The sequence below is a fragment of the Jaculus jaculus genome, chromosome 10, assembly GCF_020740685.1.
Source record: "Jaculus jaculus isolate mJacJac1 chromosome 10, mJacJac1.mat.Y.cur, whole genome shotgun sequence".
Lineage (NCBI taxonomy): Eukaryota > Metazoa > Chordata > Mammalia > Rodentia > Dipodidae > Jaculus > Jaculus jaculus.
The window spans coordinates 109,086,098-109,357,929 of NC_059111.1; the positions used below are offsets into that span (position 1 = coordinate 109,086,098).

The following is a 271,832-nucleotide window of genomic DNA, read 5'->3' on the forward strand; positions in this document are numbered from 1 at the left end:
ACAAAAAACAAAACAAAACAAAACAAGGAGCTTGTTGCAAAAATGGCTCACTGGGGTTCAGTCTTCTAGTACCCACATAAATCCAGATGCACAAAGTGACACAAGTGTCTGGAGTTTGCAATTGCAAGAGGTCCTGGCACACTCATATTCTCTCCTTGCAAATCAAATTGGTTCATTTCACATTAAGATATCTGGCTTAGTGGTTAAGGCACTTGCCTGTGAAGCCTACGGACCCAGGTTCAATTCTCCAGGTCCCACATTAGCCAGATGCATGTCATGGCACATGCATCTGGAGTTCATTTGCAGTGGCTAGAGGCCCTTCTCTCTCCTTCTGTATCTAGTAAGTAAATAAGTAGTGCTTGCTTTGGCAGCACATATACTTAAATAAATAAAATGACAAAATTAAAAGAAAAAGATATCTGGCTTTTCTTGAGAATAATGACTGCAAGCGCAGATTACATGTAACAGTGTCCCTCGAGTGTACCCAGCTTACTAACAGGCCCAGGGCTCCTTCCTACACTTACCTACCAAGGTCCCCTGAACATAAGTTTTCAACCATCGACCTTATAAGTTTCCAGCCATTGCTGAGGCTCTTGGTTTCCCACCAGAATAGATGGTAAAACCCTATTGCTGAAGATTCCACATACTTGGGCTGCAAAGTCACTGAGAAATCCTGCTGGAACTAAGCTGAAAACCTCCTCCATGTAGACCAGCTGACAGAAAGCTGGAAAAAGCCACGTTGCATGCAGTTCAGTGGGCGAGAGAGAAATCACCAGTGAAGATACTCAACAGTGGACAATGCAAGCCTTATTATTTGGCTATCCAGGCCAAATGAGCCAATGGGTACAATACTATCATGTCTGTTATGGAGGAAACCAACTACCCTTTAATTTGTCTGCTCCATGGGAGGGAATACATTCCTGATACTGAAAACCTAAACAGGGGTAGTAGTCATGAGCCCTAGGGGAGTAACTTCTGCGGCTGTCTGAATGCATGTATATACTATGTTCATCAAACTGCCCAGTAAGCACTTCTCTTAATGGTCATACCCATATATTAATGCCACCCTCACTTTTGGTTACAGACCTCTTTCAGATGGCAGTGACCTTGGGATGACTCAGAAGGCACCATGGTGCTGAGAAGGGACAGAGGAGTGGTCAGCAATGAAATCTCTCTATCACACCTTCCAAGGTTCAGGGTCCATTGTGGAAGAGGTGGCAGAAAGAATATAAGAGACAAAGGAAGGGTAGGACTCCTTACAACACGTTCCTCTAGACACAAAATGGCCTGGATATCCGTGACCTAACAGTGCCTGATATTACATACTCTTAACTTCACCACCACTTCAAGGCATCCATGTCTATTCCTGAGGTGATTTCTGCTCCTGCAGTGGAACTGCTTGGGAAACCATGCCAGAGTGTAATGGGACCATGCCAGGGTGTGGTGAGATGGGAGGCAGAATGGTGCTGTCTGCCCAAGAGATGTTGTTCTAGGTTGGACAGCAGGTAGCTCTGAGATCAGGCTAAAATGCCATTGTGGGCAGGTAGGTGTTAGGCAAGGACAGCTCTCATTTGGGATCTTACTAAACTGAAGTACAACAGTTAGATCTTCTTAAACTTACAGTTCCTTGGACAATGAGAAAATAAAAAGCAAACACACCATGATTTGGCAAAGACTTTTTAAACTTTAAATTAAAAAAAAAAAAAAAGAAAACATTCTCTCACACAAAAAGATTCAACTTAAGTGTTTTGAGGAAGTATTAAAAGGTTAAAAAAAACCCAAAACAAAACAGAGAACAAAAATCAGACCCAAAATGATAAAAATAGATGCATCCTCCATATAAACTATTAAGTCATTCATAGCTACTCAGAATTCAGAGCATGAGGTGACATACCCCAGTATTTTTAAAAAATCACGATACTGCCATTTCATTGATGGGCTCACTTGGTGGCCAGTATGCACTGGCCTCTACAGTGTTTGGTCCCTCCACCCTCTGCAGACCACCAGGCCTTCAAAGCTCTTCCTTGGTCCTGCTCCACTGTGTGGCATGTTCATCTATAAACTTGCTCAGATGCTCCAGGTCTCTGTCTCCACCCTCAAATTTAATTGGGTTCTTTTTATCCCCACTCGGGGCAAAGTAGATGGTGGGGAAGCCCTCCACCTTGTAGCGGTCATTGGTGATATCATTGGCAGTGGCGTCCATCTTGGCAATGACCAGGTTCTTCTGGCCTTTGTATTTCTTGGCAAGGTCGGTGTAGATGGGCTCCAGCTGCTTGCAGTGTCCGCACCATGGTGCATAGAACTCAATGAGGACATCCTTCTTGGGGTCCATTACCATGGCATCAAAGGTCTTTCCTACCACCACCTTGACTGGTCCCTTGTTGTTCTTGGGCACCGGCTGTGACTTGATGACTGGTTTCAATTTTCCTACCAAGAGAAGCAAGAGGGAGAGTTGGTGTCAATACTGAAAAGCCCTGTACCCTAGTGTGCTACTTGGGCCATTGAGTGAGGCAACCTGAAATGTTGGCTATCAGAGGCAATAAGCCACACTGTTGGGTGGGACCTTGTCCTCCAAAACCTCTCCCAATGATGGACACTGCTACAATAAACGTCTACTGTCTACTCTCCCTGTTCCTGCACTACCTGGTGCACAGGAGCTACTGAGAGAGCTGGCACCTGAGGTCCTGAAAGCCAGGTGACATCAAAACTGAGTACCTGAAGTGGACGAAGGGTTGTGGTGTGCTATCAAGCAGCAACCACCCGGAGCTAAGGGCTTTGCTCAGCCAAGATCAACCCTGCTCAGGAATGAGGCATTCCTCCTACCTGAAATTTAGTTTTAAATCCAAGAGCCTGTTTAAAGTGCTTTATAAAATTTCCAAGACTATGTACTCTTTTCCTAGAAACAAAAGTAGTAAGGAAAGTTGGACATGATGATGTACACCTTTAATCTCTGCATTCGGGAGGCAGAGGTAGGAGGATTGCTGTGAGTTTGAGGCCAGCCTGGGACTACAGAGTGAGTACCAGGGCTTCCTGGGCTAGAGTGAGGCCCTATGTTGAAAAACAAGACAAAACAAAAAATACCTCAAACTTCGGGAGCTGGAGGGAGGACTCAGCACTTAAGGCCCTTGCCTGAGAAGCTTAATGACCCTGCTTTGATTCCCCAATAGCTACAGAAAGCCAGATGCACACAGTGGCAGAATCTGAAGTTTGTAGAAGCTAGAGTCCTTAGTGTGCCCATTTTCTCTGTTTTTCTTTTCTTTCTCCCTCTGCTTGCAAACACATACATACATACATACATACTTATGTATGTACATATTTGTATCCCCCACCCCCCGGTAGTGTCTCACTCTAGCCCAGGCTAACCTGGAATTCACTATGCACTCTCAGGGTGGCCTTGAACTCACGACAATCCTCCTACCTCTGCTTCCCCAGTGTTAGGATTAAAGGCATGTGTCACCATGCCCCCCTGAAATAAAAATGTTTTTAAAAAGGGCAAAAGAAGGCCAGGTGTGGCACATGCTTTTACTCCCAACACTTGGGAGGCAGAGGTAGGAAGATTGCTGTGAGTTCAAGGCCACCCTGAGACTACATAGTGAATTCCAGGTCAGCCTGGGCTAGAGCAAGACCCTACCTCAACAAAGAAAAAAAAAAGACAAAAGAAAACTCAAGAGGCTGAGGCAGGAGGATTGCATGTTTGAGGCCAAGCCTGCAATATAGCCAGACTCTTATCTCAAAACAAAAACTACAAATTGGGATTCCCTCATGTCCAGGAGAAAAATTAAGGGTCAGACTTGAGGACAAGGGGCTGACAACAAAGAGGCTACAAATTTCCTTTTCATGTACATGTGTGTGCAGGTGTACACATGTGTGCTCATATTTGTATCAGTGTATGTGTGCAGAAGCCAAAAGTTAACATGAAGTTCTCCATCTTTTCTTAAAATATTTTTACTTATTTGCCAGAAAGGGTGGGGGAGTGTGTATAAGTGTGCAACTGCAAACAAACTCAAGATGCAAGCGCCACTTTGTGCATGTGGCTTTACATGGCTATTGGAGAACTGAACCCCGGGCCTGTGAGCTTTGTAAGTGAATGCCTTTAAATCACTGAACTATCTCCCCAGCCCTGCATCTTATTTTTTAAAAAATATTTTACTTTTTTTTTTTTTTTTTTTTGAGAGAGAGAGAGAGGAAGAGGGAGGGAGGAAGACAGACAGAATGGGTGTGCCAGGGCATCCAGCCACTGCATGCACTCCCCTGTACATCTGGCTTATGTGGGTCCTGTGGAATTGAACCAGGTCCTTAGCGGTTCAGGCCTTTGCAAAGGCCTGAACTGCTAAGCCATTTCCCCAGTCCTTATCTTATTTTTTGAATCAAGGTCTCACACTTATCTTGGAGCTCATCAATTCAGCTAGACTAGCTAGCCAGCAAGCCCCAGGAAAATACCTGTCTCCACTTCTCCAGCACTGGGATTATAGGCACTTATGTAAATGATGCACCTGCAGATGTTCCTCTGTAAATCCTTGTCCAATCATGAATGCATGTGGCCCCTTGTACATCCAGCTTGGGTCCTGGAGAATCGAACTAGGATTCTTTGACTTTGCAGGCAAGCACCTTAACCACTAAGCCATCTCTCCAGCCCCAGCTCACCTTTTTTGAAAGCTGTGACAAATTCTCGGAGAGTATCAGAATCAAACTCCTCAGGCTCCATGGCAAACTTCTTCCCACTCTCAGCTAGGATGGCTGCATTGACATCCTCGCCACTCTCGCTGAGCCCCAGGTCTTTCACCTCCGTGGCATAGTCTTCTTCATCAGCGATGGCAAAAGTGTACTCAGGGAAGTCCTTGGCCACCTCCAGGACTTTGTTACGCCAAAATTGGGTAGCTGAAATAAAACAAGCGCTGTGAACTGAGTGGCTGAGCATAGCAGAATATTCGGAAATAATGTTCTCTGACAAGACACAAGTCCCAGTCATTCTTCAACTAGAGAGGATTCCTAGCAGAGCCACACTCTGAGGTGGTGGCCCAGGGTTGCAAGCCCAATCAAGCCCCAGCACTGCGCTGACTAGAGCTGGAAGCTAGTCCCACCCCACCCAGGCAGATTTTGGTGGGGTCTCTCACCAGCTCTGTAATCAAATCCGAAGTCCACACTATAGTACACGACCACTAGGGGACGCTTGGTATACCGCTTGGCATCATTGGATGTCTTGCGGTGGCCCACCAAGGGCAAGGCATGTTTCACCACGTGGTCCTTGATGGCTGCTGGCTCTGTGGAATCCTGTTCCAAAGAGGGCACAGGTGAAAGAAAACCAAGAAAAGGGGGTTTAGCTAACTCACCTTCACAGGTTCTGCTAAAGAATAGAGATGTCTGGCGCTTGCCTGTGAAGCCTAAGGACCCCGGTTCGAGGCTCGGTTCCCCAGGTCCCACGTTAGCCAGATGCACAAGGGGGCGCATGCATCTGGAGTTCGTTTGCAGAGGCTGGAAGCCCTGGTGCGCCCATTCTCTCTCTCTCCCTCTATCTGTCTTTCTCTCTGTGTCTGTCGCTCTCAAATAAATAAATAAATAAAAATTAAAAAAAAAAAAGAATAGAGATGTCTGCAGGGAGCTCAGACACTCAGTCCTATCTAAGCTCACTCCAATACATCCCTGTAGTCAACAGTAGCACACTTCTCAGGCAAAGCAGACCGTTTCCTTTGGCCTGAGCTCACAAGCTTGGTGACAAACAGCTCAAGCTTGGTTCTTAGATGACAGCATCTGCTAACAGATAACTAAACTTCACAATAGCTCTATAAGGTACATTTAAAAAAAATATATCTGGGCTAGAGAGATGGCTTAGCGGTTAAGCGCTAAGGACATCACCTCATCAACAACTGAAGATGCACACTGTTGTCTCTACTTTACAGGTGAGGCGTAACTGCTTGCCCAAGGTTATACAACGCTGAGTAAACCTTGTCTGCATAGGGTAGTCAGGAAGGTGATACCTCTTGGCAATGAGGCACAGGAACCTTTCTAGGTGGGAAGGGAGAAGGCACACAGAAGAGGAAGCAACAGAGCAGAGCACAATGGAAAGAGGAGCTGATCTGATGTCACTGTATGTGGAATGTGGAAGAAACACAGGTAAGGAATTCCTTAGGGGCTGCATTGAGGCATGTAATTTACAGTTTATCATTAAATTGATGCCCCGAGGTGAGCAAACTCACGAGCAGAGCAGCAGAGATGGACTCCACAGACTTGAGTGAGTGGATCATAATCTCTTTTTATTTAGTCTTAGGGTAGCCTCAAACTCATGGCGATCCTACCTCTGCCTCCCAAGTGGTGGGATTAAAGGCATGTGTCACCATGCCTGGCTCATTACCTGGGTCCTTTGGCTTTGCAGACCACCTTAACCGCTAAGCCATCTTTCCAGTCCTAAAACCTTTCTTTTTTTTTTTTTTAAATTTTTATTTATTTATTTATTTGACAGCGACAGACACAGAAAGACAGATAGAGGGAGAGAGAGAGAATGGGCACGCCAGGGCTTCCAGCCTCTGCAAACAAACTCCAGACGCGTGCGCCCCCTTGTGCATCTAGCTAACGTGGGACCTGGGGAACCGAGCCTCGAGCCGGGGTCCTTAGGCTTCACAGGCAAGCACTTAACCGCTAAGCCATCTCTCCAGCCCAAAACCTTTCTTTTAAGAAAATATTTTATGTATTTATTTGAGAGAAAGAGGCAAAAGGAGGGGTAGAGAGAGAGAGAATGGGTGTGCCAGGCCTCCAGCCACTGCAAACAAACTCCAGAAGCACGAGACCCCTTGTGCATCTGGCTTACGTGGGGATTGGAGAGTCAAACCGGGATCCTTTAGCTTCGCAGGCAAATGCCTTAACCACTAAGGCATCTCTCCAGCCCCTAAAACCTTTTCTTAAGAACCTTCAACTTTGCTTCAAAAACCAAAAACACTGGCTTCAGAGCCCTTCACTAGAGCACAGATGCCTATGAGAAGAGGGACTTCTCTACATCCATGGAAGAGGGCCCTGAGCCTTGCATGGAAGAGAAACTCGGACTGTGAGACAAACTAAAGAGGAAGACAAATGCCAGAAACACAGGACAGTTGTCTCTCTCTGGGGGGGGGGGGGGGGGGGAGTTCTAGGCTGCTTCTTTGATGCTTATACCTCATCTCTCATTCTCTCCTCCATCTCTCATTCTCTCAAGTTCCACAAGAGCCCATAGCTCAAACACCAAGTGCTCATGGGCTACCAGGGTCTGTGAAGGACACTGTTTTGTTGTTGTTGTTACTTATTTATTTTTCTGAGGTGGGGTCTCACTCTAGCCCAGGCTGGTCAGGAAATTACTATGTCGTCTCAACTCATGGTGCTACTCCTACTTCTGCCTCCCGAGGGCTGGGATTGAAGGCATGTGCCACCACACCACACTGATGCTGCTCTTTCATCCTAGCATTAGGAGACCCCAGTGCATGGGCGTGCTCTCTGTACAAGCTTCCTGCCAATAGAGCTTCAGAGTTGACATCTAGGGTTCTATCTGAGAACTACCCAGTGAAGGACATGAACACTGGGCTGGACCAAGGCTCCTCCAGTCTGGAAACCTGGCCTACCTTTTTTTTTTTTTTAATGATTTGAGAGAGAGAGAGAGAGAGAGAGAGAGAGAGAGACAGGGAGACAGAGATAATAGGTATGCCAGGCACCCCCGCCCAGCGACTGCCAATGAATTCCAGATGCATGCACCATTTTGTGCAGCTGGCTTACATGGGTTCTGGGGAATTAAATATGAGTCCTCTGGCTTTGCAGGAAAGCACCTTAACCGCTAAGCCATCCCTCCAGTCCCCAGGCTACTCTTCTAGACTTGAGTATGACAAACCCTGTAATTAGATAAGAGTGGGACTTGAGAGGCTGGTAAAGAAGAACAGAAACAAAAGTCCATGTGTCATACTCAGTAGTTCCACCTAAGGACCAGGGTTTGCGACTGCATCACAGCCTTGGCACCCAAGCTACCTGCCAGCAGATGCGGCTCAGCTCAGATCCAGCAGCACTTCTGGCTACACCCAGGCCAAATGCAGAGTACAATGAACACTGAGGGAAACTGGATCATGCTTGGCAGAGCTATGAAGACACAGTGGCCATTATGACAAAACCAAGTAGTTTTGGCAAGGCTTCAGGCCCCTGACTTAGCAGATGTGTGCATCTCCCAATCACATCCTCCTGCAAAGCTGGCTGTGGTCATTTGAATGTAAAATGTCCCCCACAACCTCCTGAGTTCTGAGTACTTGGTCCATAGCTGGTGTCAAGTTGGGGAGCCTCTGGAAGGTGGAACTTACAGGAGGTGTCACTGGGGATGGACCTTGAGACTTGTTGGTCTCGCCCAACTGAGCATACACTGGCCTGCAAGCCTCCTGTTAGTTCAGCTCACACGCCATGCCTTCAAGGTTCCAGTGGGGTGAAGGGCTGGGGCTGGGAAAGGCACTCACTCTCTGCACACAGCAAAACCTCTACGTTTCAAACTCAAAGTCCTTGTGTCTGCAGGGTACCGCTGGGCTGGCATGGCAAAGGGCACTTTATACCCCTGGAGCCATTACTCACCTGAATGCTCATCATGTGACTCTTGGGTTCATATTTTGACTGGAATTTCTCAGGCTGCATTACCACCAACTTCCCTGGGGAGACTTTCAAGAACTTAGCTATCTCAGTGTTGAAAGTGTGGTGAAATTTGTAATCTTCTCTCAGGTTATTAGCTGACAAAGTAACAGAAAAATATATTAAATTGTTTACATGACTGTCATTTATTACCCACATTGGTCAAACTAAATGTCCCAAAGACAGTGTGAGTACTACTATAAATCCCGAGTGGATGACAACACCCAGAGCTTAAACACATGAAGGAGACTTCTTAAAACTCAGCTCAGGGCTGGAGAGATGGCTTAGTTGTTAAGATGCTTGCCTGCAATGCCAAAGGACCCAGGTGCAATTCCCCAGGACCAAGTAAGCCAGAATCACAAGGCGGCACATGTCTGCAGTGGCTGAAAGCCCTGGCGTGCCCAATCTCTCTCTTTTTCTCTCTCAAGTAAATAAATAAAAATTAAATTGGCTTAGATATACTATCTTAAGTTTTGTATCTTAGAGTTTGTCAAAAAATGCTGAAAACTTGTTCACAGAAAACTGTCAGGAGCAACTGTCACCTCACACCAGTAACAAGCAGTACACTGACACTCAGGCCAAAGTGCCTCATGGAGGACATGCCAGTACCAAATGCTCCTAAGTCCCTATACTGAAGTTGAACATGTAGCCTTTCATGAGGATACCAGACTCTGCCTCAGTTGTGGGCTATCTGTATGTTCTGCATTCAGCCAAAGCCCTAGCGAGGGTGGGCTTTTCCTGGGCAAGTTTCTTCCCAGAAACTAGTTATGAATGGATGACAGCTAACCAATGAAGACTAAGACAACATGAATCAAACAGAGCTCTACTATACTTTTTTTATTTTTTTGGTTTTTTGAGGTAGGGTCTCACTCTGGTCCAGGCTGACCTGGAATTCACTATGAAGTCTCAGGGTGGCCTTGAACTCACGGCGATCCTCCTACCTCTGCCTCCCAAGTGCTGGGATTAAAGGCGTGCGCCACCATGCCCGGCTCTACTATACATTTTAATACACACCAATCTGTACATGAAGTATTGTGCCACAATTAGCCCACAGTGGCAAGCAATACACTGAAAGCATACCTGTACCTGGTCATTTATCTTTGGTGTGTGAGGGGACATTCAGAGCAAGCGACAAGATTCTGAGGGTCATGCAAACCCATTTTCATTTTCAGTCTTGGGGTCTCTCAGGATGGCCAGCACCCCACCCAGAATCAAAGCCAGCTTTGAATAGATTGTCTTAAAAAAAAAAAATTGAAACATGAATGTACTAAGCCTCACTGACTGAACCCAGGCTGGTCTGGAGCTCACCATGTAGCCCAGGCTACTTCAGAACTCTTGGTAATTCCCTTACTCAGCCTCCTCAGTGCTAATAATGGAGTGAGCCTATATCTGGCTTAAAGGAATTTTGTCTTTCTTTTCTATTTTTTTTTCCCTTCAGTGCATGACATGTGGTGTTGTGTGTGCTGTATATGTATACGTATGTGCCCTCATGCATGTGGTAGTGGGAAAGGGGTGCTTGCCAAGGTGACCAGGAGCAGAATATGAGGTGTCCCGCTCCTCTGCTCTTCCAACTATTCTTGTTTGAGCCAGAGTCTCTTTTCTTTTTTTTTTTTTTTTTTGTTTTTTTGAGGTAGGGTCTCACTTTGGGCCAGGCTGACCTGGAATTAACTCTGTCATCTCAGGGTGACCTTGAACTCATGGCAATCCTCCTACCTCTGCCTCCCGAGTGCTGGGATTAAAGGCGTGCGCCACCACGCCCGGCTTCTTTTTTCTTTTTGAGGTAGGGTCTCATTCTAGCCTTTTTTTTTTTTTTTTAAAGTATTATTTATTTGAGACACACACACATACACAGAAAGAGAGAATGACTGCACCAGGGCCTCCAGCCACTGCAAACAAATTTCAGACACATGAGCCACCACCTTTGTGCATCTGGTTTATGGGGGCCCTGGGGAATAAAATCTAGGTCCTTTGGCTTTGCATGCAATCATCTTAACCACTAAGCTATCCCTCCAGCCCTTATAATGGATTTCTTGTTGGCACCTGCCCCACCTTAGTAGAACATGACTGCTGACAGATGTTTACAACTTCTCTTCTCAGAGTAGCAAGATTAGCCTGGCACCCTACTAAGCATTTGATCACATCAGGCCAGTTACTGTCACAAACATACAGGGGAAAGATCATATGCATAGGGCATGGAGTCAGTATTAGGAATCCAGACACTCATGCAAGCTAAGCAAGCACCCTTCCTCTGAGGTAATTTTATGCAGAATAGCAGACTTCCCAGCTGCCTCAGGAATCTTGGCAGGGCATGTGTATTTGGTTCAGCCCAGAAGGCCAGTACTTACCAGCATCCTGATACTGCTGGTAGGCAGAGTCACTGTCCCCCTTAAAGACTCCAATGATGATGACATCATCTCCATCCTTTAGGAACTCCTGGACCTGCTTCAGGGTCAGAATCTCCTTTGAAGGGGGCCCAGACTGCTCAATCATGTAGTCAACAATTCCTAGGAGCAAAGCGCAAGCCTGAGGAAGGTCCTTGGAGCTGACCACACCCTTAAGATCCCAGCCATACAAGGGCAGCTCCCTCTCCGCATGGTGGGAGGAAGGAAGCAGCCATACCATATTTCTCTCGTGGTCCATTGTAGTCAAAAGGCCGTCCCTTGCGGAAAATTTTCAACGTGGGGTAGCCAGAGACATCAAACCTCTTGGCCAGGTCTGTCTCTGCAGTGGCATCGACTTTGGCCAGGGGAATTGGGGGAGAGCGCTTGCTGAGCTCCTTGGCTGCCTTCTCATACTCAGGAGCAAGTTTTTTGCAATGCCCACACCTGCCAAAAGGAAGCCAGATCTGTGAGGGGCCTGGCCCATTGTAGATACATTTCCCAACTAAATGAGGTATAGAGACTAATCCTGAGGCCCCACACATCTTGGTTATAGCCACCAAATCTTGGAATATGTCTTAGGTGACAGCATTAAGCCAGGCCCTTAGGGATAAGCCAAAAGGCCTAAGAAATGAACTTCTTGCCATGGCGTACACATATTATGGGCACGTGCTTGTGTGGACAAGAGTATCACAAACTTGCACAAAGGGAAATGTGGAAAAATATCAAAAAAACTAATGTCCCACGAAGGGAAATGGGAGCTAAGGGTCTGCAAGGATACAAAATCTGGGATCACTTCACAGACAAAGGAACATCTGAGCTGGGATTGAGGGGCAGGAAGCAATCACACAGCAGCCCAGGAGGGTGAAGGCAGGCAACAATGTGATTGACAGCACAGAGAACAGCAAAGCATGACAAGCTCTTACCCTACAAACCAGCCATGGCAGGAGGTGAGCATGAGTAGATGTACTCGGAATTAAAACTACTGCATTTAGCAGCATAGTATGTTCAGGGGCTGAGGAGCACTTCAGTGGTACAGCATGTGCCTGGCATACCTGACACACAGAGTATGACCTCTAATACTCTAGCTGCATGCACACATACCCAGAAAACTTAAAAATACACTTAATATAGCCAGTCTATACCACTAACCCCAACAGCTCACACCTGACCATAGCCTTACATAGCCTAGGCTCTGTCTTCTTACCTGGCTCTTGAATGGTCATAAGCTAGAATCTGCAAAGTAACTCACCCATACAGTCATGCTGTCCTCCCTCCTCCCACTGTTCCACCCACCATTCAAGGGCCCCTTCTACAACAATGTAAGAGCTGGCATCTCTCCACCACTGAAGGTGGGTTAAGAGTATGCCACAGGTCTAGCTAATCCCCTGACACACCAGGGCATCTCCTTTTTTCTCCTTCAGTTCATTTTCCTTTCCACCATTCAACTGTCATTTCACCCCGAAAAAAACAGGTATACTTGCTGCAGAATCTACAAAGCTGTACGTGTGGGCTCATGTGCGTGCTTGCCTGGAGCTGAGGTGCCCTGGCTCCTTGCTGTGCTTCAGCCAGTCTCTGCCTGCAGATTCCAGGCCCACAGCCTTCCGTTTCCCTACTGACTGGAAGGATGGCCTGGAGGCTTATCCACAGAATGCAGCTACTTGTTGGCCTGATGCTCCTATTTTTGATGCACTTCTAGTCCACATGGCCCGTCCTGAGAAATATCAAGGCTGAGGGATGATGAACCCATGGAAACTAAACAATACACTAATAAATGATGAATGGGTCAGTGAAGAAAGAAACCAAAAATCCACAGAGTCAAATGATAATGAGAACATAACATAACAAAACCTTTGGGACACAATGAAAGCAGTCCTAAGAGGAACGTTTACAGCTTTAGGTGCCTATATTAAGAAATCAGAAAGGTCGCACGTAAACAACTTAATGCTTCACCTTAAAGCCTTGGAAAAAGAAGAACAAGGCAAACCAAAAATCAGTAGATGGGAAGAAATAATAAAGATTAGGACAGAAAGTAATGAAATAGAAACCAAAAGAAACAAACAAACAACAACAAAAAAAAAAACAATTCAAAGAATCAATGAAACAGAGTTGGTTCTTTGAAAGGATAAACAGGACTGATAAACCTTTAGCAAATCTGACCAAAAGAAAGAGACACAAATTAATCAAACTATGTATGAAAAAGGCATCATCACAACAGATACCAGAGAAATTAAAAAAAAAATCATAGGGACATTCTATAATAACATATCCACAAAGTATAAAAATCTGAAAGAAATGGATGATTTCCTTGATTGATATACCTAAATTAAATCAAGATGAGATTAACCACTTAAACAGACCTATACAAGTATGGAGATCCAAACAGTTATCAAAAAAATCTCCCAACTAAAAAATGTCCAGGCCCAGATAGATTCACTAGTGAATTTTACCAGACTGTCATGCAAAAACTAACACCAATACGTCTTAAACTTTTCCATAAAATAGAAAAAGAAGGAATCCTACGAAACTCCTTCTATGAAGCCAGCATTACCCTGATAGCAAAACCAGGCAAAGATAGAACAACAAAATTATCTTTTTATAAAAAAACATATTTTCTTTATTTATTAGACAGGGAGGGAGGGGAAGATAATGAATATGGGCATGCTAGGGCCTCTGGTCACTACAAATGAACTCCAGACTACCATACAAACTACCTTGAGTATCTGCTTTTACATGGGTACTGGGGAATCAAACCTAGGTCCTTTGGCTTTATAGGCAAGTGCCTTAATCTCTTAGTCATCTCTCCAGCCCAAGATGCTAACTTTTTTTTTTTTAAAGTTTTATTTATTAATGAGACTGAGAGACAAACACACATACAGAATGGGCACGCCAGGGCCTCCAGCCACTGCAAACAAACACCAGATGCATGCGCCCCATGTGCATCTGGCTTACGGGGATCCTGGGGAATAAAACCAGGGTCCTTTGGCTTTGCAGGCAAACACCTTAACTGCTAAGGCATCCCTCCATGCCCCCCCCCTCCCCAAGAAGATGCTATCTTAAAAACAAAACAGTGTGATCTGACTACTTTGACTGCTCCCATACCCAGATCATCCATGTAGTTAAATGCCATGTTCTCTCCATAACACCAGTTTCTTTGGTCCCTAAGCTTTTGAGAACCCTACAGATCAGCCATGTATATGGTCTCTCCCCCCTTCTGGAATCTTCTTTCCTTTGGGTCAATTTGCCCCCCAACCGAAGGGAATGAGAATTTCCTTCCTCTGTCCCCCTCCCATACTAACTACATTATGGTCTCTTAGAAGCATCATCCCTTTCCCAAAACACTTGGCGCCTCAACCTTGCCCTGTGTCTATCTATACTCTCTCTGCGTCTGCAGCCTTTCAGCTAAGCTTAGCAGAGTGCTGAGAAATCAGTTTCGTTCTTTCTTTCTTTTTTCTTTTTTTAATTTTTTGAGGTAGGATCTCACTCTAGCTCAGACTGACCTGGAATTCACTATGTAGTCTCAGGGTTGCCTCGAACTCACTGTGGTTCTCCTACCTCTGCCTCCCAGGTGCTGGGATTAAAGGCATGCACCACCACGCCCTGTTTTGAAATCAGTTTCTTAAGAACATGAACCTGACTCCCATCTTACCATGGGGCATAGAACTCCACCAGAATGATGTCTGCATCATTCACAACTTCATCAAAGTTATCTTTGGTCAATACAAGTGTGACTTCAGGTGGAGGTATCCAGTTGGGCTGGGAGACTTCTTTGACTCTGGCAACAATTTCTGAAAAACAAACAAACAACAAAAGAACAGAAACAAACATGGAGTTAGTAGGTTCTTCAGCTCACTCAGAAAGTTGGTAGAAGCGGGCAAGGTGGTAGGAGGATAGCAGTGAGTTTGAGGGCAGCCTGAGATGATAGAGTGAATTCCAGATCAGCCTGGACTACAGCAAGACCCTACCTACAAAAACAAAAGATAAGAAAAGAAAGAGAGAGAGAAGCAGCAGCAGGTAGAATAGTGGTTAAACGTGCTTGCTTGCAAAACCTACTGGCCCAGGTTCAATTCCCCACTATCCAATAAAGCCAGATGCACAAAGCAGCACATGAGTCTGAAGTTTGTTTACAGTGACAAGAGGCCCTGGTGAGCCCATTCTCTCTAGGAGACCCTGATGCACCCATTCATTCTCTCTCTCCCTCTCTCTTTCTCTCTTCCTCCTTGGATGTCTGTCACTCTCAAATAAATAAACAAATAAATTAATTAATTAAAAAAAAAAAGACCCTGAAAACCAGGAGTGGCATATGCTTTTGGTCCCAGCACTGAGGGGGGTGGGGCTGAGATAGGAGGATCACTGTGAGTTCAAGGGCGGCCTGAGACTACATAATGAATTTCAGATCAGCTTAGGCTAGAGCTAGAGCCTACCTCAAAAAACCAAACAAGGGGAAAAAAAAAAAAAGGAAAACAGGTATAGAGAGAAAACACAAAAGAGTGGCTGGCAGGGACAAGGAGAGCAGGAAATCTGTGACTTCTTGTTCTTGAACTTGGATGCATTTCTTTTCTGTATTTTTTATTTTTTTTCCCCCCAAGGTAGGGTCTCACTCTAGCCCAGGCTGACCTGGAATTTACTATGTAGTCTCAGGGGGTCCTTGAACTCACGATGATCCTCCTACCTCTGCTTCCTGAGTGCTGGGATTAAATGTGTGCGCCACCATGCCCAGCTTGGACTGCATTTCTAACCAAGGCTCCTTTGGATATGGGGAACACAGTCAAGTCAGAGGGTCTCACTTTCCATAATTGTCTGTGGCATTTTCACTGTCATCTACATGACCTACAACCTTCTCTTGATGGTATATGACCAATGAATGATTTTCTCTATTCCCAGACTGTGTGCCACCTTCATGAGAACTCTCAGCAGACACCTCCCACCCAGTTTCATCACAGACACCCAATACAATACAAACAACACACACCTGTAGCCAGTGTGTTAAACAGATCATAAAATGTGTGCAAAAAAATCAGAAAAATGCACAAGAGGAAAACTAACTCAGGCTGTAGTGGGATTACTTCAGAAGGGTTTGTCTTTTAAATGTTTAAGAGAGCGTGTGTGCAAAAGAATGGGTATGCCAGGGTTATCTTGGCACCACAAACCAACTCTAGATGCATGTGTCACTTTCTGAGTCTAGGAATTGAACCCAGATTGGCATGCTTTGCAAGCAAGCACCATTAACCACTGAGCTACCTCCTCAGGCCAGATTCCGCCACCCCCCCCCCCATAAATGCCTGTTTATGGCTTTACTTCCACGAAACAGAGGCAGCTAGCTGCGCAGGTAGCCCACTGGCAGAACACTTGCTAACACACATGCACATGGCTCCGGGTGTGATCCCCAGAACAAAAAAACAAAACAAACCAAACTTCTCAAATGTTTTCTGGGATCAGAGCTGCAAACTCTTTACACTTAACAGATACTGCCAAGGGCCAAGGAGAACTCCTACTGCAGAAGAGCAGACTCAAACTGAAGGGCTCGAGTTGCCACCTTCATATGCATTCACTGCATACTACTCACACCAGCTCTCATACATACCAGGAAGCCCTGAGCCAGTTCATCAAGTGGAGGCCCACGTATTCTATCTCACTCACTGAGTGGTTAAGACGCTTACCTGCAAAGCTTAATGTCCCTGGTTCAACTCCTAGGTACCCATGCAAAGCCACATGCACAAAGTGACGCATGCATCTGGAGTTCATTTGCAAGAGGCTAAAAGCCCTGGTGTGCCCATTCTCTCTCTCCCTGCTTGCCAAACGAACCAAAAACAAAACAAAACAAAACAAACTTCACTCAGTTGACAAACTCAGTAAGTACAGTGCTTGTCTAGCATCCATGAGGCTGACTGGGTCCCAGCAATGTGTCTCAGTAAATCTTCCAGACACATGCCAACCACCAAGAACCACTGTCCTAGAAGAACACTACAAATGGTGGCTTCTAAAGGCACTTCTAAAGACAGATGTGGTGGTGCATGCCTTGAATCCCAGTACTCAGGAGGATGAGGTAGAAAAACCGCTGTGAGTCTGAGGCCAGTCTGGGGTTACACAGTGAGTTCTAGGCCAGCCTGGGTTGGAGTAAAACCCTGCCTTGAAAAATAAATAAGTAAAAACAAACAACATCATCTACAAAACAAGAACTAAGTGGCCAGGGGTGTTTTTTCAAGGTAGAATCTCTCTCTCTAGCCCAGACTGACCTGGAATTCACTCTATAGTTTCAGGCTGGCCTCATCTCACGGTGATCCTCCCACCTCAGCCTCCCAGGAGTCCTGGTATTAAAGGTGTATGCCACCACACCTTGCTTCTTAACATTTCTACACTAGATCTTGGAGGTCAAGATCTAGAATGCTAAAGGTACTTCTTCCACCAAGGATGAGTTTCAGGGCTGGAGAGATGGCTTAGGGGTTAAGGAACTTGCCTGTGAAGCCTAAGGACCTAGGTTTGACTCCCCAGAACCCACATAAGCCAGATGCACAAATTGACACATGCATGCATGCATGCATCTGGAGTTTGATTACAATGGCTAGAGGCCCTGGTACACCAATTCTTTTTCTCTCATACACCTTTAATACCAGGACTCCCGGGAGGCTGAGGTGGGAGGATCACCGTGAGTTGAGGCCAGCCTGAAACTACAGAGTGAATTCCAGGTCAGCTTGGGCTAGAGTGAGACCCTACCACGAAAAATGAAAAAAAGAAAGAGTTTCATTTCTACTTTTTTTTTTTTTTTTTTTTTGAGGTAGGGTCTCACCCTGGTCCAGGCTGACCTGGAATTAGCTCTGTAGTCTCAGGGTGGCCTTGAACTCACGGCGATCCTCCTACCTCTGCCTCCCGAGTGCTGGGATTAAAGGCGTGCGCCACCACGCCTGGCTCTACCTTATTTTTTTTAAATTGACAACTTTCATAATTGTAGACATAAACTGTGGTAATTCCCCTCCCCCAATCTTAGTTTCACAAGCACTACTTCCTAACTGCTCACTCCTCTCTCTACTCACCTTCCTGGGTCCGGGAGCCCTCATAATCAACAGCCTGTCCCTTCTTCAGGATCTTGATGGTGGGGTAGCCGCTCACATCAAACCTGCTGGCCAGCATGGAGGCTGAGGTTGCATCAATCTTAGCAACAGCAATGGGAGGATCATTATCCTTCAGGGTACTGGCAATTTTTTCGTATTCTGGAGCAAACTGCTTGCAATGTCCACACCTATGAATTAAATTTAAAGGACAAACAGATTACCTGCATCCATGGAAGCTAAGATCCAAGATTCTCAAAACAGGGGTTTTTTAGGAAAGTTGTGCCATTAAAAAATACAGAAGTAGCCGGGCGTGGTGGCACACGCCTTTAATCCCAGCACTCGGGAGGCAGAGGTAGGAGGATCACCAAGAGTTCAAGGCCATCCTGAGACTACATAGTGAATTCCAGGTCAGCCTGAGCCAGAGTGAGACCCTACCTCAAAAAAAAAAAAAAAAATACAGAAGTGTCTGATGGAATATGAAGGAGAGTGGAGTTTCAAAGGGAAAGTGGGGAAAGAGAGGAAATTATCATGGGATATTGTTTACAATCATGGAAGTTGTCAATAAAATAAATAAATTTAAAAAAAAGAAATACAGAAGGCCAATGACGTGGGCAAATATTTTCAACTCTTAGCCTAAATGATTACTTCTATTTACAGTCGTTCCCCCCTCCCCCCCCAGCCACTGGTTCTATATTCACTGATTCAGTCAACTGTGGATGGAAAAAAAAAATTTTGTTTTGAGGTAAGGTCTCACTCTAGCTCAGGCTGATCTGGAACTCACTATGTAGTCTCAGGGAGGCCTTGAACACACTGCCATCCTTCTAGCTCTGCCTCCCAAGTGCTGGGATTAAAGGTGTAAAACACTAGTTCCAACCTTTTTTTTTTTTTTTTTTTAATGTAGGGTCTTGCTCTAGCCTAAGCTGATCTGAAATTCACTATGTCATCTCAAGCTCATGGTGATCCTCCTACCTCTGCTTCCCAAGTGCTGAGAGCAAAGGCAAGTGCCACCACATCCAGCCACAAAAATATGTATTAAATATACATATGAGAGAGAGAGAGAGAGAGAGAGAATGGGCATGACAGGGCCTCCAGCCACTGCAAACAAACTCCAGACACATGTGCCAGCTTGTGCATCTGGCTTACATGGGTACTCGAGAATTGAAGCTGGGTCCTTAGGCTCCGCAGGCAAGTTTTTTAAACACTAAACCATGTCTACAGCCCATATGTGTTATTTACTCACTTATTTATTAGAGAAAGAGAGAAAAAATGGGCAAAATAAGGTAGAGGATTGGATAGATGGCTTAGCGGTTAAGGTGCCTGCCTGCAAAGCCTGCGGACCCAGGTTGGATTCCCCAGGACCCACATAACCAGATGCATATGGTGACACAGGCAGCTGCAGTTTGCCTGCAGTAGCTGGAGGCCCTGGTGTGCCCATTCTCTCTCTCCCTTTCTGTAATAAGTTAAGTTTTTTACTTTTATTTATTTTTTGGTGTTTTGGAGGTAGGGTCTTGCTTGAGCCCAGGTTGACCTGGAATTTAGGGTGGCCTTGAACTCACAGCAATCCTCCTACCTCTGCCTCCTGAGTGATGGGATTAAAGGTGTGTGCCACCACACCAAGCCAAAAAAAAAACAAAAAACAAAAAAAAACCAAAAAACAAAAAAAAAACAAAAAACCAAAACATATATACACACACATTTATATATATATATATATATATATATATATATATATATATATAATATATATGTATTTTTTTATTTTTAAAAATAAGATGGAAGCAGATGAGGAAGACACTTGACATTGATCTCTTGTCCCTATATTCATGCACACACATGTATGTGCACCAACATATAAGTGTGCACGCACACACACAGAGGCATACATATGTGTACGCACACCAAAAAAAATTCTTTAAAAAAGGTTGAGGGATGTGGCAGAGTGTTTTCCTGGGTTTGATTACAGTGGCAGAGGCCCTAGCGTGCCAATTCTCTCTAGTGCATGTTCTCTCTCTCTCATAAAGGTGTGTGCCACCACGTCCGCCAAAAAAAAAAAAAAGAGGACTGTCTAGCTGTTTTAAAGTATATTACTAAACCAGGCGTGGTGGCTCATGCCTTTAATCCCAGCACTCAGGAGGCAGAGGTAGGAGGATCATCGTGAGTTCAAGGCCACATAGTGAATTCCAGGTCAGCCTATACTAGAGTGGAACCCTACTTCAAAAAACAACAACAACAACAAACAAACAAACAAGTTATACACACACACACACACACACACACACACACATAAAACTTATTTTTTAAAAATAATTTATTATTTATTTATTTATATGGCAAAGAGAAGAGGGAGACAGAGAGAGAATGGCCACACTGGGGCCTCCAGCCACTGCAAATGAACTCCAGATGTGTGTGACCCCTTGTGCACCTGGCTAACATGGGTGCTGGGAAATCGAACCTGGGTCTTTTGGCTTTGCAAGGAAATGCCTTAACTGCTAAGCTATCCCTCCAGCCCTAAAGTGTTTTATTTTTATTCATTTAATTATCAGAGATGGGGGTGAGGAGAGAATGGGCAGGCCAAAGCCTCTTCCCACTGCAAATTAACTCCAGATGCATGAGCCACCATGTGCATCTGCTTAACATGTGTTCTGGGGAGTTGAACCTAGGTCCTTAGGCTTCGCAGGCAAGTGCTTTAACTGCTAAGCCATTTCTCCCACACTAAATATTTTATAAAAAATGCTTGCACTATGCTCATGCATCACATACTGAACAAATAATATGAGACTACCTTATTCTGTCTCAGAAGTGAAACCAGGAGGCAACGAGGATGGGAAAGAAAAGCTTATGAATACTTGTTTCTCTGAGGGCCTGTGTGTAGAAATAAAACCAAAACCCACAGGCCAACAGCCTGCACCTGGGGCAGCTGTTCTTGACTACCTGCTCTGCTCAGAAACCAAAACTGCCTTTCTAGAGGAAGGACTGGCTCAAGGCTGTCCAATGCCAGCTAGAGAAATAAATGAACCCCTAGCCCCCAGTATTCCTACATCAAGAGTTCAAGTTCTTGCCCAGCACGGTGGTGCACACCTTTAGTTTCAGCACCAAGAAGGCTGAGATAAGAGGACTTCCATGAGTTTGAGGCTAGCTTGGGCCTACAGAGACAATCTGGACTAGTGTGAGACCCTTCGGGATGGGGGTGGGGGGATGAAGAAGATGGAGAGATGGCTTAGCAGTTAAGGTGCTGGTCTGTGAAGCCTAAGGACCCAAGTTTGATTCCCCAGGACCCATGTAAGCCAAATGCATAAGGTAGTACATGCATTTGGAGTTAGTCTGCAGTGGCTAGAGGTCCTGGCATGCCCATTTTCTCTCTCTCTCTCTCAAATATATAAAATAAGAATAAAAGATTTAAGAAAGAGTTCAAGTTCATGCAGCCAGACTCCCACAGTCATCCTACTGGGGCCTGGATGACACTGAGGGGCCAAGTACACTATATAGAGATGTCCAGTTGCAAGATCTAAAATGTTGGTCCCAGCCGGGTGTAGTGGCTCATGCCTTTAATCCCAGCACTTGGGAGGCAGAGGCAGGAGGATCACCATGAGTTCGAGGCCACTCTGAGAATACAGAGTGAATTCCAGGTCAGCCTGGGCTAAAGTGAGACTCTACTTAAAAAAAAAAAATAAAATAAAATAAAAAATAAAATGTTGGGCTGGAGAGATGGCTTAGCGGTTAAGCGCTTGCCTGTGAAGCCTAAGGACTCCGGTTCGAGGCTCGGTTCCCCAGGACCCACGTTAACCAGATGCACAAGGGGCACATGTGTCTGGAGTTCGTTTGCAGTGGCTGGAGGCCCTGGCGCGCCCATTCTCTCTCTCTCTCTCTCTTTTTCTCTGTGTCTGTCTCTCTCAAATAGATAAATAAAAAAAAGAACAGATTAAAAAAAAAAAATTAAAAAATAAAATAAAATAAAATGTTGGTCCTTACCAGGGTGCATAGAACTCCAGTAGTACTGTGTCTTTGTCAGCCACAAAGTTATCAAAATTTGCATCATTCAGGACCAAGACACCATTTTCTTCCTTAACTTCCAAGTCATCTTCCTCCTCCTCTTCATCTTCCTCCTCATCTTCCTCCTCAATGGCATTTTCTGTTTCTAAAGAATACAAGCAGAAAATACCGACACTGGTTAGAAACTAGAAACTCTCCTCTTTAGAACTTTCCTGGATTCCCAAAGCCTCAAAAGGAGTAATGAGGACTGACCCTGGCAACTGTATACTGCAAGGGCTACTGCAGATTACACAGCATGAAGGAGACTCTCAACACTACTAACAATGGAGTACTCCTGATCAATGGGTCAGTGCATTCCCAAAAGACAGTCTTATTCTCTTTCTGTTTTTTGAGGCAGGGTCTTACTCTAGTCTAGACTAACCTGAAACTCACTCTGTAGCTAAGACCAGCCTCCAGCTTACAATTATCCTCCTACCTCAGCCTCCAAGTGCTGGGATTAAAGGCATGCCCCACCACAATCAACCTGAGGCAAATTATTTCTTGACACTTTAAAAAGATGAATTTTGGGGGCTAGAAAGATGGGTCAGTGTACAAACTGCTTACCACCCAACTATAAGGACCTGTGTTCAGATATCCAGCACCTAACCCCCCCCCCCCGCTTTGGTTTTTCTGAGTTACTCTTGCTCTAGCCTAGGCTAACATGGAGTTCACTATGCAGTCTCAAACTCAGTGATCCTCCTACCTCTGCCGCCCAGTGTTGGGATTAAAGATTGGCACCACTATGCTCAGCTTAGCACCTAATTTTGTTTTAACAGGTGTTGACACCTAAAAGGTTCAGATTTTTATTTTTTATAAACAAATGATTAATGAAATAATGCAACACTTTAAATTCCAGAAAACTTCATGGTTTTAAAAAAGCCAAATCCGTCTTCTGGATTCAGAGGCATATCTCATAAGAGTGAAAAAAAATATTAAAATATTACTGAGCAAGACACCCCACATCAACCTCTAGTCTCCATATACATAAATGAGCATATACACCCACACAAAAACATACTCACCCTCCCCACACACATATTTTTAAAACGATGAATTCTAAGCTGGGTGTGGTGATGCAGGCCTTTAATCCCAGCACTTAGGAGGCAGAGGTAGGAGGCTCCCCATGAGTTCGAGGCCACTCTGAGCCAGGTCAGCCTGAGCTAGAGTGAGACCCTATCTTGAAAAAAACAAAACAAAACCAAAAAAAAAAAAAAAAAAAAAGTGACTTCTAAGGCATGGCCCTACCTTCCCATTCCTTTCAACTCAGACAGACCTGGTGCTCATCACTCTGGAATCTGAGAAGGGGCTGGCAAGTGCTCTGTCCTCAGTCCATGGCTCTCTACTCCTATCTACCAGAAACCCACACATCCCTGCACACTAAACACATCACATCTTATTGGGGAGACTTCTTTTCACTTGGCTTCACTTTTTTTTTTAAAGTGTTAGAGAGACTTTATTAGATTAAGAGAAGGAAAGAGGACAAAGTACAGAGAGAGCCCCTGACCATGAGAAGGCAGGAGGAGGTAGAGCGCCAAGGCTTCACTTTTAAAGCTTGCCATTCCAGCATCGAAAACATACCCAAAACTTCCTAGCACCTTCAGAAAGCGTGCAGCTTTCCTTGGCACAAAGCACACGAAGCATCCCACATTCATGTTCACATGGCTTAGTCTACATCATAAGACCACTCCTGAAACATGGGGATAAAACAAAGTTGTTGCAATCCCTGTCTACTCTTACTGAACAAACCTGGTAACAACACTGCGTCCCTGCCCAGGCCACACATAGTCAGCTCCTCCTTACTGTGAGAGTGCCCTCCTCACAATCTCTTCAGTTGGTCACACTCAATTCCTCCAAGGCAGGAGCCTGAAACAGCTGGACAAACTACCATTAGGCCACCACAGAACAGTAAATAGTGAACAGAGAAGAACAAAGTTACTGTCTAACTAAAGATCAATTATAGATGGTATGTACTACAGGCCAAACATGGTTGACCTTGTGAACCCCCCAATTCTTATACAGTGTTGGGGATGGAACATAAGACTGTGAACATGTTAGGTAAGTGATCTATCCTCAAGCCACATCCCCAGCCCTGCCAACGTCATGAGGATCTTCCACGGGAGGGCTGCCCTTGGCCAGGACACACCAGAGATTGCTGGGCTCCCCCTGAGGAAACTGTTCCAGGGACTCCACTGCACTAGTGACCTACTGTACAAAATGGCTGGTGTCAACAGCCCTTGAAATGCCCTCTTCTAAACCCTCTCAAGAGCTCAACCCCAAACAGACCACTGTATTCTCCTAAAGTACCCAACAAACCACAACAGTCCTCAAACTTTCAGGTGCCTCTCAAAGTTTATTCTACCCATTTGAAACTGAAAGACAGTTTCAAATGCAGATTTTTAGGGACCACCCTCTGTATAACTGCTTCACACAGGATTTGGGGTCTCTGTATTTAAATGAGCACTCAGATGATACACTAGTACTGATACCCGGTTCCTTTCAGCAGGTAGCTTTCCAAATGGAGTGCTACCTTTTTCACTTGGGCAGACTCCTCAATGATCCACATGAAAGTTAGTTACTCAATCTGTTAAAAGAGGATAAAGTTCACATTCCCCTTACCCACTAATCTCAGAAAAGGAACTCAGGTAAAAACTAGTGGTTAAAAGAAAGTTCAGAGTAGGGGAAGGTTAAGATCCTACCGGATGCTCTGTTCTCTAGGAATAGCAATTTTAACCAGTACTTCGTAACTGCTAAACTTCTCGTGTTTGTAGCTGACTGATTTCGAAGAAAAGGAAACCACAAGGATGATGGATGGAAATTATACACTGTTCTTAATAGACTGTGTGCCTCTCAAAACCCACTGCAGCCACCTGGCAGGTAAAGGGCACTGAATAAATACTGATTAGAAGGAATGATTGCTCCAATTTCCATGAAAGACGCAAATCAAGCCGACCTTCTCTCTCAAATCAAAACGCTTGTGTTAAAAAATCTCAATTAAAACAAAACAAAACCTTATTCCTGATGCCTGCGACGGCTTCGTCTGTAAAGGCAAATCATGCCCCTCCCATTCACACTCCCTGGGCGTATTGACCACCAGCAAGGGAGAGAGGGGCAAATCTCAACAAATGAGGGCGAAAACGTCAGTTGCAAAGCAACCTCGGCACGCCGTCTCCACGTCCCAGCCTCGAGCGGGAGCTCAGCCGGCCTCCCGGCCATCACCTCTCCCGAGATGTCTACAGCAACCCCGCTTCCCGGTAACCGGCCCCTGAAACTCCAGAAAGTTGGTCATCCGCAAGGGTGAGCGCGGAGGCTTCCCAGCCTCCCAGGCCTGCAAGGTATTCAACCCACGCAAAGCGCGCGGCGATCCTCCCCCGGGTCCGCTCACCTTCGTCCGCTCCCTCGGCGCTCGCCGCGGCCAGCAGCTGCGTCAGCGCCAAGAGCAACACCAGCATGTAAGCTTTCCGGGGCCTCATGGCGGGAGGTGCCCAACTCGGTCCGGCGGAGCACTCACGGACCCTCCGAGCGACACCCGAGCGCAAGAAAAACCCTCCAGGAAGTCCTCCCCGGTGATTGGCTAGCGGCGGGGGAAGCCCGCGGGAACTAGCCAATCCCCGCACGACGCCCGGCCGAAACTCTGGACCCCGCCCATGGCAATACCACCGGGCCTCCTAAATCCTTCGCGTCGGCGCGCCCCTCAGCCCAGCGTTTAAAACTCGGAGCCCTAATGTGAGGTGCCCCCTTCTGATTGGCTGCGCGGCGACCACCAATCAGCGGCTGCCACTCGGTTTGCCCGGAGCGCACAGGCGGAGAAAGAGAGCAGTCGAGAACAAAGGAGGCCGGGCCGGACGTGAGGGGCGGAGCCTGTGTACGCCCAGGGAAGCGATTGGTTGGTTCCATAGCGGGTGGGGCGTGACGGGGCGGGGCTCAGCTTCTTCCTTGAAGAACACGCGTAGTTTAGTGAAGGTGTGGGGGCTGGCGTTGTGTGTCTGATGGTTATTCCCACCCCACCCCTGAAGCCTGGAAACCAGAGCGCATTGAGGAGCACGAACTAGTCTGTTGGGAAAAGGAAATAAACAAGCATTCTGACTCCTATTTCATGTTCGTTTGCTATTTTTTTCTTAATTGTTTTATTTATTTGAGAGTGAATGGGCGAGCCAGGGCCTCCAGACACTGCAAACGAACTCCAGACACTTGGGCCACCTTGTGGGTGTGGCTTGCGCGGGTCCTGGGGAAATGAATCTGGGCCCTTTGGCTTTGCGGGCAAGTGTCTTAACCGCTAAGCCCTGTCTCCAGCCCTAGTTTGGTTTTCTTTTCCTTCTTGGGCCTATAAAAGTTTGTTTTTTCCTGGACGGCTATTATGTTGAGTGAGTAACCAGGAAGAGGATGAAGTAAAACCAATCCAGAGCAGGGAGTGATGGTGCACGTCTGCAATTCCAGCCCTCAGGCTGAGAGGCAGGAAGACTGCCACGTCTGTGGGGTCAGTCTGGGCTGCAGAGTGAGACCCTGTCTTAGTAGTAATAATCACCGTCAACCACAACTAGGATTCCATGGTCTGTAAACAAATCATCAGATTGTGGTCTCAACATCGCTTTATGTTACTTATTCAATTTTTCAGAAACAGACAACGGGAGAGATGGCTGACCCAGGACTGCCAGATGTACAAGGGGGCGCATGTGTCTGGAGTTCATTTGCAGTGGCTGTATGCCCTGGTGCGCCCATTCTCTTCCCCCTCCCCTTTCTCTGTCGAATAAATAAAAATAAAAAATATTTTTTTAAGCAACAATGTCAGATAGGTAATCTAGTAGTTTTTATAGTCTTCAGGTTTTCCTTCTTAAATGTTTTGGAGAATAAATATGGGTTGTAGGTCCAAAAGTACCTTATTAGCATTAGGGTTATAGTGTTTTTTTTTTTAATACCTGGGGATTAACATGTCTGAAAAACTATAGAAGGCAAGGATAAATAAATCTCAACACTTCAGCAGTGTTTTCTTGTGAATGCGGGAGAAGAAAGTGGGCCACCCAAAGATGTTAGTAATTAGGAAATTTAGTTTGGTTTTGTTTTACTTCCTGAGACCTGTGTAGCTCTGGCTGGCCTCCAGCTTTCAGCACTCTTCCTGCCTCTTATGTGGGTCCTGGGGAATTGAACCAGGGTTCCTTTGGCTTTGCAGGCAAATGCCATCCCTTCAGCCCTTAATATTTTTGTTGATTTGTTTTGTTTTTCAAGGTAAGGTCTTACTCCAGCCCAGGCTGACCTGGAATTCACTATGTAGTCTCAGGGTGGCCTCAAACTCATGGCAATCCTCCTACCTCTGCCTCCCGAGTGCTGGGATTAAAGGCGTGCGCCTCCGCGCCAGGCTTAGCCCTTAATATTTTTAATGTCTATGAATCTCAGGGTTCCCTATCAGTTATGTAGGGTAGAAAAAGCATGCAAGCATTTATACCAATGACATCTTTTCTTTTGTTCATTTTTATTTATTTGAGAGCGACAGAGAAAGAGCCAGAGAGAGAGAGAGAGAGAGAGAGCGAGAGAGCCAGCCAGCCACTGGAAACGAACTCCAGATGCATGCGCCCCCTTGTGCATCTGGCTAACGTGGGTCCTGGGGAACTGAGCCTTGAACCGGGGTCCTTAGGCTTCACAGGCAAGCACTTAACCGCTAAGCCATTTCTCCAGCCCATTGGTGACATCTTTGAATATAGAATTTAGACTATATAGAATTTAGACAATCAAACAGTTCAGTATTACCTTAAAGAAGTCTTAAAAAATAAGTAGGAACCCAGTCAAATATTTGTCTTCATAATTTCCTATGAGTTTTTACTAACTTTTCTTTTTAAATTGACAACTTTCATGATTATAAAAAATGCCCCATGGTAATACCCTCCCTCCCTCCACTTACCCCTTTGACACTCCATTCTCCATCATATGCCCTCCCCATCTGAATCAGTCTCTTTTACTTTTGATGTCATGATCTTTTCCTCCTCTTATGATGGTCTTATGCAGGTAATGTGAGGCACTGTGAGGCCATGGATATCCAGGCCATTTTGTGTCTGGAGGGAGATGTTGTATGGAGTCCTGTCTTTCCTTTGGCTCTTACATTCTTTCCGCCACCTCTTCTACATTAGACCTGATCCTTGGCAGGGGGGGGGGGGGGAAGGAAGCCTGTTTAACCACTGACCCATCCACGCCTGGCTTAAGGCTTTTCATTCTTGACTATCATTTTAGATTATGATCTTTGAGTTCTCCCCTGTTTATTACAAAAAAAAAAAAAAAAAAACCCACAAGGCATTGGCCAGGCCAAGTGACAAAACACTTGCAATATCGTGTGTGTAGTATACATATGTATGTTCCCTTGCAATACTTCATGTGCTCGCCTGTAGCAGGGTACATTCGCCTGTGGTGGCCAGAGCAGAAAGTCGGATGTCCCACTCATCATGCTTCTGTCAAAATGTTTTTGGTGGGGTGGGGGAGCTAATGGTTCTTGCTTTAGCCCAGGCTAACCTGGAATTCACTACGTTGCCTCAGACTGGACTCAAACTCACAGCAATCCTCCTACCTGTCTCCAAAGTGCTGGGGTTAAAGGCATGCACCCCCACTCTTCTGTCCATTCTTATTTTAGCCTTTTTTTTTTTTTGGTGGGGGGAGGCAGGTTCAAGGTAGGGTCCTGCTGTAGCCCAGGCTGACCTGGAATTTACTATGTAGTCTCAGGGTGGCCTCAAACTCACAGCAGTCCTACTTCTGCTTCCTGAGTGCTGGGATTGAAGGTGTGAACCATCACGTCTGGCTATAGCGAGTCTCTTACTGATCTGGAGCTTCCTTTTTTGTGGTGGTAGTTTTTTCTTTTTTTCCCCACAAGCTCTGGTGATTCTTGAGTCTTGGCTCTCCTTCAGAATTTGGGTTCCAGGTACATGTGGCCTCACCCAGTTGTTTAACATGGGTTCTATACATTTGAATTTGACCAGTATTATGCCCCTGTCAGGTCCTTATGCTTGTACAGGAAATACACTTAACCATTGAGTCATCTATCCAACTCTATCTCATCAACTTCTGGTTTGGATCCAAGCCACTCAGCAACTAGTGTTTTTGTTGCTTCAACTCAGATCAGTCAGGTTTTTCTGGGACCATCAGCAGCATTTCCTCAAGAAGCACAATGCATCAATCACTATACACACTGTTGAACTTTGGCATTCACATGAATTCATCTTATTGCTATTTAAAAAAAATAAAATGAAGCTGGGTGTGATGGCGCATGCCTTTAATCCCAGCACCTGGGAGGCAGAGGTAGGAGGAAAACCATGAGTTCAAGGCCACCCTGAGACTACATAGTGAATTCCAGGTCAGCCTGAATTAGAGTGAGACTCTACCTCAAAAAACCAAAAAAGTAAAATAAAGTAAAATAAAAAATAAATTTAAGAAATGAACCAAAACCAAATCCAAGAGCATTTCATGTCAGGAAAATTCAGTTTGACTCACATTTTATTTTATTTATTTTGGTTTTTGAGGTAGGATCTCACTCTGGTCCAGGCTGACCTGGAATTCACTATGTAGTCTCAGGGTGGCCTTGAACTCACGGCGATCCTCCTACCTCTGCCTCCCAAGTGCTGGGATTAAAGGTGTGTGCCACCATGCCCGGCTCTTGACTCACATTTTAGAGCCATACTCTGAAAAGAAAAAAGGTAGAATTGACATTTCATGGCATCCATACCTTTTCAGCTTTGAGAATGACAGGAAGGTGCATGCCTTTAATCCCAGCACTCAGGAGGCAGAGAGGTAGGAGAATCACTGCTATGAGTGTGAGGCCAGCATATTACTAGAGTGAGTCTCTACTTTGAAAAAAGAGAGAGATATAGAATGATAGGATTTCCTTATTAAATTCAAGATGGGACTTCAAGTATTTTTGTTTATTCATTTGAGAGAGGGGAGGGAAAGAGAAAGTGACAGCCAGCTAAAGACAGTAAGTATAGGTGCACAAGGGCCTCTTGCCCTTGCAAATGAACTCCAGACTCATGTGCCAATTTATGCTCTGCCTTTATGTGAGTACTGGGGAACTCAACCTGGTCCTGCAGGCTTTGCAAGCAAATGCCCAAGGTGGGACTTTAAGATGCAACTGTGCATTTGGGTGAAAATTGTCACCTAAGATAACAGGAAGAACAAATATCTTCTTTTAACCAATGGATAGGAAATATAATTGGTGAAGTTTCCAAACATAAAGTCCTTTATGGTTTCCTATATTCCCATTTTGTGTTACATTTTTGCTCAAAGCCAGTCCCCAGTTCCTAACATCTGCCTTCCAGTGAGTTTGACTACCAACCCCAAGGATTCCCTGGTAATTTAGTTGTGCCCATTGCTTTGATGTCCCACCTGCCTCAGCTCCAGTCAGCCTCTATCATTGCCAACAGTTGGCTAAGCCTTGTCTTAATGTCAGGCTTCCTTGGGGCCTGGCAGGATTTTGGATGCACCCTGATGTGCTCAGCCAGTCTGGACTTATAAATGAACCCCTTCCCACAGTCACCACAGGCAAAGGGCCTCTCAGGCCTGTGGATGCGCTGGTGCCTGAGCATGTGGCTCCTTTCCCGGAAGTTTTTATCACACTCGGGGCAGTGGAAAGGTCTCTCCCCCGTGTGCAGGCCTTGGTGGCTAAGCAGTTGCACCTTCAAGCGGAAACTCTTGTCACACTTGGGACACTGGAAAGGCTTCTCCCCTGTGTGTATCCTGATGTGTTCCACAAGCTTAGACTGCTTGGCAAAGCCCTTCCCACACTCACAGGAGAATGGCATCTGCCCGCTGTGCATCAACTGGTGTGTCTTCATGTCAGACTTCACACGATAGCTCTTGCCACACTCTGGGCACTGAAAGGGTCTCTCGCCTGTGTGCAGACGCTGATGGCTAAGCAGCTGCCCCTTCAGGCGGAAGCTCCTGTCACACTCTGGGCACTGGAAGGGCCTCTCGCCACTGTGCACACGCAAGTGCCCAGTGAGGCTGCACTGCTTGGTAAAACCCTTGCCACACTCCCCACAGGAGAATGGCATCTCCTTGCTATGGGTAAACTGGTGGGCCTTCAGAAGGCCCTTCAGGCGGAAGCTCCTAAGGCAGTCTGGGCACTGGAAGGGCCTTTCCCCACTGTGCACTCTGAGGTGGTCTCGGAGACTGCACTGGTGGACAAAGGCTCGGCCACATTCGCTGCAGGTGAAAGGCCTCTCTCTGCCATGTCGCTGCTGGTGGGCTCGCAATGTGCTCTTCAGGCGGAAGCTCTCCCCACACTCAGGACATGGGAAATGCCTCTGTGCCCCTGCCGTGTCCCATTGCTGCTGGGCACTAGCCCGTTTGTTGATCTTCTTCCAGACCTTGTGTGATGGGTCCTTGGAATGACCCTTCTGGTGCTTCACGAAGTGGTTCTTCCAGGAGTTTTCCCCGTGGACAGGCAAAGAGTGGTGGGTATGCTGCTGGACAGGGACTTCCAGAAAGCTAGGGAAACCCAGAGCTTTGTAAGTTGAGATCCCTTCTCTTTGAGCAGACTGGCTGGAACTGTTAACCATTGCAGTTAGAGCCTCAGGGTTGTGCCTCTGTGCGTTCATGAGATCCATGCATTGGTCAGGTCCAAAGGAAATAGCTTCCTTTTCTCCTGAAAAGAGACCAAAGGAATGCTGACTTGTCAAGAGGATTTAAGAGGAAATGAATGACATTTCATTTCTCCTGAGTTCATAGCTTGCTGACTTCTTGAAACTGAACACAAACCTCAGTCGTTCCTCCTGTCTATGGCATGACTAAAGATCATCGCAGTACAGCCACTCATAACTAGGACCTGTGATGCTCAGAGCACCCTGCTGAACCATCCAAACCCACCATGTCCTATCCAAAGTAAGTCTGTAACTGTCTGCTAAACTTAAACGAGCGGATCTATGACATGATTCAACTGAGAAGAGGGGCTGGAGAAATGGCTTAGCAGTTAAGGCGCTTGCCTGCAAAGCTAAAGGACCATGGTTCAATTCCCCAGGACCCATGTAAGCCAGATGTACAAGGGGGTGCCTGCATCTGGAGTTCATTTGCAGGGGAAAACAGTGTTTCAAGCAAATGGGCCTAGAAAACAAGCAGGGGTCCTGTGGTGGTTTGATTCAGGTGTCCCCCATAAACTTAAGTGTTCTGAATGTTAGGTTCCCAGCTGATGGATATTTGGGAATTAATGCCTCCTGGAGGGAGTGTATTGTTGGAGGCAGGCTTATGGGCTTTATAGCCAGTTTCCCCATGCCAGTGTTTGGCACACCCTCCTGTTGCTGTGGTTCACCTTATGTTGGCCAGGGGGTGATGTCCACCCTCTGCTCATGTCATCGTTTTCCCCTGCCATCGTGGAGCTTCCCCTCGAGCCTGTAAGCCAAAATAAATCTCTTTTTCCCAAAAGCTGCTCTTGGTTGGGTGATTTCTACCAGCAATGCGAACCGGACTGCAACAGGTCCTATCTGATAGTGTAGACTTCAGACCAACATTGGTTAGAAAAGATGAGGAAGGTCACTTTATATTGACTAAAGGCACATTCCAACAGGAAGTCATTATAATCCTAAACATATATTCACCTAACATGGGGGCTCCCAATTTCATCAAACAAATGCTATTAGAACTAAGGTCACAGATAACACCAACACAGTTGTAGGTGACTTCAACACCCCACTCTCATAATTGATAGGTCATCCCAGCTAATAAACAAACAGTGGCATTGGGATTAAATGAGGTCATAGAACAAATGGACCTAATAAATATCTACATTTCATCCAAATGCTGCAGAATACACATTCTTTTCAGCAGCACATGGAACATTCTCTAAAATAGACCATATATTAGAACACAAAGAAAATCTTTTTTTTTTTTCTTTCTTTTTTTTCCAGATTTTCAAGGTAGGGTCTCCCTCTAGCCCAGGCTGACCTGAAATTCACTCTGTATTCTCAGGGTAGCCTCGAACTCTCAGCAATCCTCCTTCCTCTGCCTCCCAAGTGCTAGGATTAATGGTGTGCGCCACCACGCCTAGCTTTTTTTTTTTTTTTTTTTTTTTTTTTACCTTTTAACTCCTTCTATGAGGCCAGCATCACCATGATATCAAAACCAGGCAAAGATAGAACAAAAAAAGAAAATTACAGACCAATCTCCCTCATGAACATAGATGCAAAAATTCTCAACAAAGGGCCGGGCGTGGTGGCGCATGCCTTTAATCCCAGCACTCGGGAGGCAGAGGTAGGAGGATCGCCATGAGTTCGAGGCCACCCTGAGACTACATAGTGAATTCCTGGTCAGCCTGAGCCAGAGTGAGACCCTACCTCGAAAAACCAAAAAAAAAAAAAAAAATTCTCAACAAAATATTGGCAAACAGAATACAAGAGTATATCAAGGGGGCTGGAGAAATGGCTTAGCGGTTAAGCGTTCGCCTGTGAAGCCTATGGACCCTGGTTCGAGGCTTGGTTCCCCAGGTCCCACGTTAGCCAGATGCACAAGGGGGCGCACGCGTCTGGAGTTCGTTTGCAGAGGCTGGAAGCCCTGGAGCGTCCATTCTCTCTCTCCCTCTATCTGTCTTTCTCTCTGTGTCTGTTGCTCTCAAATAAATAAATAGATAAATAAATAAAAGAGTATATCAAAAAAATCATTCACCCTGACCAAGTAGGCTTTATCCCAGAGATGGGGGGATGGTTCAATATACGCAAATCTATAAATGTAATATATTATATAAACGGTTTGAAGGACAAAAATCACATGATCATCTCATTGGACGCAGAGAAAGCATTTGACAAAATCCAACATCCCTTCATGACAAAAGTCCTACAGAGACTGGGAATAGAAGGAACATATCTCAATATAATAAAAGCTATTTATGACAAGCCTACAGCCAACATATTACTAAATGGGGAAAAACTGGAAGCTTTTCCACTAAAATCAGGAATAAGACAAGGGTGTCCACTGTCTTCACTTTTATTTAATATAGTTTTGGAAGTCTTAGCCATAGCAATAAGGCAAGAGACACACATAAAAGGAATACAAATTGGAAAGGAAGAGATCAAGTTATCATTATTTGCAGATGACATGATTCTATACATAAAGGACCCTAAAGACTCTACTAGCAAACTGTTAGAGCTGATAAAATCCTATAGCCATGTAGCAGGATACAAAATAAATACACAGAAATCAGTAGCCTTCATATATGCTAACAACAAACACACAGAGGATGAAATCAGAGAATCACTCCCACTCATAATTGCATCAAAAAAAATAAAGTACCTTGGAATAAACCTAACGAAGGAAGTAAAGAATCTCTACAATGAGAACTTTAAAACACCCAAGCGAGAAATTGCAGAAGACACTAGAAAGTGGAGAAACATCCCTTGTTCCTGGATTGGAAGAATCAATATTGTGAAAATGGCAATCTTACCTCAAGCAATCTACACATTTAATGCAATCCCTATCAAAATTCCAAAGGCTTTCTTCATGGAAATAGAAAAAACAATCCAAAAATTCATTTGGAATCACAAAAAACCTCGAATATCTAAAGTAATACTGAGCAACAAAAATAAGGCTGGTGGTATCACCATACCTGATTTTAGCCTATACTACAGAGCCATAGTAACAAAAACAGCATGGTACTGGCACAAAAACAGACATGTAGATCAGTGGAACAGAATAGAGGACCCAGATGTAAGTCCAGGTAGCTATAGCCACCTGATATTCGATAAAAATGCCAAAAATACTCATTGGGAGAAAAGACAGCCTCTTCAGCAAATGGTGTTGGGAAAACTGGATTTATATCTGCAGAAGGATGAAAACAGATTCTTCTCTCTCTCCATGCACAAGAATTAAGTCCACATGGATTAAAGACCTTAACATCAGACCTGAAACTCTGAAACTGCTAGAGGAAAAAGTAGGGGAAACCCTTCAACATATTGGTCTTGGCAAAGACTTTCTGAATACAACCCCAGTTGCTCAGGCAATAAAACCACAGATTAATCACTGGGACCTCATGAAATTACAAAGATTTTGCACTGCAAAGGACACAGTGAAAAAAGCAGAGGCAACGTACAGAATGGGAAAAAATCTTCGCCAGCTATATATCTGATAGAGGATTAATATCTAAGATATACAACGAACTCAAAAAGTTAAATAATAAGGAATCAAACAAGCCAATCAAAAAATGGGCTATGGAGCTAAACAGAGCATTCTCAAAGGAAGAAATACAAATGGCATATAAGCATCTAAAGAAATGTTCTACGTCACTAGTCATCAGGGAAATGCAGATTAAAACTACATTGAGATTCCATCTCACTCCTGTCAGATTGGCCACCATCATGAAAACAAATGATCATAAATGTTGGCGGGGATGTGGAAAAAGAGGAACCCTTCTCTGCTAGTGGGAATGCAATCTGGTCCAGCCATTGTGGAAATCAGTGTGGAGGCTCCTAAAACAGCTAAAGATTGATCTACCATATGACCCAGCTAGAGTACTCCTAGGCATATATCCGAAGGATTCATCTCATTTCCTTGGAAGTACATGCTCAACCATGTTTATTGCTGCTCAATTTATAATAGCTGGGAAATGGAACCAGCCTAGATGTCCCTCAACAGATGAGTGGATAATGAAGATGTGGCACATTTATACAATGGAGTTCTACTCAGCGGTAAAGAAAGATGAAGTTATAAAATTTGCAGAAAAATGGAAGGACCTGGAAAGGATTATACTAAGTGAGGTAACTCAGGCCCAGAAAGCCAAGCGCCACATGTTCTCTCTCACGTGTGGATCCTAGCTACAGAAGATTGGGCTTCTGCATGAGACAGAAAACACTTAGTAGTAGAGGCCAGTAAGTTAAAAAGGAGATATAAAGGGAAAAGAAAGGAAGGGAGGAAAGTACTTAATAGGTTGATATTGTATATATGTAAGTACAATGATTGAGTTGGGGAGGTAATATGATGGAGAATGGAATTTCAAAGGGGAAAGTGGGGGGGGGGGGAATTACCATGGGATATGTTTTTACAATCATGGAAAATGCTAATAAAAATTAAAAAAAAAATTATTTATTTGACAGCGACAGAGAAAGAGGCAGATAGAGAAAAATAGAGAAAATGGGCACGCTAGGGCCTCCAGCCACTGCAAACGAACTCCAGATGTGTGTGCCCTCTTGTGCATCTGGCTATGTGGGTTCTGGGGAAACAAGCTTTGAACTGGGGTCCTTAGGCTTCACAGGTAAGTGCTTAACCGCTAAGCCATCTCTCCAGCCCACAAAGCAAATCTTTTTTTTTTTGTTTGTTTTTTGTTTTTTTGTTTTGTTTTTCAAGGCAAGGTCTCACTGTAGTCCAGGCTGACCTGGAATTAACTATGTAGTCTCAGGGTGGCCTCAAACTCATGGCGCTCCTCCTACCTCTGCCTCCCAAGTGCTAGGATTAATGGCGTGCACCACCACGCCCGGCTTCCACAAAGCAAATCTTAACAAATACAGGAAAACTGAAATAATTCTTTGTACTCTATCTGATCACAATGGGATGAAACTACAAATCAATAGCAAGAAAAGTTATAGAGCATGCATAAAATCAGGGAAACTAAACAATACACTACTAAATGATGAATGGGTCAATGAAAAAAATCAAGAAGGAAATCAAAAAATTCATAGAATCAAATGATAATGAGAACACAACATATCAAAACCTTTGGGACACAATGAAGGCAGTCCTAAGAGGGAAATTTATAGCTTTAAGTGCCATATTAAGAAATTAGAGCTGGGCGTGGTGGTGCACGCCTTTAATCCCAGCACTTGGGAGGCAGATAGGAGGATCGCCATGAGTTCGAGGCCACTCTGAGACTACAGAGTTAATTCCAGGTCAGCCTGGACCAGAGTGAGACCCTACCTCAAAAAAAAAAAAAAATATTAGAAAGGTTGCAAGTAAACAACTTAATGCTTCACCTTAAGGCCTTGGCAAAAGAACAAGGCAAACAAACAAACAAAAAAATCAGTAGACATGAAGATTAGGGCAGAAATTAATAAAATAGAAACCAAAAAAAAATAATAATCCAAAGACTCAATGAAGCAAAGAGTTGGTTCTTTGAAAAGACAAGCAAGATGGATAAACCCCTAGCAAATCTGACCAAAAGAAAGAGAGAAGAGACTAATAAAATTAGAGTTGAAAAAGGCACCATCACAAGAGATAAGAGAAATTGAAAAAAATCATAGGGACATACTATAAGAACATATATTCTGAAAGAAATGGATGATTTCCTTGATTTATATGACCTAACAAAATTATTTATATATGTATATTTTTTTTGGGGGGGGGTTCGAGGTAGGGTCTCACTCTAGCTCAGGCTGACCTGGAATTCACTATGTAGCCTCAGGGTGGCCTTGAACTCATGGTGGTCCTCCTACCTCTACCTCCTGAGTGCTGGGATTAAAGACGTGTACCACCACGTCTGGCACGACCTAACAAAATTAAATCAAGATGAGATTAACCCCTTAAATAGACCTATAACAAGTATGGAGATCCAAGTAGTTATAAAAAAAATCTCCCAACCTAAAAAAAAAAAAATCTCCCAACTAAAAAAGGTCCAGGCCAGATGGATTCACTGGCAAATTTTACCAGACCTTCAGGGAAGAACTAACACCAATGCTTCTCAAACTTTTCCATAAAATAGAAAAATGCCTTAACCGCTAAGCAATCCCTCCAGCCCCAGTCTGTCAAGCCTTTCCAAGCAAGTGCCTTTAACTGCTAGGCCATCTCTTCAGCTTCCAGACCCTGATTTCGTAATACTCACCTCCAAATAGCTGTTTCCCAATAACTGGATCAAAATGCACATCAACAGAGGGGTGAATCACGTTTTCTAGTTTCTGTGCCTCTGCCCAGCTGCAGAAGGATTCTGTACCCTTTTCAATCCAGGAAATCAGTTCTGGTTTGGGAAGTCCACCATCTGCACAAAGAAGTCAGACAGGGTAATCTGCCTTCCTTGAGCACTATAAAGCACATTGTTTCTAAATTTATCCAAATACATTTATGGAATAATGCATGACATGGCAACAAGTACTAGGTTTATTTGAAGAGAAGCAAACTGTCCACCTATCTACCATTGCTTGCAAGTGAAACAAAATAGCAAATATATATGTGTGTGTGTGTGTGTGTGTGTGTGTGTGTGTATAATTTTTTTTTTTTTTTGGAGGTAGAATCTCACTCTAGCCCAGGCTGATTTGGTATTCACTATGTAGAGTCATGCTGGCCTCAAACTCACAGTGATCCTCCTACTTCTGCCCCCAGAGTGCTGAAATTAGAGGCATGTACCACCACACCCAGCCTGTTTTAATGTCCTTAAGAACCCATGTAGTGGCATGGGTTTATAATCCCAGAGATGGGACACAGATACAGGCAGATCCATGAGGCTCACTGGCAGCCAGTTTAGCTCACTTGGTGAGTCCCAGCCCAGTGAGAGACCCTGTCTTACAAAAGGTGAATGGTTACCTGAGAACACCTGAAGTTGTCCTCTAGCCTGCACTTGCACATGCACACACACCTACTAGTGCACATGTGAACACGGACACATAAGCAAAAACATTTCAAGGGCTGTTGAGACAGCTTAGTGGTTAAGGTGCTTGCCTAAGGACTCAGGTTTGATGCCCCAGTACCCAGGTAAGACAGATGCATAAAGTGGCACATGCTTCTGGAGTTAGCATGCAGTGGCTAGTGGACCTGGAGAGCCCTTTCTCTGTCTCTCTTCTCTGTATTTCTCTCTTTGCAAATAAACAAATAAAAAGATTACTAAAAAATGCAAAAAGTATTTTGAGCCTGTGGAAAAATGAGAATTATATAAAATCTACAGCTGGGGACATGACCCAGCAGTTAGAGGCACTTGCTTGCAAAGCTTATTAGCCCAGGTTTGACTCCCTAGCACCATGTAAAGTTAGACACAAAAACAAAAAGTGACAAAACCTGGCACAGATGTCTGCTGTTTGTTTGCAGTGACAAGAAACCCTGGCAAACCCACACACACATATGCAAATAAATGAATAAGTAAATATTTAGAAAGTTTTTAAAAACCTGGATGCTGTCAGATCTTACCATGTTAACACACTTACTTTATATTCACATGATTAAAGCCCCTGAATTCGGTGTTTATCTTCAGAGATAAGCACTCCCCTGCTAAATCTCTTAGTGCTCATAATTTCCATGTATACTTATTTACTTATTTATACATTGTGTGGTTGAGGATGGAACACAGGGCCTATGACATATTAAACAAGTAGTCTTATCACTGAGCCACACCCCTAGTCCAGTGTGTTAACTTTATATTTGTTTGTTAGTAAGGATTGAACCAGTGCCTCACACATGCTAGGTAAGTGCTCTTCCAATAAACTACATTTATAGCCTAATGTTTTATGTTATTTATTTATTTTAAAAAATATTTATTTATTTGAGAGAGAGAGAGAGAATGGGCACACCAGGGCCTCCAGCCACTGAAAATGAATTCCAGATGCATGCACCCCCTTGTGCATCTGGCTTATGTGGTCCTGGAGAAGTGAACTGGGATCCTTTGGCTTTGCAGGCAAATGCCTTAACTGCTAAGCCATTTCTCCAGCCCTATGTTGTTTATTTTTAAAGTATTTTAATTTATTTATTTGCAAGTAGAGACAGACAGAAAGGGCATACCAGGGACTCCAGCCTCTGCAAATGGACTCCAGATGCATGCACCACTTTGTACATCTGGTTTTATATGGGTACTGAGGAATCGAACACAGGTCGTTAGGCTTTGCAGGCAAGCATTTAGCCACTGAGCAATCACTTCAGCTCTGTTTATTTATTTATTTTTATTTTTGTTTTTTTCCTAGGTAGGGTCTCGCTCTTGCACAAGGCTGACCTGGAACTCACTCTTTAGTTCCAGGCTGGTCTTGAACTCACAGAGATCCTCCCACCTCTGCCTCCCAAGTGTTGGGATTAAAGGAGTGTGCCACCCTGGCCAGCTCCCATTTTCATTTTCATTTAAAAAATATATACATATAAATAAGTATTAACGGCCTGCTTAATTCCCCCCTTTTTTTTTTCTTTTGGTTTTTCGAGGTAGGGTCTCACTCTAGCACAGGCCAACCTGGAATTCACCATGTACTCTCAGGCTGGCCTTGAACTCACGGCTATCCTACCTCTGCCTCCCAAGTGCTGGGATTAAAGGCATGTGCCATCACACCTGGCTTCTTTTTTTTTTTTTTTCCTCAATTTTTATTAACATTTTCCGTGATTATAAAAAATATCCCATGGTAATACCCTCCCCCCCACAGACACCTGGATTCTTAAAACTTTTGCATAAGCCATGTGCTGCAGTCAGGTTCATGCTGCTGGCAGAAAACACTGGACCAAGAGCAGCTTGTGGGGGAAAAAAAAAGGTTATTTTGGCTTACAGACTCCAGAGGAAGCTCCATGTTGGCAGGGGAGAATGATGGCATGAGCAGAGGGTGGACATCACCTCCTGGACAACAGCAGGTGGACAACAGGAACAGGAGAATGTGCCAAACATTGGCAAGAGGGAACTGGCTATAACAATCGTAAGCCCACCCCCAACAATACACTGCCTCCAAGAGGCTTTAATTCCCAAATTTCCATCAGCTGGGAAGCTAGCATTCAAAACACCTAAGTTTATGGAATACACCTGATTCAAATCACCACACCATGTATAATTCTGGTACTTGCTTAAATTTTATTTTCAAAATTTCACTAATTTGAAACAATGAGCTTGGGCTCATGCATTTGATGCTACTTGTACTTACAGGAGTATATCTCAATCCCTCTTGTCCATTTGCTTGCCAGCAAGCTCTAGGCACATCACAGACATTGTCATTCCCATGAGCTGCTGTATCACAGTGGGTATGTGCCATCAGCTTTACTATATGCCCCCAAATTGTTCTGTTTTGCAAGATGGCTGTGGTGAATTACCACTTCAGCTGTTTCATGTCTTCAAAATATGGGTGACATATTTTCCCATCTCTAACATTAAGTCTTGCTCTATGGTAGAGCAATCACCTTCCATTGTGTTTGAAAACAAAAACAAAAAACCTCGCCTTGGCTGTTCTATGTTCTCATTTTTTTAATTTTTAAAAAATATTTTATTTATTAGAGAGAGAGAGAATAGGCATACAGGGCCTCCAGCCACTGCTAACAAACTCCAGACGTGTGCACCCCCTCGTGCATCTGGCTAATGTGGGTTCTGGGGAATTGAATATGGGTCCTTTTGGCTTTGCAAGCTAAACCTTAACCTTAACCATTGAGCCATTCCTCCAGCCCTGTCCTCTGTTCTCTAGGATCAGCTTAGAGTCCTCCTCATCTTTGAGATGGCACTGCTTTAAGTATATATGTGGATTTGAAAAGAACTGACAGTATCATGAAGAGCATGCATAATCAGAAGCATATGAATGAAAGTATGAATAAAGGAGAAAGTTATTGAAACACAAATCTAAACAGTTCATTCATGATTGTGAACACAACATGACTTTGAACTGATGACTATGATAAAAACAATCCTCTCAGCTCAATGCTTGGGACACATTTTGAGAGTAGCCCAGGCTTGGTAATCTAGAAGTATATTTCTCTGTATATTCAATTTCTTTAAGTGGTTTTTGGGTAACAATAAAATAATTTAATACATGTCTTGAGTTACATGTTTTAGGAACAATTCATAGCTACAATCTGGAAAACTAAACTATGATAAAGAATATAAGTTTAGGGCTGGAGAGATGGCTTAGTGGTTAAGCACTTGCCTGTGAAGTCTAAGGACCCCGGTTCGAGGCTCGATTCTCCAGGACCTATGTTAGCCAGATGCACAAGGGGGCGCACGTCCCTAGAGTTTGTTTGCAGTGGCCCCATTCTCTCTCTCTTTCTCTGTCTCTCGTTCTCAAATAAATAAACAAAATAAAAACATTAAAAAAGAATATAAGTTTAGAAACCTTGACATATTAAAGAAGTAGATAGAGCTGCCATGAGTTGGCAGGAAAGATGGGAGGAGTACGGGAGGTAATTAACATATGTTTATATGTTGAAGGAGTCAAGACATATGATGTTGCTGGATCATGATTTAAAGATTTCAGTAGATTATTTTTATTTACTTATTTGAGAAAGAAAGAGAGAGAGAGAGAGAGAGAGAGAAGTGGAGAGGGACAGAGAATGGGCACACCGGGGCTTCTAGCCCTGCAAACAAACTCTAGGCGAATGCACCCCCTTGTATGTCTGGCTTACGTGGGTCCTGGGGAATCAAACCTAGGTCCGTTGGCTTTGCAGGCAAGTGCCTTAACCACTAAGCATCTCTCCAGCCCTTAAGTAGATTATTTTAAATTATAAAACAAACCAATAAAGTCATGCAAAAAAAGAGACAAAATCAGAGAAGAAAAACAGAAAAGGAATGGAAATAAATAAGCTAATCTTTTTTTTTTAATTATATATATATTTGGTCTCACTCTAGCCCAGGCTGATCTGGAATTCACTTGGTAGTCTCAGGGTGGCCTTGAACTCATGGTGATCCTCCTACCTTTGCCTCCTGAGTGCTGGGATTAAAGACGTGCACCACCACACCCAACACAATATTTTTATTTATTTGCAAACAGACAGAGATAGAGAGAAGAGAGACAGACAGAGAGAATGGACACATCAGGGCCTCCAGCCACTATAAATGAACTCCAGATGTATGCACCACTTTGTGTATCTGGCTTTACATGGGTACTGGTTACTTGAATTGGGGTTGTTAGGCTTTGCAGACAAGCACCTTAAATGCTGAGCCCTCTCTCCAGCCCCCAATCTCTTTTTTTTTTAAATGAATTAATGCTATTAATATCAATAATCAAGAAACAGGTGTTACCATAAGTAAAGGCAACTACCAATTGTAAAATGGATATAGTTAAAAGGAGAGAGGGTAGGAAAAGTAAAAAATAAAGTGGTTGCAGCCAGGCATGGTGGCATATGCCTTTAATCCCAGCACTTGGGAAGTAGAGATAGGAGGATCACTGAGAGTTAGAGGCCACCCTGAAACTACATAGTGAATTCCAGGTCAGCCTGGAATTAACTGAGTATAGGTTAATAAAAATATTATTTTATTAAAAAGCATTTAAAATATTACTTTAAAAAAGAATATGAGGTAGGCATGGTAGTGCACACTTTTTATTATTATTTATTTGAGAGCTACAGACAGAGAGAGAAAGAGGCAGAGAATGGGCGCCAGGGCCTCCAGCTATTGCAAATGAACTCCAGACTCGTGGCTAACATGGGTCCTGGGGAATCAAGCCTCGAACCCAAGTCCTTAGGTTTCACAGGCAAGCATTTAACCGCTAAACCATCTCTCCAGTCCTAGCGCACACCTTTAATCCCAGCACTCAGGAGGAGGAGGTAGGAGTGAGTTGGGCACCTTGAGACTACATAGTGAATTCCAGGTCAGCCCAATCTAGGGCATGACCCTACCTCGAAAAAAAACAAAATAAAGAAAATAGGGTAAAAAGCCTTTCTGAGTAAATTTCCAAGAAATCTTGCTACCTGACAAGTAGGAGCACCAAGTGCCTGAGCCCTCAGAAGATGCAGTTCCATGACGTGCCCCAGAACGTGAACACTCCTTACCTAGAGAGAGAAGCATTTCATAATTGGTTCTCATGACATGCTTGTAAAGCTCCTTCTGCCATTCCTCTAGATTCTGCCATTCTTGCTCCGAGAAATGAACTGCCACATCCTCAAAAGTCAAAGGGCTCTGAATTGACAGATATAATAGACAGTCATGATTATTGCAAAATGACTCCAGATCATTCTTATAAAAAACTTAAGAAGCTGGGCGTGGTGGTGCAAGCCTTTAATCCCAGCACTTGGGAGGTAGAGGTAGGAGTATTGCCATGATTTTGAGGTCAGCCTGGAACTACAGAGTGAATCCCAGGTCAGCCTGAGCTAAAGTGAGACTCTACCTTGAAAAAACAAAACAAAACAAAAATTTAAGAAGCTGGGTATAGTGATGCACATCTTTCGTCTCAGCACTCAGAAGGCAGAGGTAGGAGGATCACTGTGAGTTCAAGGCCAACCTGCAACTACTGAGTGAGTTCTAGATCAGCCTGGGATAGAGCAAAACCCTACCTCAAAAAAATAAAAAAGATAATGTTCTGCTGCGTTTCCTTATGCATCAGTACTTTTACCTTTGTAGGATTCAAGCCTACAAAGAGAGGTGGCTTAGCAGTACAGCACTTGTTGGCAAAGCATAAAGACCCAGGTAGATTCTTCAGGACCCACGTTAGCTATATGTACAAGGTGGAGCATATGTTTGGAGTTTGCATTGGCTAGAGGCCCTGGTGTGCCCATTCTGTCTCTCTCCTTACAATAAGAGAGAAAAAATATCTTTTTTTTAAAAAAAATTTTTATTATTTTATTTTTATTTACTTATTTGAGAGATACAGGCAGAGAGAGAAACAGTCAGAGAGAGAGAAAGAGAGAGAAAATGGGCGTGCCAGGGCTTCCAGCCACTGCAAACAAACTCCAGATACTTGCACCCCTTGTGCATCTGGCTAACGTGGGTCCTGGGGAATCGAGCCTCGAACCGGGGTCCTTAGGCTTCACAGGCAAGCGCTTAACCACTAACCCATCTCATTTGACAGAATTTGGAATCACCATGGATTTAGGTATGTCAGTAAAGGATTGTTTAGACTAGGTTAATGGAAGTGGGAAGACCCCCCCCCCCAAATGTGGGCAGCACCATCACATGGGCTGGGGACCCAGACTGCATAAAAAGGAGAAAGCAAGTTACCAGCATTCACCTCTCTCTGCTTCCAGGCCTGCAGATGCAATGTGACTTATTCCTGCCATGATAAACTAATGCTAAGCCATCTCTCCAGCCTCCAGGAGCCCGCTTGTAAGCTTTTTTATTTTTTCTTTTCTTTTCTTTTGGTTTTTCGAGGCAGGGTCTCACTCTAGCTCAGTCTGCCCTGGAATTCACTGTGGAGTCTCAGGGTGGCCTCGAAGTCATGGCAATCCTCCTACCTCTGCCTCCCCAGTGCTGGGATTAAAGGCGTGCGCCACCACGCCCAGCTTCTGGCGTAAGTCTTAAACTGTATGCTTTTCTGCATAGTGTGATGTTCTATGTGTTCAGGACGTGCCTCCTACATGCCTATCAGTCACGTAGGAGCCATTCTACTATCCAAAGGACTGCGAGTCTTACTTTTCAGACTTGAAACTCACTATGTGTAGCAGGCTGCCTCAAATTTGTGGCACATTTATAATTCCAACTCTAGGGAGGTACAGGCCAGAGGATCCAAAGCTCAAGGTCACCTTTGGATACCTGGCAATTTCAGGATTAGGCAGGGACACATGAGACCCTATCTTAAAAGAGAGAGAGAGAAAGAATGACAGAAAGAAGGAGAAGAACTTCAATTCATGAAATTGTGAAGATCAAAAAACTATACTCCAGTCACAGTGTACAATAATTGCTCAGTTAAGATGACAAAGGGGGCCAGGCTGGAAAGATGGCATAGTGGTTAAGGTGCTTGCTGTGAAGTCTAAGGACCCAGGTTCAATTCCCCAGTGCCCATATAATCCAAATGCACAAGGTAGCACATGTTTCTAGAGTTTGTTTGCAGTGTCAGGAGGCCCTGGCATGACCATTATCTCTACCTGCCTACACTTCTAGCTCCCTATTCTCTCAAATAATTTTTAAAAATATTTTATTTTTATTTATTAATTTGACAGAGAAAGGGGGGGAGAGAGAGAGAATAGGGGCGTGCCAGGGCCTCTAGCCACTGCAAACAAACTCCAGACACCTGTGCCCCATTGTACATCTGGCTAACATGGGTCCTGGGGAATCAAACCTGGGTCCTTTGACTTTGCAGGCAAGCACCTTAACTGCTAAGACATCTCTCCAGCCCTCAAATAATTTTTTAAAAGATTTTTTTGTTTATTTTGATTTGAGAGTGACAGAGCAAGAGAGAGAGAGAGAAAATGGGCACACCAGGGCCTCCAGCCAGTGCAAACGAACTCCAAATACATGCGCCACCTTGTGCATCTGGCTTAGGTGGGTCCTTAGACTTCACAGGCAAGTGCTTAATCACTATGCCATCCCTCCAGCCCCTCTCTCAAATATTTTATTTAAAAAAAATGGCAAAGGTGGGCCGCAGGGATATTAGTGGTTAAGGCACTTGCCTGTGAAGCCAAAGGAACCAGGTTCAATTCCCCAGGACCACCTAAACCAGATGCACAAGGTGGCGCATGCATCTGGAGTTCGTTTGGAGCAGCTGAAGTCTCCATCATACCCATTCACTTCTCTATCAAATGAATAAAATAAGCAAAAAAAAAATTTTTTTTTAATGACAAAGGTAGTCAGTTGTGCTGGGGCATTCCTTTAATTCCAGCACTCAGGAGGCAGAGTACATGGATTACCCGGGTTCAAGGCCATCCTGAGACTGCATAGGGAATTCCAGATCAGCCTGGGCTAGAGTGAGACCCTACCTAAAAACAAACAAACAAAAACAAAACAAAAGACAAAGGCCTTAAACAATAAAATTTCTACTTCACTCCACTGGGTGGGGCAACGTAATCTTTGGATTACAGGTTACAGGTGTATTTCTGTAGTGGATAAATTTAAAAATACCTGCCATTCCATGAAAGTGAAATAAATTGATATATTAATTTGGAAGAATATTTTCTTATGGCTATTTTTCCATCTACAGGAATGACATAACTTCTATTTACTGTCTATAAATATGCTGTGGGGCTGGAGAGATGGCTTAGTGGGTAAGGTGTTTGCCTGCAAAGCCAAAGGACCTAGGTTTGATTTCCCAGGACCCACGTGAGGCAGATGCACAAGGGGGTGCACATGTCTGGAGTTCGTTTGCAGCGGCTTGAGGCCCTGGTGCACCCATTCTCTCTCTACCTGCATATTTCTCTCTCTCTCTCTCTCTCTATATATATATATACATAAAAATTTTTAAATGTGCTGTCAACCCCCGTCGTGGTGGCCCACGCCTCTAATCCTAGCACTTGGGTGGCAGAGGTAGTAAGATCGCTGTGAGTTCGAGGACATCCTGAGACTGCATAGTGAATTCCAGGTCAGCCTGGGCTAGAGCGAGACCCTACCTCAAAAAACCAGAAAGGGCTGTGAATCTTTCATATGCTTAGCCTTGGAAAAATGTTTTTTTGTTGAGATTGTACAGGGGTCTTAAAGTTAATAAGCTCAAGTTATTTTTCAAGAATTTTAAATAGAAAAGTTAAAAAAGAAAGAAGAAACCTTACTAAAACCTAGCCACCCCCTCTATACCCTGATTTCAATGAAACACTAAATAATCAAGCAAGTCCGTGTTCTTTTCGGGTCTTCCTGTCCTCTAGGACCCCCGGAGCACACAGTCCTTCCCTCATGCGCTCAACATGAGCAGCGCCGTCAAGCTGGCGGCTAAATCCTGACATGGGAACGGCGCCAGACATCAATTCCGAGCTCCTCGTTCCGAGCCCGCGTTCTGCATTCAGCGGCGGACCTCGGGGCGCGCCCTCCGCGCCCTCGCCCTCCCAGCTCGGGGCCTTTGTTTCGGGTCTGGCACCCACGAGCCCCCGAGCGGCGGCCCCCCGCGCCGGACCCCCCACGCCCCGCACCCACGCCGGCCCCAGGACCCAGCGGCCAGCCAGCCGGGGGCCCCCTACCCTAGCGGACTCGACCATGGCCCGTTGCAGGGCGTGGCCCCGACGGCGTCCACCGTCCTCCACAGTGCAGCGGTGCCCGGTTCTCCACCCGCAGCAGCCACCTGCTCGGCCCCGATGCCCGGCCAATTCCCCAAGGTCAGCACCGCCGCCCCGCGCGGGCCCGGGACCCGGCGGCCGCTCTGCCCCACAGCGCCCCCTGCGGGCGGGAGGAGCCGGAGCACGGGCGGGAGTCGTTCTTCGCATTGGCCCAGGCAAAGCAGTTAAGGGGACCGTCTACATTTTCCAAGGGAGGGAAACCGGTGCATATGAGCTGAATTGCAAAGACGGTGGCACGGAGAGGAGGGAGAGGAGAGAAACAGAGGGATGAAGCCGGGCGTGGTGGCGCACGCCTTTAATCCCAGCACTCGAGAGGCAGAGGTAGGAGGATCGCTGTGAGTTCGAGGCCACCCTGAGACTACATAGTGAATTCCAGGTCAGCCTGGGCTAGAGGGAGACCCTACCTCGAAAAACCAAAACGCAAAAAATAAAGAGAGAAAGAAAGAGACGGATGGAGAGAGAGAGAGAGAATAAAGAGATAGAGGGAGAGACAGTTGGTTGATTCATCTATGAAGGAATCAAACCCAGGAGCCTGGACATGTAAGAAGATGGCCCGCAAATGGGCTTCCCCTTAAAACAGGTTGCCACTGTGGGCAAAGGGAAAGAAAGGGCACAAGCCGGGGATGCTGGTTGGGCATCAATCCTCACCCTTCGGATCTGACTCAGGCCAGGATGGATATTTGTCCACAAGTTCTGTCCTTTTTGGTTGGGAGCACTTTTAGTGACCCAGGCGCTGGTCCCTTGGCCAGAGAAACCCTGAGAAATGAGATTTACCCACCCATGCCTCAGACAGATACTGCATGTGTTGACAGGTGGGCACAAGGAATGAGGGCAGGGCACCCAAAGCATCTACAGGGAGACTGAAGAACAAAGAAGTGGAAGAAGCAGAAAGAACGTGTGAGAAACAAAATGTGGGGAAGAAATAGAAACACAGGAAGGGTGTAAGCTTGTGTGTTCATTTGAAGGGGAGGTCCCCCATAGACTCATGTGTTTTGAATGCTTGGTCCCCAGCCAGTGACACATGTGCTACCTTGTGCATCTGGCTTACATGGGTCCTGGGGAATTGAATCTAGGTCCTTTGGCTTCGTGGCAAGAGTCTTAACCCCTAAGCCATCTCTCCAGCCCTTTAAAAAATATTTATTTTTTATTTATTTTTTTTTTATTCATAAAACTTTTATTCCACTGACATGAACTTAATACACATGTTCTTAACAATTATGCTTGGATTGTTCATGAAAATTTCATAAGACATTAAACAAAGCTAGCCATCATCTCAAGTTATTTCCCTGTTAACTATTTTTACAGCACATGCATGTTAGGCAAGTATCAAAAAAAAAAAAATCACAAAAGCAAAAAAAAAAAAAAAACCCTAAAAAAGTTAAATACATGGGATTTTTGTTTACTGCGGTGCTTGATACACATGAAGTCATGAATACCAAGAATTCATTTTACTGTACTTTTACACTTGTTCTTAGGTTGCCTGAAACATTTAAATACAAATAAAATGTGTAGCAAAAATAATGAAAGCAAACAGCAGGTAACTTTACAAATAATGGAATGTGAACCGTTTCTGCCCTTACCAGAGTAAATTGGGTCACAACTTTTTCTAAAGAACACTTCTGTAGCTGCAGTCAAAAGATGTGCACGCTGAGATTGACTATTCCACAGAAACACATGATTCCAACATGTAGTATTCCATGGGATATCTGTTTGTACCACAGCCTTGTAAGTGCTTTGTACAAGGCTGTGGTACAAACAAAAAATATTTATTTTTAAGATTTACTTTTACTTATTTGAGGCAGAGAGAGAGAGAGAAGGGAATGAGAATGGGCGCACCAAGGCCTCCAGCCACTGCAAACAAGCTCCAGAAGCTGCGCCACCATGTGCATCTGGCTTACATGAGACCGGGAGAATTGAACCTGGGTCCTTAAGCTTCACAGGCATGAGCCTTAACCATTAAGCTTTATCTCAGCCCTATTTATTTATTTCAGGACTTTTTAAGTTTGTATCTATGTGAACTGTGTGTGTATATATATTTCTCTTTACAAAAATAATACATTCTCACTCTTGCTGTCCACTTAAATATGGAAAATTAACCTTCTTTTTAAAAAAGGTTTATTTTCAAGCAGAGAGAAAGAGAAAATAGATGGGGAAGCCATAGCTTCCAGATGCTACAAATGAACTCCAAATGCATGTACCACCACATTGTGCATCTGGCTTTTCATGGGTACTGGGAGATTGAATCTGGGTCCTTAGGCTTTGCAGCCAAGCACCTTAATTACTGAGCAATATCTCCAACCCCAAACTAGCATTTGTTTATTTTTATTTTATTTTATTTTTTTTTTTTCAGGTTGGGTCTCGCTGTAGCCCAGGCTGACCTGGAATTAACTATATAGTCTCACAGTGGCCTCAAACTCCTGACAACCCTCCTACCTCTGCCTCTCAAGTGCTGGGATTAAAGGCTTTATTTTTTTCAAGGACTGTGTTGGTTTGATTCAGGTGTCCTCCATAAACTTAGGTGTTCTGAATGCTAGGTTCCCAGCTGTTGGAGATTTGGGAATTAATGCTTCCTGGTGGGAGTGTATTGTTGGGGACGGATTTATGGGTGTTATGGCCAGTTTCCCCTTGCCAGTGTTTGGCACACTCTCCTGTTGCTATGGTCCACCTTATGTTGGTCGGGGGATGATGTCCACCCTCTGTTCATGTGGTCATTTTTTTCTGCCATCATGGAGCTTCCCCCTTGAACCTGTAAGCCAAAATAAACCTTTTTTTCCCACAAGCTGCTCTTCGTTGGGTGATTTCTACCAGCAATATGAACCTGACTGCAACAAGGACTTATTTATCTATTTATTTATTTATTAGGGAAGGGGAAGAATAGATGTGCCAGGGCCTCCAGCCACTGCAAAGAAAATCCAGATGCATGTGCCACCAGGTGCATCTGGCTTACATGGGTAATAGAACCTAGGTCCTTTGGCTTTGTAGGCAAATGCCTTAACTGCTAAGCCATCTCTCCAGGCCAAAACTAGCAATTATTTTTTTCTTTACTAGAGAGAGAGGGAGAATGGGTGTGCCAGGGCTTTAGCCACTGCAAACAAACTCCAGACGCATGTGCCATCATGTGAATCTGGCTTATGTGGGTTCCGGGCTGTCGAACTTGGGTCCTTAAGCTTCGCAGGCAAGTGTCTTAACCACTAAGCCATCTCTCCAGCCCAACTTCTTTATCAAAACAATGCTTCTAACTGATATTCTAAGCAACTGTCCAGAAAGATCTAGGAAACTGTTAGGAAAACTCAGTGACTCATGACCTTAAGGCCATCTTACTCACCCAAACATGACGACTTACCAATATTCTTCACATACAACAGCTCACCAGGAGAAGGCCTAAGTGCCACTTCTGCTTTAATGAGCTACCACTGATCTCTAATTGTGTTCTCCCTTTTCCGCCCAGGGGAGCAACAGTGCTTGGAAAAAGCACGGCCTGCCAACAGTCCACACAGACACAGCCTGGTTTACAGAGTATGACTCAAAGTCATTTGCATAGTTGACTTTGCACTAGCTTGTCCCTCTGTTGCTCCTGATTTTATATGGCTGACCTATCACTTGTATTGATTTAGTTGAGAGAAAGAGTGGGAGAGGAAGAGAGAGAAAATGGGTGCACCAGGGCCTTCAGCAAACAAACTCCAGATACATGTGTCACCTTGTGCATCTGGCTTACATGGGCTCTGGTGAATTGCACCTGGCTACTTTGGCCTTGAGGGCAAGTGCTTTAACTGCTAAACCATCTCCTATCATATTTCAGAGAAAATAAACTATAAATCCCTAAGTGGAATGAATCCAGCTAGACTGAGAATAGTTATTAAACTGATACCAGTAGAAAAGGTCTTAGTGGGGGGAGGAGGGGTGAGAGATGGTTCAGCAGTTAAAGACCTTGCATGCAAGGCCAGCTGACCTGGGTTCAGTTCTTCAGCCACTCACATAAAGCTTGGCAGGCATGTATGTACAGCAGGAGGAGACCTTGATGCCATGTGCATGTGTGCGTGTGCATGCAAACACACACACATATACACAACACACACAAAAGGAAGGAAGGAGAAATGGCCTTAATGATAACAGTATGAGGCAGTGACTTAGAGAAACAGTAAGGTGTAATGTCCTCAAATTTAAGCTACTCTTTGATTATTTCCCTGGAGACACCTAAGTGGCCCCTCTCACTACTCTCTACTTTCTGTACCCAGGCCTCCTTTCTTTCCTTTGTATTCACACTGCAATATTACAAATTCCAGCTTTCCCTTTTTTTTTTTTTTTTTCAGGTAGGGTCTCTTCTAGCTGACCTGGAACTCACTATGTAGTTTCAGTGGCTTCAAACTCACAGTGATCCTCCTACCTCTGCCTCCCAAGTGCTGGGATTCAAGGTGTGCACCACCACGCCTGGGACTAATTTTTAATGTTCAATTTTTTTTGGCGGGGGGGGGGGGCTCGAGGTTGGATTTCTAGCCTAGGCTGGCCTTTTAGTCACTGTTAAAGAACTTCATTTGTGTGTACCCCCTTGTGTTCATGTGTGACATTGCATGCTTGTGTCACTTTTGTATCAGGCTCTACGTGGGACATGGAGATTCAAACAAGTGTTCTCAGGCTTTGCAGGCCAGTGCCTTAACCACTAACCCATCTCTCCAGCCCAATAAATATTTTTTAAAAAAGTTATGAAGCTGGGTGTGGTGGCACACACCTTTAATCCCAGCACTTGAGAGACAGAGGTAGGAGGGCCACTGTGAATTTGAGGTCATCCTGAGAATACAGAATGAATTCTAGGTCAGCCTCCACTAGACTGAGACCATACCTCAAAAAAAAATTAAAAAATAAAATAAAATAAAATAAAAAACGGCTGGAAAGACGGTTTAGCCGTTAAGGCACTTGACTGGGAAGCCTAAGGATTCATGTTCTACTCCCCAAATCCCATGTAAACCAGATGCGCATGGTGATGCAAGCGCACAAAGTCACACATATGCATCAGATTGCACTTACGTCTGGACTTCAATTCAGTGGTTGGAGGTCCTGTCACACCAATTCTTTCTCTCTTATTAAAAAAAAAAGGCCAGTATGTTTGGCTTGCCTCAAAAAACCAATAAAGAAAACAAAATAAAAACTGTTATGGGCTGGAGAGATGGCTTATCAGTTAAGGTGCTTGTCTGCAAAGCAAAAGGACCCATGTAAGCCAGTTACACAAGGGGATGCATGCGTCTGGAGTTTGCAGTGGCTGGAGGCCCTGGCGTGCCCATTCTCACTCTACTCTCTCATTCTCTCTGCTTCTCTCTCTGTCTCTCAAATAACTGTTAAGGAAAAAAAAAAACCTGTTATGAGTTCTAAAAACTTAAATATCAGTTATTATAACAAGTCCAAACTTGCTCTTATTTTTTTTTTTTAGGCTAGGATCTGAAAGAAGCTCCTCTAGTTTGCTTGCACTTCATTCATGTACCAAAGAACTTCCAGACACCATCAACTTTAGCCGAACAGTATTCCAGGAGGTCCCCAACCAAGTACAGTGTATGGGTGTACCTATGAGACTGGAGCAAGAGGATGACAGGTTTCCGGCCAGCCTGGGCTACACAGCGCTTGAATCTGTACTTCCCAAGGAGCCTGGGCAACGTGGGTGGGGGGGGTGCAGAAGGGAAGAAGAAACAACAACAAAAAAAACAAAAACAGTGCAAATAATATGATTCGGGGTTAATCACCCAAACAGCTGTCAAGTTTCCCGCCATTGCCTAGAGGAAACAGTGTCCAGTATCTCGGTTCATTTCCTCCCGCCCAGATTCTCTCTTCTCGGATCCAACCGTGCGCGCGGGCACGCCTGGGCTGAGGGGCAGGGCGGCGCCATGCCCACCACGGCGGCCGCAGCCCCGGACTCCATCACGACTCTCCCGCTGGATCCTGGATCGACTCCAGACCCGCGTGTCTCCAGCCGCCACAGGCACCAGCAGGAAGGAACCGCCGACACCGCCCTCGCACCGCAGCCGCTCGGGCCCTGTTAGGCAGAACACGCACGCACGCCCCGGCGCCGCCCCGAGCCCAGCGCGCGCTCCGCGCGGTGCATGCCGGGACTCCGCGGCCGCTCCCCACAGCGTCCCCTGCCGGAGGGAAGAGGCGGCGCTTCGGGGGTCGGTCCACGCCGCAGAGTCCCGCAGGACCCGGCGGAGCAGCCTCCGACTAGGATCAGTGCTCCGACATTTTCAAGGGAGATAACAGTCGGAGATGGTTTGAAAGAATTGCGATGACAGGGAGAAAGAAAGACTGGGAGACACAGACTGAGCCGCCAGCAGAGGGCGCTAGGGAACCTAGGTTCCTTCCCCCCCCACCCATCCCCTGAACCTCCCTGGAAGGTGGAGGCCAGACCCCAGAGGACGAGAAACATGGAGACTGTAATGGTTCATGTTACAGCCGTATAAGGGACAAACCTCTGAACGTGTTTGTGAAATAATTTCTGGATTGCTTGCTTCAATTGAAGTTGGGGAAAACCCATTCCAAATGTGGCCACCATTCCATGAGCTGGGGACTGAGGCCCAATAAACAGAAGAACGTGAGCTGAGCCAGCGGTATTTATCTTTCTCTGCTTCCTGCCTGTGGATGCAAATGTGACCACTTGCCTTGTACTCCCAGACGCAGTGTCTTCCGCAGCATGATGGATGGACTGTGAGCCAAAATAAACCTTTCCTTCCCTAATTTACTTTTGTCTGGTATTTTGTCACAGCAACAAGAAAAGTTACTAATACAGCCGGGCGTGGTGGCGCACGCCTTTAATCTCACCCAGCACTTGGGAGGCAGAGGTAGGAGGATCGCTGTGAGTTCAAGGCCACCCTGAGACTACATAGTGAATTCCAGGTCAGCCTGAGCTAGAGCAAGACCCAACCTTGGAAAAAAAAAAAAAGTACAATTCTGGGCCAGACATGGAGATGTAATCTGAATTCCAGCACGGAAATACTGATACAAGAGGATCATCAGTTCAAGACCAGGCCAGATTACATAGTCTTGTTTCAATTCCTCACTCCAAAAAGGGGCATACTGCCTTTGTGATTGTCCCACATATATTTCTGAGGCCTTTTTTTAAAAATTTGTTTTTGGTGGGAAAAAGAGGTTTGTTTTGGCTTGCAGGCTCCAGGGGAAGCTCCACAATGGCAGGGGAAAATGATGGCATGAGCAGAGGGTGGATATTACCCCCTGGCCAACATCAGGTGGACAACAGGACAAGAGTGTGTCTGAGGCTTTTTAAAAATATTTATTTATTTAATTTTTATTAACATTTTCCATGGTTATAAAAAAATATCCCATGGTAATACCCTCCCTCCCCCACATTTTCCCCCTTGAAATTCCATTCTCCATCATATTACCTCCCCATCTCAATCATTGTACTTACATATATACAATAACAACCTATTAAGTATCCTCCTCCCTTTCTCTTCCCTTTATATCTCCTTTTTAACTTACTGGCCTCTGCTACTAAGTATTTTCCTTTTCACACAGAAGCCCAATCATCTGTAGCTAGGATCCACATATGAGGGAGAATATGTGGCACTTGGCTTTCTGGGCCTGGGTTACCTCACTTAGTATAATCCTTTCCAGATCCATCCATTTTTCTGCAAATTTCATAACTTCATTTTTCTTTACTGCTGAGTAGAACTCCATTGTATAAATGTGCCACATCTTCATTATCCACTCATCAGTTGAGGGACATCTAGGCTGGTTCCATTTCCCAGCTATTATAAATTGAGCAGCAATAAACGTGGTTGAGCATGTACTTCTAAGGAAATGAGATGATTCCTTTGGATATATGCCTAGGAGTGCTATAGCTGGGTCATATGGTAGATCAATCTTTAGCTGTATTAGAAACCTCCACACTGATTTCCACAATGGCTGGACCAGATTGCATTCCCACCAGCATTGTAAAAGGGTTCCTGTTTTTCCACATCCCTGCCAACATTTATGATCATTTGTTTTCATGATGGTGGCCAATCTGACAGGAGTGAGATGGAATCTCAATGTAGTTTTAATCTGCATTTTCCTGATGGCTAGACTAAAAAAAAAGATTTGGGCTGGAGAGATGGCTTAGCAGTTAAGCACTTGCCTGTGAAGCCTAAGGACTCTGGTTCAAGGCTTGGTTCCCTAGGACCCATGTTAGCCAGATCCACAAGGTGGTACATGCATCTGGAGTTCGTTTGCACAGCCCATTCTCTCTCTTGCTCTCTCTGCCCCTTTCTCTCTGTCTGCCACTCTCAAATAAGTAAATAAAAAATAAATTTAAAAACGTACTAGAAAAAGATTTTTATTTATTTATTTATTTAAGTGAGGGAAAGAGGGAGAGAGAGAAAGGGCACAGCATGCTAGGGCTTCCAGCTACTGCAAACAAACTCCAGACACATGTGCCACCTTGTGCATCTGGCTTACGTGGGTCCTGGGGAATTGAACCAAGGTCCTTTGGCTTTGCAGGCAAGCACCTCAACTGCTAAGACATCTCTCCATTCTCAGTTCTGTAGCTTTTGGTTTCATTCTTGTAACATTTATCTTTCGTAGCTAAATAGTTTTGGTGATGTACAAAGTTTTGTTTTTTATTGATATTTTGGGGTCATATCTAAGACATCTTTGCCTAATCCTACTTCATTAAGAGTTTTGTTTGATTTCCTCCAGGAGTTTCATAGTTTTATGCTTGAAATGTTTGTTTTAACATGATTATTTTTTACTTTTGTGTGAAATGTGTTCAGGATTTTTGTGTCTTACATGTATAATAAGTCAAATAGTCAAAACACAGTTGAAAATATTCTTTCTTCATGCCTTTTTTTTTTTTTTTTTTTTTTTTTTTTGGTTTTTTGAGGTAGTCTCACTCTTGCCCAGGCTGACCTGGAATTCACTATGTTGTCTCAAGGTGGCCTTGAACTCACAGTGATCCTACTACCTCTGCCTCCATTAAAGCTAGGATTACAAGTGTGCACCACCATGCCCAGTGTCACTGAATTTATTTTACACCTTTGTAAAAATTCAATTATCTAAGCTTTCATGTGTGTAATTTGGATTCTTACTTTGTTTCATTGATTCATGGGTTTGTCTTTTTGCTAATCTCATCTTACACTATATTGATTACTATACCTGCATAGGAATGTTGTGAGTGGACATCATTTTCATGTCTTTAAAAAAAAATATATTTTGTTTATTTTTATTTATTTATTTGAGAGCGACAGGCAGAGAAAGAGAGAGAGACAGATAGAGAGAGAGAGAATGGGCACGCCAGGGCCTCCAGCCATTGCAAACGAACTCCAGATGCATGGGCCCCCTTGCACATCTGGCTAACGTGGGTCCTGGGGAATCGAGCCTCGAACCGGGGTCCTTAGGCTTCACAGGCAAGTGTTTAACCACTAAGCCATCTCTCCAGCCCCATTTTCATGTCTTAATCTTAGGTAAATTCATATGGTCTTTCATTACTGTATGATGTTAGTTGTGCTGTTTCTTTTATTCCCTTTTTTAGATTTTTGGGGTAGAGTTTCACTCAGGTTGACCTGGAATTCACTGTATAGTCTCAGGGTGGCCTTGAACTCATGGTGATCCACCTACCTCTGCCTTTCAAGTGCTGGAATTAAAGGCATGCACCACCATGCCAAGTTGCTTTTTCTTTTTTCAAGGTATGGTCTTGCTCTGGCCCAGACCGGCCTGGAATTCATTATGTAGTCTCAGGGTGGCCTTGAATTCATAGAGATCCTCCTACATCTGCCTCCCTAGTGCTGGGATTAAGGGCATGCACTAACACACCTGGATAGTTATATGTTTTTAAAGTTTTTATTTATTTATTTGAGAGAGAGAGAGAATATATATAGGCACCACAGGGCCTCCCGTTGCTCCAAATAAACTCTAGACACATACATCACTTGGTACAACTGGCTTTTATGTGAGTACTGGAGAATCAAACCCAGTAGACTTCGGAAGCAAGTGTGTTTAGTCATTGAGCCATCTATCCAGCCTCAGCTATAGGTTTTTGCAGCTACCTTTCTTCACATTGAAGTAATTTCCTAATATTCCTACTTTTCTACTTTTCTGAGTTTTTTTTAAGCCTTAAACTTACTTAGCCTAGGGTGACCTTGAACTCCTGATCCTCCTTCCCCCATCTCCCAATTGTTGGGGTTACAGGCACGTACCATCATGTCTGGCTTTTTTGTATTTCAAGGTAGTGTGTTACTCTAGCCCAGGCTAGACCTGGAATTCACTCTGCAGTCTCAGGGTGGCCTGGAACTCAAGGTGGTGCTCCTACCTCTGCCTCCCAAGTGCTGGAATTAAAGGTGTGCACCACCATGCCCAGCTCATGTCTGGTTTTAGGTGGTGTTGGGGATGGAACCCAGATCTTTATGCATGCTAGGTAAACACTCTATCATCTTTGCTACATTCACAACCCTAATAATTTGCTGATTGTATTATGTCATCATATTTTATAGACAGAGCTAGTTTTGTTGCTTTGTTCTACAGTGGAGCTGGGTTCTAGTATCTTATTTACTGGGAAGGTGGAGGCAAGAGGATCAGGAATTGAAGGTTATTCCCCACTACATAGACAGATAGTTCCGATTTTTTTTTCTTGTGTCCTAGAATTTCATTCAATTATTTGATTCTGATTCAGAGAATGGTGATTTTTACTATCACCTATTGACCATTTGACCACAGTTTATGCTCAGGCAGACCTCAAAACATGTACTGGCCAGACATGGTGGTGCACGTCTTTAATCCCAACACTTGGGAGGCAAGAGGTAGGAGTATCAACATGAGTTCGAGGCCACCCTGAGACTACATAATGAATTCCAGGTCTGCCTGGTCTAGAGTGAAACCCTACCTCAAAAAACCCAAACCAAAATCAAACCAAAACAAAAAAACACATACTGCATAGTAGCTATACTCTAAAAGTAGCAATAGTAGCTCAAATGTAAGTGGCCCAACAGGATGGTGCTCATATTTTGGTGATTTATATTCCCTTTTACTGTTATGGGCATTGACTTGATTCACTTACCGAGATACATGTTTGAAAGGATCTTGATTTCATGTGTTTGAAAGGAGGGAAAATCGTGGATTTGTGGTTATCTTTCTATGACACACACTGTTTAAAAACATACAGTTTTGGGGCGGGTGTGGTGGTGCACGCCTTTAATCTCAGCACGTGAGTTGGAGGCCACCCTGAGAATTCAGAGTGAATTCCAGGTCAGCCTGGGCTAGAGTGAGACACTAGACTCTACCTCGAAAGTAAAAAAAAAAAAAAAAAAAAAAAAAACCAAAAACAATAACAGCAACAACAACAAGAAAACTGTTTCTTTTGTTAACATCCCTGTTCTCTCACTTGTTCCATAGCTTAGATAGATAGAACGGACCCTAACCGCAAGCTTTATTAGTTGACCTCAAAAATTCCACTTGTAGACCAAGTCACAATCCAAGAACAATATTATTGGGTGTCCCACACGAGCCACCTGCGATGTGATCCACTTCACCTGTTTATAATTTCTGCCAGGGACACGGCTTCAAAATTCCTACCCACAGTCTCCTGTCTCCCAACTCAGCATTTGGCAGAAGCCCTCCTGGCCAATTGGGCTTATGAAGAAAAACACTCTCCAAAATAATTCTTGGTTTGTGTATTTTGAGATTGGCCTTTAAACTACCATCTGTTGGGGCTTTATCGCGGGTCAGAAAACTACAAGTGGTTTGCATAAGCCTCACCTCCCCGCACTGGGAGTTGGAGCCGCAAGGGGGCGCGCTGGAACCGCAAGGGGGCGCGCTGGGAGCTGGAGCCGCAAGGGGGCGCGCTGGCCGCGCAGGACGGACTGTAGGGCGGCTAGTCTAGGCTGTGCGCAGCGCCCGATGAACTCGCTGCCCACAGAGTGCCAGCTGCGGTAGCGCTGCAGCCGGTGCTGCAGAGGCAGTTCGCGACTCGGCTCCAGCGCGTCCCCGGAAGCAGGCTTGCCCGCGCGAGTCCGGTCAGTGCGCGGAAGGGCCGGGCCGGGCCGAGCTGCGCCGCCCGCGGACTAGACCCGAGTTGCCCCGGACCATCGTCGAACTACAGCGGCAGCAACGACTCCCGGAACCGGGCCCGGCAACGTAGAGCCATGGCAGAGGCGGCCGCGGCTCCGGTAAGGGTGACGCGAGCGCGATGCGAGGACCGAGGGTCCCGGCGACCCGGAGCTCGGGGTGGCAAAGGGGACGAGGGTCCGGGCGGCCGACGCCGGGGCTGCGGCTGTCTCGCGACCGCGGACGGCTCGGCCCTGCCCGCGGCCCCCCACATTCTGCGCCTGTTGGAGGTTTTGAGCCCCGCTTCTCGTCAGGCTGCAGAATAGGGAAGTGGACTCGAGATGTTTTTTTAAATTATTATTTATTTTGTCTGCCATTGTGGGCCGTTCGTACAGCCGTGAGAGCTGTTGGTCAGCAGGTTCCCCTCGGGGCGCAGTCACCTGCGAAGGATGAAAGCCAGGCGCGCCCCCCCAACAGCTGCGTGACGTGACGACGCCGTCCCACGCCTGGGCGCGCCGAGGCCCCTGGGGGACGACCCCCCGCGGAAGGAAGGGCTGGCACCCCGCCGAGCGTGGGGTTAGCCGCGCGTGGGCTTACGTGCTGCAGGCCTTCAGTGCGCCCAGCAGTGGCACCAGTGCCCAGGCCCACCAAGGCAACCCGGACGGTCCATTGCACACAGTCATGGAGGAAGAGGGAATGGTCAGCCACAGAATGACTGGACAGTATTGCTTGGAATCGCCACCTGAGAAGCCTTTGGTCCCTTCAAGAGAGGCATTTTTTTTAGTAGGTCAAGTGCCAGACCAGTCTGCTGAGAAAATAAAAGGAAGAAGGAAAAGAGAGGGAGCAACAGCCCTGGGCTGGGGAATAGAGCAGGAGGGAATGCCGCCTTTACTGTTGAGCTTTTTTTTTGCCCCTTCCCCCCCCCAAAAAATATATATAATATATATATGTGTGTGTGTGTATACATATATATATATATAACATATTATATATATATATAAGATAGTAAGGACACCTATAGAAATGTCGGAAGTTTCTTTTTTTTTTAAATTATTTATTTCTTTATTTGAGAGCGACAGACATAGAGAGAAAGACAGATAGAGGGAGAGAGAGAGAATGGGCACGCCAGGGCTTCCAGCCTCTGCAAACGAACTCCAGACGCGTGCGCCCCCTTGTGCATCTGGCTAACGTGGGACCTGGGGAACCGAGCCTCGAACCGGGGTCCTTAGGCTTCACAGGCAAGCGCTTAAGCTAAACCATCTCTCCAGGCCGGAAGTTTCTTTAATAGTCATGTTTAAAAAGAGAGCTGGACGTGCTGACCGTTTTAACACCTGTAATACCAGCATTTGGGGTGTTGAGGCAGTGAGATCAGGAGTTTGAGGCCAGCCTGAGCCAAAATGTCAGATAAGGCATCTCAAAAAGAAGAAAAAAAAAGCTGGAGGAAATGAATTTTAATGTTTCATTTAGCCCAATGCATGCAAAATATTTCAATAGTAATATACATTTCAACATTATTGAGATGTTACACTTTTTTTTGAGCGAGAGAGAATGGGTGGACCAGGACCTTCAGCTTGCTGCAAGCAAAGTCCAGATGTGTGTGCCCCCTTGTGTGCATGTGCAGCATTCTGTGCTTGTGTCACTGTGCACCTGGCCACGTGGGACCTGGAGATCTGAACGTGAGTTCTTAGGCTTTTCAGGCGAGCACCTTAACTGCTAAGCCATGTTTCCAGTCCTCCTTATAGTGTCTTCCACATCTCACAGCCCATATCAGTCAAATTGACCACATTCCAAGTGTTCAATGGTCACATATAACCAGTGGATATGGCACTGAAATGGACACCTCTCTCTCTTTCTGTTTTTTTTTCTTTTGTTTTTTTTTTTTTGGTTTTCTGAGGTAGGGTCTCACTCTAGCGAAGGCTAACTTGGAATTCACTCTGTAGTCTCAGGGTGGCCTCAAACTCACAGCGATCCTCCTACCTCTGCCTCCCGAGTGCTGGGACTAAAGGCGTGTGCCACCACGCCCAGCTTCTCTCTGATTTTTAAGGTAGGGTCTCACTCTAGCCCAGGCTGACCTGGAATTCACCATGTAGTCTCAGGGTGGCCTCGAATTCACGGCGATCCTCCTACCTCTGCCTCCCGAGTGCTGGAACTAAGGACGTGCACCACCATACCCAGCTCCTCTCACTTCAAATTTTCTCAGTAACCTAACACATGCTTTGTTTTCTTTCCAAGTGAAAAAGTTTCAACCTATTTCAAGACAACCTCTCCACTGGTATAATGAATGTTAATCCTTTTTACCTTCAAAGGTACATTCAAAAAATTATCATCTGGGCATGATGGCTCATGTCTTTAATCCCAGCACTCGGGAGGCAGAGGTAGGAGGATCGCCGTGAATTCGAGGCCACCCTGAGACTACATGGTGAATTCCAGGTCAGCCTGGGCTAGAGCGAGACCCTACCTCGAAAAACAACAAAAAAAAAATTTTTTTTTGAAGTGAGAAGTATGAGTAAAAAGAGTTTAGGTCCCTCTTCCTCCTCTTCCTCCTCCTTCTTCTTCTTCTTTCTTCTTTCTTCTTTCTTCTTTCTTCTTCTTCTTTTTGAGGTAGGGTCTTGCTCTACTCCAGGCGGACCTGTAATTCCCTCTGCAGTCTCAAGTTGGCCTCAAACTCAGGGCAGTCCTAATCCTACCTCTGCCTCCAAGGTGCGGGCATTAAAGGCATGCACCTGGCTTCATTTTCTTCTTAAAGTAAGAGACTATGTCATCTCTGGAGAGTGAGAATACTGTGTGGAAAGATGTGTGTTCCCTAAATCAGCAGAGATAACATCGCTTGAGGGCTTGTTGAAAGTACAGAGTCTTCATTTTACTCCTAGACCTACCAAATCAGCTTGTGTAAATGTATGTGGTGCTGGAGGGGTTATGGTTTGAGCCCTGGCTGGCTTGGTCCTGTGTAGTCCAGTCTAGACTCAAATTTATGGCAATACTCTTATCTCAGTTTTCAAAGTGCCGAGATTACAGCGATGCACAACCATGTTCAGCTTTTCCCATTTGATTCTTTTACACACTAGTTGATGGTTTGCAGGAGCCTGGAGGCAGTGTGGAGGGCCCCACTGAACTAGGAACCCTTACTGTGGGCTGATGGGCTGACAGCAGCTCACCTGGTTGGGTGGGTTCCTTGAGTATCTTATGAGTCTGCTTGTGGAAACAGAGACTAAGCATGGTTAGACTGATTCAGGGTTGGTTAGCTGAGCAGATGAGGCTTAGAGACATGAGTGAAATAGGGCTAAAAGTGGCTGAAATGGTAAAGCCTGGAAGAAAGCAAAACCAGAAACGGGTGTTAAGCCAGGAGCAAGGGGAATCATTATAGGGCCTGCAGACTGGGTGAAATGAGAATCAAGTAGTGCCTGAGGTAGAAAGAGGGAAGGCTGTGGGCAGAGCGGTTTATCAGGTTCAGAGAGGAAGACCTGTTCATAGAGTGGCCATCCTGCTCCAACTTCTTTTTTTTTTTTTTTTTTTTATTAACAAACCTTTATTGTCATTTTTAGAGATTTAAAAAAAAAAAACAAAAAACCAAGAAACTAAGTCCCATATACCATACCCTACAGGACACAAGACCAACTTCTTACTTATGAACAGTTCTTGCTTTTATAACACACTTTGTTTCAATAATGAGCAACCTGTTAATTTTCTTGGAAAAAAATCTAATTAAAAAATTATTTAGGCCAAAGTTTGCTTTTCTGAAAATTTCAATATGTTGATTCTAGTCTGTCCTTGGGAGTTACAAGAGTATAAGATTAAACAAGCTTGCTTTGTCTTCTGTTTTATAATCCTCAAATATTGAAAACAAGTCATGTTTTCTCCAGACATTGCATCTTCAGGCTGTTTTCTTGTTACTGAATGGTATGGTTGTGTTGTATAAATTGGGTGATGGGCTGGGCCGGAGTATACATTTATAAGAGATGTGTCAAAGGAAATGAGGTAGATGAAACCTGAAGAGGATTCCTGTGTGTGCTTGCCTTTTCTAGAGATCAAGGAAGCAGCATCAGCCTGGGCCTCTGAGCCTTATGTTAGAGAAAATGTGGCAGAGTGGTTTTTAAAAAGCTAGCTTAGCCAGGTGTGGTGATACACACCTTTAATCCTAGCACTCAGGAGGCAGAAGTAGGAGTGAATTCCAGGTCAGCCTAGACTAGAGTGAGACCCTACCTTGAAAAACCAACAATAAATAAATAAATAAATAATTAAAAGGCTAGTTTCATTTACTCACTATCTTTCCACATTTATCCCTGAATCACCAGACCAGTTCTCAAGATGCCAACAAGCTCCAGAGCAAAGAGGCTTATTCAGGCCTCCAAAACTGCCCCACAACCATTGGGAGAAATCTCAGTAGATAGCAGTTCTTATCTGCTGGTTCTGAGTCAAGGTTCCTCCTAACAGCCAATGTCTTGTCCCTTCTCTCCACTGCACACAGACTTCTGAATGGGACTCCGAATGCCTTACATCCCTCCAGCCACTTCCTCTTCCTACACCCCCAGCAGCAAATGACGCACACCTGCAGACTGCAGCCATCTCCTTGTGGACAGTAGTTGCTGCTGTGCAGGCCATAGAGAGGAAGGTGGAGGTCCACAGCCGGCGACTGTTGCACCTGGAAGGCAGGACAGGGACAGCAGAGAAGAAGATAGCCAGCTGTGAAAAGACAGTGACTGAGCTTGGGAACCAGCTGGACAGCAAGTGGGCAGTGCTGGGGACTTTGTTGCAGGAGTATGGGCTGCTGCAGCAGCGGCTGGAGAACTTGGAGAACTTGCTGAGAAACAGGAACTTCTGGATCCTGCGGCTGCCCCCAGGTGTCAAAGGAGATATACCAAAGGTAATTCCTTACTTCCAGGTATACAATGGTACTCAGACATCTTACACCAGCAGTGAGGAGATATACCAAAGGTAATTCCTCACTTCCAGGTATACGACAGTATTCCAACATCTTACACTAATAGTGAGGAGATATACCAAAGGTAACTCATCACTTCTAGGTATATGATGGTACTACGGCATACTACTCTAATAGTAAGGAAATATACCAAAGGAAATTCCTCACTTATACGTATTGATGGTACTGTGACATCTTATACTAGGAGTAAAGTTAATCTTGGTCAATTAGTTACTTTGATATTTTAATTGCTTCTTGAAATATTTTACATTAGCTGGACATTGTGGTACATGCCTTTAATCTCAGCACTGGGGAGGCAGAGGTCGGTGGATCACCATGAGTTCAATGCTACCCTGAGACTCTATAGTGAATTCCAGGTCAGCCTGTGATAGAGTGAGACCCTACCTCGAAAGAAAAAATAAATAAATAAATAAAAATTTTAAAAAAATTTAGGTTGAAGGAACTATGAAGTTGTTTTGTGATTATCTATTTGGAAAGTACCTCTTTTTCTTCGTACATAGTGTAGATAATCTTTGAACTCTATCCTTCTGCCCAACCTCTCAAGTACTGGGATCAAAAGCATATGATACCATGCCTAGATTCAACTAATATTTCTGGAACACTTAGTATTTGCTTAATCTGCATCCCCAGGGTATAGCAGTTCACTGAAGCTTTTCTGGCACTTTTATTTTCCTAGGAAAGAAAATAAATATATACAGGACTGAGGAGGTGGCTGAGCAGTTAACGACACCTATGTACAAAGTCTGATAATGAGGCCTGGGTTGAATTCCCCAGTACCCACGTAAAGACAGACACACAAAGTGTACATGTGTCTGGAGTTTGCAGTGGCAAGACCCCCTGAAACATATTCATTCATTTTCTCTCTCTCAAATAAAAATATTTAGCTGGGTGTGGTGAGACACAGGGTAGAAGGATCACTGTGAGTTGGAAGCTAGCCTGAGACTACATAGTGAATTCCAGGACAAACTGGGTTAGAGTGAGACCCTACCTTATAAAACCAAAAAAAAAAAAAAATTTTTTTTTTAAAGAAAATATGCTGGGCGTGTTGGCACATGACTTTAATCCCAGCACTCAGGAGGCAGAGGTAGGAGAATTGCTGAGTTCAAGGCCACCCTGGGACTACATAGTAAATTTCAGGTCAGCCTGGGCTAGAGTGAGACCCTACCTCAAAAAAAAAAAAAAAAAAAAAAAAGAAAAGAAAAGAAAAGAAAGGAAAAAGAATGATAGCAGTGGTAGGGGAAGAATAGCCAGACATTATGGTGCATAACCAAATGCCAGGTGAGGAAAGCTTTACATCAAGGGACAGTGTCCTCATTAGGTATCTTAGTTTCCCCAGGTTAACTCTTTTTAAAAAAATAAAAAAATATTTATTTACTGGGGAGAGAGAGGCAGGTAGAGAGGCTGGATGTGCCAGGGCCTTCAACCACTGCAAACAAACTCCAGATGCATATGCCACCTTGTGCATCTGGCTAACATGGGTATTGGGGAATCAAACCTGGGTCCTTAGGCTTCATAGGCAAGCACTAAGCTATCTCTTTAGCTCTCCGCCCCCCAGACAATTCTTGTTTCTCCCCTTGCCCCCAGGCAGTGTCTCACTCCAGCTCTGGAATTCACTCAGTAGCCCCAGGCTGGCCTGAACTCACAGGGATCCTACTACCTCAGCCTCTCAAGTGCTGGGACTAAAAACAAGTGCCTTCTAGTTTCTGCTGAGGTTAAGTGCCTATCTTTAGATCAACCTATGCTGGGAAATAGGGTTTTCTGTCCTGGGTAGTAGTATTCGCTACATGAAACTTTAACCTCAAGTAATACAGACTTTATAATTGTCCTTTATACCCTTCAGTTCAGTTTTCCTCATGTAAATGTTTTTTCCATTCTCATTAAAACTAGCCAAATTTCTCTCTTTTTAAGATCATCTTAGCTCTATTAGAACTCTTGTTTCTGGTCTGGAAAGGTGGCTCAGCAGTTAAGGACCTTGTCTGCAAAGCCTAGGGACCCAGTTTGATTTCCCAGTGCCCACATAAAGCAGATGCACAAGGTGGTACATGTATTTGGAGTTTGTTTGCAGTGGCTAGAGGCCATGATACACCCATTCTCTCTCTTTCTTTCTCCCTCCTGGCTTCTTTCTCAATTTGCCTATTTTTTTCTCATAAATAAAGATTTAAAATTTTTAATTTTAAAAACATATTTATTTGGAAGACAGACAGAGAAAGGGGGAGAGAGAGGGAAAGAATGGGCATGCCAGGGCCTCTAGCTACTGTAAACGAACTCCAGACCCATATGCCACCTTGTGCATCTGGCTTACGTGAATACTGGGGAATCGAACCTGGGTCCTTAGGCTTTGCAGGCAATTGCCTTAACCGCTAAACCACCTCTCCAGCACAAATAAAATATATTTTTTTAAAAGAAAAAGAACTCGAATTAGCCAGGCGTGGTGGCGCATGCCTTTAATCCCAGCACTCAGGAGGCAGAGATAGGAGGATTGCTGGGAGTTCGAGGCCACCCTGAGACAACATAGTGAATTCCAGGTCAGCCTGAGCTGGAGTGAGACCTTACCTCGAACCCTCCTCCCCCCCAAAAAAAGAACTTGAGCTGAGCATGGTCGGTGCATGCCTTTAATCCCAGCACTTGGGAGGCAGAGGTAGGAGAATTGCCATGAGTTCAAGGGGACCCTGAGGCTGTATAGTGAATTCCAGGTCATTCTTGACTAGAATGAGACCCTACCTCTAAAATGCTGCCAACCTAGGTTCAATATACGTGAAGTTCATTTGCAGCAGCAAGAGGTCCTGGCATGCCCGTTGTCTGTTTATCCCTGCAAGTAAGTAAATAAAAATATTTTTAAAAAAATAAGGGTTTGGGAAAATGACTTAGTAGTTGCAGTCAGGTTCACATTGCTGGCAGAAATCACCCAACCAAGAGCAATTTTTGGGAAAACAGGGTTTATTTTGGTTTACAGGCTCAAGGGGCAGTTCCATGATGGCAGGGGAAAATGATGGCATGAACACAGAGTGGACATCACCCGCTGGCCAACATAAGGTGGACAATAATAACAGGAGAGTGTGCCTAACTTTGGCAAGGGGAAACTTGCTATAATATCCATAAGCCCGTCCCCAGCAATACACTGCCTCCAGGAGGCATCAAGTCCCAAATCTCCATCAGCTGGGAGCCTAGCATTCAGAACACCTAAGTTTATGGGGGACACCTGAATCGAACTATCACAGTAGCTAAAGGCACTTGCTTGTGAAGCCTACCACCCTGGTTTGATTCCCCTGTACCTAGTTAAGCCAGATGTACAAAGTGACTCATGCATCTAGAGTTTGATTGCATTGGGAATAGACCTTGGCATGCCCATGCCTACTTACTCTCTCTCTTTCTCACAAATAAATATAAACATATAAAAAGAATTAGAGGGCTGGAGAGATGGCTTAGTGGCTAAGGTGCTTGCCTGCAAAGCCTAGTGACCCAGGTTCAATTCCCCAGTATCCATGTAAGCTTTAGGGTGGCACATGCATCTGGAGTTCACTTGCAGCCTGGCATGGCCATTCTCTGTGCTCTCTCCATCTCTCTGCTTGAAAAAAAAAAATAAAAAGAATTGGACAAACTCAGGCATTAAATAGAGAAAATGTTCTATAAGATATGGGCATGATGGCGCATGCCTTTAATCCCAGCATTCAGGAGGCAGAGGTAGGAGAATCACCGTGAGTTTGAGGTCATTCTAAGGCTAGTGAATTCCAGATCAGCCAGGGCAAGAGTGAGACCCTACCTTGGAAAACAAACAAGCAAAAAAAGATTATATAAGGCTTGTCTATAGCACACCCTGGACCTCCTCTCCCCCATCAATCAAAGCTCCCAGGGTTGGAAACATTTTTGAAAGCAAAGAGGGAGTTACATTTAGGAAACAATATCATAAGAAATCTAAAGGAAGAATGTAAACAAACATTTTCAATCAAAATCTGAGTCATATTGGTGGTACATGCCTGTAATCCCAGTACGTGGGATGCTGAGGCATGAAGATGATGTAGAGTTCAACCTTAGTCTGGGCTAGGTAGCTAGACCTTGTTGCAAAAATAAAATAATCCCAGACAGTATCAGTAAAGGGGCTTTCATAGCTCCTTCTATACACTCTTTAAAAGGAAAAACGGAATACTAATGACAAGCATTTCTTTGGTCCTTGGGGCTGGAGGGCTGGTGCTGACATCAAGCCTTCCCATTTTCAGATCCAGTGCATCAAAATACAGGGGGAAAGCTAATGAGAAATCCTTCCATGGTTCCTTCACTCACCAAATATGATTTCATCAGGACCAACTTGCTTTTGTAAGTGACCAAGTGGAACATTTGTGTAAAAGATACTTAAAGTTGTATTGTTAAGTGGTAGATATGTCAGAGGATATAAATATTATTAAAATCTATATATCATGGCACACACCTTTAATCCCAGCACTTGGGAGACAGAGGTAGAAGGATCGCCATGAGTTCAAGACCACCCTGAAACTACTTAGTGAATTCCAGGTCAGCCTGGGCTAGAGTGAGACCCTACCTTGAAAAACTAAAACAAACAAACCAAAAAAGATAACTGTTTGTGTTATCTTAAAAAAGTCATCATAGAAAACACTGAAAAGATGGAAATTATAATCAAGGTTTAGCTTTTTCATCCAAGATGTGTCCTCTGGTACAATAATGAAATGACCATTATGGAGTCAAACAACTGTTTACTGATTAGATTTGAGAACCTCTCTATAGGAGGGATTCCTGCCTGGTCCTGTAAACCTGGTCAGAAGCCTATGGTGGGAGTATCCTAGCCCTTAGAGTGTATTTATATTTATCCCTCCAGATGAGTGCTATCAGTCATAACCACAGAAGTTTCTTGCAGGTTGATGGAGAGATGCATTGCTGGTGAAAATGCTGAGAATAAGTGACATTTGTATGCTAAGCCCTAAATGGGACATCTATATCATCCCTGCCAAGGCTGAGGGAAGATTGTGAAAGATGGGGCAGAAAAAATTTAAGAGCTGGAGGATAGGGCTGGAGAGATAACTTAGCATTTAAGGCACTTGCCTGCAAAGCCAAAGGACCCAGGTTCGATTACCCAGGACCTATATTAGCCAGCCAGGTGCACAAGGTGGGGCATGTGTCTGGAGTTCATTTGTAGTGGTTGGAGGCCCTGACATGCCCATTCTCTCTGTGTCTCTCTCTCCCCCTCTTTCTCTCTTATTCTCAAATAAATAAATAAAAATATTTTTTTTAAAAAAAAAAGAGCTGGAGGACAGTGAAGAGTTCTGTGGAATTGTATGTTCTAGACCCAGCAATGCCATTACCCTCATGAGCCCATAGTAGCTTGATTTGCACAAGATTCCATCATGGATGGGGGAGGGAATCTTAGGAGATGCCACACCTTCCAGAGGAGTCAGTTGGTAGTTAATTGGCTGGGAGTGGCAGGAGGGGTGGGGGCTAGCATTATATTCTTGAGTAGTGTAGCCACTGGTAAGAGTATAGCCAGTATGTAACCTTCACCCATGCTCATGCCAGACCCTCATTTAGCTCAGTCACCAAAACAGACAGATATGGTAGCTCACACTTAAGTCTCAGCTCTCAGGAGGCTGAGATAGGAAGATCATCATGAACTCGAGGCCAGCCTGGGCTCCAGTAGAGTGAGTTCTAGATCAGCCTGGACTAGAATGAGAAAAAAAACTATTGTAGGCTGGGTGAGTTGGCACATGCCTTTCATCTTGGCATTTAGGAGGCTGAGGAAGGGAGATAGTTGTGAGTTCAAGGCTAGCCTGAGACTACGTAGTAAACTCCAGGTCAGCCTGGACTAGAGGAGACCCTCCCTGAAAAAAAAAAAAAAAGAAAAATACTGTAAATAGAAACCAAAAAAATAAGTGGGTTAGTTATAAAATTACATCTCAATCTTTTCATTTTCTTTATTTGCAAACAGAGAGAGAGAGAGACAGACAGACAGACAGACTATGGGCGTGTCAGGGTCTCTAGCCACTGTAAACGAACTCGAGATGAATGGGCCACTTTGTGCATCTGGCTTACATGGGTATTAGGCAATCAAACCCAGGTCACTAGGCTTTGCAGGCAAGCATCTTAAGCACTGAGCCACCTCTCTAGCCCCATATCTCAGTTTTTATTTTAAATTTTATGTTTATTTATTTATTTGACAGAGAAAGAGGGAAGAAGGGAGGGAGGGAGAGAGGGAGAAAAAGAATGGGCACGCCAGGGCCTCCAGCCACTGCAAATGAGCTCCAGATGCCCGTGCCCCCTTGTACATCTGGCTTATGTGGGCCCTGGGGAATTGGACCTGGGTCCTTTGGCTTTGCAGGCAAACGCCTTAAACTTAAGCCATCCCTCCAGCCCCGTATCTCAGTTTTTTATGTCATTTTCTTTTTTTTGAAGTGGGTCTTGCTCTAACCCAGTCTGACCTGGAATTCACTATGTAGTCTCAGGTTGGCCTCGAACTCACAGTGATCCTCCTACCTGTGCCTCCTGAGTGCCAGGATGCACCACCATGCACAGCACTTGTTGTATTATAAATATCACTCTAAACTTAAAAAATAAAAAGACCTAGTCTTTTGAACTGTATGAGATTTGCAGTTAAGGTGCTTGCCTGCAAAGCCAAAGGACTCAAGTTCAGTTCTCCAGGACCCATTAAAAGCCAGATATATAAAGTGATACATGCCTCTGGAGTCATTTACAGCTGCTGAAGGCCCTGATGTGCCCGTTCTCTCTCTCTCTCTCTTCCAAATAAAAGAGGGGGAAAAAAAGAAAATGTAAAAAAAATAATTAAGCCAGGCATGGGGGCCCACACCTTTAATCCCTGCACTTGGGAGGCAGAAGTAGGAGGATTGCTGTGAGTTCGAGGCCACCCTGAGACTGCACAGTGAATTCCAGGTCAGCCTAGGCTAGAGTGAGAGCCTACCTCAAAAAAAAAAAAAAAAAAATGGTAATAATAATTAAAGTGGATAATTGAAGAGATTCTTTAAATAACTAAATTGCAATGGGAAGGACTAATCGATTTGATTGTGATTTTAGGTGCCAGTGGCATTTGATGATGTCTCCATCTACTTTTCCACTCCAGAATGGGAAAAATTAGAAGAATGGCAAAAGGAACTTTACAAGAATATCATGAAGGGCAACTATGAGTCTCTCATCTCCTTGGGTGAGGCTGAGTTGGCACCTTTTGAATAAGGTGACAGCAGTTCCAAGAGGGTTTAGATAGTCCCTTTTCCTTTAGCATTTCTATTTTCACACACTTCAGAGTCTGGGCAATTACCATTTCCTAAGTGGGAAATTATAGTCTCTTTTGCAAAATTAGAACAGAGAATAGAATTCAGAGTTAGGAGACCCCACCTCATGTTTTTCCTGGGCATTCTCGTTGAAAGGCATTTGACCCCTCCCCCTTGAGTTACACTGTCACAGACATACATGATAACCTAATACATGTGCTTCTCCCACATGTTATATTTCCTTTTTTTTTTTTTAAATTCATCAGAGATAGGGAGAGAAAGAAAGAGAATAGGTGTGTCAGGGCCTCTAGCCACTGCAAACAAATTCCAGACGCATGCGCTTACATGAGACCTGGAGAATTGAATCTGGGTCCTTAGACTTCACGGGCAAGTGCCCTAACCACTAACCCATCTCTCCAGCCTGCATTTCCTCTTTCTTACCTGCTTTCCTGAGTAGCTATCATCAATAGTTGGAAGTGGATGGATGGGAAAAGTGATAAGAGAATCTAAAGGAAATTCCCTAGGATTGCAGATCTCAAAGATTCAGCTCAGCCTTGCTGACAGCTCATTGTCATGCTGATTCATCTCTGCCATACTCACTGTCAATTTCTCCCCTCCTAGATTATGCCATGAACCAACCCGATGTTTTATCACAGATTCAACCAGGAGAACAGAATACAGACCAGCCTGGGCCACAGGAGAGTGAGGTCCCTACAGACCCCAGTGAAGGTAGGTTGGAAAAGAGATGAGGCACTTCTGAGTTTCCTTCCCAGGTCAGAAAAGAGAGTCTAATACCAAGAAATCTTGGGGCTTAGCGGCTTCTAGAGCCATTCTGTGCTAGAACACCTTGACTTTGAGCATTTAAATACTAGAAGGAGCTTAGTTCAGCACCATCGACATATCTAAGGAATATTAGTAAAGTTACCAAGACCTTTCGAGGCCTCTCTGAGACTACATAGTGAATGCCAGGTCAGCTTGAGCTAGAGCAAGACTCTACTTTAAAAACAGCAATAACAAAAAAATTACTGAGACCTAATGATGTAATGATATACACATGTGCTTACATGACAAAGAAAGCAGTCATGTTCATCTCAAGTAAAGTGCTTCAGGGAAAGGTATACCTAGCCCTTCAGAAGTCACAAGGGGCTAGGATTCCATTTAAGTGGACCATGGGCTGAACAGATACCTTAGTGGTTAAGGTGCTTACTTTCAAAGCCAAAGGACCACAATTTGATTCCCCAGAACCCACGTAAGCCAGATGCACAAGGTGGCACATGCATCTGAACTTTATTTGCAGCACCTGGAGGCCCTAGCGTGCCTATTCTTCCCCTCTCCTCCCCCTCTCTCTGTCTTCATCTCTTTCTCAAATAAATAAATCAATAAAAATAAAATTATTGGGCTGGAGAGATGGCTTAGCGGTTAAGCGCTTGCCTGTGAAGCCTAAGGACGCCGGTTCAAGGCTCGGTTCCCCAGGTCCCACGTTAGCCAGATGCACAAGGGGGCACACGCGTCTGGAGTTCGTTTGCAGAGGCTGGAAGCCCTGGTGCGCCCATTCTCTCTCTCTCCCTCCATCTGTCCTTCTCTCTGTGTCTGTTGCTCTCAAATAAATAAATTAATTAATTAAATTAAAAAATAAAATAAAATTATTTTTAAAAAGTGGGCTTGGCATGGTGGTGCATGCCTTTAATCCCAACACTTGGAGGCAATGATAGGAGGATTGCCTTGAGTTCAAGGTCACCTTGAGAATATAGAGTGAATTCCATATCGACCTGGGTTACATTGAGACCCTACCTTGAGAAAAAAAGTAGTGGACCTTGATGCAATGCTGGCAGTATGGATGTTCCCAGATTTGAAGCTGGCTGAGGAAAGATTGCTGTAATTGTATTTCTCACATATCACCTTGGCTGTCAGAAAATTCTCATACATTTTTCTTTTCTTCACTACTGGATTGAATCTGAAAGTTTATCCTGTGTATTTTTTTTTTCAAAGAGATATTTTATTTATTTGGGGGGGGGCAAATGGGCATTCCAGGGCCTCTTCAGAGGCATGCCCCATCTTTTGCATCTACTTATGTAGGTACTGGGGAGTTGAACCTGAGTCCTTCGCCTCCACAGCCTTCACAGGCAAGTGCCTTAACCACTAAGTCATCTCTGTCTAACCCTATTTCTTTGTTGTTGTTTATTTTGATTTATTTATTTGAGAGAGAGAGACAGACAGAGAGAAGGAGGCAGAGAAAGAGAGAAAATGGGCAGGCCAGGGCTTCCAGCCACTGCAAATGAATTCCAGACACAGGTGCCCCTTGTGCATCTGGCTAACATGGGTCCTGGGGAATCAAGCCTCGAACTGGGGTCCTTAGGCTTCACAGGCAAGTGCTTAACCGCTAAGCCATCTCTCCAGCCCTCTAACCCTATTTTTAATTGTTGTTTTTTTCTTTTTTTCAAATTTTTATTAAGAACTTACATGATTATAAAAAAATATCCCATGGTAATACCCTCCCTTCCCCCACTTTTCCTTTTGAAACTCCATTCTCTATCATATCCTCTCCCCATCTCTATCAGTCTCTCTTTTATTTTGATGTATGATCTTTTCCTCCTCTTATGATGGTCTTGTGTAGGTAATGTCAGGCACTGTGAGGTCATGGATATCCAGGCCATTTTGTGTCTGGGGGGAGCACGTTGTAAGGAGTCCTACCCTTCCTTTGGCTCTTACATTCTTTCTGCCACCTCTTCCACATTAGACCCTGAGCCTTGGAAGGTGTGATAGTGATATTACAGTACTGAGCACTCTGGTCACTTCTATCCAGCACCATGATACCTTCTGAGTTGTCCCAAAGTCACTGCTATCTGAAAAGAGAAGATTCTCTAGTAGCATTAATATAAGGGTATGAACATTAAGAGAAGTGCTTACTGGGCAGTTTGATAAGCATAGTATATACATCTAGCCAGACAGCAGCAGAAATTACACCCCTAGGGCTCATGACTACCCGTTTTAAGTTTTCAGTATCAGGGATGTATTCCCTCCCATGGAGTGGTCCAATTAAAGGGCAGTTAGTTTCCACCAGGACAAACGTGCCACTATTGCACCCATTGGCTCATTTGGCCTGTTTGGCCAAATATAAGGCTTGCAGTGTCCAATGTTGAGTATCTTCACTGGTGTTTTCTCTTTCTCCTATTGAACTGCATGCAGAATGGCTTCTTCCAGCTTTCTATCAGCTGATCTACATGGAGGAGGTTATCAGCTCAGTTCCATCAGGATTTCTCAGTGGCCTTGCAGCCCAAGTATGTGAAGTCTTCAGCAATAGAGTCTTGCCATCTATTCCTGGTGGGAAACCAAGGGCCTTGGCAATGGCTTATAATGTTTGGGGGCATCAGGGACCTCCCTGGCCAACAACTCACTGGAAGGTATCCCATCCCTGGCACTGAAATTTTTCTAGCAACAATCTATGGCTCCTGTATGTTCCATTGCTCAAAAAAGTAGGATTCCATATGATTTATTTATATCTACTCTTAGATTTTGATTAGCCCTCCCTCCACCTTTCCTTGACTCAATCTTTTCTCCTGACCTCACCTTGGGCTTTTTCATCCCCATTTATCTATTCTTCTACTTATATGCATACAATACCATCCTATTAAGTACCCCCCTCCCTTCCTTTCTCTTCCCTTTATATTTCTTTTCTAGTTTACTGGCCTTTGCTAATGAGTTTTCTTCCTACTCACACGGAAGTCCAATCAACTGTAGCTAGGATCCACATATAAGAGAGAACACGCAACGCTTGGATTTCTGGCCTGCGTTACCCCACTTAGTATAATCCTTTCCAGATCCATCCATTTTTCTGCAAATTCCATAACTTCATTTTTCCTTACTGCTGAGTAGAACTCCATTGTATAGATGTGCCATATCTTCATTATCCACTCATCAGTTGAGGGACATCTAGGCTGGTTCCATTTCCCAGCTATTGTGAATTGAACAGGAATAAACATGGTTGAGCAAGTATTTCTAAGGTAGTGAGATGAGTCCTTAGGATATATGCTTAGGAGTGCTATAGCTGGGTCATATGGTAGATCTATTTTTAGCTGTCTTAGGAACCTCCACACTGACTTCCACAATGGCTGGACCAGATTGCATTCCCATCAACAGTGTAGAAGGGTTCCTCTTTTTCCACATCCTCAACAGCATTTATGGTCATTTGTTTTCATGATGGTGGCCAATCTGACAGGAGTGAGGTAGCATCTCAATCTAGATCTAGCCTAGGCTGACCTGGAGTTCACTGTGTAGTCTCAGAGTGGCCTCAAACTCATGGTAATCCTCCTACCTCTACCTCCTGAGTGCTAGGATGAAAGGCATGCGACACCATGCCCTATTTTTCTGTGTATTTAGTTTGTATCCTGCTACATGGCTATAGGTGTTTATCAGCTCCAACAGTTTGCTGGGAGAGTCTTTAGCGTCCTTTATGTATAGAATCATGTCATCTGCAAATAATGGTAACTTGATCTCTTCATTTCCAATTTGTATCCCTTTTATGTGCATCTCTTGCCTTATTGCTATGACTAAGATTTCCAGTACTATATTAAATAAAAGTGGGGATATTGGGAACCCTTGTCTTGTTTCTGATTTTAGTGGAAAAGCTTCCAGTTTTCCCCATTTAGTAATATGTTAGCTGAAGGCTTGTCATAAATAGCCTTTATTATATTGAGATATGTTCCTTCAGTTCCCAGCCTCTGTAGGACTTTTGTCATGAAGGGATGTTGGATTTTGTCAAACGCTTTCTCTGAATCTAATGAGAGGATCCTGCATCTCTGGGATAAAGCCTACTTGGTCAGGGTATATGAGCTTTCTGATATATTCTTGCATTCTGTTTGCCAATATTTTGTTGAGAATTTTTGCATCTTTGTTCATGAGGGAGATTGATCTGTAATTTTCTTTTTTGTTCTATCTTTGTGTGGTTTTGGTATCAGGGTGATGCTGGCTTCGTAGAAGGAGTTTGGTAGGATTCCTTCTTTTTCTATTTTATGGAAAAGCTTAAGAAGCAGTGGTGTTAGTTCTTCCCTACAGGTCTGGTAAAATTCAGCAGTGAATCCATCTGGGCCTGAACTTTTTTTAGTTGTGAGATTTTTGATAACTGCTTGGATCTTCATACTTGTTATAGGTCTATTTAAGTGATTAATCTCATCTTTATTTAATTTAAATAGGTCATATAAATCAAGGAAATCATCCATTTCTTTCAGATTTTCATACTTAGTAGAGTATATGTTTTTATAGTATGTCCCTATTATTTTTTCAACTTATCTGATATGTAATGTGATGCTGCCTTTTTCATCTCTAATTTTTTTTTTTTTTTTTTTTTGGTTTTTTGAGGTAGGGTCTCACACTAGTGCAGGCTGTCCTGGAATTCACTATGTATTCTCAGGGTGGCCTCGAACTCATGGTGATCCTCCTACCATTGCCTCCAAAGTGCTGGGGTTAAAGGTGTGCACCACCATACTCGGCTTCATCTCTAATCTTATTGATTTGTGTCTTTTCTCTCTTCTGGTTAGATTTGCTAAGGGCTTATCAATCTTGTTTATCCTTTCAAAGAACCAACTCTGTTTCATTGATTCTTTGCATTGTTTTTTTTGGTTTCTATTTCATTAATTTCTGCCCTAATCTTTATTATTTCTTCCCATCTATTGATTTTCAGTTTGCCTTGTTCTTCTTTTTCCAAGGCTTTAAGGTGAAGCATTAGGTCATTTACTTGAGACCTTTCCAGTTTCTTAATATAGACACTTAAAGCTATACATTTCCCTCTTAGGACTGCCTTCATTGTGTCCTAAAGGTTTTGGTGTGGTGCGTTCTCATTATCATTTGACTATGAATTTTTTTATTTCGTTATTGATTTCTTCATTGATTTAGTAGTGTATTTAGTTTTCATGATTTTGTGTATGCTTTATAGCTTTTCTTGCTATTGATTTGTAGTTTGATTCCATTGTGGTCAGATAGAATGCAAGGAATTATTTCAATTTTCCTGCATTTGTTAAGATATGCTTTGTGTCCTAATATATAGTCTATTTTAGAGAATGTTTCATGTGCTGCTGAAAAAAATGTGCATTTGTCAGCATTTGGATAAAATGTCCTGTATATGTCTGTTAGGTCCATTTCTTCTATGACCTCATTTAAACCAGATGCATCTCTGTTTATTTTTTAAAAATATTTTATTCATGTTTACTTTTATTTATTTGAGAGCGACATACAGAGAAAGAGGCAGATAGAGAGGGGGAGAGAGAGAGAGAGAGAGAGAGAGAAAGAGAAAGAGAGAGGGGGAGGGAGAGAAGTGGTGCACCAGGGCCTCCAGCCACTGCAAACGAACTCCAGATGCATGTGTTCCCTTGTGCATCTGCCTAATGTGGGTCCTGGGGAATCGAGCCTTGAACTGGGGTCCTTAAGCTTCACAGGCAAGTGCCTAACTGCTAAGCCATCTCTCCAGCCCTCATTTTTTGTTGGGATGACCTGTTAATTGATGTGAGAGGGGTATTGAAGTCACCCACTACATCTGTATTTGGTGTTATCTTTGACTTTAGTTCTAATAACCATGCCCTATTTTTATTTAGTTTTTTAAAAAATTTATTTTATTTGAGTGAGGGAGAAAAAAGAAGAGGAAGCTATGAAGAGAGAATGGATGCTCCAAGGCCGCCAGCCATTGCAAATGAACTCCATACACATGCATCACCTTGTGCCTTTGGCTTATGTGGATCCTGGGAAATCAAACCTGGATTCTTAGGTTTTGCAGGCAAGTGCCTTAACTGCTAAGCCATCTCTCCAGCCCAGCCCCTCTTTTTAATTTCTTATATTGATCTATTTAGTGTGTGTTGTGCCAGAGCCTTTTGCTGCTGCACATGAACATCAGAAGCTTGTGTCCCTTTTGGCATCTGGATTACATGGATGGCTTGGGAATTGAACTCAGGCCCACAGGCTGTGATAACAAGTGCCCTTAATGCTGGCTATCTTTCCAGTTCCCAGTTTTTAAAATGTGGTGCCAGAGATCAAACCCAGGGCTTCATGCCTGCTGGGTAAGCATTTGACCAGCTGAACTGCATCTCTAGTCCTACTCTGTTTTCATAGTATCCTGTTTACTTTTAAAACAGTTTTACTTAGGCATGGTGGCACACAGCTTTAATCACAGCACTGGGGAGATGAGGTAAGAAGACTGCTGTGAGTGCAAAGACAGCCTGGGCTATAGTGAGACCCTGTCTCTAAAAAAGAAGTCTTAATAGAAAAGCTGAGTGTGGTGGTGCACGCCTTTAATCCCAGCACTTGGGAGGCAGAGGTAGGAGGATCACCATGAGTTTGAGGCCAGCCTGAGATTGAGTGAATTCCAGGTCAGCCTGAGCTAACCAGTAATTTGTTGTTAGACCAATGTATTTAATGTGTTTGCATGTAGTCGGTGTGAAGGCAACCCTGTGTGCTCACAGAAGCCAGAGGGGACTGTTGAGTATTCTCTTCCCCATCTCTCATTGCTTATTTTCTTGAGACTCTTCATTCATTCTGGAGCTTGCTGTTTTTGACCAGTGATTCTCTGGTCTCTCCTCCCCATAGGACTTGGGTTACAGATATGTATGGTCATGCCCACCTGTTTACATGTGGGCTTCTGGAGAATCAATCTCTCAGAGCCTCATGATTGTCCAGGAAGCACCCTTAACTGCTGAGCCATCTCTCCGGCCCAAAACAAATATATTTATATTAGATATATTGATGTGCTTATGGGGCTGGCTCTTGCTTATAAAGCCTGATGGTTAATGTTTGATTCCCTAGTACTTATATAAAGCCAGATTCACAAAGTAGCACATGTATCTGTTGTTCATTTGCAGTGGCAGGAGGTCCTGGTGGGTCCACATTTACTCTCTCTGCCTGTGTGTGTGTGTGTGTGTCTGTCTGTCTCAAATAATTATTATTTTATTTACTTATTTGCAAACAAAGTGAGGCAGAGAGAGAAGGAATGGGCACTCCAGGGCCTCCAGCTGCTGCAAATGAACTCTAGATGCATGTGCCATTTTGTGCATCTGGCTTTTCGTGGATATTGGGGAATCAAACCCAAGTTATTAGGCTTTGCAGGCAAGTGCCTTAACTGCTGAGCCATCTCTCCAGCCCCAAAATAAAATATTTTTTTGAAAAAAGGAATTTTGATGTACTTTTAAAAGACCCAGTTTTATAAAATATATTATCCAAATTTCCTATAAAATGAAACCTGTATGGTATTATTGTATTATTCTAGAGCTTTAGGAAGAATGGTTTCTTTTGACTACATGAAGTTACTTATATGGAAGAATACATGTCAGGAGAGAAATGGCACTAGTATGTGGTATCCCTCCTTTTTGGTTTTTGTGAGGTCTCAGTCTTGCTAAGGCTGACCTCTAATTCACTCTGTAGTCCCAGGCTGGCCTCAAACTCATGGCGATCCCCCTGCCTCAGCCTCCATCCAGAGTGCTAAGTCTAAGGGTTTGTACCACTATGCTTGGCTAACCCCCTTCTTATGTCAAAATATCTTAGAATTGCTAGGCATGGTGGCTCATGCCTTTAATCCCAGCACTCGGGAGGCAGAGGTAGGAAGATCACTGTGAGTTCAAGGCCACCCTGAGACTACATAGTGAATTCTAGGTCAGCCTGGGCTAGAGCAAAATCCTACCCCAAAAAACAAACAAAAAATCTTAGCCTTAATATTACAGTTTTGCAGCATGCCTTTAATCCCAGCACTGGGGAGGCAGGGCTAGGAAGATCACCATGAGTTTTAGGTTCAAGGCTGTCCTGATACTACATAGTGAAATCTGGGTCAGCCTGAACTAGAGTGAGGCCCTACCCCTCCCCCCCCCAAAAAAAGAAGATAAACTTGGGCTGGAGAGATGGCTTAGCAGTTTAGGTGCTTGCCTGTGAAGCCTAAGGACACAGATTTGATTCCCCAGAACGCACATGAGCCATATGCTCAAGGTGGTGCCTGCATCTGGAGTTCATTTACAGTGGCTAGAGGCCCTGGCTTGCCTATTCTCTCTTTCTCTCTCTATTAAATAAATAAAATTAAAAAAATAAATAACTAATGATCTTGTCCTGAAAAAAGAAAAAAAAGCACTCTCAAAGATGATTGGTTGAGAGGATTCCGCCCACGAAGGTCAATAATACTCAGATGCTGGTGTACTCGCAAAGGAGTTTACTGGGATGAAAGTCACAAACAAGCAAGTCCAAACTATCACAACTAATATTATAGCTAATATAATATATATCCAAATTATATTCATCACTACTAACACAAGAATATTTCTAATGAGTCTAACATGTATACAACCTGATATCGCGAGACTTGGGACGCAGTATCGCGGGACTCGGTCTCAACGCGAGACTCGGTCTGTGAGATTTCTGACGTCACAACCTGGCGACGCGGGGTCCGTGCTCCGACTTTTTCTCGGTTCGCAGTTTTCAAGGCGAGTCTCAGTCGTCTCGGTCGTTCGGACAGCGTGTCGGGCAGATGAATTCGGATCAGTGATGCGTCTCGCGGAGGTCTCAGTCCGGATCGCTGAGCAGCCGTTCAGTCAGTCATAGTGTCGGGAGGACTGGGACAACGGCTGCTAAGCAGCTGGGTTTTTTGTATTTTCCACTACTTATCTAGGGTTGCACACACACCTTCTGGTAATCTCTTACTATGTCATTGTACTCAGCTTTTTCTTAGATTTTTGCTTACAAAGGTTGACTTTGCAATTTTACTCTCACACACAAAGAAAAACAAACTTATTTATCTAAACTGTCCCTGGACCATATGCTGGTCCTTACATGCTCATAACATTTTCTGAAATTATTCTTTGTCTCTTACCAAGACAAATATATAGGGCTGGAGAGATGTCTTAGTGGTAAAGGTGCTTGCCTGTAAAGCCAGAGATCCCAGGTTCGATTCCCCAGGACCCACATAAGCCAGATGCACAAGGTGGTGCATATATCTGGAGTTTGTCTACAGCGACCGAAGACTCTGGTGCGCCCATTCTTTAACTATCTCTCTATCTTTCAGTTAAATTAAAAATTAAAAAAAAAATGTAGCTGGGTGTGATGGTGCATGCCTTTAAGTCCAGCACTCAGGAGGCAGAGGTAGGAAGATCACTGTGAGTTCAAGGCCTCCCTGAGGCTACATAGTGAATTCCAGGTCAGCCTTGGCTAGAGTGAGATCCTACCTCAAAAAAAAAAAAAAAAGTATATATGTCTGTGGCCCTTATTTTGTTACTAGTCGTTAATATTGATATCCCATTATTTTCTAGAATTCTTTGGAGAAAATCTTTATGCAATAAATTCAAGTGGAATAATTACTGAATGCCCTATAGAGCTTTTAGGTTAGAAGCTATGGTGAGTTCAATACAAAGTCATAGTCCTGGGGGGAAAAATGACCATAATTGTTCCAGGTTCATTGCTATATCCTATGGTTTTTGTTTTTGTTTTTGTTTTTTTTAGGTAGAGTTTCACTCTAGTCCAGGCTGACCTGGAATTTACTTTGTAGTCTGAAGATGACCTTTAATTCATGGTGATCCTCCTACCTCTGCCTCCTGAGTGCTGGGATTAAAGGTGTGCACCACCCTGTCTGGCGCTATATCCTATGTTTATGTCTGGTCACTTAAGTTTTGCTAATTTTCTTTTCCTAAAGAAATTCAGCTGGCGTGGTGGCACATGCCTTTAATCCCAGCACTCAGGAGGTAAAGGTAGGTGAATCACTATGGGTTCAAGGCCACCCTGAGACTATATAGTGAATTCCATGTCAGCCTGGGTTAGAGAGAGAACCTACCTCAAAAAAAAAAAGGAAAAAAGAAAAGAAAATTAATGATTACAGCATATCCTAACATAAATAAACCTTCCATGTAGTTGCCTCAACACCGTTTTTGTGTCAGGCATGGTGGGGCACATACTCAGAGACTAAGGCAGGACAATGGCTGTGAGTTTGAGGCCAGCGTGGGCTACAGAGCAAGACCCTCTCAGACAACCAACCAACCAACAAAAGACTATTTTAACTTCACCTTCTTGGAAACAGGTCATCAGACTTTGAGGTCTCAACTTATTATACAAATATTTAAAATATTCACCTCACTATGTTATAGCCTTACATTCGTTAACAATTTTTTTGGTAATTTTTGCCAATGGTAGTTGCACATTTCAAGTATTTTTAGTCTACTTAAGAAGAATTTAAGCTGGGCATGGTGGCGTATACCTTTAATCCCAGCACTCAGGAGGCAGAGGTAGGAGGATTCTCCTGAGTTTGAGGCCACCCTGAGACCTACATAGTGAATTCTAGGTCAGTATGGACTAGAGTGAGACCCTAACTTCAAAAACCAAAAAAAAAAAAAAAAAAAAAAAAAGAATTTAATTTCAACATGGTTTATTGTTTCTTTTTTTTGAGGCCATCTTGCTATGTAGTTATGGCTGACCTTGAACTTGCCATGTTGAGCAGGCTGGCCTGGAACTCAAGTTCCTACTACCTCGGTTTCCTGAATGCTAAGATTTCATACTTGCACCACCACCTGCAGCTCAAAATGTTTTACCTCAGTTACTTTATCTGACCTTTGTGCAAATCCTAGAAATTTTAGGTTCTAGCAACTTTTCAGATAGTGTAATCTATATTGGCTTAAAACACACACCAAATCATAGTTACTTAATCACTTTTGTCCTTAAAATGGGATTCAACCAATGTAGATAATGAAATTTTATCTCTCCCCCTCCCCGTGTGTGTGTGTGTGTGTGTGTGTGTTTGAATTTTATATTTTTACCAGATATGGTATTGCATGCCTATAAATCCTAGTACTGCAGAGGCAGAGGCAGGAGAATCAGAGCTATTCAAGATAATCTATCAGGACTACCTAGTTAGTTCAAAGCCAACATGGGCTATGTAAGACCTGTTGTAAAAACAAATACTATTTCTTCTTATGCTTATTAGCCTTTGTATTTTTTTTTCTCTTTTTTAGAAAGAAAGAGAGGCAGAGAGAGAGAAAGAGAGAATTGGCACACCAGGGCCTTAGCCACTGGAGTTGAACCCCATATGCTTGCATCACCTTGTGGACATGTACGACCACATGCTTGCCTCACCTTTGTGTGTCTGGCTTATGTGGGATCTGTAGGGTCAAACCTGGGTCCCTAGGCTTCACAGGCAAATGCCTTAACCACTAAGCCATCTCTTCAGCCTGTAGCCTTTGTATTTTAACCATGCTAAAACATAACCTTAGCATTTGTACAGTTCCTCTCAACTCATCAGTATTCAGTTTTTCTCTATCTCCTGGCTTTCTCCTAAGCCCACTGCTGGCATTGGCCAGTGATTTTACTTTCATTTTGTGTCTTTAATTATCCAGTGTTGGTCTGTGAGGAATGTATGTAGAGTGTCACTATGCTAACCTGGCACCGTGGCCATACTGTCACTGAACAGATGTGCAATTAGGCCATCCTGTTATCCAAGTTCTCTGCTCTCTTCATTTCATTTTCTGAAGGTCCTCACATACCACACACACCACTCTCACTAGGTTTTGATAGGCATTTCAGTATTACATGTGTATATGTGATATTATATGCGTATATGTGGTAGTAGTTCTGAAGACCAGTCATTTAATAAAATAAATATTTAGTGGTTGTATTAATTCAGTTAGCTAATCACTAGAACTTTTTTTTTTTTTTTTTTTTTTTTTGGTTTGTTTTGGTTTATCAAAGTAGGGTCTCACTCTAGCCCAGGCTGACCTGAAATTCACTGCTTAGTCTCAGGGTGGCCTTGAACTCACAGCAGTCCTCCACCTTTGCCTCCTGAGTGCTGGGATTAAAGGTATGCGCCACCATGCCGGCTTGTTTGGCTTTTTTGAGAAATAGTACAGAGAGATTATAGACTTTAGCAGCTTGCCAGCTTGTCCTTATTTATAGATTAAAAAAAGAGAAGAAGAAGAAAGAAAAAAGGAAAAGACCATGTAGGCCTAGGCTGGAATAAAGCAAGGAAAGCAGTTATGCAGGTGTGTAAAGCCTTCTGGGATGGGGCTGGGTTCTTTTAAAATAATTCCAAGACCCAAAGGACTTAGCAGATGCTATTTTCATTTCTCAGAAGACTCATGAGACAATGACCTATATCATTTAAGCAAATATAAAGCCAGGGTAGTGGTATATACTTGTCATGGCAGCTCTTGGGAAGCTAAGGCAGGACAATTGATGAGAGTTTGTGGCTACACAGCAAAACTTTGCCTCAAAAACAAGAATAAGTGAAAGAGAAGAAAAGATAATATGAAAGTTTGCTTTCATTCTCAATAATTATACAGAGTTGTTGTATACACTTAAAAAGGCTATATCTAGGGCCAGAGAGATGGTTTAGTGATTAAGGCACTTGCCTGCAAAGCCATAGGACCCAGGTTTGATTCCTTAGTACCCATGTGAGCCAAATATACAAGGGGATCCACATCTGGAATTTGTTTGTAGTGGCCAAAGGCAACAGACTGAATTCCAGGTCAGCCTGGGCATGAGCGAGACCTTACCTCAAAACAAAACAAAAAAACTAGATCTGTTTTGTTATAGTGAGAAATAAGAATTTGGAACTATATGTGGCTGTGCGTCCCTATTAGAAGGTCAATCCAGGAGGATTAGTTTGAGGTTAAGCTGGGCTAAATTCTGATACTCTGTCTTAAAAATAACAAAAATTGAGCCACACCTGGTGGCGTACACCTTTAATCTCAGCACTCTGGAGGCAGAGGTAGGAAGATTGCCATGAGTTCGAGGCTACCTGAAACTACATAGTGAATTCCAGGCCAGCCTGGACTAGAATGAAACCCTACCTCGAAAAACCAAAACCAAACAAACCAAACAAAAAACCCCACAAAAATCAGCCAAGCATAGTGGCATACACTTGTAACCTCAGTACTTGGAAGGTGGAGGCAGAAAGATAAGGACTTCAAAGTCATCTTCCACTATTATAATAATAACTTTGAAGTCATCTTGGGCTATATGAGACCCTTCTCAAAAAAAAGGAAAAGAAGTATTTGGGCAAAATGCAGTGTTTAGTAAACCAACCAGCAGATTCAATTCCCTGAAGGTCATTCTCTCTTCTTTCCCCAACCTCCCAACAGAGCCTGGCCTTTCAACCTCAGATATTCTGTCTTGGATTAAACAAGAGGAAGAGCCTCAGGTTGTGGTCCCCCAGGAGGCCAAGGAGAGTGACCTTTACAAAGGTACATATGCTGGTGAGTAACAGAGAACAGATTCTAATGACCAGATCCGGGTTGTGCCAGAAGTGACTGAAGAATGCAGCTGAAACGGGCTGTGTGGAAACAAGGAACTGGGAGAAAGCCAAGAGACACAGTCAACCAAGAAATCAAACCAAAAGGTCACTGAGATAAATTGTAAGTGAGAAAACACACTCTTAGCTGTAAGGACAAATTAGAAATGTTGGGTCCAGGTATAGCTCAGTGATAAAGTGTGTACTTAACACCCATGTAGCCCTGGGTTCAATCTATATATATGTAATTTTTAAAATGTTTAAAAAAAATATTTTAGCTGGGCATGGTGGTGCATGCCTTTAATCCCAGCACCTAGAAGGCAGAGGTAGGAGGATTGCTGTTTGAGTCCACCATGAAACTACATAGTGAATTCCAGATCAGCCCCCAGACTAGAGCAAGACCCTACCTCGAAAAACCAAAAAAAAAAAAAAAAAGTAATAAATTAAAGAAATACACACACACACACGTATAATTTATTTACTAAGGGGGCCAGAGAGAAAGAGAGAGAGAGAGAATGGATGTGCCAGACCCTCAAGCCACTGCAAGCAAACTCCAGACACATGTACCACCTTGCAAACTTTGCATGGGTATTGAGGAATCAAACCCAGGTCCCGTGACCTTACTGGAAAGCTCCTTAACTGCTAAACCATCTCTCCAGCCCAATTTTTTGTTGTTTTTTGATGTAGGGTCTTCCTCTAGCCTAGGCTGACTTAGAACTCCCTGTGTATCCCCAGGCTAATGTCAGATTTGTGGTGATCCTTCTGCCTCTGCCTCCAGGTGCAGGGATTAAAGGAGTGTACCACCACCCCCAGCTCAAGTACCATATTTAAAAAAGAAAGGGGGTCTGGAGGGATGGCTTAGCAGTTAAGGAATTTGCCTGCAAAATCAAAGGACCCAGGTTTGCTTTCCCAGGACCCACATTAGCCAGATGCACTAGGGGCGCATTCATCTGGAGTTCATCTTCAGTGGCTAGAGGCCCTGGCATGCCCATTCTCTCCCTCTCTCTTTCTCTGTCAAGTAAATAAATAAATATTTTAAGAAGAAAGAGGGCTGGAAAGATGGCTTAATGGTAAGGCATTTGCCTGCAAAGCCAAAGGACCTCAGTTCAATCCTCCAGTACCTGCGTAAGCCAAATGCACAAGGTGGCTCATTCATCTGGAGTTCGTTTCCAGTGGATGGAGGCCCTGGTGCACCCATTCTGTCTCTCAGTTTGCCTCTCTCTGTCTTTCAAATAAATTAAAAAAATAAATAAATATTTAAAAAAGAAGAGCTGGGCGTGGTGGCACACGCCTTTAATTCCAGCACTTGGGAGGCAGAGGTAGGAGGATTGCTGTGAGTTCAAGGCCACCCTGAGACTCCATAGTGAATTCCAGGTCAGCCTGGGCTAGAGTGAGACCCTACCTCAAAAAAACAAACAAACAACAACAAAAAAAATTTGAAAAAGAAAGATAGCCAGGTGTGGTGGCACACACTTTTAATCCTAGCACTCAGAGGCAGAGGTAGGAGGATCATTAGGAGTTCCAGGTCAGCCTGGGCTACAGTGAGACCCTACCTCAAAAAAGGGGGGCGGGGCTGGAGAAGTGGCTTAGCAGTTAAGGCACTTGCCTGTGAAGCCTAAGGACCCAGGTTCAATTCTCCAGTACCCACATAAGCCAGATGCATATGGTGGCATATGTGTCTGGAGTTCATTTGCAGTGGCTAGAGGCCCTGACATGCCCATTCTCTCTGTGTATCTGACTCTCTCTCTCTCTCAAATAAATATATATATTTTTTTAATTTTTATTTATTTATTTGAGAGTGACAGACATAGAGAGAAAGACAGAGGGAGAGAGAGAGAATGGGCGCGCCAGGGCTTCCAGCCACTGCAAATGAACTCCAGACGCGTGCGCCCCCTTGTGCATCTGGCTAACGTGGGACCTGGGGAACCGAGCCTCGAACCGGGGTCCTTAGGCTTCACAGGCAAGTGCTTAACCGCTAAGCCATCTCTCCAGCCCTCAAATAAATATATTTTTAAAAAGAAAAATAAACAGAATTGTCAGGGAAAGAAAAACAACTGCATTTAGATTGACCAAAAGTATGAGAATACATAAAAACAAAGTACATTTGAAGACACTTAGGCTAGAAAAAAGCCACGGGTGGTACTTTTCAGCCATCGGGAGGTAGCAACAGAAGAATTGCTATAAATTTAATGTCACCCTAATCATATAGTGAGTTGTAGATAGGGTTACACAGAAAGATGGTCTCTCAAGCCAAGGGGGAAAAAAAGGGAAGCTGTGATAGAGTGTATACAAAAATGTTGTTAGACAGGTGCCCTTCCTCAAAGGAAAATAATAATGGGATTAGAATAGGAGTTATATAGATGGTTTAAAGCTTTGTCATTACAGAAAGCTTTTTTTTTTGTTTGTTTGTTTGTTTGTTTTGTTTTTTCGAGGTACGGTCTCACTCTAGCCCAGGCTGACCTGGAATTCACTATGGAGTCTCAGGGTGGCCTCAAACTCACGGCAATCCTCCTACCTCTGCCTCCCGAGTGCTGGGATTAAAGGCGTGCGCCTCCACGCCCGACTCAGAAAGTTCTTGAGTAGAGCTAAAAATAATATGGAGAATATTTATTATTCCTTTTTCAAATAGAACATAAAGAAGTACATCCTTCAATTTCTGATAATTTGCCACAGGCCCTACAAGTGCCTGGATTAGTCACAGCGGCCCTCTGCTGCGCTTGTGTGAGCAGTTGAGAGCACGGGGCGGCCTGCGAGCGCAGGGTAGGAACACAGGGTGCTGGAGAGGCAGCTGTTGCCAGATGTAACTTTTGAGTCTTCCTTTCAGATGAAGAGCTTGTCATCAAGGCAGAAGACCTTGCCAGAGCCTCCTTGTGCCCTGAAGTTCCAGTCACCTTCTCTGCTCCTCCAGCAGCAGCAGCAAAGGATGCTTTTTCAGACGTAGCTTTCAAAAGTCAGCAATCTGCACCCATAACACCTTTTGGACGTGCAGCCACTGACTTACCTGAAGCATCAGAGGGACAAGTGACTTTTACTCAGCTAGGAAGCTACCCACTCCCACCTCCAGTCGGAGAGCAGATGTTCTCATGCCACCACTGTGGCAAGAGTCTCAGCCAAGACATGCTCATGACACACCAATGCAGCCATGCTGGCGATCATCCCTTAACTTGTGCTCAGTGTCCCAAGCACTTTGCTCCACAGGTGGACCTTGGCAGCACCTCCCAGGACTTTGCCAGTGAACCACCACCCACCTGCCCACACTGTGCCCGGACCTTCACTCACCCCTCACGACTCACCTACCACCTCCGTGTCCACAACAGTACTGAACGACCTTTCCCCTGTCCTGATTGCCCCAAGCGCTTTGCTGACCAAGCTCGATTAACCAGCCATCGGCGAGCTCACGCCAGTGAGAGGCCCTTCCGCTGTGCACAGTGTGGCCGGAGCTTCAGCCTGAAGATCAGCCTCCTGCTGCACCAGCGGGGACATGCACAAGAGCGCCCCTTCTCCTGCCCTCAGTGTGGCATCGACTTCAATGGGCACTCAGCTCTTATCCGCCACCAGATGATCCACACTGGCGAGCGACCCTACCCATGCACAGACTGCAGCAAGAGCTTCATGCGCAAGGAACACTTGTTGAACCACCGGCGGCTGCACACAGGTGAGCGGCCCTTCCAGTGCCCACACTGTGGCAAGAGCTTCATCCGCAAGCATCACCTCATGAAGCACCAGCGCATCCACACGGGCGAGCGGCCCTATCCCTGCGCTCTCTGCGGCAGGAGTTTCCGCTACAAGCAGACACTCAAGGACCACCTTCGGACTGGCCATAGTGGAGGCTCTGTGGGTGATAGGGACCCCTCCACACAGCTGCCAGACCCACCTGGTCCACTCTTAACTGGGCTTGAAACTTCTGGCCTAGGTGTTAACACAGATGGCTTAGAGACCAATCAGTGGTATGGGGAAGGGAGTGGAGGGGGAGTTTTATAGATCTGTGGCCTCTTATCTGTTCACAGCCAGACAGAAAGTCAGGAAGACAGCCCACAAAGCCCCTTCACCACCCACAGTAATTATTACTGGGTACATAAAGGAATTTGGGGTGTTCTACACTTGGCTAGAGACATGCTTGTGTTTTGGAACTTGCCAACAGAACCAGAATACCACATTTTGAAATCCAGAAAGAACTGGAAAAGCATCCAGCACCTCCATCTTTTCAAAGGTATCACAGAAGCAGAAGTTACCAGTATTTCAGAGAGGTTGGAGAGCAAGATTTGGCCTCTGATCCTCCTTTCACTAGGTAGCAGAGTGAAAGTAGCCTGTGCCTCTAGGTAGAAACAGGTTCATGGGAAAAGCCCCCCCGAGCATGAAGCCCTTATAAGGCATGAGGGTGTCCAAAGTCTCACTGATTCCTTTGCGGTGAGCTGATTGTTGGAATCCTGTGCTGTAGCTACTGTTACGTTGCTTTACCCTTGAAATCAGCTAAGCTCTGTTCACGCCTGTGTAGTCAACTTTCCCTGAAACTGGTGACTCAGACCACCTTCCTAGGTCTAGATTCCATCTGCTAATACATTTTGTTTAATGTTGGTGAACAAGAAAGCTGACATTAATATCTTATTTAGGGGGACCTTAGCTTTTAGTAGCTTGCTTTGAAATATTCCAGCTCTTATATGGCTTTTAAGTGGCCAGAAACCTTTATGAAGGCCCTGATTAGAAAATTGGGAGAATTCTCCATCCAGCTTCAATATCCTCAGACCCTAAGCAGCTGGCACAACTGACAGAACAGCCTAGAGTCTGTGTCTGAACCATGATTTTAGAGTCCTTGATGTCAAATTATTCCTTATCTTTTCCAAGCCAATACGTTGGCTTTTCCATATCTGGTGTCTTTTACTTGTAGCCGTCAAGAACAAAGATCACAGCATTTTCCAGAAGCATTAAGGAGTTTCAGAAAGTGCATTGCATTGTACTCTCAGGGCTTTTGTTTCCTCAATAATGTAATAACAGTATTGTAATGTGGCACGCTTGAGCCATCAGAGAGAGGGACCATCCCCGTTCCCTGATCCTACTGCACTGACAGTTGGAGCAGACTGTGACCCTTCCTCAACCACTAATGTGCTATCATGTAGACAGGGGCAGCCTGTGTTGCCTGTTTGAGTGACCTTGGCTACCATGTGTTCTTTCATTGGAGTCCCTTAATCACTTAGGAGCATCTGAACCTGGATCTGCTCCTAGGTGTCTGTGCAACTGGGTTGGGTCCTTTTCTCTTTACAGCTCTCACATTTTCATCTGCAAAATAAGGCTGTTGAAAGCAAGTAAGCCCCTGGAAATTTAAAAAAAGAAAGAAAAAGCTTGTACTACAGTTCTTCTCTGCCAAAACCCTGTCTCTAACTCTGGCTTCTGTCCAGGCAAAGCCAAGTGAGACAGCAAAATCAAAGCAGAACAGTTCTTGTAGAAACTTGATGGAAATCAGTTTGATTTGTTTTGCTTTTACTTGGATTCTGAGATGGAAGACAGAATGCAAAACCCCTTTATCTTGGGCAGAAAAAGTTGTTTTTTTTCCCCTACACCTTTGTGTATCCAGAATCATCTATGATGCCTGGAATAAGGTCTGGGTCTATTAGACATAAACTACCTTGATGAGTAAGGAAGGAACCTGCTTCTCCATATCACTGAGTCCAACCTTTCTGCCTTCTGTGTGACCATGCTAGGAAATGGTATTTGTGCAGTTATGTATGCTGCTGGGAAGGCTCTGTCTGAACATGCTCTTCAGGATTCTACATGTATAAAACACTATTCTATGACACTTGCAATGCAAGGGACCATGTGTATGAGACATGGTCTGCTTTCATAACAACTTTGTAGGCAATGAAGTAACCCACAGGGCCAGGCGTGGTGGCGCACACCTTTAATCCCAGCACTTGGGAGGCAAAGGTATGATGATCACTGTAAATTCGAGGTCAGCCTGAGACTACATAGTGAATTCCAGGTCAACCTGGACTAGAGTGAGACATTACCTCAAAAAACACAATGAAAAAAAATCCACAGGGATAGACAAGACAGATGATGGCAAACCCTGGTGTATTGGAATGAAAAACTATTAGCCAGAACCTAGGTATCCCATAGGAAAAATTGGGAGTCCTGGAAATACCCAAAACAGCATTATGACCTCATTGGTGACTCAGAAGTTTGAATGAGAGATTTGCATCTTGATTCCACTAACTAAAAAGGAAAAAAAAGTCAAAGACTATCAGAGGTGGTAAGCTTTTTCTTGATGGAAGGAAGCATCTGCTAGGGAAAGCTGAAGAGATCCCTACACTAGGTGTGATGTGGGGTTAGATAACACCTAAAAGTGATTTAACTCAAAGTTGACCAGGATACTAAGTGGGTAATGAGAGATCTGTGCACTAAAATGTCACAGATGGAGCAGGGCGAGGTGGCGCACACCTTTAATCCCAGCACTTGGGAGGCAAAAGTAGGAAGATTGCCATGAGTTCAAGGCCACCCTGAGAATACAGAGTGAATTCCAGGTCAGCCTGGGCTAGAGTGAGACCCTACCTCACAAAAACAAAAAATGTCACAGGTGGATTCACAGCCCTTTCTATAAGGAACTTTAGCCAGCAGGAATCTAAACTTTGGCAAACATTACAGTTCAACTACCAACCAACCAAGCAAGAGCTGTACAATCAGATATCAGGTGATGTGCAGATCCATTCCAGAAAGAAGTACGTGGGGTCCTGTCCATAGCTGTTCAAAATCAGGAAGTTCAACTATTGTACAAGCCAGTTCTTCTCATTCACCGGTCCCTTAATCAGGTCAAACTTGTTTGTTCACCAAAGATTCAAAAATGGATTGTTGGAAAAGGTAAGGTGAACTCCAGCAGAAGTTCTCCTCATGTGGAGAGCTCCTTATTTCACCCAGTGTTCCTGAGAGAAGCATATGGTTAACCCTGCAGTTAAGCACTTGCCAGAGGCTTAGCAGTCCTGACCACACACTGCAGTAAAGAGGAAAGCCCAGAAGTGCCCTCATCAGTCTGCCCTTCTTAGAGTGCATCCAGATGTTAACTCTAACCAAGTTTTTCATTCTCACCATTCGATGAACCTCTGGCTCAGCCACAAGCTGCAAAAACAAATGTAGGTTGGTTGTCTAGAAAGTGGAAAATGATTCTGATCCCTTTTTTCTGGACATGTGATAGAAACACCTTAGTGTTAGCCTCTAGAGAGCCAAGTTCTACATCACCTCCCTCACAGTGTCTGCAAAGTGTCTGATCGGTGCTCCACTAGGCTTTTCTTGAGAGATGGTGCCCATGCCTACCTTAACCAGATCCTGTGGTTCACTAGACAATAACAAATGTTCACTATCTTAGTCTCACAAGGCTCCTTGATGGAGAGAGAAAAGATGCCAAAGTTCCTTTATTCATTCCAATGAGATGGAAGTGCCAAGTTTATGTCAGACTTCCTCTGAGGAAAGGTGGGATACCCGTCCTCTGTATCTTAGCTTCTTAACAAAGTCTTGTTGGGCGTGGTGGTACACACCTTTAATCTCAGCACTTGGGGCAGAGGGAGGAGGATCGCTGTTTGAGGCCAGCCTGGGGAAAAAAAGACTTGTCAATTGCCTAATGAGTAAAAGCACACCTTATCCCCTAAAAAGGATCTTACAGATGAGGGCCTCTGATGTCATCAGACATGATTTCTCTTTTTTTAATTTGCCTCGAGTGCTGGGGTTAAAGGCATGTGCCACCACGCCCAGCCTTAGGTATGATTGTTTTTATGGATACATTTGACCCTGCTGAATTCACTGTTCTTTGTAGCAGGGGAGCAGTCATTTCTCACCTCATGTGTATATACAGAGGCCCATCTTTGGAGAAGTTGCAGGCTTCTACAAATGAAATCAAATGGGGTGCAGCAGACAGTGCAGGGCCTTAAGTGTAACTGTGCAGGTTAGTACAGTATTAATGACTAAGAGCAAGGACTAGATTCAAGTCTTAACATAAGTAATACAACAGGTCTGTTAACTATCTGGAGCCTTAGTTCCCTTATCTATAAGATGGGGATAAGACCCATATAAAAGAGTTTAGCCCAGAACTTACAACACAAAGAATAATTTTACCAGCCGGGCATGGTGGCCCACGCCTTTAATCCCAGCACTTGGGAGGCAGAGGTAAGAGGATCACTGTGAGTTCGAGGCCACCCTGAGACTCCATAGTGAATTCCAGGTCAGCCTGGGCTAGAGTGAAACCCTACCTTGAAAAACCATAAAAAAAAAAAGAATAATTTTACCGGACAACTTGAGAGATCGTAAAGCCAGACTCACCTGGAGGTGGCCAGAATCAAGAATCCAAGTTTGACTGGGTGTGGTGGTTCACACCTGTAATCCTAGCACTCAGGAGGTTGAGGCAGAAGGATCACAGAATTCCAGGCTAGCCAGGAAGCCAAACATTGTATCCAAAAACAAAAAGACCTGAGGTTCTCAGCAGAAACATATGATCATTGTCTATGTAAGCTATTTGTCCACCATCTTGTATTTCGCATCATTTTTAAAAATATACATTTAAGCTGGGTGTGATGGCACACACCTTAATCCCAGCACTAGGTAGGCAGAGGTAGGAGGATCATTGGTTTTGAGACCACTCTGAAACTACATAGTGAATTCCAGGTCAGCCTGAGCCAGAGAGAGACCCTACCTTGAAAAACCAAAAAAAAAAAATATATACATTTATTTGAGAGAGAGAGAGAATGGGTGTGCCAGGGCCTCTAGCTGCTGCAAATGAACGGTTGTGCATTGGGTTTACATGGGTCCTGGGGAATCAAAACTGGGTCCTTTGGCTTGGCAGGCAAGGGCCTTAACTGCTAAGCCATCTCTCCAGCCCAATCTTTTTTCTTTTTTTTTTTTTTCCCTGAGATAAGGATTCACTCTAGCCCAAGCTGACCTGGAATTCTCAAATTTATGTCTGTCCTACCTCTGCCTCCCAAGTGCTTGGATTAAAGGTGTGCACCACCACCATAACCAGCTAAGAATAACCTTTATTTATTTTTTATTTAATTTTTATTTATTTGAGAGTGACAGACACAGAGAGAAAGACAGAGGGGGAGAGAGAGAGAATGGGCGCGCCAGGGCTTCCAGCCTCTGCAAACGAACTCCAGATGCGTGCGCCCCCTTGTGCATCTGGCTAATTTGGGACCTGGGTAACCGAGCCTCGAACCGGGGTCCTTAGGTTTCACAGGCAAGCGCTTAACCACTAAGCCATCTCTCCAGCCCAATCTTTTTTCATTTTTTCCCTGAGATAAGGATTCACTCTAGCCCAGGCTAACCTGGAATTCTCAGGGTAGCCTCAAACTTATGTCAGTCCTACCTCTGCCTCCCAAGTGCTTGGATTAAAGGTGTGCACCACCACCATAACCAGCTAAGAATAACCTTTTATCAATATTTTTTCCTTTGAATTTTCGAGACATGGTCTGGGGTATCCCAGGCTGGCCTTGAACTCAATATATAGGGAAGAGTAGCCTTGAACTGATTGGTTCTCCTGCCTCCACCTCCCAAGTGCTGGGTTTATAGGCTTGTGCCACCATGCCCAGCTTTTGATTTTTTTTTTTCCTGTACCTGGCAGCTCCCATAAGTTTTCGCATGCCATGACTGTATGTGTCTCTGATTCTCCTTAGTTTTAATTTTATAATTGGGATTCTGGCACAACTCCTCTTTGGGGTTTATTCTGGCACAGTAAACTAGAGAGAGTAGTAAGTGTTTTCTGGCCCCTGCCTTAATATGTAGACCCAGTAGATTTGTTAGGGAATAGGCAGAGTACGATGTTTCAGTACTACCTGCATGGAGATAGTATGTTAGCCCCTGTCAGGGCTTCTTCAGAGACTTCCTGTTGTCCCGTAAGCCAGGCTATGTTGTCCGTCTTGCAGAAGAAATCATTTGTCACTTGGAATCAAAGAGTGTTGTCCCTTTCTGATCTGCTCTGGGTTTGTTAGTTTTTAATTTTTTTTAATATAATTAATTTATTTTTTGCTTTTTTGAGGTAGTGTCTCACTCTGGCCCAGGCAAACCTGGAATTCACTATGTAGTCTCAGGGTGGCCTCAAACTCATGGAGATCCTTGTACCTTTGTCTCTGCTGAGATTAAAGGCATATGCCACCGTGCTCTGCTCTAATTTTTTTTTTTTTAAATAGAGTCTCACTCTAGGCCAGGCTGACCTGGAATTCACTATGCTGGTCTCAGGCTGGCCCTGAACTCACAGTGATCCTCCCACCACTGCCTCCCAAATGCTGGGATTAAAGGCGTGTGCCACCATGCCCAGTGTTGCAGTCCGGTTCACACTGCTGGTAGAAATCACCCAACCAAGAGCAGCTTCTGGGAAAAAGAGATTTATTTTGGCTTACGGGCTCGAGGGGAAGCTCTATGATGGCAGGGGAAAACGGTGGCATGAGCAGAGGGTGGACATCACTCCCTGGCCAACATAAGGTGGACCACAGCAACAGGAGGGTGTGCCAAACACTGGCATGAGGAAACTGGCTACAGCACCCATAAGCCCGCCCCCAACAATACACTCCTTCCAGGAGGTGTTAATTCCCAAATCTCCATCAGCTGGGAACCTAGCATTCAGAACACCTAAATTTATGGGGACACCTGAAGCAAACCACCACATTCCCACTCTGGCCCCCATAAACTGATATCCATATGTGATGTAAAATACAATGCACTCAGTCTGACTTTAAAAGTCCCCATAGTTTTTATCAATCCCACTGATGTTCATACATCCCCATAGTCCAAGATCTTTTCACTGAGCAATAATACTAAAAAATAACCTCAAAAAAACCATAATGGCACAGAATAAATATTCACACTGCAAAAGATGGCACTGGGCATAGCAAAGAAACATTCAACCAATACAAGATTTAAAACAACCAGGGCAAACATCTGTAGCTTCAAGTCCAACAACTCTAGCCAGTGACAAATTTTCAAGTCCGATAATTCTAACCAGCAACAAGTCTCTGGTATTCCAATTCCGCCTCTCCAGCTAGGCTACTCATAGTCCTGGAAAACTTCATTAGGGCTGGCAGCTTTCCTTAGTAGCCATCTTCTGGTCCCAGCATCTCCACTGGGTCTCCACTGCAATCCACAGTTCATCATCATGGCCCCATGGGGTCTCCGTGCAGACAACCAACAAACCTGCTTCACACTGCCCATGGCCATTTCCAAAACACAAGACCATGTTGCAAACTCAATGACCCTCTTTCCAGCATTTCTTTTTTTAAAAAACATTTTTTTTTTAATAATTTTATTTATTTATTTATTTGAGAGTGACAGACACAGAGAGAAAGACAGATAGAGGGAGAGAGAGAGAATGGGGGCGCCAGGGCTTCCAGCCTCTGCAAACGAACTCCAGACGCGTGCGCCCCCTTGTGCATCTGGCTAACGTGGGACCTGGGGAACCGAGCCTCGAACCGGGGTCCTTAGGCTTCACAGGCAAGCGCTTAACCGCTAAGCCATCTCTCCAGCCCATCCAGCATTTCTTATACTCCACAATACCAGGTAGGGTGCCAATTTGTTAATCCAGGAGGGAATAAAGCAGACTTTGAAGAACAGGACACTCCTTCAGCACTCAGACCCCTTCAAAAGAATTGACATTCTTCCTGTTGCCCCAGCACAGGTCAGCTAGCCCAGTCTCTCAGTTGCAGCTGAATGGGCAACAGTTCACCCAAAGATTTTTCTTCTTGTGCCATATCCCTCTGCTCACACCAGTTCATTTCTCCGCAAAGCAACCCTGCACAACTTCTCAGGACACGGGCATAGGAGCAAACTTCTCACACAAACTGCTAGCCCAGTCCAAGCAAAGCTCGTACCCTCACAGTCGATAGTTCTTACTGCATTCAGGTCCTGCAGCTCAGACAAGATCAGTCCATCAAGCTGTACTTACAGCACTGCAAGGCATCTCTTAGGCCAAGGTTTCAACTCCTTCCACATTCCTCTTGAAAATCAGCTCCAAAAGGCCAAAGTCACACAGTCAGGCATCTAGCAGCAATCCCACTCCTCAGTACCACTTTACTGTTGCAGTCCAGTTCACATTGCTGGTAGAAATCACCTAACCAAGAGCAGCTTCTGGGAAAAAGATTTATTTTGGCTTATGGGCTTGAGGGGAAGCTCCACGATGGCAGGGGAAAACCTAGCATTCAGAACACCTAAGTTTATGGGGGACACCAGAATTAAACCACCACACCCGGCTTCAAATAGGTTTTTAATGACAAGAGTCTCACCATGAAGCACAGTCTGGCCTGGCCTCAAACTCACAATTCTCCTGTGTTAAGTCTCCCAAGTGCTGGAATTTTAGATGTATGCCATCATGCCTGGTTATGTGTGCTGGGTAGGTACTCTGTGAACTGAGCTATACCTCATCCCCTGTCCCTTCAGTTTCTTTTTAAATAAGTAATTGGCCACGCCGGGCGTGGTGGCGCACGCCTTTAATCCCAGCACTCGGGAGGCAGAGGTAGGAGGATCGCCGTGAGTTCAAGGCCACCCTGAGACTACAGAGTTAATTCTAGGTCAGCCTGGACCAGAGTGAGACCCTACCTCAAAAAACCAAAAAAAATAAATAAATAAAAAAAAAAATAAGTAATTGGCCATATTCAAATACACATACATCCAAGGGCTTTTGGTACCTACAGGGGCTTTGGCCAATCAGATTGTCTACCACCCCAAATCACACCTAAGAATACTAAGGAAGGCAGAGCAATACAGACGAATCAGAGCAGCTACCAAAGCAGGGTGCTGCAAAGCTCTCCACGATAGCCAAGCTACATTTCAAAGAAGGGATCTGAGAAAACCCCACTGAGCTGTGTGACTCTGTGTTTATTAGCAAAGCTAATATTTGCTATAAAGTCTTAAAACTAGCCTAAAATCTAAGCTATTCACAAGCAATCCATGTCTTCTTTTGTGTCCTTCATGGTCTTAGGCATGTAGATGCTCAATAATTGTATTATGGAACGTTGGAGTTAAAAACTGAATTCTGGTTTAACATTCCCTCATGTTGGGCAAACTACTTAATTTGTGGAAGATGTAATTTTTGTAATTCTTTCTCCTCCTCCCTCTCCCTCTCTCTCTTTTCAAGGTAGAATCTCATTCTAGCTCAGGCTAACCTGAAATTCACTATGTAAGTCTCAGGGTGGCCTCAAACTCATGAAGATGCTCCTATGTCAGCCTCCCGAGTGTTGGGATTAAAGGTGTGCCCGGCTTTTAACTTTTGTAATTCTAATGTTATTGAACAAGGTAGCAATAATCTGGTTTCTTCCTAAATTCTGTCTATGGAGTGACAGCTTCAACACAACAGAATGAGCACTTTGCTTAACCACAGAATAGAGTCTCCTAAACAAACAAACAGACAAACAAACAAAACAAAACAAAAACCTGGGCTGTGGTGGAGCATGCCTTTAATCCCAGCACTTGAGAGGCCAATGTGGGAGGATTGCTGAGAGTTGGAGGCCACCCTGTGACTACACAGTGAATTCCAGGCCAGCCTGGGCTACAACAAGATCCGACCTTGAAAAACCAAACAAATAAAAATAAAGTCTCCTAATCATAGTGTCTTTCAAGCTACTGACAAAGCTCTAGCAAAAGTACATTTCTGTTTTAAGTTCTTATAAAGTATGCATTTAACTTCATTTTAAAGTACAGGAAAGTAAAAGGAAAGCAGAGTGATGCTTTGGTAGGGTTGCTTGGTGATTATTTTTCCTATAATTTATTAAATTTTATTCACATACAGAAAATTAGTTTTATCAGACAATTTTTTAATTTACCTTTCTCCCCTTTCCCTGTCCCCCTTGTTCTCTTCTCCCCAACATAGCCATCTTTCTGCTTCCATAGTATACATTTCCTTTTGTTCTTTCCACCTTCTTGTCACCTCTTTTCCCTTCTCATAGTCTTGAATCATAGCCCATACTCCATCTCATATCTCCTTATTATTTTCATCCAAACAAACAATAAAAGGATCCATTTGTGAGAGAGAACATGGGATTCATTTTTTTCTTTCTGGGCTTGGGTACTGGTGAATTGAACCTGTTTCCTCTGTCTTTTTTTTTTTTTTTTTTTAGTTTTTCAAAGTATGGTCTCACTCTGGCCCAGGCTGACCTGGAATTAACTATATAGTCTCAGGGTGGCCTCCAACTCACAGCAATCCTCCTACCTCTGCTTCCCAAGTGCTGGGATTAAAGTTGTGAATTTGTGTGCCATCATGCCCAGCAATACCTTTATTATTACTATTATTATTATTAATTATCATCATCATTATTATTAGAGAATTGCCTGCCACGGCCTCAGCAATTGCAAACGAACTCCAGATACTTGCGCCACCTAGTGGTCATGTGCAACCTTGTGCTTGCCTCACCTTTTGTGCATCTAGTTTACATGGGATCTGGACAGATCAAACATGGGTCCTTGGGCTTTGCAGGCTAGCGCCTTAACCACTAAGCCATCTCTCCAAGCCCTTGTTTGGTTTTTCAAGGTAGGGTCTCACTGTAGCCCAGGGTAGCCTGGAACTGATGGTGATCCTTTTACCTCTGCCTCTAATTAAAAGCATGCACCACCATACCACCACCACCACCCCTTTTTTTTTAAAGGTAGGGTCTTACTCTGGGACCAGGGATTTACTATGTAGTCTCAGGGTGGCCTCAAACTCACAGCAATCCTCCTACCTCTGCCTCCTGAGTGCTGGGTTTAAAAGCGTGAGCCACCATGCCCAGCTCCACACCACCCCCTATTTTCAAAGCAGTGTCTCACTTTAGGATTACCTAGAACTCACACTGTATTCCAGGCTGGCCTTGAACTCACAGCGATTCCTCTTCATCAACCTCCCAAGTGCTGAGATTAAAGGCATGTGCCACCACATCTGGATATACCTAATTTTTAAAGGTGTGAGGATAAATGAGAGAAAGTTAAAGTACTTTGAAACACATATTCCAGGATTACTGCTGTAGTAGTGCAGAATTGTTGACTGATAAGCTTCTTGGCTGGTGTTGATGCTTCTGCTCATTCAATGCTGGGCAGTAGTCATTTCTTTATTCCCAACTTGCTGGTCTGTTCTGCAGCAAGCTGGCCCCAGACTTCAATTGAGGAACCAAGCAAGAAGCAGAACTCTAAGGATGACCTGGAACTCCTGATCCTCCTGTTTCCACCTCCCAGACCAGCAAGTTGGGAATAAAGAAATGACTACTGCCCAGTATTGAATGAGCAGAAGCATCAACACCAGCCAAGAAGTATGTCACTCTACAAATATGCACCTAGTGCTGGGGTCACAGGCTTGTGATGTGTCCATCAAAGAAACACACACACACACACACACACACACACACACACACAGAGATTTTTAACATATCAGGAAGATGGCAAGCACATTCCTAGAGACTTGGTTAAATAAGCAGAATGCAGAATTAAAGATGTATGTGAATCTATATACATTAATCAGTTCTTAGTCTTGTTTGTAATTAAAAAAAAAACAACATATAAAATGGGCATGGTGGCACACGCCTTTAATCCCAGCACTTGGGAGGCAGGGATAGGAGGAGCGCCATGAGTTCGAGGCCACCCTGAAACTACATAGTGAATTCCAGGTCAGTCTGAGCTAGAGTGAGACCCTACTTCAAAAAGCCAAATATATATATATCAGGAGAAGTAGCCAACCTGAAGGAGTCAACAACAGGATAAAGTCAATTGTCAGGAATAATTAATAAATCATAAATCAAAATATAGCTAAAATACATGAAATTAAGAAAACCCAGTTGTTATTAGCCAGTATTAGCAAAGTTGGGATTTTAGAGTGATAAAGTCTTTGAATCCACAGTGGGAAGTCATGATTTGATTTTGGTGATGTCTGTGGAATATAAAGCTGTGGGAATGGTGGTCAGAAAGTTCTGACTGTTCTCCATAGGTGAGAGCACTGGAAGCAATGGGAAGGACAACATTCACTGCAGCTGTGTCTGCTACAGGCCAAGCCCAGAGTCCTCAAGATGCTGGCATGGTTGCAGGAGCACAAATGACCCTAGCTCAGGACCCCGACCATAAGATACCTTGGCCTCATCAGCTCCTTGGCCACTGAAGAACCTGTAATAGAGTTTGTGTCCATTGTGATTGCAGCAGTCCCCCTTCATTCCTGTTATGTTCTTCTGGAAGTACCCTTTAGTCACCCCATCCAATACCCTCAGCTTGTATCCATCGTAGTTGTTCATGGCCTGTTGGTGCTAGGCTTGGTTGGATATAAAATAATACAAGTGCAATGAAGCATGTGCATTTCATGCTATTCGAGTTCCTTCATATTAAGCCATAAATAAGACTGCAAGCCTAAGCAGCCACTCTGACCACTAGGGGCAAAAATGTAGATGGGGGCTGAAGAGATGGCTTAGCATTTAAGACATTTGCCTGCAAAATGTAAAGATCCCGGTTCAATTCCCCAGAATCCACATAAGCCAGCTGCGCAAGGTGTGCCCATTCTCTGTCTGTCTCTTTTTCTCTCTCAAACAAATAAATAAAACAAAAAAATTGGCTGCACTATGGTGGTGTCTTATAGCTCACTAATGCTAGGAAAGGACATAGTATTGTTTTATCCTGAAAAGATAGCTTATAACCAGGATTAACGTAGTCCTCCATCTTCCTTTTTTAAAAAGATATTTATTTACTCATCAGGGAGACAGAGGCAAAAGGAGAGAACTCCAGCCACTGCAAACAAACTCCAGATGCATGCACCACCTTATGCATCTGGCTTACATGGGTATTGGAGTATCAAACCTGGGTCCTTAGGCTTTGCAAGACAAGTGCCTCAACTGCTAAGCTATCTCTTCAGCTCCAGTCCTCCATCTTCCATCCCTAGGTCAGACTGAGGTGTGTCGCTGCTTTTTTTTTTTTTTTTTTTTTTCCTTTCCCCTGAGGTAGGGTCTCACTCTAGCCCAGGCTGTCCTGGAACTCACTATGTAATCTCAGGGTACCCTTGAACTCATAACAATCCTCCTCCTGAATGCTGGGAGTAAAGGCGTGTGCCGCCATGCCCAGTTTCGGAATACTCATTTCTATATCCTGGAAGCATGCTAACAGAGAAAACACTTAAAATTGCCGTTCTGAATGCCCTCTAGGCTTATGCCCACCCGATGGGCCTATGTTGTTCTTTATTTTACTAAGTGTAGTGGTCCTCACAAGTGCCAGAAGGTTTGATTTTTTTCCCTTGGTGATAGGCCTTGAAGACCTCTGTCCTGGACAAGGTAAGGACTGGTCATCTTAGGAAGACAAACTGAACACTATGCCCTATGCTCCGGTAAGTACAAAGACTTATCTCTTTTGGGGGGAAGGAGGGGAACGGGTAACTACCTTTACTGAGTGCTTTATGTGCCAGACATTAATCTCCTAGGTTTTCAACCTTAAAATAGACCAGAGTAAACATTTTTCTCCCATGTATATAGAACATGCGAAACTCAGAGAAATTATTGCTTAAAGGCGCAGCCAGTGGTGATTTTGCAACCTAAACTCAGGTGTATGCGAACCACAAAACCCACCGCATGGCTGGACACACAGTAGGTGTTCAGGTCTTTCCGTTAAGAATCCCAGAAGGGCCGGGCACCATTTTCTCCAGGGATGTTCACTACATTTGCAGAACTAACAGCAACCAGGCCCCTGCACGAAGGCGGGCCATCCGAGCCCAAGAGGCCCGAGCCCTGGGCGCCACATCCCGGCTCCGGGGAGGGCGGGGGCGGCCGTGGTCCCCCCAAGTCCGGAGTGGCTCGGGCCGGGCCCGCAGGCGGGCAGGAGCTCCGAGGCCATTGGCTGGCGCTGGGGCTGCGGAGGGCGGGGAGCGTCACCGAAGGGGACTGTTTGCTCCTACGGGCTGTAGATGGAGCTGTCCGGCCCCGGCAAGGGGGAAGGCGCCTGGAAAACGTTCTTCTTCTCCCTGGCCGGCCCGAGCGGGGAAACAGCACTCCCAGGATGCAGTTTGTGTCAACACGGCCGCAGCCTCAGCAGCTGGGCATCCAGGGCCTGGGGCTGGACAGCGGGAGCTGGAGCTGGGCCCAGGCTCTGCCCCCGGAGGAGGTCTGCCACCAGGAGCCGGCGCTGCGCGGGGAGATGGCCGAGGGAATGCCGCCCATGCAGGTGGGTGCAGCCCCCGCGGGCGCCATGGCCGCGCCGCGCCGCTGCCGTGGGGGCGGGGCGGGGCCGGCCGGGCCTCGGGGGCCTCGCGGCGCCCGCCCTTCCGCGTCGTGCCCGCGCCGGACGCGGCCGCCAGCGGGCAGGCGGCTGGGCTCCGTGCAGGCCCGAGCGGCGGGCCCCGGCCGCGCGGCTGCCCCCCGAGCGCTGCGGGGCTGCGCGGCGCCCCCAGGCCGGCCCGGGCTGCCGGAGGCCCGCGGCTGCCCTTCCCGGGACCGGGCGCGGCCGCGACTCCGTCCGGGCCCGACGGGGCTTCCGTCCTTGCGCCGGGCCGGCGGAGGGTTGGCGGCAGGCCTGCGCGCACGGCCGCCCGTCGGGTTCAAGACGTTTCCCGTCGCCGTCTCTCTGCGAGCGTGCCGAGCTGCCCACTTCGCCCCGGCGCCCAGGGAGAGCCCGGGAAAGGGGCCGCGGGGAGGGCACGTTGTCGTCCCGGGCTGGCAAACTTGACCGCGTATTGGGATCGCACCTTGAAGACCACTGACGACGCCCAAAGGCGCGTCCCTGAGCCGTTGCCTGGAGTCTTGGGGTGTGAAAGGAGGAGGAAACTGCCGTTTCTTTAGGCTCCATGAAAGATCCCAGGGCGCCCAGGAGTTTGAGAGCCAGCGCCCTGGCACGGGGCGGAAACCACAGGTTGAAAGGTGCCGAGCGGCCTGAGCACCGGCACCAAGACGCCCGAGTTGGCCCCCTCCTCCCCGGGACTGGACTCTGCAGAGGGGTCCTTCGGCCTTTACCTGATTCTCAGCCAGGATGTAAGAAGTCAGCTGGGACTTGTGTTTGTGCTTCATCTTTGTTTTTTTTTTTTTTTTCTATTAGCTGTAGGTCTTCAAACCTGAAACAAACAAAAAAAAAAAAGAAACTAGCCCTAGATTTCCTGAATTTCCACTGTCACCCCTTCTCTAGGTAGAGCCCAAGTGAACGTCCATGAACCAAGCGGATGGATGGCTTTGATGGCAATCTAGCCACTCCTGACCCAGCGGGGGCTGGCATTCCCTGAACCCTGTCTCCTCTCAGAGAGGGTCTCTTAAGATACTCTGGGCGATGCTCTGGCTGTCACTGCTACTCTGAATTTGACAATATTGTTGGAATGGTTGTCAAAGTCCCATCCAGGTCACCTCAAAGCAACAGGTCTCCACTTGTCCCAACCAGAGGGCCCTTTCAACAACAGTAGGTGGGAGAACAAGGAGGGAAGGGACACTCCCTTCTATCCTAGGACTGAGGGTCAGTTATAAGCCTGTCTTGTCACTTGGCCAGCCCTGGATGCTGGCACAGTGTGTCTCCCATTCCCAGATTACCTGTAAATGATGACCACCCTCAACCTACTGCAGATAAGGGTGTCTCGGCGCACCCTCTCCCCAGGGTGGCAGGAAGGGGGTGAACAGCCTTTTCTCATCCCTCCTGAAGGTGAAGAATGTTTTCTTCTCATCTCTAATGAATGATAATATATACATTTATTTTTATTTTATTTATTTATTTATTTTTTTTGAGGTAGGGTCTCACCCTAGTTCAGGCTGACCAGGAATTCGCTATGTAGTCTCAGGGTGGCCTCAAACTCACAATGATCCTCTTACCTCTGCCTCCTGAGTGCTGGGATTAAAGGCATGCGCCACCATGCTCGGCTGTGAATGATATTTTCTATTAAACATTTTTCACTTTGCAAAGTATTTCTGGATTGTTGAACTATTCTGACTATGTTGAATATAGAATTTTAAAACTCCTCAAGTACCCTCCGGCCTGGTTGCTCTAGTCTCCCTTGGCTACAGGCCTGGTGGGAATGGTGGTGGCAACATGTTTGTGGAGTGTTTGTGTTACCTGTGGCACCTAGAACTGTGCCAGTTGGCAGTGCAGGGTGGTGCTGTCGGAGCGATGACCAGCTGCTTCTCCATGCCTCAATCTCATCATCTTTAAAGCAGAGATCATCATTCTTGCCCTAACCTGCCGAGAGGTTGCTGGGAAGATTAACATTGTCAACTTACAGGAAAAGTCTGAACTTTGAAACACAGAGCATGGGGCCAATATGAAGTTTGTCATGAGGTTGAGCCCATTAAGCATCTGTTTTATTCAAAGGAAGGGTCTAAGCCAGGCATAGTGGCCCATCCCTTTAATTCCAGCGCTCGGGAGGCAGAAGTAGGAGGATCGCCATGAGTTTGAGGCCACCTTGAGACTATTTAGTGAATTCCAGGTCAGCCTGGGCTATAGTGAGACCCCATATTGAAAAACCATTGAAAAAATAATAAACCAAAGAAAGGGTCTACGGTCGTGGTGGTGCACGCCTTTAATCCCAGCACTCGGGAGGCAGAGGTAAGAGAATCACTGTGAGTTTCAGGCCACTCTGAGACTATGTAGTGAATTCCAGGTCAGCTTTGGCTACAATGAAACCCGATCTAGAAAAATAAAATTTAAAAAAAGAAAGGTTCTGTTGCCTCCACTTGCCAAGGGGCAAGGTAGATGAACTAGTGATCACACAGGGGATGGGAGAATAGCTCCATGGGTGGGTAGTGGTTGTAACTATGGCTGCGAGCATTACTGAGCTCCGCAGCCAGAGGTGGGGATCCGTAAAAGACAATCCATGACATTTCATTAATTGTCCAATTTCAGGCCTCTCCTCATCCACACATTATTAGTTTTGTTGCTTTGTTTCTTTTTTTTTAAACAATTTAAAATTTTATTTATTTGAGAGAGATAGAGGCAGATAGAGAAAGAGAATGGGCATGCCAGGGCCTTTAGCCACTGCAAATGAACTCCAGGTGCATGCACCACATTGTGCACCTGGCTTATGTGTGTCCTGGAGAATCAAACCTGGATCCTTTGGCTTTGCAGGCAAGTACCTTAACTGCTAAGCCATCCCACCAGCCTCTCCCACTCCCCCAACTTTTTTTTTTGTTTGTTTGTTTCTTTGAGGCAGGGTCTTGCTCTAGCCCAGGCTGACCTGGAATGCACTCTGTAATCTCAGGGTGGCCTTAAACTCATGGCGATCCTCCTTCCTCAGCTTCCCAAGTGCTGAGATTTAAGGCATGCACCACCACAGCATGCCTCATTATGCATATTCTTACCCCGAGCTGTCACTTTCTCCCTTCAAACACAGGCTCAAGAATGGGACATGGATGCCCGGCGGCCAATGCCTTTTCAGTTTCCGCCCTTCCCAGATAGGGCTCCCGTCTTTCCTGACCGCATGATGCGGGAGCCTCAGTTGCCTACAGCAGAGATCTCACTCTGGACCGTGGTGGCCGCCATTCAGGCTGTGGAAAGGAAGGTTGATGCTCAGGCCAGCCAGCTGCTGAACCTGGAGGGACGCACAGGGACAGCTGAGAAGAAGCTGGCTGACTGTGAGAAGACAGCCGTGGAGTTTGGCAACCACATGGAGAGCAAGTGGGCCGTGCTGGGCACCCTGCTGCAGGAGTACGGGCTGCTGCAGCGGCGGCTCGAGAACTTGGAGAACCTGCTGCGCAACAGGAACTTCTGGGTCCTGCGGCTGCCCCCCGGCAGCAAGGGAGAGGCCCCCAAGGTATGTGGTTAGACAGGGGCAGGGCTGGAGGTGAGGAACTGCACAGGTGAACAAAACCCTTGATTTCATCTTGTTGGGTCTTGTACACTTCACTGACTCCCAGCTGTCCCAGTGTCTTTGTAAGGCCTGTCACATCCTCTTAACATGTCCTGATTGCTGTGCCATTGCAAGGTTGGTCCCTGTAGCAGACAGCTTCAGGTCACTGAGATGAACCTCCAAACCAGGCACATTATGGAAGAAGGGAATTTATTTGAAACTTACAGGTCCTGGGGAAATTCCACAATGGCAAAAGAAATTCCATAATGGCCCCCTTTCATTCACAAGCAGAGAGAGAGAGAGAGAGAGAGAGAAGCCACAAGCCACACCAACACCACATACAAGCACACTTAAAAACTCCAAGCGAGGCTCAGCATGGTGGTACATGCCTTTAATCTCAGGCAGTAGGAGGATTTCTGTGTGTTCAAGGCCACCCTGACAATACAGAGGGAATTCCAGGTCAGCCTGAGCTAGAATGAGACCCTACTGGAAAGATGGCTTAATGGTTAAGACATTTGCCTGCAAAGCCAAAGGACCGAGGTTCAATTCCCCAGCATCCACGTAAGCCAGATACACAAGGGGTACATGCATCTGGAGTTCATTTGCAGTGGCAGAGGCCCTGGTGTGCCCATTCTCTGTCTGTCTGTCTGTCTTTCTTTTCTCTCTGCTTGAAATAAATAAATTAAAAAAAAAAAAAAAACTCTAAGCAAGGCTCAAGCACATTGCATAGCTTTAGACTGGAATTCCAAATCCATCCGCACACCTTAGGGTTGGATCCTAGGATCCATCCACAGTGCCACCACGCCTGGCTCAGTCTCATATCTTTAGCCAAGCACATCAGTCCATTACAAATTTAACTTTGGGGGCTGGAGGAATGGCTTAGCAGTTAAGGTGCTTGCCAGCAAAGGGAAATGACCTAGGTTTGATTCCCTAGGACCCAGGTAAAAAGCCAGATGCACAAAGTGGCACTTGTATCTGGAGTTCATCTGCAATGGCTGAAGGCCCTGTCAAGCCTGTTGTCTCTATCTGCCTCTTTTTGTCCCTCTCTCCCTGTCTCTAACTAAATAAATAATTAAACAAACAAACAAACAAACAAACAAAAAAAGCTGGGCATGGTGGCACAATCCTTTAATTCCAGCACTGGGGAGGTAGAGGTAGGAGGATTGCCATGAGTTCGAGGCCAGCCTGAGACTACACAGTGAATTCCAGGTCAGCCTGAGGTAGAGAGAGACCGTACCTCAAACAACAACAACAACAACAAATTTAACTTCCATCAAACTTTTTGGGCATGGACAGCAGAAGGCAACCAGCTCTTGTACCAATAGCCCAGTTCCAACAAGGTATTCTGTAGTCTCTCACCCCCTTAGAAAGTTTATAAGCCAAGTTGCCAAATACAGTTCTCCCTGCACTTAGCATTTTCAGCTGTTATTGGAATAGTCCATAATACTTGGCTTACTACTCCAGAAGAGTCTTCAGTTGCAAGCACCAAGTTTGTCATTCCTCCAGCACACAAGTTCCAAAAGACCCAAATCCACATGGCCAGAGTCATCTGAGCACTCCCCACGCTCTGGTACCAATTCTGAAGCGGGCAGCTTCAGACCACTGAGATGAACCTCCAAACCAGCCACTTATGGATGAAGGGAATGAATTTGAAGCTTACAGATCTAGGGTAAGTTCCATAATGGTAGAAATTGGCCACCTATCACAGGACCAAGAGAGAGAGAAAGATATGATACAACCACACCTCCACCACACCAAGTACACTTAGGAAGTCCAGGCAAAGGTCAAGGCACTTTGTATATCTTCAGACTGGAATTCCAAATCCACCCCCACACCTTAGGGCTGGACCCTAGGACCGACCCACAGTGACACCTCCTCCAGCCAGGTGGCTGCAGATCTAATTTACAGACCTTAATAAAATTTTGAATATAAGTCTGGCGTGGTGGCATACACCTTCAATCCCAGTACTCAGGAGGTAGAGGTAGGGGGATCACTGTGAGTTTCAGGCCACTCTGAGACTACGTAGTGAATTCCAGGTCAGCCTGGGCTAGAGTGGGACACTACCTCTAAAAAAAAACCCAAAAAAAACAAACAAAAAAATCTGAATATATTGGGAGTCATCCATTCAAACGACCACAGTCCCATTCCTCATAGACATTTTCAATGCTTGTCTTGCAACCTTTGCTCTCAGCATCTCCCGTTCTCCCTGTCTTGCCAGTTGTTTGTGAAGACCAGTGACTCTCACTGCTTGCAGTTTGCTTTGTTTTTTCTATGCAGGATTTCACTCTAGCCCAGGCTGACCTGGAACTCACTCTGTAGCCTTAAGCTGGCCTTGAACTCAAGAATTCTCCTACCTCAGCCTCTTGAGTGCTAGAACTAAAAAGCACCTGCTTTTCTTTTCCCTCCCCTCACCCTTCTCTTTCTCTCTTTCTTGTTTTATTTGACATTGCATGTGCTTATCTAAGCTGGTAAAAGTTCTAAACCCCACTGGTTAGAATCACTTTCGAGTTATAATCCCTGATCTCAGGTGAACCTTTGTTGGGTTCAAAATTCATGCCCCATGTCTTTTCCTTTTGCCTTTCTACTCTTCTGGTTCATCAATACTACATTCTCAAGTTAGTATGCCTGCTTTCTATTTCTCAGAGAGAATTCATTCAAAAGGGACTTCCAGAAACAAACAAGAAAGAAAGAAAAGGACTTCCAAAGCTGAGTGTGGTGGATGTCTCAGTTCTACTGATCCCTTCTCATTCTGCATCCATTCTGGTCTCACTGAACATGTCCTCTATTCTTTTTTATTTTTTATTTTATTTTATTTTTTTCTTTTTTGAGGTAGGGTCTCACTCTAGCTCAAGCTGACCTAGAATTCACTCTAGTCTCAGGGTGGCCTCAAACTCACAGCAATCCTCCTACCTATGCCTCCCGAGTGCTGGGATTAAAGGCGTGCGCCGCCACACCTGGCCTTTATTTATTTATATATTTTTTAAATTTTTGTTTATTTATTTGAGAGAAAGAGGCAGATAGAAAGAATGGGCACCCCGGGGCCTCTATTCACTGCAAACAAACTCCAGACGCATGAGCTTCGTTGTGCATTTGCCTTTATGTGGATCCTGGGGAATCAAATCTGGGTCTGGCTTTCCAGCCCACATGTCTTTTATTCTCAGTATTCCATTAAATTGGTAACTGGACACCTCTCTTTGGACCCCACTTCATAATATCTCAGTCATACCATACTTCTGCTTCAACCTTCCAAATGGCTTTCCATCTTATTCCTAATAAATGCCCAAGTTGTTTTTTTTTTGTTGTTTGTTTTTTGGGTTTTTTTATTTTGTTGTTGTTGTTGTTGTTTTGAGGTAGGGTCTCACTCTGGTCCAGGCTAACCTGGAATTAACTATGTAGTCTCAGGGTGGCCTTGAACTCATGGCGATTATCCTACCTCTGCCTTCCGAGTGCTGGGATTAATGGCATGCGCCACCACTCCCGTCTTCAATTTTTTTTTTTTTCAAAAAATTTTTTTGTTAACAACTTCTATGATTATAAAAAATATCCCATGGTAATGCCCTCCCTCCCCCCACTTTCCCCTTTGATACTCCATTCTCCATCATATCCCCTCCCTCTCTCAATCAGTCTCTCTTTTATTTTGATGTCATTAGCTTTTCCTCCTCTTATGATGGTCTTATGTAGGTAGTGTCAGGCATTGTGAAGTCATGGATATCCAGACCATTTTGTGTCTGGAGGAGCACATTGTAAGGAGTCCTACCCTTCCTTTGCTCTTATGTTCTTTCCGCTACCTCTTCCACAATAAACCCTGAACCTTGGAAGGTGTGATAGAGATATTGCAGTGCTGAGCACTCCTGTCATTTATTTCTAGCAGCATGGTTTGTTTTTTTAATGAGAGAGAGAGAAAGAATTGGTGTGCCAGGGCCTTCAGCCATTGCAGTTGAACTCCAGTTGTGTGTGCCACCTTATGCGTAACCTTATTTACTTAAGAGTGAGAAACAGAGATATTGCCTCTCTCCACCCCCCATAATGCATGACCCAGAATCCCTATGGGATTGACCTATATCCCCAATGAGGAAGCCCTTTGCAGAAAAAGGTCAGGGAGGATGGAAAAGATGGTACCAACATGTGTTGTTTACATGCTAAATATGTCCATATGTAACAAAAAAAAAAGAAAGAGAGAGAGAAAGGGGCAGATAGAATGGGTGTGCCAGGGCCTCTAGCCACTGTAAATGAACTCCACAAAAATGTTCCACTTTCTGTATCCGGCTTTCCGTGGGAATCAAACCTGTGTCTTTAGGCTTTGCAGGCAAGTACTTTAACCACTGAGCCATCTCTCCAGCCCCGAAGTATTTTTTTGGTAGTTCCTTTGTTTGTTTTTGTGAGACAGAGCATTTAAAAGCCTAGGTTGACCTAGAACTCACTTGGTAGCCCCAGGCTGGCCTTGAACTCACAGTGATCCTCCCACCTTAACCTCTCGAAAGCTGGGCTAAAAGGGTGTACCACTGTGCCACCTTATGCCCAAGCTTTGTCTGTTCTCTACCTTTCTGACTTCATCTTCACCACACTCCTTTTTGCCCTTTGGACTCCAGCATCACACTTATGTTCCCAATTCAGGGGCACTGTGCCAGGAAGCTCCTTCCCTATTTGCCTTGCTTCTCTTCACCCACCTGCCTCCACCAGGGGTCTCCTCAATTTCCTTAATCAGTGTGCTCCCCAAGGCCATTTATACTGAAGAACCAAACCACACACTGATACATGCTTGTAACCCCAGCATTTAGGAGGCTGAGGCATGAAGATTTCAAATTTAAGGCCAGCCTGTGTTGTATAGCAATGCTCTGTCTATATTCATTATCTTCCTTATGGCTCTGACAAAATAGCTGACAAGAAGCAACTTAAAGGGAAAAGGGCTTTATTTTGGATTACAGTTTGAGAGGATACAATCCAGTAAGGCAGGGAGGGTGTGGTATATAAAGCTGCTCCTCACGTTCATTCAGCAGCCAGGAAACAGAACGATGCAGCACCCAGAATATTCTTTCTTTCTTTCTTTCTTTATTCCACAATGCCAGACCATGGAATGGTCTCTCCCAGTTAGGATTGGTCTTCCCACCTTAGTTAACCTAATCTAAAAACTGTCACAGGCATGCTTAGACATTTGTCTCCTTGGTGATTCGTTAAGTTGACAGTCAGTACTAACAATCATACTGTCCCTCCAAACAAGCATAAAGAATCAGGCTAACTTGGAATTCACTCTGTAGTCTCGGGGTGGCCTTGAACTCACAGCTGTCCTTCTACTTATGCCTCCCTCCGGAGCGCTGGGATTAAAGGCGTGCACCACCATACCTGACAGAAGCAAACTTTTTTTTTTTTTTTTTTTTTGAGGTAGGGTCTCACTCTGGTCCAGGCTGACCTGGAATTCACTATGTAGTCTCAGGATGGCCTGGAACTCATGGTGATCCTCCTACCTCTGCCTCTCAAGTGCTGGGATTAAAGACGTGCTCCACCATGCTCAGCTAGAAGTAAATTTTTTTTATTTTTATTTTTATTTTTTTTGGATTTTTGAGGTAGGGTCTCTCTCTGGTCCAGGCTGACCTGGAATTAACTCTGTCATCTCAAGGTGGCCTTGAACTCATGGCAATCCTCCTAACTCTGCCTCCCGAGTGCTGGGATTAAAGGCATGCACCACCACACCTGGCTAGAAGTAAACTTTAAAAAAAATTTACTTTTAGTTATTCGAGAGAGAGGGTGTGTGTGTGTGTGTGTGTGTGTGTGTGTGTGTGTGTGTGAGAGAGAGAGAGAGAGAGAGAGAGAGGGGTATGGGCCTCCTGCCAGTGCAAAAGAACAACAAACACTGTGTCACTTTGTGCATCTGGCTTTACATGGGTGCTGGATTATTGAACCCAAGCTGGCAGGCTTTGCATTCAAGCTCCTTTAGCCACTAAATCATCTCCCTAGCCAAGAAACAATCTTTATTTATTTGAGAGAGAAAGAGGCATATAGAGAGATAATGGGCATGCCAGGTCTCCAGCCATTGCAACTAAACTCCAGACGCACGCCTCACCTTGTGCATCTGGCTTACGTGGGTCCTAGTGAATTGACCTTTGATCCTTGGCTTTGCAGGCAAGTGCCTTAACCACTAAGCCATCTCTCTAGCCCCAGAAGTAATCATGAAATAGTTTAAATAAACCTAGCTAGTCCTCTTGAGTTTCAGCATTCTCATTTATAGCATAGAGATGGTATATACTCACTTTATGGAGTTATAAGGATTCTTTGATTTTGTTTATGGAAAGAACAGTATGTAGGTCATGTTTTATTGCTTACTGCTACCCAAAAGTAGCCTAAAAATAATCATTATAGTTTCAGTGGTCAGGAATTCAGTAGCAGCTTACTGGGTGGTTCCGCGTAGTCCCATGAAGGTACAGTTTGGCTTTTCTTAAATTTAATTTTAAAAAATATTTTTATTTATTTATTTGAAAGAGAGATACAGAAATAGGCAGGCAGAGAGAAAGAGAGAGAAAGAATGGGCGTGCCAGGCCCTCCAGCCACTGCAAATGAACTCCAGATGCGAGTGCCCCTTATGCATCTGGCTTACGTGGGTCCTGGGGAATCAAACATGGGTCCTTTGGCTTTGCAGGCAAGAGCCTTAACTGCTAAGTCATCTCTCCAGCCCCTAATTTAATTTTTTTTTTTTACTGACAACTTCCATAATTGTAGACGATATCCCATGATAATTCCCTCCTTCCCCCCACTTTCCCCTTTGAAACTCCACACTCCATCAGATTCCCTCCCCCTCTTTTTTTTTTTTTTTTGGGTTTTTCGAGGTAGGGTCTCACTCTGGTCCAGGCTGTCCTGGAATTAACTCTGTAGTCTCAGGGTGGCCTTGAACTCACGGTGATCCTCCTACCTCTGCCTCCTGAGTGCTGGGATTAAAGGCGTGCGCCACCACGCCCGGCTTTCCCTCCCCCTCTTAATCAGCCTCTCTTTTATTTTGATGTCATGATCTTTTCCTCCTATTATGATGGTCTTGTGAAGGTAGTGTCAGGCACTGTGAGGTCATGGATATCCAGGCCATTTTGTTATCTGGAGGAGCATGTTATAATGAGTCCCACTCTTCCTTTGGCTCTTAATTCTTTCTGCCACCTCTTCCGCATGGACCCTGAGCCTTGGAAGGTGTGATAGAGATATTTCAGTGCTGAGTGCTCCTCTGTCACTTCTCAGCGCCATGGTGCCTTCTGAGTCATCCTAAGGTCACTGCCATCTGAAAAGAGAAGCTTCTCTAACCAAAAGTGAGAGTAGCATTAATATATGGGTATGAACATTAAGAGAAGTGCTTACTGGGCAGTTTGGTGAGCATTGTATTTACTATTAGCCAGATAGCAACAGATGTTACAGTCCTAGGGCTCATGACTACCCCTGTTGTAGGTTTTTAGTATCAGGGATGTATTCCCTCCCATGGAGCGGGCCTCCAGTCCAATTAGAGGGCAGTTAGTTTCCACCATGACAGATGTGCCACTATTGTACCAGTTGCCTCATTTGGCCTGACTGGCCAAATATAAGGCTTATAGTGTCCACTGCTGAGTATCTTCACTGGTGATTTCTCTCTCTCCCATTGAGCTGCATGCAGTTTGGCTTTTTCCAGCTTTCTGTCAGCTGGTCTACATAGAGGAGGTTTTCAGCTCAGCTCTAGCAGGCTTTCCCAGTGACCTTGCAGCCCAATTATGTGAAGTCTTCAGCAATAGGGTCTTGCCATCTATTCCTGGTGGGAAACCAAGGACCTCAGCAATGGTCTGTAATGTTTTAGGGGCATTAGGGATGTCCCTGGCCAACAACTCACTGGAAGGTATCCCATCCCTGGCACTGAAAATTTTCTAGTAACAATCTATGGCTCCTGTGTGTTCCATTCAGTTTGGCTTTTGACTGGGGGTTTGGCTGTGCCAAGATGGCTCCCTGACCGGACCATCAGTACTACTTGGGCTTTCCCAAGACTGCTTAATCCTACTTATCATATGGCAACTATCTCCCCCTTTCCTCTATAGTGAGAGATCCAAGAGAGAAACTAAGATGGAAACAGTGCTAAGATGGAAGCAGTGTTCTCTATAACTTAGTCTTAGAGTTGTTCACAGTCTGTATTTATAGTTATATTTAGTTTTTTAGTATTGTCATTATTTTCTCATTGCTTTGAGAAAATACCTGACAAGAAGCAGCTTTAGGCCTGACAAGAGATGGCTTAGTGGTAAGGCACTTGTCTGAGAAGCATAAGGACCCAGGTTTGGTTCTCCAGGTCCTGTGTAAGCCAGAAGGAGATGTGGTGCATGCATCTGCAGTTTGTTTGCAGTGGATGGAGGCCCTGGCACACCATGAAAATTAAACAAATAAATAAATCGGGCTGGAGAGTTGACTTAGCGGTTATGGTGCTTGCCTGGGAATCCTAAGGACCCATGTTAGACTCTCCAGATCCCACATAAGCCAGATGCAGAAAGGTGAGGCAAGCACAAGGTCAAACATGCTCACTAGGTGGTGCAAGCGTTCAGAGTTCTATTTAAGTGGCTGAGTTCCTGGCATGCCAATTCTCTCTCCAAAGTAAAAGATTTCTACATGTTTTTTTCAAGGCAGGGTTTTGCTTTATCTTAGGCTGACCTGGAATTCACTATGGAGTCTCAGGGTGGCCTTGAACTCATGGTGATCCTCCTACCTCTGCCTCGCGAATTGTGGGATTAAAGGTGTGTGCCACCATGCCCAGCAACATACATACATACATACGTACATACATACATAAATAGATGTTTAAAAATAAATAAAACCAACAACAACAACAAAAGTGCTTTAGAGAGGAGGGGACTTCAGCTTGTAGTTCTGGGGCACATCCGTTGTGACTGGGGCAGTGGGGCAGCAAGAGCGTAAAGCAGCTGGTCATGTTGCATCTACAGTTGGGAAGCAGAGAGCGAAGAAGGCTGGTGTTGCGCTCATGTTCTCCTATTTACAAAAAAAAAAAAAAAAAACAACTTTATTTGAGAGAAAGAGAGAGGCAGCTATATAGATAGATAGATAATGGGAAGCCGGGCGTGGTGGCGCACACCTTTAATCCCAGCTCTTGGGAGGCAGAGGTAGGAGGATCACTGTGAGTTCGAGGCCACCCTGAGACCACATAGTGAATTCCAGGTCTGCCTGGGCCAGAGCGAGACCCTACCTCGGAAAAACAAAATGGAAAAGAAAGAAAGAAAGAAAGAAAGAGAATGGGCATGCCACCAACTCCAGCCACTGCAAAATTCCTCCAGATGCATGTGCCACCTTGTGTGTCTGTCTGGCCTATGTGGGTTGGGGAATCAAACCTGGGTCCTTTGGCTTCATAGGCCACTGTCTTAACTGCTATGCCATCTCTTCAGCCAAACTTTCTCCTTTTAACACAATCCAAGACCCCAGTCCACAGAATCGTGCCACCACATTTGGGTAGGTCTCCTCCCCTCAGTGAACCCAATCTAGAATCTCCCTTATAAACACTCCCAGAGGCTTGTTTCCAAATCCCATCCAGCTGACAAGATTAACCAGCACAACTGCACATTTTGTCAATTGAATATCAAAGCATATCATTTTTAAAGTTAATTAATTACTTTTATTTATTTGAGAGAGACAGAAATAGGAAGACAGAAGGAGAATGGGTGAGCCAGGGCCTATAGCTGCTACAAATGAACTCTAGATGCATGTGCCACCTTGTGCATCTGGCTCACATGGATCCTGGGTAATCGATCCTGGATCCTTTGGCTTTGCAGGCAAATTCCTTAACTGTTAATCCATTTCTCCAGCCCCAAACATATTATTTTTTAAAAAATCCATTTTACAGAGAAAGAGGGAGAATGAGAGAGACAGAGAGAGAATGAGTATGCCAGGGCCTCCAGCCATTGGAAACGAACTCCAGATATGAGTGCTATCTTGTGCATCTGGCTGACGTGGGTCCTGGGAAATTGAATCTGGGTCCTTTGGCTTTTCATGCAAATGCCTTAACTACTAAGCCATCCCTCCAGCCCCCAGAAATATCATTTTAAAGCTGTAACTTTTAATCCTTGTTCCCATAGGCTTATGTTATCTCATAATGCAAAATGCATTTAGTCCAATTTCAACATTCCCCAAATCTTTATTCTAACATTGTTTAAAAGACCTTCCAAGGCTCAGGGTCTAATGCGGAAGAGGTGGTGGAAAGAATATAAGAGCCAAAGGAAGGGTAGGACTCCTTACAATGTGCTCTTCCAGACACAAAATGGCCTGGATACCCATGACCTCACAGTGCCTGACACTACCTACACAAGACCATGACATCAAAATAAAAGAGAGACTGATTGAGAGAGGGAGGGGATATGATGGAGAATGGAGTATCCAAGGGGGAAGTGGGGGGAAGGAGGGTATTACCATGGGATATTTTTTATAATCATGGAAGTTGTTAATAAACATTTGGAAAAAGGGCTGGAGAGATGGCTTAGTGGTTAAGCGCTTGCCTATGAAGCCTAAGGACCCCATTTCGAGGCTCGGTTCCCCAGGTCCCACGTTAGCCAGATGCACAAGGGGGCGCACGCGTCTGGAGTTCGTTTGCAGAGGCTGGAAGCCCTGGCGCGCCCATTCTCTCTCTCTCCCTCTATCTGTCTTTCTCTCTGTGTCTGTTGCTCTCAAATAAATAAATAAATAATGAACAAAAAATATTTAAAAAAAAATTAGGAAAAAAAAAGTATAAGTGTAGAAACTCTTCTGAGACTCAGGCCGTCTCTTTGCTGTAAGCCTATGTAACTTCAAAAGCAAGTTATGTACTTAAAACATACAATGTCACAGGGTAAATAGTGCCGTTCCAAAAGAAAGGAGTGAGGACATTCCAAGGAAGTAATGGAACAAAGCAAGACCAAGACATAGCAAGGAAAACACCATATCCTATAGCTCTGTGTCCTATCTGTGATTTAATCAGGTGGGCTCTAAAGGGCTTGGTAACCTCACCTCTTGAGCTGCTGCCTACAGCACATATAGCCTCTTTTGGGCCAGCTCCACTCTATATATGAAACTTGCATGAACAGATATCCCATGTTTCTGGCATCTCCAACATCTTGGGGTCTCCACTGAGGTTTAGACTTCATAGCTTCACTCAGTGTCCTCTCAGGGTCAAATTACAGGGATTCCAACAGTACCACACATTGCCGGGCCTCAGTGTTTACTTGGAGCCATGTTTCCAGACTCTGTGACCTTTGCATTCTTGTATATTTCCTGCCTGTAAACCAGTACCATGTGGACAATGCTGCCGAGTTCTGCTCTTGAGGATAAAGCCTGGCCCTCTTGGACCACAGTTGCATCAATTTTGTGCTAAACCTGAAGAAATAGTTCTTTAAAAGAACATTATTATTATTTTTTTTTTGGCCAGGTGTGGTGGCTTACGGTTTTAATCCCAGCACTTGGAAGGATTGTTGTGAATTCTAGGCTACGCTAAGGCTCTATTCCAGGTTAGCTTGGGCTAGCCTAGAGCAAAACTCTACCTTGGAAAAGTAAAATAAATAAATAAATAAATAAAGTGTGTATATATGTGTGTGTGCATGCATATGTGTGTATTTTTTTGAGCCAGGTGTGGTGGCACACACTTGTAATCCTAGCACTTGGGGAGGCAGAGGAAATAAAGCCCGTGTGGTGGCACACACCTTTAATCCCACCACTTGGGAGGCAGAGGTAGAATCGCTGTGAGTTTGAGGCCACCCTGACACTAATTCCAGGTCAGCCTGAACTAAAAGTGAGACCCTACCTCAAAAAACCAAAACATATATATATATACATACATACATATATATATATATATACATATATATATATATATGTATATATATATATATATGTATGTATATGTATATATCCTCCTGCCTCTGCCTTCTGAGTGCTGGGATTAAAGGCATGTGCCACCACATCTGTTTTGTTTTTTTAATTTGGTTGTTTTGAGGTAATGTTTCACTCTCACCAATCTGACGTACAGTTCATTCTGCAGTCCCAGGCTGGCCTCAGGTCACTATACCAGATCATTATTTTTTAAATTTAGTCTCACTTAAGTTCTCATGTCATTTGAAGAATGTAGCCAGATTCTTGGTTAGAATATAACTTAAATGGCCTCTAGCTCAGTTCCTGATAGTCTTTGTTCCCTTCTGAAATCCCATCAGCCATTCTACTGTCAATATTTCTTTCAGCGTTCTGGTATTCCAAACTTCTACCAGAATAGTCTATTCAGGCTCTCCTTATAACATTCTAGGACTTTTCTAGTTCAAAGTACAGAACTCAGCTGGGCATGGTGGCACACGCCTTTAATCCCAGCACTTGGGAGGCTGAGGTAGGAGAATTGCCGTGATTTTAAGGCTACCTTGAAACTACTTAGGGAATTCCAGACCCTACCTTGAAAAACAAAAGCAAAAAAGTTCAAAACTCTTCTATGTTCCTCCCACAAACCTCCAGTCCCAAAGGGCTCAAATGGTCAGGTTTATCACAGCCACAGCCCTACTCCTGGCACAAAACATCTGTATTGGTTTCTTGTCTTGTTGGTGTGACAACATACCTGACCTGAAGCAGCTAGAGGGAGGAAGGGCTTGTTTTGGTTCTCAGTTCCGCCGTGGCAGGGAAGACATGGTGACCAGAGCCTGAAGCAGCTCTTCCCATTGCATCCACAAGAAACATGGAGAGGAGTACTGTGTTCAACCTCTTTTTCCTTTTTTCTTTTTCTTTTATTTTTAAGATTTATTTTTATTTATTTATTAGAGACAGAGAGATGGACGGGAGGCAGAAAGAGAGAGAGAGCGGGTGCACCAGGGCCTCTAGCCACTGTAAACAAACTCCAGATGCATGTGCCACCATGTTCATATGGCTTATGCTGGGGGGACCTGGAGAATCAAACCTGGGTCCTTAGGGTTCACAGGCAAGTGCCTTAACCGCTAAGCCATTTCTCAAGCCCTCCCTCTTTTTTTTTTTTTTGTTTGTTTGTTTTTGGTTTTTGCTGCTGATAGGGTCTCACTGTAGCCCAGGCTGATCAGGAATTCACTATGTCGTCCCAATGTGGCCTTGTACTCAGGGTGATCCTACTACCTCTGCCTGAGAGCTGAGATTAAAGGCATGCGCCTCCACACCGGCTTTTTTTTTTTTTTTTGGTATGGCTTTTGCCAGCCCATTCCACACCTCAATTAACCTAATCTAGAAACTCCTTCCCAGACTTGCCCAGAGGCTTGTTTCCTTTGACTAAATTCATCAAGTTGACAGGACTAATCAGCACACCATCAGTTTATTTTTTTAGAAGCAGGTTACCAAACCACTTGAAGGTTTGTCAGTAAATACATGGCTGTTTTGTTTTGTTTTGTTCTGTTGTAACGCATGCACTACCACACCTGGCTCTTTATTTATTTTTTGAGGGGGGGAGAGAGAGAGAAAGAGAGAGAGAGAGCTTGAGCACGAGCATGCGCATGGGCAAGCATGAGCGCCTACATGGCGTGAGTGGCCTACATGGGTACTGGGGAATCGAACCTGGGTCCTTAGGCTTCACAGGCAAGCACCTTTAACCATTAAGCTGTCTCTCCAGCCCATGGTTAGGTTTTAAAGTCACTGCAACCCTAGTGTGCCGTGCAAATGTTAATAGTGCTCACCACAGTCTTAGCTCACTGTGCATCTTTGGAGTTGTGAGATACCCAAGCCTTTCTGTTGGATTCAGGAAAGATGTACTGTCAGTTTCTTTGTGCCTGTTTGGCTGTGTTAAGTCTATTAATGGATTTGTAGCTAATTTATGGATCATTTTTTCTTGTTTAGCTAGGCTGTAGGCTCTGTCGCAGACCATGTCTCAGACTTCTCTGTATCCTGTCACCAAGAAGCTTTAAAAAGTCTGGCCAGATATGGTGGCTCACGCCTTTAATCCCAACACTTGGGAGGCAGAGCTAGGAGGATCACTGTGAGCTTGAGGCCACCCTGAGACTACACAGTGAATTCCAGCTCAGCCTGGGCTAGAGCCAGACCCTACCTGAGAAAAAAAAAAAAGTAATGTCTGGGAAGCCAGGCATGGTGGCTCATGCTTTTGATCCTAGTACTTGGGAGGCAGAGATAGAAGGATCTCCATGAGTTCGAGGCCACCCTGAGACCACATAGTGAATTCCAGATAGCCAGATGCAGGGAGCGGCTACAGACGCCATTACAAGATGGGCTTTTCCTGCGGGTTAGGGGGCTCGCAGCAGCCAGAGCTACATTGAAACCCTACCTCAGGAAGAAAAAAAAAAAGTCTGGGACTTGGAGAGAAGTCGTAGTAGTTAAAGGTGTTTGCTTGCAAAGACTGCTGCCTCCACTCATTTCTCCAGCCACCCATATAAAGCCACTTGGGCATTCACTTGCATCAAGGGACCCTGATATCTCTCCCTTTCCCCTTTCCCCCCACCCAAACAAGTGATGCTTGCTTCCATGTGTCCATATAATTCTGAAGTTCAGATTTTCCAAATAAATCATGAAATAAGGCAAAAAAAAAAAAAAAGCCACTGAATTGCTAAAAATACTGAACTTAGTTTGGATATATTTGGTTTGAGATACTTATACTTAAAGTCACCACTCAGAAGGCTATGGAACTTTGGAAGGAGGAAGGAAAGTTAAGTATCATTCACAAAAATGTAACATGTAGTAAAAACAATGAAATTGCCAAAGGGAAAGTGAAAAAAAAAAACAACATAGAAAGACAGGGACAGGGCTTTGTCTTGGGACAAAGAAGAAACAGTAGATGACATAAGCCGGTTGGACAACAGGCAACATAGTTATGGTGGGAACTAAACAGGAAAAATTTCTAGGAACATGGTCTGACTTTTCAAAGGATTTATGCAGTGAGGATTTTAGCAGCAAGTTATTGGTGACCTCCTAGTTTTATTTTTTTGTTTTGTTTTGTTTTTTGAGGCAGGATCTCACTCTAGCTCAGGCTGACATCAAGCTCATAGCAATCCTCCTGCTTCAGCTTCTCAAGGGCTAGGATTGTGGGCATTATAGACATGAGATGCCATGCTCAGCTTCAGGTATTGTTTTAGAGATGATAAATTATTACCTATTGGGCTGGAGGGATGACTCAGCAGTTAAGGCACTAACCTTTAAAGCCAAAGTACCTAGGCTCAACTCCCCAGGACCCATGTAAGCCAGATGCACAAGTTGGCATATGCTTCTAGAGTTCATTTGTAGTGGCCGAAGGCCCTGGTGTGCCCATTCTCTCTTTCTGTCTACCTCTTTGTCTCTCTCATAAATAAAATATATACATATATTTTTAAAATATTTTTTGTTCATTTTTTATTTATTTATTTGAGAGGACAGACACAGAGAGAAAGACAGATAGAGGGAGAGAGAGAGAATGGGCGCGCCAGGGCTTCCAGCCTCTGCAAACGAACTCCAGATGCGTGTGCCCCCCTTGTGCATCTGGCTAACGTGGGACCTGGGGAACCGAGCCTCGAACCGGGGTCCTTAGGCTTCACAGGCAAGCGCTTAACCGCTAAGCCATCTCTCCAGCCCTATATATATATTATTTACTTGCGTGAGCGTATATGAGGATATGGGTATGCCGAGGCCTCTTTACCACTATAAACAAAAGGCAGATGATTGTACTTCTTTTGTGTTTGCATCTGGTTTACATGGGTGGCTTGGGAATTGAATCAGGACTGACAGGCTTTGCAGGCAAGAACCTTTAGCCACTAAGATGTCTTCCCAGCCCTAGACAAATAGATTTTAAAGAGGAAAAGTATGCCTGGGTTGTGAAAAGGGAAAACTAGAATGTCTTTTGGGATGTTCCGTGTGATGATCAAGAGTAGAGTAAATTGAGGTAGCAGCTGAGTGAAGGTTTTTCCTACGTTAAGATGATCCTCAGGAGAAAAAGCCTGTGAGAGGGAGAAATTGAAGATGTGAAAGATTGTTTAAGTTTCACAAAGGGGAGGTGCGGGAGAAATGCAGGGTGCATATTAGCAAGTTTGTCTCAGCAAGGAAGGAGCCAGCATCCACCTCAGATCAAAAAGAGAGAGGAGAAGGTGCAGGAAGGCCCAAGAAAGACTTGAGGAAGTGGGCTGCAGAGGTGGTTTAGTGATTAAGATTCTTGTCTGCGAACCCTAGGGACCCAAGTTCAATTTTCCAGGTCCCAAGTAAGCCAGATGCATAAGGTAGGTGGCACATGCGTCTGCAGTTCATTTGCAGTGGCTACAGGTCCTGGCATGCCCATTCTCTCTCCCTCTTTCTCTGTTTCTTCCCCTCCCTCCTTCCCTTTGTCTCTATCTCAAAAAAGAAAAAAAAAATGACTTTGAGGAAGTAAAGTTTAAAATAAGCCTTCCAGGGAACATGATGAGATGTCAACATGAAGTCAATAAAAGGCTTTGCAAAGCCTCCATGGGACAACTGCAGGTGTAAATTTATGGCAGATATTAACTGAAGAATTCTGTGGTCTCATCAGCAACAGGGAATTAAACTGAAGTTTTCCCAGACTAAAAGTTCTGTTTCTTCTCAAGATGAATGGATGGGCTCTGTCAGGTGATGACAGGGCCACCGAGGAAGTGTAAATATTGCAACTTGCCAATCCAGCTTTGATTTTAGGGCTGACTTTTTTTTTTTTTTTTCAAGATAGGGTCTCACTCTAGCTCAGGCTGACCTGGGATTCACCATGGAGTCTCAGGGTGGCCTAGAATTTACAACGATTCTCCTAACTCTGCCTCCTGAGTGCTGGGATTAAAGGTGTGCACCACCACAGCCGGCTTTTTTTTTTTTTTTCTTTTTTTGAGGTAGCATCTCACTCTAGCCCAGGCTGACCTGGAATTCACTATGTAGTTTCAGGCTGGCTTCGAGCTTACGGTGAACCTCCTACCTCTGCCTCCCAAGTGCTGGGATTGAAGGCATGCGCTACCACGCTTAGCTCAGTTTTACTTTTGGTTTTCAAGGTCTTGCTCCATGCCAGGCTTGCCTGGAATTCATTATGTAGTCTTAGGGTGGATTTGAACTCATGGTGGTACTCCTACCTCTGCCTCCTGAGTGCTGGGATTAAAGGTGTGTGCCACCGTGCCCACTAACCAAGTTGTGCAGTAATAGCCATTCACTTCACTCTTCTGGTTCTATCTTATTCATGCCAACATGCCACACAGACCAGCCTTAACCTTACATGACACAGAGACTAGGGTCTGGGGAGGATGGGGGGGCGGATGTCTGTCAGAGTGAGAGCGAGGTGCTGCTTCAGTGGGGATGGATGTGAGAGGGCCAGGAGGGAAAGCTTTGTGGTCAGAGAGGGAAGTTCAGTGATTAAAATCATGGAAGCGAAACCATTTTGAACAGTTTGGTCCTAATTGAGGTGGTGCTCATGAGGGCTGAATTGAGTGTGGACAAGGATCCTGGCCAAAGGGAAACTCTGTATAGCGAATCCGGTTAGCCAGGATTGTGGCTGCAGTGGCACTTCCTCGTAACAACACAGCAAGATCCCGGAGATGAGGCATGTGCTTCTGTTGTACATGTTGTAGTGATATAAAATGTAACTGTGGCTGAGTGTGATGGTGCACACCTTTAGATCCAGCACTTGGAAGGCAGATGTAGGAGGATGGCTGTGGGTTTGAGGCTAGCCTGAGACTACATAGTGGATTCAGCCTGGGCTAGAGCAAGACCGTACCTCAAGAAAGAGGGGAAAAGAGAAAGAAAGAAAGAAAGAAAGAAAGAAAGAAAGAAAGAAAGAAAGAAAGAAAGAAAGAAAGAAAGAAAGAAAGAAAGAAAATGGGGCTGGAGAGATGTTTTAACAACTAAGGCGCTTGCCTGAAAAGCCTAAGGACCCATGTTTGACTCCCCAGATCCCACATAAGCCAGACACACAAGATGGCACAAGTGTTATGTAACTGTGTACACACAGGTGGTTGTCACAGAGTTCTACTGTGTTTGACTCCCTGGTTCTCACTCTTTGCACCTCTTTACTCTGCATCCCAAAGGAAGCACGTTGACTATGGTTCCTTCAGTGTCTGATTGACCTGAAAGTGAAGTAGCAAAGGACAGAGTTCTATGCTCAATAAAAAAGAAAAGAGGGCTGGAAAGATGGCTTAGCTGTTAAGGTGCTTGCTTGCAAAGTCAAATGACCCAGGTTTGATTTCTCCAGGATCCACGTAAGCCAGATGCACAAGGTAGTGCATGCACTTGGAATTTGTTTGTGGTGGCTGGAGGCCCTGGCATGCCCATTTACTCTCTGCCTCTCTCTCTCTCTTTCAAATAAATAAAATAAAAAAGCTGTGAAAATAGAGGGAGAGAGAGAAAAGAAAGGGTACTGTTCATCATGATTGCTGTTAGAAGCTAAGAGGGCCAGAGATGGACAGGGATGAGTCTACAAAGGTGAACTGACGTCATCTGGGTGCACAGATGGGAATGCTGGGAGCAGAGGCCAGGCTCGGGCCTAGGAGGGATCCATGGCTTGCAGGTGAAGCAGTGAGCAGCAGCAGGATGTTACTAACTTAAACCCTTGTTGGCTCAGGTCCCAGTGACTTTTGTCGACATTGCTGTCTACTTCTCTGAGGACGAATGGAAGAACTTGGACGAATGGCAGAAGGAGCTTTACAACAACCTCGTGAAGGAGAACTACAAAACCCTGATGTCCCTGGGTAAGGACACCTTCTCTCTGTTGGTGAGCGCTCTCGGGAGAGGCCTGTGAAATGTGAAGGAACCAAATGGAAATAAATGGTTTGCCTTTGGTGCTAGTGGCACAGAGCAGTTAATAATGGTGAACAGTAAAAGCCTAATAGTAGATTTGTCACCATAGAATCTTCTGTGACACTACCACTATTTTATTCTGTGTGTGTGTTGTGTTGTGTGGTGGGCATGTGTACTGTATGCAGAGCATGCAGCCGTATGCATACGTGCAGTGGCCAGGGGAGGACATCAGGTGTTTTCCTCTATTGCTCTTGTGCATCATTTTCCTGAGATAGTCTCTCCCTGAACCTAGGGCTCTTTGTATTTTTTGGTCAGACTGGGAACCGGGAGCCCTGGTGATCCTCCTGTGTATATTTTCCACAGCTCTGGACTTACAGGTCTATGTGGTCGTGCCATTTATTTTTATTATTATTATTTGTTTTTTTTCAAGGTAGGGTCTTGCTCTAGCCCAGGCTGACCTGGAATTCGCTATGGAGTCTCAGGCTGGCCTCAAACTCACAGCGATCCTCCTTCCTCTGCCTCCCGAATGCTGGGATTCAAGGCATGTGCCACCACCACACCCGGCTCCTGCCTGAATTTTATGTGGGTGCTGAGGATCAACCTCATGTGCGCTTGCTTGCACAGCAAGCACTCTTACCTGCTGACTGTCTCCATTTCCAGCCCCCGCTACTACTACTTTAGAATACAGTAAAATAATACATTTGCCCCTCTGTATTCTGCAGTCTGTCAGCCTAAGGTCAGCTGCAAGTTGTGTGCTCCTGGCTCTTAGAGACCAGATCTTTTGACACTGGGAGTCTGGGAATCTCCTGGCTTGTCTTCAAGGTTCCTCCTAGGAGATACCTACCTTTCACAATGGCTACCACAACAAGGGATGCTCAGGTGGAGATGGGAAGATGGCTTATGGAAACCACCCCCCATCACCTCAATCCAAATTCACTGGTAAGCTTAATACTTCTTTTCCTCATCTCCATTACAGACACAGATGGCCCAGTGCCCAAGTCAGATGCTCCAGCCCAGGCAGAGCCCAGAGAAGAGCCTTGTGTGTGGGAGCAACATCACCCTGAAGAGAGAGAAATCCCAGTGGCCCCAGACACAGGTGATGACTGTTGAAGACTACGGCAGGAAGAGGGATGGGCAGGAACGGATGGCTAGGCACCCTGCACTCTAGGAGGCACTGCTTCTGGGTTCCCTTTGGCTTAAATGTTGGTTGATTTTCTGCTTCGGAGACCTTCAGGGCCCCTGTGGCTCTAAGTAGAAACCCAATATCCTCTGGAAGTGTTGGCAATGATGCTTCTGACTTCAGAACTTCCTGGCGATCAGCGTAGGGAAAAACGACTCAAAGCAGAATGGTCCTCTATCCGCAGGAGCAGAGCCCCTGGTGCCTGCACAGGATGTGGCCTCCCAGGTAAAGCGAGAGGAAGCCCTGTGTGTGCGGGGCCAGCGGAGTCTGGAAGAAAGAGCCATCCCCACAGAATCCATCACTGGTGAGTGGGCCAAATGGCCACCTGGCCCGGGAGGGGAGACGAGGGAATGGGTACAGAGAGACTGGTGCCAGGCCAAGGGTACCAGCAGTGGAAAAGCTGTAGGTGCAGAATAGGGCAGAGACAAGGCTCTAACAGGCCTTCATGGCATTCAGCGTCAAGGGTTTATGGCTTCATCCAGCTTTGCTTGTTCTATTTCCTTTCTTCTTTGTACAATTAGTGTTAAATTATCTCCCTTTCCTGGGGCTGGGGAGATGGCTTAGCAGTTAAGGGTTTGACCAAATATCTTGATATGATGGCTAAACCAAGTTGACACCTATAAGCAGTCATCAGATGAAATACATTAATGTACCATCATACTACTTGCCCACTTGTGACAGCTTAATACTCATTCCACCTCTGGAAAGCCTGAGATCTATAGGCAAGTGATAATAGTGAGTAGATAGCGTATTCCCCTTCATAGGTTGTCAGGTGGATTCCTTGAAAGCATCAGGTATTGCTGTCTTTAGAGACCTTTAAGAGATAAGATGGGGGCTGGAGAGATGGCTTAGCGGTTAAGCGCTTGCCTGTGAAGCCTAAGGACCCCGGTTCGAGGCTCGGTTCCCCAGGTCCCACGTTAGCCAGATGCACAAGGGGACGCACGCATCTGGAGTTCGTTTGCAGTGGCTGGAGGCCCTGGCACGCCCATTCTCTCTCTCTCCCTCTATCTATCTTTCTCTCTGTGTCTGTTGCTCTCAAATAAATAAATAAAAAAAAATGAAAAAAATTTTAAAAAGAGATAAGATGGCAAGGAGAGAGATGGGGCTGTTAGAGTGCTTGTTTCCTTGGCATGAAGCCCTGGGTTTGATCCTTTACAATGCATAAACCAGGTGTGGTAGCCTCCTCCTGTGGATGCAAGAATGTCAGCAGTTCAAGGTCACCCTGACAACTAATAAGATCCTTTTTCTAAGAGAGAGAAGATAAAGGAGAAATTAGTTTTAATGGACTGTTGAGAAAAGAGGATGTTTCATCTTAGAAAAGTATAGAACATAGTCCATATCTTTTTTTTGTTGTTTGTTTTATTTGCATTTATTTTTTGCATGAGGGGATATGGGCACACCGTGGTCTCTTGGTGCTGCAAACGAATTCCAGACAAATGTGCCACATTAGGCATCTGGCTTTATGTGGATACTGGGTGTTGTAGTGAGCTCCTTGTAGCTGAGATGAACTTCCACACAGACACAGTTTATAGGAGGAAGGGTTTATTTTAGCTTACAGATCCAAGGGGAAGTTCCATTAATGGTGGAAGAAGCTGGCTCCCTTTTATAGATCCAAGCAGCGACCACACCCAGCCAGTGCCACACACAAAGCATGAATGGGCAGCAAACAGCAGGGACCCAGACAGAACTGAGAATACTCTGCAAACCTTTAGCCTGGAAATCAGATCTGCCCCAGACACACCTTAGGGCTGGACCCCAGGATCTGCCCACAGTGACACCTCTTCCAGCCAGGTGGCTGAAAATCCAAGTTACATGCTTTAAGAGAACATGTAAGTCCATTGGGGGAGAGACATTCAAACTATCACACTGGGTAATTGAACCTGAATTGGCAGGCTTTGCAAGCAAGTACCTTTGACTGCTGAGCCATCTTCCCTGCCCTGTTTGTTTCTGAAGTCTCACTCTAGCCTAGGCTGACCTGGAGCTCACTCTGGAACCCAGGCTGGCCTTGAACTCACACTGATCCTCCTAGCTCAGCCTCCTCAGTGCTGGGCTAAAGGTGTGTGCCCACACCTGGCTTATGGAGTTTACTCCACTTCTTAAAGTGACTGTTGTATCACATCCCTGTGGCATGTACTAAACATACAACCAAAGTTCCAAATATGCATTCTTTGTGGACAGAGTGACTTGAACCTTTGGTTAATTAGAATAAGTTAATTATGCCTATGCCTGAGCTTTTAGGGAAAACAGATAATTGCATGAAATCAGAGATTTCTTCTAATACCTGTGATGGTTTTGTTTCCACAAGTAGACTCCCCCATCTCTGCCCAGGACCTCTTGTCCAGGATTAAGCAGGAGGAGCAACAGTGTGTTTGGGACCAGCAGGATTTGGCAGAGAGAGATATTCCCACAGACCCCAATTCAGGTGAGAAATGAGCAAGAATGAATTAAATGTCAAACAAATTGGTAAGCTGATTATTTATTGTGCCAATGGAATTGGTACTAAAATTACCTTTGTTGCTTTTTGAACAATCAGAACAACCAAAAAGCTTCAGATAGTTGTGTATATTTCTGTGTCACAGAGAAAGTAATCCCTGCTTTCTGGAATTCCTTTTGTGTGAATACCAGTTAGATGAAACTTTGGAGGAGGCACCAGGCATCCCAGAAGCTCACCCGCCTGGGCTGTGTGTGTGTTTTCAGAGCAGGGAGGACCAATAGCACTCCTAGCAGTTCTGACATGGCTGCTCCTGGAGGGCGAGAAGTAGAGTCGAGGGGTCCTTGAATTTTCGTGTTGATAGGGAAGAAACTGAGTGCACCAGGCAGATGGAAAAGCAGAACCCTCACAGAGTCCTCAGACCTTGCTTGTGGCCTTGTCAGCAGCTCTAGCTACTTTTGCATTGCTGATTTCTGAGTCAGACCCCACAGCCATGGCTCTGCAGGCCATTAGAGCTGAGCTTTCCTTTGGCATGTCCTGGCCCCACAGCACCTCTGGAGCTCAGTGGTAAATGGAAGACCCAAGTTTGGCTTTGGGATGCATTTTCCCCTCTTCAGCCACTAGCTGTAGCCAGTAGTGAGGGAAAGCTCATACGGATTGCTGAGAGGGCAAGAAGGACCCTCCATAAATCCAACATGAACACACCCACCTTCCAGTGGTTTCCAAGCCCTCAGCGAGGTGCTGGATGAAAATGATTGAAGTCTAAGATCACCTTCTTTCCTGACAACAGAGTCTCTCATCTCAGCACATGACATTTTGTCCTGGATCAAGCAGGAAGAGCAGCCGTACCCATGGGGCTCACGTGACTCAATGGAAGGAGAGCTTGGACTAGACTCTGGCCCCAGTGAGTACTCTGCCTCTGCTGGAGCTTCTGAGTGTTTTACGTAGAGCCAGTTGTCAAGGCTTGCTGTGCGGCTGCCTGTCTCAGCCTGCCCCCTAGTGTGACTCTGCTAGGGCAGCCTTCAGAGTATAGGAACAATTAGGAGATGGGAAAGGATGGTGTATGCCCTTATTTCAAGTGGAACTTAGAGCAGTCCTCTTTGCAAGCTGATGGCATGTTGGGATGACGGGGGAAGAGTTAGAACACTGACTGCTGGCACCGGAGGAAATGGTGGCACGGAGGCCTCCTCCAGATCCCAGCTCCAGCCACCATGATTGATTTTTTTTTTTTTTTTTGAGCAAGGTCTCATATATTCCATGCTGAGCTTGAACCTGTGTAGCCAGCCAAGAATGACCTTTAGCCGGGCGTGGTGGCACACGCCTTTAATCCCAGCACTAGGGAGGCAGAGGTAGGAGGATTGCCGAGAGTTCAAGGCCGCCCTGAGACTACATAGTGAATTTCAGGTCAGCCTGGGCTAGAGTAAGACCCTACCTCAAATAACAAAAACAAGAATGACCTTGAAGTACTGATCATCTCTCTGCTACCTCTCAAGTGCTAGGATTACAGGTGTGTGCCACCATACCTAGTTTTTTCTTTAATCTTTTATTTTATTTATTGATTTGAGAGAGAGAGAGAGAGAGAGAGAGAGGCAGATAGAGAGAATAGGCACACCAGGGTCTCTAGTCACTGCAAGACACATGTACCACCTTGTGCATCTGGCCTAACGTCAGTACTGGGGAATCTAATTAAGGCTGTGTTCTTAGATTTTGTAGGCAAGTGCCTTAACTGCTGAGCCATCACTCCAGCTCCATACCCAGTTTTACAGAGTTCTAGGAACTGAATCCAGGGCTTCATGTGTGCTAGAAAGAGAATCTACCAACTGAGCCTTCTTTCTATATTTGGCCCTGAAGGCACAGGAACCAGTTCATCAGGTACTGCCAGGAAGTGCTGCCCAGTTCTTGCCCTGTCTTATTTCTCATATCAATAAATAAAGTTAAGGGCTGGAGAGATGGATCAGCAGTGAAGGCGCTTGCCTGCAATGGCTAATGAACTGGGTTGATTCCTCAGTACCAACTAAAGCCAGAAGCACAAAGTGGCATGTATCTGGAGTTCATTGGTAGTAGCTAGAGGCCCTGGCACACCCATATTCTCTCTTTCTATCCTTGCAACTAAATAAAATGCCTTAAAATTAAAATAAAAATGATAAAAGGTACGAGGGTGTATTTCTATGTTCTAGTGTTTGCCTAGCATTTAGAAAAAAAAAAAATTAAGCCTGGTGTAGTGGTGCATGCCTTTAATCCCTGCACTTGGGAGGGCAGAGGTAAGAGGCTTGCTGTGAATTCCAGACCATCCTGAGAATTCAGAGTAAATTCCAAGTCAGCCTGGACTAGAGTGAGACCTTACCTCAAAAAAAAAAGTGTCTGTATGAACACACCAGTCTCTTACTGCTGCAAACTTTCAGAAGTGTCCCAGCAAACTTCTCACACCTCACTGGCCAGAACTCAATCACATGCTTAGTAACAGTAACTTGAAAAGAAAAGCCCCCATGATCATGCTTGAGGAGACAGAGCTAAAGAAGGAGCTGTGACATAATCATTGCAGAGCCCACTAGAGATGAGAGCCAGGGGCACCATGCTACAGGGAACATCCTCAGGAGAGCCGGGTAGCGTTGTGCCACAACATGTAAACGCTTGAGAACAGTTGCAGGATTGGGGTTCTCCAGGCAGGCATATCTGCGGAGAGAAGTTGGAGAGCCACAGCGGTGTTTTCCAGTGGGTCACTGTGGTACTGGACCTTGGGTGCCAAGTTGGGGCAGGCAGAGAGAACATAGGCTGGGTTGCAGAGCATGATGAGAAAGTGGACCTGTGTTCATGTTGAGCTGAGGGAATTTTCAGAACAGGAAGTACCTGGAAGTACCCCTAAGAGAATAGAGAGCACGGATAATTCCTGAGAATGATACCCATGAAGTGTGAAAGTAGCAGGGCTTGGCAGAGGGAGCCTCAAAGACCCACAATACAGCTGATACAAGGGCCACAGCTAATCTCGCAAAATGCTCAGGAGCTGGGGTGACACACCTGAGCATTAAGAATCCAGTTGGTGGGCTAGAGATGGCTTAGCGGTTAAGCGCTTGCCTGTGAAGCCTAAGGACCCCGGTTCGAGGCTGGGTTCCCCAGGTCCCACATTAGCCAGATGCACAAGGGGGCGCATGCATCTGGAGTTCGTTTGCAGAGGCTGGAAGCCCTGGCGCGCCCATTCTCTCTCTCTCCCTCTATCTGTCTTTCTCTCTGTCTCTGTCGCTCTCAAATAAATAAAAAAAATTAAAAAAAAAAAAAAAAAGAATCCAGTTGGAAGCCGGGTGTGGTGGCGCACACCTTTAATCCCAGCAATCGGGAGGCAGAGGTAGGAGGATCACTGTGAGTTCAAGACCACCCTGAGACTACATAGTGAATTCCAGGTCAGCCTGGGCTAGAGTGAGACCCTGCCTCAAAAAACAAAAACAAAAACAAAAACAAAAACAAAAACAACAAAAAGAATCAGTTGGCTTTTGTTCCTGGCTAGGTGTCCTGTGGAGATAGTTATCTGCCTGTAGTATTGACTGAAACTAAGGGAGGGGGCTGGAGGGATGGCTTAGCGGTTTAGGCATTTGCCCGCAACGCCAAAGGACCCAGGTTCATTTTCTCAGGACCCGCATAAGGCAGATACACAAGGTGGTGCATGTATCTGGAGTTTGTTTACAGCGGCTAGAGGCCATTGCCCATTCTCTCTGTCACATAAATAAAAATTAAAAAGAGAAAGGGGTAGGACAGCCCCTGCCTGGGGGAGGGTGGTATACAACCACGGGCCTCAGACACCAATAAGCTTGAGGGGTGGGGTGTTAACATGGCAGAGCCTGAGACATGGTCTCCACTTTGGGCCCTGCTCCTGGGTGGAAGCACAAAGGAGAGAAACGACTGAGCTCACTTTCCTCCCAGTTCTTCCACAGGTTGCCCCTGAATAGGGATCAGGGTTCCCCCAGGGAAGAAGGAATGCCAGAGTCTGGTGTGACGACCCAAGACCACTGAATGGAGGGACTGAGGTCATTGTTTTGAAGCTCAGAGCCCGAACTTTGCCCATGATGGCCCTCAGAGCAACAGAAAGCTGGGGCACTCCTGGTCTGGGGATATAGGGGTGCAAGAGAAAGACGACATTGCAGCAACAGGAGCAGTTTCCTGGGGAGGCAGGTTGTCTAGAGACATCTAAGGTTGTCAAGAGCCATGTGCCCCTCAGGCCTTGGCAGGACTCCACTGTATTCCAATCCTGTAAGCCTGTACACAAGTTTTCATTCCAGATAAATTCTAGCCAATTCCCTCCTTCCCATTGACACAGTCTCCAGATATAAATTAGCACTGGCCCTCAGACTACAATAAATCTTGTTACTTCAGAACGGTGGTGTTTCCTTTCCCGGCGTGGCCACCTGCCTGACTCCGCCCCTCCCCTGCTCCCCAGCCCGGTGGCTTTGCTATGCCTGAGGTCCGCACAGGTGATACCTGTCATCTGTTCAATACTCTCCCTCTCTCTCTCTTTTATTTCTTATTTATTTATTTTTTGTTTTTTTCGAGGTAGGGTCTCCCTCTAGCCCAGGCGCAACTGGAATTCACTATGTCGTCTCAGGGTGACCTCGAACTCACAACGATCCTCCTACCTCTGCCTCCCAAGTGCTGGGATTAAAGGTGTGCGCCACCGCACCCGGCCAATTACTCTCATTTTTATAGAAGCTGCAACCCGGGGCCCCTCTCTAGGATAAATAGTGTGGGGTCCTGGAGAAGGCCACGGTCAACTTTCACTCACTTCTTGGTGTCTGTCCCTCCCCGCTCCAGGTGACAGCCTGATGCTGGTGAAGAACGCGCCCCCAGCCCCTCCGCAACCCCAGCCGCAGCCGCAGCCGCAGAGCCTGACCCCCTTGGCCGTGCCCGACAACCCCGGCGGCCCTGGCAGCCGCGGCCTGCTGGAGAACGGCTTCGCGGCGCTCGCCGGGGAGCGCAGCGCGGGCGAGGCTCCGCCGGGCGGGGAGGGCGCGGCGGGCGGCGGCGGCAGCGGGCCCGGCAGCGGCGGCGCGGGCGCGGGCGCGGGCGGCGGCGGCTGCGGTAGCTGCTGCCCGGGCGGCCTGCGGCGGAGCCTCCTGGCGCACGGCGCGCGCACCAAGCCCTACTCGTGCCCGGAGTGCGGCAAGAGCTTCGGCGTGCGCAAGAGCCTCATCATCCACCACCGCAGCCACACCAAGGAGCGGCCGTACGAGTGCGCCGAGTGCGAGAAGAGCTTCAACTGCCACTCGGGCCTCATCCGCCACCAGATGACGCACCGCGGGGAGCGGCCCTACAAGTGCTCCGAGTGCGAGAAGACGTACAGCCGCAAGGAGCACCTGCAGAACCACCAGCGCCTGCACACGGGCGAGCGGCCCTTCCAGTGCGCGCTGTGCGGCAAGAGCTTCATCCGCAAGCAGAACCTGCTGAAGCACCAGCGCATCCACACGGGCGAGCGGCCCTACACGTGCGGCGAGTGCGGCAAGAGCTTCCGCTACAAGGAGTCGCTCAAGGACCACCTGCGCGTGCACAGCGGCCCGGGCCTCGGCGCCCCGCGGCCGCTCCAGGCGCCGCCCGAGCGAGACTAGGGCTGGGCTGGGGGGTGGGGAGGGCCGGGCGTGGGGGTCGGGGGCTCCTGAGGACAGAGCGTCACCCTTGCCCCCCACAGGTCCTCCGCGCGCGCGCCTTCCCGCCCTCTCTCTTCCCACCTCCTGCTGGAAATCGGCACAGGAATTGCACTCCAGACAGGGTACTCAGAGGGTTGGACAAGGGGAGGGGTGCGGGTTGGGTACCCCAGTCCTGTCCAACCCAAATGGACAGCCCAGCTCATCTCATAGGGTGGACCCAGTGGCCAGGGGAAGGTGCCAGAGGGACAGCAAGAATCGGCGGACACACGCCTCGGACCACCTGGTGTGCCCATCGGGCCACTGGGGCCACAGATTGTGTGACCAGGGAAAGCGATCAGGGCGTCTCAAAACCCTTTGAAATAAGGAAATCCTGCGGTTAGAGACGCCCTGGGAAAGCGAGAAAGGTGCAATGGTGAGCCGAGGGATGTGCTAAGGGTAACGTCCTCATGACAACACTGCCTCGCGCTCCAACAGCGCTTTGTAATTTTTTAAAAGTGTTTTCTATCCGTTATCTGTTTTTACCCTTAGCCTATCCCTCTGAGATTGGTGGGGTAGGGTTTTCCCGACGTGGGAACAGAGGAAAGTGAGACACAGGTGAGATGGTTTACCCAAGATCACACGAGAAGAGCGTGGCGGAGCTTCATCAGGGCTCCCGCCCAGCGCAGTGTCCCCAGCGCACACACTGCCTACCTCCAGGTCATCTGAGAGACCGCTCTCACCTGACCTTCCTGGTCTCCTGTCCCTCTATCCCCCTCCTCCCATCAGAAGCAACAGGGGCCAACTCCTGGGGTTACTGGGAATGGGGAACTGGTTGGCTGCAAAATGTGGGGGGTTTGTGCTTGGAAAGGTTCTGCCTACAGTGAACCTGTGCCCAAGCATCCTGGTCCCCCAGCCTCCTTCCCACCTCCAGTCCCTCAGTCAGGTGCAGCAACAGCTTTTCACTGCACAGCTAGGGCTCCTGCCCTCCCGAGGCAGCTGGTGCCGTAGGTCAGACCTCACCCTGATCATTTACTCCAGTTTCCCAGGGCAGAGGGTGAGGAGAGACCTGCTGCCTGAGCAGCCACCAAGGAATGAGACTGCCCAGGAGGGCTGGGCAAATGGGTGCTAGAGCCTGAGCTCTCTCCTGCCCTGGGCCTCCCAATTGGTGCTATCTGTTCACTGACCGTGCTCCTGGACATGGACACAGATCCTACTATGCTCCAACCCTGCAGGCATCTTGGGAAGCGCCCAAAGGACTCCCTTTCATGTTGGTGCAACGCTCCATGGCTCCCAGCACCGCGGCCTGGCAGGCCAGTCTCCATTTCAGCATCTTGCATGGCCAGGCACTGGGGTGGGGTGGCATGCCCCAGGACCCTTGTTTGTGTCAAAAAAAAAAAAAAATGGCTTTTCCTGCTCCTCCCATGGATCCTGCTTCTCTCCCAGCCAGGGAGCGCGGTGAGTAGCCAGCACTCAGCGGCACCACCTTTGTGAGCGCTCTGCTTCTGCCCTTCTGCTCATCTGCACTGCTCCGCTTTCCTCAGACCCCATTTTGCCGTGCAAAGGGAATTCTTGAAATTAAATAAAAGGTATCCAGATTGCAGAGTGCATGTTCACAAAGCTGGAGGGCTCTCCAGCATGGCATCCTACAGTAAAGCCTCAATGAACTGGAATCCAAGAAGCTGGGATTTTCTTTTTATTATTATTATTTTTCCCCCTGCATTCGACTTTTTGAAGGAATCACAAGACGAGAGATGCAGACAGGGTTCTGTGGAGCTCTAGTAGAAGGGAAGGGGCCCCCTAGCTCCAGGATTGCTAGGGGTTGGTACAGCATGCTACTTTTCCAAAGTATATGAAAAAAAATATTTTCATAATGTGACTATGTAAACTAATATTCAAATTATTCTGGCTGCTTGAAGGGGAATTGCCATTGAGGCAGTGGTTTTACACATTTGAGCATGTATCTTGAGTTTAATCTTTTTACCCACAGGAAGCTGATTTCCAAAAGGGGTATAGAAACTGATCTAGTGACAGCCAAGATTCCAGTTCCCTGGAGCCAGTCTGGTGGATCCCACTGCATAAGTACCCTAAGCCATGCTGTGAATGTACTCAATCTGTCCCATAGTGACCTCTGTCCCCAGGACCAAGCAAAGATGATGACAGGAAGCATACCTCTGCCAGCTTCCAGGCAGCAAGTGTGAACCCCACAGGCCACTTCGGCAAACAGGGCAGGGTGGGGGGGGGGGCTTGATTTTATTAGAATTTTGATTTCCTTTTGAGAAAGTGCGTCTTTAATTTTTTTATTATAGTTTGTGTGAACATGTGTGCATGTGGAGATCAGAGGACAGCCCTGGTTGTCATTCTTCAGCTGCCATCTACCTTTTTCTGTTTGTTTGAGGCAGGGTCTCACTGTAGCCCAGGCTGATCTGACACTCACTCTGTAGTCCCAGTCTGGCCTTGAACTCATGGTGATCCTCCTATCTCAGCTTCCCAAGTGTGGGGATTAAAGGTGTGCACCCCCTTCCCCCCCCAAAAAAAAATAAGGCAGGCATGGTGGCACATGACTTTAATCCCAGCACTTAGGAGGGTAGGAGGATCCCTGTGAGGTCAAGTCCACCCTGAGACTATATAGTGAATTCCAGGTCAGCCTACAGTGAGACCCTACCTTCAAAAGCCAAACAAAAAATTTTTTTAATTAAAAAAAAAAAAAAAGGTGAGCACCACCATGCCTGGCCCATCTACCTTACTTGAGACAAAGTTTCACTGGCCTGGTGCTCACCAAGTAGGCCAGACTGGCTAGCCAGCAGGCCCCAGGGATCCACTTGTCATTGAGTTCCCAGCACAGGGTAACTACACCTGGTTTAAAAAAAAAATAAAATCTGGGCCTAGAGAGATGGCTTAGTGGTTAAGGCACTTGCCTGCAAGGCCAAAGGGCCCAGATTTGATTCCTCAGTACACAATGTAAAGCCAGGTGCACAAGGTGGTGCATGCACCTGGAGTAATTTGAAGTGGCTGGAGGTCTTGTGCTTGTGTTCTCTATCTGCTTCTTTCTCTCTCAAATAAACAAAATAAGTTATATATTTTTAAAAAACTGGGGGTCCTAGGCAAGCACATTACCAACGAAACTATCTCTCCAAGCCTTATTTTATTTATTAATATTTGTTCTTTTTATTAGTTTTTGAGGTAGGGTCTCACACTAGCCAAAGCTGACCTGGAATTCACTATGTAGTCTCAGGGTGGCCTCGAACTCACGAGCCTCCTACCTCTGCTTCCCCCAGGTGCTGGGATTAAAAGTGTGTGCCACCACACCCAGCATTTTTTTTTTTTTTTTAAGGTAGGGTCTTTTCTAGCCCAGGGTGACCTGGAATTCACTCTGTAGTCTCAGGGTGGCCTGGAACTCACTACAGTCCTACCTCTCTGCCTGCCAAGGGCTAGGATTTTTTTTTAAAACATTTTATTGACAACTTCCAAATTATAGACAATAAATCATGATAATTTCCTCCCTCACCCTCATTCTCCCCCTCTCAAATCCACCCTCCATCAGATCCCCTACCACTTTCAGTTAAATTCTCTGTCATTTTGATGTCATCATCTTTTCCTCCTGTTATGAAGGTCTTGTGTAGATAGTGTCAGGCACTGTGAGATCATGGATATCCAAACAATTTTGTGTCTGGAAGATTGCATTGTAAGCAGTCCTACCCTTCCTTTGGCTATTACATTCTTTCCACCACCTCTTCTGCAATGGACCCTGAGCACTGGAAGGTGTGAAAAAGATGTCTCAGTGCTTAACAGTCCACTGTCACATCTTCTCAGCATTATGGTGCCTTTTGATAGGTTTTGATTGATCCTCGTATCTGTCACCATCACCCTGGAGCTGGTTGTCAGGCTAGCAGTAAGAGAGTATTCATGTCACTTCCTCTGCAATTTCTCCTGGGCCCTGGAAGATGTGGTAGTGGTGGTACATCTCATGGTGGGTAGTTGGCTATCTTCTTGTCTTATAGACGGATCTTGATTCTCCTCCATTTTCTGTGCCATCTTTAGTCTAGCACTTGGGGATCTGAGGTTATTTTTTTTTTTATTTTTGGGACAAGTTTTCTAGCCCAGGCTGGCCTCCAATTCCCTATGTAGCTGAGGATGACCTTGAACTTCTGAGCCTCCTGCCTCTACCTTGATTACTGACATTACAAGCCATGCACCACTATGCTGGTCTATGTGGTCCTGAGGATCAAACCTAGGGCTTCCATGCATGCTAGGTATGTATGTACTCAACCAACTGAGCTATAGTCCTGAAAAAATGTGTGTGGTTTTTGTTTGTCAGTTTGTTTTTGAAGAAAGGTCTTACTGTAATCTAGGCTGATCTGAAACTCTATTTGAACTCACAGTAATCTTCCAACCACAGGTTCCTGAGTGTCAGTACTAAAGGTGAGCACCACCAAACCTGGTCTGAAAACTGTACTCATTCTAGCTCAGGCTGACCTGGAATTCTCCTTGTAGTCTCACGGTGGCCTTGAACCCAAGGCATTCCTCCTACCTCTGCCTCCCGAGTGCTGGTATTAAAGGCATGCACTACCGTGCTCGGCCATGAAAAATGTATTTTTAAGAGCCAGGCATAGTGGTGCACACCATTAATCCCAACACTCAGGAGGCAGAGGTAGGAGGATTGCCATGAGTTCAAAGCCACCCTGAATTCCATGTCAGCCTGGACTAGAGTGAGAAACAATATATATGTATGTGTGTGTGTGTGTGTGTGTGTACATATACATAAAGTTGTTTATTTGAGTGAGAAAGAAAATGGGTGTGCCAAAGCCTCCAGCCACTGCAAATGAACTCCAGATATGCACCACATTGTGCATCTGGCTTATGTGGGAATTGAACATGGGTCCTTTGGCTTTGTAGGCTTTTTTTTTTTTTTTTTTTTTTTTTTTTTTTTTGAGAGAGTCAGAGATAGGGGCAAGGAGGGAGGGAGGGAGAGAGAGAGAGAATGGACACTGCAAATGAATTTCCAATGTGTGTGCCACCTGGGTGCTTTGGCTTTGCAGGCAAATGCCTTAACCACTAAGCTATCTCTTCAGCCCCTGTATTCTTCTTTTAAAAACATTGTTTATTTATTTGAGAGAGGGAGGGAGAGAGAGAAAGAAAGAGGCAGATATATAGAGAGAATGGGCTAACCAGGGCCTCCAGCCACTGCAAATGAACTCCAGATGCATGTGCCACCTTGTGCATCTGGCTTACGTGGGTACTGGACAATTGAACCTAGGTCCTTAGGCTTTGCAGGCAAGTCCCTTAAACACTCAGCCATCTCTCCAGACCCCAAAATGTATTGTTTTAAAGTAATTGTTTTGTTTTTTAGAGATAGGGTTTCACTCTATTTCAGGCTGACCTGGAATTCACTATGCAGTCTCAGGGTAGCCTCACGGTGATCCTCTTACCTCTGCCTCCCAAGTGCTGGGATTAAAAGCGTGTGCCACCACGCCCAGCTAAAGTAATTTTTTAACTTTTTATTTTTTTTTCTTTTCACAATTTTTATTAACATTTTCCATGATTATAAAAAAATATCCCATGGTAATACCCCCCCCACCCACTTTCCCCTTTGAAATTCCATTCTCCATCATATTACCTCCCCATCTCAATCATTGTACTTACATATATACAATACCAACCTATTAAGTACCCTCCTCCCTTCCTTTCTCTTCCCTTTATATCTCCTTTTTAACTTACTGGCCTCTGCTACTAAGTATTTTCCTTCTCACGCAGAAGCCCAATCATCTGTAGCTAGGATCCACATATGAGAGAGAACATGTGGCGCTTGGCTTTCTGGGCCTGGGTTACCTCATTTAGTATAATCCTTTCCAGATCCATCCATTTTTCTGCAAATTTCATAACTTCATTTTTCTTTACCGCTGAGTAGAACTCCATTGTATAAATGTGCCACATCTTCATTATCCACTCATCAGTTGAGGGACATCTAGGCTGGTTCCATTTCCCAACTATTATAAATTGAGCAGCAATAAACATGGTTGAGCACATACTTCTAAGGAAATGAAATGAGTCCTTTGGATATATGCCTAGCTGGGTCATATGGTAGATCAATCTTTAGCTGTTTTAGGAACCTCCACACTGATTTCCACAATGGCTGGACCAGATTGCATTCCCACCAGCACTGTAGAAGAGTTCCTCTTTTTCCACATCCCCGCCAACATTTATGATCATTTGTTTTCATGATGGTAGCCAATCTGACAGGAGTGAGTAATTTTTAATGTAAAATTTAAAATAATGAGAAAAAATGACATTAAAAAAGTAATACTTTAGATTTAGCATCCAGAGCTCAGAGTTGCTTTGCCCTTCCAGACATGGTGGACCGTGTGTCCAGAACTCCGCATAGCTGGTTTGCTTTGTCATCTTATGGTATCCTTTGTAGACTTCCTGCCCCTGCAAAGTTCCAGTGAGGGTATCTGGATTTCCAGCATTTGCATTGCCACCCGACTACTGCATACAGGCAGAGCCCTGCAGAGGCCACTGTTTAAGAGAGTTCGAAGGGGCAAAGGGTGTTGTGGCATGACCCCTGGCATGCTATAGAAAGGCTCACTCACTGGTACTAGGGAAGGAACAAACAGACAGAAGATTCCGTCATGTCTGGCTTGGTGAGTGAATGTGTTGGGGTTACTTACAGAAGCATGGTGCACCCCTGAGAAGTCTCACCCCAAGCAGTTTTCCATTTCATATACTTCAGCGTGTCTAAGATACACACAACAGAGGCAGAAGGCAGAGGTGACTGGAATCTCAGGTGCGGGTCCTATGGCCTCCCATTCCATGGGGGAATGTTAACGGCCTTATTGTAATATTGTAGACCTAGCTATTCTATTTACTTCATTGTCATAATTGTGGACCAAGGGTATCACAGATGCTGTGTCTAATGGTGATGATGGCCATGCCAAGCTTGGAGAAAGCTATATGACAGCGTGACCTTCCAACTCATGGCCTCAGTCTTAATTTGTTTCATGATAGAGAAAGAGTGCTTGGGGGATAAGACTGAAAGTGGATGGTGTCTAGGATCATTGTTGAACATTTAGTGGAAACGTATAAGACACAGTCCTTGCTCTTATGACTGCATAAGTGGATACTTGGGAAATACATACTTGATCCCTCTTAGGGTTTGTCATAATGGGACAAAACTGAGAAAGCTGGGGAACATGGGTTTAGAGAAGCCATCCAGAGCTAGTGAGTGCCAAGACTGTCTGTCTGTGGGTTCTTAAATCTATTCTGGTGGGTCCTATTGCCCCAAGTGGTTTCCCAGCACAGGTCCTGAGAGGGTAAGAAAGATCTAGATGTTGGCTTTAGCATTTTGTTCACCAATTACCTTTTTACCCTACCTCAAAGAAAACAAAGAGCTTTATTGGAGGTCATTTATAGAGGGACACTTCATATTTCTGCAGCCGGGGCTCTGGAAATGCGAGGGGACCCCTAGCATTGGCCAGGGAGGTTTTATGTCCAAGGAGGGGGGGAAGGGGTGGCATCAAGGTAGCAGGGGCTGTATCCTTACAGGCTTCTTGTCGCTGGCCAATAAGTTGATTCTCTGACACGCTAACTCCTTCAATATAGCTAGTACACTGAAGGCTTTGGACACCAGCACTGTCCTATAGGCTGCTGCCGAGCCTGAGACCCACTGTGGCATAGCTCCTGTAGAACTTAAAAGCAGAGAAGGCACAGCTGTTACAGAAGTCAGTAAGAATGTGAGGGAGAATCTGGCATGGTGGCGCATGCCTTTAATCCCAGCACTAGGGAGGCAGAGGTAGGAGGATCGCTGTGAGTTCGAGGCCACCCTGAGAATACAGAGTGAATTCCATCCATGTCAGCCTGGACTACGGCGAAACCTTACCTCGTAAAAGAAAAAAGAAAGAAAGGAAGGAAGAAAAATTCACATCAGGTCCAATATGAACTAGCCTGTACCTATGATTTTACAGTAATGGTCCACCCAGCTGTTACAGTTGTGAAAATGCACTATACATGGAGCAAATTATCAGTCGAGAGCTGGTCTCTGCTCCCTTCTCTGCATAAACTCTGATGGGGAAGCTCACTGGGTTTTCTTTACTTTTTTTTTTTTTTTGAGGTAGTCTTTCTCTAGCCCAAGCTGACCTGGAATTCTTCTGTTGTCCCAGGCTGGCCTCAAACTTATAGTGATCCTATTACCTCTGCCTCCTGAGTGCTGAGTGCACCACCACACCTGGCTGCTCACTGTGTTTTCCTTATTTCTCCCATGAGAAACACTTAAGTGTAGCTGATTTTCCACCTAGCACAGCAAATGACCCCAAAATTACATCCAACTCTCAGCCATCTCTATTCTTCTTCCCTTCTTTCTCCTCTTCTCCTTCTTCTTTTTTTTTTTTTTTTTGGATTGTTTAAATGAACATTTCATCTTTTCTCACCTTCTGTCTTCCAAAACATTTCCTTTTTCCACAATTCAATTTGCCAGTGAAAGTCTGGGGGTTGGCTTGGCATGGTAGTGCACACCTTTAATCTCAGCATTTAGGAGGATCGCCGTGAGTTCGAGGCCACCCTGTGACTACATAGTGAATTCCAGGTCAGCCTGGGCTAGAGTGAGACCCTACCTCGAAAAACAAAACAAACAAGCAAAAAGTCTGGAGGCTTGGGAGATGACTCAGCAGATTGACAATAGCCCAGGCCGACCTGGAATTCACTCTAGTCAGTTAGTCTAAGGCTGGCAAATTATCAGTACAAAGCTGTTCTCTGTTCCCAGGTCTACATAAACTTTGTTGGGGAAGCTCACTGAGTCTTGTCTTTTCTTCTTTTCCTTCCTTCCTTCCTTCCTTCCTTTCTCTCTCTCTTTTCTTCCTTCCTTCCTTCTTTCTTCCCTCCCTACGTTTTTTCCTCCCTCCCTCCCTCCCTATCTTCCTTCCTTCCTTCTTTTTTGAGATAAAGACTTACTTAGCCAAGGCTGAACTGGATCTTTGGTTCTGGGGAATTGAACTGAAGTCCTTTAGCTTTGCAGGCAAGCACCTTAACCTCTAAGCCACCTCTCTAGCCGGCTGGCAGACTTGTGATTTTTTTTTTTTTTAAGGCAGAGTTTCACTCTAGCTCAAGCTGACCTGGAATTCACTCCGTAGTTCCTCAAACTCATGACAATCCTCTTCCCTTGGTCTCCTGAGTGCTGAGATTAAAGTTGTGTGCCCATACCCAGCTGGAAAACTGTATCATTTTTGACCAATCAATTAATTAATAAAGTTCTGAACAAATTATATATATTGACACATTAATTTTTTTGTTTTTTAATTTTTATTTATTTATTTAACAGAGAAAGAGGGAGAGAGAATGGGTGTGCCAGGGCCTCCAGCCACTGCAAACAAACTCCAGACACTTGTGCACCCTTGGACATCTGGCTGACATGGGTCCTGGGGAATCGAACCTGGGTCCTTTGGCTTTGCAGGCAAACGCCTTAACCACTAAGCCATCCCTCCAGCCTTTTATTATTTTTTTATTGACAACTTTCATAATTGTAAACAATATCCCATGGTAATTTCCTCCCTCCCCCTACTTTCCCCTTTGAAACTCCACTCTATCATATCCCCTCTCTCACTCAGTCTCTCTCTTTTTTTCCTTTCTTTTCATTACTGTTATTTATTTATTTAATTTAATTATTTTTTTATTAACAACTTCCATGATTGTAAACAATATCCTATGGTAATACCATCCCTCCTCCCACTTTCCCCTTTGAAACTCCATTCTCTATCATATCTCCTCCCCCTCTCAATCAGTCTCTCTTTTATTTTGATGTCACGATCTTTTCTTTCTATTATGATGGTGTTGTGTAGGTAGTGTCAAGCACTATGAGGTCATGTCATATGGAAACCTACTTTTTTGGACAATGGAACACACAGGAACCATAGATGGTTACTAGAAAATTTTCAGTGTCAGAGATGGGATACCATCCTGTGAGTAGTTGGTAATAGAGGTCCCTGATGCCCCCAAAACATTATAGGCCATTGCCAAGGCCCTTGGTTTCCCACCAGGAATAGGTCTAAGACCCTATCGCTAAAAACTCCACATACTTGGGCTGCAAGGTCACTGAGAAACCCTGCTGGAGCTGAGCTGAAAACCTCCTCCATGTAGACCAGCTGACAGGAAGCTGGAAAAAGCCACACTGCATGCAGTTCAATGGGAGAGAGAGAAATCACCAGTGAAGATCCTCAGCAGTGGACACTATAAGCCTTATATTTGGCCAGCCAGGCCAAATGAGGCAACTGGTACAATAGTGGCACATCTGTTATGGGGGAAACCAACCACCCTCTAATTTAACTAGAGGCCTGCTCCATGGGAGGGAATACATCCCTGTTATTTAAAAACCTACAACAGGGGTAGTCATGAGCCCTAGGAGTGTAACATCTGCTGCTGTTTGACTAAAAGTATATACTATGCTCACCAAACTTCCCAGTAAGCACTTCTCTTAATGTTCATACCCATATATTAATGCTAATCTCACTTTGGTTAGAGAAGCTTCTCTTTTCAGATGGCAGTGACCTTGGGATGATACAGAAGGCACCATGGTTCTGAGAAGAAGTGACAGAGGAGCACTCAGCACTGAAATATCTCAGTCACACCTTCCAAGCCTCAGGGTCCATTGCAGAAGAGATGGTGGAAAGCATGTAAGAGCCAAAGGAAGGGACTCTACAACGTGCTTCTCCAGACAGAAAGACAGACAGACAGACAGACAGACATATATATATATATATGTCTTACTCTAGAGTAGGGTCTCACTCTAGCCCAGGTTGACCTGGAGTTCACTATATTGTCTCAGGATGGCCTTGAACTCATGGTGATCCTCCTACCTCTGCCTCCCAAGTGCTGGGATTAAAGTCATGTGCTACCATGCCTGGCCACATTCAAAATTTTAAGTGTTATAAGAGGGATTGGAGAGTTGGGGAATGCTTCAGTAGTCAAAGGCACTTGCTTACAATGCCTCCTGGCCTAGGTTAGAGTCCCTAGTGTCCATGGAAAGCCAGGTGCACAAACTGTCCCATGCATCTGGAGTTCATTTGCAGTGGCAAGAGGCCCTGATGTGCCCATACACTCACTCTCTCTTCTGCTCACAGATAAATTGAAAAAAAAAATATATATATATATATACACATACATACATATATACACACAGATATATATATATACTGGGCCAGGCATGGTGGCACACTCCTTTAATCCTAGCACTTGGGAGGCAGAGGTAGGAGGATCGCTGTGAGTTGAAGGCCACCCTGAGACGACACAGTGAACTCCAGGTCAGCCTGAGCTAGAGTGAGACCCTACCTCCAAAACAACAACAAATATCTATCTATATCTATCTACATTGTTTGCTTCTGTTTATCTGAGGTAGGGTCTTACTCTAGACCATGCGGACCTGGAATTCAGTGTGTTGTCATCTCAGGGTGGCCTCAAACTCACGGTGATCCTCCTACCCCTGCTTCCCAAGTGCTGGGGCTAAAGGCATGTGCCACCACAACTGGCAAAAAAAAAAAAAAAAAAAAAAGTTTTTTGGTATTTTTTCCATGAGAGAGAACAAATGAGAATTGGTATGCCAGGGCCTTCAGCCACTGCAGTCAAACTCTAGACAGATGGGCCATCTTGTGTGCACTTGTGACCTTGCATGCTTTTGTTATCCTGTGCATCTGCCTGGTCTATATGAGATCTGGAGAGTAGAACATGGGTCCTTAGGCTTCGCAGGCAAGCACCTTAACCACTAAGCCATCTCTGTAGCCCCAAAACCATTTTTTTTAATGACATGGGAAGGCTGGAGACATGGATTAGTGATAAGGTGCTTGCCTGCGAAGCCTAAGGACCCATGTTCGACTCCCAGGCACCATGTAAGCCAGATGCACATGGTGGCACATGTGTCTGGGGTTAGTTTGCAGTGGCTAGAGGCACTGGCACACCTATTCTCGCTCTCTTTCTTCCTCCCTTGGGAGGAGGATTGCTGGGAGTTCATGGACACCCTGAGACTGCATAGTGAATTCCAGGTCAGCCTGGACTAGAGTGAGGCCCTACCTAGAAAGAAAAAAAAATGATGTGGGAGAAATAGTTATGTTCTCAATGAGTTATGCTACCGAAACCAGTCCCTCACCACAGTTGTGAGTCTGCCCACTTCTGACTGGTAGCTACCCGAAGAATCCTTGTCTTGCCTTATTTGTACCTCATCCCCCATGTGCCTATTTTTCCATGGTTGTGAGGTAATGACATGACAATATGGAAGTCTGAAACCATAGGGTACAAGCACTAATGATGCAGATGAAAACCACATCAGAAAAAAAAAAAAAACTGACATTTTTCTTGGTGAGTTCATTGTAGTAAAAGGCAAAGCAAAATCCATATTTTTTTGTTTATTTTTATTTATTCACTTGAGAGCTACAGACAGAGAGAATAGGCGCACCAGGGCTTCCAGCCACTGCAAAGGAACTCCAGAAGCATGTGCCACCTTGTGCATCTGACTTATGTGGGTCCTGGGGAACTGAGCCTTGAACTGGGGTCCTTAGATTTCACAGGCAAGCTCTTAACCGCTAAGCCATCTCTCCAGCCCCCCAAATCCATAAATATTGTTATTGAGTGCTTGCTGTATGCCGAGCGCACAGTTTACATACAGGACTTCGTATAAATAGGTTCTTGTAGACAGGGTTTTTACACTCTTACTGGAATACAAAGACTGAGATATCATAAGCTGTGTGCAGCAGATAGCCTCCAGACCAGACAGTTTATTTCACAGGTCAAAGCAGAGGGAGGGAGAAGAGGGAGGGCGGGAAGGAGAAAGAGAGAGAGAGAGAAACAGAGAAAATTCGAGTGACACCGGCACTATAAGAAAGAAAGCACACTTGAGGAACTCCAGGCACTTTGCATATGTTTAGATTGGAATTCCATATTCACCTCTACACCTTAGGGCTGGACCCTACTATCCACAGTGACACCTACAGCCAGCCAGGTGGCTTTTACAATTTTTTTTTTTCCCCTCGAGGTAATGTCTCACGCTTGCCCAGGATGATTTTGAACTCACTTTATAGTCCTAGACTGGTCTCAAACTCAAGACGATTCTCCTATTTCTGCCTCCTGAGTGCTTGGATTAAAAGCGTGCAGCACCATGCAAGTTTCACACTTTTCTTTTTTGGCCCCCCTCAAAGTATTTGGCACACAGAAGCCATAATAAAGGTCCCTAAATCTCAAGCAGAACGTGCTCCTAAACTGGACGTGGTGACGCACGCCTTTAATCCCAGCACTCGGGAGGTAGAGGTAGGAGGATCGCCATGAGTTCGAGGCCAGCATGAGACTATATGGCGAATTCCAGGTCAGCCTTGGCTAGAAAAAAAAAAAAAAAAAAGAGTAGTGCTGCTGTTCACCCTCCCGCCGCACGGTGGCGCGCTAGGAACCACGCTGGTGGGAGGCGCGGCGGCCGTACTTCTTGGCCCGGGAACGTTCCGCTCCCACAATGCACTTTGTATCAACACGGCGGCGGCGGTGGCGGCGGCGGCTTCTTCGGGGAGGGTCCGTGCTCGTAGCTGACCGATACGCAGCCCGCGGGCCATCCAGCTGGAGTCCGGCTGTCGAAGGACGACTGTAGCCATGGCGGAGTCGTCGCCTGCACGGGTAAGACGCTTCGTGAGCACGGCCAGCAAGGGGTGTTGAGGATGGCCGAGCCTGCCCGGGGCGGGGCGGGGCTTCGGCGTCGGGACTCGGTTTTCCAGGGCTGCGGCCGGCGCCCGCGGACCCCGACCTCGTCCTCCTCCCGCTCGGCCGCGTCTGTCCTCGTCGCTTCTGCCCGCGTCGGCCGTGGAGAGCCTTGAGCTCAGCGCCTTCCCGCGGGAACGTGTGTCGGGCTGGCCGAGCGCTGTGTGATCGCGCCCACGTATTTTACCGCGGCCCGGGACCCGCGCGCGGCCCCCTCGGCCACTTTCGGTCGGACGTGGATCTGTGTGCGGAGTTAGGCGGGGCGGCCCTTCACCGGGGAATGGTGTCGTGGGGAGACTTTGTTTACCAAGCTGGGGGATGCGCGCCCTTCTGTGTCCCCCCCCCCGGTCGCGTTCTCGGGGTGCAGAGACCTGAGGACTCCAAAGACTCTGCAACCTGAGCTCACCTCTGCAGCCCTTTATCTCCTTTGGGTTCCAAAGGTTCCTTCCAGTTAATAGTACGGGAGACATGGACTAAATTGGCCTTCATTTATATTTTCTTTCACTTTTTTGTGTGTGTGTGTGAGAGAGAGATTTGGCGCGCCAGGGCCTCTCGCCACTGCGATCGAATTCCTGACTCTTGCGCCACCTTGTGCGTCTGGCTTAATTTGGGTTCTGGGGAATCGAACCTGGGTCCCGAGCCATCTGTTCCAGCCTTGGCTTTTTCTTTTTCTTGTCTTTATTTCCTCCTTTCCCCCGCCCACTCAAATGTCTCTAGCTCAGGATTAATGGCAGTCTTCCTAAGCGAGCCTCCGGAGGGCTGGGATTTCAGGTGTCAACCACGTCTTTTGTTGTTTGTAATTTTGTATGTCCTAACCTGGCCTCGAATTTGCTGTATAGCACAGAATGACCTTGAATTCCTAATTTGCCAGTTCTTACTTGCAGGCATTATAGGCATGAACCGCCATGCCCAGCGTATTTTATTTTTTATTTATTTGAAAGAAGCAGAGAGAGGGGGAGGGAGAGAATGGGCGTGCCAAAGCCTCTAGCCACAGCAAATAAACCCCAGATGCAATCGCCACCTTGTGCATCTGGCTTATGTGGGTCCTGGGGAATGTTTTGCAAGCAAGTGCCTTAAATAGTAATACTAAACCATCTCTCCTGCCCCCCCAAATTAAATTTTTGGAAAAAAAAACTAACAGATTTCAATAAGAATCAAATAAAACTTCTAAGAATGAAAAATAGAGGTAAAAGTCAGTAGAAAGTTGTTTTTTGGTGTTTTTGAGACAATCTTGCTAAGTATCCCAGCCTAGCTTTAGACTTGCTTGATTCTCATGTTTCAGCCTCTGAAGTGCTGGCTTTTTGGGCATGCACTGTCATACCTGGCTAAAAAGTAGCACTATATTTACTTAGCGCTTCAACCATGTTGAAGACAGTTAACCAGATTGTTGAAGGAAGTAAATTTCCCAGAGTAAGAAACAGAAATGGAAAGAATGAGAGTAAGAGACAGAATAAGAAAATCTAACATTTACCTAATTAGAAGTCTAGAAGAAAAAACAGTTTACTGGAGGAATTTTGAGTACGGGAGGGAAGAATTTATGTCGTTTGGAGGCATTATTTGTTATATTTAATGTTTATTTGCGAGAGAGAGAGAGAGAGAGAATGGGTGTGCCAGGGCCTCTAGCCACTGCAAACAAACTCCAGATGCATGTGCCACCATGTGCATCTGGCTTACATGGGTTCTGGGGAATTGAACCTGGGTCCTTAGGCTTCACAGGCAAGTGACATAACCTCTAAGCTACCTCTCTAGCCCCTGGAGGCAAACTCTGATGAGTAACTAGCTAATGTCTCTTGTGGCATTCATTATAGAACTGATACAGATGCATGGAAATTCAGTACATTACCAGTCAGGATAAAAGAAAAAAAATCTCTGCCTAGACACATACATAGTGGAAGTACAGAGAATTTCTTTGTTTTTCTTTTGTGTGTGTGGGGGGGGGGGGTGGAGGTCTCACTGTAGCACAGGCTGACCTGGAATTTACTATGTATTCTTAGGATGACCTCCAACTCTTGGCAATCCTCCTGCCTCTGCCTCCCCAATGCTGGGATTAAAGGAATGTGTCACCATGCCTGGCTCAAGAGCTCTTTTTTTATTTTAATAAATTTTTATTTATTTATTTGAGAGCGACAGACACAGAGAGAGACAGATAGAGGGAGAGAGAGAGAATGGGCGCACCAGGGCTTCCAGCCTCTGCAAACGAACTCCAGATGCGTGCGCCCCCTTGTGCATCTGGCTAACGTGGGACCTGGGGAACCGAGCCTCGAACCGGGGTCCTTAGGCTTCACAGGCAAGTGCTTAACTGCTAAGCCATCTCTCCAGCCCCCTCAAGAGCTCTTTTTTAAAAAAATTATTTTATTTGCAAGCAGAGAGAGGGACAGAAGAGAGACAGACAGAGAGAATGGGCACTCCAGAGCCTCTAGCCATTGCAAACGAACTCCACATGCATGTGCCCTTTGTGCATCTGGCTTACATGGGTCCTGGGGATTTGAACCTGGTCCTTAGGTTTTGCAGGTAAGTGCCTTAAGCACTGAGCCATCTCTCCAGCCCAAAAACCCCCTTTTTAAATGAATTTATTTATTTATGAGAGAGAATGGACATGCCAGGTCCTCTTTCCACTGCACACAAACTCCATACTCAAGTGTCATCTAGTGCATCTGGCTTTATGTGGTTACTAGGGAATCAGGCTTTGCAAGCAAGTGCTTTTAACCACTGGACCATGTGACCAGTCCCCGAGAATTCTCAAAAGCAGTAGTTTATTTATGTTGGTAGCAGGGTCTCTAGTCCAGGCTGGTCTGGAACTCATGGTAATCCTTCCATCTCAGTGTTGTGATTAAAGGTTTGCACCACCACCCCTGGCTCAAGATCTATTACTTTTTTTTTTCTTTGAGATTGTATTTCACTGTAGCTCAGGCCTACTTGGAACTCATGTAGTCTCAGGGTGGCCTTGATCTCCTACCTCTGCCTGCTGGGATTAAAGGCGTGCTCCACCACGCCCAGCTATCCATTACTTTTTTTTTTTTTTTTTTTTTTTTTTGGTTTTACGAGGTAGAGTTTCGCTCTAGTCCAGGCTGACCTGGAAATCACTATGTAGTCTCAGGGTGGCCTCGAACACATAGTGGTCCTCCTACCTCTGCCTCTGGAGTGCTGGGATTAAAGGCGTGCACCACCACACCCAGTTTATTCATTACTTTCAAATGAACTATGGTAAAACTTAAGGGAGCTTCCTGCTCAACAGCAACAGTGGGAGCCAGATAATAGTGAAATTATAGTCAATAGGCTGAAAGGAAAGAATTGTGATCCCTGCATTGTGTACTGAGCAAAAGTGTCTACCTTTCAAAAGCAAAGATAAAATAAGACATTTTCAGAGAAATCAGAACCATATTTGCTACCTTTCATGAAATTCATTCTTTTTTAAAAATTTATTATTTTTGTTAGCAATTTCCATGATTGTAAGCAATATCCCATAGTAATGCCCTCCCTCCCCTACTTTTCCCTTTGAAAATCCATTTTTCATCATATACCCGCCCCCTCTCAATCAGTCTCCTTTTTATTTTGATGTCATGATCTTTTCCTCCTATTATGGTGGTCTTGTGTAGGTGGTGTCAGGCACTGTGAGGTCATGGATATCCAGGCCATTTTGTGTCTGCGGGGAGCACATTGTAAGGAGTCCTGTCCTTACTTTGGCTTTTACATTCTTTTCGCTACCTTTTCTGCAATGGACCCTGAGCCTTGGAAGGTGTGATAGAGATATTGCCGTGTTGAGCACTCCTGCCACTTCTTCCCAACACCATGATGCCTTCTGAGTCGTCCCAAGGTCACTGCCATCTGAAAAGAGAAGATTCTCTAATCAAAAGTGAGAGTAGCATATAATATAAAGGGTATGAACATTAAGAGAAGTGCTTACTGGGCAGTTTGATGAACGTAGTATATACATTTAGCCAGACAGCAGCAGATGTTACACCCCTAGGGCTTATGATTATATTCCCTTCCATGGAGTCTCAGTCCAGTTAGAGGGCAGTTGGTTTCCACCATGATAGATGAGGCACTATTGCACCCGTTGGCTCATTTGGCCTGGCTGGCCAAATATAAGGCTTGCAGTGTCCACTGTTGAGTATCTTCACTGATGATTTCTCTCTCTCCCATCGAACTGCATGCAGAATGGTGTCTTCCAGCTTTCTGTCAGCTGGTCTACATGGAGGAGGTTATCAGCTCAGTTCCATCAGGATTTCTCAGTGGCCTTGCAGCCCAAGTATGTGGAGTCTTCGGCAATAGGGTCTTACCATCTATTCCTGGTAGGAAAATAAGGGCCTTAGCAATGGCATGTAATGTTTGGGAGCATCAGGGACCTCACTGGCCAGCAACTCACTGGAAGGTATCCCATCTCTGACCCTGAAATTTTTCTAGTAGCAATCTGTGGCTCCTGAGTGTTCCATTGTCCAAAAAAGTAGGTTTCCATATGATCTAATTATATCCTCTTAGATTTTGATTAGCCCTCCCTCCACCTTTCCTTCACTCAATCTCTTCCCCTGACCTCACTTAGACCCTTTTTTTTTTTTTGCTTTTTGAGGTATGGTCTTGCTCTAGCCCAGGCTGGCAAAATTCATTTTTTCTTAATTTTGGTTTTTCAAAGTAGGCCAATTTGAGATTATTACATAGTGAATTTCAGTGGACCTGGGTTAGAATGAGACCCTACCTTGAACAAAACAAACAAACAAACAAAAATGTAGTTAAGGTGTTTGTCTGTAAAGCCTAAGGACTGGAGGAGTTCAGTTCCTCCAAACCCTCATAAAGCCAGATGTGCAAAGTGGCACATGCTTCTGGAGTTCATTTGCAGTGGCAAGAGGCCTTGGTATACCCATTATCTGTCTGTCTCTGTCTCTTTGTGTATCTGTCTCTCTCTGGCAAGTGTGGATACACACCATTAATCCCAGCAAATGGGAGGCAGAGGTAGGAGGATCACTGGGTTCGAGGTAGGATCTTGCTGTAGCCCAGGCTGACCTGGAATTCACTATGGAGTCTCAGGGTGGCCTCAAACTCACAGCGATCCTCCTAAGTCTGCCTCCGGAGTGTTGGGTTTAAAGGCATGTGCCACCATGCCTGGCTTCCTGTTCACATTTTAATTAATTCAAGTTAGATTGATACAACTTATTTGGTCCTTTTTTTTTTTTTAAAGGATGCTTCTTAGCTCTGGCTAAACTGTCTAGATCAGCCTGACCTTGAACAATCAGCAGTTTTCCTTCCTCTGCCTCCCAATTACTGGGATTATTGGCATGAGTTGCCATGTCCCACTAAATTTAAATAATTTTTAAAATTGATTTTGTTGATCATACTAACTACATTTTCAAGTACTCATTGGCCCCATGGAACTCATAATACCCTTAATTATTTTCTACTAAATAAAATACTAAGGTTATAGCTGGGTGTGGTGGTGCACACCTTTAATCCCAGGGAGGCAGTGGTAGGATTGCCCTGAGTTCAAGACCACTCTGAGACTACAGAGTGAATTCCAGGTCGCCCTGAGCTAGGGTGAGACCCTACCTTGAAAAACCAAAACAAAAGAAAACTAAGGTTATGTTTGAATCTTCTATGATGATGATTTTTCCTTGTCATTTTGTCAAATTTTAAGTATATTTTGAGGCTTTGTGATTAGGTGTACACAAGTTTAGCGATATGGGTTGGGGAGATGGATCAGTGGTTATAGGTTGGGTTTGATTCCACAGTACCTACATAAAGCAAACGTCTGGAGTTTGTTTGCAGTGGTAAGAGACCCTGGTGCATCCATACTCATTTTCTCTCAATGCCTCCCCCCACCCCGCCTCTCTCTCTACCAAATAAATAAATAAATAAAAATTGATATTTTGAGGTAGGGTTTCGCTTAAGCCCAGGCTGACTCACAGCGATCCTCCTACTTCTGCCTCCTTAGCACTGGATTAAAGGCATGGGCCACCACCACCATTACTGGCTAATTTTTTTTGTTTTTTTTCGAGGTAGGGTCTTGCTCTAGCCCAGAGTGGCCTTGAATTTACAGCAGTCTTCTTTACTGTGCCTTTCAGTGCTGGGATTAAAGGCATGCGCCACCACGTTTGGTTTACATTAGGCTTTTTATCAAAAGAATTAAAGAGCCTGGGCTATAGCAAGATCCTACCACAGGGCTGGAGAGATGGCTTAGCCGTTAAACGCTTGCCTGTGAAGCCTATGGACCCTAGTTCGAGGCTCAATTCCCCAGGACCCACATCAGCCAGATGCACAAGGGGGCGCACGCATCTGGAGTTCATTAGTGGCTGGAAGCTCTGGCATGCCAATTCTCTCTCTCTCTCTCTGTCACACTCAAATAAATAAATAAAAATGAACAAAAAATTTAAAAAAATATAGATCCTACCACAGAAAACTAAAAAAAAAAAAAAAAAAACAAAAGAAACAAAGCCCTCCCAAAAGGCATCGGAGGTTATTCCATATTTTATGGTGAAATCTTGTGGAACACTAAGGAAAGGTCCGATAACCCAGAGATAAATGGGTGTTGCAAATGCCTTATTGCTGGCACAAAGCACCCAACCAAAAGCAGCTTGTGGAAGGAATTGGTTTATTAGGGTTTGTAGACCCTAGGGGAAGCTCCACGACGGCAGGTGAGAGGGTGACATGAGCAGAGGCTGGACGTCACCTCTGCCACAGCAGGTGGAACCCTGCAGCATGAGAATGAGCCAACTACACTGGCCAACTGTGAGTTAATGAACCTCAGGGTTCACGCCCAGTCATACTTCCTTCAACGAAGCTGCACTCCCAAATTGCCATCAGCTGGGAATTAAGCATTCAAAACATGAGTTTATGAGGGACGCCTAATTCAAACCACCACAGTGACTCAGAAATTCCCTTCCTGGAACTATAATCTTGCAGTTACCTTCTTGTTGGAATAAACACCCAGCCAGAAGCAGTTGATGGAAGAAAAAGGGTTTATTTTAGGCATACAGATTCCTGGGGAAGCTCCATCATGGTCTTCACTGCATCACGTATCTACAGCAGAGAGAACTGCCAGCCCCAGCAAGCATTAGCTGACCCTGCAAACACACCTCGGCTAGGGCCAGACTCAAGATCCGTCTCCAGTGACACACCTCCTCCAGCAGTGTTGAAGACTAAGTAGGAAGCTTAATCAAAGTGCCTGGGCCTTTAATACCAGCACTTGAGAGGCTGAGGAAGGAGGATTGAGGCTACCCTGCAGCCTGGGCTAGAGTAAGACACAATCTCAAAAAAAAAGGGGGGGGGGGGAGAGATGGCTTAGTGGTTAAGCACTTGCCTCTTAAGCCCAAGGACCATGGTTCAAGGCTTCATTCCCTGGGACCCACGAAAGCCCAATGCACAAGGGGGCACATGCATCTGGAGTTCGTTTGCAGTGGCTGGAGACCCTGGCATGCCCATTCTCTCCCTCTCTCTCTCTCTCTCTCTCTCTCTCTCTCTCTCTCTCTCTGACTCTCTGTCACTCTCAAATAAATAAACAAACAAACAAAAAACTTTTTTTAAGTGCCTGGGGTTGGAGAGATGGCTTAGCAGTTAAGGCCCTTTCCTACAAAGCCAAAGGATCCAGGTTCAATTCCCCAGTACCCATGTAAGCCAGATGCAAAAGGTGGCGCATGCATCTGGAGTTCGTTTGCATTGGTGCACCTATTGTCTCTCTCGCTGTCTCTTCTCTCTCTCTACCTCTTTCCCCCTCTCAAATAAATAAATAAATAAAAATTAAATATTTTTTTAAAATGCCTGAGGCGGGCTGGAGGGACTACCTCAACAGTTAAGGTGCTTGTCTGCAAGGCCTAATTCAGGTTCAATGCTCCAGTTCCCACATAAAGCCAGATGCACAATGGCACATACATCTGGAGTTTGTTTGCAGCAGCTGGAGCCCTGGTGCACTTGTTCTCTCTTTCCTCATCTCCTATCTCTGCTTTTGCAAATAAATAAAGAAAAAAAGTTAAACTGAAAAAAGTACCCGAGGCTGTGGGGCCATTACTTTCAAACCACTGCATGTAACCTAGGGGTATGTTTGTTCATGTTTCTTCTTGGAGTCATACACTGTTTCATTCACATAACATGGTTTGTAATGACCAACATGGAAGCATCAGTTATACAGTGAAAATTACACAGCAAAGCTGCATGCTACAACAGGATATTTCTAGGAGTCGTAGAAGAGTGATTCCACTTCTCTGAGGTCTGAAAACATGTAAAATTCAAAGAACATGTTGTTTTGGAAAGAAATGTCATGAAAGCATTAAAAAAGCAATTAAGGGTTGTGGTGCTTTGATTCAGGTATCCTCCATAAACTTAAGTGTTCTGACTACTAAGTTCCCAGCTGATGGAGATTTGGGAATTAACACCTCCTGGAGCCAGTGCATTGTTGGGGGTGGACTTATGGGTGTTATAGCCAGTGTCCCCTTGCCAGTGTTCTGTATACTTTCCTGTTCCTGTTGTCCACCTGATGCTGGCCAGGAGGTGATGTCCACCTTCTGTTATGCCATCATTTTCCCTGCCATCATGGAGCTTTCCCTCAAGTCTGTAAGCCTAAATAAACCTTTTTCCCCCAAAAGCTGCTCTTGGGTGATTTCTGCCAGCAATGCGAACCTGACTGCAACAAGAGTGAAAAAAGTTCATGGGAGTAGCTATTTCAGACTAACACAAAGAACCTTACAGGAGGGGTGTATGTGTGCATTTTTTTATTTTTTAAATTTTTTAATATTTATTTTGGTTTTTCTGTGTAAGTTCTCACCTACAGCATAGGCTGACCTGGAATTCAGTAAGTAGGCTCAGGCTGTCCTAGAACTCATGGCCATTCTCCTCCCTCTGCCTCCCAAGTGCCACTATGCCTAGTGCTCATTTTTTTTTTTTAAATTTTTTATATATTTATTTGAGAGTGACAGACACAGAAAAAGACAGATAGAGGGAGAGAGAGAGAATGGGTGCGCCAGGGCTTCCAGCCTCTGCAAACGAACTACAGACACATGCGCCCCCTTGTGCATCTGGCTAACATGGGACCTGGGGAACCGAGCCTCGAACCGGGGTCCTTAGGCTTCACAGGCAAGCGCTTAACTGCTAAGCCATCTCTCCAGCCCTCATTTTTTATTTACTTGCAAGAGAGAGAGACTGACGGACGATGAGAAAGCAGGTGTCTCCATACATGAGCCACTTAGTGCCACAGGCTTAAGGTGGGCACTGGGGAATTGAACCTTTGCAGGCATGGATTTATTTATTTAAGACAAGGAAAGAGAGAGAGAGAGAATGGGCACACCAGGGCCTCTAGCCATGGCAAATGAACTCCTGACACATGTACCACCTTGTGCATCTGGTGTGAGACATGGTCCTAGGTCCTTTGGCTTCACAGGCAAGTGCCTTAACTGCTAAGCCATCTCTCCATCCCCCCTTTTAAATTTTTTAAGTTATCTATGTTTTTTAGTAGAGGGAGAATATGAGCACTTTAGGGCCTCTAGCCACAGCAAATGAAATCCTGATGTATGTGCCCACTGTACATGAGTACTCAGGAATTGAACCTGGGTCTCAGGCTTTGCAGGCAAATGACTTAACTGCTAAGCCATCTCTTCAGCCCTAGGTGGGCATTTTTGAGGTAGGGTCTCATACACTCAAGGCTGATAGGCTCACTACATAACTAACATAGCCCAGGCTTGTACCTGGTTTTTAAACTCCTAATCCTTCTTCCCCTCCCAAATGCTGGGATTATGGCATGTGCTGCTACATCTGTCACTAGTTTTTTGCTTGCTTTGCATCTCATTCAAGCAGATTTATCATTTCTTGCTCTCTCTTTTCCTTTTCTTTTTGGTTTTTCCAGGTATGGACTTTCTCTAGTTTGGGCTGACCTGAAATTCATGTAGTCTCAAGGTGATCCTCCTACCTCTGTATCCCAAGTGTTAGGGTTAAAGTTGTGTGCCTCCATGCCCAGCTATTTTGCTATACTGTAGCCCAAGAGGCTGGCCTGGTACTTACTGTGTAGCCCAGTCTGGCCTCAAACTCATGGCAGTCCTCCTCCCTCAATCTCCTGAGTATTGAACCACTACAACCAGTTTTTTTCAAGGTAGAGTCTTGCTTTAGCTCAGGCTATCTTCCTACTTGCTATTCTCCTACCTCTGCCTCCCGAGTGCTGAGATTAAAGGTGTGTGCCACCACACCCGGCTCCTCAGATTATAGTTTTCTTAACAAAGAGACTGTATCTTTTACTTAATTGTGATGACACTTTTGGACATCTTTTCATTGATTCATGGTCTGACAATATGATAGTCAAAGGCAGGACTGTCTCATTTAAGTATACTTTTTTAGCCTTGATCCCAGAGCTCAGGAGACTAAGATAGATTGTTATGAGTACTAGACTTGCCTAGGCCTGAGTGAGACACCTGCCTTAAAAAAAAAAAATAGGGCTAGAGAGATGGCTTAGTGGTTAGGGTGCTTGCCTTTGAAGCCTAAGGACCCATGGTCCACTCTCCAGATCCCAAGTAAGCCAGACACACATAGGTGAGGCAAGCACAAGGTCACACATGCCCACTAGGTGGCGCAAGCATGTGGAGTTAACTGCAATGGCCGAGGCCCTAGTGTGCCAATTCTCTGTCTCTCTAAAATAAAAAAAAAAAAAATTAATAAAATTTCCCAATTAAGGCTGGAGAGATGGCTTAGTGGTTAAGCGCTTGCCTGTGAAGCCTAAGGACCCCAGTTCGAGGCTTGATTCCCCAGGACCCACATTAGCCAGATGCACAAGGGGGCACACGCGTCTGGAGTTCGTTTGTAGTGGCTGGAAGCCCTGGTGTACCCGTTCTCTCTCTCTCCCTCTTTCTCTCTCTGTCTGTCACTCTCAAATAAGAATAAACCAAAAAATTTTTTAAAATCCTAATTAGCCATATGTGTGTTATATGTATGTGTATATACATATACACTCTCTGCTTTCTGAAACTCTTATAAAAATGGTTTATTTAGTGGTGGCACACACCTTTAATCCCAGCACTCAGGAGGCAGAGGTAGGAGTATTGCCGTGAGTTCGAGGCCACCCTGAGACTACTAGTGAATTCCAGGCCAGCCTGGGCTAGAGTGAGACTCTACTTTGAAAAAAAACAACCAAAAAAAATTGTTTATATTTTTGGTAGACAGCCATTACAAGCACACTCCAGACCCATGTACCACTTTGTGCATCTGGCTTTATATGGGTACTGGGAAATTAAACCCTGGCCAGCAGGCTTTCCAAAAAAGCATCTTTAACCAAGGAGCCATTTCCCCATACCCCCCTTGGGTGGGGGGAATCTTTACCAGGGTGGCCTCCAACTCCCTGTATATCCAAAGATGACCTTGAATTCCTGATTCTCATGCTCCCACCTCCCAAGTGTTGGGGTTGGGGTGACTGGTGTATGCTATCACACCCAATTTCAGAAATAGTCTTTTTAATTATTTATTTATTAGAGGTAGAGAAAGAGGGAAGGAGGGAGAATGGGTGTGCCAGGGCCTGTAGCCACTGCAAACGAACTCCAGACACATGTGCCACCTTGTGCATCTGACTTATATGGGACCTTGGAGAATCGAACCTGGGTCCTTAGGCTTTGCAGGCAAGTGCCTTAACTGCTAAGCCATTTCCAGCCCAGAAATACTCTCAAATACTGAGTTTAAGAAAAAAACTGTTACAAAAAAGCATGTGCCATGTTGCAAATTCAACAATTTCTTATTTTTATGTATTTGGGAAGAGGCCATGCTAAAGTCTCTTGCTGCTGTAAACAAACTCCAGATGCATGCACCACTTTGCATCTGGCTTTACATGGGTGCTGGGGAATGGAACCCAGGCAGGCAGGCTTTGTAAACATGTGCCTTTAACCACTGAACTGTATCCCCACCCCATTATTTTCTCTTCTTGAGAAAAATGGGATCATAATAAATTTATTTCACTAAAAGTTAGAGATTTTTGTTGTTGTTGTTGTTCTTCTGTTCGTCTGTCTCCCTACCCCGTAGGGTCTTACTGTACCTCAGGCTGACCTGACACTCACTCTAGTCCCAGGCTGGCCTTGAACACACAGCAATCCTCCTGCCTCTGCCTCCCAAGTCCTAGCTAAAAGTTAGAGTTTTTTTTTTTAATTTTTAAATTTTTATTAACATTTTCCATGATTATAAAAAAAAAATCCCATGGTAATTCCCTCCCTCCCCCCTAAAAGTTAGTGTTTTAACCTTTGAATGTGTTATGAACACTTTTCCAAGCCATACACTTTACATACATTATGTGTGTGTGTGTGTGTGTGTGTGTGTGTGTGTGTGTGTGTGTATGTATGTATGTATAGTTTGTTTTTTGAAGTAGGGTCTTACTCTGGTCCAGGCTGACCTGGAATTAACTAAGTAGCCTCAGGGTGGCCTCGAACTCACAGCGATCCTACCTCTGCCTCCCAAGTGCTGGGATTATAGGCATGCGCCACCACACCCCGCTCACTTACTATATTTTGAAAATAGGTTTGTTTGTTTATGAGAGGGGGAGAGAATATAAATGAGTGTGCCAGGCCCTTTGTCACTACAAATGAACTCCAGGTACATGTACCACTTTGTGCATCTCACTTTACATGGGTATTTGAGAATTGAACGCAGGCTGGCAGGCTTTCCAAGCAAGCATCTTTAATTGCTGAGCCATCTCTCTAGCCCTATTTTGGCTTTTTGAGATAAGGTCTCATGAGTTTAGGCTGGCCTCAAACTCACTATGGAGTTAGTGTTTTGGTTATTATTATCATTATTATTGTTTGTTTGTTTTCATGTTGTATATGTGTGGGTGTGTGTGGAGGCCAGAGGTTGACTTTGGGAATCTTCCTCAATTGCTGCCCATTTTATTTACTGAAGCAGGGTCTCTCAGTTGAAACCAGAGCTTGCTGATTCAGTAGTTCAGCTAGCCAACTTGCCCCAGGGATTCCCTGTCTCTGCCTCCTGAATGCTTAGATTATGGGCAAGCTACCATGCCCACCCAGTATTTTCATGGGTGCTGGGGAATCAGAACTCCTGTCTTCAAGCTTACTTGCCTTCCCAGCCCCTTGAACTTACTGCGAAGTTGATTATAAACTTGAACTCCTGATCCTCTTGCCTCCACCTCCAAAGTGCTAGGATTGCAGGTGTGTGCCACCTTGCCTAGCTTCCAAACCATGCATTTAGATCCAATTCATTCATTTGAATGGTTGTATATTACTGTCTTTAGCCATGCTTTAATTTGTATACCATTCACATACTAATAGGCGGCGAATTGTGTCCAGATTTGACTGTTTCAAGGAGTGTTAAAAACAACTAATTGTCTTGGTGTATGTCATTAAATACTAGTGCCACTTGTTTTTGTAAGATATATTTCCATATATATGTGGGGGGGGGTGTATACATATATATGTATGTATGTATGTATGTATACATACACCCATACACACACATTTTTTTGAGAGACTGAAAGAGAGAATGGGTGTGCCAGGGCCTTCAACCTCTGCAGATGAATTCCAGACTTGTGCTGCCTTTTGCATCTGGCTTATATGGATCCTGGTAAATCAAATCTGGGTCCTTTGGCTTTGCAGGCAGCACCTTAATCATTAAGCCATCTCCCCAGTCCCATTTTGTAATATTTATTAGGTAAAAGGTTTTTTTTAAATTTTTATTTATTTGTGTTTTTATGAGAGTGAGAAAGAGGCAGAGGGAGAAAATGGGTGGGCCAGCGCCTCTAGTCCCTGCCAGTGAACTGCAGATGCATGCGTCGTCTTGTGCATCTGGCTTTACGTGGGTACTGGGGCACCCGGGTCCTGAGGTTTTACAATCAAGCGCCTTAACTGCTGAGCCTTTTCTTCAGCTCGGTATAAAAGTTTTAATCGACTTACGATATTTCCTGTGCTAAGGTTGTTTTTATGCTTTTATGTTTCTTCCAGGAAGCTTAGGAAAGCAATAGTTGTCCACATCATGGTCAGTTCTGAATGTTATTCCTAAAAGCCGGGCGTGGTGGCGCACGCCTTTAATCCTAGCACTTGGGAGGCAGAGGTAGGAGGATTGCTGTGAGTTCAAGGCCACCCTGAGACTACAGAGAGAATTCCAGGTCAGCCTGAGCTAGAGTGAAACCCTACCTCAAAATAAATAAATAAATAAACATGAAATCAATTTATGCAATCTAATATTGTGTTTTGTTTCATTTATATTCATCATTTATTATTTTCTTTTATAATATATTTTCAAGCAGAGAGAGACAGACATAGATAAAGGTGGGGGGAGATAGGATGGGTTCACTAGGGCCTCTAGCTACTGTAAATGAACTCCAGATGCATGTACCACTTTGTGCATCTGGCTTTATGTAGGCACTGGGGAATCAAGCTTGGCTCCTTAGACTATGCAGGCAAGCACCTTAACCTCTGAGACATCTGCCCAGCCCCATTTAAACTTTTCTTAGTCAGGTGTACACCCTTAAGCCCAGCACTTAGGAGGGTGGCTCAGGTTTTGAGGCCAGCCTGGGAAGTCTTTTAGGAAACTTTTGCCCCAGACATTTATAATGAGTATTGGAGAAGGACATGGCTAAATTTAAATATTTAGTTCTGTGCCAGTTTGATTTTGTTTTGACTTTCTCCAGACCATGACCTCTGACTCTAGCATTCTTTTAGGGTGATTTTCCCTCAGTGTTTTGTTCCCATTGTCTTCCGCTGTGTTTAGAGAAGCAGTGTGGAATAATATATGTGTCATGGAAAAGACTTGAAGGTTTGAGGCTTTGGGGCTTAAACAAGAATTCCCTGAGACAGTGGGTAAGAGGGTAGCACTCAGGAGGCAGAGGTAGGAGGGTTGCTGAGTTTGAGACCACCCTGAGACTACATAGTGAATTCCAGGTCAGTTTGAGCCAGAGCAAGACCCTACCTTGAACTGCCCCCCCCCCAAAAACAAAAAAACCCTGGAAATAATCAGTGATGCCTGTAATCTCAACCCTTGGTAGGTAGAGGCAAGAAAATCAGTTCAAGGTCATTCTTGGCTACAGAGCTGGCCTTTGCATATTGTTTTCTTTTTGGGAGAGGATGCTCTCAGTCTAACCCAGGCTGATCTAGAATTCACTATAGTCTCAGGGTGGCCTCAGACTCATGGCATTCATCCTACCTCTGCCTCTGGAGTGCTGGGATTAAAAGCGTGCGCCACCAAACCCGGCTGGATATTGCTTTCTTTATCTGATGTTTGGAAATGCATTGTCTGGCTGACTGTGTGTCTTCATTCCTATAGCACAGGAGAAAACGGCGTTCCACGCCTTTAGCTTCTTCCACACCACCTTCCCAGACAACAGAAAAAAGCCCAGAGGTCTCACTCTGGACGGTGGTGGCTGCTATTCAGGCTGTGGAGAGGAAGATGGAGTCCCAGGCTGCCCGCCTACAGAGCCTGGAGGGGCGCACAGGGACAGCTGAGAAGAAGCTGGCTGACTTTGAGAAGACAGCCGTGGAGTTCGGCAACCAGCTGGAGGGCAAGTGGGCCGTGCTGGGCACCCTGCTGCAGGAGTACGGGCTGCTGCAGCGGCGGCTCGAGAACGTGGAGAACCTGCTGCGCAACAGGAACTTCTGGGTCCTGCGGCTGCCCCCCGGCAGCAAGGGCGAGGTCCCCAAGGTATCCAGATCTGAGGATTAAGTTAGGCAAGAAGGGAGTCCCTAGCCCTTGATTAGCCAAGATTCTAAGTCCCTGGCTTGACCCTCATGGTTGTGAGTCAAGATGTTTATTATGTGTCATTTGTGGTTGCAGGTGTCCAGGTCCCTGGAGAACGATGAGGTCTGTTTCTCGGAGCAGGAGTGGGAGAACCTGGAGGACTGGCAGAAGGAGCTTTACAGAAACGTCATGCAGAGCAACTATGAGACACTAGTCTCTTTGAGTGAGTAGCAGTTTTCTTCTGTGGGACACTTTGAAGTTCTGACTAGTGCCTTCTACTACATCTGTCTGGCTCTCGTGTTGGAGGAATTGGAGTTTCCATGTCCTTCTAATGACAGACTTACAGAGGTGTCAGGAGTATGTGCTTTTTAAATTTTTCTCTGTGCTCACTCAGTTACTTCTTGAGTATATTTATAAATATGATCAAATTATTGCTGAATTGTATAGCTAGGGCACTTCATACTATTTAAGATGATTTTGTGTGGCAAAATTCTTCCACATTGAAAGGTGTAAATAACTATTCCCGGCTTTATCAAAAGCAGTTGGGTCAACTCACAAGAGAAGGTGTAGCGTCATCAGATCCCCCACCTGAGATTTAGACATTCCCTGTGTCACCTGTATACAATAATACACAAGATGCGTGTGTGTGGCATTGGGGAGGGGGGGTAGTTAGATAGAGTATATACAGAGGAAAAGATCTAGGAAAAATGAGCTCCCGTGAGCTCCATTGAGGTGGTGTCATTGGAGTCTTTATGCTCTGTAAGTAATCCCTCACCCAGAGGCTGAGGGAGGAGCATCCATGGGGTTAATCTTGGTAAAATGAGCCCCACTGTAGTGTTGCTTGGGCGGGGGTGGGGGGGTCTCATGCTCTCTAAGTCAGCCCTCATCCCCAGGCTGAGGGTGGAGCACAGTGAGTCCCAATGAAGCGCTGCTTTGTCGTCTCACACTCCTGGATAGGGACAAGGAGCTTCTAGAAGCAGTCATAGGGAAGTTGTCAGTCATGGTGGAAGGAGACTTGTCCATGGTGCGGCTGCTCTGGGTCCTGATGCTCTGTGGGTAAGCCCTCATCCTGATGCTGAGGGAGGAGCATCCAAGGAGTCATTTTGGCACAGGAATCTCCATCAAAGTGGCTGCTTTGGGGGCCCCACATTCTTATAAGTAACCCCTCTTTATGCTCTGTGACAGCCACTCATTGGTTCACCAAACTGGTATTGGTGTGATCATACTTTGTTCTGCCATCAGAGCCCTATTTGGGTTACAGACATGTATTTGTGTCTCCCCAGAGGAAATTTCCTCAACAGTAAGAAATCTTGTAATTTGGGTTGAGACAGACACATAATATAGGCTGACTGTTGCAATCAGGTTTGCGTTGCTGGCAGATAACATCCAGCCAAGAGCAGCTTGTGGGAAAAAGGGTTTATTTAGGCTTACAAACTTGAGGGGCAGCTCCATGATGGCAGGGGAAAATGATGGCATGGGTAGAGGGTGCCTGGCCAACATCAGGTGGACAACAGCAACAGGAGAGTGTGCCAAACACTGGCAAGGGGACACAGGCTATAATACCCATAAGCCTGTCCCCAACAATACACTGCCTCCAGGGGGATGTAATTCCCAAATTGCGATCTGCTGGGAACATGGCATTCAGAACACCTATGTTTGTGGGGGACACCTGAATCAAACCACCAGAATGACCAAAACCTTTTTCTTAGCATTTGGCCAGAGTCTTAGCCAGTCATTGTTTTCACCATGTTTATTTAGTGTAGTGCTACTCAGTCTGTATAAATGCTTTATGTAAAACATTACCTGTTATCTAGTAAATGAATATTTATTTATTTACATGTATATGTATATGGGTATATTGCCAACAAATGCATATTGCTTGATAAACAAAAATCTTTTGAAATGTAGGTCTTTGAAGAAATACTAAGGAGGCTAGAGTGGCTAGATTAGAGTGACTGGGAGGGAAGCAGCTCTTCTTATGGCTGTTTATCAGTGTCACAGGCCTACTTTGCCTCAGCAAGGATGGCATTGGGCACTGTAAAAAGGATCTTTGGCCAGGCTCCAGCCATGTGCGAAGCAGTGGTGGTCCTGGGAGGAATACCAAGGAACACCGGGTGTGAGTCTGGTGGCCCTAATGAAGGCGTAGTGCAGTGAAAGAGCAGCTAGCTGAAGCAGTCATTAGGATTGGCCAGAAATGTATAGGGGAAAGTGACAGTGATAGTAACCCTTGTGTCTTTGCATCTATTGAAGTTTTAGTATTGACTCCCCGGTCATTTTGCTTTTAAGCATCTTCTCAGTGTGCAGTAAGTTTTTAAAATTGCTGGGCTCACCCTGTGACATTTCCAATCCAGAGGTCCTTGGCCAACCAGAGGGAGAAGCGGAGTTGGGTGCAGAGATGCTGGGTGACTTGGAAGGAGGCCCTCATGGTGCCCACTCAGGTGAGTGGCTATACAAAATTCAGTCCTGTTCCATCACCACACTGGTCCCTAGAGCTTAGAAAGGACTTTGGAACTTCTAGTTACCAGGCAGCATCAGTAATCTCATCTGCCTAGAACTTACCTTATAGCCCTTGCTGGCCTCCAACTCCAGGTGAGCCTCCCGCCTGTGGAGTGCGAGGATTATAGGTGTGTGAGCACTTTTTGTTTGTTTTTGAAACTCTCATTCTTTAGTCCAAATTGGCCTTGAACTCCTGATCCTCTTGTTCCCAAGTGCTGGGATGATAGTCGTGAACTACCATAACCCTTATTAGATGGTTAGATGATTTTTATGACTTTCATTAGAACCGTCATCTTTCCTTCCTTCCCTCCCTCCCTCCCTCCCTCCCTCCCTCCCTCCCTCCCTCCCTCCCTCCCTTCCTTCCTTCCTTCCTTCTTTCCTTCTTTCCTTCCTTTTTTTTTCCAGGTAGGGTATTGTTCAAGCTCAGGCTGACCTGGGGTTAGTCTCAGGCTAGCCTAACAGTGATCCTCATACCTCGGCCTCCCAAGCACTGGGATTAGTTTGTGTACATCACCACGCCTGGCTCTTGAGTTTAACTCTAACCACTCAACAGATTCCTTAAACCGGTTATCTGTTACTTTCTTGTTATTATGAACAAATACCTGACCAATCCAGGCATGCTGGTATATACCTTTAGTCCCAGCACTCAGGAAGCAGAGGTAGGAGAATCACTGTGAGTTTGAGGCCAGCCTGGAGCTACCGAGTGAGTTCCAGGTCAGCCTGGACTAGAGTAAGACCCTGCCTTAAAAAAAAAAAAAACAAAAATGCAACAACCTTCACCACCAAATACCTGATAACAAGGAAAGGGTTTATTTTCAGCTTATAGTTTGGAGAGGAAGTTTCAAGGCAGAAAGACATGGCTGCAGGAGTGGATATCAGCTTGTCACCTCAGTAGGGAGTTGTTTGTTTTGAGAGGGTCTCATGTAGCCAAGAATGAGGATAACTTAATTTCTGATCCTCCTGCCTCTCCATCCTGAGTATTAAGGTTACAGAAATGTTCAACCATGCCTGCAGTGCTATGGATTAAATTCAGGGTCTTGTGCATGCTAGGGAGGCGCTCTACTAATGAGCCATATCCACATTCTTTTGCCCTTTAGTTTTTCAAGGTAGGGTTTTGCTCTAGCCTAGACTGACCTGGAATTCACTATGTAGTTTCAAGTTGGCCTCAAACTAACAGTAATCCTCCTACCTTTGCTTCCTGAGTGCTGGGATTAAAGGTGTGCACTACCACGCCTGACTCTTCTTTAGCCATTCTTGTGGAGATTAAAAATTGGTTTGAGAGCTGGAGAGATGGCTTAGCAGTTAAGGTGCTTGCCTGCAAAGCCAAAGGACCTTGGTTCGATTCTATGTAAGCAAGATGCACAAGGTGGTGCATGGGTCTGGAGTTTGTCTGCAGTGGTTGGAAGCCCTGGTGTGTCCATTCTCTCTCTCTCTTTCCCATTCTCAAATAAATAAATAAAAATAATATTAAAAAAAAGAAAAATCAGTCTGAACCTCAGATGTGGTGGCACACACCTTTAATCCCAGCACTCCAAAAACTGAGGTGGAAGGCCAGCCTGGGCTACAGTGAGACTCTGCTTTAAAAACAAACAAGCTGGGTGTGGTGGCACATGCCTTTAGTCTCAGCACTTGAGAGGCAGTGGTTCAGGAGGATCATCAAGGGTTCAAGGCCACCCTGAGTCTATGTAGTGAATTCCATGTCAGCCTGGGCTAGAGCAAGACCCTAGCTCAAAAAAATATACATACATATATGTATATAATTAGTTTGTACACAAGTTTTGGATATACCATAACATGGTATAGATTCATAAACCAATCTTGGCATACAGCTTTAATCCCAGCACTCTAGGATTGCCAGGAATTCAAAGCCAGCCTGGGCTATAGAGTGAGTTCCAGGCTAGCCTGGTCTACAGTGAGAACTTGCCTTAAAACAACAAGAGTAGTATTCATACTTCAAGTAAAATCTTGGTTCTGTTGGGTCTTTTTCATTGCAGCAGATGGGGCCGTGGTCCAACAGGAGGTGCTATACAGACAAGATGATTCTGCGGGGCTTCCTGGCATGTTTTCTGGCGCTGCTGAACAGCAAGCTTTCCTAGTCCCAGAGCAGGCTGGATTCTGGGATGGTCCAAGTGATTCTGCCTTCTTGGAATCAGGCCCTGGAGACTCGAACCTTGAGGTATTTGAGAGCAGTGGAGACTCTGCCCTTGGCAGAACTCCAGACCGCCTCCAGAAGCAAAAGTCACACAGGCAGGTACAGTTGGGCCAGGAGTGTGAGCAAGGCTTGAAGCTGAAAAGGGACACTTCCAGCCCCTATGAGTGTTCTGCATGTGATTTAAGTTTCCGCTACAAGCACCAGCTGGCCACACATCTGCAGAGCCACTCAAGTTGGGAGGCATTTCCCACCACAGAACCAGAAGAGAGCCTTAGGCCCAGGCCACGGCTGAAACCACAGGCCAGAAAGGCAAAGGTACATCAATGTGACGTGTGTCAGAGGAGCTTCAGTTGCAAGGTCAGCCTGGTAACCCACCAGCGCTGCCACCTGCAGGAGGGCCCCAGCAGTGGCCCACGCATCCAGGAGAGATTCTCACCTAACAGCCTAGTTGCCCTGCCTGGCCATATCCCTTGGAGGAAAAGCCGGAGCTCCCTCATTTGTGGGTACTGTGGCAAGAACTTCAGCCACCCGTCTGATCTCGTGAGGCACCAGCGCATCCACACGGGTGAACGGCCCTACCGCTGCCCCGAGTGTGAGAAGAGCTTTGTCCAGAAGCAGCACCTCCTCCAGCACCAGAAAATCCACCAGCGGGAGAGGGGTGGGCTGGCTCCTGAGCCCGGAAGGCCCAATGGCCTGCTTTAAGGGTGCCTCCCCTCACTGTCCGGGGGCGGAGGGGAGTGGCATTAGTCCCCCGAAAAGACAATGTGGAGTCAGGCTGGCTTTCTTCCTGAGGAGAATTGCTTTTGCTTCTTCCCTTCCCCTGGCCAAGCCCAAAGGCTGATCTGAAATGCAGGAGAAAGGCATGTAGGCCCATCCTTTCCCTGACACCTGACTCTGCCACTGGGTTTGCCATTTCCTTGGCCCCTTTGGGTCTCTGGGTGTCTTGTCTTTCCTGGTACATAGAGAATAGGGTTGGTATAGGTGACCATATCCAGGGCCCACAGTTGAATTGGGCACACAGGAGAGCAGATGCTGGCAGAGTTCTGGGAGTGTAACCTCCACTTTCCTTTCTCTTGTAGTCTCTTTCTCAATAACAAGTAGAGGAAATAATTTAAATGATCTGCTTACCCTGCTCTAAAGACCTTTTTTTTTTTAGTTATTTTCTTGTTGATTTAAAAAATATATATAGCTCAAAACTTGTTTTTTAAATTTCAAGAGTTGTAGAAATTGTTCCTAACATGGGAACTGGGCCTACCCTCTGGGAGGGAATTGTTTATGGGGCTCTTATAGCCCACCCACACTTGGGCCAGAGAGCCAGAACAATACTGGGCTCCCTTGGTGGGGGAGCTGAGGCTCTCAGATGAGGCTGATTCTCAGGAGGACCAAGAGGAAGTGAAGGAGACCCTGAAGCCCCTGCCAAGTGTAAAGACTCCTATGTTCAGTTCACTTTCACTTGAGGTTGCTCAGCGTATGCCAGCGGCTATTTGAGTTTGATCCTGTTGCACCAGTTGTCACTTGAAGTTGTTCAGATTACACTTTCCAATGTGTGTCCCAGAGGTGGTGGAGAAAAAGCACAGATGGTTGTCTCAGGACTCAGTGTTGAGTACCTGCCCCGCTGTTGTTGGGGGGAGGGGTAAGAGTGGGCTCCTGGGTCATGTGTGAATGTCCCCTTGAATGATTTGCAGTTGTCTAGAATAAAACTTGTATTATGAAAGAAGTTCATATTGGACGTTTTTCTGTTTGTCAAGAATACACCGGGTGTGTTGGTTGGTGCAGGCCTTTTAATCCCAACACTTGGGAGGCAGAGGTAGCAGGATCAGCGTGAGTTCAAGGGTGAGACCCTACCTTGTAAACAACAACGACAACGACAAAAGTAATACACTGCTGAAGCCAGAGGCAAAGAGACACCTAATGTGGAGTGATGACAGGTCTGATGGCACAGCCTGACCTGCACTTAATCAAGGACAGACAAGAATTGGGGATGGACAATGGGTGCAATATTGGCACATCTGTCATGGTGGAAACTTAACTGCCCTCTAATTGGACTGGAGGCCCGCTCCATGGGAGGGAATACATCCCTGATACTGAAAACTTAAAACGGGTAGTCATGAGCCCTAGGCATGTAACGTCTGCTGCTCTCTGGCTAAATGTATATACTAAGCTTATCAAACTGCCCAGTAAGCACTTCTCTTAATGTTCATACCCTTATATTAATGCTACTCTCACTTTTGGTAGAGAATCTTCTCTTTTCAGATGGCAGTGACCTTGGGATGACTCGGACGGCATCATGGTGCTGGAAAGAAGTGACCGGAGTGCTCAGTACTGCAATATCTATCACACCTTCCAAGGCTCAGGGTCCATTGCGGAAGAGGTGGCAGAAAGAATGTAAGAGCCAAAGTAAGGGTGGGACTCCTTACAACATTCTCCCCCAGACACAAAATGGCCTGGATATCCATGTCCTCACAGTGCCCGACACTACCTACACAAGTCCATCATAATAGGAGGAAAAGATCATGACATCAAAATAAAAGAGAGACTGATTGAGAGGGGGAGGGGATAAGAGGGAGAATGGCATTTCAAAGGGGAAGAGGGGGAGGGGAGGGCATTACCATGGAATATCTTTTATAATCATGGAAGTTGTTAATAAAAACAATTTTGAAGAAAAAAATTGGGGCTGGAGAGATGGCTTAGTGGTTAAGCGCTTGCTGTGAAGCCTAAGGGCCCCGGTTCAAGGCGTGATTCCTCAGGACCCACGTTAGCCAGATGCACAAGGGGACACACTTGTCTGGAGTTTGTTTGCAGTGGGTGGAGGCCCTGGTGCCCCCATTCTCTCTCTGTCTCTTTCTCTGCCTCTTTCTCCCTCTGTCCCTCTCAAATAAATAAATAAATAAAATAAAAATAAACAAAATTTAAGAATTGGGCATGGTCAGAGGCAGCCAAGCAACTCCACCCAGGTAGTAGATCTGAATATTGATTGTTGAGAGGCTTAATGTGGTCAGCCTTGTGCACTAGCATTGTCAGGGAAAAAGTACAACCCCTAGCAAAGTTGGATCTCCTTGAAGCAAGGACAGAATTGTATTACACAGTCGGAGCCCTGGTCATAGTAATGAGCACTTAGGTGCTGAGCTTTAAGTAAAAACTAGTTCTCATGTGAGAAGACCTCTGTCACAAACAGGGAAGTACTATGGCAGACGGGCTGTGAACCCAGACCATCTTTTTCTTTTTTTTTCCAATTTTATTTATTTATTTGATAGAGAAGGAGGGGTGGGGGAGAGAATGGGTGTGCCAGGGCATCCAGCCATTGCAAATGAACTCCAGATGCATGTGCCACCTTGTACATCTGGCTTACATGGATCCTGGGGATTTGAACCTGGGTACTTTGGCTTTGCAGGCAAGTGCCTTAACTCCTAAGTCATCTCTCCAGCCCTTAAAAAAAATTTTTTTTTTTTTTTGAGCCAGGTGGTGCTCGCCTTTAATCCCAGCACTCAGGGGCCAGAGGTAGAAGGATCACTGTGAGTTTGAGTCCAGCCTGGAACTTCAGAGTGAGTTCCAGGTCAGCCTGAGCTAGAGTGAGACCCTACCTTGAAAAACCTAAAAAGAAAAATACTAAAAAAAAAAAATCTCGAGTGTGTATGTTGTATGGGTGGACCATTCTTTTGTCACTGCAAATGAACACCACATGCTTGTGGCACTTTTCAATCCAGCCTACATGGGTAGCTTATGAATTCCTGTGCCAGCAGGTTTTGCAATCAGGTGCCTTTAACCACTGAGCCATCTCAGACCCTGCATTATTTTTTTGAGGTGAATTGTGGGGAGGGCTGTGCAGAATGAGAGATGCTAGGAGGTTTTTGAGTCAGGTCAAGGAGGAGCTTGTGGGCCTGGAGAGATTGCTCAGCAGTTAAGGGGCTTGCTTGCAAAGCCTGACAGCCCGCATGCCAGATTTACACGCATGTATCTTTGCACTTGCAGGAGGGCCTGGTGAACCCATCCTCTCTCTCTTTCTTCCCACCTCTGCTTGCAAATAAATATATTTTTAAACAACCACAAAAAAGGAGCCTGGGCTAGGCGTGGTTGTGCACGCCTTTAATCCCAGCAGGTCAGCTTGGCTTGAGTGAGAACCTACCTCAAAAACGTTAAAAAAAAAAAAGAGAGAGAAATAAACATGACGTTGGAAAAAGTTTAAAAAAAAAAAACAAAAAAACAACCCTGTGGGGCTGGTGAAATGGCTTAGCAGTCAAGGCATCTAAGGACCCTGGTTCAATTTCCCAGGACCCACATAAGCCAGATGCATAAGGGGGCGCATGTGTCTGGAGTTGTTTGCAGTGGCTAATAGGCCTGGCACACCCATTCTCTTTATTTGCCTCTCTCAAATTAAAAAACATATATTTTAAAAGTTATACTTTAAAAACTTAAAAAAAAAGCCTGTGAAAACCTTCCTGAGTGCAGCTGCAGTGAGAAGGGAGAGACAAGGTTACCAAAGTCGCAAGCTGTGGAAGGCTGAGACCATGGCATCACTAGAGCCCACAGAAGGTGCTCACCAAATGTTTATTGAATGAGCATGCATAATGGATATTCACGGAAAGGGAGGCAGTATTGCCTGCCACAAGAAGGCTTTGTGAGGGCACAGGGAATTAATTGGTTATTATACATGGAGTCTCCCTCTTTTTTTTTCCCCCAAGGTTGGTCTCATGCTAGCTCAGGCTGACCTGGAATTCACTATGTAGTCTCAGGTGCCTTGAACTCACGGCGATCCTCCTACCTCTGCCTCCAGAGTGCTGGGATTAAAGGTGTGTACCACCACGCTCAGCCTGTCTCCCTCTTTTAATGCTTCCTCTTAACATTGTCATTCTGTGACTATCTACTCCTGACATAAATGGCACACGGGGATGGTGCAGGATGAGGTGGGTCACAGACTCTGACAGAGGCTCACGGCTGCCTCTTCCATACTGACCTTTGCTCATTAGTCTAGGGTCTTGGGTTGGGTCCTGTACTTGAGAAATTCAAGTGTTATCTGTTCATAGCTTTTGTTGCTTTGTTACTGGAGCCTTCAACCAACAGGCCTTGCTATGAGCTGGTTTGATCACCTGATTAGTAAGAAAAAGATTGGTATGAGTAGGGTGGAGGAGGTGGCATATGCCTGTATCTCCAGCATGCTGGAGGCTGAGGAAGGTTGAGTGCTGGAAATTTGAGGCCAACCTGGGCTGCATAGACTTAAAAAAAAAAAAAAAAAAAAGACAAGAGATGGCTCAGGGCTACTAAAAGTGCTTGCTTCAATTCCCTAATCATCCACATAAAGCCAGATGCACAATGTAGTGCCTGTGACTGGAATTTGTTTGCAGTGGCAAGAGTTCCTGGCATACCTATACTTACTGTCTTTCTCATTGTCCAATAAATAATTTAAAATATTTAAAAAAAAAAACAGGCATGGTGGCACATGGCTATTTAATCCCAGTACTTGGACGCAGAGATAGAATTGCTGCGAGTTTGAAGCCACGCTAACACTACATAGAGAATTCCTGGTCAACTTGGGCTATAGTGAGACCTTACCTCAAAAAACCAAAACAATTAAAAAGAAAAGAAGAGGGATGGGAAAATAGCAGTTAAAGTGTTTGCCTGTGAAGCCTAAGGACCCCGGTTCAATTCCCCAGGACCCACTTAAGCCAGATGCACAAGGAGGTGCATGCATCTGGAGTTCCTGTGCAGTGGCTGAAGGCCCTGGCGTACCTATTCTCTCTGCCTCTTCCTCTCTCTCTAATAAATAAAGAAATAAAATATTTAAAACAAAAGGAGAGCTGGGTGTGGTGGTGCACATTTTTTTAAAATTTTTATTAGCATTTTCCATGATTATAAAAAAATATCCCATGGTAATTCCCTCCCTCCCCTCCCCCCCGTGCACATCTTTAATCCCAGCACTCAGGAGGCAGAAGTAGGAGGATGGCCGGGAGTTCAAGGCCACCCTGAGACTACATAGTGAGTTCCAGGTCAACCTGACCTGCCAGAGTGAGACCCTACCTTGAAAAACCAAATATATATATATATGAAACAGGACCTCAGGAGATGGTTCAGTGGTTAAAGGCACTTGCTTGAAAAGCTTGCCATCCCAGGTTCAAGTCCTCAGCTATTGACATAAAGCCAGATAGCAGGCATTCAGTTACAGTAACACATCTATCTACACGCACATGCTTTAAAAAAGTTTTTGTTTGTTTTATCGAGGTAGGGCTTCACTCTAGCCCAGGCTGACCTGGAATTCACCATGTAGTCTCAGGGTAAGCTCGAACTCACAGCAATCCTCTTACCTCTGCTTCCCGAGTTCTGGGATTAAAGGCATGTGCCACCATGCCTGGCTCATGTGCAAATTTTTGTTTGTTTGTTTGTTTTTGTTTTTCGAGGTAGGGTCTTGCTCTGTCCCAGGCTAACCTGGAATTCAATGTGGAGTCTCAGGTTGGCCTCGAACTCACAGCAATCCTCCTACCTCTGCCTCCTGAGTGCTGGGACTAAAGGTGTGTGCCACCACACCTGGCTTAATGTGCAAATTTTTAAAAAGGATGAAAGAGCTAGATGTGGTGGTGTAAGCCTTTTATGCCAGCACTCAGGAGGCAGAGGTAGGTGGATCACTGTGAGTTCAAAGTCAGCGTGGACTAGAGTGAGACCCTGCCTTAAGAAATCAAAACCAAAAAAAGGATGAAAGAGAATGACTATACACACGTGCACATACACGTGTGTGTGTTGGGTGTGTGTGTGACAGCTTTGCAGCTGGCAGAAAACACCTGACCAAGAGCAGCTTATGGAAGCAAAGGATTTATTTTGGCTTATAGAGTCAAGGGCAAGCTCTACGATGGCATGGGAAAACAATGGCATGAGCAGAGAGTAGACATCGCCTCCTGACAAACTGAAGTGGACAAGAGCAGTGGGAGAGTATGCCAAAATACTTAGAAGGGGAAGCTGGCTATAACACCTATAAGACTGCTGCCAAGCCGGGCGTGGTGGCGCACGCCTTTAATCCCAGCACTCGGGAGGCAGAGGTAGGAGGATCGCCGTGAGTTCGAGGCCACCCTGAGACTACATAGTGAATTCCAGGTCAGCCTGAGCCAGAGTGAGACCCTACCTCGAAAAACAAAAACAAAACAAAACAAAAAAAAAGACTGCTGCCAACAATATACTGCCTCCAGGAGGCTCTAGCTCCCAAGTTAGCACCAGCTGGGAAACAGCATTCAGACAAAAGTTTATGGAGGGGCACCTTAAACCACCATATTTCACTCCTGGCTCTCATAAACTTAAATCATACATGATATGAAATGCAATGCAGGGCTGGAGAGATGGCTTACTGGTTAAGGCAGTTGCCTGCAATCTAAAGGACCCAGGTTTTGATTCCCCAGGACCCACCTAAACCAGAGGCACAAAATAGTACAAACATCTGGAGTTTTGCAGTGGCTGGCTTTTCTTTTTGTTTTCCTTTTTTTTTTTTAAAGGGGGGGTATTACCATGGGATACTTTTTTTTTAAGATTATTTATTTATTTATTTATTTGAGAGTGACAGACACAGAGAGAAAGACAGATAGAGGGAGAGAGAGAGAATGGGCGCGCCAGGGCTTCCAGCCTCTGCAAACGAACTCCAGATGCATGCGCCCCCTTGTGCATCTGGCTAACATGGGACCTGGGGAACCGAGCCTCGAACCGGGGTCCTTAAGCTTCACAGGCAAGCGCTTAACCGCTAAACCATCTCTCCAGCCCTTAAAATTTTTAATTAAAAAAATTTTTTTAAGCAGCAGACTGTCCTTTTTTTTTTTTTTTTTTTTTTTAATGCAGGAGAGCGAGAGAGAGGTTTGGCATGGCAGGTCCTCCAGCCTCTGCAATCAAATTCCTGACATGTGTGCCCCCTTATACGCATGTGCGACCTTGCATGCCTGCATCAATGCATGTATGGCTTATGTGAGACCTGGAGTGTTGAACATGAATCAGGCTTCGCAGGCAAGCACCTTGACTGCTAAGCCATCTCTCCAGCCCCCATTCTCTATATTCCTCTCAGATATTTTTTGTTTTTTTATTTTAGAGACAGGGAGAGAATTTGTGTGCCAAGGTCTCAGCCACTGATATTGAACGCTAGATGCTTGTGCCACCTAGTGGGCAGGTGCCACCTTGCGCTTGCCTCACCTTTGTGTGTCTATTTTATTTTATTTTATTTTTTTGGTTTTTCGAGGTAGGGTCTTACTCTGGTCCGGGCTGACCTGGAATTAACTATGTAGTCTCAGGGTGGCCTCGAACTCTCAGTGATCCTCCTATCTCTGCCTCCCAAGTGCTGAGATTAAAGGCGTGCGCCACCACGCCCGGCTTGTGTGTCTATTTTACGTGGCATCTGGAGAGTCAAACATGGGTCCTTACAATTTGCAGGCAAGCACCTCAGCCACTAAACCATCTCTCTAGCCCAAGCAAAAATTTTAAGCTGCTCATGGTTTTGTATAACTTTAATCCCAGCACTCAGGAGAGAGAGGTAGGATTGCCTTGGGTTCAAGGCCACCCTGAGACTACATAGTGATTCCAGGTCAGCCTGAGCTAGAGTGAAGCCCTACCTCAAAAAACTAAAATAAATAAATAAATAATTTAAAAAATGCAATGCATTCAGTCCAACCAATACTACTGTTGCAGTCAGGTTCATATTGCTGGCAGAAATCACCAAACCAAGAGCAGCTTGTGGGGAAAAAAAGGGTTTATTTGGGCTTACATACTCAAGGGGAAGCTCCATGATGGCAAGGGAAAACAATGGCATGAGCAGAGGTTGTACATCACCTACTGGCCAACATCAAGTAGACAATAGGAACAAGAGAGTGTGCCAAGTACTTGCAAGGGGAAACTGGCTATAATATCCATAAGCCCATCCCCCCAAATACACTGCCTCCAAGAGGCGTTAATTCCCAAATCTCCATCATCTGGGAACCCAGCATTCAGAACACTTAAGTCTATGAAGGACACTTGGATCAAACGACCACATTCTGTCCCTAACTCCCATAAACTGATAATCATATGTGATATAAAATATAATGCATTCAGTCCAATTTTGAAAGTCCCCATAATTTGTATCCCAATGATGTTCAAACACCCTCATAGTCCAAGGTCTTTTAACTGAAGCATAATACCAAACAGAAAAACCATAATGACATAGAATGAACATTCACACTGCAAAAAATGGCATTGTGCATAGCAAAGAAATATTGAGCCAGTGCAAGATTTAAAACAGGATAAACATCAAACTCCGTAGCCCCAAGTCTGACAACTAACTAGTGACAATTCTCCAAGTCCAATAATTCTAACCAGTGATGAGTCTGTGGAGTTCCAATTCCGCCCCTGCAGCTCAGCTGTTCATAGTCACAGGTGTACTCCATCTGGTTCCAGCAGCTCTTCTTGGCAGCCATCCCGTAGTCCTGGCTTTCCCACTGGTTCTCCAACTACAATCCATTGGGTCTCCACAAAGGTAACCCAACAAGCCTGCTTCACATTGCCCATGGTTATTTCCAAAACACAAAACCATGTTGCAAATTCAAAGACCCTTTCTTTTCTGCATTTGTTATAGTCCATAATACCAGGTGGGCTACTAACTTGTTAATCAGGGGTGGGGGAAATAAAGCCAATTTTGAAGAACAGGACACTCCTTCACCATTCAGGCCCCTTCCAATGAGTCTGCATTTGTCTTGTCCAAATGCAGGTCCGCTGGTCCAATCTCAATGGTTGTAATCTCTCAAACAATTGTATTTGAACAGGCAGCAGTTTTGGCCCAAATATTTTATTTTTTTTTCTGTGCCATAGCCTTCTGCTCATACCAGTCCATTTCTACACCATGCAGCCCTACACAAGTTCACAGGACACAGACAGGCAGAATGCAGCAAACCTCTCACACAAACTGCTTCTAGATGAGTCCTGACAAAGTTCTTTCTCACTCTCATAAGCCAAACCTCACAGTCCCTAATTCTTACTGCATTCTGCTCGTTCAACTGACCAGAATGGTCCATAAAGCTGTACAGCACTGCAAGATGTCTGTTAGGCCAAAGTTTCAAATCCTTCCATACCTCCCTCAACTCAGAAATGACCAATGCCTCAGTCAGGTTTCTAGCACCAACAAACCCTTTCCTTTTGTACCAATTTACTCTTGCAGTTAGCTTTGTGTTGCTAGCAGAAAACACCTGATCAAGAGCAGCTTGTGGGAGGAAAGGGTTTATTTTGCTTTATAGACTGGAGGGGGGAAGCTCAATGTTCGAAGGGGAAAATGATGGCATGACAGAATGGACATCAGTAGCAGGAGAGTGTGCCAAATACTGGCAAGGGTCAGATGGCTGTAATACCCCGTGGTAGTTTAAATAGACGTCTCATAATAGATTCAGAAGTTCATTAAAGTTTATAACTTAGAGCCAGGCATGGTGGTGCATGCCTTTAATTCCAGTGCTTAGGAGGCAAAGGTAGGAGAATCGCTGTGAGTTCAAGGCTACCTTGAGACTACATTGTGAATTCCAAGTCAGCCTGGGCTACAAGGCTCTACGTTTAAAAAAAAATTATTTTGGTGGGGGCTGGAGAGATGGCTTAGCAGTTAAGCGCTTGCCTGTGAAGCCTTAAGGACCTCGGTTCGAGGCTCAATTCCCCAGGACCCACGTTAGCCATATGCACAAGGGAGCGCATGTGTCTGGAGTTCGTTTGCAGTGGCTGGAAGCCCTGGTGTGCCCATTCTTTCTCTTTCCCTCTCTCCCTCTTTCTCTCTCTGTCTGTTACTCTCAAATAAATAAAAATTTAAAAAATATATATATATATATATATATTCTTTTTTAAAAAAAAAAAGCTTGTAATTTAGGATTTCCAGCTGCCTGGCTGGGGGAGGTGTCACTGTGGATGGATCCCAGGGGCCAGCTCTAAGGTGTGTTTGAGGGATGATCTAAATTCCAGCCTACCTTATGCAGAGTATTTGAGCTCTGCCTGGGCTTCCTGTACTTGCTTGTGCTGCCGGTGGTGATATTTCTCTTTGTGTGGACCTGTGAAAGGGGGCCAGCTTCTTTTGCCATTATGGAGCATCCCCTGGATGTGTAAACTTCAATAAATCCTGTTCCTCTCATAAACTGCCTGATTTGTAAGTTCATTCCAGCATCATGAAGCTGTTTACTACAGAATTGGTACTAGGAGTGGGGTGTTGCTGCATGATGACTCTAACCATGTGGGTTTTGGTCTTTTGGAAATTTTGTTTTGGAGAAATAGTACTTGCAATTGAAGATGCCTTCCAGAGTGGTAAGCCAAGTTTTATTGACTTTCTGGTGAGATTTTGAGAATACTAAGTACAAAGAGAGTTGTATAAGGAGGCTATGCTTATGAACTTTCTAAGAAGAAGGAAAGATTAAAGAGAACTTTGTTGGAATTTCACTACTCAGGCATGGGAGCACACCTTTAATCCCAGCATTTGAGAGGCAGAGGGAGGATTACTGTGAGTTTAAGGCCACCCTGAAACTACATAGTGAATTCCAGGTGAGCCTCAGCTAGAGTGAAACTGTACCTCCAAAACGAAAAAGAAAGAAAAACAAACAAAAAAGAACTAGGCTACTGCCATAGGGTTGACTGAATCCTGCTGCCCATGTCCAGAGATTTTGATCAAAAAAATTTTTTTTTTTTGTTTGTTTCTTGAGGTAGAGTTTTACTCCATCCTAGGCTGACCTGGAATTCACCACATAGTTTCAGGGTAGCCTCGAACTCACAGCAATCCTCCTACCACTGCCTCCCAAGTGCTGGGATTAAAGGCATGTGCCACCACACCCTGTTAAGATTAAATTTTTAATAAACTGATGTGCTTGGCTAAAGATATGGAACTGAGATTTTTTTTTTTTTTTTTTTTTTGGCGGGGGTCTTCAAGGTAGGGTGTCACTCTAGCTCGGGCTGACCTGAAAGTCACTGTGTAATCTCAGGGTGGCCTCAAACAGTGATCCTCCCACCTCTGCCTTCTGACTACTGGGATTAAAGGCATGCACCACCGCGTCCAGATGGAACTGAGAAATTTAAGATTTAAAGTTACCGGGCATGGTGGCGCACGCCTTTAATCCTAGCACTTGGGAGGCAGAGGTAGGAGGATTGCCGTGAGTTCGAGGCCACCCTGAGACTACATAGTGAATCCCAGGTCAGCCTGAGCTAGTGTGAAACCTTACCCCAGGAAAAAAAAAATTTAAGCAAGTTTAAAATTACTAGCACTAATACTGGTTGCAGAAGCTGCTATTGTATAGAAGATCCTGCCATGGTTAAGGATGGCCAAAGTGCTCTACATTGAAACAATGGAAAGGATGCCTGAGGGATGACTAAATGGTAGAAATATTAAACCTTTTTGAAAGGAGCTGACTAAAAAGAAGAGACCTGCTCTTTAAGGTCATGATTATTTTGTCCCTTTTTACTGCACATCTGGTATTGGTTGCAGCAGCATGAAAAACACATGGATGGAGTGGATCATGCTGGGACACACGTGAGGCAGGGCATGATGACCCTGATGGCCCAGTGAAGCCTTCAGAAGATGTTCTGTGATTTGCAGCTGAGACTCAGGATGTTTAGATATACTAGAACTGTGCAAAGGCTACCATGGAGCACTGTTGGCTTGAGATAAAGGTTTTCTCTTGCGGGGCGTGGTGGCGCACGCCTTTAATCCCAGCACTGGAGATGCAGAGGTAGGAGGATAGCTGTGGGTTTGAGGCCACCCTGAGACTACATAGTGAATTCCAGATCAGCCTGGACTAGAGTGAGACCCCACCTCAAAAACAAATAACAAGAAAAGTTTTCTCTGGATATTAAGTTCAGCTGGAGCAGAATTGAAAAATTCAGAGACTGTCAGTCACTGGTTAGGATATAGGACTTCACCTGAAGAAGTTTCTTAAATCTCAGATAAGATTCAGGTCTTTAAAACTATTTTTAAGTTGGTAGTGACTATGAGATCTTTAAATGTGACTAAAAGCAATATACAATTTACAATCTGAGATGGTTATGAATCTATTGGGAGCCAGAAGCAAAGTGTAGTAGTTTAAATAGATGTTTCCCAATAGAGTCAAGAATTTATAAAAGCTAATAACTTTTTATATTTCCAGCTGCCTGGCTGGAGGAGGTGTTACTGTGGACAGATTCTAGGGTCCAGCTCTAAGGTGTGTTTAGGGATGATCTAAATTCCAGCCTACCTTATGCAGAGTGTTTGAGCTCTGCCTGGGCTTCTTGGAGTGTATTTGCTTGTGGTGGTATTTCTTTCTGTGTGGACCTGTGAAAGGCGACCAGCTTCTTCTGCCATTATGAAACTTGCCCCAAATCTGTAAGCTCCAAAAAATCCTGTTCCTCCCATAAACTTGTGCCTGATTTGGAAATTCATCCCAATAATATAAAGCTACTACATACCCATAAGCCTTCTGCCAGCAATGCACTGCTTCCAGGAGGCTCCAATTGACAAATTGCAGGCTGGTCATGGTGGCACACACCTTTAATCCCAGCACTTGGGAGGCAGAGGTAAGAGGATCACCATGAGTTCAAGACCACCCTGAGACTACATAGTGAATTCCAGGTCAGCCTGAACTGCAGTGAAACCTTACCTCAAAAAAAAAAAAAAAAAAAAAAAAAAAAAAAAAAAGACAGACAGAAAGAAAATTGCCACCAGCTATGGACCTAGAATTCCAAACATATAAGTTTATGGGGTCACCTGAATCAAACCACTACCCATGGAGAAAATAACTTTTCAGTTTCTATCTCTGGGCAGCCTTAGCAGTGTTATAGTTTACAGAAAGAATGAAATAAAAGACAGGGAAGGGGAAAAAATTTTTTTTTTAAAGGGCTGGAGAGATGGCTTAGCAGTTAAGGTGTTTGCCTGCAAAACCAAAGGACCCAGGTTCAACTCCCCAGGACCCACATAAGCCAGGTGAGCAAGAGTGTGTCTGGAGTTCATTTGCAGTGGCTAGAGGCCCTGACATACCTACTTTCTATCTGTCTCTTTCTCTCTTTCAAATAAATAAGTAAAAAGACATGGAAGGGCTGGAGAAATGCCTTAGTGGTAAGGCACTTGCCTGCAAAGCTAAAGGACCCAGATTCAGTTCCCAGGGATCCATGAAGGTCAGATGCACAGAGTGGCTCATGCATCTGGAGTTAATTTGCAGTGGCTAAAGGCCTTGGCATGCCCATTCTCTATCTGTCCCTCTTCTCTCTTTCTGAGATAAATAAAATAAATATCAATAAGACAAGGAAGCCAGGCATGGTGGCACGTGCATTTAATTCCGGCACTTGGGAAGCAGAGGTAGGAGGATCACCATGAGTTCAAGGCCACCCTGAGACTACATAGTCAATTCCAGGTCAGCCTGGGCTAGAGTAAGACCCTGCCTTGGAAAACCAAAAACTAACCAAACAAACAAACAAAAGCCAGAGAATATGCCTTTGTATTTTTAGTTGTGTGCTTTGGTTGCCTGAACTGAGAAAGTCTCTAGGGGCTATGGCTGTTGGGAGCAGGCCATTTTCCCTCCCAGCATATTTCCTGTAGGGCATTATAGCTGAAAATATCCTAATCCCTGGGGCTTCTTACAAGTTAACCAGGAAGTACCCTGGCCTGGTGATCTGATGAAAAAGAAAGGGAAAAAAATTCAGCTCCATAAAAGATTAATAATAATTAAGGATAAAAGTACTAGTGTGTATCAGAACTACAACTGGCCTATCACCCGGGCTGGTCTGTTCTGAAACTAAATTTTGGTGAAAAGTACACACATACACGCACACACACACACACACACACACACATATATATATATATATATTTTTTTTTTCGAGGTAGGTTCTCACTCTAGTTCAGTCTGACCTGGAATTCACTATGTAGCCTCAGCGTGGCCTTGGATTTGGTTTTCAGTGACAGGAGGCCCTGACATGCCCATACTTACTCTCTTTCCGTCTGCCTCTTTCTCTCTTTCTCACTCCCTCTCTCTCAAATTAATACAATAATATTTTTTAGAGCCAGGCATGGTGGTGTATACCTTTAGTCTCAGTATTTGGGAGGCAGAGGTAGGAGTATTATGATGAGTAGCCACCTGAAGACTACATAGTGAATTTCAGGTCAGGCTGGGCTAGAGTGAGACCCTACCTCAAAAAAGAAAAAAAATATATTTTACAGAGGAGAGAGAGGGAGCAAGAGAGACAGAGATAATGGGCATGCTAGAATGCTAGAGCCTCTTGTTGCTGCAAATGAATTCCAGATTCATGTACCCCTTTGTGCTTCTGGATTTATGTGGGTACTATGGTCAAAAATTACCATATCCTCTTTAATCCCAGCACTTGGGAGGCAGAGGTAGGAGGATCTCCGAGAGTTCGAGGCCACCCTGAGACTACATAGTGAATTCCAGGTCAGCCTGAGCCAGAGTGAGACCCTACCTCGAAAAACCAAAAAAAAAATATATATATATATTACCATATCCTAACTACTAAAACTCATTTGTCAGGTTTCTTGGGCCCAAGGTTTTATTTTAATTTTATTTTTTGTTTTGTCTTTGAGGCAGGGTTTCACTCTAGACTCACAGGGATCTACCTATCTCAGCCTCCTGATTGCTGAGGCTAAAGACTGTGAGTTACTATATCCAGCCAAGGTTTTATCTAATGCCAGGAGGCTGGTGGGATCCAAACCAACGGGACAGTAGCCTTGGAACCCTGAGGAAGGACATTAAGAACTTCCAGAAAGTGGAGCACCCCACGACTCAAGGTGTCTTGAGCCTATGTGATAACTAAGGAGCAGATGGCAATAACAGGTGCTTGTGCCACTTTTGGTTTGGGACTTGAACCTGGGCCAGCAGACTTTGTAAATAAGTGCCTTTAACCACTGAGCTATTGTACGCCTTTGGGTCTGGATTTTATGCCAAGCTATGAAGGTTCTCTGGGAGTGCCTGTAGAAACTCCTTAAGGGAAGTAAGGTTTGTTTGGATTGTTACACACACACACTCCCCACCAGCCTCACCTTCCAGGGTAGTGGCTTGAGAGAGTTCTCATTCCTCATCCCAGCCCTGGGTTAGTAGGTGTAGTCAACTTCCTTAACATAAATAGGGATTATCTGGTCCTGGGCACACCTGTTGGGAAGACTGGACAAGAGAGGCAGTTTTGTTGAAATCTGACAGCACCAGAATGCTCAATGAGTGTGACATGTCTGTCACACCCTCCAAAGCTGACGGAAGATTGTGGAAGAGGTGACAGGATTTATGAACCAAAGGATGGGGAGTTTTTGGTTTTTGTTTTAAAATTTCTTCTCTGAGGTAAATTCTCCCTTAAGCTCAGACTGTCCTAGAATTCACTATGTAGCCTCTGGGTGGCCTTGAACTCACAGCGATCCTCCTACCTCTGCCTCCCGAGTGCTGGGATTAAAGGTGTGTGCCACCATGACCAGTGGGAGTTGTGTTTTGTCATGCTGTCGTCTACCTAGACTATAGAGTGAGACCCTATCTCAAAAACAACAAAAGAACTGGAGGGATGGCTTCATGGTTAAGGCACTTACTTGCCTGGGAAAGCCTAAGGACCCAGGTTCTATTCCCCAGGACCCACATAAACCAGATGCATGTGGTGCATGTGTCTGGAGTTAGTTTGCAGTGCCTAGAGGCTCTAGTGTGCCCATTCTTTCTCCCTCTCTCTCTCAAATAAATAAATAAATAAAAATTTAAAAAAATTATGTAACAGTAGCAATATTCTTTAAAAAAAAATCAAAGCCGGGTGTGGTGGCACACGCCTTTAACCCCAGTACTTGGAGGCAGAGATAGGATCGCCATGAGTTCTAGGCCACCCTGGGACTCCATAGTGAATTCCAGGTCAGCCTGGGCTAGAGTGAGACCCTACCTTGCAAAAAAGAAAAAGAAAAAAGAAAGAGAAAAACAAAACCCCACAAACATAAGCCGGGCATGGTGGTGCACGTCTTTAAATCACAGCACTTAGGAGGCAGCGGTAGGAGGATCACCATAAGTTCGATACCATCCTGAGACTCCATAGTGAATTCCAGGTCAGCCTGGGTTAGAGAGAAACCCTATCTCGGGGGAAAAAAAAAAATACCACAAACAGACCAGGGTGTGGTGGCACACGCCTTTAATCCCAGCACTCAGGAAGCAGCGGTAGGAGGATCAGCCTGAGTTCAAGGCCACCCTCAGACTACATAGTGACTTCCGGGTCAGCCTGAGCTAGAATGAAATCCTTCCTCAAAAAAAAAAAAAATTATTTGAGAAGAGAAAGAGACAGAGAATGGACTCACCCGTGCCTCTAACCCTGCAAAGCAATTCCAGATACATGCACCACCTGGGGAATAGAACCCGTGTTGTTTGGCTTTAGCAGGCAAGGACCTTAACCATCTCTCCAGCCCTCCAGATTCTTGTTTGTAGTCATAGTTTATCAGTATTTTATAATCTTTTTTTTTTTTTATTGTTTTTTTCAAGGTAGGGTTTCACTCTAGCCCAAGGCTGACCTGCAATTCAGTATGTAGTCTCAGGGTGATCTCGGCCTCGGGGTGGATCCTCCTACCTCAACCTCCCAAGTGCTGAGCACTGAAGGCGCAGCCACCACGCCCGGCTCCGTAACTTTTTATTTTAAAGGAAACTAAACTCTTAGTTCTTTCCATTTGTCCTGGAAACCCCGAAGCAGAGCTTAAACGTCTCTGAGTTTGTCCCAACTCCCGCTTTAGGCCCCACATACTCCCTTGGGACGGCCGGGGGCGGGGAGCCGCGCAGGTGTCTGCTCCCCAAGTCTCCACAGTTGCCCCGCGGGCTGAGCGGGCTGGCCGGCGGCCGACTCGGGGGGCCGGGCGGGCCGGGGCGGGGCGGGAAGGGCGCTTCTGGGACGCGGCGGGCGTCGCGGCGGCCAGGCTCGCGGCCCGCGCGGGCGCGGGGAGCTCGGGCGCGGAAGGCCGCGGGGCGGCGGCCGCGGCGTGCGGTGGGTCCTGCGGGCTGCAGGGGGCGCTGCGCACGCCCCGGGGCGCGGCCGCCCGGCGCGGACCTTTTTTTTTTTTTTTTTTTTTTTAAAGGGCCAGCGGGGCACGTGGCTGCGCGCTGAGCTCGCGGCCGCCCCGCAGCAGCTCCGAGGCTGGGCGGCTCCCGCTCCGCTACCTCCCACGCCGCCGCCGCCGTCCGCGCCAGGCCCGGCGGAGGAACCGGACAGCAGCCATGGCGCAAGCGGAGCCCGTCCGGGTAAGCGACCGCCCCGGGCCGTGGACGCCGCGCGGGCAGGGCCGCCGCGGGCGCGAGGGTCTTCGGCCCACCCGGCCGCGGAAAGCGGCCGCCGCCCCGGCTCGGCCTTCGGCCCGCGGCCTGCTCCGAGCCCCCGGCCTCCTGCAGAGCCGCGCGGAGGCCACCGGCGGGCGGGCGGCCCAGATATCGCGGGCCAGGCGGGCGGCGCCCCGACGGCGGGCGACCGCGAGCTGCTCGGTCCGCAGCCCCGCCAGGCCCGGCCGTTCCTGGGCCCGAGGACGACGCGGGGCCTTGCGCTCCCGAGTCGGGCGCCGTTCATTGTTTCCTGTGCGGCCCCGCTGCCTGGAGCGGGCACCGAGGGCACGGTGGCCTCCCCGCCCGACAGCCGAAATGACGGTGGCTGAAGGGGCCCACCGAAGGGCGCTTGTCAGGTGGGATGGCTGGGACCCCGGGCAGGACTTTGGAAAAAAGAATACTTTTGAAATGCCTGCTTGTTCTTGTATTTAAGGGACCGCCACGGATCGCTGTCTGCGACAGGTTATTTGTATTTAATCGTTATTGATGATTAAAAAAAAAAATTACGGGCTGCAGAGATGGCTTAGCGGTTACGGCGTTGCCTGCAAAAAGCTAAAAGGCCTGGGTTCGATTCCTCAGGAACCACGTAAGCCAGAAACACCAGGGGAACACCAGGGGGCGCTTGCGTCTTGAGTTCCTTTGCAGTGGCTGTAGGCCCTGGTGCATTCATTCTTTCTCTTTCTTTTTCAAGAAAATAAAATACGTTAAAAAAAAAAAAAGAGATTAGCAGGTTTAAGCTTGGCAGTGGCGCAGAGGTAGGAGGATCATAGTGAGTTCGAGGCCACCCTGAGGCTACATAGTGCATTCCAGGTCAGCCTGATCTAGAGTGAGATTCTACCTCGAAAAACCAAACAAGCAACTTTAGCAGTTTTGGAATGTTAGCTTTATAGCGTTAAGTACAACACATTTCAAGGAAAATAATCTCTAAAGCATATGGACATGCCAGAACACTCCTTGTAGAGTCCTACAGGTGGTATCTGCTATTAACACATCTCCACAGTTTCTAAAGCCTTTGGTTTCCTGGGTGCTTTTTGAGAGGTACCTACTCCCCTCATTTATTTTCTTCCTAGTCCAGGCTGACCTGGAATTCACCATGTTGTCTCAGGTGGCTTCAAACTCACATTGATCCTCCTACCTCTGCCTCCCAAGTGCTGGGATTAAAGACACCACCTTGCCTGGCAGGTCTTACTCTAACCTAACTATGTTGTCACTGACCTCATACTAACTCATGGTAATTCTACTGCCTCAGCAGGAGGTGGTGTGATTACATGTATGTGCCACCATGCCTGGCATTTGATGTGGACATTTAAAAATTATTTAATATTTATTTATTTGTAAGGAGAGAGAGAATGGGCATACCAGGGCCTCCAGTCACTGCAAATGAATACCAGATGTATGCGCCACTTTGTGCATCTGGTTTTACATGGGTACTGGCAGAACAGGCCCAGGTCGTTAGGCTTTGCAAGCAAACACCTTAATTGCCAAGCCATTTCTCCAGCCCCCCCCCAACCCCCTGAAAAATTATTTGTGTGTGTGTGTGTTTGTGTGTATGGGCATGTCAGGGTCTCTACAAACAGAATAACATGCCTGCACGGCTTTCTGCCTCCGGCTTTACCTGGTTGGCTGGTAGGAAATGAAGTTGGGCCTGCAGGCTTTGCAAAGTGCCTTTAACTGCTGAGCCACTTCTCCAGCCCATGTGGTGGACATTTTGATGTTATGATTCTCTTTTCTCTCATGAGCAGATTCCAGGGAGAGACCAGCCAATTAGCGACCAGAGGCCTCCCGCCCCTTCTCCTTCGCTCCAGCCAGAGGCCGAGAGGAGCTCATACCTGTACTCCACCGAGATCACCCTGTGGACTGTCGTGGCCGCTATTCAGGCCTTGGAGCGGAAAGTGGATTCCTGTGTGGCGCGCTTGCTGACCCTGGAGGGGCGCTTCGGGACAGCAGAGAAGAAGCTGGCCGACTGTGAGAAGACAGCTGTGGAGTTTGGCAATCTGCTGGAGGGCAAGTGGGCCGTGCTGGGCACCCTGCTGCAGGAGTACGGGCTGCTGCAGCGGCGGCTCGAGAATGCGGAGAACCTGCTGCGCAACAGGAACTTCTGGATCCTGCGGCTGCCCCCCGGCAGCAAGGGCGAGGTCCCCAAGGTACAGCCTTTGGGTGTCCTAAGGTGAGGAGGCTGAGGGTCCATGCCTTTAGGCGTGTGGGTGAGTGTGACCCTGTGGTTCCAGGTGCCCGTGACCTTTGATGATGTGGCCGTGTATTTCTCTGAGTTGGAGTGGGGCAAGCTGGAGGACTGGCAGAAGGAACTCTACAAGCATGTGATGAGGGGCAACTACGAGACGCTGGTCTCTCTGGGTAAGGCTAAGGGGGAGCATCTGTCTCCCACCCCCAAGGTTGGCTTCCCGTAGTCCTTGTCTTTGCTTGACCTCCCCATTCGTTCTGTATACAGATTATGCCATCTCCAAACCAGACCTACTCACCCGGATAGAGAGGGGAGAGGAGCCTTGTCCTGAAGAACCCTGGAGCCAAGAGAAGGGGAGTGCAGAGGAGGCAGCCCGCACAGGGGAGCCAGACACTGGTGAGTGTGAACACGGGGTGTACTTTACCATTTGGGAACTGGGAAGGCACACAGGCACTTAACCTTGTCTGTGCAATAGTTGTTACAAATTTTTGGCATTACTTCTTATCTTTTTATAAAAGATGTATCTTTTATATTGTATGTAGTTTTTGTTGTTTTGAGGTTTTTTATTTATTTATTTTATATTTTATTTATGGATTTATTGATTTGAGAGCGAGAGAGAAAGAGGGGCAGAGAGAGAGAGAGAGAGAATGGGCGTGCCAGGGCCTCCAGCCACTGCAGACGAACTCCATATACATGCACCACCTTGTGCATCTGGCTTATGTGGGTCCTGGGGAGTTGAATCGAGGTCTTTTGGATTTGCAGGTAAATGCCTTAATTGCTAAGCCATGTCTGCAGCCCCTTTTAAAAGTTTTTATTTGTGAGTGAGAGAGAGAATGGCCACTGCAAATGAACTCCATATGCATGTGCCACTTTGTGCATCTGGCTTTATGTGGGGAATCAAATCCAGGCTGGCAGGCTTTGCAAGCAAGCTCTTTTAACTGTTGAGCTATTTCCCTAGTCCCCCGCCCCCCCCCTTTTTGTTTTTTGAGGTAGGGTCTCACTCTAGCCCAGGCTGACCTGAAATTCATTATGTAGTCTTAGGGTGGCCTTGAACTCACATTGATCCTCCTCCCAAGTGTCTTTTCACTGGGACCTATTCTTTCTTTCTCTGTCTGTGTGTATGTCTCTCTTTGCTTGCAGAGAAAGAAAAAGAAGAAGAAAGAGAAAAAAAAAAAACTAAGCACGGGGGCACAGACCTGTAGTCCCAGCAAACAAAGAAACAAATGGGGCACGGAGCTCCGTTTCTTGTGGGAAGGGTGCTTATTCTCATCTGGAGGGTTCCCCACTTCACAACCACAGTGATAACTGGTTGTTAAGGCTGTGCCAGGAGACAACCCCAGGCTAACTAGGAGTAGGGATGTAGAGTGAAGAGTAGTCTTCCAGAGATTTATCTCTGGCTCCAAAGACCACATCTTCCCTATGGGTTTCTGCTGTGCCATGTGTCCCTGGTGCTATGGGGAGCAGTTTATGGGGGGACCCCATGCACCATAATAGTTGATGGCACAGGCAACCTGGTCTGTTTCCTCTCAGCCATAAACAGCCAGAGTCTTGACCTGTCTGGCACTGTCAGGTGAATTACTGTGCTTTGCAGAGTCCTTGTGCCTATAGAGGCTTTATACAAGAATCTAGCTGCTGACTAATGGACAAAGCCACCTTATCCAACCTTATTTTTGGTCTGTTATTCCAGGGACTCAGCATTTAGCCACTCTACAGGGAGTCTCTGATTACTGGTTAGCAGACTTGGTGTTGTGCTCAGTGTCACTGGCTTGTGTTCCCAGGCCTCCCTCCATGTCCAGAGCGGGCCCCTAGCCCAGCCAGTCCTGCCCAGGAGGAGCCAAAGGAAGGGCAGGTCCCTGAGCAGCAGCCAGAAGGAGAAGCAAGAATGAGTCCACCTGGGCCGAGTACTGGTGAGTGAGGGCAGCTGGAAAGCGGTGAGAGTGGTACCTAGAAGTGCACAGGCACCAGACCCCATGGCACTGGGATGCAGTGGGGCTGTGCCGAGCAGGCTCTTGGGAAATGGGTACCCAAGAGCCTGCTCAGCGCAGCCCCACTGGTACCCAAGATCAGTCTCAGAGAAGGTAGGTTTAGTATCTTCAGTGCCCACAAATGTCTGAATAGTACTGTTGGGCACACCTGTCTGGTAGGAGTATGGATTGGGCCTCCGGGGATTTCTTTTTTCTTTTCTTTTTCTTCTCTACCATCAGGAGTATATTCAGGCATCCCTCCTGAGATTTTTTTCCCAGTGATTTTATTTTAGTCCCTTTTTCACCTTAGGCAGGGTCTTACTCTAGCCAGGCTGACCTGGAACTTACTCTGTAGCCCCAGGCTGGCCTCGAACTTACAGCAAACCTACCTCAGCCTCTCGAATGTTGGGATTAAAGGTGTAATGTCACCATGTCTGGCTTGCTTACTGTGATTTCTTACATCAGTGTGGCTATGTATGTCACCAGTGTGGCACTGGGCTGACATGGTACAGTTTCTTGTTTGTTTTTCTTTTCATGTTTTGGTTTTTTGAGGTAGGGTCTCACTCTAGTCCAGGCTGACCTGAAATTCACTCTGTATTCTCAGAGTGGCCTCGAACTCACAGTGATCTTCCTGCCTCTGCCTCCTGAGTGCTGGGATTAAAGGCGTGCGCCACCACGCCTGACTTCTTTTTCTTTTTTTTTTTTTTTTTTTTTTTGGTTTTTTTTTGAGGTAGGGTCTCACTCTAGTCCAGGCTGACCTGGAATTCACTATGTATTCTCAGGGTGGCCTCGAACTCATGGCGATCCACCTACCTCTGCCTCCCAAGTGCTGGGATTAAAGGCGTGCGCCACCACGCCCGGCTTTTTTCTTTTTCTTTTTTTAAGGCAGGGTCTCACTCTAGTGCAGGCCAACCTGGAACTTTCTCTGTAGCCCATGCTGGCCTGGAACTCACAGTGATGTTACCTCAGCCTCTGGGAATAAAGATGTGGGCTACCATGCCCAGCTTTCTTAGTATACTTTTTGAAGACCTGTTGGGGGCTCTGGCTTCAGTCACGCCTCCAGCATTCTGAATCTGCTTCTATTTACAGGCAGTTCCTGCCTGTCCTTATTTGAGGCTAGACTCAGAGGACATTGAGTGTAGGATTTGTCCACTGATCCTCACAGCCTTGTGCTCTGGCTAGACTGGCTCGCCCTGCTCCTGTCCTTGTTGCTGACCTCACTTCTAGTCTTATTGCCTTCTCCCCTGTGGTTTCTTTGTTATCTCTCCCAACTGCACATGACTTCCCACAGATGGAAGTGACATCCCTTCCTCTCTCTGTTCTTCCTTCCCAGCCAGCCTGTAATCTTGGGCTCTGCTCATGAAATTTGTGAGGTGAGACCTCAGGTACCAATTACAGACCTGGGACTTTGCCCCAGGGCTGCCCCAAACCCTCTGATGCTAACAAGGATGACAGTTAGATGTGAAGGGACAAGTTATGATGCCAGGCCTGCATGGGGCTGGGGCTGTGGCCTTCATAGCTCTCTTCTCACCACAGAAGCCTTTCAGATTGAATCCTGGGGTCCTCTTCCTGGTAGATCCTTTAGCATGTCCTGTTGGGTTGGTAGTCATGCACCCTCTGAAACCCGTCAGGAAAGGCTCTCATCTGATTCTCCCTCTCCCAGGGCCTCCAGTAAGCACCAGAATTTTGTCCTCAATTAAACAGGAGGGAGAATCTTCAGAGGGTGAATTGCCAGCCTCTGCTCCTACAGATAGCCTGCCTGCTGGTGTGGGGCCAGGTGAGTGAAGGGAGTAGACAGCTCAGGACCTGTTGGGAGTGAGAAGGTACTGCTGGTGGGATTCATCAAGGGGCTTCCTCCTGAGGGCAAGCCCTCCCCCCTGCTCCAGGTGTGTCCCTAGGGGTTATGTGGAGCTGGTCAGCCTGTCATACAATTTTCCCTGTAGTGAACTGGCTTGGCTGGGAAATGGTTTGTGGCCAGCTGCAGCTTCACAGTAACTGTGTGAGGTTACTTGGCCCACAGCATTGGCATTTTGCATGGGTTGGCCTATAGTTTAAGTATACTATATGTCCCTCTGCTTCTCTGATAGTGCTGAGGGCCAGGACCCTTGATTCCTTGCCTTAGGAAACCTGAGCGCATGCCTCAGGACCACTGGTTGCCTTTGTCTGTGCTTTTCACTGCTCTTAGTCCCCAAAGCCCCACAGAAGGCCCAAGCCCTAGGCGCAGTGTGGGCACTTGGTGGGCTTTGGTTGATTTGTCAGGTATGAGTGACTCAGAGGATGGATAAGTTACTTGCCTGCCCAAGACCCTTGTATTCATTGAATTTTTAGGAATATTTTTTAAGGCAGAATCTCAGTCGGTGGCTGGTCTTAAACTTGGTGGCAGACAGTTCTCAGGTCATCACAGCTCTTAGGGTTCTGGCAGCATATCTCACTGCCCAGGGTCCTGCCTCAGCTCCCCAGTGCTGGGATTATAGCCCATACATGTAGCCCCAAAGAAGCTTCTTTTTATTTATTTAGGTTTTTCGAGGTAGGGTGTTACTCTAGCCCAGGCTGACCTTGAATTCATTATGTAGTCTCAGGGTGGCCTCAAACTCAAGGTGATCCTTCTACCTCTACCTCCCGAGTGCTGGGATTAAAGGCATGTGCCACCACACCCGGCTTCAAAGAAGCTTTGTACATACATACACACACACACACACACACACACACATATATTTTTTTTTTCTTATTTGAGAGAGAGAGAGAGAGAGAGAGAGAGAGAGAGAGGCAGGCATCCACTGCAAATGAACTCCAGACGTAAGCGCCACCTTGTGCATCTGGCTTTATGTGGGTCCTGGGGAATCGAACTGGGGTCCTTCGGCTTTGCAGGCAAGCACCTTAACTGCTAAGCCATTTCTCCTTTCTTCCCATCTATCTCAGCCCAGATCCATTCTTATCTCTGACCCTGAATGTTCCCTGGCTCCTGGCTTTGCAGCTTTCTCTCTTTGCTGCTCTTTGCTTAGCTTCCAGGAATGAGGCGTAAGACCGCAAACAAGGTTGAACAGCACAGGTGGCTTCCCGTGATGTCTGTGCAGCACCCCTGACCCACTGCATATGCACTTGGAGGCAAAAAGATTCAGGGGAGGTGGGAGCAGTGCTGATCCTGGAAGCAAGACTTGGATTGAGTGGGCTGGAGCCATGTGGTCCACTTCAACCAATGTAGATTCCTTTGCCAGGTGGTGGTGTGGCCATCAAGACAGAAGCAGTATCTGAGGACGAGATGGTGTCTGAGCAGCTCCTCCTGGAGTCCCGGAGCCAGCCCAAGTGTAGAATCCCCAAAGGGCCCAGGACTAGAGGCCCCAGGCAACATCATGCAAAGAGTGTGGCTGGGGGACAGGTGGGGGACCCGCCCAAGACAGCAGGGGCTGTGGGGGAGCCAGCCCGCGTCCTTCCACGACCACGGGAGCGGGTGTTCCCCTGCCCTGAGTGTGGGCAGAGTTTCCGCTTAAAGATTAATCTGATAATCCATCAGCGGACTCATGTGGAGGAGGAACACAGGGAGGTTTGGGATGCTTCTCCCCTCAGATTGGGGGAAGACCAAACCACACTGGAACCAGGAGAGGTGGTAGTGCCCGGCCCTGTCATCCGTTGGATACCTGAGGAGCCCACGCGACACCGCTCCCTGGCAAGCCGTGCCTTTATGGGGCAGAGACCAGCAGCCACCAAAGTGTACCACTGCAGTGAATGCCTGCGCTTCTTCCAGAAGCGGAAGAGCCTGCTGCTGCACCAGCGCCTGCATACGGGCAACAGCCAGGGCCGGCCTGCCTGTCCCTACTGTGGCAAGACCTTCCGCAGGCCCTCAGACCTCTTCCGTCACCAGCGCATACACACTGGCGAGCGGCCCTACCAGTGTCCGCAGTGTGGCCGGGCCTTCAACCGGAACCACCACCTGGCTGTGCACATGCAGACCCATGCCCGAGGCCAGGCAGGCCTGCGCTTACTCATGTCCTCTGCCAGTCAGGGAAGTCCATTCTTGCAGGATCCTAGCTCTGCAGAGGAGGGCTGACACGCAGGAGCCTGCCAGAACATGCTCTGATTCTCCTGGGTACCCTGACAAGACCGTCACTCCATCTTGAGGCTTTTCCCTTGTGCCTGACCTGCTGCTAGTCCCTCATTCTGGGATGGCTTTGGAGAGTCTTTTCATTCTAATGGGAAGAAGCAACATTTTTGGTGACGGTGTGTATATGTGTGTGTGACAGGGTGCCTGTATTTCCTAATTCCTGTGTCACCCTTGCCTGCCTTTTGTATTTTCCTGACTTGTGAAGGATTCCTTAAGGTTTAAGAGATGCTCATTTTTGGTGCACCCTTTGGGTGGTACCAGTTAGGAGGAGAGACTGTGTCCCTTTCAAGATAGGGCCATAGATTGCTGAGACAGCCTTGGATTGGATAGTGTGTAGTCCATTTGAGAAAAAAACAGAGTAGACAGGTGGCCAAGGGGAGGAAATTTTCATTTTTTATTGTTACTTTGGGACACTCCCCTTCTTAGTGAATCTGGAAGTATTGTGCAATAGGGAGAGCTGAGGGGCAAGAATTTTCTGCCAGCTCCTCCATGTGAGGCTGATTGAGTGAGTGTGACCTGCTATGGGCTTTGATGGAGAAGCCTGGGCTACTGTCCTGGAAGCACAGCATCTCACAGGTGTGCTGACTGGCCCAGGGCGGCTGGTGGTCTTAGTTCTTCCCCACAGGCGGTCTTCTTCGTTACATTCCCTGTGAATTGAGAGGGAAATGGAAGTCACAGATGGGCTAACAGTGTGGTTGACCCACTGATTGGACCTACTGAGATGCCTTTCCAAGCTGTAGCACCATCCTAGAAAGGCTTTCCCTTAGACAAAGACCCAAGTCTCAAGGAGGCTAGTTAGCCAACCTGGACTCATTAGTAAAAGGTTTTGAGCTTTGGGGCCCAAGCTGGTCTCAGAGGTCTGGGGAATCCCCCCCCCCCTTCAGTTTGGGGCTTTGCTCTCCCTTGTTGGTCTCCAGCACTTTTCTAGGCATAAGCCCTCACAAAGGACCTTCTTTTTGGGGAGTAGAAGTTCCCCTAGGTTCTGGGAGGTAAGATTTAGCCACTGGGCTGGTACCCCATGGACTCTTTTACCAAAGCACAGTTCTAATGGAAGTTCAGGCAATAATTTCTACCACGTGGAATCTTCAAGATGGTTCCTTGTACCTCTTAGTCACACACTACCCTTGGTGTGGGTGCTTCTGAAGCTGGGGCACTTCCCCACCCCCAATTCTCCTCATTGCTGTCTTGTGTGACATCCAGAGGCCAGGGCACATTCAGGCCTGCTCCTGGGTGCTTGCTGTGTAACTTCCTGATGCCCTTCTGACCTTCACTGTTCCACAGTTCAGCCCTGATTCTGGCGAGGCACCACCTCCTGTGCTGTGGATCCTACAGGTGTGCCTTCCCAGCCTTTGTGCCCCGCCAACAGTACTCAACCCCACGTGGCACAAGGGTAGCTTCTCCGAGCTTGTCAGCTGCAAGACCTCTTAGGTGTTCACTGAGTTTGGCAGAGATAACTAAGCTTCTAGGCCTGATTTTCTAATACTAAACGCCCTCTGTAAGCAACAGGTACTCTGTACTCATAAGCACAAGGTTCAGGTGTGTGCTTTTCATTTTTTCTTTTTGTTTTGGTTTGAGGCAAGATCTCACTCTTGAAACTCACTCTGTAGTCCAGGCTGGCCTGGATTCCTCTGACCTCAGCCTCTGAAGTGTTGGGATTAAAGGCGCTAGTAACCACATTTCTTTTTTTTTTTTTTTTTTTTTTGCAATCTTTCTTTCTTTCTCCCTCCCCCTCCCCCTCCCCCCCCCTCTCTCTCTTTCTTTTTTAAAGATGGTCGCTACGTAAGGCTGGCCTGGAGCTTAACATGTAGGCTAGTCTTGAACTTGTGACAATCCTCTTGCCACTGCCATCACGTCTGACTAGGCTAGCTGTACAAGTTTGTCCTTGGTATTGGTAGGACACATTTTGAGGGTTGAGTAGAATGGACAGAGGCTGCGCGGTGCTTCGCAGTCTGAAAGGTGGGGACCCTGCCTGGGTCACAGATCCTCCTAGCCAAAGGCCCTGCTTCCGTCATTTATAAAAGAAAACAAAAAAAAAAAATGTTTGGGCCCATAAGAACTCTTCAAGAGTGGCAACCGTTTCATCGGTGCTCAATAAACAGCCAACCAAGCAACTGTGTGCATGTGGCCTGGTTCCTGCTCTCCAGGAGATGTGGCAGCTTGTACCGGGTGGTGACAACAGGCGACCCCAGTGACCAACCTTGCACGTGGCCTGCGTCCTCCTTTGCAGCCCCTACACCTGCGCTGAGTGAGAGATGTGGCGCACGCTGCGGGGGCGGGCTTTCCAGAGCTGGCCAATGAAGGTCCAGACCTGTCTGTCGGGAAGGGGCGGGGCTTCCAGGGGCGGCCAATAGGAGGCTGGCGGGGCGGGGTCCTCCCGGGACGGGCAGTGCTGCGGGCTCCTTGCGGCCTGTTCTGCGGCTCTGGCGCCCGCGCCGACCGTATCGTTGGGTGAGCGGACCGCGCCTGTGGGGGAGGCCGGGCATTCGGGTTCTCGGCGGCGGCGACTCCAGGACCAGGCGGGACAGCACAGAGCCATGGCCGGGGCGACCTCGGCTCCGGTAAGAACGGCCCTCACAGCACGCCGGCGCGGATGTCTGAATTCGCCCGTAGGATGGCCTGCCCGGCCCTAGCATCTTCCGGAATTGGGGGCGGCTCAGCCATGGTGGGTGGAAGACTAGGTCACCCAAGGAAGACTTACCTTTTTCTACTCTCCTTGTCCATAGAATAAGGCGAGCGAACTTACTAGACGCCCGGGCGTCTTCCTTCTAGGTGCTCGGACCACGCTGTCCCCAGATGGCCCACTCCACCCTCACCTCCTTTCCAAGGCAAGGCAGGTGTGGTGTGAGGTGTACCTCCTCAGGACCCTCATGCCCCTGGAGAGCCGGTCTACATAGGGGGGTACCAGAAGGACTTTCGTGGCCCGAGCTCTGTCATACTGTCCCTGTCTCGCTGTTATTCCTAGATATCCCAGAAAGTCTGCTGCTGGGAGGGTGTCTGCATGAGAGAGAACTTTGTAGTGTTTCAGACTCAACTTGGACCTGTTCCCTGGCCAATTTGCCTGAACTGTTGAAAGTTTGTGTCTGAAGGTAGAGGATAACCCCTAGTTAGCAATTCCTTTGCCATGGCTTTAGACCTTGAATGCCACTTGGGTCAGGGCATCAGGGGGAGGCGCGAGTGTTGGTGCCTAATCTGTAGAGGCTATTTTTGCCTCTTCCCAGCCACACTTTGTTGTATGGGTCAGTGGTCAGAGCCTGGAATGAAGCCACCAGGCTGTAAGAGGAGGAAGGAGAGGACAGACACCTGGTGATTAGTATCTAACCTGGGTGGGACACTTCGCTGTCTTTTTTTTTTTTTTTTTTAATTAGGGCGTGGGGGAGGGTGGGAAGCGTTCTTGTGCTCTTAATATGGTTCATAACACATTCTGATCATTGTTCTATGGCTCTCTATGGGTTTTTATTTTGTTTTTTAAATTTGAGAGGGAGAGGGAGCACAGGACACACAGGGCCTATTGCCACTGCAAGCGGACTCCATACATGCATCATTTTGTGCGTCTGGCTTTACATGGTATTGTAGTTAGGTTCACATTGCTGGTAGAAATCACCTGACCAAGAATAGTTTGTGGGGAAAAAAATAGAGGTTTATTTTGGCTTACAGGCTCCAGGGGGAAGCTCCATAACAGCAGGGGAAAATGATGGCATGAGCAGAGGGTGGACATCACCCCCTGGCCAACATAAGGTGAATAATAGCAACAGGAGATGTGCCAGACAAATGCTCTGACCACTGAACCCTTTCTCCAGCCGTTGTTTTTGTTTGTAATCTCAGGCTGGCCTCCAACTCACAGTGGTCTTCCTACTTCTGCTACCTGAGTGGTAGAGTTAAAGGTGTGTGCCACCACACCCAGTTTATTTATTTATTTATTTTTGAGGTAAGGTCTCACGCTAGCCCAGGCTGATCTGGAATTCATTATGTAGTCTCAGAGTGGTCTTGAACTCATGGCAATCCTCCTACCTCTGCCTCTCAAGTGCTGGGATTAAAGGCATGTGCCACCATGCCAGGCGCTCTGTTTTTTTAAAAATTCAAAATTTTTATTTTAGAGAAAGAGAGAATTCGTGCACCAGGGCCTCAGCCGCTGAAATCAAACTCCAGATGTGTGTGCCACCTAGTGGGCATGTGCAACGTTGCGCTTGCCTCACCTTTGTGTGTCTGGCTTACATGGGATCTGGATAGTTGAACATGGGTCCTTAGGCTTCACAGGCAAGTGCCTTAACCACTAAGCTATCTCTCCACTTCCCTTATGTTTTTTTTTTTGTTTTTTTTTAACTATTTATTGACAACTTCCATAAATATAGACAATATCCCATGATCATAATTCCCTGCCACCATCACCATTTCCCCTCCCCTCATGTATGTTTTTTAAAAATTATTTATTTATTTATTTGAGAGCGACAGACACAGAGAGAAAGACAGATAGAGGGAGAGAGAGAGAATGGGCGCGCCAGGGCTTCCAGCCTCTGCAAACGAACTCCAGACGCGTGCGCCCCCTTGTGCATCTGGCTAACGTGGGACGTGGGGAACCGAGCCTCGAACCGGTGTCCTTAGGCTTCACAGGCAAGTGCTTAACCGCTAAGCCATCTCTCCAGCCCGTATGTTTGTTTTTAATAGTACAGTAGATAGTAGCATCATACACCCTGGGTGCTCTTCTGTTCCTGAAGTTCATTCACTACCATGATGTCATGATGTCCTTGTGAGTGAGGAAACAGAACCATAGAGGAGTAGAGTAGCTCCTCAAAGTGCACAGAATTCAAATGGCAGATAGACATTGAGTTAAGTGCTGGAAGAGTTTCCTACTGAGACATTACTGGGCTCTTGATTTTACTATTTTCAGTAATACACAATACACTGTCCACTTCCTACAGGCTCGATATTCTGTGGACTATTTCCTTGTTCTGACTAAGGTGATAGCTTTGAGCTTCTTGGGCCCCTGCTTCCTGGCAGCTAGGATCTGATCTCCCAGCATGGTGACTTCTCGGGCTGTTTGATGAGGCACTTCAGTCTTAGTGAGGTCAGAAAGTCACTCACCAGTAGATGGTAGAGTGGAAGATCCTTGGTGATCACTAAGCCTAGAACAGCAGGACTTTACATATGTAACCCTAATTCCAGTGTGGAGAAAGTTGTTCTAGGAGAAGGTAAGGGCAGAGATTACCACATAGGTACACCCCAGGCCCTGGGCAAGCTTTGTGGATTCTGGGTTCTTATATTTTGGCTCTCATTGCTGGGCTGTGTTCCCAGAGGAAGTAAAAGGTGTTAAATAAATGACTAAACTAATACAAGTAGAAAAACTGGGACTGTTAAGTTCTGTTAAATTCTCCCTGTCTTTGAATACTTGTTTCATTTTCCATTGCCTTGGATCCTGGTTCAGGACACTTCTCATCAAGGTTCTATGGGGTCTAGTCTCTGCTGTCTTAGTCAGGTGGCTGAGGGATGGGGGGCCTGTTTAGGGATCTGACCAGTGAAGATTATAGCACATGAAAGAGGTCCCCCCACCCCACGTTCTGGAGGATTCTGCTCTTTCTCTGCCTTCTTTTTTTTTTTTTTTCATGCTTTCTCTGCCTTCTTTTTCCCACTTCTTTTGTGTGTGGGGGCGTTGTATGTATATACGTATATATATGCCCCTGCTGTGCACTCACCTGTGACAGCATGCCCCAGCCTATGGTGGCTGTAGGGGAATGTTGGGTGTCCTTCTCCATTGCTCGTCTACCCTTTCTTATTGGAGGCAGAGTCACTTTCTGATCCTGGAGAATGCCTATTTTGTTTATTTCTCCATGAGGCCTGGTAATTCTCCATCCTCCAACCATTTAGAACTGGGGTTACAGCCATGTGTGGTCATGCCCAGCTGTTTATGTGAGTTGCGGGACTCAAAGTCAGGAGTCTGTCAGGATTCTTCAGGGCTCTGGGCCCTCACCTTCTGTCAGCTGATCATCTCCTTGTCTCTGATCACAGGATTGGCACATAGGGACTAACCTCCAACGAGAGGCCCAGACCCAGTCTGCAGAGATCTCCCTTCTAGCCATCCTGTCTGCTGTTCAGGCCTTGGAGAAGAAGACAGAGTCTCAGGCTGTCCACCTTCAGAGCCTGGAAGTACGAGCAGGGACAGCCGAGAAGAAGCTGGCCGACTGTGAGAAGACAGCCGTGGAGTTCAGCAACCAGCTGGAGGGCAAGTGGGCCGTGCTGGGCACCCTGCTGCAGGAGTACGGGCTGCTGCAGCGGCGGCTCGAGAACGTGGAGAACCTGCTGCATAACAGGAGCTCCTGGGTCCTGCGGCTGCCCCCCGGCAGCAAGGGCGAGGCCCCCAAGGTACAGAACATAATGGAGACAGGCCCCTATCTTTTTTCTTGATGCCTAAAGCTAATTATCAGTGACTTTAAGGAGCTTAAAAATGTCAGAAGAGAAGCATGGCATCAGAAAGGTTTGACAGGAGTAGGTTGTGGGAAGGATATGTTTGTGCAGTGAATAGAGGAAACCATCAAAAAGCCTCCCATGCAGCTCACATGTGGAGCAGAAGATGAGAGTGTGCCTAGGAGAGGGCAGGAGAACCCTGACCTGTAGCCACGGGTCCAGCCCCTGTGACGGAGGGGAGCTAGCATGGGTCCCATGGTTTAGTCAGTGGTGCCTGCTGGTTTTGCACCTGGTTTTAACTATTCTCTGAAGGGGTGGTATCTCACTGGGTATGTGGGGAACCTGTATTTTCAGGGTTCAGTGACTACTGAAGAGGTGGCCAGGGCTGTCTCAGAGCAGCAGGAGGGCGGCCTGGAAGACTGTCAGAAAGAACTCCAGAAGCAAGTAGCCAAGGAGAGTTCTGAAGCACTGGGCTCACTTGGTAAGAGGCAGCCCATGGGCTTCCAAGCCTTGGCTTCACTCTTTCTTAAATTTAAATTTTATTTATGTGTGTGTGCATGGGGGAGAGAGAGAGAGAAGGAGGGAGGGAGGGACAGAGGCAGATACAGAAAGAGAGAATGGACAAGCCAGGGCCTCTAGTCACTGCAAATGAACTCCGGACACATGTACCACCTTGTGCATCTGGCTTATATGGGTACTGGGGAATTGAATCTGGGTCCTTAGGCTTCATGGGTAAATGCCTTAATCATTAAGCCATCTCTCCAGCCCCCTCCAAAATAAATTTTTTTAAAAAGGGGAGCTGGCTGGGCGTGGTGGTGCATGCCTTTAATTCCAGCACCTGGGAGGCAAAGATAGGAGGATCACCAGTGAGTTTGAGGCCACCCTGAGAATACAGAATGAATTCCAGGTCAGCCTGGGCTAAAGCAAGACCCTACCTCAAAAAGCCAAAAGAAAAAATAAATGGAGGGGTGCCGGAGCCTGCCGGCTGAAAGGGTTCGAGCCTGATGGGGAGTGAGGATTAAGGAAAGACAGAAGAAAGAGTGAAAGCATGGACTCCAGTCCAGGGCTGAAGCAAGGCCTCAAACCAGGACTGAAGACCTGGTTTATTTCACAGCATTTCTTTTTATATCTTTTTACAAACAGTTTTTCTATGGACAAAGATTTTATGAGCTTTACAAGTTCCTTATCAAAAGAGTTTTTGCATTTCAATCATTTCTCAGTACAAAGGACCAGCTAAATGGCTGAAGATACCTAATCTTGCTTACAGGTAGGCTGTTATGGTTATGCTAATGCTTGCTGCCAGATGGCTTCCCGACACTGAAGATACACAATCTTACTTGCAGGAAGGCTGCAATAGTTTTGCTAATGTCCTGTGGCCAGAAGCCCAGGGCTATGGATACAAGTCCAGCCAAAATGGCTCCCGACAGGGGGGGGGACACACCTAGAGAGATGGCTTAGCGGTTAAGGCACTTACCTGTGAGGCCTTAAGGACCCAGATTCAATTCCCCAGTACCCATATAACCCAGATGCACAAGGTGGTGCATGTGTCTGGAGTTTGTTTGCAGTAGCAAAAGGTCCTGGTGTATCCATTCTGGTATACCGATTTTCTCTCTCTCTCTGGCAAATAAATAAATAAATAATAATTTTATTTATTTGAGAGGTAGGGTCTCACTCTACCCCAGGCTGACCTGGAATTCACATTGTACTCTCAGGCTAGCCTCCAACTCACAGTGATCTTCCTACCTCTGCCTCCTGAGTGCTGGGATTGAAGGCATGTGCCACCATATCCAGGTTCTTTTCTTTTTTAATATTTTATTTTTACTTACATATTTATTTATCTGACAGAGCAAAAGAGGCAGAGAAAGAAAATGGGTGTGCCAGGGCCTCCAGCCACTGCAAACAAACTCCATATACATATGCTACCTTGTGCATCTGGGTCCTGGGGAATTGAACCTCAGTCCTTTGGCTATGGAGGCAAGCACCTTAACTGCTATTCGAGAGAGGGAGAGAAAGAGGCAGATAGAGAGAATGGGCATGCCAGGGCCTTCAGCTGCTGTAACTGAATTCCAAATGCTTGTGCATCTGGCTTAAATGGGTCCTGGGGAATTTAACCTGGGTTAAATTCCTTTGGCTTTGTAGGCAAGTGCCTGAACTAGTAAGCCATTTCTCCAGCCCTTTCTCTACTCTTCATTTGTTTATTAGAGACAGAGAGAGAGAGGGACGGAGGAAGGGAGAGAGAGAGAGAAAGAAAGAATAGGCATGCCAGTGCCTCTAGCCACTGCAGATGAATTCCAGATGCATGTGCCACCTTGTGCATCTGGCTTACATGGGTCCTAGAGAATGGAACTTGGGTTGTTTGGCTTTGCAGGCAAGTGCCTTAACTACTAAGCTATTTCTCCAGCCCTCTCCTTTTCTTTTTATTTATTTATTTGAGACAGAGGGAGGGAGGGAGAGAGAATAGGCGTGCCTGGTCCTCTAGCCACTGCAAACAAACTCCAGATGCATGGGCCACCTTGTGTATCTGGTTTACGTGGGACCTGGAGAATTGAACCTGGGTCCTTAGGTTTTGCAGGCAAGTGTCTTAACCTCTAAGCCATCTCTCCAGACCCTCTTTTTTTTAATACTTTATTAGCCAGTCAATTAGTCTGCTTATCTGAATGTGTTTCTGCAGAAATGTAGAGAAAGTTGGCAATAGTGATGCCATGTTACAAGCCTTAAGGGCAGCTGAGGTCGTTAAGGTCCCTGAAAATGGCTACAATACTGTAATGTTGAAGTATTTTCATTAACACTTATTTTAATGTAACTTGTTCTAAGCTTAATGAAAGCTTAGAGTTAATAAATTACAAAAAAAAAAAAAAAATTGAGAGAGAAAGAGAAAGGCAGACAGAGAGAAACTGGGCATTCCAGAACCTCTGGCCACTGCAGATGAACTCCAGATGCATGCTCCACTTTGTGCATCTTCACATGGGTACTGGGGAATCAAACCCGGGTCATTAGGCTTTGCAGGCAAGCACCTTAACCTGTTGAGCCATCTCTCCAGTCTGACTTCACTTTTTTATTCAGTTGATTGAGGCTCTTGGATCTGAGGGCCAGAAGCACTGTGAGACTGATCCTTTGCCTTCAGGCAGGTGGAAGGTATCTTTAATCCCTATTTTTAGAATTAATTTTAGGCATACTTTTAAAGGTGTGCCAAGCCTAGGAATTCAGGGCCAGCCCTCAACTTAGGTCCTCAGGGCAAGTATGCACAGGTGCATGTTTGTGTAAGACTTGGTTAAGCCTAGATGCCCACTATTGTTACATCCTTGCTTCTGACTTCTTAATGCTTTGGGCAGGTGAGCATTTGGCTGTGTGTCCATTTCTTCACCTTGTTGGGAGGTGGAAACCAAGAACACCTTACTTCTCCTTCCTGGCACAGCGGTACCTTTTCAGGAATGTGAAAGTGGCTAGCTTTGAGGTCAGAGTGATCACTTGAAAGGGCTGTGTATAACTTCTTTTAGGCCTCAGTTTTTCTCAGTGTTACATGAGGTGATTTGATTAGATGACTTGGGCTCCTCCTGTCCGAATGTGGTAGAATGGAAACACTTCTGTCTTCTGTCTTTCTCATTCACAGTAATGGCTGGGGAGAACTTGGATTCTTTTTTCTTTTTTTTTTTCAAGGTAGGGTTTTGCTTGAGCTCGGTTGACCTGGAGTTCACTATGTAGTCCCAGCCTGGCCTCAAACTCACAGTGATCCTCCTACCTCTGCCTCTGAAGTGCTGGGATTAAAAGTGTGCACCATCATGCCTAGATTCACTTCATTTTTGTTGCCACTCTTTGCCACAGCTACTCTGCTGGAATGAGGAGTGAACTGATCCAGTTCTAGGCCTGCAAAGGAAAATGCTGTGACTACCCTCTTCCTCCCACAGACTTTGCAAGCTGCAAGCCAGAGCTCCCGACTTCAGTGGCCCAGGCTGGCGAGGAAGGCAGCCACAGCCTGCCCAGTGCAGACTGGGGTGAGAGCCCAAGCACAGGTGAGTCCCGGCATACCACCACTCCACTGGGAAGGGCACTTGGTGTCAGGAGTCCCACTTGGAGACGTGCAGATAGAAGTGAGGGAGGTGAGGGCTGGAGTGATGGCTTAGTGGTTAAGGCGTATGCCTGCAAAGCCAAAGGACCTAGGTGTGATTTCCCCAAGACCCATGCTAGCTAGATGCACAGGGGGCCCACACATGTGGAGTTCGTTTGCAGTGATTGGAGGCCGTGGAGTGCCCATTCTCTCTCTGTGTCTCTCTGTCAAACAAATAAATAAAAATAAAGTATTTAAAAAAAAAGAAGTGACAGAGGTGAGTTGCCACTTCCCACATGTCCCCTGGAGCCATCACTGTGGCCTGGCACCACTCCAAGGGCTGTGAAGAAGGGCCAAAGACAGGACAGACAATCAGGAAGCCAAGGTTAAGGAGTAGAGGAGAGGAGGTAGCTGCCACTTCTTTCAGTTCTTTGAGGTAGGGTTTCACTCTAGCCCAGGCTTACTTGGAATTCACTCTGTAGTCTCAGGGTGGCCTCGAACTTACAGCAATCCTCCTACCTCTGCCTCCCGAGTGCTGGGATTAAAGGCATGTGCCACCACACCTGGCTAACAATGCAGTTTTAAAACACAGCTATACTGGGTACCTTTTGCAGCCCATTTTCCCTCATTGTTTGCCTTGAGGATCATTCTATTGTCTTCTTTCTCAGCAGCTTGAAGTGCTGCATGTTGGGAACTTTGTTTCCAGTAGTCTGGTTCATCATGGAGGCAGTCTGGTGCATGGCTAGCAGGTGCATGTGGCAAGGCAGCAACATCTTAGCATGGTTGGGTCAGAAGTACCTCAGGACAACAGAAAGGCAAGGGGTCTAACCCTATATTCTTGGGTCAACTCTGGTACTGTGTTGAGCCATGTTGTGGTTTGATATAGGTGGCTTGAAATGTTCTTTATTCATGCATTCCTTCAATAAAATATGCCAGCCTTGTGTCATACCCAGGGCAGGAAGGAAGTGTCATAGTTATTGTAAGAGGGATGGAGAGATGGCTCAGCAGTTAGGTTTTGGAGGCAAGTGCCTTAAGACCTGAGTTTGATTCCCCAGTACCCACACAAAACCAGATGCATAAAGTGACACACACATCTGGAGTTTGTTTGCAGCATCTGGAGGCCCTGGTGTGCCCATTCTGTCTCTCAGCTTGCAAATAAATACATAATTTAAAAAATGTTTTTTAAAGAGGGGCCTTAGAAATTGGCACAGATTGGTGAGGTAATCTGGCTCTTGAATGACAACTATCCAAGGGCACTATGTTATGTAGACTGCTGAAAACAGACTGGCAAAAACTGACAAATAATGGAATCGCTTAAGCAAAATAGTGGTTGGTTTCTTACTCCTGACAGGGTTGTTTGGCAGCTCAAGCTGTCATATGTCCAGTCCCTTCCAACTTTCTAAGATCGTGGCCTGTCATTGCAATTCAAGGTAGCCATTAAGAAGTAAGCAGCCAGGCATGGTGGTGTGCACCTTTAATCCCAGCACTTTGGGCGGCAGAGGTAGGAGGATCACCATGAGTTCGAGGCCACTCTGAGATGACATAGTGAATTCCAGGTCAGCCTGGACTAGAGTGAGACTCTACCTCAAAAAATCAAAAAAGGAAAAAAAAAAAAGAAGTAAGCAGAGGGCTGGAGAGGTGGCTTGGCATTTAAGGGGCTTGCCTGCAAAGTCTAAGGACCCATGTTCTACTCTCCAGATCCCATGTAAACCAGACACACAAGTTGATGCAAGTGCAAGATTGCTCATGCCCACTAGGTGGAGAACACATCTGGAGTTTGATTACAGTGGCTGGAGGCCCTGGCACACCAATTTTTCTGTCATTAAAAAAAAAACCCTTTAATCCCAGCACCTGGGAGGCAGAGGCAGGAGGATCACTGTGAGTTTGAGGACACCGTGAGACTACAGATGAATTCCCAGTCAGCCTGAGCTAGAATGAGAACCTATCTTGAACCCCCCCCCCCAAAAAAAAAAAAGGTAGAGAGCCAGGCATAGTGGTGCACACCTTTAATTCCAGCACTTGGGAGGCAGAGGTAGAGTTCGAGGCCATCTTGAGACTACCAGGTCAGCCTGGGCTAGAGTGAGACACTACCTTGAGAAGGAAAAAATAAAAATAATTAAAAAAAAAAAAAAGCAGTAGATTTCTGAGTTCAAGCCCAGCCTGGGCTACAGAGTGACTTCCAGTCAGCCTGGGCTAGAGTAATATCCTGCTTCAAAACAACAAAAAAGGATAACACATTTATTTCTAATTCAGCAAACATACAGTTGGTATGAGTATTGGTCTTGTAAGTTTTTGTTTCCTCATGTGTGGAGGAGACACAGAGAAACAGTCCTCCACATCCCATTGTTCATAGGCTTACAGGGGAGGCCTGGAAATGTGGTTTTTATTCTAGGGGTCTGTTGCCGTCAGAAATCATCCCAAGAGCAACTTGTGGGACCAAAAAAAGAGTTTATTTTGGCTTACAGACTCGAGGGAAGCTCCTTGATGGCAGGGGAAAACGATGGTAGGAGCAGAGGGTGGACATCACCCCCAGGCCAACATAAGGTGGACAATAGCAACAAGAGAGTATGCCCAACACTGGCATGGGGAAACTGACTATAACATCCATAAGCCTGCCCCCAACAGCACACTGCCTCCAGGAGGCATTAATTTCCAATTACCATCAGCTGGGGAGACTAGCATTTAGAACACCTAAGTTTATGGGGGACACCTGAATGAAACCACCACAGGGCCTAGCCAAATGCCAGGTGCCCTGTTACTATGAAGGAGGGGTAGTAGTGGTGGAAAACTGCTGGCCACTGGTTATAGACCATAGCCACTTGCTCCAGCTCTCCTGACTCCATGCCACACCACATGTTGGCATTCCTAAAAATCCCAGTATATTTGCCAGGCTCTGAGGTTCTGCTGGAAGTGCCTTGTGGTCACTGATCCAGACTAAGGAAAGGGGCCCATGTCATCTGATGGCTCAGCAGTTAAAGGCACTTGTTTGCAATGCATGACAGCCTGGGTTCAATTCCCCAGTACCCACGTAAAGCCAGATGCACAAAATGGCACATGAGTCTGGAGTTTGTTTGCAGTGGCAGGAGGTCCTGGTGTGCTCATCCTCTCTCTATATGTATCTCCCTCACAAATAAATTTTAAAAAGAAACAGGCCAGCTGGAATCTCCACAAGCAGTTCTGTCCTGGATCAAGCAGGAGAAAGAAGCCTGTGGGAGGAACCTGCAGGAACCAATCATGACCATAGCACACCTGTGCTCAGGTAAGGTCCAGGGGCAGGCTGCAGGATACATCCTTGAGCCTTAGGTGCTAAAGGTCCCTGAGGTCTCTGAGCACTACATGTGCCCGTGATCTGTGTCATCCTCGGTTGTATGTTTGCTGAGGCTGCCCTCCATGCAGCTGCATGAAATTCTGGTCTTTTCATTTTTTATCTTTTTTTTAAAGTTTTTTTAAAAATTTATTTGAGAGAGAGAGACACACACAGAGAGAATGGGCGCACCAGGGCCTCCAGCCACTGCATACAAACTCTAGACGCAGGCACCACCCTGTGCATCTGGCTGGGTCCTTTGGCTTTGCAGGCAAATGCCTTAACCTCTAAGCCATGCCTCCAGCCCAAGGTCTTTTCATTCTTGGAGTTGTTTCTTAGCTTCTTTGTGAAGTATAGCCAGCATGGTGCTGGGCAGACACTGCCAGGACTGGCTCATGGGTAAGACGCGGTTCTGCCATCCCTGCAGGGAGCTTCCAGTTACGAGGAAAGAGACTAACACAGGTAGATGCACGCCCAGCAGAGGCCTACAACTCAAATGGCTGGGCGTTTGGATGATGTAGATGTAGATTTAGATGAAGCAAATGGGACATCAAGGAGGCTGGGGCCAGAGGGAAGGCCTCAGGTAAACCTCAGGCTGGGGAGAACCCAGGAGTGCAGGTGTTGGGTAACTTGGCTTCAGAGCCTGTGGCTGAGGTTGCTCACTTAGTGTATTTCCTCCCAGCAGACACCTGGATGGGCAGCAAAGTGAAGAGGAGCATGGAGGGAGAGCCCACAGGGCTGGAGTCAGCCTGGGTGACTGAAGGGGATTCTGGCAAGGAGGACTTCAAGAGGGGCCCCTGTGAGGATCCACTTCTAGTCCCCAGGGAGAGAGAGTTGATGTCCTTCCCTCTAGGCTCCCAGAGTGAGCCTGTGCCAGCTATTGAGGGCATTGAAAGTGGCCAGAAGTTCAGTGGTGAAGAGCTCAGTGCACAGCACAAGCACCCATACCACAATTCCCAGCCCCTGGCCAGTGCCAAGTGTCCCCAGAATGGCACACAGCGCGTCCCTCTTACCAGGCGTCGTCATGCACCCACAGCGCAGCGCTCCTACACCTGTGTCCAGTGTGGCAAGAGCTTTGTCCACCAGTCCACACTCACCACACACTACCGCACACACACTGGAGAGAAGCCTTATGAGTGCACTGAATGTAAGAAGCGCTTTGGCCGCCTGTCCACGCTGCTGGAGCACCGGCGCACGCACACGGGCGAGCGGCCCTTCCCGTGTGGGCAGTGCGGCCGCCGCTTTGCCCGCCTGTCCACGTTGGTGGAACACCGACGTACGCACACAGGTGAGAAGCCCTTCCCATGCACCCAGTGCGACAAGCGCTTCACACGCCTGGCCAACCTGACAGTGCACCAGAGTGTGCACTCGGGCGAGCATGCCTTCCAGTGTGCCCATTGTGGCTCCTGCTTCCCACATAAGCCCAGCTACCTGCGGCACCTGCGTAGTCACACTCAGGAGAAGCGCTTTGCCTGTGGCCAGTGTGGCAAGAGCTTCTCCTGTCGCTCCTGGCTCATGCGCCACCAGAGCATCCATTCCAGCCCAATCTCCTCTTTTGTGGCTTGTGACTCCCCACACTCCCCAGGCCATGTGTCATCCACAGACGTTTTTAAAGGTAGGGGAAGAGCCTTCGGTGAACCTTCTGTCACGTCCAGATCCAGAGGCCCTGGGACTGATGAGGATTACAAGGCGTACCCTGGAGGCAGGCAGCTGAGTGGCAATGATCAGCTGGGGAGGTCTCTCCACAGTTGTCTCTCTGTCAAGATGGAGAATGCAGGATAGCACCCTGCAACTTCCCTAACATGGGGCCCCTTGAATCCAAGGTGCCTCTCCTAGACCACTTCCCAGGTCAGTGTTCATGGTGCCATCCTCTAAGATACCCAGGAAATGCCCGATGGTCAAAGTACCCATGGACTTGTTGCAGTTGCTTGGTGTCCCGCAGGCAGAACTTGAGCCCTCTCTAGAGGGGCTGGGCTGCCTGGGTGGGAGCGTGGAGGAGTGGCTTACTTTGCCTCTGGCCAACCAGGCAGTGATTGAGGGAGAACATGTCCCAGTTAGGAGAGGGTAAGAATTCAGTGCAGAAAAATGAATAGAAAAAGGGGGAATAAAGAACAACAAAAAACAACCCTCAGTGCTTGCTTATTTTTAGTCACACCCCTTTGTGTTTTTACCTACCAATATGCAGATTTTAAAGACCCAGAATTCTGCCGCCTTACCTTTTAGGGGGCAGTGGGTATAGAGATTGAACCTAGGGCTTTGCATATGCAAGGCAAGCACTCTTCCACTGAGCTACATTCCCGGTCTTAAAAAGTTACTTTTTTTTTTTTTTTAATTTATTTGAGAGAGAAAAAGGCAGAGGTAGAGAATGGGTGCACCAGGGCCTTTAGCCACTGCAGACAGACTCCAGAAGCATGCACCACCTTGTACATTTGACTCATGTGGGTCCTGGGGAGTTGAACCTAGGTTCTTTAGCTTTGCAGACAAGTGTCTTAATGACTAAACCATCTCTCCAGCCCTAAAAATTTCTTAGTTGAGGGGCTGAGGGTATGGTTTGGCTCTTGAAGGTGCTTGCTTACAGAGCCTGCTGGCTTGAGTCTGCAATATCCCCATAAAGCCAGACAAGTGGTGCATGAAGTCTTGGTCTGCCCACGCACACATGCACATATGTGCACATGCAAATAAAAATATTTTTTTAAAAAGTTTTTATGGGCTATAGAGATGGCTTAGAGAATGCTTGTCTGCAAAAGTTCAAAGGACCCAGGTTTGATTCCCCAGAACCCACATAAAGCAAAGATGGCACATACATTTGGAGTTCATTTGCAGTGGTTAGGGGCCCTGACACACCCATTCTTTCTATCTGCTTCTTTCTCTTAAGTAAATGAGTAAAATAAAATTTTTTAAAAAAATTTTTATGCTGAGTGTGGTGGTGCACGTCTTTAACCCCAGCACTCGGGAGGCAAAGGTAAGAGGATCGCCATGAGTTCGAGGTCACCCTGAGACTACATAGTGAATTCCAGGTCAGCCTGAGCTACAGTGAGACCCTACCTCGAAAAACCAAAAAGTTTATGTTGAGATAGGTTAAGTTGCCCAGACTGGCCTTAAATTTTCTGTGTTACCTAGGGTGGCCTCAAACTTTTGGTCCTGCCTCAGCCTCTGGAGCGGCTAGAATTACAGGCATGTGCCACAATGCTTTGCTTGGCTTCACATTAATAAGACCAGCTCAGATGGCCTTAGGCACATATCCAAGAGCTTTGGTGAGTTGTGACAAGATTCTTGGGAATTGAGTCTGTGATGCATGCCTGTAATGTAATCCCCGTCCTAGGAAGGTGGAAGCAGGAGGATTAGGAATCCTCAGCAACATGCTAATTTTGAGGCCAGCCTGGCCACCATGAAACTCTGACTCAAAACAAAAACAAAAAACCCAAAGAACTTTTTCCTGACCTCTCCTCAACTCCCACCCCAACCTGAGAAAGGCAGCTCTCTGGACCACTTTGTCACAGAAGGGCCTGGTCTGACTGTGTCCCAGACTTTGAGCAGAAGATTGAGTACAGCTGTAGCCGGAGCTGACAAGCAAAGGGACCTCAGCCTGTCCTGCCACTGGCCTTTCTGTAGCTGTGGGTCATGGGGGATGTCTCTTCAGTAGCACCTGGGGAACACATGAACACAGGCAGGTGACCCAGAGCACAGGACATGTTGCAGAAACACCAAAAGTTAAGAGGAAGGGAAACATGAGTATGGCCCACCAATAGCTGAAGATCCCCTGGGATCTGTTAGCTCTCAACGTCACATTCAACAATTTAGGCCAGCCACTTGGGCTTTTCACCCAAAATGGATAGCTGGCCACTTTGAAACACTGCCATTTTGAAAAATTGAGTTTCTCCTTAGCTACTGAAGATTTTTGTTCAGATTGGGTCTTCAGATCCCTAGGCATTATAAGGCTAAACTGCCAAGTACCCCATCTCTCCACCAATGACCCTGAGTACTTGCAGTGCATGCATGTGTGTTTCCAAGGACCGCCCTTCCCGCCCCCCCCCCCCCCGGCCCTGAGCGGCTGGGACGGTGCCACCCTCACTTCAGAGGATGAGCAGATGTGGATAAACTCGGCTTTGCTCTGCTCTGGAAGAAGTGGGGTAGCTCTTAGCTCTGGCTGTGCCCTGGGCTTTCACGTCTGTCAAGTTGCTTTTTAATGAAAATCTGTCATTTGTCATATCCACTTAAAACCTCTGTAAATAAGGCCACATTTATGAGGAATTATTAACTCCCCTCTACCCAGTGATCTTGTCAGCATTGGTACTTGTTTGTGATGCAGTAACTGTATTTGACTCCATGTTTGGATAATCAATGGCGAGTTACAGTTATTTTCAACTGGACTTCCATTTCAACGTTCTGAAAAAAGTCCTGGATGGAATGAAGTCCTGACAGGGCCCCAAAGGAAAGCAAGATCCATGTGGGCTTGATGGGCCAGGGCAGGGGCCTTGGCATCCTGCCCTATGCCTTGTTCTTGGAAAGTACTCCATGTTTATGAATAAAAATGTTTCCCAGGGGAGAGATGGCTTAGTGGTTGGGGCACTTGCCTACAAAGCCAAAGGAACTAGGTTCAGTTCCCCAGGACCCACATAAATCAGATGCACAAGGTGGTGCATGTGTCTGGAGTTTGCAGTGGCTGGAGGCTCTGGTGTGCCCCATTCTCTCTCAAATAAAATTAATATTTCCATAAAGTTGTGTCATGCATGCCCAGTTTTTTGTGTGTACATTCATGTATGTGGAGGCCAATCTCAAATGATGTTCCACAGGCACTGTCCACCTTTAAAAAATATTAATTTGTTATTAATAGTTAATGCCAAACATGGTGGTGCACCCTTTAATCCCAGCACTCTGGAGGCAGAGGTAGGAGGATCACCGTGACTTCGAGGCCACTCTGAGACTACATAGTGAATTCCAGGTCAGTCTGGACTAGAGTGGGACCCTGCCGCATAAAACATAAACAAAAGAATTATTAATCCAGGCATGGTAGTGCATGCCTTTAATCCCAGCACTTGGGAGGCAGAGGTAGGATTGCCATGAATTTGAGGCCATAAACTACATAGTGAATTCCAGATCAATCTGGGCTAGAGAGAAACCCTACCTTGAAAAACAAAAAAAGGGCTGGAGAGATGGCTTAGCAGTTAAGGTGTTTCCCCATAAAGCCAAAAAACCGTGGTTCGATTCCCCAGGACCCACGTAAGCCAGATGGACAATGTGGCACATGCATCTGGAGTTCATTTGCAGTGGCTGGAGACCCTGGTGCGCCCATTGTCTCTTTCTCTCTGACTCTCAAACAATTTAAAAAAAACAAAACTACTTATTTGCAAGTAGAGACAGACAATGGTCATGCCAGGGCACAGTGCCATTGCAGATGAACTCCAGATGCCTGTGCTGCTTTGTGCATCTGGCTTTACGTGAGTACTGAGGAATCAAACCTGGGTCGCTAGGCTTTGCAGGCACGTGCCTTAACTGCTGAGCCAGCCCCTCAGCTGTTCTGTCCACCTTTAAAAAAAAAAAAAAAACAAGTTGCTTATTTGGGACGGAAGGAGTTTGTCTCTCACCTGCATGTAAGTGCCATGGCATGTGTGTGCCTATATGCATACATGCAGTGGAGTAGGGAGATCCCTAGTCTTAACTGGTGTGCATGTAAGAATACCACATGGACATGCACACACAGTATGCTGGAGATACTGGAGAGCTTGAAGTGATGTGTCCCCACGAAGCAATGCCGGACTGCCAGCAACACTGGAAGCCAAGACAGCAGCATGGAACAGATCCCCTGCCCCGAGTCTCCAATGAATATGGCTATGGGGCATCTCAATTTCAGGTTTCTGGCTTCCAGAAATGTGAGAATAAATTTCCATCGTTTTTAGCTCCTGACCTGTGGTACTTGGTTAGGTGCCCCTCAGAAACTAGCCGTATACATTACCCATGAAATACAGGTTATTTCCTTCTGGGACACAGATGGCACTTTCCCGCTGGGCCGGGCTGAGTTGTCGCTCTGGTTACTGACCCCGGCACACCTGGAGGATAACGAGGCTGAAGCCAAGTTCAGGATTAAGGGTTTCAAGATGCCAATAGAGCGTGAGCTCAGTGGGCCCAGTGCCTGTCTAGCATGTAGAAAGCTCTGGGTTTGATCCCCAGTGCCACATAGAACAGGTATAGTGGTAAACACCTGTTACCCTAGCACTCAGAAATTCAAGGCTATCTTTAGCTACATAGTTTGTTTGTTTTTTTTAGAGAGGGAGAGAGAATTGGCACCAGGGCCTCAGCCCCTGCAATCGAACTCCAGACACTTGCACTACCTCGTAGGCATGTGTGACTGAGCTTGCTTCGCCCTTGTTCATCTGGCTTATGTGGGATCTGGAGAGCAGAACATGGGTCGCCGGCAAGCACCTTACCTGCTCAGCCATCTCTCCAAGTCTCATAGCTGCATAACTTGAAGCCAGCCTGGACTTCTTAGGACCCTGTCTCAAAAAAAGAGGTAAGAGCTGGGCATGGTGGTGCACATCTTTAATCCTAGCACTTGGGAGGCAGAGGTAGGAGTGGCATAGTGAATTCCAGGTCAGCCTGGACTACAGCGAGGCCTTACCTGGGAAAAAAAAAAAAAAAAGGTTACATTAGAGCATGAAACCAAATATAAGCCCTTCCAGGACCCCCGTGTGAGTCCAGGCCCACAAAGCCTGGCTTAAGGGTACTTGAGAAATGTTTGCTTCATCTGTTGCAAGCACCGCTGGGCAGTCTTGAGACAGTCATTGCCACTTTTAGTGTGAGATTGTAGGGCAAGTGAGCAGGGGAGGGCAGTTGTGGGTTCAGTTATGTATTCACCATTTTCTGCGCTATAGGTAGCATTGAAATACTGACCCTGGAGTCTGCTGTGAGCACACCCATGCTTTGAGTGGATGTGTGGGTTACATAAAGGGCTCAAGTCCAGTATAAGGCAGGGCTAGGTAGAGGAATACACATTGAAGCAGGCACCAGGGAGCAGAGAGATCATCTGTTGAGAGTCAGGGTCTGCCCGCAAGAGCCTGACACTTTTGCTGGGTCTCAAAGAATGAGCAAGTGCTGTGTGTGTGTGGGGGGGGGGGGGAGCATGCTGGAGAGATGGCTCAGTGGTTAAAGGCGCTTACCTGCAAAACCTAATGGCCTGGATTCAATTCAAAGTACTCAAAGTGGTGCAAGCATCTGGAGTTCATTTGCAGTGGCAGGAGAACCTGGAGCACCCATTTCATATTCATTCTCATTCTCTAGCTCCCTCCTTCTCTCTCCTTCCTTCCCACACACTCTCTCCTTCCCTCCATCCCTTCCCTTTCAAATGAATAAAATTTTAAAAAATATGAGCAAGTGTCTCTGGATAGAGCCATTCTATGGAACAGGAGCTGAATGCTGGGAAACCATGACCCCTTAGTGAATACCACCATCACCACCAAGGAGGGGCCTCAGTGGAATAGGTGTAGGAGAGAGGGTGTATTAGACTACAACCTGGACTGGAAAGATAGCTTAGTGGCTAAGGTGCTTGCCTGCGAAGCTTAAGGACCCATGTTCAGCTCTCCAGCCAGATCCCACCGAAGCCAGATGCACAAAGATGAGACAAACACAAGGTCGCGCATGCCCACCAGGTGGTGAAAGCGTCTGGAGTTAGATTGCAGTGGCTCAGGTTCTGGTAGGCCAATCCTCTCTTGTGCTCTCTCTCTCTCTAAAAAATAAAAATAAATAAATAAGTAAAAAGAGTATATCCAGTGGAAATATGATCGATATGTAATATGTTCATAGTATACAGTTCATAATAATTTAAAAGCCGGGCGTGGTGGGGCACGCCTTTAATCCCAGCACTCAGGAGGCAGAGGTAGGAGGATTGCCATGAGTTTGAGGCCACCTTGAGATTATATAGTTAATTCCAGGTCTTCCTGGTCTAGAGTGAGACCCTACCTCGAAAAAAAAAAAAAAAAAAAAGGAAAATTCAGCAATATATCAAAATTATACATAATTGTTACCAGAGTTGTGACCTAGGATGGGGTACAGAGTTGTGAGGGTCATATCCTTGGCTCTAGCAGCCTTAACAACCTAGCCTAGTGAGATTTATTCAATGTAGCCACAATGGCCAAAAGAGTAAAGAAGTGTAAGGCCCCTGTCTTCCAAGTGCTGACGTAAACGAAGGACAGGAGTGATGTATGATGAAGAGTCCTGGTCAAGGGGTCGTCTCATCAGCCTGGCCTGTCAGTGTCGGGGCTCCGGTCTCTCCTGAAATCAAAACGGTGTGGAGTCAAGTTCTTCCTCTGACACCAGGCTGTAGCTTTTTTCTTTTCCCAGCATGAGATTCCTGAGGACATTTCAATCCTTTGGGGTTCATTGTTTCAATAGCTTGATAGTCAAAAGGAAAGGCACAAGTGTCTCTCAAGTTTAGAATTACATGATAACCAAGTGATATTTATCCTGGGCATGTAAACCTGGTTTAACATACCCAAATCAACTCATCTAATACTTGTCATTAATTTGTGAAAGACAAAAACCATATGATCCAAGCCGGGCATGGTGGCACACACCTTTAATCCCAGCACCTGGGAGGCCACCCTAAGACTACATAATGAATTCCAGGTCAGCCTGGGCCAGAGTGAAACCCTACCTCAAAAAAACCAAAACAACAATAAAACCATATAATCCAATCAGTTCTTGCACAAAAAGCATTTGGGTTTTCTTTCTTCCAGGGTCCCTGGGAGTGATAGGTCTTCTTCATCTGTCTCAAAAGTATGTAGATCTGGGTTGGAGAGATGGCTTAGTGGTTAAGCACTTGCCTGTGAAGCTCAAAGACCCTGGTTTGAGGCTCTGTTCCCCAGTACCAGGTAAGCCAGATGCACAAGGTGGCACATGCACATGGAGTTCGTTTGCAGTGGCCCATTTGTACCCATTCTCTTTTTCTCTCTGACGCTTTCTCTCTCTCTCTCTGCCTCTGTCAAATAAATGAATAAAATGGTTAAAAAAATAGTGATTAGAGGTGACTGCCAGATAGTAACCACATAAAGCCAGATGTACAACATGCCCCATGTTGGAGTTCATTTGCAATGCCATGAAGCCCTGGCACGCTCATACACACATTCTTTTCCTCCCCCCTCTTTCTCGTCCCCTACCACTGTTCCTCTCTTTCTCTCAGTCTTGCAAATAAATATTTTTTTTTTTCCAGGTAGGGTTTCATTCTAGCCCAGGCTGACCTGGAATTCACTATTTATTCTCAGGGTGGCCTCGAACTCACAGCAATCCTCCTACCTCTGCCGCCCGAGTGCTGGGATTAGAGGCATGCACCACCATGCCAGGTTCTAAATAATATTAAAAAAAAACAAACAAAAAACTGGCTGGGGCTAGAAAGATTGCTTAGTGGTTAAGACACTTGCCTGTGAAGCCTAAGGATGCAGGTTCAATTCCCCAGTACCCACATAAGCCAGATGCACATGGTGGTACCTGTGTCGAGTTCATTTGTAGTGGTTAGAGGCCCCGGTGTGCACCTTCTCTCTCTCTAGTAAATAAATAAAAAACAAAACTGGCTGGGTGTGGTGGCTTGATTTTAGGTGTTCCCCATAAACTGATGTGTTCTCATGTTTGATCCCTCGCTGATGGCAATCTGGGAACTGGAGCCTCCTGGAGGAGGAGTATTGTTGGGGGCAGGTTTGTGGGTGTTACAGCCAGCTTCACCTAGCACAAAGCAAGGCAAGTGCTGGTGCAAGCTTCTGGAGTTTGATTTCAGTGGCTGAGGCCCTGGCATGCCAGTTCTCTCTCTCCTGCTCTGTCTCTCAAAAAAAAAAAAAAAAAAAAAATGCAGGGTGTGGTGGCACACACTTTTAATCCCAGCACTCAGGAAGCAGAGGTAGGAGGATTGCCATGAGTTTGAGGCTACCCTGAGACTACTTGAGCTGAAGTGAAACACTACCTCAATGCCCCCCCCAAAAGTGGGATGTACCAGACATGGTGGCATATGCTTGTAATCCCAGAGCTCAGGAGCCAGAGACAGGATCTCAAGACTAGCCTCACTCAGCTGCACAGTAAGTTGGAGGAGGCCAGCTTGGGCTGCAGGAGGCTTTGCCTCATTTAAAATAAATAAATAAAGAAAGAAAGAAAGAAAGAAAGGAAGGAAGGAAGGAAGGAAGGAAGGAAGGAAGGAAGGAAGGAAGGAAGGAAAAGGTATGGGTGGAGAGAAGGGGGTTATTGATGAAAAGGTGGAACCACATCACAGCAAATAAGGTGGAACTCTGAGGGAATTATTTTTCCTATTTCTGTGTCAATCTTGGTTAGCACAGTGTCTTGCATATAGCAGGCAGTATTAAGAAAAGTTAAATGACTTTGTAAAATAGATATATAACATTGTACCGAGTAAATATTATTTAATCATTCTTTTTTTGTTTGTTGAGGCTGACCTGGAATTCACTATGTATTTTCATGGTGGCCTTGAACACACAGCAATCCTTTTACCTCTGCCTCCCAAGTGCTGGGATTCAAAGGTGTGCGCCACCGCACCCGGCTTGTTTAATCATTCTTCTATCATTGAACACATAGGTTTTTTTTTTCTTCTTCTAATTTTAAAGTCCAAATAAGACTGATGATCTTCCTATGGTATTTTCCATGTGTTGGCCCACCTTTCTTTTCTTCCTTTCCTTCATTTTGTTTCTCCTTTCCTTTTTTCCTTTATCCCTCCTCTCTTGTCTTGTCCCCTTATTTCTCTGTTTTTTTTTTTCCTCTTTTGGTTCTTCAAGGTATCAAGGTAGGGTTTCACTCTAGCTCAGGCTGACCTGGAATTCACTATGGAGTCTCAGGGTGGGCTTGGACTCACAGCAATCCTCCTACCTCTGCCTCCCGAGTGCTGGGATTAAAGATGTGCACCACCACGCCCGGCTGTTTCTCTGCTTTGAGATGAGGTCTTGCTGTGTTGCTTCTGCTTGTCTTGACCTCCTGTGTGTGGGTCATCCTTCTGCCACAGCCTTCTGAGTGCTGAGGCGACATCATGTATCACTGCACTGGCCTGTTTGTATGTTTTATGTACTTGTTTCATCTTAGTAAATCAGTAAATTTACTGGGGTTACTTAGAAAGCAGGTTGAGCGATGTATAGTAAGTAGCATAAAAAACTCAAAGGCAGCTACATTATCGAAAAGCCCACCCCAGCACATGGGGCAGCCCTGGGAAGCTGCATCCCCCCTGGGGCTCCCTGCATGACTTGCAAGCAACTCAGCTGGTCGGAGAGGTTTTATTTCTTTAAGATAAAAGTGGATTCTCAGATGTAAGGACAAATACTGTATTTCCAAATCGTTTACCAGAAGAGCTGTACATGAGGACATGAGAAGCCCCATGTCACCAGCCTTGTTATTGTAGAATGTGGGGCTGGATAACCAAACAACTAACAAAAAGCACTGTGTAAAAAATAAATTAATTAAAATAAAATTTGAAAAGCACTGTATGAGCCGGGTGTGGTGGCACACGCTTTTAATCCCAGCACTCGGGAGGCAGAGGTAGAAGGATTGCAGTGAGTTCAAGGCCACCCTGAGACTCCATAGCGAATTCCAGGTCAGTGTGGGCTAGAGTGAGAACCTACCTTGATACAACAAAATAAAACAAAACAAAACAAACAAACAAACAAAAGCACCGTATGAACTTATTAGTTTGAATTAGTATAAAAAAGTTATCATTGGGGCTGGAGAGATGGCTTAGCTGTTAAGCGCTTGCCTGTGAAGCCTAAGGACCCCGGTTCGAGGCTCGGTTCCCCAGGTCCCACGTTAGCCAGATGCACAAGGGGGCGCACGCGTCTGGAGTTCGTTTGCAGAGGCTGGAAGCCCTGGCGCACCCATTCTCTCTCTCCCTCTATCTGTCTTTCTCTCTGTGTCTGTCGCTCTCAAATAAATAAATAAATAAATTAAAAAAAAAAAAGTTATCACAGCTGGGATTATCAGTGCTGGGATTCACCTCTCCCATACTCCTGTAGTAACCCCAATAAATTATGAGTTTGAGTTGGACTTTGGTATAACTGCTACTTTGGTCTGCTGTTGGCGCCCTAGTGACCATATGTTTGCTGACGTTTCCCCAAGAAAAGTTTCACACACACTGGCAGCCAGCTTCTCTGATATTTCTATCGTGGTCCAACAAAGTTCCTTATTGTATCAGTCTGCAACTTACAGCCAATGCTAATATGTAATGTGATAGTCAAGGTGAAATGATACTATTAAGAAGCATAGTGTCAGCAGGGGGCATAGCTCAGTGGCAGAGCATTTGACTGCAGATCAAGAGGTCCCTGGTTCAAATCCAGGTGCCCCTTGTCAACTCCAGCCATAGATGGAGTCAGTTTTTTGGGAGACTGTGGTATTTGGGAAGAAAAGGTGGTGATAACAGGGAAACAAGAGGATCAAGGAGCTGAAGAAATGGATACTAAGTGGAGCCTCCACCAGAGGGAGTGATGTGATCAGGTGGAAAGATGAAACAAAACAGAACTGTTTGTTGGAAGACAGGACAGAAGAGAGACTGCTGTGACCACCGGAGCTGGCTGAGCCTGGCTCTTTCTTGACGATCTGCCTCGTCTCTTTCCTTTCCCCCTTGATGCTGACAAAACCATCCAGAAGATAGTTTTTTCCTGATCTGTCCATGAAGCTCAAGCTCAAAAGACCTCTTGTTATGCTGCTACTTAGCAGATACATCACCCTGGGGGACAGCTCTCTGGACCACGGGCTCCCTGGGTGCCAAGGTGAAGTCTTATTCTGCTAGGGGTCCTCAGCACCTGGCATGCGTCGACTGGGGCGGGGGCTCAATAAATGTCTGTTTAATGTAAGGTCTACCCACTGACCCATGTCCTCCTCCTGTGACCTGCTGAGTAGCTCTTGCTCCAGGTTGAACCATTTCTTCCTGGAAAGAGGGGAGGACTCACCAAGTTCATGGACTGTGCAAGAAACTTTCAAGACCCTCCGTGAGATCATATAAGCAGTAAACAATTTCTGGGGCAAGGGGGCTGTTCCAGGGGTGAAGCTGTCTGCAAGTTGTGCAGGAAACTACAGGGATGCAGCTTAGGTGAGTCCCCAAGTTTGCTGGCATGGGGCTTTCCCATGATGAGGCTGCCTGTGAATCACCCATGTTCCTGTGACACCAATAAATTAATTGATTCACCAAGCTGAACTTGGGAGGACTCATTTCTTTGAGCTGTCTTTTTTTTTTTTTTTTTTTTTTTGAGATGAAGAGAAATAGATTCCTAAGGAGCTGAAGAGATGGCTTAGCAGTTAGGGTGCTTGTCTGTGAAGCCCAAAGACCCAGGTTAATTCTCCAGCATCCACATAAGCCAGATATACAAGGTGGCACATACATCTCTCTTTCTCTCTATCTGTCTCCTCTCTCAAATAAGTAAATAAAATATTGAAAAAAAAACTTCCCAGGAAAAGTCACACACCTCCAGTCTCCACATCTCACTCCCCGGCCCAGACACACCCTACCTTCTGTTCAGTCCCACTTCGAAGCAAGAACCCCTTCTTGGGCTGGAGAGGTGGCTTAGCAAAGCCAAATGACCTTGGTTCAATTCCCCAGGACCCACGTAAGTCAGATGCACAAAGTGGCGCATGTGTCTGGAGTTCCTTTGCAGTGGTGGAAGGCCCTGGTGTGCCTATTCTCTCTTGCTCTCTCTCTCTCTGTCTGCCTCTTTCCCTCTCTCACTCTCTGAAATAAATACATAAAAAGAACCCCTTCTTTTTCTTTTCTTTTTTTTTTTGCGGGGTGGGGTGCTTCGAGGTAGGGTCTCACTTTAGCTCAGGCTGACCTGGAATTCACTGTTCACGAGTCTCACACTCATGGCGACCCTCCTATCTCTGCCTCCCAAATGCTGGGATTAAAGGCGTGCGCCACCACGCCTGGCTATGAACTCCTGGAAGCAGTTCAGCGAGAGGCAAGCCTATGGCATTTAAGGAGTCTAGTTTGTCTAGCGAGCCAGACTCTAAAAGCTTACGGAAAGATGCTGAACTTTTCAGGAGTAGCTGCAGCTTTGATCAGTGGCTCAAGTACCTAGCTGGGCTTCTGGGCTTCGTTTTACACTGCACTTTCCATTTGCTGCTTTGAGGAGCTGAGAGCACTTAGCACAACTGTTCATACAGGGATTCATTCCCATTCACTCATTCATTTAAAAATACATTTCAAAAAAGCATTTTTTAAAATATTTTTTGTTCATTATTTATTTATTTATTTGAGAGCAACAGACACAGAGAGAAAGACAGATAGAGGGAGAGAGAGAGAATGGGCGCGCCAGGGCTTCCAGCCTCTGCAAACGAACTCCAGGCGCGTGCGCCCCCTTGTGCATCTGGCTAACGTGGGACCTGGGGAATCGAGCCTCGAACCGGGGTCCATAGGCTTCACAGGCAAGCGCTTAACTGCTAAGCCATTGCTCCAGCCCTAAAAATACATTTCAAGTGATAGGTACCCGATCCGGGCTCCAGAACAGGGAAGAGGTCACTGGAGAGGTGAGGCAGGAGCCGCACGTGGTAGTAAGCGCCTTCGTCCCCGTACTTGTGAGGGAAGGCGGAGGCAGGATGAGAAGGATCTGAAGGCCATCCTCAACTCCACAGTGAGTTTGAGACCCTGTCTCAAAAAATCAAAAAGAAAAGAAAAAAAAAAAAAAGTCAAAAAGAAGGTCCTGGAGAGACGGCGCATGGATCAAACAGCATGAGAGTGGGTTCCAGAGTTCGGCAACCTGCACTCTCGCAAATGCCCTGTGAGCGTGTGGCTGCCGGTGACCCCAGCACGTGGGAGGCAGGGACGGGCATCTGCAGAACGAGCTGGCTAGCTAGAATGGCCCAGTCCTTGCGCTCTGGGTTCAACCGAGAGAAGCTGCCTCCGTCAGTAAAGTGGAGGGCGATACAAAATCTCTAGTCACTGGTCTCCTCACACACGCGTTCCCACAAGCATATACAGTATATACTCACATGCATATTTAAAAGAAAGGCAAGAGCTGTGCCAAGGCACAAAGATCGTGGGTGGCAAGTGGCCCTGAGCTAAGCACTAACTAGAAAGTAGGAATACATATATATATTCCTACTTTGTTTTTTTGAGGTGGGGTTTCACTCTAGTCCAGGCTGACCTGGGATTCACTATGTAGTCTCAGGGTGGCCTTGAACTCATGGTGATCCTCCTACCTCTGCCTCCTGAGTGCTGGGATTAAAGGCGTGAGCCACCGTGCCTGGCTTTAATTATTCATTTTTAAATTTATTTATTGTTGGCAAGATGGCTCAGAGACTAAGGTACTTGCCTGCAGAGCCTAACAACCCAGGTTTGATTCTCCAGTACCTATGTAAGTCAGATACTCTAAATGGTGCATATGTCTGGAGTTGGTTTCCAGTCACAGGAAGCCCTGGTGTGCCATACTCATTCTCTTTGTTTTATTTTTATTTATTTATTTTTTTTGTTTGTTTGTTTTGAGGTAGGGTCTCACTCTAGCCCAGGCTGACCTGGAATTCACTATGGAGTCTCAGGGTGGCCTTGAACTCACAGCGATCCTCCTACCTCCGCCTCCCAAGTGCTGGGATTAAAGGCGTGCGCCACCACACCTAGCTATACTCATTCTCTTTATCAGCCTTTTTCTGTCACTCTCCTCCCTCTCAGATGAATAATGAATAAAATACAAAAAATTTTTAAAAATATAATTAATTATTTTTTTAAAATTTTTATTTATTTATTTGAGAGCGACAGACACAGAGAGAAAGACAGATAGAGGGAGAGAGAGAGAGAATGGGCGCGCCAGGGCTTCCAGCCTCTGCAAACGAACTCCAGACGCGTGCGCCCCCTTGTGCATCTGGCTGACGTGGGACCTGGGGAACCGAGCCTCGAACCGGGGTCCTTAGGCTTCACAGGCAAGAGCTTAACCGCTAAGCCATCTCTCCAGCCCTAATTAATTATTTTGATTTTGTTTATTTATTTGAGAGGGAGGGAGAGAGAACATGAATGTGCCAGGGCCACCAGCTGCTGCAAATGAACTCCAGATGCATGTGCCACCTTGTACATCTAGCTTATGTGGGCCCTGGGGAATCAGACCTGGGTCCTTTGGCTTTGCAGGCAAGTGCCTTAACTGCTAAACCATTTCTCCAACCCTGTTTTTTTGTTGTTGTTGTTGTTCTTTTTCAGGATGGGGTCTCACTCTAGCCCAGGCTGACCTGGAATTCACCCTATAGTCTGGCCTTGAATTCACAACTATCCTTCTACCTCTATCTCCGAAGTGCTGGGTTAAAAGGCATGTGTCACTATACCATGCAATTTGTTTTTGAGATTTTATTTTTTTTATTAGAGACAAAGAGAGAGAGAGAGAGAGTTAGAATGGGCACACCAGGGCCTCTAGCCACTGCAAACGAACTCCAGAAGCATGTGCCACCATGCACATCTGGCTTACGTGGGACCTGGAGAATTGAACCAGGGTCCTTAGGTTTCGCAAGCATGCACCTTAACTGCTAACTCTCCAGCCTTTAAAAAAAATTTTTTTTTTGTTTTATTTATTTATTTGAGAGCAACAGACAGAGAAAGAGGCACATAGAGATACAGCGAGAGAGAATGGGCGCGCCAGGGCCTCCAGCCACTGCAAACTGTGTGCCCCCTGTGCATCTGGCTAACATGGGTTCTGGGGAATTGAGCCTTGAACCAGGGTCCTTAGGTTTCACAGGCAAGTGCTTAGCTGCTAAGCCATCTCTTCAGCAACCCCCCGCCACCTGCCTTTTCTTTTTTGAGGTAGGGTCTCACTCTAGCCTAGGCTGACCTTAGGGACTCACTCTGTATTCCCTGGCTTCAGACTCACAGGGATCCTCCTACTTGTTTCTGGAGCACTGGGATTAAAGGTATGTGCCACCACGCCTGGCTTTAAAAATATTTTTATTGGGCTTCTGTGTAAGAAGGAAAATACTTAGTAGCAGAGGCCACTAAGTTAAAAAGGAGATATAAAGGGAGGAGAAAGGAAGGGAGGAGGGTACTTAATAGGTTGGTATTGTATATATGTAAGTACAGTGATTGAGATGGGGAGGTAATATGATGGAGAATGGAATTTCAAAGGGGAAAGTGCGGGGGGGGGAGGTATTACCATGGGATATTTTTTATAATTATGGAAAATGTTAATAAAAAATGTGAAAATAAAAAAAAATATTTTTATTGGGGCTGGGGAGATGACTCAGCTGGTAAGAGTACTTACTGCACAAGCATGAGGGCCTGGCTTGATCCTCGGGATCTGTCTAAAGAGCTGGGCTCGGGCTGAAGAGCTGGCTTCGAGGTGAAGGTGCTTGCCTGCGGAGTATAAGGACCAGGGTCGATCCCCAGGACCCACGTACAGGGTGGTGCATGCATCTGGGGTTTGTTTGCGGTGCCTGGAGGCCCTGGCACGCCTATCTTTGTCTGTCTCTCTCAAATAAGTAAATAAGTAAAATATTTAAAATAAAAATAAAAAATAAAAAGCTGGGCTCAAGGAAACACAGTGGATAGAGGAGTTCACCAACATCCTCCTTGGGCCTCTGCACACGTGCACTGGGACCTGTACAGCTATACACACACCCATGGGCAGAAATTTTTTAAATTTTGTTTTTGTTTTTGTTTTGTTTTCAAGGTAGTGTCTTGCTCTAGGCCAGGCTGATCTAGAATTCACTGTGTACTCTCACTGTGGTCTCGAACTCACAGCCATCCTCCTACCTCTGCCTCCTGAGTGCTGGGATTAAAGGTGTGTGCCTGCGGGGGCGGGGGGGGGAGAAGGGTATTACCATGGAATATTTTTTATAATCATGAAAAATGTTAATAAAAATTAAAAAAAAAGAATAAAATCAATGAGATTTTGCAATGTAAAAAAAAAAAAATTGTGAAAAAAAATAAAATAGCAAAAATACCAAAAAAAAAGAAAGAAAAAGGTGTGTGCCACCATGCCCAGCCTAAATTTATTTTTTGACAATTTCATACATGTGTACAATGTATTTTGATCATTCAACCCCCCCATTATCCTTACTTATCCCCTTCCTTTTTCTGGGTGGGGGGGTTCCAGGTAGGGCCTCCCTGTAGCTCAGGCTGACCGGGAATTCACTATGGAATCTCAGGGTGGCCTTGTACTCATGGCAATCTTCCTACCTCTGCCTCCCAAGTGCTGGGATTAAAGGCGTGCGCCTCCATGCCCGGTCCTCTTTCCCATTTGTGCTGAGCCCTTTTTCCCAAATCTTTAAGAACTTGATTTCTGTGCAGGAGCTGACTTCCACCTTTTATACTCTGACCCTGTCAAGCGATCTCTCTATTACCTGTGTCACATGTCACTACCTGTCATCTCCTCTCATGTCCTCGTCGCTGCCTGCACACCTTCAAGTCCACGGCCCAGTGCAGCAGTTTGCTTGGCAAATTCTCTTATCTGTTTGGCCCTCTCTCCCTGTACTGAACTCACCTGGCAGAAATCACAACCTAGACACACACTTACACCACTCCCCAAAAGTTCAACAAATAAATAAAAAATAAAGTCAGGTCTGAGCTGCGTGTATTCCTATAATCCTAGCATTTAGGAGGCGGAGGCAAGAGGATTACCACACGTTCCAGGGCAGCCTGAGTTAGAGTGAGATCTATCTCAAAAACCTAAAAATAGGGCTGGAGAGATGGCTTAGCAGTTAAGGCCCTTGCCTGTGAAGCCTAACCCACATATAAGCTAGATGTGCAAGGGGGTGCATGTGTCTGGAGTTTGTTTGCAGTGGCTAGAGGTCTTGGTGCGCCCATTCTCTCTCTCTTATATATATTTTATTTTTATTTATTCATTTATTTGACAGAGAAAGGGGGGAGAGAGAGACAGAATGGGCCCCTTTGTGCATCTGGCTAATGTGGGTCCTGGGGAATCAAACCTGCATCCTTTGGCTTTGCAGCCAAATGCCTTAACCACTAAGCCATCCCTCCAGCCCTCTTTGCTTCTCTTAAATAAGTAAATAAAATATTTTCTACAACTCTGAAAATAAATTAAGATAAAATAATAAAACAGGGCTGGGGAGATGGTTCTGTGGTTAAAGGCACTTGGGTTCAAAGCCTTTCAGCTCTGGTTCAATTCCCCAGTAAAGTCAGATGCACAAAGTGGAATACACATCAAAGTGGAATTCATTTACAGAGGCAAGAGGCCCTGGTGTGCCCATACTCTGTCTCTTAATCTCTCTCTCTCTCTGCTACAAATAAGAAAGTATTTAATGAGGTTAGGGGAAGAGATTGAGTAAAGGAACATGGGGGGGGGGTCATCAAAATCTAAGACAGTATGAATAAATCATATGGAAACCTAATTTTTTTGACAATGACGCACCCAGAAAATTTCCTGTGTCAGGAACAGGATACCTTCTAGTGAGCTGTTGGCCAGGAAAGTTCCTGATGCCCACACCCTGCAATATTACAGCCATTGTCAAGGCTCTTGGTGTCCCACCAGGAATAGACGGCAAGACTCTCTATTGCTAAAGACTCCACATGCTTGCGCTGAAAGGTCACTGAGAAATCCTGCAGGAGCCGAGCTGAAAACCTCCTCCATGTAGACCAGCTGACAGAAAACTGGAGAAATCTGCACTGCATGTAGCTCCATGGGAGAGAGAGAAATCACTGGTGGAGCTAAACAACTGTGGACACTGCAACCCTTAAATTTGGTCCACTAGGCCAAATGAGCCAACAGGTGCAATAATGGCATGTCTGTTATGGGGGAAACATAACTGCTCTCTAATTGGACTGGAGCTCTGCTCCGCAGGAGGGAATACATGCCCTGATACTGAATGTCTGCTGGTATCTGCCTAAATGTACATATTATGCTCACCACTCTGCCCAGTAAACACTTTTCTTAATGTTCATACCCATATGTTAATGCTACTCTCATTTTTGGTTAGAGAAGCTTCTCTTTTCAGATGGTGGGGACCTTGAAATGACTCAAAAGGTACCATCATGCTGAGAAGAAGTGACATTGGAGGGCTCAGCACTGAAACATCTCTATCACACCTTTCTGTTATTTATTTATTTATTTATTTATTTTATTTTGAGACAGAGAGAAGGAGACAGAAAAAGAGAGAAAATAGGTGCATCAGGGCCTCTAGTCACTGCAACTGAATTCCAGATGCAGATGCCACCTTGTGCATCTGGCTTACATGGGTCCTTAGGCTTTGCAGGCAAGTGCCTTAACCGCTAAGCCATCTCTCCAGCCCTCAATCACATCTTTCAAGGCTCAGGGTCCATTGTGGAAAAGGTGGCAGAAAGAACATAAGAACCAAAAGAAGGGTAGGACTCCTTACAATGCACTCTTCCAGACACAAAATGGCTTGTATATTCATGACTTTGTAGTGCCTGACACTACCTACACAAGACCATCATAATAGAAGGAAAAGATACATCAAAAATAAAAGGGTAGCCGGGCGTGGTGACGCATGCCTTTAATCCCAGCACTCGGGAGGCAGAGGTAGGAGGATCACCGTGAGTTCGAGGCCACCCTGAGACTACATAGTGAATTCCAGGTCAGCCTGGGCTAGAGTGAGACCCTACCTTGAAAAACCAAAATAAAATAAAATAAAAAAATAAATAAATAAAATAAAAGGGAGGAACTGGGCATGGTAGTGCACGTCTTTAATCCCAGCATTTGAGGGGCAGAGGTGGGAGGATCATCATGAGTTCGAGGCCACCCTGAGACTACATAGTGAATTCCAGGTCAGCCTGGGCTAGAACAAGACCCTACCTCGAAAAATAAAAAAAATAAAAAAAGAAAGGAAGGAAGAAAGAAAGAGAGAGAGGCTGAAGAAATGGCTTAGTGCTTAAGGCACTTGCCTGTGAAACCAAAGGACCCAAGTTCAATTCCCCAGAACCCACATAAGCCAGATGCACAAGGGGGCACACACATCTGGAATTTGTTTGCAGAGGCTGGAGGTCCTGGTGTGCCCATTCTTTCTTTCTCCCTGCCTATTTGTCTCAAATAAATAAAAATAAAATATTTCAAAAAATAAAAGAGAGACTGATTGAGAGGTGGAGGGGATATAATGGAGAGTGGAGTTGTTAAGGGGAAAGTAGGGGGGGAGGGAATTCCTATGGTTCATTGTCTATAAGTATGAACGTTGCTAATAAAAAAATAGTAAAAGAAAAGACCCAAAATAACATTAAAATTAAAAACGTGGACCTAGAGTCAACCCCAGTTAAGGCTATTTATAGTTATATCCACCTCATTGCTAAGAGACCCTTTTATTTATTTACTTATTTTTAAATTTATTTATTTGAGAGGGGGGGGCAGAGAGAGGGAGAGAGAAGGGGAGAGAGAGAATGGGCACATGAGAGCATACAGCCACTGCAAATGAACTCCAGATACATGTGCCCCCTGGTGCATCTGGCTCACGTGGGTTCTGGGAAATAGAACCTGGGTCCTTTGGCTTGGCAGGCAAATACTGCTAAGCCATCTCTCCAGCCTGAGATCCTTTTATTTTTATGGTCACTCAGGTCCTCCATGGACCAGACTCTATAGCAGTTCCATCACCCCATCCTCACACTGGCTTGGGCTCTCCCATCCAAACAAGGGGGACAGTGATGGCTCAGGAGGTCACATGGGGATGGGGAATGGCCAGGACTGAGGCTCTGTGAGTGTCTCATGAGGAGGTGCTCCATGGAATAGTTCAGACCTCAGAGCAGGAGGTCTGTGGCCAAACCAGGCTGTCCTATGTTCTAGAGAGGTCTTTACGACTGGCCGAGGCAGTGAGAGTAGTCTTAGGAACTGTGTGGAGCCCCTTCCACGCCACCAAACGGGGAGGGCTTTGTTTCGCACTGAAGAGTCCTGTACTCAGGATTCAGGAAGGAGTGCTGGATGTAACAGCCACGATCAACAGGTGATTAGATTTGATCAGAAGTGAACAGCAGGCAGGGGTTCCCACATAAGAACTTGCCTGTTGCCATCTAAGGCACACAGGAGGCACAGATAGGAGGATCTCCGTGACTTCAGGGCCACCCTGGGACTACACAGTGAATGCCAAGTCAGCCTGGGCTAGAACGAGACCCTACCTCGAACCCCCCCAAACAAAGGATAAAAGTATGTATTGGTTTTTATTATTTATTTGCAAGCAGAGAGAGACAGAGAGAAGAGACAAGGGGGAGAGAGATATTGGGCACATCAGGGTCTCTGGCTGCTGAAAACAAACACTGGATGCATGTGCCACTTTGTGCTTCTGGAGTTACATGGGACTGGGGAATCAAACCTAGGTTATTAAGTTTTGCAACCAAGTGCCTTAACCACTGAGTCAACTCTTCTGGCCTGTACTGATTTTGAAGAAAATAATAGGTGGCTCATGCCTTTAATCTCAGCACTCAGGAAGCAGAGATAGGAGGATCGCTGTGAATTTGAAGCCACCCTGAGACTACATAGTGAATTCCAGGTCAGACTGGGCTAGAATAAGATGCTACCTCAAAAACAAAACCAAAAAAAAAATATAAATAAATAAATAATATAATAATGATAATAATAATAATAATAACAACAATAATAAAGAGAGTGATCAAGAAAAGCTTTTAAAAAATAAAGAACAAGAGCCGGGCGTGATGGCGCACACCTTTAATCCCAGCGCTCGGGAGGCAGAGTTAGGAGGACTGCTGTGAGTTCGAGGCCACTCTGAGACTACATAGTGAATTCCAGGTCAGCCTGGGCTAAAGCGAGAGCCTACCTCAAAAAATTAAAAATAAATAAAGCCTCAAAAAAAAAAAAAAAAAAAAAGGGAAAAAGTGGGCTAAGCACTGGCATCCATCTCTCTGTGCTTCCTGAGTATGGGCACAACGTGAAGCTGCCTCACTGAAGCTGTTTAGGGTCTGAGCCTGGGCCAGGACAGCCCTAATTACCTAGGCTAGGCCACCTGTCCTCGATAGTCTAACTAAACAGGCAAGTAATAGTTAAAGACAGAAAAAGGAGTTTTATCCAATGTGGCCATATTGAGAAGTGGATTTGAAAGGTCCAGTGACCACAAAGTCAATTTTTCTTCATAGTTCTGGCAAGAAGTACCCATACCTAAGTAGTCCTGGTCCAGGGATGGTTGGCCCATGTCAGCTCCAGTCTGTTCTGTCCTGCAAGATGGTCTGACAGGGTGTCAGAACCGTGTGAACTCTCTTCCTGGGAGACAAATTTCTCCTTGCATTAGTATTCAACCTTTTCCTTCTCCCAGCACGAGATTCCTAGGTGGATTTCTTCAAGGCCATGTTTCCATAGTCTGATAGCTAAAGACAGGGGCACAAGTGTCTTTTTAGAACATATTTATCTTCCAGGATGATTCCAAAGCTCCTGTTGCCTTCCCCACCACGATGGGCTATGTCCCTTCTTTTATTTATTTATTTTTAATTTTTATTAACATTTTCCATGACTACAAAAGATTTTTTTTAAAGACAAGATTTATTTTTATTTATTTATAAGAGACAGAGAGAGGGAGAGAGTGAGAATGGGTGCACTAGGGCCTCCAGCCACTGCAACTGAATCCCAGATGCAGGCACCACCATGTGCGCCTGGCTTACGTGGGACCTGGAGAAACAAACCTGGGTCCTTAGGCTTCGCAGGCAAGAGCCTTAACCACTAAGCCATCTCTCCAGCCCTGCATCTCTTCTTAAAGCCCAGATAAACCCTTCCTTTCTTAGGTTGCTTTTCTCGCATTTTTTGCCATTGCAAAGTTGATGACACTCTCCAAAAAAACTCATAGTGTCAAGACCATGGCCATCTACTCACTCTCTCTCTTTCTCTCTTTCCTGTTTCTTTCAGATTTCACATATATTTAAGGCACTTGAAATTTTCAAATTTATTGTAGTTTTTGTGTGTCATACGACCTTATAAGTCTGGCTTATTAGTGGTTCTTCAGCTCAAAATATCTTAGGCCATGTTTTTCTGACTTGCCTAAGATCCCTTGGCTTCGGAATCTGGGGCTAACTTTGCTGGGTGGCTCTGGTTCTGCGTCCCCTGTGAGGTCACAGTCTCACTGGCTGTCCATGGAGCTGGCTCACTCCTCTGCCTGTTGGTAAGAGGACTTTCCTCCTCACTGGCTAGTGGCAGGAGACCTCAATTCTTGCTAAGCTGTCCTGTTCACAGAGCTGCTCCATCACTGTGTCCTTATGACCGGGCAGCTGGCTTCCCCAGAGATGCAACGAAGAGCGTGGCAGTCAATGTGCTCTCAGAAGTGACATGGTATCACTTCTCAATATTCTGTTCATTAGAGCTGTGTTAGCACATCCAGCTCACATTCAGAGGGAGCTTAATTGGGTTTCACAACTTAAAGGGAGAAGAATGAAAGACTTGGCATGTTTTAAAGCCACCGTAGTATGATCAAAGTTAAGGGAATTAAATCTGGAACAGGATGAACCTGCTGAAAGGGCCTCGCTGAGCTGTGAGCTCCCACACCTGATGTGTTAGTTTCAGAGGTGAGAACGACTCCAGAAGAATACCTTCAATGGGGCCACCTGGAATGGGTAGGGGGGAGGGCTTCTTAATCTGCAATCAAATACAAACCGTGTCTGCATTCTGCTCATGTGGTCGACTGAAATGCAGACCCCAAAGTGGCTCAGTGTTGCAGGAAACTTGTCCTGAGAAAGTACAAAAACATTTTTTTTTAATTTTTTATTTATTTATTTGAGAGAAACACAGAGAGAAAGACAGATAGAGGGAGAGAGAGAGAATGGGCGCACCAGGGCTTCCAGCCTCTGCAAACGAACTCCGGACGCGTGCGCCCCCTTGTGCATCTGGCTAACGTGGGACCTGGGGAACCGAGCCTCGAACCGGGGTCCTTAGGCTTCACAGGCAAGTGCTTAACCGCTAAGCCATCTCTCCAGCCCCCAAAACATGTTTATTTACCCCAGATCGGACAAAGTACAATGGCATCAAAACCAGTTTAGGTGAACCAAGGAGTTTTGTTGAGGTTATTTACAAACGGGTTGCTTCCAGGAGCATGGGGGGCTCAAGGCAGCCGCATCACGGAAAAGCCCACCCCCAGCATGATGACTCATGGAAGCTGCATCTCGAGCTCTGTGCACAACAGTCTCCCCCCACCCAAAGCAGTTCTTACTCCCTATACAACCTTGGGGCCCCAGCCTTGTGACCTTGGAATTCCAGCTTTCCCAGGCTTATTTACCTGAGTTTCTTAAGGCTCCTTTCCCCTCCAGGAGCGAACGTACCACTCTTACTCCCCGAGAGGTTGCGGTACCAGGTGCGGTGGACGGAATGCTGTGGTGACGCTTTGATGCCTGCACGCTTGTTTTCCACGACTCTGTGTTGTCCTCTCCTCCTGGGTGTGCACAGGATGCGGAATTTGTTTCTAACCACCTGACCATGGCAAAGGGGAGGGCTATCCCAGAAATGATTGTTCCCTATCTGGCAAAGACAAAGGGGTTTTGCAAATGAAAACATCTGATCATTTGACTACACACTAACCAAAAAGGAGACTATCTGTGAGGAGAGAGCCTACCCAGCAGGAAGAGAACTTAATCCTTCATTGAGGGAGGAAGATAAACAGAGCTGACTCCCTAGCTGCTCTCTTTACTTTCCATCTTCCTTTCTATCTGCGCCTGTGACCTGCTTCAGTGCACTTGTGAGATTCCAAAGATCTAAGATGCTCATAATTCCTTTCTCTAATCATGCTCAAGTGTGCTCAGAAGAATCCATCCTCAATTAGTTTTTATATTTATTTATTTACTTAGTTTTTGGACCTGAAATGTCTTCCAAAGACTATGTGCTACAGGGTTGGTCCAAGAGTGTTGCCACTGAGAAAGGATGGACCTTTAAGCACATGGTCTTTGGAGGTGTACCTGCAAAGGGGGTTCTGAGGTGCTGTCTTACCTCTCTTTCCTTCTGCGTCCGGGCTCATGAGGTGAGGATTGTTCTGTCATGCGCTCCCCACCACTGAAATCCAACACCCCTACCCAAAGCAAGAGAGCACCCAATAGATTGGAACCTTCAAAACTGTGAGCTAAAATAACTTCTCCCTCTTTTTTTTCCAAAATGTTTTATTTTATTTATTTGAGAGAGAAAGAGGGAGAGAAAGAGGGCCTAGAAAGATGCCTTCGTGGTTAAGACACTTGCCTGCAAAGCCTAAAGATTCATGTTCAGTTCTCCAGGTCCCATGTGAGCCAGATACACAAGGTGACACAAGCATGTAAGGTCACACATGTGCACAAGGGGGCACATACGTCTGGAGTTCAATTGCAGTGACTGGAGGCCCTGGTGCACTCATTCTCTCTCTCTCTCATTAAAAAGAAAATTACAAAAAAAAATTTAAAAAAGAGAGAGAGAGAGAGAGAATGGGTGCACCAGGCCTCTAGCCACTGCAAAAACTCTAGACACATGTGTCACCTTGTGAATCTGGCTTTACATGTATACTGGGGAATTGAACATGGGTTTTTAGGCTTTGCAGGCAAGTGCCTTAACTGCTAAGCCCTCTCTCCAGCCCTAATTTCTACCTCTTTGTAAATTAATTATAACTTAATTTATAAGTGTTTTGTAACATAAAGCTAACTAATCCATGTTGTCATGATCAAAACAGCAGCCATTCGGGATCCCAAGTTACTTTATTCATTTAGCACTTAAACAACAATTACCATTAGCAACGTTAATTTGATGAATTGTGATGCCACTGTTTTTTTTTTTATTATTATTACTGTTGCATTTTCCTTGGCAAAGAGCTCAGTGTTGTACAAGCCAAGCACATAACCAAACCAATTCCCAAGCCAACAGTGTGAAACATCTGCCTCACTTCTTGTAGCAGTTACCTTCTTGTTACTTGGATAAAACACTGACCAAAAGCAGCTTATGGGAGGAAAGACTCATGTCAGGCTTTCAGTTTCCAGGGAGGTTTCATCACGCTAGAGATAGCATGGCAGAGCCAGGCGTGGTGGCGCACGCCTTTCATCTCAGCACTGAGGAGGCAGAGGCAGGAGGATCTTTGTGAGTTCAAGGCCACCCTGAGAATACATAGTGAATTCCAGGTCAGACTCAGCTAGAGAAAGACACTACCTCAAAAAACAAAACAAGCAGAAAGAGAGAGAGAGAGAGCGAGCGAGAGAGAGAGAGAGAGCGAGCGAATGGCAGAGCAGACAATCAGCTCATTTCTTAGTATTGTAGTAGCAGCCAGGGTCCTCCCTGGGGACAGCAAGCGTCCCTACTGAGAAAGCGTTATCAGTTAAGTGAGTCTCATTAGCATGCGCCTGAGCGGTCACCCAGACACGTTCTCATTCATCAGGAGTGAGGGTGGAGGAAAGAACTACAAAGAGATCATGTCAGGTTAGGTCATAGGCCTGGGTGAGGTAGCGAAAGTTTTTGGTATGGCGAGTTGGATCAGTGGAGAAAGACCTTAGACGGTTTCAATCTGGGATAAATCAGACATGGAAAAAAGAACATGAATGTGAAGGATTCCTTCAGCACCTGCGACCTCACGTAAAGGGCGCATTCTGCCTCTGTGAGGAGGATGAGTACCTCAGGCAGGAGAGGAAAGGGGAGAGGAGATGGGAGATGGTGGGGGGGGGGCATGGAGATGGAGCAGGAGGCAGATGAGGGGAGGGGGGAGGGGGGAGGGCATCAAGCAGGGGGTCGGGAGAGGCTGAGGGAGCTGGAGGAGCCGCGGGAGTGGTTGGGGCCAGGGCATCTATGGCGTCCCGGTCAAAAGCAGAGGGATGAGGATGGGGCAGGGGTTGAATGAGAGCGCATTCCTGAGACCTCGGCCAGAAGGACCCGGTGAGAAGAGCAGGCAGAGAGAGAAGGAAGGCCGTATACACAGTGAAAAATGCTTGAATATAGGGTATTTTGGACCATCTGCCTGTACATTGGCAGAAGTTTTCTAAGTCAGTGAAAATTTGGAGATTAAAAGTACCATTTTCAGGGCTGGAGAGATGGCTTAGCGGTTAAGCGCTTGCCTGTGAAGCCTAAGGACCCTGGTTCGAGGCTCGGTTCCCCAGGTCCCACGTTAGCCAGATGCACAAGGGGGCACACGCGTCTGGAGTTCGTTTGCAGAGGCTGGAAGCCCTGGTGCGCCCATTCTCTCTCTCTCCCTCTATCTGTCTTTCTCTCTGTGTCTGTGGCTCTCAAATTTAAAAAAAAAAAAAGTACCATTTTTCAGGCCATTTGGACGCATTGTCCAGCTTACATTGTGGCCAGGCAGAGTTACAGAGAAAGAAAGATCAGATGCTGTCGTCCAAGAGGCTTCAAAAAAAATTTTTTTTTCTTTTTTTTTTTTTTTAGTTTTTTTCGAGGTAGGGTTTCACTCTGGCTCAGGCTGACCTGGAATTCATTATGTAGTCTCAGAGTGGCCTCGAACTCTAGGTGATCCTCCTACCTCTGCCTCCCGAGTGCTGGGATTAAAGGCCTACGCCACCACGCCCTGTGAGGCTTTAAATTCTTAAGGAGACTGAGAAAGAGCAAAACCATATTGGCATGGGCTGAGAAAGACCCATCACCCCAGGCTTAGAACCACATCTCACCGGCAATGGTGTGGTCATGGCTCATTGAGGGTGAAATTCACTGAGGTGTCATTACAGTTGGGTCCACGAGGCATCTGTCACTTGAGTGCTGGGAGCTGTGATTGCTGATATTATCAACCTGATGGGGTTTAGCATCACGTAGAAAACAAACCTCTGAGCATGTCTGTGAGGAACTTTCTAGATGGGGTTCAGATGAGAAAACATGTTCTACATGTGGGCAGCACCCTAGCCTGGGGGTCACAGACTGAATAAAAGGGATAGAGAGAGCGAGAGGGAGCTGAGCGCCAGCCCCCATCACACTGTTTCCTGACTGCAGATGCGGAGCCACCAGCTGCTGAAGCTCCTGCCACCGTGCCTGCCCCGTCATGATGGTTTGCACCCTGGAACCGTGAGCCAAAGTAAAGCCTTCCTTCCCTGAGTGGCTTTTGTGAGGTGTTTTGTTGCAGCAGTGAGAAAAGTGACTGATACGTGAGCCAGCCACGGGGAGGTGGCCACCCGTGGCACTCTGCGGGAAGCTGCTTCCTGGAGAGCTTAGGCAAACCAGCGTTGAGGAGGGGCTGCCCTCGAAGCTCACCTTGGCTGAGGCTCACGACTGCCCAACAGAGGCACTTCTTAGAAGTGGAAGCTGCCCATGGGGAGGTGCCCCGAGTTTGGGGTGTGGGTGCTGCAGGAAGCGGGAGCAGCGGAAGTTGTCTCCTGCAGCAGGAGCCTGCCAAGCCAGCACACTGTGGCCAGGTATAGACTCCCTCCTTTTCCAGTGCCCCCTGGCTCCCTTATTACAAAGCGAAAACATCATGCCAACTGATAAAGAACTATTGAGAGTCACATTCCAGGAGCTGAGGAGATGGCTGAGTGGTTGAAGGCGCTCTCAAAGACCGCCAGCCCAGGCTTGATTCCCCAGGACTAAGGTGAAGCTAGCTGCGCAGAGCGGTGTGGGCGTCTGGGCTTTGCTTGCAGTAGTAAGAGGCCCTGGTGTGCCCATAGTCCCCTATCCCATCTCCTTTCACAAATAAATCAATGATAATTAAATTTAAAAGATAATTTTAGAGCCAGATGTGGTGATGCATGCCTTTAATTCCAACACTCAGGAGGCAGAGGTAGGAGGATCGCCAAGAGTTCAAGGCCACCCTGAGACTACATAGTGAATTCCAGGTCAGCCTGGACTAAAGTGAGACCCTACCTCCAAAAAAATAAAAAAAATTTAAAAAAATCACCGGGAGTGGTGGCACACACTTTTAATCTCAGCACTCGGGAGGCAGAGGTAGGAGGATTGCTGTGAGTTCAAGGCCATACTGAGATGACAGAGTGCATTCCAGCTCAGCCTGGACTACTGTGAGACCCTACCTCGAAAAACCAAAAAAAGAAAAAAAAAAAGAAAAAAAGAAAAAGAAAAAATCATCCTACTACACTATTTTAAGCTGACAGACTGCATGTTGATACCTGGCACACACTTCTGATTGGAGATTTAAAAAAAAAAATTATTTATTTGACAGAGAGAGAGAGAATGGGCACGCCAGGGCCTCCAGCCACTGCAGACGAACTCCAAATGCATGTGCCCCTTGTGCATCTGGCTAACATGGGTCCTGGGGAATTGAACCTGAGTCCTTTGGCGTTGCAGACAAACACCTTAACTGCTAAGCTATCCCTCTAGCCCACGAATGGAGATTTTTGACCCTCGTCTGAGTGCAGAGCAGTGTTCCCAGTTGTCCAAGGTCCCCAAACAGCCTTGTAAAATCCAGTGTTAGCAAAGGACTTGGCTACCACGCTCACCTGATCACCCCTGCCATCTGAGCAAGATCTTCCTCCTAGTCCACCACCTCTCGGGCCTTATGGAGTCACCCTGGCTGGTCTTCAGCCAGGAGCCTGTTAGTTTAGGTCAGCAAGAATCCCACTGAGCTCCAGGGCTGCTGGACCTCTCTCCCAGAGAGCTGCCTGTTCCAAGCCGGCTGGAGGGCCTCGCCCAGGCAGTAGGGACGGGGCTCAGCTGCAAACAGCTGGCCGTGGTGCTGGAGAGCAGAGGCTCACTCTCTAGATGGCCTTGCATTTCACACTTGAAGGGAAGCACCTGCATGTAAGCAGTGAAGGAGGCGCACATGCTTGTGGTCCCTGAGCTCGCCCTGGGCAGGGTGGAGTGCTGCCGCAGGGAGTCCGCTCTCTCATGTCACATGGTCACGGTGGAACTGAGAAGGCTGCAGGCAGATCCTGTCAGGAAACCTTCTAGTGATGAACTTGAACCCCGGGCCTAGTGAGGCCGGCGCTGTGAAGTGGTTGAGGTAAAGAAGGGCTGAGCTTTCAGAGCCATCTGGGCTCTTGTGTTGCAATCGTTGTTTTTCTTTCCTTTCCTTTTCTTTTTTTTTTCTTTTTTTTTTTTTGATTTTTCAAGGTGGGGTCTCACTCTAGCCCTGGCTGACCCCTGCTTCCAGAGTGATGGGATTGAAGGCATATGCCACCATGCCCAGCAGAGAGAAAGAATGGGCATGCATGTGCCACTTTGTGCATCTGGCTTTATGTGGGCACTGGGGAATCAAACTTGGGTCATTAGGCTTTGCAGACAAATGCCTTAACCGCTGAGCTATCGCTCTAGCCCTTTGTTTGTTTATTTGAAGCAGGGGCTCACTCTAGCCCAGGCTAGTCTTGAACTCATGCCTGAGATTCCTGAGTGCTGGGAGTTAAGGATTTTGCCTCCTTGCCCAGTTGATGGCTAATCTTTTTTTTTTTTTTTAAGATTTATTTTTATTTATTTACTAGAGACAGAAAGAGGGAGAGAGAGAGAGAGAATGGGTGCACCAGGGCCTCTAGCCAATGCAAACGAACTCCAGATGCATGCACCACCACATGCATCTGGCTTACGTGGGACCTGGAGAATCGAACCTGGGTCCTTAGGCTTCTGCTGCTGCAACAAGACAAAGAGCCCAGCTTCTTCAGCCTTGCGATGTGGACTGAAGACCAGCGGCTCTCCAGGAATCCTTCAGGCGTTCGCTGTCAGATGGGGACTGCTGAGGCTTCCAGCCTCATGGACTGAGCAGCTATCAGGTTCTCAACTTCTTTAGATTGTGTCAGCCAATCTGATAAGTCCTCTTGGTAAAGTCTGTTCATCCTACATGTTCCATTCCTCTACACAACCTCCAGCTCACCTCTCTGAGGTGGCTTGAACATGGAGACTTAATGTGTTTCTTTTGTGAAGCATGTTTGGAAGGGAGGCCAGGGCTGGCATGACAACTCCAGGATGTCTTTAGAGACAAAACCTCCTTTTACCTCTCTGATCAGCTTTCTTGAATATGTCAATCCCAGCTCGGAGAGATAGCTTAGCAATTAAGGCATTTGCCTGCAATGCCTAATGACCCTAGTTCACACCACCCACCCATGTGAAGCCAAATGCACAAAGTGGTGCATGCATCTGGAGTTCACCCTGGTGTGCCTGGGCTCTCTGTCTCTTCTCTCTATCTCTCTACTTGCAAATAATAGTATCGATCCCATTTTCAAAGTTGGTAAGTGGGGTCTAACCATCCCATCTGTGTTTCCAGTGGGAGGAAGTAAAAGCAAAAGGAATACATGTTGTCTTTCTCTTCACATTCTCCAACAGTCTTTTAGCTGGGAACATAACTGCTCAGCAGACATTTAGGACTTGAGGATGGAGAGGTGGCTCAGATGTTAAAGGTGCTTGCTTGCAAAGCCTGCTGACTTGGGCTCAGTACCCATGTAAAGCCAAATACACAAAGTAGTACCTGCGTCTGCAGTTCACTTGTAGTGGTATAAGGCCCTGGTATGCCTACGCATGTTCTCTCTTTCAAATAAATAAATAAATATTAAAAAATAAAATTAGGGGCTAGAAGAAGGCTTAGTGGCTAAGGCACTTGCCTGCAAAGCCAAAAGACTCAGGGTCGATTCCCCAAGACCCACATAAGCCAGATGCACAAGGGGTGCATGCATCTGGAGTTCGTTTGCCCTGGCTGGAGGCCCTGGCGTGCCCATTCTCTCTCTCTCTCTACCTGCCTATTTCTCTATCTTTCTCTCAAATAAATAAAATAAAAAATAAAATTAGGATTTTATGGCATTATTCCCCCACCCCCAGTTTTTGTAAAATACATGATATGGCGGATGTCTGGGGTCACTGTGTTGCAGAACTGAAGGCTGTTATGTCGTTGTGCAGTTGTGGGGCTGTATGTGGCTGCCCTGCAGTAATCCCATCTCCCACATATTTCATTTATGAAGATTTATTAAATGAATGTTTGAGCCGGGGTGGTGATGCATACTTTTAATCCAGCACTTGGGAGGCAGAGGTAGGAGAATTGTGATTTTGAGGCCAGCCTGAGAGTATATAGTGAATTCCAGCTCAGGCTGGGCTAGAGCAAAACCCTACCTTGAAAAAGCAAACAAAAAAATATTTGTTGTTTTTCGGAGCTAATAGAAGATATATGTCACTGGTGAATAGTAGCGTTCTCTTCTTGGTTACCAGGAAGCTACACGGTATCGTTTGCATTTACTGCAGCAGTTTCTAAATCAAGCCCTCTGGAATGATGTGCATTGCTTTTCCTAGACCTTCAGCTGTCATCTTTATATACTTGTTAGACTGATTGGAGTTTTATTGTGTCATTTATTGTAAGCCTCAGATCCTATTTCCTTTGTAAGCAAGCTTGGTCTAAACAAATAAAGTCAGGGTTGCAAACATTAGGGACAAGGGAACACTGAGAAAGCCTCAGGAAGACTGCTTCAACCCCTCCAGGACATGACTGTGGCTGGAAAGGTAAACACGAAGCATGAAAGTCACAATAGACACTTCAGTGAACCAGGGACCTCTTGATCTGCAGTCAATGCTCTACCCCTGAGCTATACCCTTTCTGTGCATTGTTGCTTAACAAAGCCACTTTCATGACCACAGGCTTCCCTGCTTTGTTTTGGTTACCTGAACAGTCCTTGTGCACCCCCACAGCATCTACTCTTCTTGGGAGTCCTACCTGTGCTCACCTGAACATTCTTTTTTAAAAGTTTTTTTTTTTTTTTTTTTTTTGTCAAGGTAGAGTCTGGCTCTGGTCCAGGCTGACCTGGAATTCACTATGTAGTCTCAGGGTGGCCTTGCGCTCACGGCAATCCTCCTACCTCTGCCTCCCTAGTGCTGGGATTAAAGGTGTGCCCCACCACGCCCAGCGAAAAGCACTTTTCTTTATTTATTTTCAAGCAGAGAGAGACAGACACAGAGAAAGAGAAGGAAAGAGAGAGAGAGAGAGAGAAAATGGGCACAACAGGGCCTCCATTGCTACAAGCAAAGTCCAGATGCATGCACCACTTTGTGCATCTGGCTTTATGTGGGTACTGGAAAATCAAGCCCAGGTTGTTAGGTTTTGCAAGTAAGTGCCTTAACTGCTGAGCCATATCTCTAGCCCCCCACTTTGATCCTTCTGCCTCTGCGTCCTGAGCACTGGGATTAAAGATGTGCACCACCATGCCTGGCTTCTCCTCCTCCTCCTTCTTCTTTTTTTTTTTTTTTTTTGGTTTTTCGAGGTAGGGTCTCACTCTGGCTCAGGCTGACCTGGAATTCACTATGTAGTCTCAGGGTGGCCTTGAACTCTTGGTGATCCTCCTACCTCTGCCTCCCGAGTGCTGGGATTAAAGGCGTGCACCACCACGCCCGGCTCCTCCTTCTTTTTTTGAGGCAAGCCCAACAGACTGGCCTTTTTTGTGTGTGTGAGAGAGAATTGATGTGCCAGGGCCTCCAGCTATTGCAATAGAACTGCAGACATGTGCGTCACCTTGTGCACATGAGTGACACTGCACATGTGTTACCTTGTGCTGGCTTATGTGAGATCTGGGGAGTTGAACATGGGTCCTTAGATGTACAGGCAAACGCCTTAACTGCTAAGCCATCTCTCCAGCCATTGAGTATGCTTTTATGACTGTGTTGTCCCCTAACATACCATGAAATCATAAATGTGTGACTTTTGAGGTGAGCCAATAAAACTACTGAAGACACACCTTTAATCCCAGCACTTGGGGGGCTGAAGTGGGAGGGTCGCCATAAATTCCAGATCAGCCTGAACTAGAGTGAGACCCTGCCTCAAAAAAAGAAAAAAAAAAAAAAAAAAAAAAAGGAGAAGGAAGAAGAGAAAACAAAAGAAAGGGAAGAGAAAAGGAGGGCTGCCTGCAAAGCCAAAGGACCCAGGTTAGATTCCCCAGAACCCATGTAAGCCAGATGCACAATGTGGTACATGCATCTGGAGTTCATTTGCAGAGGCTGGAGGCCCTGGTGTGCCCATTTTTTCCTCTCTCTCTCTCTCTTCCTTTGTCTTGTTTTTTTCTCTCAAATAAATAAAAATAAACTATTAAAAAAGAGAGAGAGAGAAAAGGAGAAAATTACTGAAGCTTCCACTTTGGTGTTTAGAGCTTTTGCTCTCTCCCTCCCTCTTAAATAAGTAAGAAATAAACAATGTTTCAAATTTAAAAGAAAAGGATGATCAAATAAAAGAAGTGAGTGGGTCACTAAAAGGGACCACTGTCTTTGTAGAAGGGAGGGACTTCGGTCCCTGCTCTTTCTTGTCCTGCCGTTTACTCGTGTGCTTTTCTGTCATGAGCTGAACCAACTTGAGGAGGAGACGTTGGCACCATGGTCTTGGACTTGCCAGACTCCAGAAGAACCCTGAGCCAAAATAAACCTCTTTCCTCTATAAATTACCAAGTCTCTGGTATTCTGTTACAACAACAGAAGGCAGGTCAAGACACTGAATTCACAGAGGGCTTTATGCAGGAGGCTAAAGCAGCGTATGGTGGTGATTGAAGGAAAGTCCCCTGGAAGGTGTGTTAGGAACAGGACTTGGAGTTATGATGATTCCCACATGAAGTGGGAAGGCATGACAGTGGAAAGGAAGATACTGGAAGATGTCTAGGGCATAACACTTGCAGGATTTGGAAACTTTTTTTTTTTGAGGTAGGGTCTCACTCCAGCCCAGGCTGTCCTGGAACTCACTATGTAGTCTCAGGGTGGCCTCAAATTCACAGCAATTCTCTTACCTCTGCCTCCGGAGTGCTGGGATTAAAGGCGTGTACCACCATGCCCAGCCCCTGGAAACTTTTTTTTTTTAAATATATATTTTTTATATTATTTTTTTGTTCATTATGTATTTATTTATTTGAGAGCGACAGACACAGAGAGAAAGACAGAGGGAGAGAGAGAGAATGTGCATGCCAGGGCTTCCAGCCACTGCAGATGAACTCCAGACGCATGCGCCCCCTTGTGCATCTGGCTAACGTGGGACCTGGGGAACCGAGCCTCGAACCAGGGTCCTTAGGCTTTACAGGCAAGCGCTTAACCGCTTATCCATCTCTCCAGCCCGGAAACTGTTTTTTTTTTTTTATGAGAGCAAGAGTGAGCGTGAGAGAGAATTGGTGTACCAGGGTCTTCAGCCCCTGCTATAAAACTCAAGACACGTGTGCCACCTTGTACACACGTGTAACCTTGCACGCTTGCATCACCTTGTGTGTCTGGCTTATGTGAGATCTGGAGAGTTGAACATGGGTCCTTAGGTTTTGCAGGCAATTCCTTAACTGCTAAGCCATCTTTCCAGCCCATGAAAACTCAATTTAAAAAAAAAAATTATTTGAGAAAGAGGCAGATAGAGAATGGGCACACCAGGGCCTGTCACCATGGCAAACAAACTCCAGAGGCATGTGCCACCAGGTGCATCTGGCTTATGTGGGTACTGGGGAATGTGAACCTGGATCCTTATACTTTGTAGTCAAACGCCTTAACTGCTAAGCCATCTCCCCAGCTTCAATTTGGAAACTTTGAAGGGGCTTTTCTGCATTGAGGATTAAATTTTTTTTTTAAATATTTTTTTGTCCATTATTTATTTATTTATTATTTGAGAGCGACAGACACAGAGAGAAAGACAGATAGAGGGAGGGAGAGAGAATGGGCAGGCCAGGGCTTCCAGCCACTGCAAACGAACTCCAGACGCGTGCGCCCCCTTGTGCATCTGGCTAACGTGGGACCTGGGGAGCCGAGCCTCAAACTGGGGTCCTTAGGCTTCACAAGCAAGCACTTAACCGCTAAACCATCTCTCCAGCCCAAATTTTTTTTTTTAAAAAAGAAATTTATTTGAAAGACAAGGAAAGAGACGGAGAAGGAGAGGGGGAGAAAGAGAGAATGAGCATGCCAGAGTCTGTAGCCACTGAAAATGAACTCCAGACACATATGCCACCTTGCGCACCTGGCTCTATGTGGGTACTGGGGAACGGAACCTGGGACCTTTGACTTTGCCGGCAACACTTTAACAGTTAAGCATCTCTCCAGCCCTCCACTGAGGATTTTTGTGCACACGCTACTTCTGTACACAAGCAGAAATAGAAGCGACCACGGCAAGCCTATTGGGATCCATGAAGAGGGCAAGCAGCGCTGGGGACGATGGAGGAGGGGAAGAGCTGAGGACCGCAAGCGCCCCCTGCTGGGTGGCCTCAAGTACTGCCTGGTCCACACATGGCCTCTGTGCAAGGACCCTGGTTGACCTTGCCATAGGAAGGACGCTGCCTTCAGGGGGAGGTTTGAGGAGAGAGGGTGGAAAGAAGGAGAACAAAAACCCCTGGTGTCTAATAGTAGGAGGCAAGGCAGGCGTGATGGGTCACTCCTCTAATCCTAGTATTGGGGAGGCTGAGACAGGAGGATTGCCCGGGCTGTGTGCCACATCCTCATCCTCAGCCCACAAAAAAGCAAAGCAAAAAGCAAAGCAACACAGTAAGACCTATGTAGGGGGCACCTGGATTTGAACCAGGGACCTCTTGATCTGCAGCCAAATGCTCTACCCCTGAGCTATGCCCCCTACAGTGAAACACACCTCTAATTAGCATCTCTTAAAGCTGCAGACACATGTCATCTCAGCTGTTTCTGGCACTCAATGACCTGACTCATTCTAGTACTAGCAACTCCTCAACAGTGAAGCATCAGCCACCTGCCCAGGCACGGCTCCCTCTGGTCTCATCCTTTACCTTCCTGCCTCCTTCCAGCTCCTGCTCCTCTTGCCACCCCTTGTCTCTTCTCTACAAGTGGTGAGAGTGACCTAGGATATGAACCTTCCCCGCACCTTTCTTCACGCATCAGGACAGTGAGGCCCAAGGAAGCAGGTCCCTGCGTTGCCTCCAGGAGCATTGGAAGTCGGACTGCAGGGAGAATCTGACGGGACAGCTTGCCCTGGGTGGTGGGTCTCTGTGCCCCTGTGAACCTCTCACACTGTTTCATGAACATGTTCTGCCTGTCCCCACACCCATCCTTTACCCTGATGGCCACTCTGAAGCCCCCAGGCCTGTCACGATGGGCCATCCGCAGACTTGCTATGGGGAGACTCCAGTGGGGCGGCAGCCCCGCAACCCGGGGACCAGACAGACCAGGGGAAGCTGATGACAGCCTTGTTGCTGGATGTCCTGGAATACACTCATATTACAATGTTCCTGGTTTACTCCAAGATCAGTATCATTTTCTTTAGGGAGTCTCTCTGTGTTTGTTGCTCTAATTTTTTTATTTTTTCTTTTTAAAACATAGAAGCGCCAGGCGTGGTGGTGCATGTCTTTAATCCCAGCCCTCTCAAGGCAGAGGTAGGAGGATTGCCATGAGTTCGAGGCCACCCTGAGACTACAGAGTGATCTCCAGGTCAGCCTGAGCTACAGTGAGACCCTACCTCGAAAAAGAAAAAAGAAGCCACTTTAAATATGCTATTTATTTATTTGTGAGAGAGAAGGAGGGAAGGAGGCAGAGAGCCGGGAAGAGGCAGACAGAGAGAGTGCATCTGGATTATGTGGGTACTGAGGAATTGAACTTGGGTCCTTAGGTTTCACAGGCAAGTGCCTTAATCACTAAGCCATCTCTCCAGCCCTTTTTGTTCTATTTTTTTTTTTTTTTTTAATTTGAGAGTGACAGACACAGAGAGAAGGACAGATAGAGGGAGAGAGAGAATGGGCACGCCAGGGCTTCCAGCCTCTGCAAACGAACTCCAGACGCGTGCGCCCCCTTGTGCATCTGGCTAACGTGGGACCTGGGGAACCGAGCCTCGAACCGGGGTCCTTAGGCTTCACAGGCAAGCGTTTAACCGCTAAGCCATCTCTCCAGCCCTTTTTGTTCTATTTTTGAGACAGGGTCTCATGTACCCCAGGCCTGCCTAAGTGGATATTGTGCCAAGGATGACCATGCCCAGCTCCGTGTTGTTATTTAAAGGTTGACTCTCCTAACTTGTGATGCTGTGAAAGCCGCATGGGGTCCCAGACATGAGCCACGAGTGGTAAGATCCTCCTAGCAGGGGCTGGAGAGATGGCTTAGCAGTTAAGCGCTTGCCTGTGAAGTCTAAGAACCCCAGTTCAAGGCTTGGTTCCCCAGGACCCACGTTAGCCAGATGCACAAGGGGGAGCACGCATCTGGAGTTCGTTTGGAGGCCCTGGCTCGCCCATTCTCTCTCTCTCTCTCTCTCTCTCTCTGTCTCTCTCTTCCTCTTTCCCTGTCTTTACTTTCAAATAAATAAATAAATAAATAAATAAAAATAAACAAACATCCTGCTAGCAAATGGAAGCCATGCCATGGACACCCAGACAAATTTGGTTTTTGCTAGGGATGGTGGCTGTTGAGGTCCCCTGCTGGGGGGATGGGCAAGGGGAGCACACAGCAAGTATCACTGGGGCATCTCATGCCTGTGAGCTATCCATTGCAGAGGGGCAAAATGGGCCCATAGCCAAATTGGGCATGGGTTTCTTATGGCAGAGCCAATTCTGTGAATTTTAAAAGGCCTTTCTGGAGGCTATAGAGATGGCTTAGTGGTTAAGGGCTTGCCTATGAAGCCTAAGGACCCCAGTTCAAGGCTTGATTCCCCAGGACCCACGTAAGCCAGATGCACAAGGGGGCACATGTGTCTGGAGTTCTTTTACAGTGGTTTGAAGCCCTGGTGCACCCTTTCTCTCTCTGTCTGTCTGTCACTCTCAAATAAATAAATAAAAATAAGCAAAAATTATAATGCTTTTCTCGTTTGGAAGCAATAGACTGTGACTTTTTTCTGTAGAAAGAGAGAGATCATGTATGGGGTTTCAGGTGATCATTGGACCTGTCGAAGCACTTGGAGCACCGAGCCTGTGGAGGGGTCTCCCCTGTCCCAGGGCTAAAAGGGCCATGGCGAGGGCCATGCTCTGGCTGAGGGGGCAAGGGCCCAGGAAGCACTCGTGCTTGGGCATAGGCAAACCTTGCTTCAGTTATCCCCTTTGCTTGGCAGTCCCACCTCCAGCAGTCCCACAGGGACCTCTCCGTGGTACCTATTTTTGTGTCACCTTTAGTCAAAACACTTAAAGGAATAACTTAGAGGGCTCAGTCTGTCATGACAGGGAGGGCAGGGTGGAACAAAGCAGCTCACCCCACGGCAGGCAGGCCAGGAAACAAGCCAGCAAGTGTCAGGGGTAGTAGACTCCCAAGCATGCATCCCCAGGGCCATCATTTGGGGACCAGTCATTCAAGTCACAAGCCTATGGGGACCATTACACATTGGAAACCATAGCGTTCTTTGCTGTCTGTGTTCAGGGCTCTGCTTTTCTGGGTTGGATGCCCAGTGGGATTGTAGCCTGTTTCTGAAAACAAGCAGAAAGTCTGTAATACAATGTCAGTGGATTTTTTTTTTTTTTTTGTGGTAGTTTGTTTGCAGTGACTGGAGGCCCTGGCACACCCATTCTCTCGCTCTTTCTCAAATAAATAAATAAAACTTTAAAGATATTAAAATAAAAATGGAGGTCAATGGACATAGTGGTGGATGCCTTTAATCCCAGTAGAGGTAGGGGGAATCACTGTGAATTCAAGGCCAGCCTGGAACTACAGAGTGAATTCCAGGTCAGCCTGGTCTAGAGTGAGAGTCTACCTCAAAACAAAACAAACAAAACAAAACAAAACAAAACAAAAAGGAAAGAAAAACTAATAGGATCTTATTAAATAAACTACAGTTGAAAAAGAGAGCAACAGAAATTCTAAGAAAGATGTCTATATTAATTGGAATTTAAATTCAGTGGATGAATGAAGTAGCAGAAAAGATTGCTTAAGAACCAATTAGGAAGATAAGCAATTACCCTGCATGAAGCACAGAGAAATCAAGCAATAGAAACAAATGAGGTATAAAGATAGAATGTGATTACTTAAAGGATATCTAATAGGAGGCCAGGGAGGACAGAGTAGAGAAACAGAGGATTCTTTCAGAATCAAAAAAGGGTACAGATCTTTAGATGATAATGTGCAATGTATTTCAACAAAACGAAACCTATGTAGACCCGTGGGCCTGCGTTTTGTTGTGTGTGGTGTGTGCATGTTTGTTCATATGTGTGAGCACAGGCAACATCTCTTCTCCAGCATCAAGCATATGCGTGAAGGCCCTCCTAGAATAAGTGGTGTTATTGGGGTTTCCTTGGTTGATCTCACCCAGGAAGAGAGGGACAAGGGAGTGATGATTTCACAGCGGTGACACATGGGTGACCTTTTCCCATGCTCAAGCTTCTCTCTCCAGGGTTGATTTCTAACAGTGAAAAAAATCAGTGCCCGAGACTGTTACCCACTAATGTGATCCATTCCCAGATGTTCCACTGGTCCCTTCCATCTCCCTCCTAATGACCGTACCTGCTGGATTATGATACTCACTCTGCCCTTCACCCTCACCACAGTGCTGATAATTAGTTTCAAAACAGCCATCCAGAAATCCTGAACTGGCAGACCTTCAATGTTGTCAAGCAGGCACTGAGCTTTGCAGCATAGGACCTCTCAACTTGTGCATGAACCCGATCTGACTATGTTCTCAAGCCCTTCTTAATTAGCTCTCAAAGGCTGATACATAATAAGCCAGGATGCCCTTCAGGTTACCTGGGAAACCAAATGAGCCAACAGAAGGTTGCTGGGTGAGGCTGCAATCAGAGCAAATGGAACCGAATGCTCCCGAGACTGTTTTCTCAGGCTGTGGGAAATTATCATGAATTATTCTTGTTCCAAAAGATTGTCCCCTTTCTAGAGGCCAGAAGGCATTCTCACATCCACGACCTAGAAACCTAAGCGGTTCCTCACTCACGCCCAGTAGATCTCTGCTGGTGTCTCAGCTCAGTAATGAGTTATGTCCTGTCTAAATCGTCCAGCACAAATTAAGAGATACAGGATATGTTACTTTGCTTATTTATTTTTGTAACATTTTACTGAGAGAGATTTAGAATGAGAATGGATGCACCAGGGCTTCTATCAGATGTATGTGCCACCTTGTGGGTCTACTTTTGTGGGTACCGGGAATTGAACCTGGGTCCTTAGACTTCTCAGGCAAGTGCCTTAACTGCTAAGTCATCTTGCCAGCCCACCTTATTCTTTCATAAAAAGCAACTTGATGTCTATGTGGGATTCTGTCTTAGTTTCCTTTCTCATTAGCATGGTCTAATACAGCTTAATGGAGGAGGGCTTATCTTGGCTTATAGTTCTAGAGGCCATGGCCCATCATGAGGGGCAGGAGAGGCATGGCATCAGGAACAAGAGGAGGTGGCTGGCCACATTCAGGCCATATTCAGGAAGCAGAGAGTGATGATGGCTGGTGCTCACTTAGCCTTTTAATCCTTTTTTTTTTTTTTTTTTTTTTTTTTTTGAGATAGGGTCTCACTCTAGCCCAGGCTGACCTGGAATTCACTATGGAGTCTCAGGTAATCTTTTTTTAAAAATATATACACACACACACATATATATATTTGAGAGAGGGAGAGAGAGGCAAACAGAGAGAAAGAATGGGCACACCAAGGCCTCTAGCCACTGCAAACAAACTCCAGACACATGTGCCACCTTGTGCATTTGGCTTACATGGGTAATGGGGAATCAAACCTGGGTTCTTAGGCTTTGCAGGTGAACGGCCCAACCACTAAGCCATCCACCCCCCCACTTTCCCCTATGAAACTCCACTCTCCATCATATCCCCTTCCCTCTCAATCACTCTTATTTTGATGTCATGATATTTTCCTCCTATTATGATGGTCTTGTGTAGGTAGTGTCAGGCACTGTGAGGTCATGAATATCCAGGCCAGTTTGTGTCTGGAGGAGCACATTGTAAGGAGTCCTGCTCTTCCTTTGGCTCTTACATTCTTTCTGCCACTCTTTTGCAATGGACCCTGAACCTTGGAAGGTGTGATAGAGACATTTCAGTGATGAAAATGCCTCTGTCACTTCTCAGTACCATGGTGCCTTTTGAGACATCCCAAGGTCACTGCTATGTGAAAAGAGAAGGTTTTCTAACCAAAAGTAAGAGTAGCATTAATATATGGGTATGAACATTAAGAGGAGTGTTTTCTGGGCAGTTTGGTGAACATAGTTTATACATTTAGTCAGACACCAGCAGACGTTACACCCCTACAGCTCATGAGCACTCCTGGTGTAGGTTTTCAGTATCAGTCATGTATTCCTCCCATGGAGCGGGCCTCCAGTCCAATTAGAGAGCGGGTGGCTTCCCCCACAACAGACATGCCACTATTGCATCTTTTGGCTCATTTGGCCTGGCTGGCCATTATTTTTGTTTTGTTTTGTTTTGTTTTGTTTTTTTGAGGTAGAGTCTCACTCTAGCCCAGACTGACCTGGAACTTATTATGTAGTCTCAGGGTGGCCTTGAACTCATGGTGATCTTCCTAACTCTGCCTCCCAAGTGCTGGGATTAAAGGCATGCACCACCACACCCGGCCTTGGCTGAGCAAATTAAAGGCTTGCAGTGTCCACTATTGACTATCTCCAGTGGTGATTAATCTCTCTCCCATTGAACTGAGTGCAGTGTAGCTATTTTCAGCTTTCTATCACATAGTCTACATGGAGGAAGTTTTCAGCTCAGCTCCAGCAGGATTTCTCAGTGATATTGCAGCCCAAGTGTGTGGAGTCTTCAGCAATAGGGTCTTACCATCTATTCCTGGTGGGACACCAAAAGCCTCCACAATGGACTGTAATGTTTTGGGGGTATCAGTGACCTCCCTGACTATTGTGAATGGAGCAGCAATAAACATGGTTGAGAAAGTATCTCTACGGTAGTGAGATGAGTCCTTAGGATATATGCCCAGGAGTGCTATAGCTGGGTCATATGGTAGATCTATTTTTAGCTGTCTCAGGAACCTCCACACTGATTTCCTCAATGGTTGGACCAGATTGCATTCCCATCAACAGTGTAGAAGGGTTCTTCTTTTCCTGCATCCTCACCAGCAGTTATAAAGTCATTTGTTTTCATGATGGTAGCCAATCTGACAGGAGTGAGATAGAATCTCAACATAGTTTTAATCTGTATTTCCCTGATGGCTAGGGATGTAGAACATTTTTTTAAATGTTTATATGCCATCTGTATATCATCATTTGAGAACTCTCTATTTAGTTCCATAGCCTTTTTTTTTTTTTTTCCCGAGGTAGGATCTCACTCTAGCCCAGGCTGACCTGGAACTCACTATGGAGTCTCAGGGTGGCCTTGAACTCAAGGCAATCCTCCTACCTCTGCCTCCCGAATGCTGGGATTAAAGGCATGCGCCACCACGCCCGGCTTAATAGCCCATTTTTTAATTGGGTTGTTTGATTTCTTATTAATTGGTTTTTGAGTTCTTTGTGGATATTACTCCTCCGTCAGGTGTGTAGCTGGCAAAGGTTTTCTCCCATTCTGTAGGTTGCCTCTTTGCTCTATTCACAGTGTCCTTTACTGCACAAAAGCTTTGTAATTTTGTGAGGTCACAATGGTTGATCTGTGGTTTTGTTTAATGAGCAATTGGGGTTATTTTCAGAAAGTTTTTGCCAAGACCAATATATTGAAGGGTTTCCCTTACATTTTCCTCTAGCAGTTTCAGAGTTTCAAGCCTGATGTTAAGGTCTTTGATCCATTTGGACTTAACTCTTGTGCATGGAGAGAGATAAGGATTTGCTTTCATCCTTCTACAGATACATATCCTGTTTTCCCAGCACCATTTCTCTAATGAGTATTTTGGGCATTTTTGTCGATGATCAGGTGGCTGTGGCTCCCTGGACTTCCATCTGGGTCCTCTATTCTGTTCCATTGATCTACATGTCTGTGCCATGCTGTTTTTGTTACTGTGGCTCTGTAATATAGGTTAAAATCAGGTATGGTGATACCACCAGCCTTATTTTTGTTGCTCAAAGTTATGTTATATATTTGAGGGATCTTTGTGCTTCAAAATGAACTTTTGGATTGTTTTTTCTATTTCTGTGAAGAATGCCATTGGAATTTTGATGGGGATTGCATTAAATGTGTAGATTGCTTTTGGTAAGATTGCCATTTTCACAATATTGAGTCTTCCAATCCAAGAATGAGGGATGTCTTTCCATTTCCTAGTGTCCTCTGCAATTTCTCACTTGAGTGTTTTAAAGTTTTCATTGTAGAGCTCCTTCACTTCCTTGGTTAGGTTTATTTCAAGGTACTTTATTTATTTTTGATGCAATTGTGAATGGGAGTGATTCTCTGATTTCATCCTCTGTGTATTTGTTGTTAGCATATAGGAAGGCTATTGGTTTCTGTGTGTTTATTTTGTATCCTGCTACATGGCTATAGGTGTTTATCAGCTTTAACAGTTTGCTGGTAGAGTCTTTAGGGTCCTTTATGTACAGAATCATGTCATCTGTAAATAATGATAATTTGATCTCTTCTTTTCCAATTTGTATCTCTTTTATGTGTTCTTTTGTCTTATTGCTATGGCTAAGACTTCCAGTACTATATTAAATAAAAGTGGGGATATTGGGAACCCTTGTCTTGTTTCTTATTTTAGTGGAAAAGCTTCAAGTTTTTCCTCCATTCAGTATTATGTTGGCTGTACGCTTGTCATAAATAGCCTTTATTATGTTGAGATATGTTCCTTCTATTCCCAGTCTTGGTAGGACTTTTATCATGAAGGGATGTTGGATTTTGTCAAATGCTTTTTCTGCATCTAATGAAATTATGTGATTTTTGTCCTTCAGTCCATTTATATTACATATTGCACTTATCAATTTGCATAAGTTGAATCATCCCTGCATCTCTGGGATAAAGCCTACTTGGTCGGGGTGAATGATCTTTCTGATATATCCTTGTATTCTGTTTGCCAATATTTTATTGAGAATTTTTGCATCTATGTTTATGAGGGAGATTGGTCTATAATTTTTTTTTTTTGTTTCTGTCTTTGTCTGGTTTTGGTATCAGGGTGATGTTGGCTTCCTAGGAGGAGTTTGGTAGGATTCCTTGTAAACCAGATGCACAAGGGGGCGCACTCATCTGGAGTTCATTTGCTGTGGCTAGAGGTCCTGGTGCGCCCATATTGTCATTCTCTCTCTCTCTCAAATTAAAAAAACAACAACAACAAAGAACCCTGTGTTCATTTATCTATTGACATTCAAATTAACAGCCATTAGCTTAGGAGGCCCCCACACCTGTGACCACTCTATTGACCCTTCTCTGACAATATCTATCTGCTCTAGATTGGCTGCCTTCTGTTCTTCTACCATCATGGGTGTTAAAGTGCTGTTTGGTGACAATCAAGGGCTTAGGCACACTCAAACACTGAGTGTCTGTAAGTAGCTCTTGATTATAAAGTGATTATAAAGTGGCCAGACAAGCAAACCACATTAATTCATGCCTGAGTTAAAAACATGCACATTGCCAATGCCTGTAATCCTAGCCCCTGGAAGGTGGAGGAAGGCAGATCAGGCCTTCAAATTCTCCTCATCTCCTTGTGTTCAAAGGTAGCTTGGGCTACATGAGACCCTGTGAGAGAGAGAGAGAGAGAGAGAGAGAGAGAGAGAGAGAGAGAGAGAGAGAGAGAGAGAGAGAGGAGAGAGATATTTCAGGATGGTGAGAAGAATGACCCAGCAGGCTATCAGCTATCAGGATGTATAACATTCATGGGCTCAAGACTTGGACTTGAGAGGCTTAATTATTGGGGACTGGAGAGATGGCTCAGTCAGTAGTTAAAGATGTGTGCTTGCAAGACCTGCCAGGACTGATTACAGTGCCCATGGAAACCAGATGCCCAAGGTGGACCATGCATCTGGAGTTTGTAGCATGCTTTCTCTCCCTCTCCTTGCAAATAAATAAATAAATGAATGAATAAATAAATAAATAAATAAGTAAGTAAATAAATAAATGCTTTAAAATAAGAGGTTTGGGTTGGTTAAGGTGCTTGCATGCAAAGCCTAAGGACCCAGGTTCAATTCCCCAGTACCCACGTAAAGCCAGATACACAAGGTGGGGCATGCATCTGGAATTCGTTTGCAGTGGTTAGAGGCCCTGATGCACCCATTCTCTCTTTCTTTTCTCTCTCTCTCTCTCTTTTTTTTTTTTTTTTTTTGGTTTTTTTAAGATAGGGTCTCACTCTTTAACTTTTGATATAGCCAGGCATGGTGGTGTACCCTTTAATCCCAGCACTTGGGAGGCAGAGGTAGGAGGATTGTTGTGAGTTCAAGGCCACCCTGAGATTACATGGAGAATTCCAGGTCAGCCTGGGCTAGAGTGAAACCCTACCTCGCAAAGCCAAAATATAAAACAAAACAATAAAAAATAAATATAATTAATATTTGGAAATAACTTGCAAGAGTATCGACAAAACAAAAAAGTAGTGTATCCCATCATGAGAGATGTGCCAAGGACCACTTCCATAGGGTCTAAGCACAGCGGCCACTAGCTTGACTGATCTTGGTGTCCTCGTCTGTAAAATGAGGAAAATGGGTAAAGAAATGGAGTCCTTGAATTTTGCAAATTGCTTGGCGTCAATTTGGACATTTCTCCTTGGAGGCCAAAGCCCTTCGTGTTTTTATTTTTTAAATATCTTATTATTTATTTATATTTTTGAGAGCGAGAGCGCCAAGCAGATAGAATGGGAGCTCCAGGGCTTCCAGCCACTGCAAAGGAACCCCAGACGCTGGGGAATCGAACCTAGATACTACGGCTTCTCAGGCATGTCAGGCAAGCGCCTTAACCACTAAGCCATCTCTCCAGCCCACGTTTTTGCTTTTCGCTGTGCGTGGGATTGGGCCGTCGGGGCGGGCCTGTCTCTGAAGTCCCCGAGGTCCGGCTCTGTGTTCGCCGTCGGTGATCAGAGCCTGGGAGGACCGGGCCCAGGGCACGACGACCTGGACGCGGGCGGTGCTTCCGCTGGAGTCGGGCAGCAGATGGCCCCGCGGCGCCGCACAGGAAGGGAGGGCATCGGCGGGCGCGGGAGGCCGGCGCGCGGGGACGAGGGTGGGGTGCTTCGGGGCGTGGGCGTGGCCAGGGCCCCGGGCACGCGGAAGCGGCCCCGCGCCACCACCGAGAGGTCTCCCGCGCGTGGCTAGAGCGGCCGCCAGCGGGCAGGTGCGGGCGACCGCCTCCGCGGCCTCCCCGGCGCTCGCCGGCAGGGGGCAGCACGCCGGCCTCCGCGGCCTCCCCGGCGCTCGCCAGCAGGGGGCAGCACGCCGGCCTCCGCGGCCTCCCCGGCGCTCGCCAGCAGGGGGGCAGCATGCCGGCCTCCGCGGCCTCCCCGGCGCTCGCCGGCAGGGGGCAGCACGCTGGTCTTGGCAGCCCAACGTGGCATGATCTGCAAAGGAGCTCCACCATGGCTCTGGACCTACTCACCCCCCAGGAGGAGGAGGAATGTTTGCAGAGGGTGTATACATTTTTTGAAAATACAAGCATAGAAACCTATAGAAATAACAGTTTTTTTAGGTTTGTTTTTGAGGTATATGTCTCACTCTGGCCCAGGTTGACCTGGAATTTACTGTGTAGTCTCAGGTGGCCTGGAACTCACGGCGATCCTCCTACCTCTGCTTCCCAAATGCTGGGATTAAAGGCATGGGAGTCACAAGAAATATTATTTTTTGGGTTAATTTTTATTTATTTGAGAGTGACAGAGAGAGAGAGAGAGAGAAAGAGGCAGATAGAGAGAGAGAGAGAATGGGCGTGCCAGGGCTTCCAGCCACTGCAAACGAACTCCAGACGCATGCGCCCTCTTGTGCAGCTGGCTAACGTGGGGAATGGAGCCTTGAACCAGGGTCCTTAGGCTTCACAGGCAAGCACTTAACCGCTAAGCCATCTCCCCAGCCCAAGAAATATTTTTGAAATTAGAAAATAGGATGGCTTTATGTAGCCCCAGGTCCAGCATCTCTTGGCCACCCTGTTCACAGGTGCTGGCTTGGTTGCTTCTGGTCACGTCTCTGGAGTAGCAGGGATGGGCTGTGAGGCCAGCGAGGGGAACTAAGGACATCCAGGAAAGGTCTCTGGGCCAGTGGACCTTCCATGGTTCAACCCTCATGAGTTTGTGAGTGCCTTAGAGTGGGCAGACAGCCAAGCCAGGGCGTTGAGAAGACCTGGTTCTCCACTCCCACCCCCCATCTTACAGCAGTCAGGCTCGCCTACTCTTGGATTCTTTATGAGTTAGCTGGGTGATCCTTCACAGGGCAGGGCAGCTCTAAAGGATCTCTCATATACCCAGACATCCATTTGGGGGATGTGGCAGTCATCTGGGGACTCAATATAATATGTGGGCTAAATATCAAAAGGAAAGCTAAAATGCATGTTAAGTGATATTATTTAGCCTGTGTATTGTTTGAGAGTCTTGCTACAGCCCTGCCAAGCCAGCGCCTTGACCTCTGCAAAGCCTGCAAAGCCAAAGGACCCAGGTTCAATTCCCCGGGACCCACTTAAACCCAGATACACAAGGTGGTGCAAGCATCTGGAATTTCTTTGCAGAGGCTAGAGGCTCTGATGCACCCATTCTCTTCCTGCCCCCACTTTCTCTCTCAAATAAATAAATTAATTAAATATAAGAAAAAAAAAAGAAAATTATTTCCATTCCATCGTGGCAGAGATGTGGGATTTTTCTGGTGTTTTCTTTCATAATGTAACGTGTGATTTATTCATCCCTTTACCGGGCACCTATCATATGCCAGGCCCTGGTGCCAGATTCAGGAGCAAGCACAAAATAAAATAAAGATCAAACACATGGTAGCCACTGAGTGCCTTCAGAAGGTACCAAGTCCAGGAAAGTGCAGACCTCCAAGATGCCCACAGGAATAAACGAAGCAGCTGCGCCCCATACCATGGTCTCTGCTGGCCTGGGCACTGGAAGCATGTGCTGTAAAGGTAGCAGTTTTTTCCAGGAAATCTGTGCTGCCATTTCCCCAGCTAAGCGTTCTTTTTTTTTTAGTTTTTCCAGGTAGCATCTTGCTCTAGCCCAGGCTGACCTGGAATCCACTATGTTGTCTCAGGGTGGCCTCAAACTCATGGCGATCCTCCTACCTCTGCCTCCTGAGTGCTGGGATTAAAGGCGTGTGCCACCACACCTGGCTAGCCAAGGATTCTTGGTGGATGTTGGCGCCTTAGAATTTCCCTTGTCAGAGAGACTCACCATTTTCTGTTAGGAATATCTGCCAAGTAACACAGGAGTACGAAGAACTGCACACAAACACCTCAAGGAAACATAACCCTAGGAAATCTTGTGCTTTACCAAAGTTAGCTAACTGTGGAACATGTCACCGAATATATTAAACACACAGAATTTGGGCTGACACTGGGAAATGTTAAGGAAGAGTCAAGTCATGGTGACTTGCCGAGGACCTCAGGCTTAAAGGGAGCTTCTATCTTGGAAACCCATCAGGCCAGTCCAGGCAGACCATGGCCAGCACGTGCTCTGCTCCTTCCACTCCAGCTAGTTTACACATAAAGCTTCTGAAAATGGTTCTGTTTAAATTAGGGAGTTTGAGGCTGAAAACAAATCCTTGAAAATACTGACAGATGAGGGCTGGATGGATGGCTTAGCAGTTAAGTGTTTGCAAAGCCAAGGACCCAGGTTTGATTCCTCAGGACCCACATTAGCCAGATACACATGGAGGCACATGTGTCTGGAGGCCTTGGCATGCCCATTCTCTCTCTTTCTCTCTCCCTTTCTCTGTCAAATAGATAAATAAAAATAACATATTTATTTAAAAAAAGAAGAAGAAAAAGAAAGAAGGGCTGGAGAGGTGGCTTAGCAGTTAAGCACTTGTCTGTGAAGCCTAAGGACCCCAGTTCAAGGCTCAATTCTCCAGGACCCACGTAAGCCAGATGCACAAGGTGCAGACATCTGGAGTTCATTTGCAGTGGCTGCAGGCCCTGGCATGCCCATTCTCTATGTATCGGCCTTTCTCTCTCTGTCTGTCACTCTCAAATAAATAAAAATAAACGAAAGAAAGAAAGAAAATACTGACAGATGAAATGTAGAAAATCTGAACCACAGACTTGCTTCATATAGTTGGTAAAAGTTTTTCATCCTCAATCTGAAAGGAGTTCTCAAACAGGCCAGGCTTGGTGGCATATGCGTTTAATCCCAGAACCTGGGAGGCAGAGGTAGGACTGCTGTGAGTTCAAGGCCCTGAGACAAAGAGTGAGTTACAGGTCACCCTGTACTAGAGTGAGACCCTGCTTCCACAGAGAAAGAAAGAAAGAAATTCTAAATGTTAAGAAGAAACGATGAGAAAGATGTGGTAGTACACACCCGTATTCCCCACTACTCAGGAGGTGGAGGCAGGAGAATCAGTTCAAGGTCATCCTTGTCTACATAGCGAGTTCATGGCTAGCCTGGGCTACATGAGACCCTGTCTTAAAAAGTGGGGGCTTGGCTATACTGCATGCAGCCCTATGGGAGATAGAAGCCATCAGTAGTGAAAACAGTGGACATTTCAAACCTCAAGTTTGACCAGCCAGACGAAATGAGCCAATGGGTGCAATAGCGGCATGTCTGTTATGGGGAAAACCAACTGCTCTCTAATTGGTCTGGAGGCCTGCTCTATGGGAGGGAATACATACCTAACACTGAAAACCGAATAAAAAATCTATGGTGGGAGAGGCCATGAGCGCTAGGAGTGTAACGCCTGCTCTTGTCTTGCTAAATGCGTATATTATGCTCACCAAACTGCACTGTAAGCACTTACTTAGTGCTCATACCCGTATATTAATGCTACTCTCACTTTTGTTTAGAGAAGCTTCTCTTCTCAGATGGTAGAGACTACTGGGATGACCCAAAAGGCACCATGGTGCTGAGAAGAAGTAACAGAGGAGTGCTCAGCACTGAAATATCCCCATCGCCTTCCAAGGCTCAGGGTCCATTGTGGACTAGGTGGCGGAAAGAATGTAAGAGCCGAAGGAAGGTACCACTCCTTACAATGCAATCAGCCAGCCAGAAATTGGCCTCCACATCCATGACCTCTCAGTACCTAGCACTTTCATTGTTTTTCATGAACATGAAAAATTATTTAATGACAGCAATCTTGAAATTACACATCTCTAAAAATCACAATAGTCCTACAAGAAGATTTGTTTCTGGGGCAAATTAGCGCTTAAGTTGCAGGTGGGAATGAGCGCTCCGTAACTTGGAACGGATTTGTACTCTTGGTTTGAGAAGGGGTGAGCTGAAAGGAAAACAGATTTTTAAGTACCAAAAATATGCACAGATGATCAGAACTGACTCAAAACCACAGCTTCTATATTTTTAGGCAATCTTTCAAAATTGATATCCATGACCTCTCAGTGCCTAGCACTATCTTCATAAGACCCTCATACTAGGAGGAAATGATGATGATATCCAAATAAAAGAGAGACGAATGGAGAGCGGGAGGGGATGTCATGAAGGGTGGATTTGTGAAGGGGAAAGTGGGGGAGGGGAGGGAGTCATCATGGTTTATTGTCTATAAATATGAAAGCTGTCAATTAAAAAGAAAAATTTTTAAAAAGTGGGGCTTAGGATGCCGCTCGGTTGGTGGAGTGCTCGCCTCGCGTGTACGTGGCGGCGGCTTCCGTCTCCAGTCCCGCATAACTAGGTATGATGGCGCACCTGTATTCCCAGTGCCGGGTAGGTCTCCAGAAGCAGAAGGATCAGAAGTTCAAGGTCATCCTTAGCTACATGGAGGTCAGCCAGGGCTCTATGAGACCTGGCCTTAAAAAAAGTGTGTGTGGGGGGCCCGCTAGAGAGGTGGCTTAATGGTTAAGGCGTATGCCTGTGAAGCCAGGTTTGATTCTCCAGGTCCCACATAAGCCAGATGCACATGGTGGCGCATGCGTCTGGAGTTTGTTTGCAGTGGCTGGAGGCGCTCTCTCTGTCTCTAATAGATAAATACAATTTTTTTAAGGCTCTCTTTCCTGCTCTTCTCTTCATTTTGCCCCATATGTCCTTCCTGCTTAGCCTGGAATCAGCCTGGCTGGGAAGCGGGGGATATGTACCTTGGCTTGGGTATTTTTCCTTCTTGTCTTCTACCTGTGCCATGCTTTTGGGGTAGCCTCTCACTTTGATTACATGTAAGATTTGTCTTTGATCTCTGAGTCCTTCCTTTGCTATTTCTTTGTGTGTGTGTGTGGGGGGGGGGGAGATAGGGTTTCACTCTAGCCCAGGCTGACCTGGAATTCACTGTGTAGTCTCAGGGTGGCCTTGAACTCATGACGAACCTCCTACCTCTACCTCCACCACCACGCCCGGCTCATTCGCTATTTAATAGTGGGGTTTCTATGTTTGGTCTTCCACATGTGTAGAGCTGCTCCAGAGAGTCAAGGTCAATTATTTTTTTGTTTTTTCAAGGTAGGGTCTTGCTCTAGCCCAGGCTGTCCTGGAATTCACTATGTAGTCACAGGGTGGCCTCAAACTCACAGTGATCCTCCTAGCTCTGTCTCCTGAGTGCTGGGATTAAAGGTGTGTGCCACCATGCCCAGCTTCAATTATAATTTTTTTCCCCCGAGGTACAGTTGACCTGGAATTCACTCTGTATTCTCAGGGTGGCCTTAAACTCACAGCGATCTTCCTACCTTTGCCTCCAGAGTGCTGGGATTAAAGGTGTACGCCATCATGCCCGACTATAAATTATTTTTTGTTTAGAACTCAGAGATTCATCTACGGTCAGAAAAAAAATACAGCCAAGCTACTTTCATTTTGGGGAAAAGAGTTTGTAAGTAAAACTCTGAAATTCTGTTATTACATACTAATGTGATTACATACTAATCTTTTTGGGAAAATGAACACCCAAGCATGTTTTGATGAAATTAATGTTTATTTCAAAACTCCAGACAGCTGGCAAGGAAAATATGTCTATTTCTCTCAATATGTCTAGTGTTTCAATCGCATATACTACTGTCTTAGTTTAGTCTGGATAGGGATTTTCTGCCTTTTTTTCTTCTTTAGAAGCAGGGTTCTGGGTGCTGGGGAAATGGCTCAGTGGTAAAAGCACTTGCTTGCAAAGCCTGCCAGCCTGGTTCAGTTCCCCAACCACCCACATAAAGCCCAATGTAAAAAGTGGCACAAGCACCTGGTGTTCATTTGCAGTTGCAAGAGACCCTGGTGCACTCGCCTACACACACACACACACACACACACACACACGATTTGCTTTTTAAAGCAGAATTCTGAAAAGTTAAGGTTTTCCTCAGAAACATACTTTCAAATATACCACAGATTTTTAGCTTAGTAAGGCACTGATTAAGATAGGCTAATTGGTGTGGGTAGTGTGGGGGGAGGGGGAGGAGACAACTGGAGAGATGACTCAGCAGTTAAAGGCACTTGCTTGCAAAGCCTGCTGGTCCTCAGTTCAGGTATACTCCAGCTGGTTCCCAATTTAGGCATTTGTTTCAGTGGCAAGAGACCCTAGCCACCACACCCCTCCCACAAACAAATATATAATACACACACACACACACACACACACACACACTTAAAAACAGCTAAGCCGTCTCTCCAGCCCCTAATTTTTTTTTTAGGCTGACATGGAATTCACTATGTAGTCTCAGGCTGGCTCCAAACTCACAGTGATCCTCCTACCTCTGCCTCCCGAGGGCTGGGATTAAAGGCGTGAGCCACCACGCCTGGCTCAATAATTTGTTTTATAGAGAGAGAGACCCTATGTCAAAGAAGGGAAGCACAGATACCTCTGGCACAGGCACATGCATGCACACACACAAAATAAATAAATAAACATTTAAAGTTAGCCAAAGGACCCAGGTTCCAGTCCCCAGGACCCACGTTAGCCAGATGCACAAGGGGCACATGCGTCTGGAGTTCATTTGCAGTGGCTACAGGCCCTGGCGTGCGCATTCTCTGTCTCTCTTCTCTATCTCTCTCACTCTCTGCTGATAAGTAAGTAAATTAAAAAAATGTTTAAAAAATAATTTGTGTGGTCGTGGAGTCGTGCGAAGCCTTTCCCAAATTGTCTGTCCCGGGCTGTTGAGCACTCTCCCCGGGCGAGGTTCGCAAACACGCTGCTGCCCATCGCCTTTGCCTCCGTGCGCGTGGCGCTGCCCGCCGAGGGCATAACCTGGGTCCTGGTTTACAGGACTGCCAAGTATAAGAGACGGAAAGCGGAAGTGGAGAAACAAAGTAAAACTTTTGGAAAAGAAGAAGGAAACTGTAACAGAATCAGCTGGCCGGCGACAACAGCAAAACCTCCCTTTCGCTCCGCTTTCCTGTATCCGAGGCGCGTCTCACGGAAACCTGCCGGGACGTGACCGCAAGACCGTGCCTTCCTCTTCCTCTGTGTGCTCGGTCACACGTCAGTTGGACAAAACATCCAGAAGATTCTTGGCCTGGCCTCTTCACGAGCTGCCACCAAGCAGGCAGGTGGATTTCTTGGCCCTCCGGGAAGTTCTCTTAAAAGCAAACAGAATTCTTTAATTCCTGTCAAACATTTTAGACATTCAAGTCAGACTGGTTACAAGCAGCCCTTGCCCTGGGCCAAGTTCTAGCTTTATTTCTCAGGGTTTTCTTTTTCTTTTTCTTTATGTTATTAGAATGAGAATAGCATCCAATAAATGGGATAGTGCTTTTGATCATTTTTTTTTTTTTGTAATTAGGCCATTTCTGTAGTTAGTTAGTCACAAGCAAACGTCACATTTCTTGTTTTAAAAAAATGTTTTATTCTTATTTATTTAAGAGAGAGAGAGAGAGAGAGAGAGAGAGAGAGAGAGAGAGAGAGAGAATGGGCGCACCAGGGCTTCAGCCACTGCAGACGAACTCCAGACATGTGCGCCCGCTTGTGCATCTTGGCTAACATGGGTCCTGGGGAATCAGACCGAGGCAAGCAAACGCCTTAACTGCTAAACCATCTCTCCAGTCCCAAATGTCACATTTCTTATTTCTCTACTTAAGTCTTTTTCTGTGGGACTGATTCTCAAGATTATGCATGTGCCATACACCGTGGGGGCCAGTTCTCCATGAGCATTAAGCAGCTCCGAGAAAAACAGCTTTTGCAACTAAACTCAGTCGGAATTCTTTTTCTCTTAATTAAATGATACTTAAGATCAATAAAGAACCAGCTTTTAGCTATTTCAAAAAAAATTAAGTAAATTTGGACTGGAGAGATTATGTAGCAGTTAAGGTGCTTGCCTCTGTAACCTAAGGACCCAGGTTCGATTCCCCAGGACACACGTAAGCCAGATACACAACGGGGTGCACATGTCTGGAGTTCATTTGCAGTGGCTAGAGGCCCTGGTGTGCCCATTCCTTTTTCTTTCTATCTGCCTCTCTCTCTCAAACAATTAAAATATTAAAGATGTACATTTAAAAAATAATAAATTAAAATGTTTTTATTGTATTTTATTTAGTTATTTGACAGAGAAAAAGGGAGACACAGAGAGAGAGAAAGAATAGGTGTGCCAGGGCTTCCAGCCACTGCGAATGAACTCCAGACATGTGTGCCCCTTTGTGCATCTGGCTAATGTGGGTCCTGGGGAATTGAACCTGGGTCCTTTGGCTTTGGAGGCAAACACCTTAACCGCTAAGCCATCCCTCCACCCCAAATGTTTATTTATTTATTTGTGTGTGTGCATGTATGTGCATGTGCCAGAGGTATCTGTGCTTCCCTTCTTTGACATAGGTTCTCTCTCTTTATTAAAAAAAAAAAAAATTATTGAGCCGGGTGTGGTGGTGCACGCCTTTAATCCCAGCACTCCAGTGGCAGAGGTAGGAGGATCGCTGAGAGTTTGAGGCCAGCCTGAGACTACATAGTGATTTCCATGTTAGCCTGGGTCAGCGTGAGACCCTACCTCAAAAAACAAAAAAATAACTTTTATTTATTTATTTGCAAAGAGAGAGAGATAGAAGGGATACATGTGCCACTTTGTGCATACGGCTTCATGTGGGTACTGGGAAATTGGATCTTGGTTGTTAGGCTTTGCAGGCAAGTGTCTTAAATGCTGAGCCATCTCTCTAGCCCCCTCTTGTTTTGCAGTCGAGTGCTCAGTCTGACCTGGGAACTCACTCTGTACTTCAGGCTACCCTGAGCCTATGACAATCTTCTTATCTCAGCCTTCCAAGTGTTGGGCCTAAAGGTGTATGCCACCATGCCCAGCTTGAGACAGGGTCTCTTGCTGCTGCAAATGAGCTGCTGGGCTACAAAGAAATATCAGATTGCTAATCTGAGTTTTGCACTCCTCTGGCTCTGCCTCCCATTGTAGGCAAATTGGGATGACAGACACGTGGGCCACTTTTCACTTGGTGAACTGAACCTGGGCCAGGAGGCTTTGCAAATAAGTGCCTTTAACTCCTGAGCCATTTTCCTAGTCCCATATATAAAATTATTGCCCTAGGGTTGGGGATGGAGCTCAGTGATAAGAGTACTTGCCTAGCTTGTACAAGGCTTTGTATTTGCTCCCCAGTACCCACAAAAACTCAGATTTTTCTGGGCATGGTGGTGTGTGCCTTTAATCCCAGCACTTGGGAGGCAGAGGTAGGATTGCTGTGAGTTCAAGGCCACCCTGAGACTACATAGTGAACTCCAGGTCAGCCTGGGCTACAGTGAAACTCTACCTCAAAAAAAAGCCAGATTAAAAAAAAATTAAAGCCAATGATCTATGATAATTTTTAATTTAGACCTATTATTGTTACAATTTAGTGGATATTACTTGTCTGGCTATTTTTTTCCTTTTTTATTGACAGCTTCCATATTTATAGACAATAAACCATGATAATTCCCTCCCCTGCCCACTTTCCCCTTCACAAATCTACACGCCATCATATCCCCATTAGTCTCTCTCTTTTTTTTAAATTTGCTTTTATTTATTTATTTGTTTGTTTGTTTTTTCAAGGTAGGTCTTGCTCTAGCTCAGACTGAGCTGGAATTCACTATGTAGTTTCAGGTTGGCCTCGAACTCTCAGCAATCCTCCTACCTCTGCCTCCTAAGTGCTGGGATTAAAGGTGTGTGCCACCATGCCTGGCCCATCTCTCTTTTATTTTGATGCAATCTTTTCCTCCTCTTGTGAAGATAGTACTAGGCACTGCAAGGTCATGAATATCCAGGCCAATTCTGTCTGGCCCATTGTAAGCAGTCCTGCCCTTCCTTTGGCTCTTACATTCTTTCTGCCACCTCTTCTGCAGTGGACCCTGAGCCTTGGAAGGTGTGATAGCGACGTTTCAGTGCTGAGCACTCCTCTGTCACATCTTCTTAGCATTATGCCTTTTGAGTCATCCCAGTGGTCACTGCCATCTGAAAAGAGAAGCTTCTCTAACCAAAAGTGAGAGTAGCATTAACAAATGGGTATGAGCATTAAGTAAAGTGCTTACAGGGCAGTTTGGTGAGCATAATAGATGCATTTAGCCAGACTACACGAGTGTTCTACTACTGTGCCCTCCTTTTACTTTTTATTTAAAATACTTTAACTTTTTATTTATTTATTTGGGAGAGAGGGGCGGGGGAAGAGAAAGAATGGGTACTCCAGGGCTTCCAGCCATTGCAAACGAACTCCAGACACATGCACCACCTTGTGCATCTGGCTTACGTGGGTCCTGAGGAATCAGACCTGGGTCCTTTGGCTTTGTAGGGAAGCACTTTAGCCACTAGGCCATCGTTTCAGCCCACTTTTTATTTTAAGACAAGTTTTAACTAAGTTTTCCAGGCTAGTCTTGAACTCACTCTAGCCCAGGCAGGGCTTGAACTTCTTTTTTTTTTTTTGGTTTTTCGAGGTAAGGTTTCACTCTAGCCCAGGCTGACTGGAATTCACTATGGGGTCTCAGGGTGGTCTCAAACTCACGGTGATCCTCCTACCTCTGCCTCCCGAGTGCTGGGATTAGAGGCGTGCGCCACCACGCCCGGCGGCCTTGAACTTCTTATGTTCCTGGTTCAGCCTCCAGAGTAGCTGGAGATCACAGACCTATACTACCAAGCCTGGATAAAAACCTTTAAGAACTGAATCCAACTAGTTGTTTATTCATAGGATGCACAATACTAAAATTTTGCCCTCAAAGGATCAAAATTGAATGGATCTTAGCTAACCTCAATTAAGAAAAGTTAACGGGAGGAGGATACTTAATAGGTTGATATTGTACATATGTAATTACAATGAATGTAATGGGGAGGTAATATGATGGAGAATGGAATTTCAAATGGGAAAGTGTGGGGGTGGGGAGGGAGGGAATTACCATGGGATATATTTTATAATCATGGAAAATGTTAATAAAAATAAAAATAAAAAAATAAAAAATAAAAATAAAAAAAGAAAAGTTAACTGGAGCTGGGCATGGTGGTGTGTGCCTTTAATCCCAGCACTTGGGAGGCAGAGGTAGGAGGATCGCCATGAGTTTGAGGCCACCCTGAGACTCCATAGTGAATTCCAGGCCAGCCTGGGCTAGAGTGAGACCCCACCTCGAAAAACCAAATAAGTAAGTAAATAAATAAAGATAGTAGTGATGCTTCTGTCTCATCATATTCAGTTTTTTTTGTGTGTGTGTGTGAGGCCAAGCTGAAGACGTCTGTACTCAGCCACGTCCAGGCATACAGCTAGTGTCCAAGGAGGAATCAGAGCTGCAGACCAGAAAAATAGTACTATTTTGCTTTCTGTTATTAAGCATCTAGGTTCAAATTGGGAAGCAGTATGTAACACTGGATAAACAGCAAATGCTTTGGTGCCCACACTGGGCTTTAAATTTGGCCATTTGACCTTGACTTGGTCAATGAACTTGAATCTGTTAAAGAGGACAGAGATACTGATTTCATACCTGTCACAAATAGAAACATTAAGCCAGGCTGCGTGGCGCACACCTTTAATCCTATAGCACTCGGAAGGCTGAGAGAGGAGGATCACTGTAAGTTTGTAGCCAGCCTGGAGCTCCAGAGAGAGTTCCAGGTCAGCCTGGGCTAGAGTGAAACCCTGCCTTGAAGATCAATTAATAAATAAGATAAAGAAATAAAATAGAAACATTAACTTTGGACAACTCCTGGGAGTACTGTGAGCTTTAATAAACCATAATGGTTATTATCAATATTAACAAAATTTAGAGGAAGGGCTGATTTCTGACCAGCAATTTTCATATAAGATTATCATCAGTAATATTGGGCTGATTTTCTCTCTTTCCCTTCTCTCTTTCCTTTCTTCCATCTTCCTTTTTTCTCTTTCTTTTAAAAATTCATTGAGTCTAGAGCTATCATTTGTCAAAAACTAGAAATAAAAGTGTTAGATTTTGTGTCTTAAGTACAAGGAACCCAACTAGAAATGATCAATACAAAGCTGATTTTGAAGAATTTTCAATTTAGAAGTCCCCACTGTTCCTGAGAAGCTTCTGTAGCCAAGTCACTTCCCAGAAGACAGGAGCAGAGGCCTGGCCTGACTCAGTGTTGCCCTGGCAACAGGAGGGCCTGAGTCCCTGATCCCTTAATCTGAAGAGCTGCCACACAGTGCCCCAGGAAAGGTCTCCCCAGGCACCTTGCTAAAGAAGAAAGTAGGAAGAGAGGAGACATGACTCTGCCAGCGATGCCTGAGTAAAGTTCTCCCCATGGCCCGAACCTTCCTAGATTCCAAAGTCTTGGAAAACAAGACCCAAACTTGCCACCAGAGTCCAGAGTCTGACAAGGCCGCTATGGTTTCTAATCCTTCTGTTTCCCATGGAGCCCAACACAATGCTACGCACACAAGCGGCTGATAAAAAATACCAGGGATTGTGGATCTGGGCTGTGATCTGCGCTACTTTTGGTCCATGCACAAGGAAGTCTTGGACCACTAACAACCCAACCTCTATCCGTTTAATGTCACTTGCTGTGAGCTTTCCACTTCTAAAGTTCTTTTTCCTTCTTTGCACATTCGTTTTTTTTAAATTCGAGACACAGAGAGAAATAGGCAGGGGGAGAGAGAGAGGGAGGGAGGGAGGATAGGCGCGCCAGGGCTTCTAGCATCTGCAAATGAACTCCAGACGCATGCGCCCCTGTGCATCTGGCTTACGTGGGTCCTGGGGAACAGAATCTGGGTCCTTGGGCTTTGCAGACAAGCACCTTAACCGCTAAGCCATCTCTCCAGCCCTGCACATTCATTTTGACAAGCATACAGAGAATGTTCTGCTTGATATATTCCCATTTCTTAATTTTATTTTAGATTGAAAAAAAAAAACAACAACAACAACTGAGGATGGGATGGAGAGATAGCTTAGTGGTTAAGATGTTTGCCTGCAAAGCCAAAGGACGCAGATTCGATTCCCTAGTACCCAGGTAAAGCCAGATGCACAAGGTGGTGCATGCATCTGGAATTTGTTTCTAGCAGCTAGAGGCCCTGGTGTGCCCATTTTCTCTATCTGCCTCTCTTTCTAAAATAAATAAATAAATAATAAAAATATTTTTTAAAAATCTGGGGACAAAAGGAAATATCTTAAAATAGGCATCACCAGGGGCTGGGAGATGGCTCAACAGTTAAAGGCTTTTGCTTGTAAAGCTTGTGGGGCCGGATTCAATCCCCCAGTTCCCCATGTATAAAGCCCATCCAACTGTTGCAGCAACAAGATAGGCTTTGGGATTAAAGACTTCAGTTCAAGGACTGGGAGGATGGCTGGAATACAGGTGCTTGCTTGCAAGCCTGCTGGCTGGTGGAATCCCCAAATTTCCCATACAGCCAGATCGAAAAAGTAGCACAGCCATGCCTGGAGGTGCACGCCTTTAATCCCAGCACTTGGGAGGCAGAAGTAGGAGGGTCGCTGAGAGTTTGAGGCTACCCTGAGACTACACAGTGAATTGTAGGTCACCCTGAGCTAGAGTGAGACCTTACCTTGAAAAACAAACAAACAAACAAACAAAAAAGTAACACAAGTTACTGGTGTTTTACTGCAGCGACTGACTGTGATGCATGTACACTCCTGCAAATAAATAAGACTTCAAGCCGGGCATGGTGGCGCATGCCTTTAATCCCAGCACTTGGGAGGCAGAGGTAGGAGGATTGTCATAAGTTTGAGGCCGGCCTGAGAATACATAGTGAATTCCAGGTCAGCCTGAGCTAGAGAGAGACCCTACCTTGAAAAACCAAAAACAAAACAAAAAGACTTCAGTTCCTAGGGGTCGATAACTCAGAAACTGGGAGGCTGCCGCAGGAGGGCTGAGATACATAGTGAGTTCCAGGCCAGCCTTGGCTACAGTGAGACCCTGACTCAATATAACAAAACTTCCCTCAAAATAACCAACCAAACAAAATCTGGCTCTACCATTTGTTATTGTGTGATTTTGGGCTTATGTA

General features: G+C 45.9%; 7 protein-coding genes, 3 non-coding genes and 1 pseudogene across 18 annotated transcripts; 8 read left to right on the forward strand and 3 right to left on the reverse strand.

Moving 5' to 3' along the window:
* Nucleotides 1–1,729: 1,729 nt before the first annotated feature.
* Pdia4 (protein disulfide isomerase family A member 4) lies at nucleotides 1,730–25,703 on the reverse strand. Of its 2 annotated transcripts, none has more exons than XM_045160879.1 (10): nucleotides 25,458–25,703; nucleotides 22,016–22,181; nucleotides 18,029–18,234; nucleotides 14,648–14,785; nucleotides 11,322–11,459; nucleotides 10,965–11,123; nucleotides 8,566–8,717; nucleotides 5,115–5,271; nucleotides 4,645–4,878; nucleotides 1,730–2,427 (listed from the first exon to the last, which is right to left on the reverse strand). In XM_045160879.1, the coding sequence occupies exons 1-10, from the start codon at nucleotides 25,543–25,545 to the stop codon at nucleotides 2,012–2,014; spliced, it is 1,854 nt and encodes a 617-aa protein (XP_045016814.1). In that variant the 5' UTR covers nucleotides 25,546–25,703; the 3' UTR covers nucleotides 1,730–2,011. The 2 variants fall into 2 exon arrangements, with proteins under 2 accessions (XP_045016814.1, XP_004672078.2); XM_004672021.3 differs by having other exon boundaries at nucleotides 11,239–11,444; nucleotides 14,647–14,785; nucleotides 25,458–25,690.
* Nucleotides 25,704–29,952: 4,249 nt separating this feature from the next.
* Nucleotides 29,953–47,938, reverse strand: LOC101604339 (zinc finger protein 786). Its single transcript, XM_045160087.1, has 4 exons — nucleotides 47,696–47,938; nucleotides 43,652–43,778; nucleotides 37,836–37,988; nucleotides 29,953–31,688 (listed from the first exon to the last, which is right to left on the reverse strand). Exons 1-4 carry the CDS (start codon nucleotides 47,936–47,938, stop codon nucleotides 30,433–30,435), a joined length of 1,779 nt encoding a protein of 592 aa, XP_045016022.1. The 3' UTR covers nucleotides 29,953–30,432.
* Nucleotides 47,939–59,756: 11,818 nt separating this feature from the next.
* Znf398 (zinc finger protein 398) lies at nucleotides 59,757–91,827 on the forward strand. 2 transcript variants are annotated; one of them, XM_045160945.1, is made up of 6 exons: nucleotides 59,757–59,925; nucleotides 64,269–64,664; nucleotides 71,775–71,901; nucleotides 72,590–72,697; nucleotides 86,047–86,160; nucleotides 89,020–91,827. In XM_045160945.1, the coding sequence occupies exons 1-6, from the start codon at nucleotides 59,902–59,904 to the stop codon at nucleotides 90,174–90,176; spliced, it is 1,926 nt and encodes a 641-aa protein (XP_045016880.1). In that variant the 5' UTR covers nucleotides 59,757–59,901; the 3' UTR covers nucleotides 90,177–91,827. The 2 variants fall into 2 exon arrangements, with proteins under 2 accessions (XP_045016880.1, XP_045016881.1); XM_045160946.1 differs by having other exon boundaries at nucleotides 86,047–86,148.
* A 12,187-nt stretch (nucleotides 91,828–104,014) lies between these two features.
* Nucleotides 104,015–135,745, forward strand: Znf282 (zinc finger protein 282). Its single transcript, XM_045160482.1, has 8 exons — nucleotides 104,015–104,303; nucleotides 107,440–107,859; nucleotides 126,371–126,497; nucleotides 127,523–127,642; nucleotides 127,911–128,030; nucleotides 130,035–130,148; nucleotides 130,948–131,061; nucleotides 134,955–135,745. The coding sequence occupies exons 1-8, from the start codon at nucleotides 104,139–104,141 to the stop codon at nucleotides 135,743–135,745; spliced, it is 1,971 nt and encodes a 656-aa protein (XP_045016417.1). The 5' UTR covers nucleotides 104,015–104,138.
* Nucleotides 135,746–149,254: 13,509 nt separating this feature from the next.
* Znf212 (zinc finger protein 212) lies at nucleotides 149,255–171,462 on the forward strand. 2 transcript variants are annotated; one of them, XM_045161050.1, is made up of 5 exons: nucleotides 149,255–149,392; nucleotides 164,687–165,061; nucleotides 165,194–165,320; nucleotides 167,449–167,535; nucleotides 169,588–171,462. In XM_045161050.1, exons 1-5 carry the CDS (start codon nucleotides 149,369–149,371, stop codon nucleotides 170,445–170,447), a joined length of 1,473 nt encoding a protein of 490 aa, XP_045016985.1. In that variant the 5' UTR covers nucleotides 149,255–149,368; the 3' UTR covers nucleotides 170,448–171,462. The 2 variants fall into 2 exon arrangements, with proteins under 2 accessions (XP_045016985.1, XP_045016986.1); XM_045161051.1 differs by having other exon boundaries at nucleotides 169,591–171,462.
* Nucleotides 171,463–187,812: 16,350 nt separating this feature from the next.
* On the forward strand, nucleotides 187,813–197,888 carry LOC101605207 (zinc finger protein 783). Its single transcript, XM_045161035.1, has 6 exons — nucleotides 187,813–187,909; nucleotides 189,727–190,128; nucleotides 190,213–190,339; nucleotides 190,434–190,562; nucleotides 191,945–192,073; nucleotides 195,346–197,888. Exons 1-6 carry the CDS (start codon nucleotides 187,886–187,888, stop codon nucleotides 196,173–196,175), a joined length of 1,641 nt encoding a protein of 546 aa, XP_045016970.1. The 5' UTR covers nucleotides 187,813–187,885; the 3' UTR covers nucleotides 196,176–197,888.
* A 729-nt stretch (nucleotides 197,889–198,617) lies between these two features.
* LOC101605493 (zinc finger protein 777-like) lies at nucleotides 198,618–212,279 on the forward strand. 6 transcript variants are annotated; one of them, XM_045160447.1, is made up of 6 exons: nucleotides 198,618–198,787; nucleotides 202,230–202,583; nucleotides 202,980–203,106; nucleotides 206,531–206,635; nucleotides 209,816–209,929; nucleotides 210,657–212,279. In XM_045160447.1, exons 1-6 carry the CDS (start codon nucleotides 198,764–198,766, stop codon nucleotides 211,754–211,756), a joined length of 1,824 nt encoding a protein of 607 aa, XP_045016382.1. In that variant the 5' UTR covers nucleotides 198,618–198,763; the 3' UTR covers nucleotides 211,757–212,279. The 6 variants fall into 6 exon arrangements, with proteins under 6 accessions (XP_045016382.1, XP_045016379.1, XP_045016380.1 ...); XM_045160444.1 differs by lacking the exon at nucleotides 198,618–198,787 and adding an exon at nucleotides 198,837–198,891; XM_045160445.1 differs by lacking the exon at nucleotides 198,618–198,787 and adding an exon at nucleotides 198,837–198,891 and having other exon boundaries at nucleotides 210,660–212,279.
* On the forward strand, nucleotides 205,255–205,385 carry LOC123464287. Its single transcript, XR_006639516.1, has one exon. It is a non-coding gene; the product is annotated as a small nucleolar RNA SNORA33 (small nucleolar RNA).
* A 9,937-nt stretch (nucleotides 212,280–222,216) lies between the features above and the next one.
* On the forward strand, nucleotides 222,217–222,288 carry Trnac-gca. Its single transcript has one exon. It is a non-coding gene; the product is annotated as a tRNA-Cys (tRNA).
* Nucleotides 222,289–247,144: 24,856 nt separating this feature from the next.
* Nucleotides 247,145–247,216, reverse strand: Trnac-gca. The gene has a single exon. It is a non-coding gene; the product is annotated as a tRNA-Cys (tRNA).
* A 10,642-nt stretch (nucleotides 247,217–257,858) lies between these two features.
* On the forward strand, nucleotides 257,859–265,093 carry LOC123463991 (annotated as a pseudogene).
* The last annotated feature ends 6,739 nt before the right edge of the window (nucleotides 265,094–271,832 follow it).

Coding starts and splice junctions, on each gene's coding strand:
- Pdia4 (XM_004672021.3), bottom strand. CDS start 25,545: ATGAGGCCCCGGAAAGCTTACATGCTGGTGTTGCTCTTGGCGCTGACG. Junction 14,786..18,028: donor GGGCTCCCGGACCCAGGAAG/GTGAGTAGAGAG, acceptor TTTGTTTTTCAG/AAATTGTTGCCAGAGTCAAA. Junction 11,445..14,646: donor GTGGAGTTCTATGCCCCATG/GTAAGATGGGAG, acceptor TCCTTTTGGCAG/GTGTGGGCATTGCAAAAAAC.
- LOC101604339 (XM_045160087.1), bottom strand. CDS start 47,938: ATGCGAAGAACGACTCCCGCCCGTGCTCCGGCTCCTCCCGCCCGCAGG. Junction 37,989..43,651: donor TGAAATGCTTCTCTCTCTAG/GTAAGGAGTGTT, acceptor TTCTTTGTGCAG/ATGGTGGACTTCCCAAACCA. Junction 31,689..37,835: donor TGGGAAACAGCTATTTGGAG/GTGAGTATTACG, acceptor GTCTCTTTTCAG/GAGAAAAGGAAGCTATTTCC.
- Znf398 (XM_045160945.1), top strand. CDS start 59,902: ATGGCAGAGGCGGCCGCGGCTCCG. Junction 64,665..71,774: donor TCAAAGGAGATATACCAAAG/GTAATTCCTTAC, acceptor TTGTGATTTTAG/GTGCCAGTGGCATTTGATGA. Junction 86,161..89,019: donor TTACAAAGGTACATATGCTG/GTGAGTAACAGA, acceptor TCTTCCTTTCAG/ATGAAGAGCTTGTCATCAAG.
- Znf282 (XM_045160482.1), top strand. CDS start 104,139: ATGCAGTTTGTGTCAACACGGCCGCAGCCTCAGCAGCTGGGCATCCAG. Junction 128,031..130,034: donor CCCCACAGAATCCATCACTG/GTGAGTGGGCCA, acceptor TTCCACAAGTAG/ACTCCCCCATCTCTGCCCAG. Junction 131,062..134,954: donor TGGACTAGACTCTGGCCCCA/GTGAGTACTCTG, acceptor TCCCCGCTCCAG/GTGACAGCCTGATGCTGGTG.
- Znf212 (XM_045161050.1), top strand. CDS start 149,369: ATGGCGGAGTCGTCGCCTGCACGG. Junction 165,062..165,193: donor GCAAGGGCGAGGTCCCCAAG/GTATCCAGATCT, acceptor TTGTGGTTGCAG/GTGTCCAGGTCCCTGGAGAA. Junction 167,536..169,587: donor CCCTCATGGTGCCCACTCAG/GTGAGTGGCTAT, acceptor TTTTCATTGCAG/CAGATGGGGCCGTGGTCCAA.
- LOC101605207 (XM_045161035.1), top strand. CDS start 187,886: ATGGCGCAAGCGGAGCCCGTCCGG. Junction 187,910..189,726: donor CGCAAGCGGAGCCCGTCCGG/GTAAGCGACCGC, acceptor TCTCATGAGCAG/ATTCCAGGGAGAGACCAGCC. Junction 192,074..195,345: donor TCCACCTGGGCCGAGTACTG/GTGAGTGAGGGC, acceptor TTCCTTTGCCAG/GTGGTGGTGTGGCCATCAAG.
- LOC101605493 (XM_045160444.1), top strand. CDS start 198,841: ATGGCCTGCCCGGCCCTAGCATCTTCCGGAATTGGGGGCGGCTCAGCC. Junction 198,892..202,229: donor TTGGGGGCGGCTCAGCCATG/GTGGGTGGAAGA, acceptor CTCTGATCACAG/GATTGGCACATAGGGACTAA. Junction 203,107..206,530: donor TGAAGCACTGGGCTCACTTG/GTAAGAGGCAGC, acceptor TTCCTCCCACAG/ACTTTGCAAGCTGCAAGCCA.